This window comes from Coregonus lavaretus, assembly GCF_964263955.1.
Source record: "Coregonus lavaretus genome assembly, chromosome: 5".
Classification (NCBI taxonomy): Eukaryota; Metazoa; Chordata; class Actinopteri; order Salmoniformes; family Salmonidae; genus Coregonus; species Coregonus lavaretus.
This window is the reverse complement of record NC_139992.1, coordinates 64,608,897-64,837,502: the sequence shown is the minus strand read 5'-3', so window position 1 is coordinate 64,837,502 and position 228,606 is coordinate 64,608,897. Positions and strand designations below refer to the sequence as shown.

Sequence of the window (228,606 nt, the reverse complement as noted above, 5' to 3'; positions counted from 1 at the left end):
ATAGTACAAGCACAACATCACTATTAATCATAAAACACGTCAAGTTTATTTGAAAATTCTAAAGAAAAAGAACACACAAACACACAATGCCTCAGTGATTAACAGAACTGTTTCACAGATCACAGAACTATATCAGGGTGTCATTTCTCAGGCAGAAATGTAGATACAAATAATGAAATCCTGTTCCCCAAACAAGTGCAAGAACCAAGAATAGGTTAAATATACAAATAAAATAAAATCAATTAAAAACAATAGCACATCAACATAAAAACATATAAACATAAAGCTGGAGCCTGAGGACAGTGTGTCCAAAAGCACAACATCACTATTAATCATAAAACACCTCAAGTTATTTGAAAGTTCTGAGGACAAACAACACACAAACACACAATGCCTCAGTGATTAACAGAACTGTTTCACAGATCACAGAACTTTATCAGGGTGTCTCATGCAGCACTTTAAGTGGGGTTGCATAGTTTATTTGACTCCTGATACCTGGCATCTTTTAGCTTTCACCAGCGCATCAATATCAGGCGTCACATCCTGAGTGGCAGCCAACTTCAGGATGTGATTCAAGTGCTTGTGCGTGAGCCTTGAGCGCAGCTTTGTTTTATTTATGCTCATTACAGAGAAAACTGGCTCACAAATAGATGTGGTTCCAAACATGCACAACAGTTTTGCAGCGAGGGCTGTCAAGTTGGGGTAACCTGGCAAGAGATTCTGATAAAATGTGTCCAAGCCAGCTGCGGCAAATTTGCCCTTCAAATCCGAGTCACACTGCAAGTCTATTATTTCAAGTTGGATGCTGATGGGCAGATCAGAGGGATTCACGGTGAATGGCGAGCAAAAAACTTTGAAGTCTTTCTCCAGTTCACCAAAAATCTGAAAGCGTTGCTCAAACTCCTGTAACAGTCCCGTTATTTTATCCTTGAACCGCTTCATGTCTGCCACATGTTGGGTCGCGCACACATTTTTCAGACAGGGGAAGTGAGCTGCATCACCACCGGCGAGTTGCGTCTCCCACAACGACAGCTTCAACTTGAAAGAACGTATGCTGTCATAATACTGCGTGACAACTTTTTTGCGCCCTTGCAGCTGTTTGTTCAAGTTATTCAGGTGCTCTGTAACATCCACCATAAATACAAGGTCCTGCATCCATTCTGCGGAATGAAATTCTAACACTGGTTTGCCCTTTTCTTCCATGAACTGTTCAATTTCTTCTCGTAAATCAAAGAAACGCCTCAGCACAGCACCTCGGCTTAACCATCTTACCTCAGTGTGGTATGGCAGGCCATAGATGTGGTCTTTCTCTCTGAGAAGTCTGTCAAACTGACGGTGATTCAGGCTTCTGGATCGGATGAAATTAACAGTTTGGATGACCACCTTCATGACGTTATCCATCTTTAATGACTTGCAACACAAAGCCTCCTGGTGCAAAATACAGTGAAAAGTCAAAAAATCACGTCCTCTATTTGCAGATTGCACTTTCTCTCTGAACTTTGTCACAACGCCTGCTTTTTTCCCGATCATTGAGGGCGCACCATCTGTAGCCAGGCTGACAGCGCGGGACCAGTCCACTCCGACCCTGTACAGCGCGCCGACGAGTGCGGTAAAAATATCAGCTGCGGTCGTTGTATCTGTCATCGGCACCAACTCCACGAACTCCTCGGTGACGGTCAATGTGTCATCAACTCCGCGGATGAAAATGGCCAGTTGTGCAACATCTGTAATGTCCGTGCTTTCATCAATTGCAACCGAAAACGGAATAAATTACTTTACTTTTTGCTTCAACTGGCTGTCCAAATCCACTGAAAGATCGGAAATCCTGTCTGCAACTGTGTTTCTTGTCAGGCTGATATTTACAAAAGCCTGACGCTTTTCAGGGCACACAATCTCCGCTGCCTTCATCATGCATGTTTTTACAAATTCACCCTCACTAAATGGTTTTGAAGCCACTGCGATTTCATTAGCAATGAGGTAGCTAGCTTTCACTGCAGCGTAAACTGATGTCTCGGCTGTGAGTAAACACAGACTGCTGTTTCTTCAGACCCGCCAACAGTTCATTCACCTTCTCTCTTCTCCGCTGTCCTTGAAAGTTGTCATATTTGTCGGCATGAAGACTCACATAGTGGCGACGAAGGTTATATTCTTTCAGCACTGCAACATGCTGTGAACACACCAAACATACAGCTTTCCCATTCAATTCCGTGAATAAATAGGAGGATGACCATTTTTCTTGGAACACTCTGCACTCTGCGTCCACTTTTCTCTTTTTTGACAGACATATTGGGGCAATGAGGGTGCCAAAGCACATAATGTTAAAAGTAGAAGCCGTAATAAATATTGCGGGCAAAACAAAGTAGCTCATCCGGACTGGCTGCACGTGCTTGACCTACTTGCTCTGCCCCGGTATAAACAGTTTGCTTGCTTAACACAATTGATATTGCGCCATCCAGTGGACGCAATTGGAACAGCAGTTTATTTTATTGAAAAATTGCAGCGCATTTTTGTACTTTACAAAATCATCTCGCGGGCCGGATTAAACCCGTTTGCGGGCCTGATCCGGCCCACGGGCCGGACGTTTGACACCCCTGATGTACAGTAAGGTCGGTGTGACTGAAACATTTGCACTCCTGCACTATGTAAATATTGTAAAGCAAAAATATCTATGATGCCAAAGTCTTACATTTTTATTTTGGGATGCAAGGAGGCCTTAATGACATAATAGACTTTCAAATATTATTTTTTTTACACACAAAATCTAGTATTGGACGCGATCATATAACCACACAAAAATAATACATGTAAACAGAAACCCCCTTGGTGTACATTGATGTGGTGTGTGTGTGTGTATGTATGTGTGTGTGTGTGTGTGTGTGTGTGTGTGTGTGTGTGTGTGTGTGTGGACGTGTTTAACTATACTTGTGGGGACCAGAAGTTCCCACAAGAATAGTAAACGGGAACATGTTTGACCAACTGGGGACATTTTGGTGGTCCCCACAAGGTCAAATGCTATTTCTAAGGGGTTTAGGGTTAAGGTTAGACTTTGCGTTAGGGTTATAATTTGGTTTAGGGTTAGGGCAAGGAGCTAGGGTTAGTTTTAAGGTTAGCGTTAGGAGCTAGGGTTAAGGAAAATAGGATTTTGAATGGGACTGAATTGTGTGTCCCTACAAGGTTAGTTGTACAAGACTGTGTGTGTGACCACACACATGTTTGTGTGTGTATAAGTGTGTATTTGTGCGTGTCAGTTTATCCACATCCTCTAATATTCTCAAGGCCCCATGCCAATGGGTGGTTCTTGTAACACCCTTCTAGGCACCTCCCCTTACCATTCTCCTGCAGCATAGGGAAGTGTAGTGTTGTCTTTGTACTATCAGCATCATTTTACATTTACATTTTAGTCATTTAGCAGATGCTCTTATCCAGAGCAACTTACAGTTAGTGAGTGCATACATTCTCATACTGGCCCCTTGGGATACGAACCCACAACCCTGGCGTTGCAAGCGCCATGCTCTACCAACTGAGCTACAGGGGACTATGTCTATGTCCTTGTCTATGTCCATCACAGTAGATGACAGTAGATGACAAGCCTGCCCTGGGCTAACTGTTACCTCATCCAAAAACAAGCCTGGGTGTCCAGCCATATCTACACTGTAAAAAATCCTGTTGTTTTTACAGTACCTTACTGACAGCTAGTTACCTGGAAGTTACTGTAAAAAGAAGAAAAAAAGTACAGTGTGTTACCGAAAATGTCAAAAGTAACTTTTGGTTAAACCAAAGTTTCTTTGGAATTTACGGTAACACACTACCTTTTTTACAGTAACTTACAGGTAACTAGATGTCAGTAAGTTACCGTAAAAACAACTGCATTTTTTTACAGTGTAGCAGTAGTATCACGGCACTGTAAACAACACCTACACTGACCTAAGTAGGCCTACAAAGCTTAACCAGATTTGTAGGCTGTCTAAGGTTGGACACCCCCAAATGGCTTTGCGAATGGCAGTCTAATAAAATAAAGATTCCCTTGAGTGCAATGTTGTCATCAGTCACAAAGGATTTTCCCAAACCATACAAATGTATACCCATATATAGATTTCGGTGATAAGGTATTCAGATCTAAATCTAATCCTTTATTTCAAAAACTCCATTAATCTGCTTGATATCAAAGACACCAACACCTAGTAACACTGGCATGGAACCTTACTTACACTACTTTCACCATATTGAATTCTATGGTAATTTCTGCAAGAAATCTGATAATGTCTGCTGCGTCTCGGCACGGCCATCTGCTTGGTAATGTTGAGCGCTATGTTTGGGTCTGGTGCCACCAACCAGGCTGGAGGTGACGCTCGCAGTCCCCTCTGAAGCGGCTGGGTCATTAGTCCAACCATCTGCACAGATTAATATTTCCTGTCTGTTGAGCAGTGCACTACAACAAGGTCTCTCCCTTCATTACAGCACACAATTCAGCTGAAACACTTGTCGAAACAACACCAAACATTATTGACCGCACCGGAGCGTTGGCGCTTTACCCACGGGGCCAAAAGTGTTACATCGGTTGACACCTCAGTCTCTGTGACACAGTTACAGTATCCATAGACTTCTACTCATCAAACAAGACTGCTCAAACAATGGCAATTGACCCTTCGCTAAGCCTCGCGCCAGAATTTTGGACAACCAATTGCAGCTCATGAATAAATAGCAACTATCATCGAGTCCAACACCTCGGACAAGCTCACGTTTGAAACAAATCAAAGCCACTGAGGCATTACAAAATAAAAGGGTTTTCATCCAAAAACAAGTTGTTTAAATTGCTAAATAATTGAATACAACAGGGGTACTTAATACTGTGATTTCTGAAATGCAGAGCCTGTTGATTTAGTATTTTTTTAATCCAAAATTATACTTTTGTTACATTGTTTGCTAGCTCAGCTGGTTAGCTAGTTAGTTCTCAGTCTTATTTCCCACCCAACATTGCTAACGCTAGCTAGCCAGTTAATATAACTCGTTTTTCTAAATGTATGTTAGCTAGCTAAGTTAGCTATGTTATGAATACAACACTCATCTGCTGTCGACATCAGGATACGATTTGAGAGCACTACATAGCTCCAAAAGTGGTTAGTAACTTTGGCTGCATGCTGACAGTGCATTCAGAGCCATCCAGTGGCTAGCCACACTACAACCTTCATTTTACCAGGTTCCTGTAAAGCAACTGTAATGACAGTCCACCACAACATACCAGTCTCCTGATTAGCAAGGGGTAGTCTGTATTTAATTTAATTGTGTATTAAAAACACAGTTTGAGATCATTGTGAGGGGATTTCGCCAGTGGTTAGAAGGGGTAATTGGGCTTCCCGGGAAAATGTTGTCCAAGCTTACAAGAGTAACCAAGGGGGGCTTAGCCAAGGGTAAATTGAGGTCTAATGTTCTCTACCATTTCTGACTGGTTTATTCTGAAATCACAAATATAGAGTTATCTGAAGTACATGAGTACACTCCAGAAGCAGTCTGAACTTCTCTCGTGTACAGGGACTTCAATAACAGCTCACTTAGGTACACTTCAGGGCCAGACCTGATGTCAACAATTATGACAGAGAGCACTTTGAGCACAATCTTTCACAATTTTCAGAATATGAGAAATCAGCACAAATCATCCAGCGTTGGACCTTCAGGATACAGGAAATGATTATCAGGATGGACTAGAGACTGATACTCTTCTTAAGTCCGTCCATTGCTCCGATCCAATGGGTTGCTGTGACAACTTCAATAACAAAGGGAAGAGGTGTGTGCTGTGCTACTAAAGTACATGAGGGAACACTTTAGTGTCATATCTATTGGAAACACTTCTTTAGTGTATGCAGGGCTGCCCAACCCTCATCCTGGAGATCTACCGTCCTGTAGGTTCAGTCAAACCCTAACCCAACATACCTGATTCAGCTAGTTAGAGCTGAGATCGGCGGAAGGTGAAACAGCGCCACTGGTTGCCCCAGGTGCATTTGTAATTGTTTTTGTTTTGTTGGCTAAACGGAGGTGAGCAGCGTAGTAAAACATTATTGCAGTATATTCTGCTGTTCTATCGCACGTCTATTGCATCCTGATCTCATGAGCTTATATATACTGAACAAAAATATAAATGCAACATGTGAAGTGTTAGTCCCATGTTTCATGAGCTGAAATAAAAGATCCCAGAAATATTCCATACACTCACAAAGCTTATTTTTTCTCACATTTTGTGCACACATTTGTTTAAATCCCTGTTAAGTGAGCATTTCTCCTTTGCTAAAATAATCCATCCACCTGACAGGTGTGGCATATCAAGAAGCTGATTAAACAGCATGATCATTACACAGGTGCACCTTGCGCTGGGGTCAATAAAAGACCACTCTAAAATGTGCAGTTTTGCCACACAACACAATGCCACAGATGTCTCAAGTTTTGAGGGAGCGTGCAATTGGCATGCTGACTGCAGGAATGTCCACCAGAGCTGTTGCCAGATAATTTAATGTTCATTTCTCTACCATAAGCCACCTCCAACGTCGTTTTAGAGAATTTGGCAGTAAGTCCAACCGGCCTCACAACTGAAGACCACGTGTAACCACGCCAGCCCAGGACCTCCACATCCGGCTTCTTCACCTGCAGGATCGTCTGAGACCAGCCACCCGGACAGTTTGTTTGTAATAAAGCCCTTTTGTGGGGAAAAACTAATTCTGATTGGCTGGGTCTGGCTCCCCAGTGGATGGGCCACCCATGGCTGCGCCCCTGCTCAGTCATGTGAAATCCATAGATTAGGGCCTAATGAATTTATTTCAATTGACTGATTTCCTTATATGAACTGTAACTCAGTAAAACAGTTGAAATTGTAGAGAAATACATTTATGAAATCTCGAGAGATCAGCATGGTCGTACAAGGCTATGCTTTATTAGGGTTGGACTGAAAACCTACAGGACCGTAGATCTCCAGGAAGAGGGTTGGTCAGCCCTGGTGCAATGTAAGTATAATACCACTCTATTGATTGAGACCATTATAAAGTGAGAGACAACCCACAGGGTGTGATTTGGTGGAAAGCCAAGCACACACTCCTTTCACTCAGCAACTGACAGATAGAGGCTAAAGGGAACATATTGATTCATCTGTTGTTTTATACATCTGAACTGATCTAAAGACACCTTGTCCATAACAAATAGGCTAAGTGAGACGTATCTTCTTGACCTATTTGAGAACCAACCCATTGTAGGCTAATACTCCTCAGGGCCGGCGTTATGGGTGGGCATTAGGAGGCTTGGCCCGCCCTACCGTACCTCTTGCCTGCCCAAATAAAATATTGAAATATTGATCATTTATTTGACAGAGACACACGCCGACAGAAAGACGCATCAATCTCAGATAAAGCATCGGAGCGAGCTAAACAGCGCCCCTCTGTCTCAGTATGTGTAGACCATGTATCTGATGCTGTCTGGACAAAAATAGTATGGCATGTCATACCATTTATGGCCAGACAGCATCAGAAACATGGGCTACATAATATACTGCTCCAAAAAATAAAGGGAACACTTAAACAACACAATGTAACTCCAAGTCAATCACACTTCTGTGAAATCAAACTGTCCACTTAGGAAGCAACACTGATTGACAATACATTTCACATGCTGTTGTGCAAATGGAATAGACAACAGGTGGAAATTATAGGCAATTAGCAAGACACCCCCAATAAAGGAATGGTTCTGCAGGTGGTGACCACAGACCACTTCTCAGTTCCTATGCTTCCTGGCTGATGTTTTGGTCACTTTTGAATGCTGGCGGTGCTTTCACTCTAGTGGTAGCATGAGACGGAGTCTACAACCCATACAAGTGGCTCAGGTAGTGCAGCTCATCCAGGATGGCACATCAATGCGAGCTGTGGCAAGAAGGTGTGCTGTGTCTGTCAGCGTAGTGTCCAGAGCATGGAGGCGCTACCAGGAGACAGGCCAGTACATCAGGAGACATGGAGGAGGCCGTAGGAGGGCAACAACCCAACAGCAGGACCGCTACCTCCGTCTTTGTGCAAGGAGGAGCAGGAGGAGCACTGCCAGAGCCCTGCAAAATGACCTCCAGCAGGCCACAAATGTGCATGTGTCTGCTCAAACAGTCAGAAACAGACTCCATGAGGGTGGTATGAGGGCCCGACGTCCACAGGTGGGGGTTGTGCTTACAGCCCAACACCGTGCAGGACGTTTGGCATTTGCCAGAGAACACCAAGATTGGCAAATTCGCCACTGGCGCCCTGTGCTCTTCACAGATGAAAGCAGGTTCACACTGAGCACATGTGACAGACGTGACAGTCTGGAGACGCTGTGGAGAACGTTCTGCTGCCTGCAACATCCTCCAGCATGACCGGTTTGGCGGTGGGTCAGTCATGGTGTGGGGTGGCATTTCTTTGGGGGGCCGCACAGCCCTCCATGTGCTCGCCAGAGGTAGCCTGACTGCCATTAGGTACCGAGATGAGATCCTCAGACCCCTTGTGAGACCATATGCTGGTGCGGTTGGCCCTGGGTTCCTCCTAATGCAAGACAATGCTAGACCTCATGTGGCTGGAGTGTGTCAGCAGTTCCTGCAAGAGGAAGGCATTGATGCTATGGACCGCCCGTTCCCCAGACCTGAATCCAATTGAGCACATCTGGGACATCATGTCTCGCTCCATCCACCAACGCCACGTTGCACCACAGACTGTCCAGGAGTTGGCGGATGCTTTAGTCCAGGTCTGGGAGGAGATCCCTCAGGAGACCATCCGCCACCTCATCAGGAGCATGCCCAGGCGTTGTAGGGAGGTCATACAGGTACGTGGAGGCCACACACACTACTGAGCCTCATTTTGACTTGTTTTAATTTTGAGGGTGACTCCAAATCCAGACCTCCATGGGTTGATACATTTGATTTCCATTGATAATTTTTGTGTGATTTTGTTGTCAGCACTATGTAAAGAAAAAAGTATTTAATAAGATTATTTCATTCATTCAGATCTAGGATGTGTTATTTTAGTGTTCCCTTTATTTTTTTGAGCAGTGTATATTATAGTAAAACAGAGGGGCGCTGTTTCACTTGCTAGTTTCAGCAGAGAGGAAGAGGCAAAGCAAGAGGGCTCTCTCGCCATAATCTGTCCAGAATAAACCCAATGTGTTTCTATGGGCATAATATGCACACCAGTGGAGGCTGCTGAGGGGAGAACGGCTCATTATAACGGCCGGAACGGAGCAAATGGAATGGCATCAAACACCAGGAAACCATGTGTTTGATGTATTTGATACCATTCCACTGATTCCGCTACAGTCATTACCACGAGCCCGTTCTCCCCAATTAAGGTGCCACCAACCTCCTGTGATGCACACCTAAGCTTGTCGCCTGCATTCCCACCTTTGATACAAGGACTCTCATTATTAGGGCGGAGACATGAGCATCTCATCATTATATAGGCCTACAGATCTCTGGTTTCAGGCAAATTATATAATTACTCCTGTCTAAATAAAATTATTCAAAATACTTCACCAGAGAGCATGACTTAGCCACAGAGGATAATTAGCTTCTTTAAACAGAAAAATAGCTGTGGGGCCTCCCGAGTGGCGCAGCGGTCTAAGGCACTTCATCGCAGTGCTAGAGGCGTCACTACAGTGCCGGTTTCAATCCCGGGCTGTATCACAACCGGCCGTGATTGGGAGTCCCATAGGGCCCCGCACAATTGGCGCAGCGTCATCCGGGTTAGGGGAGGGTTTGGCCGAAGGGGCTTTACTTGGCTCATCGTGCTCTAGCGACTCCTTGTGGTGGGACGGGTGCCTGCAGGCTGACCTCGGTCGTCTGGTGAACAGTGTTTCCTCCGACGCATTGGTGCAGCTGGCTACCAGGCTAAGCGGGCGGATGTTAAGAAGCGCGGTTTGGTGGGTCATGTTTCGGAAGACGCATGACTCGACCTTCGCCTCCCGAGCCCGTTGGGGAGTTGCAGCGATGAGACAAGATCGAAATTGGGGAGAAAAAGGAGGCAAAATAATTGCTGTGGATTGTTTCAAATCACAAGTGCATAGGCCTATGCCTATTTGGGAAGCCAGCAACTTGGGCAGCGTGCGTGGCAATATGGCTAGCTGATTATTGAGTTGCTGCTGTCAGTGAAAAGCAAGAAGGGGAGGGGTGTGTGGTGTGTGGTGAAGATATGGCCTGTCTCTCTCCAGATTGCATGTACTCAACTCTCCAGAATGTGCTCAGCTGTCTCCCGCCAATTCTTGAGCATTCATTGTGTGAATTGTTTGCTCTTTGATTGTTTATTTTGATCAATTCCCCATTACATATGTCACCAGTAGGCTTTGTAAATGTACCGTTAATCCCCATCATTTGGTTACATTTATTTAGGTTAATACATGTATTAATTACAGTCATTTAACGTTACCATTCTCATTCTCGGAGTGGAAACGTTGTTTGCAGAGTTCACAACCTGCTACACTTGTGAGAAACAAGTTTTGGTTTATTGCATAACCATAATTTACCAGTTTTGATTTGGTTTCTGATTGTCTTAATTAACTCACCACGTCCATAACTAATAAGCTGAGCTTCTCAGTAATGTTTTCTTCACATCACATAGTAAGTCAATTAAGTCTCTTTATATCCAGTGGAACGTCATTAAAAAACAGCTGTCTGTCCCGAGCTCACTGGCACAGGAAACTCTGCCTGCCAAAATAGGCTAGTTGATACAATGTAGCACTTCACATAACGATAGCTCACGTCAAGATAGATAGAAAGGCAGGCAGACTGGCGGAGTAGAGAGATTAATGCGATTGAAAGAACCTGAATTTTCATCAAGATATTTTCTACTGTTTTTATTAGTCTGCTTTAGGCCTACATTGGCTTGCGAAAGTATTCACCCCCCTTCGCATTTTTCCTTTGTAACCTTACAACCTGGAATTAAAATTGATTTTTGGGGGGTTGTATCATTTGATTTACACAACATGCCTACCACTTTGAAGATGCAAAATATGTTTTATTGCGAAACAAACAAGAAATAAGAAAAAAAAACGGAAAACTTGAGCGTGCATAACTATTCACCCCCCCAAAGTCAATCCTTTGTAGAGCCACCTTTAGCAGCAATTACAGCTGCAAGTCTCTTGGGGTATGTCTCTATTAGCTTGGCACATGTAGCCACTGGGATTCAAGGCAAAACTGCTCCAGCTCCTTCAAGTTGGATGGGTTCCGCTGGTGTACAGCAATCTTTAAGTCATACCACAGATTCTCAACTGGATTGAGGTCTGGGCTTTGACTAGGCCATTCCAAGACATTTAAATGTTTCCCCTTAAACCTCTCGAGTGTTGGTTTAGCAGTATGCTTAGGGTCATTGTCCTGCTGGAAGGTGAACCTCTGTCCCAGTCTCAAATCTCTGGAAGAATGAAACAGGTTTCCCTCAAGAATTTCCCTGTATTTAGTGCCATCCATCATTCCTTCAATTCTGACCAGTTTCCCAGTCCCTGCCGATGAAAAACATCCCCACAGCATGATGCTGCCACCACCATGCTTCACTGTGGGGATGGTGTTCTCGGGGTGATGAGAGGTGTTGGGTTTGCACCAGACATAGCGTTTTCCTTGATGGCCAAAGAGCTCAATTTTAGTCTCATCTGACCAGAGTACTTTCTTCCATATGTTTGGGGAGTCTCCCACATGGCTTTTGGAGAACACCAAACATGTTTGCTTATTTTTTTCTTTAAGCAATGGCTTTTTTCTGGCCACTCTTCAGTAAAGCCCAGATCTGTGGAGTGTACGGCTTAAAGTGGTCCTATGGACAGATACTCCAATCTCCGCTGTGGAGCTTTGCAGCTCCTTCAGGGTTATCTTTGGTCTCTTTGTTGCCTCTCTGATTAATGCCCTCCTCGCCTGGTCCGTGGGTTTTGGTGGGCAGCCCTCTCTTGGCAGGTTTGTTGTGGTACCATATTCTTTCCATTTTTAAATAATGGATTTAATGGTGCTCCGTGGGATGTTCAAAGTTTCTGATATTTTTTAATAACCCAACTCTGATCTGTACTTCTCCACAACTTTGTCCCTGACCTGTTTGGAGAGCTCCTTGGTCTTCATGGTGCGCTTCCTTGGTGGTGCCCCTTGCTTGGTGGTGTTGCAGACTCTGGGGCCTTTCAGAGCAGGTGTATATATACTGAGATCATGTGACAGATAATGTGACACTTAGATTGCACACAGGTGGACTTTATGTAACTAATTATGTGACTTCTGAAGGTAATTGGTTGCACCAGATCTTATTTAGGGGCTTCATAGCAAAGGGGGTGAATACATACAGTGGGGGAAAAAAGTATTTAGTCAGCCACCAATTGTGCAAGTTCTCCCACTTAAAAAGATGAGAGAGGCCTGTGATTTTCATCATAGGCACACGTCAACTATGACAGACAAAATGAGAAGAAAAAAATCCAGAAAATCACATTGTAGGATTTTTAATGAATGTATTTGGTCAATAACAAAAGTTTCTCAATACTTTGTTATATACCCTTTGTTGGCAATGACACAGGTCAAACGTTTTCTGTAAGTCTTCACAAGGTTTTCACACACTGTTGCTGGTATTTTGGCCCATTCCTCCATGCAGATCTCCTCTAGAGCAGTGATGTTTTGGGGCTGTCGCTGGGCAACACGGACTTTCAACTCCCTCCAAAGATTTTCTATGGGGTTGAGATCTGGAGACTGGCTAGGCCACTCCAGGACCTTGAAATGCTTCTTACGAAGCCACTCCTTCGTTGCCCGGGCGGTGTGTTTGGGATCATTGTCATGCTGAAAGACCCAGCCACGTTTCATCTTCAATGCCCTTGCTGATGGAAGGAGGTTTTCACTCAAAATCTCATGATACATGGCCCCATTCATTCTTTCCTTTACACGGATCAGTCGTCCTGGTCCCTTTGCAGAAAAACAGCCCCAAAGCATGATGTTTCCACCCCCATGCTTCACAGTAGGTATGGTGTTCTTTGGATGCAACTCAGCATTCTTTGTCCTCCAAAAAGGCGAGTTGAGTTTTTACCAAAAAGTTATATTTTGGTTTCATCTGACCATATGACATTCTCCCAATCCTCTTCTGGATCATCCAAATGCACTCTAGCAAACTTCAGACGGGCCTGGACATGTACTGGCTTAAGCAGGGGGACACGTCTTTCACTGCAGGATTTGAGTCCCTGGCGGCGTAGTGTGTTACTGATGGTAGGCTTTGTTACTTTGGTCCCAGCTCTCTGCAGGTCATTCACTAGGTCCCCCCGTGTGGTTCTGGGATTTTTGCTCACCGTTCTTGTGATCATTTTGACCCCACAGGATGAGATCTTGCGTGGAGCCCCAGATCGAGGGAGATTATCAGTGGTCTTGTATGTCTTCCATTTCCTAATAATTGCTCCCACAGTTGATTTCTTCAAACCAAGCTGCTTACCTATTGCAGATTCAGTCTTCCCAGCCTGGTGCAGGTCTACAATTTTGTTTCGGGTGTCCTTTGACAGCTCTTTGGTCTTGGCCATAGTGGAGTTTGGAGGGTGACTGTTTGAGGTTGTGGACAGGTGTCTTTTATACTGATAACAAGTTCAAACAGGTGCCATTAATACAGGTAACGAGTGGAGGACAGAGGAGCCTCTTAAAGAAGAAGTTACAGGTCTGTGAGAGCCAGAAATCTTGCTTGTTTGTAGGTGACCAAATACTTATTTTCCACCATAATTTGCAAATAAATTCATTAAAAATCCTACAATGTGATTTTCTGGATTTTTTTTCCTCAATTTGTCTGTCATAGTTGACGTGTACCTATGATGAAAATTACAGGCCTCTCTCATATTTTTAAGTGGGAGAACCTGCACAATTGGTGGCTGACTAAATACTTTTTTTCCCCACTGTATGCACGCACCACTTTTCCGTTATTTATTTTTTAGAATGATTTGAAACAAGTAATTTATTTCATTTCACTTCACCAATTTGGACTATTTTGTGTATGTCCATTACATGAAATACAAATACAAATCCAATTAAATTACAGGTTGTAATGCAACAAAATAGGAAAAACGCCAAGGGGGATGAATACTTTTGCAAGGCACTGTATGTATTTTACTTAGTTGACTATGTAAGTTATAGGCCTACTGCTGCATTGGCCTAGGCTATAGGCCATCTCTATCATGCGCTCATTTCTTTAGTCGCCAATGGATCAGGGTGTATCAATGTGTCCATATGGTAGAGGCTGGTGCTCTTGTATTGGTTGAATTTTAACCTTTAGATTTTTATTATTTTTATTCAGATTTGTATGATTAACCACGTGACAATGATTTTGAGAAAGGAAAATGTTATTATTGAAATGAAACTGTTCCACAAAAATGCGCATATGAATATAATCATAACTGGCACGCACGCAGATAGGTAGAAATGGTAGGATAAATTGTAAGCTTCCCCAAACTTGAAACTCAAGAGCCGCCTTGAGTCTTTACTATAACACCTGTTTAAAAGAATTGTGCAAGAGCCACACATAAGAGTTCCCTTGAAAAATACATGCCTGCCTATAATGTCCATCCAACTGATTAGTTCTGGCGCCGGCCCTGCTACTACTTTACTGTTACCAATGCCTCACTGAAGGGTTTGGTTCAGTTTTAATACAAGGCAGTCTATTCAGGAATTAAACTGAAATTCCAATGCAATAATTGAAAAAAGGCCATCTACTTTCAATTACTGTTCAATAAGCTCAAAAAGAGAAGCTACAGTTGAAGTTGGAAGTTTATATACACCTTAGCCAAATACATTTAAACTTCCTGACATTTCATCCTAGTAAAAATTCCCTGTCTTAGGTCAGTTAGGATCACCACTTTATTTTAAGAATGTGAAATGTCAGAATAATTGTAGAGAGAATGATTTAATTCAGCTTTTATTTCTTTCATCAATTCCCAGTGGGTCAGAAGTGTATATACACTCAATTAGTATTTGGTAGCATTGCGTTTAAATTGTTTAAATTGGGTCAAATGTTTCGGGTAGCCTTCCACAAGCTTCCCACAATAAGTTGGGTGAATTTTGGCCCATTCCTCCTGACAGAGCTGGTGTAACTGAGTCAGGTTTGTAGGCCTCCTTGCTCGCACACACTTTTTCAGTTCTGCCCACACATTTTCTATAGGATTGAGGTCAGGGCTTTGTGATGGCCACTCCAATACCTTAACTTTGTTGTCCTTAAGCCATTTTGCCACAACTTTGGAAGTATGCTTGGGGTCATTGTCCATTTGGAAGACCCATTTGCGACCAAGCTTTAACTTCCTGACTGATGTCTTGAGATGTTGCTTCAATATATCCACATAATTTTCCTTCCTCATGATGCGATCTATTTTGTGAAGTGCACCAGTCCCTCCTGCAGCAAAGCACCCCCACAGCATGAGGCTGCCACCCCCGTGCTTCACGGCTTGCAAGCCCCCCTTTTTCCTCCAAACATAACGATGGTCATTATGGCCAAACAGTTCTATTTTTGTTTAATCAGACCAGAGGACATTTCTCCAAAAAGTAAGATCTTTGTCCCCATGTGCAGTTGCAAACCGTAGTCTGGCTTTTTTATGGCGGTTTTGGAGCAGTGGCTTCTTCCTTGATGAGCGGCCTTTCAGGTTATGTCGATATAGGACTCGTTTTACTGTGGAAATAGATACTTTTGTACCTGTTTCCTCCAACCTCTTCACACGGTCCTTTGCTGTTGTTCTGGGATTTATTTGCACTTTTCGCACCAAAGTACGTTCATCTCTAGGAGACAGAACGTGTCTCCTTCCTGAGCGGTATGACGGCTGCGTGGTCCCTTGGTGTTTATTCTTGCGTACTATTGTTTGTACAGGTGAACGTGGTACCTTCAGGTGTTTGGAAATTGCTCCCAAGGGTGAACCAGACTTGTGGAGGTCTACAATTTTTCTTCTGAGGTCTTGGCTGATTTATTTTGATTTTCCCATGATGTCAAGCAAAGAGGCACTGAGTTTGAAGGTAGGCCTTGAAATACATCCACAGATACACCTCCAATTGACTCAAATGATGTCAATTAGCCTATCAGAAGCTTCTAAAGCCATGACATAATTTTCTGGAATTTTCCAAGCTGTTTAAAGGCACAGTCAATTTAGTGTATGTAAACTTCTGACCCACTGGAATTGTGATACAGTGAATTATAAGTGAAATAATCTGTCTGTAAACAATTGTTGGAAAAATTACTTGTGTCATGCACAAAGTAGATGTCCTAACCAACTTGCCAAAACTATAGTTTGTTAACAAGACATTTGTGGAGTTGTTGAAAAACGAGTTTTAATGACTCCAACCTAAGTGTATGTAAACTTCAACTGTATTTGTATATTCAAAATTTTTCCAATATCGGATTTAAAATTCAAATCACTTCCTGAATTGACTAACTTCGAATTGACCCCAACCCTAAATTACAGCAATATCTCTAGAGGTAAATTATGACTACATTTTATCTATGATATCTGACCTCCACAATAATCCAGTCATTATGATGGATGAGTAGGCTATTGACTTCAAACAGCTGCAGAACGACAGGTGTAGCCTATATCCAGGCTACAACTTTGGCCTGCATTCTACAGCCAAGACTAAGATATTCTAATTGGAATGCTAGTAACAATGTTACAACAAATGTTGCAGATATGTATTAGTATTCAATCAAACAAGAAGACCCACATGTCCTGTAATATCTAATTGACAGTCTAGACTTAATATATAGATGGAACACTAGGCTATATTCCAAACGAACATTTATTCTGTAGCCACCTTACGACATTGTATGAATGCTGATGAAAACCCGTCATTCATAAAATGTAATTTTGTAGGCTACAGTAAAAATAACAAAACTTCAATACTTACAGAAAATACGTATTCTGTGAATCAGTTAATGCAACGATGAAGTCTCTACTGCCAACAACATGTTGCATTGGGTTAACAACACTAATAGCCTAATTCACAAATAATTTTTGATTGCATGAAATGGTAGGCCTATTAGGCTACTTCGATATTATTATATTTAAATCAAAGAATAAATCCAAAGGTCCCGAAAACGGGAAACCTGTATATGAATGAAGAGCATCATTTCACGTCCCTATGATGTTGCTGGTTGGCAACCGTTATTGCTTGATACCTATTACTCCTTGTCCCTCTTCAGAATGCACCGCAGTCGTCCAGACCCGACACGTACCGATACATTGTAAACGAGTTCCCTTGTATTCTATTTGATATGCACCGCAAAATGATGTCTTTGTATCCACCTATTCTCCAAAAGAATCATATATAACCGGGTAACGGCGGACGGACAAGCAATACGTTCTGGTACAGTCTAACTTGAAAGCAGTACTGGCAAATGTCATTTTTGTCATCCGTGATTGGCTGTAAGTCTTGTCGATCATAAAGTCCTGCTCAGAGCATCAAGGACGTCTGGTAAATGTATTTCTTTCCGTGTCCATCACATGGGAAATAGCCTACGCACAATACTCAAAAACTGTACTACAGACACTGAGTGTACAAAACATTAAGAACACCTTCCTAATATTGAGTTGCACCCCTTGAAAATCCTTCTTTACCCTGTCTCCTCCCCTTCATCTACACTAATTGAAGCGGATTTAACAAGTGACATCAGTAAGGGATCATAGCTTTTCAGTCTATGTCATGGAAAGAGCAGGTGTTCATACGCTCAGTGTATAGAACTATCCTACAATGCGTTTATATCTATTCTAATATTCTATCAATTACTTTTAACTTTAATATGAATGATGTGTTGGCTATATGAAAATGTAAGTACTGTAGTTTATACACAGTTAATTATTAGTACAAATGTAGGCTGTATAAATCATGAATAAATAGTTATAACTCGGTTGAAATTGTGTGATTGTAGTTTGGTGCTTCCCGAGTAATGGGTCAATATAGCCTATATGAATAATTATATGCCAGTTAAACCTAGATTATAGCACATTTTGCACATTACAAACCAATATTACCCAGAATAATTAATCATTTCTCATTCTGGCCCTGATTATGATCACAACAAAACTGAATTGATATTCAGATAACGTGTTGAGTATGCCAGCTTTGTAACCTAGACTTTCTTGGCACAGCTCTGTTCTCATACAATGGTGTCACTTTCTCCATCAAATAGCATAAAATACTGCCATCTGCTGATGATTTACCGGTAGTTGCGAACCAGGGATGGCCAGAGGTGTAGCCTACAATAGGCCTAAAACATGCATAATATTGTTCAAGTGTCTATTATCCCAATAATGGAACATCCAGTCATCTTTCAGCTTCAGAAACACATTACATTTAAAAGTATTTTAAAAGTCAGGCATTCATATCAATACAGCAAATGTACAGTAGGCTAGGTCTTAGAGCTATAGTTCTGTCCAAACATTGGGCATAATAATCATTTAAAAGATATGCATAGTTCAGACCAGAATTGATGCGTTTGGATATCATTGGAAAACGAAAATGTATGCATGTAATCCTTAAATTATACATTTATAAATAATAATAAGTAATTAATTAATGTTAGATACCCTACATGACATCCACTAGATGTCAATAAAAGTATTGATCATAAAGTGCACTTGATTTAGCTCGCCAGAAGTGTAGGGACGACAGAGTTTGGCTTTCACGTCCATTAGGACCAATGGAATGATTCCAAAATAAAAGCAACAACCCCGACTACCCTGCGCGTCGTGCAAGCTAGATCAAGCACCTTGTGCGCACCTATGAAATCAGGGCTTAAGAACGCGGGTTCGACAGTGGTAAAGACTGTAATGGTAGGCTACAATAAATATTTGCTCAACTACGTTATTCAAAATCATAGCATTTTTGGAAATGTAATCCAAAGTTGCACGTTTTCACCAAATTGCATGACTTTTTCCCATGAATGGAATGGATGGAATGACAAGGCGCATGGTTTTCAGCCATCCAATTACGCATTACGCATGGTTCATGGATCATGCTCATGGCGGCGCTATTGCTGTATGCTCTTGGAAAACAGCAGTCTCCTGTGCATCCTGAAATGGTTTCACCCAACCAGGTATAATAACCACGGGTTGCTGTAAGTAACATCATAAATGCACTGAGGCTGGGAAGAGGGAACAAGTAATGCGATGCCAAAGCAGGTTGATACACAACAGAACAACTATAGGCCTACCTGATTTAAAGGTGTTTACTCACTCATCATCTTTTTCTGCAGTTGTGGGGAATTTCTCTGGAATTTTTGTCAAGTGCTCTTTTGCCTCTTATTTGTGGTGCCAACTGAAAATTGAAAAGTGGAGATGAATTCTACCGCTTTCAATCAAACGGACAGTACAGGACTTTTCAATAAGACTGAGGAGATTTTTTGCTGTAACTTTTCATCAGTGGTGACTGATAATGGCTTCGTGGCGGCGACTCCGGATGAGAGAAGTCTCTTTCTCATGAGAGTTGTCCAGATAGCAGTTATGTGCGTGTTATCGCTCACGGTGGTTTTCGGTATATTCTTTTTGGGCTGCAACCTTCTCATCAAGTCAGAGGGAATGATCAACTTTTTGGTGACGGACAGAAGACCATCCAAAGAGGTAGAAGCAGTCATTGTTGGTGCATATTAGTAGCCTAAAGAGCGCTTTGGGAGACTTTGTCAAAATGACTTGTCCTACCACTGATGCCCAGATGATGAATCCACTTTTCACCAACAGCAGAGACAGAGACAGAGATACATGAATGGTCAAGTATCTACATAAGAACTAGTTTCTATTGTTCTGTTCTCGACAGTTGGCAAAAATGTAGGACACAACAGGCCTGTACTTAGACCCTTTAGACACACATCTCCAGGAATTAGCCGAAATTAGCTCTCACTTTTTGACAAACACTTGTGTAATTTAATATCTAGACGCTCTCTAATTGTTATAGCCTTTTTGTCAAAGTGACAATCGTTTTAAACTTCAAATACTGTCTCATATTGCTAAAGCAATGGGGAAAAATGCATATCGTATGTGTTTTTGCACACATGCAAGACAGTATAATGATTTAATCAATGTGCCTTACGCGTTTCCTATTGAACATTTGTAAATAATGAGTGGTTAAATGCATGAAAGGTGGAGATGTAATACTAAATCAACAACACTATCTTTGTTTATTGGAATAAATGAATCCCCTAATTATGTTCACGTTTTCCTTTTGATTGATTCAGCATTTTCATCAATCTGTTCTCAGTGTTAATTTGAGACAATCAGGGCTACAGTAGGCCTAGTTGGTAGAGCATGGCGCTTGTAACGCCAGGGTAGTGGGTCCGGTTCCCGGGACCATCCATTCGTAAAATGAATGCATGGCTGTAAGTCGCTTTGGATAAAAGCATCTGCTAAATGGCATATATTATTATATTCTATTGAGATCATTCTTATTACAAAGCCTTTCAAATTATAACATTTCTTCAGCACCAATACATATATATTATTATTTTTATTATTTTAATATTGCAAAATATATATTTGTTGTATATTCTAGTCAAAGTGTGCAAATGTCATTCATTTGACAGGGCACATTGAAAGAGAATGGAGATGTGTCTTGTAGCCCAATGGTGAAACACTGAAACCAATGTGATGATAAGGGTTGTTTTTTCCACAATTGATGTGTGACGGCCTGGTCCCATTGATCATTCTGAGGTTTAATGGAAACCTGCCTGACTGTGTTTGTTCCATATCAGATGCTCAGGAAATACATACACTCTAAATGCTGGGTTAAAAACAACCCAACTATTCATAGGGTGTAGGATATGCAGTATGACCAAAATTAGAATTTAGACCATCATTTGTCTGGGGACCTTAAACATGATCAGCTGACAAATGTATGGTGTTAATCCGCTAGGATTTATCTTGCTTTGATCAATTCATTCTCTCTGAAGTGAAGGACGGATGTTTTTTTATTACAGTCTTACTGTCTTAGACTTAGGCTATATGCACATTATTTACATTCATTATATAAACATACATTTTTTGTGTGGTTTAGATGGTTTAAAATACATGTCATTTTATGCACACTATTATTTATTGCACTGCAGTGACTGACATTTTCTGTCTGCATTATGAAGTTGTTCCTGTATAGACCATTGTGCGGCTTCTCTCCCCTCAGTGAAAGCATCTGTTGTTCTGCTCCTGGCTCACCTCATCTGGGCATCAGCACCACCCCCAGCTCCCCAGGGGGAACCAAACAGCACCTCCACAAAATGATTTGTCTTGTCAACCCAGACCAAGGAGGACGAAGCCACAGCACAATCTGCTGCGTTCTGATAGGCCACCTGTGTCCCAGTGCTCCATGGACGGAGTTAAAACTAAAAAGCAACTACAGTCGTTTTACTTCCTCCAAAATCATGCTTCCTGCCTGCCTGGTGGTTGAGGACAAATCAATCTGGCGACCCATCAGAGTTAACTGAATTTCATTTGACATGGCCCATTATGATGTTTTATGATTGATGGACGGCAGCTTAGCCTACGGGGTGCGTCTCCGAACAAAGTCCCCAGCCACTCTCTATCTCACGTATTAATTACAAATAGGACATTTTGTTTGTTAAATGGTCTTTCAAACTAATACTATGTCATTAAGCATTTTATGGGCAGTCATTATAGAGAAATTCATGATGTTGCCATTTTCCCTAGATAAAATCCTATAAGCACAAAAATGTTAATAGTATCTCATGCGTAAGTGTCAATTTGGTTGAATGTGAGTATACATTCAACACCATACTCTTGAGTAACTCAATGAAGTTGAGTTAACTCAATGAAGTGTTACCCATTAGTTGAAATGGTCAGCCAGTAGTCATATAGATATGGATGATTAGATTACCCTGAATAAATTAGTGGTAGCCTATGAGTTGTGAAAACTGACCTAACCTAAGCTATGTTTAGCATTATCCAGTTATTAAAGTGAATTTAAGATTGTATAATTTTTGTTACTTTCATCGAAACATCTTCTCTCTTCCTGTATTTAATTGTATTGTATTATAATCATTCATTGCATTATTAAACATTTCTTTCATTTATTTGAATGATTGCAATACTTGGTAATTTCCTTTATAAATGGGGTCGTATGCATCTGTAACCTGTAGGGCTGAGATTAAGTAAGGTATTGGCTCAACAGACAGGGTTGATTAAAGAACAGGCAGCTGGAGCACGCCACACCTATTTATAACTGCCTTTGAAAGTGTGTGTGTGTGTGTGTGTGTGTGTGTGCGTGTGTGTGTGTATGTGTGTGTGTGTGTGTGTGTGTGTGTGTAAAGCTCACATTAAATAGCTAATTGGTGAGGAGCCACATTCAAATTATAAATCAAGAGTCATGAGAAGAAAAAAACTTAATGGAAAAATGGCAATTACCGGGTGCCGGTTTTGATTGAATAGTGCCCCTGCTATACTTGATATTCCACTAAGGAAAATAAAAGCACACCTACATGTTTACTTACTTGCTTAAGGTAGTCCATCGCTTTTGATAATGAGTTCCACTTCTGCCTATTGATGAGTCTTAGTGTGGATTTATAGTCCAAATCCTTGAATGAACCGCATCTCACACACACACAGGCATGCACGCACACACTCACACCCACCCACACGGTCTTGTATAACTAATCTTGTGGGGACACACAATTCAGTCTCATTCAAAATCCTATTTTCCCTAACCCTTAACCCTAACCCTAAACCTAATTCTAACCTTAACCCTAAACCCCCTAGAAAATAGCATTTGACCTTGTGGGGACTAACAGAACGTCCCCAGTTGATCACATTTTTGTTCGTTTACTATTCTAGTTAAACATGTCCACACACGCGCGCATGCACGCACACACACACACAGACACACACACACACACAGACACACACACACAGAGACACCATTTTACAGGAGCCTCATTTCTCCAACAGAAAACATAATCATGCAGCGACTTTGTTGAGATGTCTAATTTAAGATCACAATAGTAGGCTGTATGATTTTCTGGATATAATATTGAACCTCCTCTTCAGCGCAGTGTGATTGTTTCATTAACGAGTTGCTGTGAATCGCTCGCAGGAGAATGTTGTGCAGGAGTTTAATATCCAGCAGAGAACAATTTGCTGTCTGCTGTAGCATCACTGTAATGATGTCACTGAGCTAGTGGGGGGATCTCACACTGTGATGCAGACGGTCTGTAGTACTATACTTTTGCAGACACGTTTGATGATTTCATTCACAAGGACTAATTCAGGCTAGAAATGCAACTAATAATTGTAATGTATTGGTGATAATTCATAATATAGGGTGGTGATGATCAATATGAACAGGAGGAAAGTAGCAACAGACAATCGTACTGTGTATTGGTTGTCTTCTAGATCAAGATTTGATGAAATGACATCTTGAATTGTTACTATCAGTACAGCAATACTCTGGAGCATGGCGTGAGAGCAGCCCATCTCATCCTGAATCTCTGGCAGTTTTCTGTTTCAAGATAGTCATTTATGGAGGATCTAATGGTATGGTGGTATACACAGAGCAAAATGTAGAATCCATGCACTTGAGAGTATAATACTGCATTAGGGATTCTTGCTTCATGGTCTGGCTGTCTGTCAAAAAACATTGCCATGAGGAATTGCAGCAATATGAATCAATGACCGAAGCGTTTACACCCAGAAACAGTGAATCCCCAGTCTGGTTTCAGAGAGCTATTTATAGCCCATGGTGTTGGGCATCAAATCACCAAAGTGCACCTCCCAGGCCCTAATGTGCATCTGCTGCTCTATGTGTCTGTGTCCCAAATGGCACCATATTCCCTACATAGTGGGCCCTGGTCAAAAGTAGGGCACTGTATAGGGCAGGGGTATTCAACTCTTACCCTACGAGGTCCAGAGCCTGCTGGTTTTCTGTTCTACCCGATAATGAATTGCACCCACCTGGTGTGCCAGGTCTAAATCAGTCCCAGATGAGAGGGGAACAATGAAAAAAGCAGTGGAACTAGCTTTGAGGTTCAGAGTGCAATTTGAGGGGTATAGGGAATAGGGAGCCATTTGGGACGCAGCCAATGACTAGTGTTGAGGGACAGGGCATCTCCAGGGTGTTGATTATGGCTAAAAAAAGGCCTCAGGTCTGAGCCTGCAATAGTCCTGGTGATTGGTGCAGAGCTCTGCTGATTGGTGGAGGTAGTCAATGATCTCGATCGTCACTGACAGCTCCAAATTGCGGCATGACAGACACAATCATCTCCCCTGTTCACTCCTGCACCTCATTGGCACTGGGTCCCCTTCTCACACTACTCCAAAAGGCCATATCATGCTGGCTGAGTCTGAGTCGAAGAGAGAAACACACAGAGACTCCTGTCACAGAGAGACAGAGGTAGTGAGTATAAAATAAGCACTGGGTCTCCTTGTCTCCTTGCGTAATGATTCACCAACAACATCAGTAATTGTGGGATTCAAGCGACGATGACAAATCTCTTTGGACTGGTTTTGGAGGACAATTCAATTATATCTCATCTCAGATGGGTGCCAGCACTGGGAAGATTGTTTCCCACTGAAATATCAAAGGGATTTAGTGTGTGTAACTTCTTGGTTTTAAGTGTCACAAAATTAGAAAAATGAAATTGACTACAGTAGAATATTGAAAAGAATGCATTTCACCCTTGGAAGCATTCAAAAGAAAAATACTGTAGCCTACTGAACTTTATAGATACAAAGTGATTGCACTTCATGTAGTTGTCATTTTTGCTGAGCTATACAGATACCCCTTTCAAGTCAGTTTCACAGACACAGATCAAGCCTAGTCCTCCTAGACTCAAAATAATTTCAGATGGAGTTACTTTTTAGTCTAGGACTTAATCTGTGTCCGGGAAACCGCCCTCAAGCATAGCCACAGGAAGTAAGGGTGCTGTAGCACCCCCTGTAAAAATCAGTTGCCCCCCCCCCCCATTGACAAAACATTCTCAGCACCCCCCTCCCCCCACCAATTTACAGTGAACACTATGCAGTATACCACCCATTCCTCACTATATCACACACAACAATCAGTGCGTGTTGCTTTAAAAGTCTGTTCTATTATGTCAATGTGATATTGATCTTGAAATCCAATTCTAGAGTAAGAGTGTTTGTGGGTGTATCGATCTCATGATGATCATCCGACTCTGTGCCAGTTAGTTTTCACTTTTATCATAAACTCATCACAGAGAATGAACTATTACTATATTATACTACTCTTGCTTTGAGATAAACACTTCTACATATTCATTCCTTTTCTGGACATAACTTTGAGCACAGCTGGCTGTTTAAGAGGGCCTATAGCCTCTTTACTTTCTAATCCTCAGATAAACTTTTTTTTTAACCTTTTTAATGCTACGGCGAGACCACCCAGTTGATTGAACGCATAGTGGTGTTTATTCTGTCTAAACACTAATATGTTTATAGTTTATAGTTTTTAGGGAACACCGGAGTACTGTTTACGCATAGTCTACTTCTACAGATTTTCCATGACGTTCATGATACCTCTAAAAAATCCTCCAGTCCTCCCCATTTTAAAGTGACAGACCTTAACCTACACAAAACATCCTCTCTCGTGATTACAGCAACTCGCATTCACATGTATACTGTGGTGGCCATTACATTTTTTTATAAATAAAATCATTTTACAGATCTAGAGTTACACAACAGAACAATGATTGAACAGAAAAGCTTCAGTTTGCAATCCCTTTCGGGTTTTACCAACAGTAGTGGCATCAATAATAAATGGTGTGACTGAGGGAATCCTCATCAAACAACAAGGTGTTTAATAGAAATATGCATTATTTATCCATGGCTTTTCTCAGTGCACATGACCATCGTCTTTCTGCTGTTTATCCCTTCGCTCATTTATATTTGATCACTTGTGTTGTCCAACACCTAAGTAGCGTAGTGGGTCTAAAATTATTGGCACCCTTGATAAAGATAAGTAAAAAATAATGTATTAAATAAACAATACAAATACTGAGCTATATTGTATGCAAAAAAAATGGGGACAATTATATTATTTTATGCTAATTGATTGCTCAGAGAAGGGGGGGGGGGTGCTGGAAAAAAAAAAGTGCACTACTTTTGAGAAAAAAGTTAAACTAAATGTGTTTGTATTTGAGTGTTTACCATCATTTGTAACTTGAGTCTGATAATTATCTGCACAAAAACAGTTAATCTGATAATACTTGTGGAATATAAAAAATACTTACTTGATATACGTTTTCCAGTTTCTTGAAATACTTTGCAAATGCAACTTATTTCTATGTCAAAACTGAAATGGTCTATTCATTCCTTTTAGTAGACGTTCTTATACAGAGCAATTTACAGTAGTGAGTGCATACATTTAATACTTTTTCGTACTGGTCCCCCATGGGAATCGAACCCACAACCCTTGCGTTGCAAGCGCCATGCTCTACCAACTGAGCCACATCATCACATCATCACAAACCACTTGATGTCTCAAATACTCAATCAATTACTGTATTGCGCATTGTTTTTCTTCATGGTGATGGAAAGTCTACAGGTATAAACCTAGATGACCAGCCTATGTACAATACAGTAATGTACATTTACATTAAGTGGTTTGTAAGGTTGGTACATAAATATTGCACAAAAAGTGGTTGTTTTCCATGTTATTTGATCAAGAAAAATATTTAATTTAATTTGATGTGGATGTTTTGGGTCTTTGCCCATAACTTTGCACCTTTTGATGTAAATGTTTGAGGACAGGGTTTTGTTCTTTCTGGATTCCATTAGAATGACGATCACAGAGGCAACAACTCTTACAATTCCAACTTTTGAATCCTGCAATATACTATTCTTAATTATACAAGTACCTTTTTTTGCCTGCACTACAGACGTCTATATCGGTCCGTTAATACAGGACTAGTAAAGGTCCAGTGCACTACTATTGTGAAAAAAAGTTTCTTCCCCCCCAAAATTGTTTTATTAATATTTTGGTTTTATTCCGAATTTTCAGGGGGTGCTGCAGTACCCTCGGCACCCGTGCTTCCCGCGGCTATGGAGGTAACCAGGTTTTTGGCTAAAATGTCCTGGTACTGGGTAAAGTTCATGATGCCTTTCATCTTAATAAGGGCCCCAGGAGGCATTGAAAGGTATTGAAAACAAGAGTGCCAATAATGTTGACCCCTATCTTTTTGAGAAAAACTATTACTACTTGTTAATTAAACAACATTTCTTTCTCCGAGCAATTGTATTAGGATAAAATAATATAATTGTGTTTTCTTTTTTACATACAATATAGCTCAGTATTTGTATTATTTATTTTATGCAGACTTTTTTGCTCATCTTTATCAAGGGTGGTAATAATTTGTACAAGACTGTACAATAAACCTGTTGTGTTGGTGGGGGTATACTGCAGACCCAGTATGTCACAAGGCTGATGTGGATGCGGTGTTGGAGTCAGGCACAGGACACAGAAGCTTAGTTGATCCGACTTTAATAGTCACAGAAGCAAAATACAAAATCCAACGGGCCTCAATAACAGGAGGCGAGCGAATACGCAAAACAGTGCGTAAAGTGCGAACAGCACTAACAATAAGAAAACAAATAACCTACACCAACAGACAGGAGTACAACGACACACAACTACAAACAAAACCAAAGGAAACTTATAGGTGACATAATCAAGACGTGATATGGAACAGGTGCACTAATCAGACAAAACCAAACAAACATAGATAACATCAAACGGTGGCAGCTAGTACTCCGGGGACGACGAACGCCAAAGCCTGCCCGAACAAGGAGGAGGAGCAGCCTCGGCGGAATTCGTGACAGTACCCCCCCCTTGACGCGCGGCTCCAGCCGTGCGCCGACCCCGGCCTCGGGGACGGCCAGGAGGACGTGGAGCAGGGCGCGTAGGATGACTGCGATGGAACTCAGTCAGGAGGGATGGATCTAGAATGTCCCTCCTAGGCACCCAGCACCGTTCCTCCGGACCGTACCCCTCCCACTCCACGAGATATTGTAGACCCCCCATCCGACGTCTCGAATCCACGATGGACCGAACTGAGTACGCCGGAGCCCCCTCGATGTCCAGTGGGGGCGGAGGGGTCTCTCTTATCTCACTCTCCTGGAGTGGACCAGCTACCACCGGCCTGAGGAGAGACACATGGAATGAGGGGTTAATGCGATAGTCACTAGGCAGTTGCAACCTGTAACACACCTCATTCAATCTCCTCAGGACTTCAAATGGCCCCACAAACCGCCGGCCAAGCTTCCGGCAGGGCAGGCGAAGGGGCAGGTTTCGAGTCGAGAGCCAGACTCGATCTCCAGGGGTGTAGACTGGGCCCTCACTGCGGTGGAAGTCGGCGCTCGCCTTCTGCCTGCGGATGGCCCGCTGCAGATGGACGTGGGCAGCGTTCCACGTCTCCTCCGAGCGCCGAAACCACTCATCCACCGCAGGAGCCTCGATCTGGCTCTGATGCCATGGTGCCAGAACCGGCTGATAACCTAACACACACTGAAAAGGGGTCAGGTTAGTTGAGGAGTGGCGGAGAGAGTTCTGAGCCATCTCTGCCCAGGGGATATACCCCGACCACTCCTCTGGCCGGCCCTGGCAATAGGATCTCAGAAACCTACCCACATCCTGGTTCACTCTCTCCACCTGCCCATTACTCTCAGGGTGGTAACCCGAGGTAAGGCTAACCGAGACCCCCAAGCGTTCCATGAATGCCCTCCAGACTCTAGAGGTGAATTGGGGACCCCGATCAGACACTATATCCTCGGGAACCCCGTAGTGCCGGAAGACGTGGGTGAACAAAGCCTCAGCGATCTGTAGGGCAGTAGGGAGACCCGGCATTGGAATGAGACGACAGGCCTTAGAGAACCGATCCACAACGACCAGAATAGTGGGATTCCCCTGAGAGGGGGGAAGGTCCGTGACAAAGTCCACCGAGAGGTGAGACCACGGCCGTTGTGGAACGGGCAGAGGTTGTAACTTCCCCCTGGGCAGGTGTCTAGGCGCCTTACACTGAGCGCACACCGAGCAGGAGGAGACATAAATCCTCACATCCCTAGCCAATGTTGGCCACCAGTACTTAACACTAAGGCAGTGCACTGTCCGACCAATACCTGGATGTCCAGAGGAGGGTGACGTATGAGCCCAATAGATGAGACGATCACGGACCTCGAGCGGCACGTACGTCCGACCCACTGGACACTCTGGGGGAGTAGGGTCGGTGTGTAACGCCCGCTCAATTTCCGCATCGACCTCCCACACCACCGGTGCCACCAGACAAGACTCCGGCAGTATGGGAGTGGGCTCAATGGACCTCTCCTCTGTGTCATACCGTCGGGACAGGGCGTCTGCCTTACCGTTCTGGGATCTTAAAAACGAACCGGGTCAGGAACATGTTCCACCTAGCCTGACGAGGGTTCAATCTCCTCGCTGCCCGGATGTACTCCAGGTTGCGATGGTCAGTCAGAATGAGAAAAGGGTGTTGAGCCCCCTCAAGCCAATGCCTCCACACCTTTAGGGCTTGAACCACGGCTAACAGCTCCCTGTCCCCTACGTCATAATTACGCTCCGCCGGGCTGAGCTTCTTAGAATAAAAGGCGCAAGGACGGAGCTTAGGAGGCGTGCCGGAGCGTTGCGATAGTACTGCCCCAATACCGGCCTCTGACGCGTCCACCTCTACCTGGAACGCTAAAGTGGGGTCCGGGTGCGCCAGCACCGGAGCCGAAGTGAACAGGTCCTTCAGTTTACGAAACGCCCTGTCCGCTTCAGCCGACCACTGCAAACGCACCGGGGCCCCCTTCAGCAGGGACGTAATGGGAGCTGCCACCTGTCCAAAATCCCGGATAAACCTCCGGTAGTAATTGGCAAAACCCAAAAACTGCTGCACCTCTTTAACAGTGGTTGGGGTTTGCCAGTTACGCACGGCTGACACCCGGTCAATCTCCATCTTCACCCCTGACGCGGACAACCGATGACTCAAAAAGGAGATGGACTCCTGGAAAAACAGACATTTCTCTGCCTTGACATACAAGTCATGCTCCAACAGCCTACCCAACACTCGGCGCACCAGGGCTACATGCTCGGCTCATGTAGCAGAGTACACTAGGATGTCGTCAATGTACACTACCACTCCCTGCCCATGCAGGTCCCGGAAGATCTCGTCCACAAATGATTGGAAGACTGAAGGAGCATTCATCAACCCGTATGGCATGACAAGATACTCATAATGACCTGAGGTGGTACTAAATGCCGTCTTCCATTCATCCCCCTCCCTAATGCGCACCAAGTTATAAGCGCTCCTGAGATCCAGTTTTGTGAAGAAACGCGCTCCGCGTAATGATTCAGTCATACTCGCAATCAGAGGTAGAGGGTAACTGTATTTCACAGTAATCTGATTGAGACTACGATAATCAATACACGGGCGCAAACCTCCTTCCTTCTTCTTCACAAAAAAGAAACTCGAGGACGCAGGGGAAGTGGAGGGCCGTATGTATCCTTGTCTCAGGGACTCCGCTATGTAGGTTTCCATAGCCGCCGTCTCCTCTTGAGACAGAGGATACACATGGCTCCGCGGAAGTGCCGCACCTGTCTGGAGGTTTATCGCACAATCTCCCTGTCTATGAGGTGGCAATCGCGTCGCCCTCGTCTTGCTGAACACGAGTGCCAAATCCTCATACTCAGGGGGAATGTGCATTGCGGGCACTTGGTTCGGACTCTCCACCGTGGTCGCCCCAACGGAAACACCTAAACATCGCCCAACACACTGGCCAGACCATTCCTTGAGAGCCCTCTGTTGCCACGAAATGGTGGGGTCATGGGTGATTAACCAAGGAAGCCCCAGCACCACAGGATGTGCAGGAGAGTCAATGAGGTACAACTGAATAATCTCCTCATGACCCCCCTGCGTCTTCATCTTTAGTGGCGCTGTGACCTCCCTAATCAACCCAGATCCCAACGGGCGGCTATCTAGGGCATGGACAGGAAAGGGTGCATCAACGGGCAGGAGGGGAATCCCTAACTTAGAACAACATTTCCGATCAATAAAATTCCCAGCTGCGCCTGAATCGACTAGCGCCTTATGCTGGGAATGAGATGCAACCTGAGGAAATACCACAGGTATACACAAGTGAACAACAGAGAGCTCTGGGTGAGTGGGGCGCCTACTCACCTGAAATGACTCCCCAGTGCGTGACCTGTTGCCTCGATTCCTCGGAGACCCTCCCCAGCACCTAGCCGCAGTGTGTCCTCCACGGCCACAGCTGGTGCAGGGGACGGCCCTCCTCGGGTTCTCTCTCCTATTCTCTCTGGCGCCAGCACCCCCGAGCTCCATTGGGCTCGGCTCGGAGGTGCTGGGGGATGGAATGGACGGCCCCATCTCGGGACGTCCGCGGGTGGCCAGCAGGGTATCCAGACGGATGGACATGTCCACTAGCTGGTCGAAGGACAGATTGGTGTCCCTGCAGGCCAGCTCTCGACGAACGTCCTCACGCAGGCTACACCGATAGTGATCGATGAGGGCCCTCTCATTCCACCCCGCATCCGCCGCTAGCGTCCGGAAATCCAGGGCGAACTCCTGTGCGCTCCTCTTCCCCTGTCGGAGGTGGAACAGACGCTCCCCCGCCGTTTTACCCTCAGGAGGGTGATCGAAAACTGCCCTGAAGCGGCGGGAGAACTCCGCGTAGCTGATGGTGGCGGCGTCTATTCCCCTCCATTCGGCGTTGGCCCACTCCAACGCCTTGCCGGAGAGACAGGAGATGAGGGCGGAAACGCTCTCGTATCCCGAGGGCGCCGGGTGTATGGTGGCCAGGTAGAGTTCCACCTGAAGGAGGAACCCCTGACACCCGGCTGCGGTGCCATCACACGCCCTCGGGGGCGAGAGCCGAATCCCACTGGATTCCGGAGCTGGTCTGGTGGGGCTGGCCAATGGTGGTGGTAATGTAGGAGGAGGTGTGGGCAGGCCTCCCCTCTCCCATCGGCGCAGGGTGTTCATAGCCTCCTGCATGGCGGAGCCGAGTTGCTGGATCATGGCGTCCTGGCAGCTGACCCGATCCTCCAGCGACTCGGTCGCCGCCGCTGCTCCTGCTGACTCCATGTAAAGGTGTGTCGTTCTGTCACAAGGCTGATGTGGATGCGGTGTTGGAGTCAGGCACAGGACACAGAAGCTTAGTTGATCCGACTTTAATAGTCACAGAAGCAAAATACAAAATCCAACGGGCCTCAATAACAGGAGGCGAGCGAATACGCAAAACAGTGCGTAAAGTGCGAACAGCACTAACAATAAGAAAACAAATAACCTACACCAACAGACAGGAGTACAACGACACACAACTACAAACAAAACCAAAGGAAACTTATAGGTGACATAATCAAGACGTGATATGGAACAGGTGCACTAATCAGACAAAACCAAACAAACATAGATAACATCAAACGGTGGCAGCTAGTACTCCGGGGACGACGAACGCCAAAGCCTGCCCGAACAAGGAGGAGGAGCAGCCTCGGCGGAATTCGTGACACAGTAGTAGGAGTTCAGGCATTTTATTATCTCTCAAGAGAGAGGGAATCCATGAAAAGCAATGCCTTCTCTGACCCCATCCTGTGCTAGCACGTACTCCAACACATTTCGGTGCATAAACTTTACAACTGGGAGCTGTTAAAATAAATTTTGTTCCAATACAGTAGTTATTTTTTCAAAAGATGCTCAGGCCGAGATGACTGTTATTTGGGCAGCCTGAAGTCCATCCCTCCTCTTTCTTTCTATCCTTGCCTCCCCGTCTCACTCTCTCTCTCTCTCTCTCTCTCTCTGTCTCTCAATCCACTTCAGAGCTGTCACCATGACGCAAGTGTGTTGGAACATGTATTTATTTGCAAAAGGTTCTGCTCTGAGACGGTACTGGTACTGCCTGGAGCTCACTCTGTGCCGAGCGCAGCGGTGCTCTGACAGCCCATCTCAGTCTGGGTAGAAGTGATGAGACCCTCCAGGAGACCTTCATCCCTCTACAGGTGCATCGTGGCATCAGAAATGCAGAACTCACTCTCGCACCACATGTCATCCATCCAGCCCCTGTCTAGACAGAAGGAAGATGTTTTTCTAGCAAAAGATGCTCAGATCAGTTCAGTGTGAGGTGAAACATTACTACAGATGCTGCAGGTCCGAGAATGCATTAGTCCTTTCACAGAAGCATCTCTTTCAGGTAAAATACATACTGTGCCTAGAAATTATATTACCTGTAAGGCGTTGTAGATTACCATTGTTATTCCATGCTGTCCATCTAATATTCTAAATGTTGTTTTGCTTTTTGCTCATGGATATGTCATATTTGTAACTGAAAGAACAAGGAACAAAGGATATAGCTATGAGCCAGCTGTGTGTAATAATGTATAAGGTCTTCTGCATAGCGCATAGTATAATGCAAAGTGCATTACTGTATAAATCTCTCAGCACTGTGTAACAGCCGATGGCATATAACAACCTGTACAGAATAAATGTATTGTCTATAATGCATTTATTATACACTACAAACAGGTGGTTCACAAGCGTGGCTAAACACAGAACTCAGACAGGAGTCAAACTAGGACAAAAAAAAAACAAGTCAACAAACAGAAACAAAGTTTAATAAACATTAGTAACAGCTTGATCCAAAAATACTAAATGTCATATTTCCACACTTCCCCGCCAATGAAGTCATGGATGAACAATGTTACAATAATGAATTGTGTTCTGCTCAGACCTCGCCTTGGAAATCTCTAGTGACAGATCGGACCTGGCTGAAAACCAGTGGTGTCCTGGCTGGCTTCTCAGTGCACTCCAGTGCTCCCCAGCTGTCAGCTGCACTCAGCACACTGTACAATTAATGTGCAACCTTTGGCAAAAACCTAACCTCCTAAAAGGACAACAGTTGGACTCCGAACCTTTAAAAACATGTCAGACTCACTGCTTTCAGCACTCCATATTTGGTGAACAGCTAGGTGAATTTGGCAAAAAGCTAGACTCTGTCGAAGATAATGACTGTATCGGTTTACAGTTCAGATTCAGTCAGGAGATTGTAGTCTCAACTGCTATGGTTGGTCTCATGCTGCACCCAAATAATACATATTTCCATATTATCCACCGGTGCCTGATCCAGCTTCTTAAAATAAGAAATTGTCAATGTACACCATGCCAACAGTACAAAGGCTATAGAATAGACACTTTAATCTGATTTGCCAATTGAGCAAAGTGTCTTGTGTTTAAGAGCTCCAGGGTAGAGCTCCTACCTTGGGAATGCCATGCTTAATGGGCCGCTGCCTAGTTCTGCTTCATGATAAAACATCTACAGGTAATGACTTATTGAACTTCCTCAAATTGCTTCTCACTGTGCCGGAAGCAGTCCCCATTGTGGGCTGGCCTAGGATCCATTATCGCCTGGGTCTGGAGGAGCACCACCATCACAACATCAATGTATGCTTCCATTAAAGCAGCGGCTTACATCCAGAAGAGGTTATTAAGGCAGCAAGGCTGCTGGTCCATGATGAACCCTCATCATACTAAATGAGACAAGCAAGTGCAGAGCAAAGATAGGGGTTGCAAAATTCAAATTCCCAGGTTTTCCAGAAATCCTGGTTAGAAGATTAAGCAGGATAAGAAGCAGGAAATCCAGACCCTTCAACCAGGATTTCTGAAAAACCTGTATATTTTGGGAAAATTTGTCACGAACGTTGACCAAGGTGCAGCGTGGTATGCGAACATGTTTATTAAACTCAATAAACATAAACAAAACAAGAAACAACATAACGTGAAGTCCTCAGGCTATACACATACAAGCCTAAACACAGAACAAGATCCCACAACTAAGGTAGGCAAACAGGCTACTTAAGTATGATCCCCAATCAGAGACAACGAGCGACAGCTGCCTCTGATTGGGAATCACACCCGGCCAAACCTAGAAATACACATCTAGATCCTAAACATAGAAATACTAACATAGATCCTTACGCCCTGACCAAACTAAAGACAACCGGCCTCTCAAGGCCAGGCGTGACAGTACCCCCCCCAAAGGTGCGTACTCCGGTCGCACCAACCTGACTCAGAGGAGGGTCCGGGTGGGCATTCAGCTTCGGAGGCGGATCCGGCTCCGGGCGTGACGACCTCTCCCTCTCTGCCTCCCCGTTGCGCCCCTGGTCTGGTCTGGACCTCGGCGCGATGCTTCCCCTCTCCTTCCTCCCACGATGCACCAAGCCCTGTCTGGACCCTGGTGTGGGAGGCCCCGACCCTGGAGAGGGGCTGACATCTGGGTCTGGAGTGGAGTTGCTGACCGGAGCTGAACTGGACCCCGGTGGAGCGGACTGCTCTGGCTCTGGAGTGGAGCCGCTGACCAGAGCTGAACTGGACCCCGGTGGAGCGGACTGCTCTGACTCCGGAGTGGAGCCACTGACCGTTGCTGGACCAGGCACTGGTGGATCAGGCCGGGCCGGACTGGGGACACGCACCACTGGTCTGGTGCGAGGAGCAGGAACGGGCCGGGCCGGACTGGGGACACGCACCACTGGTCTGGTGCGAGGAGCAGGAACGGGCCGGGCCGGACTGGGAACACGCACCACAGGTCTGGTGCGAGGAGCAGGAACGGGCCGGGCCGGACTGGGAACACGCACCACTGGCCTGGTGCGGGGAGCAGGTACGGGGCGTACCGGGCTGGCGACACGCACCACTGGTTTGGTGCGAGGAGCAGGTACGGGCCGTACCGGACTGGATACATGCACCACTGGTTTGGTGCGGGGAACAGGCACGGGCCGTGCCGGACTGGAGACACGCACCACTGGTTTGGTGCGGGGTCAAGGCACGGGCCTTACCGGACTGGGAACACACACCACTGGCTTGGTGCGGGGAGCAGGTACGGGGCGTACCGGGCTGGATACACGCACCACTGGTTTGGTGCGAGGAGCTGGCACGGGCCGTACCGGACTGGATACGCGCACCACTGGTTTGGTGCGGGGAGCAGGTACGGGGCGTACCGGGCTGGCGACAGGCACCACTGGTTTGGTGCGAGGAGCTGGCCCGGGCCGTACCGGACTGGATACACGCACCACAGGTTTGGTGCGGGGAGCAGTTACGGGGCTTACTGGACTAGATACGCGCACCACTGGTTTGGTGCGAGGAGCTGGTACGGGGCTTACCGGGCTGGCGACAGGCACCACTGGTTTGGTGCGAGGAGCTGGCACGGGCCGTACTGGACTGGATACACGCACCACTGGTTTGGTGCGAGGAGCTGGTACGGACCATACCGAACTGGACTGCTCTGGCTCCGGAGTAGAGCAGCTGACCGGAGCTGGATCAGGCACCGGTGGAGCGGATTGCTCTGGCTCCGGAGTAGATCCGCTGACCAGAGCTGGACTGGACCCCGGTGGAGCGGAATGCTCTGACTCCGGAATGGAGCCGCTGACCGGAGCTGGACTGGGCACCGGTGGAGCGGACTGCTCTAGCTCCGCAGTGGAGCAGCTGACCGGAGCTGGATCAGGCACCGGTGGAGCGGATTACTCTGGCTCCGGAGTGGATCCGCTGACCGGAGCTGGACTGGACCCCGGTGGAGTGGAATGCTCTGACTCCGGAATGGAGCCGCTGACCGGAGCTGGACTGGGCACCGGTGGAGCGGATTGCTCTGGCTCCGGAGTGGAGACGCTGACCGGAGCAGGACTGGACCCCGGTGGAGCGGAATGCTCTGACTCCGGAATGGAGCCGCTGACCGGAGCTGGATCAGGCACCGGTGGAGCAGATTGCTCTGGCTCCGGAGTGGAGCAAACTTCCAGACCCATATCCATCACCATCTCTGGAGCAGGACTAAAGGCCATGCCCAGCCTGGGCACCGATGCAGAGGAAAATTCCAGCCCTGTAATAGGACTGGTTGACGGCCCCAGACTGGGCACCGACACGTTTAGGAGCTCCAGCTCCAAAACGGGGCTGTACGTCGTGCCCACCCTGGGCCCCGATGTAGAGGTGGTTTCCAACCCTGTAGTTGGGCTGGTTGCCGGCCCCAGACTGGGCATCGACACGCTAAAGTGCTCCCTGCAGGGGACCGTCGCTGGAGGTCGGGTGAGTTGTGTGGCTGGAGTAGGTGTAGAAACGCCATCTCTCTCCCATCGCTCCAATGTACTCACCAACCGCACCATTGCGCTGCCGAGCTCCTGGATCCTGCTCGCCTGCCGTTGGATACGTTCCTCCCAAGATCCGGACGGACCGACTGTACCTGCTGACTCCATTTTAGGTGCGTGTTTCTGTCCTGGAACGGGCCGTGCCGGACTGGGAACGCGCACCCCTGGCTTGGTGCAAGAAGCAGGCACGGGGCGTACCGGGCTGGGAACTGGCGTTGGAGATGTACGACTGTTCCGGTCCTTCGCTCTCCGCGCCCAATCCTCCTCCAGTGAGGACTCCTCCGGGAGCCCCCACGAGTTAGGGAACAGAAACTCATCGTCGTCGTCGTCCTCCGACTCCCCAGTGTAAAACTGTTCCCATTCCTGTTCCCATGGTCGTAGGGACTCCAACTGGAACCCCACCGGGTGCAGTGGTCGGGGCTCTTCTCTCTCAATCCGCAGGTCTTGGAGGACCTCTAAAATAGCATCCTCCTCCTCTCTAGTCAGCCCCTTCCCGGCCTCCTGCTGCCTCGTCATCCACCCCGTGAGCCCCCCCTCAACATTTTCTTGGGGCTGCTTCTTGGGCTTCGTTGATGTCGCCGTTGCTCCTCTCTAACCCGGGCTTCCTCTGTCTGTTCCCAAGGACGGCGATCCATCCCAGCCTGGATCTCCTCCCATGTCCAAGATCCCTTACCATCCAGGATCTCCTCCAGGATGTCTGCTCCTGGCCACGCTGCTTGGTCCTCGTTTGGTGGGATCTTCTGTCACAAACGTTGAGAGACGGGTCAGACCAAGGTGCAGCGTGGTATGCAAACATGTTTATTAAACTCAATAAACAAAACAAGAAACAACGTAACGTGAAGTCCTCAGGCTATACACATACAAGCCTAAACACGGAACAAGATCCCACAACTAAGGTAGGCAAACAGGCTACTTAAGTATGATCCCCAATCAGAGACAACGAGCGACAGCTGCCTCTGATTGGGAATCACACCCGGCCAAACCTAGAAATACACATCTAGATCCTAAACATAGAAATACTAACATAGATCCTCACACCCTGACCAAACCAACTAAAGACAACCGGCCTCTCAAGGCCAGGGCGTGACAATGTTAGCAGAATATGCAACCCTAGAGCAGACACAGAGATGCTGGATGTGGTAAGAAAGAGGTGAAACAGGACAGAGAGAGAATATATTTAGCTCTTAAAGGATATAATGAGAAATATATGCTCCTTTGGAGAGACAAGTTTGGGATATGGAGACAAAGCACCAATACACAATAGAGTCCATTAAAAGCCAATAGAAGAGCATTACCCATTTATGAGAAGCGTGATACAGTTCCGCATGACATTGATTGTGTATCTTGAATATGATAAAGTGTGTCAACCCTATTTTGAAAGTGTCACGGTTTCGGCCGAGGCTGCCTCTCTTCCTTGCTCGGGCAGGCTTCGGCGTTCGTCGTCTCTGTCACGATCGTCTGAAGGAGCGGACCAATACGCAGCGCGTGGAGTGAACATGATGACTTTATAAATAAAGCAACCACGAAGAACACAACAAATGACGATACGTGAAGTTCAAAATACTGATACAGACTAACAGCAACACAGAAACAATAACCCACAAAACAAAGGTGAAAACACACAGAATATATATGGCTCCCAATCAGAGATAACGAGCCGACAGCTGACACTCATTACCTCCGATTGGGAGTCATTAACCAATCACCACTAAATACAAACAAAATGAAACTCACCCATCCCCAACACCACCAAATGAGATACACCCTGGCTCACATATACAAGTCCTAGAGCCAGAGTGTCACAGTACCCCCCCCTAAAGGTGCGAACTCCGGGCGCACCAACATCAGGACTAGGGGAGGGTCTGGGTGGGCGTCTGTCCATGGTGGCGGTTCTGGCCCCGGTCGTGATCCCCACCCCACCACAGTCACAACCTGCTTCGGTAGCCTCCTCCCAATGACCACCCTCCAACTAACCCCACCTGGACTAAGGGGCAACACCGGACTAAGGGGCAGCATCGGCCTAAGGGGCAGCACCGGGATAAGGGGCAGCACCGGGATAAGGGGCAGCACCGGAACAAGGGGCAGCACCGGGCTAAGGGGCAGCACCGGACTAAGGGGCCGCACCGGGCTAAGGGGCAGCACCGGACTAAGGGGCAGCACCGGGCTAAGGGGCAGCACCTGACTAGATGGCAGATCCTGGCTGGCTGGCTCTCGCGGATCCTGGCGGGACGGCTCTGGCGGATCCTGGCGGGACGGCTCTGGCGGATCCTGGCGGGACGGCTCTGGCGGATCCAGGCTGGACGGCTCTGGCGGATCCCGGCGGGACGGCTCTGGAGGATCCCGGCGGGACGGCTCTGGCGGATCCAGGCTGGACGGCTCTGGCGGATCCAGGCTGGACGGCTCTGGCGGATCCTGGCTGGACGGCTCTGGCGGATCCTGGCTGGACGGCTCTGGCGGATCCTGGCTGGACGGCTCTGGCGGATCCTGGCTGGACGGCTCTGGCGGATCCTGGCTGGACGGCTCTGGCGGATCCTGGCTGGACGGCTCTGGTGGATCCTGGCTAGACGGCTCTGGCGGATCCTGGCTGGACGACTCTGGCGGATCCTGGCTGGACGGCTCTGGCGGATCCTGGCTGGCTGACGGATCTGGCTGCTCATGGCTGGCTGACGGATCTGGCTGCTCATGGCTGGCTGACGGATCTGGCTGCTCATGGCTGGCTGACGGATCTGGCTGCTCATGGCTGGCTGACGGGTCTGGCTGCTCATGGCTGGCTGACGGGTCTGGCTGCTCATGGCTGGCTGACGGATCTGGCTGCTCATGGCTGGCTGACGGATCTGGCTGCTCATGGCTGGCTGACGGATCTGGCTGCTCATGGCTGGCTGACGGATCTGGCTGCTCATGGCTGGCTGACGGATCTGGCTGCTCATGGCTGGCTGATGGTGCTGGCTGGGCGGCTGGCGGTGGAGGCGGACCCCAGCCTCGGATTGCAGTCATCACCTCCAGCAGGGCGGCTCCCATCTGCAGGAGCTGCTCTTTCTGGTCCCGAACCTGAGCTTCCAGTCTAGTATGGGCTGCGTCGGCTCCTGCTGATTCCATAGCAAGTGTATGATTCTGTCTGGCGGAAGGCTCTAGCGGCTCCTGTCTGGCGGAAGGCTCTAGCGGCTCCGATCTGGCGGACGGCTCTGAAGGCTCATGGCAGACGGGCGGCTTTGCAGGCTCAGTACAGACGGGCGGCTTATGCAGCGCTTGGCAGACGGGCAGTTCAGACGCCATAGGGCAGACGGGCAGTTCCAGCGCCGTTGGGCAGACGGCCAGTTCAGGCGCCGTTGGGCAGACGGCCAGTTCAGGCGCCGTTGGGCAGACGGCCAGTTCAGGCGCCGTTGGGCAGACGGCAGACTCTGGCCGGCTGGCGACGCACCCCGTAGGCTTCGTGCGTGGAGCAGGAACAGGCCGGGCCGGGCTGGCGACGCACATCGTGGACCTGGTGCGTGGAGTAGGAACAGGCCGGTCCGTACCGGGAACACACACCACTGGCCTTAACTGGGGATCAGGAACGGGCCGGACCGGACTGGTAACACACTTCAGTCTCTCATGCCGTGCCACAACAACTTCCCTCCTTCTACTCGCCAATGACTCCCGTACTCCGTTAGCCTTCTCTCCTTTTCTCCCTGTGGCAGCCTCCTGCTGCTCCGTCGCCCAAGCCATGTGCCCCCCCCAAAAAATTTCTTGGGGTTGCCTCTCTTCCACGGGCTTCCAGCCTCGCCTTCGCGCTGCCTCCTCGTACCACCTCCTCTCGGCTTTGGCTGCCTCCAGCTCTTCACGAGGGCGGTGATATTCCTCCGGTTGTGCCCAAGGACCCTTTCCAGCCCGAATCTCCTCCCATGTCCAAAAATCCTTAGGAGGCGTCCATAACTCCTGTGTAGGTAGGTCCTGTTGCCGCTTGTTACGCTGCTTGGTCCTTTTATGGTGGGTTATTCTGTCACGATCGTCTGAAGGAGCGGACCAATACGCAGCGCGTGGAGTGAACATGATGACTTTATAAATAAAGCAACCACGAAGAACACAACAAATGACGATACGTGAAGTTCAAAATACTGATACAGACTAACAGCAACACAGAAACAATAACCCACAAAACAAAGGTGAAAACACACAGAATATATATGGCTCCCAATCAGAGATAACGAGCCGACAGCTGACACTCATTACCTCCGATTGGGAGTCATTAACCAATCACCACTAAATACAAACAAAATGAAACTCACCCATCCCCAACACCACCAAATGAGATACACCCTGGCTCACATATACAAGTCCTAGAGCCAGAGTGTCACAGTCTCCGGAATACTAGCTGCCACCGTTGCATGTTTCTATGTTCGTTTGCTTTTGTCTGATTGTTGTTACACCTGTTATCGTTTAGTGTCATTAGTGTCCTATAAGTTCTCGTTGTGTTTGTCAAGTGTTGTGTGTGATTGTTTTACTGTCGTGCGGTTGGCTAGTACTTTTACTGTTTGCTCGGTTGAGCTGTTCTCCATTGTGTTGGAGTGTTTTGTCGCACCTGTTTAGTGCGCCCGTTTGTTTTCGCCGGCGTGCGGAGTTCTCGCCTCAGGGCATTTATTTTGTGCATCTACTAAAGTCTTTTGGACTAACGTTCTGCGTCCTGCGCCTGATTCCACCACCACACCCACCTACAGCTACACTGACAGAATCACACACCTGCTCGAATGGAATCAGCAGGAGCCACAGCCGCACAGGAGACGTTGGAGGACAGAGTCCGGGAGCAGAATGACCAGATCCTGCGGATGGGGTCCGCCCTGCAGGAGGTGATCACCACCCTCCAACGCTGGGAGACCCGAGGGACACCCCCAACGCCATCTTCCCTGCCCTCACCATCGGCAAGTCAGCCCCTTCCCGCTCCGGAACCCAGAGGAGTTCGACTCTCGCTCCCGAGGGCCTACGATGGGACCGCTGCCGGGTGTCAGGGCTTCCTTCTCCAGGTGGAGCTTTACCTGGCCACCGTGCACCCGGCGTCCTCGGGACACGAGAGCGTGTCCGCCCTGATCTCCTGCCTTTCCGGCAAAGCGTTAGAGTGGGCCAACGCTGAGTGGAGGAGAATAGACGCTACTACCATCACGTACGCCGAGTTCTCCCGCCGCTTCAGGGCGGTATTTGACCATCCCCCGGAGGGGAAAGCGGCGGGGGAGCGTCTGTTCTGCCTCCGGCAGGGAAGGAGGAGTGCCCAGGAGTTCGCGTTGGAATTCCGGACTCTAGCGGCGGATGCAGGGTGGAATGAGCGGGCCCTCATTGATCACTACCGCTGTAGTCTACGTGAGGACGTCCGTAGGGAGCTGGCCTGTCGGGACACCAGCCTCTCGTTCGACCAGTTAGTCGACATGTCCATCAGGCTGGATACCCTGCTAGCTACCCGCGGACGTCCCGAGGGGGGTCCGTCCATTTCACCCTCCAGCGCCTCCGAGCCGTGCCCCATGGAGCTCGGGGGCGCTGGCGCTAGAGAGAGGAGGGGTCGGAGTACGAGGGGGTCCATCTCCTGCACCAACTGTGGTCGGGGAGGACACACCGCGGCTAGGTGCTGGGGATGGCCTCCTAGGGGAGAAGACGACAGGCCCCGCACTGGGGAGCCCCTCCAGGTGAGTAGGCGCCCCACTCACCCAGAGCTCTCTGTTGCACACTTCTGTATACCTGTGCGTTTTCCACAGGTCGCACCTCATTCCCAGCATAAGGCGCTGGTAGATTCAGGCGCGGCTGGGAATTTTGTTGATAAGAGATTTTGTTTAGCCTTAGGGATTCCCCTTCTCCCTGTTGACGTCCCCTTCCCCGTTCATGCCCTAGATAGCCGTCCGTTGGGTGCGGGCTTGATCAGGGAGGTCACGGCGCCACTTAGGATGTGTGCGCAGGGGGGTCATCAGGAGATGATCCAGCTATTTCTGATCGACTCGCCTGCGTATCCGGTGGTGCTGGGCATGCCCTGGTTGAGTACCCATAACCCGTCTATTTCGTGGCAGGAGAGGGCTCTGATGGAGTGGTCTGCTCAGTGTGTGGGTCGATGTTTAGGCGTTTCCGTAGGGGCTACCTCGGTGGAGAGTCCAAACCAGGTGCCCGCATTGCATGTTCCCCCTGAGTATGGGGATTTGGCTATTGTGTTCAGTAAGTCGAGGGCGACGCAGTTGCCTCCCCATAGGCAGGGAGATTGTGCGATAGACCTCCAGGCAGGAGCTGCGCTCCCACGGAGCCATGTGTATCCTCTGTCTCAGGAGGAGAAGAGAGCTATGGAGACTTACATAGACGAATCTCTGAGACAAGGATACATACGGCACTCCACTTCCCCTGCGTCCTCGAGTTTCTTTTTTGTGAAGAAAAAGGATGGTGGGTTACGCCCGTGCATTGATTACCGTGGTCTCAATCAGATCACGGTGAAGTACAGTTATCCACTCCCGCTGATTGCGACCATGATGGAGTCATTGCACGGGGCGCGTTTCTTCACTAAATTAGATCTCAGGAGCGCGTACAACTTGGTGCGCATTAGGGGGGGCGATGAATGGAAGACAGCCTTTAGTACCACCTCGGGCCATTACGAGTATCTTGTCATGCCATACGGGTTGATGAACGCTCCTTCAGTTTTCCGATCATTCGTGGATGAGATCTTCAGGGACATGCAGGGGCAGGGGGTGGTCGTGTACATATATGACATTCTCGTGTACTCGTCTACCCGAGTCGAGCATGTGGCCCTGGTGCGCCGAGTGTTGCGGAGGCTGTTGGAGCACGACCTGTATGTCAAGGCAGAGAAGTGTCTGTTTTTCCAGGAGTCGGTCTCCTTTTTGGGTTATCAGTTGTCTGCGTCAGGGGTGAAGATGGAGGTAGACCGGGTGTCAGCCGTGCGTAATTGGCAAACGCCAACCACTGTGAAGGAGGTGCAGCAGTTTTTGGGGTTTGCGAATTACTACCGGAGGTTTATCCGGGGTTTTGGACAGGTGGCAGCTCCCATAACGTCTCTTTTGAAGGGGGGTCCGGTGCGTCTGCAGTGGTCAGCCGAGGCGGACAGGGCGTTTGGGAGGCTGAAGGACCTGTTTACCTCGGCCCCGGTGCTGGCGCATCCGGATCCCTCTTTACCATTTCAGGTAGAGGTGGACGCGTCAGAGGCCGGTATAGGAGCCGTGCTTTCGCAACGGTCCGGCGCGCCACCTAAACTCCGCCCCTGTGCTTTTTATTCCAAGAAGCTCAGTCCGGCGGAGCGAAATTATGACGTAGGGGACAGGGAGCTGTTAGCCGTGGTACAGGCCCTAAAGGTGTGGAGGCACTGGCTTGAGGGGGCTCAACACCCTTTCCTCATTTTGACGGACCACCGTAACCTGGAGTACATCCGGGCAGCGAGGAGACTGAACCCTCGCCAGGCGCGGTGGAATATGTTTTTGACCCGGTTCATATTTAAGATCACGTACATCCCTGGGTCACAGAACGGTAAGGCAGACGCACTGTCTCGGCGGTATGACACGGAGGAGAGGTCCGTGGAGCCCACTCCCATACTGCCGGAGTCTTGTCTGGTGGCACCGGTAGTGTGGGAGGTCGATGCTGAACTCGAGCGGGCGTTACGGACCGACCCTAGTCCACCTCAATGCCCGGAGGGTCGGAAGTACGTTCCGCTCGAGGTTCGGGATCGATTGATCTATTGGGCTCACACGTCACCCTCCTCTGGACACCCGGGTATCGGCCGGACAGTGCACTGTCTTAGTGCTAAGTACTGGTGGCCCACGTTGGCGAGGGATGTGAGGGTTTATGTTTCCTCCTGCTCGGTGTGCGCCCAGTGTAAGGCGCCTAGACATCTGCCTAGGGGTAAGTTACTACCCCTGCCCGTTCCACAACGACCATGGTCTCACCTCTCGGTGGATTTCATCACTGACCTTCCTCCTTCACAGGGGAATACCACTATACTGGTCGTTGTTGACCGGTTCTCTAAGGCCTGTCGTTTGCTCCCTATGCCGGGCCTTCCTACTGCCCTGCAGACCGCCGAGGCGCTATTCACCCATGTGTTCCGGCACTACGGGGTACCCGAGGATATTGTGTCTGATCGAGGTCCCCAATTTACCTCCAGAGTCTGGAGAGCTTTTATGGAGCGGTTGGGGGTCTCGGTGAGCCTCACCTCGGGTTACCACCCGGAGAGTAATGGGCAGGTGGAACGTGTGAACCAGGATGTGGGTAGGTTTCTTAGAACATACTGCCAGGACCGGCCGGAGGAGTGGGCAAGGTACGTTCCCTGGGCCGAAATGGCCCAGAATTCCCTACGCCATTCCTCCACTAACCTAACCCCTTTCCAATGTGTGTTGGGTTACCAGCCGGTTCTGGCACCTTGGCAGCAGAGCCAGATCGAGGCTCCTGCGGTGGATGAGTGGGTGCGGCGCTCGGAGGAGACATGGAACGCTGCACACGTCCACCTGCAGCGGGCCCTCCGTCGTCAAAAGGCGAGCGCCGATCTCCACCGCAGTGAGGGACCGGTGTACGCACCTGGTGATCGAGTCTGGCTCTCTACCAGAAACCTGCCCCTCCACCTGCCCTGTCGGAAACTGGGTCGGCTGTTTGTAGGGCCATTTAAAGTCCTGAGAAGATTGAACGAGGTGTGTTACAGATTACAACTACCTGTTGAGTATATAAGTATTAACCCCTCGTTCCATGTGTCTCTTCTCAGGCCGGTGGTAGCTGGCCCACTCCAAGAAAGTGAGATCAGGGAGACTCCTCCGCCCCCATTGGACATCGAGGGGGCACCGGCGTACTCCGTGCGGTCCATCTTGGATTCGAGACGTCGGATGGGGGGTCTCCAATATCTAGTGGAGTGGGAGGGGTACGGCCCGGAGGAACGGTGCTGGGTGCCGAGGAGAGACATTTTGGACCCGTCTCTCCTGACGGAATTCCATCGTGGGCACCCAACGCACCCTGCTCCGCGTCCTCCTGGTCGTCCCCGAGGCCGGAGTCGGCGCACGTCTGGAGCCGCGCGTCAAGGGGGGGGTACTGTCACGGTTTCGGCCGAGGCTGCCTCTCTTCCTTGCTCGGGCAGGCTTCGGCGTTCGTCGTCTCCGGAATACTAGCTGCCACCGTTGCATGTTTCTATGTTCGTTTGCTTTTGTCTGATTGTTGTTACACCTGTTATCGTTTAGTGTCATTAGTGTCCTATAAGTTCTCGTTGTGTTTGTCAAGTGTTGTGTGTGATTGTTTTACTGTCGTGCGGTTGGCTAGTACTTATACTGTTTGCTCGGTTGAGCTGTTCTCCATTGTGTTGGAGTGTTTTGTCGCACCTGTTTAGTGCGCCCGTTTGTTTTCGCCTGCGTGCGGAGTTCTCGCCTCAGGGCATTTATTTTGTGCATCTACTAAAGTCTTTTGGACTAACGTTCTGCGTCCTGTGCCTGATTCCACCACCACACCCACCTACAGCTACACTGACAGAAAGGTGTATATGACAACAACAGAGATACAGGTACATGTGTTTTACCTTCTAAGGAAGATGCCTTCATGGGACAAACCACTGTGTAGGAGGAGAACAGAAAGTTATCCTGACGGATGACATTTATCAGCAAGCCGTTTGAGAGAGGAAGGAAGAGGGAAGGATGGATCTGCTGGCCTTTGCAAATTATATAATCTAAGGAGACAGAAAAAGGCTCAATCACTCACAGACTGTGAGTCACAGTCACAATCAACCTCTTCACATGCTGCATGCGGGCTAGTTAACATGACAAACAGAAAGCTCAGAAACCACTGGAAAAACAAGATAAACTACTGCAAGTCTTGTCTATGTCAATACAGCCAATACACTTTTTGTCCTGGATTGGTGTGTTTTTCCAAATATTGAGATATATCTTACACTAAATGGGTTGTATAAGCTTGGTGAAAATTGTGGTATGGTTTTTTCCCATATAACCACTTGTTAGTTGAATCATTCCCCTGATGTGACCACTGTGTCAAAACCTGTCATGTGTTACAGTTTGATTCAGTTCCCTTTCCAGCATGTTACCTCTGCTCTCATATACAGTCTAATGGCTTGTGTCAGCAGTGGAGCCTTGCATATGTGATCCGGGGCCGAGTCCGTTGCCGGGTCCGTTGCCGTGTCGACAGACGGGTGCCCACAGTGAGTAAGAGGCAGGGAGTGTGAAGCGACAGGCAGCCGCAGCACTGCCACACCTTCAAACGTGCACCAGCTGTCACAAAAGATCAGCGTCCGCTGCACAGAGGGAGCCGCTCTCCAAAAGAGCACTGTTGTTCTGTTGCCCTGTACGTTTATGGTTACAAATTAAAGGTCACCACGCAATAGAATGCTGCTAGACTCTCCCTCTGACAGAGTTTAAAATAGCCTCTACGCATGTATTGTTGTGACCAAATGCACATTATTCACATTATTCATATTCAATACAGAAATATTAATTAAATGTTTGTCTAACCCTTTTAAAACCGCCTAACATTGTACTATCTGTTGTCAACAGAGTAGCCATCTGAGCGGGTATACAGATCAAAGCTGTAGTCTGGGAGAGTTGCACCTGGCTGAGGTCAGTTTGAGTCTTTGATCTGTATTCCAATTGTTTCCTCCCTTTGTAACCATTATACTCCTCTCCCAGTGAAAGGGCCAAAGATTCAATTGATCAGTATTTAAAAAGGGAGGAAGAAGGGATGTCACAGCCGAGCAGACGGTAGTCGGAAACAGAGTTCTTCCAGTGTTGCTTGAGCACTGAGGTGACGAGGGGGGGAAGTGGTTGTGACAGAGCAGTTCAGTGTTTAAGGTGCTGACAGGTAAGTTGGCAGGACACTGCTGCTGTGGGAAAGGTGTAAGAGCACAGCGCTGTGCCACTGCCTCAGCCATTAATCTCAGCTCGCAGTCGGAGTCCATCTCGTCTGCAGCTGGAGCCACAGCTCGGGTCTTAGTGGTGTGACCTCTCCTATGACCTATGCCTGGCCCTGCTCAGGGAGACGGTCATCTCATCGCTATAGGCAACAGGGGAACATCTGATCAGAGCACCTCTTACTGCTGCACACTCTCCTGTCAGTGTTACCCTGGTCTTTTACATGATAGCTGACCACTGGAGATGGCCATTTGATATGTCAGAATACTGAGACTGAAACAAGTCCTGCTGAGACTGAGGCTGTCCTAATATGGACACCGTACAAAATATCAAATAACTTATGTACTGTCTACTTTTTGGATAGAGATGGATAAGAGATGCATCAAAATGTAACATTGCGCAAATGTAATTCTACATGCATACAGGACAGTGCTCTGGACACATTAAAAGCATATGCTTCCACCTCGAAGATTATGTATTAGCCAATGTCAGACCCACTCCTCAAATAAAATGGACCTCATACTGTCACAGCGACGTGTATGCGGTAGGCGAAGTCAAGAGCAGGACACCAAGCTACTGGCAGAAACTTTACTGGATGCAGTGCAAAATACAAAGTACACAGGCAACCTCAAACAACGAGGAAATAATAAGACCCGCACACATGGGCAACTGCCGCAAAGACCAAAACAATTACGCACAATACACAATGAGAAACAGAGGGTTATAAAGGGAACACAATAAAACATAATGGGCAACAGGTGTAAACAATAAAGACCAAACAAGACAAACACCGAAACATCGATCGGCAGCAGCTAGTACTCCGGGGACGACGAACGCCGAAGCCTGCCCGAGCAAGGAGGAGGAGCAGCCTCGGCTGAATCCGTGACAGTTCCCCCCCCTTGACGCGCGGCTCCAGCCGTGCGCCGACCCCGGCCTCGGGGACGGCCAGGAGGACGCGGAGCAGGGCGAGTCGGATGACTCCGGTGGAAATCCCTCAACATGGAGGGTTCTAGGATGTCCCTCCTAGGGACCCAGCACCGTTCCTCCGGACCGTACCCCTCCCACTCCACGAGATACTGCAGGCCCCCCATCCGACGCCTCGAATTCAAGATGGAACGGACTGAGTACGCCGGAGCCCCCTCGATGTCCAGCGGGGGCAGAGGAGCCTCTCGTACCTCACTCACCTGGAGTGGATCAGCTACTACCGGCCTGAGGAGAGACACATGGAACGAGGGGTTAAGGCAGTAATTAATGGACAGTTGTAACCTATAACATACCTCGTTCAATCTCCTCAGGACTTTAAATGGCCCCACAAACCGCCGACCCAGCTTCCGGCAGGGCAGGCGAAGGGGCAGGTTTCGGGTCGAGAGCCAGACCCGATCTCCCGGTGCATACACCGGAGCCTCACTGCGGTGGCGATCGGCGCTCGCCTTTTGCCGCCTGATCGCTCGCTGTAGATGGACATGCGCAGCGTTCCAGGTTTCCTCCGAGCGCCGAAACCACTCGTACACCGCAGGGGCTTCGATCTGGCTCTGATGCCAAGGTGCCAGGACCGGCTGATAACCTAGCACACACTGAAAAGGCGTAAGGTTAGTTGAGGAGTGGCGAAGTGAGTTTTGGGCTATTTCTGCCCAGGAGATATATTCCGACCACTCCCCCTGCCGGTCCTGGCAATAGGACCTCAGAAACCTACCCACATCCTGGTTCACTCTCTCCACCTGCCCATTACTCTCGGGGTGAAACCCTGAGGTAAGGCTAATCGAGACCCCCAGACGTTCCATAAACTCCCTCCAGACTCTAGAGGTGAACTGGGGACCCCAATCAGACACTATATCCTCAGGTACCCCGTAGTGCCGGAAGACGTGTGTAAACAGGGCGTCAGCAGTTTGTAGGAGACCTGGCATAGGAATGAGACGGCAGGCCTTTGAAAACCGATCCACAATGACCAAGATCGTCGTATTCCCCTGGGAGGGGGGAAGGTCCATGACGAAATCCACCGAGAGGTGAGACCACGGTCATTGTGGAACGGGTAGGGGTTGTAATTTCCCTCTGGGTAGGTGTCTAGGCGCCTTACACTGAGCGCACACCGAGCAGGAGGAAACATATAAACCCACACGTCCTTAGCCAAAGTGGACCACCAGTACTTTCCACTAAGGCAGTGCACTGTCCGTCCAATACCAGGATGGCCAGAGGAAGGTGACATGTGAGCCCAATATATTAATTGATCACGAACCTCGAGCGGCACGTACTTCCGACCCTCTGGACACTGCGGGGGAGTAGGATCGGTACGTAACGCCCGCTCGATGTCCGCATCAACCTCCCATACCACCGGTGCCACCAGACAAGACTCCGGAAGTATGGGAGTAGGCTCAATGGACCTCTCCTCTGTGTCATATAGTCGGGACAGGGTGTCTGCCTTAGCGTTCTGTGACCCTGGTCTATAGGTGAGCGTAAATACAAATCGGGTGAAAAACATAGCCCACCTAGCCTGGCGAGGGTTCAGCCTCCTCGCCGCCCGGATGTACTCCAGGTTACGATGGTCAGTCAAAATGAGAAAAGGGTGTTTAGCCCCCTCAAGCCAATGCCTCCACACCTTCAGGGCTTGCACCACAGCTAACAGCTCCCTGTCCCCCACATCATAATTGCGCTCCGCCGGACTGAGCTTCTTAGAAAAGAAAGCACAGGGGCGGAGTTTAGGTGGTGTACCCGAGCGCTGAGACAGTACAGCACTGAACCCAGCCTCGGACGCATCCACCTCAACTTGGAACGCCAAAGAGGGATCCGGATGTGCCAGCACCGGAGCCGAGGTAAACAGGTCCTTCAGATGCCTAAAAGCCCTGTCCGCCTCAGCCGACCACTGCAGACGCACTGGACCCCCCTTTAGCAGGGAGGTAATGGGAGCTGCTACCTGCCCAAAGCCCCGGATAAACCTCCGGTAGTAATTGGCAAAACCCAAGAACCGCTGCACCTCCTTCACCGTGGAGGGAGTCGGCCAATTGCGCACGGCTGAAACACGGTCAATCTCCATCTCCACCCCTGACGCAGACAACCGGTGTCCCAGGAAGGAGATGCACTGTTGGTTAAGGGCTGTAAGTAAGCATTTCACTGTAATGTCTGCACCTGTTGTATTCGGCGCATGTGACCAATAAAATTTGATTTGATTTGATTTGATTTGATTTGAGATGGACTCCTGGAAGAACAGACATTTCTCTGCCTTTGGTCATGCTCCAACAGTCTACCAAGCACCCGACGAACCAGGGACACATGCTCTGCGCGGGTAGCGGAGTATATTAGAATGTCATCAATATACACCACTACACCCTGTCCATGTAAGTCCCGGAAAATCTCATCCACAAATGATTGGAAGACTGAAGGAGCATTCATTAACCCGTATGGCATGACGAGGTACTCATAGTGACCCGAAGTGGTACTGAATGCTGTCTTCCACTCATCTCCCTCCCTAATGCGCACCAGGTTGTACGCGCTCCTGAGATCCAATTTTGTGAAGAATCGCGCCCCGTGTAATGACTCCGTCATACTAGCAATCAGAGGGAGAGGATAGCTATATTTGATGGTGATCTGATTGAGACCACGGTAGTCAATACACGGGCGTAAACCCCCATCTTTCTTCTTCACAAAAAAGAAACTCGAGGACGCAGGGGTAGTGGACGGCCGTATGTATCCCTGTCTCAGCGATTCGGCGACATATGTTTCCATAGCCGCCGTCTCCGCCTGAGACAGAGGATACACATGGCTACGTGGAAGCGCAGCGCCTACTTGGAGGTTTATCGCACAATCCCCCTGTCGATGGGGTGGTAATTGAGTCACCTTCTTTTTACAGAAGGTGAGAGCCAAATCGGCATATTCAGGTGGAATGTGCATGGTGGGAACTTGGTTCGGACTTTCCACCATCGTGTCCCCTACGGAAACACCCACACACCTCCCGACACACTGATCAGACCATCCCTTGAGAGCCCTCTGTTGCCATGAAATGTTGGGGTCATGAGACGTCAACCAGGGAAGCCCCAACACCACGGGAAACGCAGGAGAGTCAATCAAATACAACCGAATTATCTCCTCATGGCCCTCCTGCGTTTTCATCCTGAGCGGCGCCGTGACCTCCCTAATCAACCCAGACCCCAAAGGGTGACTATCTAGGGCATGGATAGGGAAGGGCACATCCACTGGAACTATAGGAATCCCTAACTTATGGGTGAAATGGCGATCGATAAAATTCCCAGCTGCGCCTGAATCGACTAGCGCCTGGGAATGAGGAGAAACCTCGGGAAACACAACTTTAATACACATATGCGCAACAGGGAGCTCTGGGTGAGTTGGGCGCCTACTCACCTGGAATGACTCATCAGTGCGTGGCCTACTACCTCGATTCAGAGGAGACCCTCCCTAGCACCGACCAGCAGTGTGTCCTCTGCGGCCACAGTTGGTGCAGGGGACGGCCTCTCTCCTGGTCTCTCTCCTAGTACCAGCACCTCCGAGCTCCATCGGGGTCGGCTCGGAAGTGCTGGGGGATGGAATGGACGGCCCCGAGTCCGGACGTCCGCGGGTAGCCAACAGGGTGTCCAGGCGAATCGACAGGTCCACCAGTTGATCGAAGTTTAGGTTGGTGTCCCTGCAGGCCAATTCCCGACGCACGTCCTCCCTCAGGCTACATCTGTAGTGTTCGATGAGGGCCCTCTCATTCCATCCCGCGTTGGCAGCCAGTGTCCGGTAGTCCAGTGCGAACTCCTGCGCGCTCCTCCTCCCCTGTCGAAGGTGGAATAGACGTTCACCCGCCGCCTTACCCTCTGGTGGATGATCGAATACTGCCCTGAAGCGGCGGGTGAACTCTGCATAGTTGACTGTAGCGGCGTCTATTCCCCCCCACTTGGCATTGGCCCACTCCAGCGCCTTGCCGGACAGACAGGAGATGAGGGCGGACACGCTCTCGTATCCCGAGGGTGCCGGGTGGATGGTTGCCAGGTAGAGTTCCACCTGGAGCAGGAAACCCTGACACCCGGCAGCTGTGCCATCATAAGCCCTCGGGAGCGAGAGCCGAATCCCACTGGACCCCGGAGATGAAGCGATGGGCATAGCTGATGGTGGTGGTATCGTCGGAGGAGGTGTAGACCAACTTCTTCTTTCCCATCGCTCCACGGTTTTCACCACCTGTTCCATGGCGGTGCCGAGAGCCTGGATCATAGCCGCTTGTTGTTCTACGCGCTCTTCTATTGATCCAGCTGGCACCGCCGCTCCTGCTGACTCCATGTCTAAAGGTGCGTAATTCTGTCACAGCGACGTGTATGCGGTAGGCAAAGTCAAGAGCAGGACACCGAGCTACTGGCAGAAACTTTACTGGATGCAGTGCAAAATACAAAGTACACAGGCAACCTCAAACAGTGAGGAAATAATAAGACCCGCACACATGGGCAACTGCCGCAAAGACCAAAACAATTACGCACAATACACAATGAGAAACATAGGGTTATAAAGGGAACACAATGAAACATAATGGGCAACAGGTGTAAACAATAAAGACCAAACAAGACAAACACCGAAACATCGATCGGCAGCAGCTAGTACTCCGGGGACGACGAACGCCGAAGCCTGCCCGAGCAAGGAGGAGGAGCAGCCTCGGCTGAATCCGTGACACATACACTCCAGTGCCATCCCAGCCTTGGTTCGCCTGCTAAACAGCTGATAGCTTTTGACTTAAAATGCCCTAGAAAGTTGTAATATTTTGTATCTAATAATGTGAATATAAGTTGGACATGTAATTCAGCTTGTTGCTGTCATTATACAATGATTTATTAAATAGTAAAACATATATATATTATCACCATTAGCCTGTCATCAGAGCATCTGCTCAGACCCAGCAATGATCAAAGCATAGTGTCATTAGTGGTCAGTCTGATTGTCTTTTCTGCATAATTTTAACTCACATTGTCAAATAGAGGCAATGTCCAATGCCTCCTGCTGCCAATATTAGTCACCAGTATTCATCCCTGTGGGTTTCAATTCCGAAATGAGGTGTTTGAGGAACAATTTCTTTCAACTCAGAAGGTAAAATGACAATGTGTACTGATGAAACAGATATCTAACTTGTCTTTGAGGGAAACTTTGTGACAGAGAGAGGGAGAGAGAGAATGTGGGGGACATTAGTCAGATGTGAACAGACTGTGTCTGACTGTCATGACCAGTTCGGCATCAACTTTGTCAGCTGACAGCCAATAGGGAGCAGCGTAGCAGCGAGCTGGGCCCTGTGAGAGTGCCCCAGGGGCGGAGGGAAACAACACCACTCCATAGCACTCCCTACCACCATCTCCTGCCTGCAACAGTCGTTACGCCACCCCGAAACGCACATCTGAACATCCCAACACTGGAAGCCCACTGGCAGCCAGGGACATTATGTTGTCTGGGCATTTGAGAGATTATCTGAGAATTAAATTGGTTTCCAAAGGTTTCCCAAAATAGCTCGCTCAATAGCATTCTATCCATGTAGGCTGGGGTTTCGGAGCTTTAATGCGCTTTCAGATTGTCATTAGCCAACCTATTCGATTAGGTTGTTATGAAACAGAATAGCAATAACCCTTTACATTGCGCAAGGTAGCCTGGCTTAAAGAACCGAGACACCATATCAATCAATATGGCTCTCCAAGGGTTTGAGAAACCCTCCCTTGTTCCCAGGCTAGGATCTTACACATTCCTGTAGGACTAATGTCCTCTGACAGCTAAGTGACAGCTGTGACTCTTATAGCCCTGAGAATCGTGTGCATTAAGGGTAGTGATGTAGGCAACACTTCTTCCCCACACAATGAAGGTGGTACAGGGATAGGGGAGGCTTTGACAGGGCTTCTGGTGGACTGGTACTGTGACAAGCTGTCTCTGCCCCTCCATCACAGGAGGTTGGTGGCACCTTAATTGGGGAGGACGGGCTCGTGGTAATGGTTATATCAAATACATCAAACACATGGTTTCCAGGTGTTTGATGCCATTCCATTCACTCTATTCCAGCCATTATTATGAGCCATCCTCCCATCAGCAGCCTCCACTGCCCTCCATATATCATAAAATGAGACAGGTTTCCTGGTAGGTTGCTGCTGGCCACTGATTGGACCTCGGCACATGCCAGGTTATGTCAGAGAGCATTTCTCAGGCTTTTAGGAGCAAGAGTGTGCACACAATTACAGGTGACATTTAGAAAATTGCTAGAAGGGGAACATTTAACGATGAAATGGCAACAATATTTTTGTTATTTTTCAGGTGCTGGAAATACCTTACTCACTGTCCAAACGCAAACCTGATTTTCGTGGCAGCGAGGTTTGAAAAGGTCTCTCCCTCATCTAAAAAGGCACAGAAAGCAGAAAACATAACCTCACAAATAATAATGCCACCAAGACGGTAGCAGACCTACTATCTTATTCTGTGTTTAAAATTGTGGCATTATATTGAAGAGTTGCAGTTCATTCCACAGGCAAGTTTGGCAAGTTTTATTAGGAAAGCCTTGTACTTGTTCCTTTGTTTCTCATTTACATATTGATATTGCTTGGGGAAGATAGCACTCTGAAAATAAGTCTGAAAACTTTGCATCACCATTGTGACTGGCAGAGCCATAGAGATTATATTACTCAAATACTGTATAGCTATAGCTATTACCCCAGCCGTTGCATTCACCTCAGTCGATCTAAAAACATGTAACACCTATTAGCTGTCAATTAGCCGCTACACATTAACTCACATTAACTCAACACCGGGATGAAAAACTATATGTACAGAGGCATCTGTTAGCGGAAAAAGTATTTTATTAACAAAAGGTCAACAAATATGCTTTCTTTACAGTTTTTTATTTTTTTGGTACAGTTTTACAGCTCATTTCCTTCAATTCTACACAATTTGCCATGACTTATGCCATGTTAATATGATATCTGAGTGAGAGTGACTAACAAAATCAATGGGGGGCCCCTGGAGGTCAGGGCCCATGGGCACATGCCGGTCGGTAATTCGGCAATGATTACTACAAGTTTATATAGCTGGCAAAAAATGTTTTACTGACATGGGATAATTGAGTGACTGTCATTGACTTACATGACAAGAGGAAAACTATTCTAACTCTCAACAGTAAGTTTTATTATTATTTAAATAATTACCGAGGTCCAGACCTCATTGTCTTCATACAGTAGGGAAAAAAAGTATTTAGTCAGCCAACAATTGTGCAAGTTCTCCCACTTAAAAAGATGAGAGAGGCCTGTGATTTTCATCATAGGTACACGTCAACTATGACAGACAAAATGAGAAAAGAAAATCCAGAAAATCACATTGTAGGATTTTTAATGAATTTATTTGCAAATTATGGTGGAAAATAAGTATTTGGTCAATAACAGAAGTTTCTCAATACTTTGTTATATACCCTTTGTTGGCAATGACACAGGTCAAACGTTTTCTGTAAGTCTTCACAAGGTTTTCACACACTGTTGCTGGTATTTTGGCCCATTCCTCCATGCAGATCTCCTCTAGAGCAGTGATGTTTTGGGGCTGTCGCTGGGCAACACGGACTTTCAACTCCCTCCAAAGATTTTCTATGGGGTTGAGATCTGGAGACTGGCTAGGCCACTCCAGGACCTTGAAATGCTTCTTACGAAGCCACTCCTTCGTTGCCCGGGCGGTGTGTTTGGGATCATTGTCATGCTGAAAGACCCAGCCACGTTTCATCTTCAATGCCCTTGCTGATGGAAGGAGGTTTTCACTCAAAATCTCACGATACATGGCCCCATTCATTCTTTCCTTTACACGGATCAGTCGTCCTGGTCCCTTTGCAGAAAAACAGCCCCAAAGCATGATGTTTCCACCCCCATGCTTCACAGTAGGTATGGTGTTCTTTGGATGCAACTCAGCATTCTTTGTCCTCCAAACACGACGAGTTGAGTTTTTACCAAAAAGTTCTATTTTGGTTTCATCTGACCATATGACATTTTCCCAATCCTCTTCTGGATTATCCAAATGCACTCTAGCAAACTTCAGACGGGCCTGGACATGTACTGGCTTAAGCAGAGGGACACGTCTGGCACTGCAGGATTTGAGTCCCTGGCGGTGTAGTGTGTTACTGATGGTAGGCTTTGTTACTTTGGTCCCAGCTCTCTGCAGGTCATTCACTAGGTCCCCCCGTGTGGTTCCGTGTGATCATTTTGACCCCACGAGGTGAGATCTTGCGTGGAGCCCCAGATCGAGGGAGATTATCAGTGGTCTTGTATGTCTTCCATTTCCTAATAATTGCTCCCACAGTTGATTTCTTCAAACCAAGCTGCTTACCTATTGCAGATTCAGTCTTCCCAGCCTGGTGCAGGTCTACAATTTTGTTTCTGGTGTCCTTTGACAGCTCTTTGGTCTTGGCCATAGTGGAGTTTGGAGTGTGACTGTTTGAGGTTGTGGACAGGTGTCTTTTATACTGATAACAAGTTCAAACAGGTGCCATTAATACAGGTAACGAGTGGAGGACAGAGGAGCCTCTTAAAGAAGAAGTTACAGGTCTGTGAGAGCCAGAAATCTTGCTTGTTTGTAGGTGACCAAATACTTGTTTTCCACCATAATTTGCAAATAAATTCATAAAAAATCCTACAATGTGATTTTCTGTACTTGCACAATTGGTGGCTGACTAAATACTTTTTTTCCCCACTGTATGTAGCTACGACCCTGGTGGTGGCAGAACAAAGCAGCTGGGAAATCATAGCATCAAATAAACATTCCCTTCCATGCCTTTGTGTGATTCCATCTGAAGTCCAGCTTCCCTGAAAAGCAGAATCTCTCTCTCGCTCTCTCTATCTGGTCTTCAATGTCCCTCTGCTTGCTTTCAGCCTGCATTTGGTAACAGTCTGCAGTCACAGTGCATCAGCTGCATCTAGACTACAGCAGGGTTCCTCTGCCCTCTCTCGGGTCTTTAAATACCAATTTCACACAGACCAGGGCCACAGTCGTCGGGTACGTCCTAAATGGCATCCTATTCCCTACAAAGTACACTACTTTTAAACAAACCCCTGGGGCCCGGTCATAAGTAATGCACTAAATATGGAATAGGGTGCAATTTAGGGTGCAGCTATCCTCACCCTTTTACTAGACCACAGCAGCCAGCAGCCAGATTCAGTTCCACTCACTGTTACCAATGGCCTTACGACTCCCTCCTGATCGGAACATAAATTGAACTCTAATAATACCCATAAATGTGATAATGTGTTTACTCAAGAATGATAGGACTGTACACTAAGACAGGGACTGGCCATTCACATAGCAACGTACACAGCAACAAGAAAACGCAAAACAGAACAGCAAAATTAATGGTGTGTTTTTTTCTGATAAGCATTCAAAAAGCACATCATCAAAGTGATCCTTTCTCTGGGTTGTCAGTCATCTCCTTAGACAATAGAGAAAGAAATTATGCTTTCAGCCATGATGGTGTTTGGAAGTCTCTGAGCCAAGAGGAGCAAGCCATTGCATCTTAGCGGTCAAACAGGGAAATGATTCCAATTGTTTTTCCACCATTCATTTTCCCTATAGGGGATTTTAGAAACAATTAAAATAAGGGCTGTGTTTTGTGTAGGTTTACCCTGGCGTGACGTTTTGATAACCCTGTAAATCTCTCTAGGACAAGGTGACTTTTATCAATATATTTGCCTGTATTTACCCCCCAAAATGAAATGATAATTAGCTGCTAAGGTGGCTATCATAAAGAACTACAAATGCATTGATGATCTGGACGAGACTGCTGAATCGAGGCAAAGGTAAGAATCTCTCCATTAACTATCTAATGTTAGCTAAATGTAATAATGAATAAATTGGCAAAATGTCTTTAAATTGACAATTCTGTGAACAGTCTTGTGCAAGTTTTAAATTGACACAATAACTGTTAGCAAAGGTGTTAGCTAGAGATGACGTGCAGGAGCTTGCAGGGATTTGTAGTTTTGCATGATGTCTACTTTGATGCTAATTAGCATTTTTGAATCTGAGAGTAAATGGAGCCGAATATATTGATAAAAGTCACCTTGTCCGAGAGAGATTTACATGGTTATCAAAACGTCACGCCGAAAGAGAAGCAGCTGAGGGACATGTGTCTGTGCAACACAGCGCCCACCTTAAAATATGTTAATGATCCCAAATACAGAGAACAATGAATCCCAACTTTATAAAAAAGCATCACGGGGGTGACTGTAGGAAAATGACCTACATTAGCCTCCCACTCTGAGCGAAAGATCAACTGTGTTGTGTAAATTGAATTCGATTGAAACTAATGACTAAACCCACAGCAATAGGCAGTCCCCAGATTGTTTTAGCAAGGCGTTAGAGGTGCAGTGGCAACCCGTCATTCAGCTGTTTTGAGCCCCACCTGTTTAGCTAAAAAAATTTATATAATTTTTTGTTGCCTGTTTTGCATGTTATTTTGGAATTAATACGTGTCACATATCAGTTTGCAAACAATGTAAAAAAAAATGTTTTATTGACTTAATAAAGACGCATACAAACATGGTCTCTTTTTTGCTTTCTTGAGAAAGGCAGCTCCAAAATGCAGGTGTTTCAGCCTAGATTAGAGCTTTCTGTGGTGGAGGGGCAGCCAATGGAAAATACAGAGCGTAGGGGTTGGTAATCTTCTCTAGTTGCGCCGTGATTGGCTCAGTGTTCTGTCACTCATAGGGACACCACGTCACTGCAAAATCTACAGGGAGCGCTAGAAAGTTCAAGCCCCCTTGGGTGCTGCCATAGATTTACATTAGAAGTGCCTATCCAAGAAGGCTCAAGGTCATTGGCCACAGATAAAATGACATCAAATTATGTTATATCTACCGTAGCTTTGATTGGACTGATCATGTCAACATCATACTTTCAAAATCTTAGCTAGCAAGCTAGACAAGCAGTCATCATCATGAATCAAGTCGACAATCTAATGGCAAATCCTTTTCAATCCTTGTCATATGAAGATAAATTATAGATAAAACATGTATGGTGCTCATCAGACATTGGAATTAAACATTACACAACAAGTTGTAAATCGCAAATTCAACAATGAGTGGTTTGGAAGGAATCAGTGGCTAACTGCAAGTGTTGCAAAGCAATCACGATTTTTGTTTCCCCTGCTATTCGGTGGAGAGGGTGTTTGGTCCAAGTCCGGGTTTAAGGGTCTCTTTTCCAAGCTTAAAAGGATAAACATTCACAAGCAACACCATAGGCCAGAAAAGGTTGAATACATTGGCCATGCTGTCAATCCAGCATGACTTCTGCCGTGTTCAAAACAACTGGAAATTCGAAACTGGGAAATCTCTGACTTCAGTGAGTTCAAGACAACTGGGAACTCTGAAATAAACGAGCTCCGACTGGGTAAATAAGTTTTGAACGGTCATCCAACTCTGAATTCAGTAAATGAGGCTGAATTAACTGTTGATAGCCAGGTGTAGCGGTTGGTAAGGATTCACTCCATGGTGCTGAAAGGAAAGCTCTGCTGTTGGGATAGCTTTATGTAGGCCCTAACAGTTAGCGGTTACCGTTTCTCACCGTTATAGTGCAATTAATGTATTGTTTAGTGGCTTTGCTGGAATACATCCCCAACATTTTTTGGGAGTTTGACCCACCAAGATTTACATGCTAAAATCGCCACTGTAGAGGTGTATAAGATATAATCCACAAAGTATGCCACCGCATAGTTTTTTTTTCTTTTTAAAGAATGCTGGAAATAGCTTTGAGTAGGGCTGTATTTGGCGAGATGAATATGGACAGGACTAGCCACAGCATGGGTGAGACGACTGTCATATGACGTTACACTCCAGTAGCTGGTTCGGATTACTGGCAGGTTGGGCAGATTTGACAGAAGGCGACTGACACTAAAATACATTTTGGAGTAGGACACTGGAATGGAATCTGAGAGGAACTGATTAAATATGAATTTGCCCTCACTCTCATCTTGTTTGTGATGTGGTTTAACCACCGCATGCAGAGACAACATATGTCTTATTCATCTATAGAAATATGAAAGAATAAAATCATCAGTTTTCACACAATTACCATTTTGCATATAAAATATGACGTTTGGAGTGTCTTGGATATTTAGGCAGCTCTAGCTCCTGTTATATTATTAGATCTATATGAGATAGACATGCACTTCATATACTGTACATTATCTAAATAGCAGGGTACGGTATATGCCAGCATATGACATGAGATGCCAAACAGCGTTATACTGTATATTTAGTAAATAAGAATATGAAGCAGCTATAACTGGAGTCTCACATTGGTAGTCAGAAGATGTAATAAGTCATTCTAATAAGGAACTGCTGCCACTCATGACTGAAGCAATAAATGAGTGCCCCACACTGCATGACTGTCTGTGTCCCAAATGGCACCATATTCCCTATATATACTCTTAGAAAAAAACGTTATCTCTAGAACCTAAAAGGGTTATTCTGCTGTCCCCATAGGAGAACCCTTTGAAGAAGCCTTTTTTGTTCCAGGTAGAACCAGTTTGGTTCCAGGTAGAATTATTTTGGGTTCCATGTAGAACTCTTTCCACAGAGGGTTCTTCTACATGGAACCCAAAAGGTTCTACCTGAAACCAAAAAGGGTTCTCCTATGGGGACAGCCGAAGAACCGTTTTGGAACCCTTTTTTTCCAAGAGTGTAGTGCACTACTTTTGACCAGAGCCCTAAAGGGTGCCATTTTGGACGTAACCCAGCTCTATCAGATCTTATGTGGGGTATAAATTACACAGTAATAAAATATTAAGACTTAGTGTAAGAAATCTATGGCAATCAATACACGGTAAAAACAAATAACTACCGTATATCACCAAACTGGAAATTACTTTATTTGATTAGATTTCAGATTCTTATCCATAATATTTCCCTCCATAACCAGGAAGCATGCTTAGTGATTCATAACAAAACCAGGTATGTATCGTGTCATTCACCACAGTGGACTTGACATGTATTTCTGACTGTCTGTTTGTTTCCTACCTACCACCTGTCTCTGTATTTTTATTTGGCTCTAATGGATTTGAGTCGATGGCATAGCACAGTTAGTATTAAATTATTATGTCTAATTCTACTTTTCTAGGAACCACTGCTGTGCTGATGAAGTGCTGAAATAGACCCAGATTCTATATGGAAATGGTTAGAAAAGGGGAACACTGCCGTTGCATCCAAGATATGTTGCAGCATAGGGTCAATATAGAAACTGCTAAATCAATCTTGCATTGCAAACAGAGTTGATACATCATATCAAGATAGCCTTTTTTGATGGATGTTCATTGGAAATTGTTAATTTCATTTTGAAGTGAAAATAATTTATGCAAACTTAATTTACGTCCCAAATGACACCCTATATTCCTTATGGGCCCTGGTCAAATATATTGCACTATATAGGGAAATGAATGCCATTTGAGACTCAGACTTACAGTATGCAGTAAGTCACATTTTGTACAGTGTTTTATTCTCCACGATCCAGAAGCCAAAGCATTGAAAGGACATGAATATAAATGGTATTGTCTGTCGGCTGTAAACATGTGCAATTGTGTTTATTTGTTGCTGCCGTTTGAACGCAAATGAATACTGACAGACTGTCACCAGCAATTAAACTACAGGTCTTTGAGAAACTGCAGGAGGACCCTACATGCCTGAAGAAAAAGAGGGAGATCTCAAACCAGTGATGAATCCAAGTTGAAGACAAAATTGTCCCTGTATAAAAATTGATAGGCCTTAAAATTTGTTTCTGACATCTGAGACGAGGTTTGTGTTTGTTTGTTTGCTCAGTACACACATTTATTCATTTATTCTAAGGGAAGAGAGTGCATCACCTGTTGAGTGAGAGTTATTTTATATAAATGGGATTGTACTAAAGCAGAGACATCATTCCATTCATTACTAACTGTCTTTCAAGATAAGACGCACATATTTTTCTTGTGTTGTTGAAAATAATGCATGTTAGACTGGTTTGAGGTAGGATGCAAATAATGAATGTAATCTCCTCTTATTAAATCACATCACTGTCTGGCTGGCACCCAGCCACTGCAGAACTGGAGAAAGAAAGCTCTAAATCAATCATCCAAATGAGCAAAGTATATCAAATCCATGTGTAGTATGATTACTGTCAACATAGCATAGTATGAAATATGAATATGTATAAGTCACTGTGCTGCATAAAGACCCACTATATTTTACCTCCAATTACTTTGTTGATCTGTATTCATGTTCACCTGACATTTATTTAAAAAAAAAATATATATAATAATAATAATATTAAACATTTGATCACAAAAATGTCACCTCAAATACCCCTTACCCAATCAAAGGGGTCATGCTGCAGCTTAAATCTCAGACAGTGGAAAACAACTCAGCGACAGCCTGCTAATTATAGTCTATTTCAAGTCTGACTAGGCAGACCTGCAGTATTGGAGCCTTGGAGAAATAGCACAAAAGGATGTCTCCATGTGTGAAGTCAGTGGGACTGTTCCAGCCTAAATGAGAGCCGGCAGCGAGCTGGCGTCCGACCAACTGTTTCCTGAAGATAAGAGAGAACGCAGCAGTTGGGATGGGACTAATTTAATACGTCCAGGAGATGGCATGTTAACTGTCACTATCTAATTAACAATCAGGGATCACAAGACTCAGGCATTTTCTAAAGTTTGCGAATGGATGAAAGAGTAAATTTCGAAGTCCCACTGTCAATAGTAATTTTTTGCAGGCATACAAAGACTTCCAATGATGGTTTACGCTACAGCTTTACTGATGAAGCTTAAATTTGTTGTATAGTCGCGGTCGTGTTTTATCCCTCTACTATGTCTATAAGAGATCAATTACTGTATAGCTTACTCTATGCATTAAAGGGGCAATCTGTGATTGCCTAAAGTATATCAATGGCTATATATCATTAATTTAAAAGTCAAGTAATGTATGTACCAATCCCAGGTGGTCCATTTAACCTAGGAGAAAGTAATGGTTGAATAAATACAAAAACAGTCGACACAGTACTGAAGATATGGCCTCTATAAGAGGCGTCAATCCCTGCTGTCACTCACAGCAAGCCTTTTCAGTACATCATCAATATAGCATAATCTTGTCAGTGCCTTGTGGGAAATGGATTCATCATAGATTGAATGATTCTGCAGGCGGGCAACTGAAGCTGGGCTTTAATGAATTATCAAAGGCGTATGCTTGTTAAAGTGGATGGGGAATTTAAATGGAGGCTCATCACCTGGTCTTCACCAAGAGGTTATTATTTTTTACTTGTAGAGGAAGCGATCCTATCAGGTTTTCATCCTTTTGGGCCATGAGAGGCAAACTCCACACGCTCATTAAAGTTTGGGAGCAGGTTTTTTCAATATGAGTGAATATCATAATGCGATGTCAGTCAGCAGCTAGGCAGCCTACCCTGAAGCACACCAGGTCTTCTTTACAGAATTTGACTCTCATAAGGATAGAAATCAGAGCACAGGAGGCTGGTGAGGGGAGGACAGCCCATAATAATGGCTGAAACGGAGCAAATGAAATGGCATCAAACACATGGAAACCATGGAGGCCTCCACCATTACCAGCCATTACCATAAGCCCGTCCTCCCCAATTAAGATGCCACCAACTTCCTGTGAATCAGAGGATAAATTCCCCTCAAATAACCTCTAAGTTCAAAGTAAAAATATAAGAACATAAAACACAAGATTAACTTCCTTATCACATTCACAAGTCAACCCTTATTAACCCTGTGCATCTAGCTCCAAATGAACATGCGTAAGGTAGTAACAATGAAAATACAATGCAAATCACTCATGAGCAGCCAATGAACTAAGCGAATAAATATTGTTTCCTGTTTTGAAACCTGTGGTTATGGCTCCTTGCCTGTGAGATGGATAATTTCAGATGGTACTATGAGAGATTTAGCTAATGGTTTTGCTTATGTAACAGATGGTCAAAGGCCACGCTCATTGCGCACTGTGGTGAGTGTTCTCTCCACTGCATTTAGGACTCAGTAAGGGGTAATGAACCTGCTGATCCAGCCCCAATTTACAGTGGGTCTGTGCCCAGCCCCAAATGGCACACTATTCCCTTTATAGTGCACTACCTTTGACGAGAGCCCTATGGGCCATAGTCCCATTCAACACCTGATCTACACCTGATCTCAACCTCTCCCAAAATAAGGCTATTTTCAAGGAATGGTTTACACATCTAAACGTGCATCTTTCAATCATTTTTATTCTCATTATTTGAAAAATAGTTGGTAACACTTTCTATAAAGCATTATACATACTGTATGTACTTAATAGAAAGGGATATAAAAGGGTTCATTCATGTCAGTGTAGTGGCTGGCAGGGTCCATTTGTCTAAATAACTGTGTTGTTATGAGCCATCTGCTCCATATACCAGCGTATACAGACTGATATTGTTTAATTGACAATCAGGCCATTGCGCAGGAACAAATGGACAATATAATACTTAATTGACTGTTCATTAATGTGCTGAACACAATGTTCTGGGAGCAGTAGGGACTGCATAAACATGGGACACATTTGGCAGGGGAAGTCGATATGGTTATTGATTTAGTCTGATTGGGCTTTCCTATGGATGAAGAAGATAGACCATATTATAAAGTTAGTGCCGACTGTTTCATCAAAGCAGTTCATATTTCAAATGGACTTATAACACTGAATTGACAACAGACACTTTTTAATCCAAAACTGATGAGTAGATAGATATCACCACATAATCAATTCCATCACAACATTCTGTCAAGATGCACTGATTATACTCACTGTAGAGAAATAACCCACTTGCTGCATATTAATATTGGTAGACAAACTGCACTCTCTCCTGGTAGACCATCATAATGTGCGCTAAGGGGCCGATTCAGACTTAGGAAATGTATGCCTTTTTTAAGCGTTTTGATTTAAGCACTTCTCAGGAGTTGGTATTCAGACTTACCTTATGCTTGTGTGTAACGGGCTTTGAAGGTGTGGCTCTCTTGGCAGTGAATACATTTAATTCAACCGCTGAAAACCCTCCCACTTGCTGGCCAACAGATTTTGTCATGGAGTTTTCATTCAATAGGGTTTTCAGCAGGGGTTGGAACCGGTTCAGGGAACAGAACCGAAAACCGGAAAAAAAAAAAATAATTCAAGGAACAGAAACGGAACGTGGAACACGTGGAACGAAAGTGATCCATACTCTTCTGGAACAGTACCGTTATTTTAAAAGCATGCGTTCTAGGCATTTTTTTCTAGTCCCAGAAAAAAACGCAACAAAGCGCCTATTCAAACCCTCACTCACCTAGAAATGTATTCCAGTGTCTGCCTGCAAGATGAACATCTTTGCCAGTGGGTGCGTTTTGGCTACCTGCTCCTTCAAAGCATAGGCTCCTGTACTGACGTTACACACCAGGCCGTTACAAGCATGATTCCGAAGATAGGGAGAGAGATTTTTAATTAGCTAAAGAAGAATGGATTCACTTTTTCAATGCTAGTTACGGATACTATAGGCCTAGTTATCATGTTTCACGTTGGATCTACAAAAATGTAAGACATGTTTTTAATTCTGGTGACGCTCTGCACACACAAGTTTGTTAGCTTGCTAGCTCAAGCTTGTTAGCTAGCTAGCTCAAAGGACATTCAAAGTTCCTTCATAGAAGCCGACCCTCCTAGGTATAATTCTGTGGGCCTAATTCAGATAGGCCTAATGCATGTCATAACAAGATGCCCAGCGCTTCAAGCATGCTCCTCAACCCTCTCTTGCTCTCTCCTCACCTGCAAAATTTCAGTCGCATCTTGAGCCATAGGCTACACTTGTCTGTCTATCACGCATGTAAACAACTAGCTTGCCTGCTCTCTCCGCACTGATTGGTGAAGTAATTTAATGAGCTAAATGTAAAAAACGGTTGATTTCACAGGTTAAAAAAGGAACAGAAAGGAACGATATAAACCAGTACTCTTTCTGGGTTTGAACCGGTTCAGAACTTTATTTTGCTGGTCAGTGGAATGGAACAAAATAAATAGTGGTTCTGTTCAGAACGAAGCAATATATTTTTTTATTTAACCTTTATTTAACCAGGTAAGCCAGTTGAGAACAAGTTCTCATTTACAACTGCGACCTGGCCAAGATAAAGCAAAGCAGTGCGATAAAAACAACAACACAGAGTTACATATGGTTACATATGGGGTAAACAAAACATAAAGACAAAAATACAACAGAAAATATATATACAGTGTGTGCGAATGTAGTAAGTTATGGAGGTAAGGCAATAAATAGGCCATAGTGCAAAATAGTTACAATTTCGTATTAACACTGGAAAGATAGATGTGCAAAAGATAATGTGCAAATAGAGATACTGGGGTGCAAAATTAGCAAAATAAATAACAATATGGGGATGAGGTAGTTGGGTGGGCTAATTTCAGATGGGCTGTGTACAGGTGCAGTGATCGGTAAGCTGCTCTGACAACTGACGCTTAAAGTTAGTGAGGGAGATAAGAGTCTCCAGCTTCAAAGATTTTTGCAGTTCGTTCCAGTCATTGGCAGCAGAGAACTGGAAGGAATGGCGGCCAAAGGAGGTGTTGGCTTTGGGGATGACCAGTGAGATATACCTGCTGGAGCGCAGACTACGGGTGGGTGTTGCTATGGTGACCAGTGAGCTAAGATAAGACAGGGATTTGCCTAGCCGTGATTTATAGATGACCTGGAGCCAGTGGGTTTGGCGACGAATATGTAGTGAGGGCCAGCCAACAAGAGCGTACAGGTCACAATGGTGGGTAGTATATGGGGCTTTGGTGACAAAACGGATGGCACTGTGATAGGCTACATCCAATTTGCTGAGTAGAGTGTTGGAGGCTATTTTGTAAATGACATCGCCGAAGTCAAGGATCGGTAGGATAGTCAGTTTTACAAGGGCATGTTTGGCAGCATGAGTGAAGGAGGCTTTGTTGCGAAATAGGAAGCCGATTCTAGATCTAACTTTTGATTGGAGATGCCTAATGTGAGTCTGGAAGGAGAGTTTACAGTCTAACCAGACACCTAGGTATTTGCAGTTGTCCACATACTCTAGGTCAGACCCGCCGAGAGTAGTGATTCTAGTCGGGTGGGCGGGTGCAAGCAGCGTTCGGTTGAAGAGCATGCATTTAGTTTTACTCGTGTTTAAGAGCAGTTGGAGGCTACGGAAGGAGTGTTGTATGGCGTTGAAGCTCGTTTGGAGGTTTGTTAACACAGTGTCCAATGAAGGGCCAGATGTATACAAAATGGTGTCGTCCGCATAGAGGTGGATCCGATCGTCACCAGCAGCAAGAGTGACATCATTGATATACACAGAGAATAGAGTCAGCCCGAGAATTTAACCCTGTGGCACCCCCATAGAGACGGCCAGAGGTCCAGACAACAGGCCCTCCGATTTGACACATTGAACTCTATCTGAGAAGTAGTTGGTGAACCAGGCGAGGCAGTCATTAGAGAAACCAAGGCTATTAAGTCTGCCGATAAGAATACGGTGGTTGACAGAGTCGAAAGCCTTGGCCAGGTCGATGAAGACGGCTGCGCAGTACTGTCTTTTATCGATCGCGGTTATAATATCGATTAGGACATTGAGCGTGGCTGAGGTGCACCCATGACCAGCTCGGAAACCGGATTGCATAGCGGAGAAGGTACGGTGGGATTCGAAATGGTCGTGATCTGTTTGTTAACTTGGCTTTCAAATACTTTCGAAAGGCAGGGCAGGATGGATACAGGTCTGTAACAGTTTGGATCTAGAGTGTCACCCCCTTTGAAGAGGGGGATGACCGCGGCAGCTTTCTAATCTCTGGGGATCTCAAACGTTACAAAAGAGAGGTTGAACAGGCTAGTAATAGGGGTTGCGACAATTTCGGCGGCTAATTTTAGAAAGAAATGGTCCAGATTTTCTAGCCCAGCTGATTTGTAGGGGTCCAGATTTTTCAGCTCTTTCAGAACATCAGCTGTCTGAATTTGTGTGAAGGAGAAGCGGGGGGGGGGGGCATGGGCAAGTTGCAGCGGAGGGTGCAGAGCTGGTGGCCGGGGTAGTGGTAGCCAGGTGGAAAGCATGGCCAGCCGTAGCAAAATGCTTGTTGAAATTCTCGATTATTGTAGATTTATCGGTGGTGACAGTGTGTAGTTGGGAGGAGCTGCTCTTATTTTCCATGGACTTTACAGTGTCCCAAAACTTTTTGGAGTTAGTGCTACAATCCATCCCTTTAAATACGGGGTACCTTTAACTTGAATTTTCTCAACAGACTCACTAAAATATAGAGAGAACAGGTTTCGAAAGCCATCTAAATACACACATATTAATTTCCTTTTCAGCACCAATTGGTAGAATTTAAAAATACTCTGATCTTGTAGATTATTTAAGGTTAAGGTTAGGAAAATATTTATGAATCATTAAAAAACAGATTTGGAGAGCCTTTACGCACAAAATATATTGGTTTGATTCATCCTGAAAGTTGCGGTATTCAATTGTTCGATACATGAAATATTGGTAGAAGAAAAAAGTGTACAATAGGGGTTGAACAATTGTCCTATAAATCTACCTTAATACTCACTAATCATGGAACTGTGATGACGTTGTCTTGAATCGTGCGCCAGGCTACAGGTTTAAATTGCCTCGTTTTGTGTGCGTTCCATAATGATTCAAATAGGCTACGTCCCAAATGATCGCACAACTTGTAATACTTTAGCCTAATACGATCCACTATTGCTAGCGACTCCCAGTAACAACTATACAAACGTGACAGAGGAATGAAACTAATGATGTAATGGAATGAAATGTAGGCTACAAATTGAAGGAAACTAAAACTAAAGTGAAAGTTACAAATGTATGTGAGTATTACTGAGGGTGGCTACCGATAGTGGCCAATATTAAACATTATATATACAGTGAGGGAAAAAGGTATTTGATCCCCTGCTGATTTTGTACGTTTGCCCACTGACAAAGAAATGATCAGTCTATAATTTTAATGGTAGGTTTATTTGAACAGTGAGAGACAGAATAACAACAAAAAAATCCAGAAAAATGCATGTCAAAAATGTTATAAATTGATTTGCATTTTAATGAGGGAAATAAGTATTTGACCCCCTCTCAATCAGAAAGATTTCTGGCTCCCAGGTGTCTTTTATACAGGTAATGAGCTGAGATTAGGAGCACACTCTTAAAGGGAGAGCTCCTAATCTCAGTTTATTACCTGTGTAAAAGACACCTGTCCACAGAAGCAATCAATCAGTCAGATTCCAAACTCTCCACCATGGCCAAGACCAAAGAGCTCTCCAAGGATGTCAGGGACAAGATTGTAGACCTACACAAGGCTGGAATGGGCTACAAGACCATCGCCAAGCAGCTTGGTGAGAAGGTGACAACAGTTGGTGTGATTATTCGCAAATGGAAGAAACACAAAATAATTGTCAATCTCCCTCGGCCTGGGGCTCCATGCAAGATCTCACATCATGGAGTTGCAATGATCATGAGAATGGTGAGGAATCAGCCCAGAACTACACGGGAGGATCTTGTCAATGATCTCAAGGCAGCTGGGACCATAGTCACCAAGAAAACAATTGGTAACACACTACGCCGTGAAGGACTGAAATCCTGCAGCGCCCGCAAAGTCCCCCTGCTCAAGAAAGCACATATACAGGCCCGTCTGAAGTTTGCCAATGAACATCTGAATGATTCAGAGGAGAACTGGGTGAAAGTGTTGTGGTCAGATGAGACCATAATCGAGCTCTTTGGCATCAACTCGCCGTGTTTGGAGGAGGAGGAATGCTGCCTATGACCCCAAGAACACCATCCCCACCGTCAAACATGGAGGTGGAAACATTATGCTTTGGGGGTGTTTTTCTGCTAAGGGGACAGGACAACTTCACCGCATCAAAGGGACGACGGACGGGGCCATGTACCGTCAAATCTTGGGTTAGAACCTCCTTCCCTCAGCCAGGGCATTGAAAATGGGTCGTGGATGGGTATTCCAGCAGGACAATGACCCAAAACACACGGCCAAGGCAACAAAGGAGTGGCTCAAGAAGAAGCACATTAAGGTCCTGGAGTGGCCTAGCCAGTCTCCAGTCCTTAATCCCATAGAAAATCTGTGGAGGGAGCTGAAGGTTCGAGTTGCCAAACGTCAGCCTCGAAACCTTAATGACTTGGAGAAGATCTGCAAAGAGGAGTAGGACAAAATCCCTCCTGAGATGTGTGCAAAGCTGGTGGCCAACTACAAGAAACATCTGATCTCTGTGATTGCCAACAAGGGTTTTGCCACAAAGTACTAAGTCATGTTTTGCAGAGGGGTCAAATACTTATTTCCCACATTAAAATGCAAATCAATTTATAACATTTTTGACATGCGTTTTTCTGGATTGTTTTGTTGTTATTCTGTCTCTCACTGTTCAAATAAACCTACCATTAAAATTATAGTCTCCCGAGTGGCGCAGTGGTCTAAGGCACTGCATCGCAGTGCTAGCTGTGCCACTAGAGATCCTGGTTCGAATCCAGGCTCTGTCGTAGCCGGCCGTGACCGGGAGACCCATGGGGCGGCGCACAATTGGCCCAGCGTCGTCCAGGGTAGGGGAGGGAATGGCCGGCAGGGATGTAGCTCAGTTGGTAGAGCATGGCGTTTGCAACGCCAGGGTTGTGGGTTCGATTCCCAAGGGGGGCCAGTATGAAAAAATAAACTGTAAGTCGCTCTGGATAAGAGTGTCTGCTAAATGACTAAAAAAAAATTAAAAAAATAATAGACTGATCATGTCTTTGTCAGCGGGCAAACGTACAAAATCAGCAGGGGATCAAATACTTTTTCCCTCACTGTATATATGTATATACAGTACCAGTCAAAAGTTTGGACACACCTACTCATTCAAGGGTTTTTCTTTATTTTTACTATTTTCTACATTGTAGAATAGTAGTGAAGACATCAAAACTATTAAATAACACATATGTAATCATGTAGTAACCAAAAAAGTGTTAAAGAAATCCAAATATATTTTATTTTTGAGATTCTTCAAATAGCCACCCTTTGCCTTGATGACAGCTTTGCACACTCTTGGCATTCTCTCAACCAGCTTCACCTGGAATGCTTTTCCAACAGTCTTGAAGGAGTTCCCACATATGCTTAGCACTTGTTGGCTGCTTTTCCTTCACTCTGCCGTCCGACTCATCCCAAACCATCTCAATTGGGTTGAGGTCGGGGGATTGTGGAGGCCAGGTCATCTGATCACTCTCCTTCTTGGTAAAATACCCTTTACACAGCCTGGAGGTGTGTTCACTACTATTCTACAATGTAAAAAATAAAGAAAAAACCTTGAATGAGTAGGTGTGTCCAAACTTTTGACTGGTAGTGTATATAGTTTTTTGTTGCTTTAACAGGGAAAAGTCTGGGCATAATAAAAACATTCTAGAGTGCACAAATCAACTTGGTAGGTTCCGCTCTACTGTCATTGTTTAAGGATTTCCATATAGGCTACAGTAGCATGTTTAGCTTGTCTCTCCAAATTCCATCCCTGCAGATTATGAAGCCATACAATTACAATTCTGAATAACGGCACAGCTATTTATAGCCTACTTCACTGTGGAAAAGAGGCTGAAATACCTGTCATGTTGATATAATTTTCAGTTTGTTTCCATATGACTGGTTTCACATTAATCTCCAGTAAGGACAAATGATCTAAAGCAATCGCAATGCTTTCTCAGTATTTGTATTTATTATCCACTTCTCCAAACTGATTAGGCCTAATCATTTACCTTTAATAGCGCTTATTAAATTATAAATTAAAGTGCATGGATAATGGTGTAATATCTATAGGAGAAAATCCTAAGAGATGTTTTCTACTTGCTACCGACATGCCCAGCGCTTTATGGTTTTCCTCGCGCGTAAAGGTGGTGGTATTATTCAAGGTTTAATTAAGTCAAGGTCATAATATGTGTATCTGTAGACACACCTCTGCCACGCCTCCGTTTCTGAGATCTCCACACAAACATATTTAAAAAATATATATATATATATAACCTTTATTTAACTAGGCAAGTCAGTTAGGAAAAAAATCGTATTTATTTATTTATTTTTATTTTACAATTATTTACAATGACGGCCTACACCGGGCCAACTGTTCGCCGCCCTATGGGACTCCCAATCACGGCCGGTTGTGATACAGCCTGGAATCGAACCAGCAGGTCTGTAGTGACGCCTCAAGCACTGAGATGCAGTGCCTTAGACCGCTGCGCCACTCGGGAGCCCAGTATAGCTGGCTGGCCTGTGAGTTTCCACATGCTTAAGTTCAAAGTCAGAATATGCGTAGAGCGAAAATGGCATAAAAAAGGGATAAGTTCTGTCGGGTCTGAATCATTTCCCTGGCTTTCTTCCCTGGCTTTCTTCCCTGGCTTTCTTCCCTGGCTTTCTTCCCTGGCTTTCTTCCCTGGCTTTTTTCCCTGGCTTTCTTTCGATGCAAAACCCTCCACTTGTGTGCATGGCCAAAGAGCTCTATTTTCATATAATCTGACCATAGCACCCATTCCAATCCAAGTGCCAATGCCGTTTAGCAAACTCCAGGCGTTTACATTTCCTGGTTGATATGAAAATAGAGCTCTTTGGCCACGCACACCAGTGGTGGGTTTTGCATCGAAAGAAATATGCATATGTTAAAAAGAACCCCATACCTACTGTAAAATATGGTGGTGGATCTTTGATGTTATGGGGGTATTTTGCTTCCACTGGTCCTGGGGCCCTTGTTAAGGTCAACAGCATCATGAACTTTACCCAGCACGAGGACATTTTAGCCAAAAACCTGGTTGCTGAAACTTCCATCAAGACAATAACCCCAAGCACACATCAAAATCCACAATAAAATGGTTAATTGACCACTAAATCAACATTTTGCAATGGGCATTTCAGTCTCTGGACTTGAACCCCATTGAAAACCTGTGGTTTGAATTGAAGAGGGCAGTCCATAAGCGCAGACGAAGGATATCCTAGGTTTTTCCTAGCCTACGTGTTTCTACATCTGCATTGCTTGCTGTTTGGGATTTTAGGCTCGGTTTCTGTTTTAGCACTTTGTGACATCTGCTGATATAGTAAGGGCTTTATAAATACATTTGATTGATTGATCAAGGATCTAGAAATATTATGTATGGAGGAATGGTTTAAGATCACTCCCAATGTGTTCTCCAATCTCCTTAAACATTTTGAAAAAGGCTCAGTGCCGTTATCCTCGCAAAGTGTGGCATTAAAAGGTATTGAAAATGGGTGGCAATAATTTTGACCCCTTTCTTTTTGTGAAATAAATATTACTTTTTAAACTAAATCTCTTTCTCTGAGCAATTGTATTAATATAAAATAATATAATTTCCCAATTTTGGGGGGGATACAATATAGCTCAGTATTTGTATTATTTATTCTATACAGTCTTTTATTGTCTCTTTATAAAGGGTGCCAATAATTTTGGACCTGATTGTATTTCTTCACCCCATTGTGTACATTCATCAACAAAGTCATAGAATTACTATAGAATCACAATTCATGTGAATAATATGATCTCTATGACCATAGTTTAGAAGCAGTGTGTCATGTTTTCCCGGTTCTCCTTTCTTGCCACCCACTCACGGTGCTGTACCCGGGATGTGTGTCGGCAGTCTCTACTTATCATGCCCCTTTGAGCATCCCCATCTAATCTGCACCAGTGCCCTCCTGTCCACTGTCTGATCCTAGCCTGTCTCTTTTCCATGTAATCTTCCCTGTACAACATGTAATCTCCCCTGTGCTTTATTACACACAAGCTGGTGAATTTTAAAACAGAATTCACTGGGTGGCCCAAAAACACAACAAAGCAAGCTTGAAATGTCAAGGTAAATAAAATAGTTCCTTGCGGTTGGCATACATCACTATTTAAATTGCATAATTAAATAAATAAATATGACAAGTTCTTCATTGATTGAAAGTCTTAACCAGTGGTATTCAAAGTCGGGGTCGCGACGGGGGAACTGCAGTGGGGTCGGCAAAATAAAAAATAAAAACATTTATTTTATACATTCTTTTTGTTTTGAAAAAAATAAATAAGAGTACAGGTTATTGTATGGGACAATATGCAAAGTTTTGAGAAAGATCATTTGAAGAAAAAAAAAAGTTGAGTAAAATGTATTTATTGGTTTCTTTTCATTTTGATAAGAAATTAAAAAGTAATGAATTGAAGGTTGTTTGTTGATGTAGAAATTGAAATGTACCGATTTTAAGGTTGTATCATTAGATTTTGGGTGGGGTGGGGTCGAAGGGGTCTCCAGAAATTCTGGCGGAGAAAATGGGGTCCCCGCTGAAAGACCCCACTGGTCTAAACCAACTTCATATCTCACACCATTGAAGAGCACACACAATCCTAGATCAATTATGTAGGCCTATGGTGTCTGACAGACATGTAGAAAGCAGCCATTTTGTAGTTATCCCTGGAGGTATGAATCTGAGTTGTTGCCCTGGTTTCAGAGAGTCCCTCAGACTTGACAGCATGTGACACATCTCAATCTGTTGACTGATAAACTGTCCAAAGAAGCTGTCAGTCACGTTGACCGTGACAGTGGCTACGACACATCCATTCCCTTACACACACTGCTCCTCTTTTGGAAGAGCACAAGGAATATGTACCAACAGGGATAATCCCGTTGGTCACATACATGAAATGAGATGGCAATCGTGCCATGATGACATTACTGTACAATCAGGTTTAACTGAATACAGCTGGGGAGGAGGGAGTGGTGTTTACGCTCAAGTGTAAGAACATCACTATAATATTCAGATGACATGGACAATGTGACAGTAATTCCTTTTGACAGAGACTGTCAGCAATGTGTACGTATCTGCCAACAGAAGATAATCCAGTATGGGTCTTATTTCAGAAGCAAAAGAAAGATTTGTTTCACTTGCAACATGCTTTTCAGGGGATGTCTTTGGTACAATCATTTTTTTTGATGGTCTTTAAGACCTACATTTACATGGAAAGGCTTGTGTAATTTTACCAATGCGAGAGTTAAGTCTAGATTAATCAGTTGTGTATGTATCAGGTCGCGTGGGGGGACCTTCATTATTGATATTCATGAAATCAGGCATACTTTCAGAAGAGACTCAAAAGTGGTTGTTACTCTTCAGTAATCAGATTATTTGTGTGAGCTCGGAATTGCAAGCCGTAAAAAATAATTCAACTAAAAATAACTTCCCTGGATATGTGTCAAAGGTTTCCCATGCACATACAATGCTCTTTGAAAGACTGTTAGCACAACTGTAGGTAAAACCCAACATATAATTTCACAGAGTAAATATCAAGCCTTTTCTCTCAGTTGAATAGTATAGTGGTTTCTACACCATGTAGAAAACTTAAAGCATGCATTCAAGCATTTAGGCAGACGTTCACGTTTTCAACATAGAGCCCATGCTTTTGGTGGGTCGATGGACCCGTATCTTGCACAGGTCAATATCTCCCCACAGGACAAATACGCTTTTAGACTGACACACCAATTTTAAAGCAACATCTCCATGGCAGCAGCGAGCTATTATTATTCCTCCCACTGTAGAGTGAACCAGAAATGTATAAGCCCTGCCCTAAAGTCATACTTTTTCAAACTGGGAGCGAGTGTTGGAACCGTTTAAGGATTTCCCATGTTATGAAGTCCTACTTAGTCCCGTGGGAAGAATCAACAGTAAAAACAGCATTCAGTGTCATTGACAATATCTATGAACAAAGTCACACCAACTGGGATATCATCATTAAAGATAAACGAGCTTGTATATTAGAATGCTGTGAGAGTTCTTGAATGGCAAATGTGACATTGGAATGAGGAAGTTAAGCTAGTTGTTAGATGAGAGAGAGAGCGAGAGAGAGAGAGGTGCCTGCAAGGCATGTCAGATAGGGCATGGGAGACTCGAAGCTGATTGAGTCAAAAAGGCCAAGGGCAGCCATTGACCAGCTGACTGTTTGTGAATCAATCCCATATTCAGCAGTGAGGTGCACATGAACTGTGCTGGAATTCACTCATGAATAAGGGAGTCTTTTATGAATACATTGTACAAAGCTTTGTACGTAATGGCACATTTGAAACCTGGCAAAGTAACCTTGTTTCATATAGAAAACAAATGTATTACCAGTTTATTACTGAAGGAGAAATATGTTCCAAAAAGTGATGTTAAACGATGACAAACTGTAACCTGGGTATGACAAGAAATGGAATGAATTACAAAACCACTCTGAAAAGCTTACATCAGGTTGATGTGCTCCAAAGTGGCATCCTGTGGCAACAATGCACTCACACTCTAAAAGTCCCTATGGGCTTGTGACAACTAAAGGTAACTGAATGCTGGAAACCAAGCAATGAAATGTGCAATTGTATACACTTGTATGGTACACGGTCTTCTTCCCAAATGTGTCCTTTATTTCTGAGTAAATTAGGACAAAGTCTCCCATATCCTGTACACTGTCTACCATGCCCATAAACATGAAGTTTAGCAATTAATTTAACATCTGACAAAAAAATATATATATGAGGGGGCATTGCCTTTGTGCCCCCTACGGGCATGACGCCACTGCACACAGTGTTTGATTTGATTTTAGCTGCCAGTGATGGACAGGAGGTATGTTTGCAAATGAATTTGATCAAGCTATGTAGCCTATTGATTCCTTCTTGATTAATAAATAAAACAAAAATATTTTGTTGTTTCTCTGTAATCCTAGCCCCCTAGCATTTTTCTGAAGTTGGCTTTCGCTAGCCAGCTAGATACGTTCCCAATCTCCCAACCTCATAACTAGCTACCAAGCCATCTCAGGCTGTCAATCAGGTTAGAGTAGGCTGTTTAACTATCTTAGCTGGCATTCCTGCTGGCAAGGTTGCTAGACTTTAGAAAAGCAATGTACTGAATAAGACTCACATTCCTTTCAATATTTTACCCAGATGCAGAGAAGCATATTTACTTTCTTTAAAAAAAGAACCACCAGTAAGGAAGATACAGACAGCTCAAGAGGTGTGGTTAGATATTCAGAAAAATATTTACATTTAATCTGGCACCTTATGATAATATCATGATATTTGTGCATTAATTATGCATTGATTATGATGCTCTAGATTGCATTTCAGGGGTTAGAAAAATGCTATATTCTCCAATCAGCCCCCCTCCATTGTCACGTACTTCGTGTCCCCTCTAAAATAATGGGTGCATGATGACCCTGGCCCACTACTCTGCTCTGAGCTTGGTAAACTAATGGATAGCAACTGCTGCAGAGTCACATGTCATTGAATGGATCAGTCTATTGTTATCTACCTCACTTGTGGGGACATCAGTTTCAGAACAATCCTGTTGCATGCTTTAGTTACACTCCATTACCATCCAAGAACATAAACACCATTTTCATTAAGTCCTAGTCACAGACATCTGTTACGTACAGCCTTATTATTGACATCATTTTGGAATGTTTGTGCAGGGTATGTTGAGGATGTTTCTTTACTTGAAAAGCCATGGATTTCCTTTCAAGACAGTTGGTACCCACCAAATGAAAAAATATTTATTTGTTCTCAGAAATCCATGCTTTTATCAGGTCATTTAACACATTTTCTGTCTGAACAACAAATTGCACATGGGTGAGCTGCTTGACCTTGTTTTGTGTGAAAAACCATCATGTGCACTGCTGACATATTTCAGGATACAGGATGAACACAGAAGTTGCATCTGAAAAATATGGTCAGTTTGTTACATACATCTGGATAAAAGTGAGCTGCTAAATTACCATATTATGTTATTTTAAAAAGTTAGTGGTGACAATCCATTACAAAGGAGGATTGATTAAATAAATTCCATTACAAAGGAGGATTGATTAAATAAATTTGCATGCACATAATGCCATTGCTCAAGATACATTTTATAATTGAATTCCTATGTCAATATGACATAGATGGTTCACTGTGCTTTCAACACTATTCCATACAGAAAAAGTGCAAGAGAGTTGGGACCAACGACATATAAAGGAATACATAGCCTTCTATTATACCGTCTTGCCAATTTCCCACTCCCTTTGAAACCATCTCTGCCCTGACACTAGGATTATAGGTGTATGATGAAAACCAATTATAGGAAAATTGCTCCGTGTTCTTCAAATCATCACCACTTGCTGCAGGTAATTCCGCTGTGTCTGAACCACTGAGGTATATAATTTATGAACTGGAGACAGCATCCAAGATGGCCGACCGTTGTTTTCAACGTAATCTACTCACGTTCGCATACGCCGTTTCATGGTCGCTGCCTTCTGCTTTACAGAGCCGATAACGCCTACGCACTAGTACGCAGTTACTCACAGTTTGTTTTAGTCCTGTTGTGGGGTCTTCCAATGTTTTCTCTCAGTGTCCGCCTGGGGCCTTGGGGCTTGAGCATACGTCTGCCATCTTCAATTCAAGCAAATAGAAGTATCTCAAACACAGCAAATAATTTCAGACAGTGTTACACAGCAACTACAGCATTCAATATGGATTAATATCAAAAGAGTCTGAAATACTTAAAGTGGCTAGCTATCGACACAGCTACCAGACACATGTTATTCAGGACACTTACAATTAACAGACTGGATAGAAGATTAGACAACGGTGACTGATGTTGGTTTCACAGGCTAGGTCTGGTGTAGTTATACATTAAAACGGCGACATGTGAATTCTTCCATAGAACTGAGAATTAAGAAAGTAGCGGCAAGTGCAGGTTAGTTGAAATATTGCTTCCGGCCCTTTCTACTAGCCAAGGTATAACGGCTAGTCCAACTGATCTCAGTTGGACGAAGACACCACCCTGGAACTGTTTGAACCAGATATTGAGCTACTATGGAATTCCACGTAAGCGTTTGCTTGTGAACATAGTCAATGTAGCTAGGTAGAGTTTCTTCTAGCTAGTAGCTTCTTGACTTCATAAATCTTAGTAAAATCACCAGTGGTGTATAGTTGAGGCCATATGCAACCAAAATCAACATTATTTATCATTATTTTAATTCACAAGATAGAATGATGGCATGCGTCAGCCATCGAGCATTGAACCTCGGCGGTTCTTGGACGTTTCCATTGGACGTGACGCAACACGAGCAGCTTTCACTAATTTCAAAATAAGCATTTCCTCAATGGATGACGGCTATAGTGTAACAGGGCCGTAACATGTACAGCAGGGGTCTCCAACCCTGTTCCTGGAGAGCTACCCTCCTGTAGGTTTTCAATCCAACCCCAGTTGTAACTAACCTGATTCAGCTAATCAACCAGCTAATTATTAGAATCAGGTGTGCTAGATTAGGGTTGGAGCAAAAACCTACAGGGCAATAGCTCTCCAGGAACAGTCTCGCGATGTTGCACCTCTGGGTTTAGAAACTCTATGCATATACAGTCTATCGTCTATGGAGAAAACGTCCCTCAAAGGCTATTGAAGAACGGTACGCACTGTTTTGGGAAATACGTGTCGTTCAGTACAAACTGTCACGCAAAGTAGCAAACATTGAAGAAAGATAGCGCCGACGGAGAAGGCCGACATCTTACGAGGTCCAACCCAACTTTGCTATTTAGTGACTTTTTTTCGTGTTTATCTTTACTTTTGTTGTACAGAAAGTTTATACTATTATCACATATGACCAACTTTTGGACATAAGATCAACAGTTAGTAACCTCGATTTCGACTTCAAAAGGACAATATAGGCGGAAGGTGGAATCCTATTACACCGGCTCTGACACTCATCGTATGTGGCAGGGCTTGCAGATGATAACGGATTACAATGGGAAACCCAGCCGTGAGATGCCCAGTGATGCAGAACTAGCAAACGAGCTATATGCCTTTTATGTTCGCTTAGAGGAAAACAACTCAGAGTCCTGCATGAAAGCCGCTGTTGTTCCGGATGACCGTGTGCTCTCGCTCTCCATGGCCGATGTGAGTAAAACATTTAAACAGTGTAGCAGAGTGGCCTAACGTTATGATAATGTCTGATTCATTGGATAATTAATTATGGAATATAGAATATGGAGGTATCTATATTCTACAGTAAACAGGGTACCACCTATCATTTAAGTTGATAGGAAACTTTTTTAGCAAGTAGGGATAAACGTTACATGTCACAATTATAATCTGAAGGTTTTGTAGAGTTCAAAATCTCAGAGACAGTGATATTATTTTATAACATGAAGAAGATTTATTATAAAAACAGTTTAATACTACAGTACAGGATAAATGAATCAGTGACAGATTATGGGAAAATTATAAACAATGATGAAGTAGTTAGAAAAAGGGAAGGGAGGGGAAAGAAGAGGATGGTTTCTTTTAACTCACAAGAATAGGACAAGCAATAATTTCACGATGATTCTAAACAAGAAAGTAGACAATTTAAGAGAGAGATAGCCTCAGCAGTATTGAGGTACACACTGTTTTACACGCTCACACCAATGGGAATTAAAGAAGTGAGAAAAGGCCGCACGTGGAATTCCATAGTAGCTCAATATCTGGTTGGATTGCCAAACGTACTTTCAGTGCGTAAAATGGAGAAGGTCCCTGTTCAAACAGTTCCAGGGTGGTGTCTTCGTCCAACTGAGATCAAAGCGAGAGCAGAGGACAATCGTTCAAATTCCAATATTGGTGTTTGGCCTCCACTCATTGAGATCGGGGTGGATCAATAAGTAAGGGTGCTTTCCAGTTACCAAGTATGCTGACTTCTGAGCAGCAGAAGGATTTCGGTCGGTCGTGGCTATTATTCGTGTCACGCTTTGATAAACTGAAACAAATTCATTAGGCCCTAATCTATGGATTTCACATAACTGGGTAAACTCTCCTTCCAGACTCACATTAAGAATCTCCAATCCAAAGTTAAATCTAGAATCGGTTTCCTATTTTGCAACAAAGCCTCCTTCACTCATGCTGCCAAACATGCCCTCGTAAAACTGACTATCCTACCGATCCTTGACTTCGGCGATGTCATTTACAAAATAGCCTCCAACACTCTACTCAGCTAATTGGATGTAGTCTATCACAGTGCCATCTGTTTTGTCTCCAAAGCCCCATATACTACCCACCACTGTGACCTGTACGCTCTTGTTGGCTGGTCCTCACTACATATTCGTCGCCAAACCCACTGACTCCAGGCCATCTATAAATCACTGCTAGGCAAATCCCCGCCTTATCTTAGCTCATTGGTCACCATAGCAACACCCACCCGTAGTCTGCGCTCCAGCAGGTATATCTCACTGGTCATCCCCAAAGCCAACACCTCCTTTGGCCGCCATTCCTTCCAGTTCTCTGCTGCCAATGACTGGAACAAATTGCAAAAATCTCTGAAGCTGGAGACACTTATCTCCCTCACTAACTTTAAGCATCAGTTGTCAGAGCACCTTACCGATCACTGCACCTGTACACAGCCCATCTGAAATTAGCCCGCCCAACTACCTCGTCCCTATATTGTTATTTATTTTGCACATTTGTACCCCAGTATCTCTATTTGCACATCATCTTTTGCACATCTATCTTTCCAGTGTTAATACTAATTGTAATTATTTTGCACTATAGCCTATTTATTGCCTTACCTCCATAACTTGCTACATTTGCACACACTGTATATATATTTATTTCTGTTGTATTTTTGACTTTGTTTTGTTTTACCCCATATGTAACTCTGTGTTGTTGTTTTTATCGCACTGCTTTGCTTTATCTTGGCCAGGTCGCAGTTGTAAATGAGAACTTGTTCTCCTGGTTTACCTGGTTAAATAAAGGTGAAATAAAAATAAATAAAATAAATAAACATACAGTGGGGAGAACAAGTATTTGATACACTGCCGATTTTGCAGGTTTTCTACTTACAAAGCATGTAGAGGTCTGTAATTTTTATCATAGGTACACTTCAACTGTGAGAGACGGAACCTAAAACAAAAATCCAGAAAATCACATTGCATGATTTTTAAGTAATTAATTTGCATTTTATTGCATGACATAAGTATTTGATACATCAGAAAAGCAGAACTTAATATTTGGTACAGAAACCTTTATTTGCAATTACAGAGATCATACGTTTCCTGTAGGTCTTGACCAGGTTTGCACACACTGCAGCAGGGATTTTGGCCCACTCCTCCATACAGACCTTCTCCAGATGCTTCAGGTTTCGGGGCTGTCGCTGGGCAATACGGACTTTCAGCTCCCTCAAAGATTTTCTATTGGGTTCAGGTCTGGAGACTGGCTAGGCCACTCCAGGACCTTGAGATGCTTCTTACGGAGCCACTCCTTAGTTGCACTGGCTGTGTGTTTCGGGTCGTTGTCATGCTGGAAGACCCAGCCACGACCCATCTTCAATGCTCTTACTGAGGGTCTAAGTGGCCGAGTGGCGCAGTGGTCTAAGGCTGTCCCACTAGAGATCCTGGTTCGAATCCAGGCTCTGCTGTAGCCGGCCGCAACCGGGAGACCAATGGGGCGGCGCACAATTGGTCCAGGGTAGGGGAGGGAATGGCCGGCAGGGAGGTAGCTCAGTTGGTAGAGCATGGTGTTTGCAACGCCAGGGTTGTGGGTTCGATTCCCATGGGGGCCAGTATGAAAATAAAAAAGAATAATGTATGCACTAACTGTAAGTCGCTCTGGATAAGAGCGTCTGCTAAATGACGTAAATGTAAAAATGTAAATGTTGGTAGGTGATCAAATACTTATGTCATGCAATAAAATGCAAATTAATTACTTAAAAATCATACAATGTGATTTTCTGGATTTTTGTTTTAGATTCCGTCTCTCACAGTTGAAGTGTACCTATGATAAAAATTACAGACCTCTACATGCTTTGTAAGTAGGAAAACCTGCAAAATCGGCAGTGTTTCAAATACTTGTTCTCCCCACTGTATATGCATCTGTTGGTCACAGATACCTTTAAAAAAAGGTAGAGGCGTGGATCAGAAAACCAGTCAGTATATGGTGTGACCACCATTTTCCTCATGCAGTGCGACACATCTCCTTCGCATAGAGTTGATCAGGCTGTTGATTGTGGCCTGTGGAATGTTGTCCCACTCCTCTTCAATGGCTTTGCGAAGTTGTTGGATATTGGTGGGAATCGGAACACGCTGTCATACACGTCGATCCATAGCATCCCAAACATGCTCAATGGGTGACATGTCTGGTGAGCATGCAGTCCATGGAAGAACTGGACATTTTCAGCTTTCAGGAATTGTGTACAGATCCTTGTGACATAGGGCCGTGCATTATCATGCTGAAACATGAGGTGATGGCGGCGTATGAATGGCACAAGAATGGGCCTCAGGATCTCGTCACGGTATCTCTGTGCATTCAAATTGCCATCGATAAAATGCAATTGTGGTCGTTGTCCATAGCTTATGGCTGCCCATACCTTAACCCCACCGCCACCATGGGGCACTCTGTTGACAATGTTGACATCAGCAAACTGCTCACCCACACGACGCCATACACAGTTGAAACCAGGATCCATCCGTGAAGGGCACACTGCTCCAGCATGCCAGTGGCAATCGAAGGTGAGCATTTGCCCACTGAAGTCGGTTACAACGCCAAACTGCAGTACAGGTAAAGACCCTAGTGAGGATGACGAGCACGCAGATTAGCTTCCCTGAGACGGTTTTGACGGTTTGTACAGAAATTCTTTGGTTGTGCAAACCCACAGTTTTATCAGCTGTCCGGGTAGCTGGTCTCAGACGATCCAGCAGGTGAAGAAGCCGTGTCACGATCGTCGAACACAGAGGACCAAGGCGCAGCGTGGAATGCGAACATACTTTTATTTTTAATGATCACACGAACAAAACAACAAAACGATACGTGACGTCCTTGGCAATAGACACTAACCAAACACGGAACAAGATCCCACAACACACTGTGGAAAACAGGCTGCCTAAGTATGGTTCCCAATCAGAGACAACAAGCAACAGCTGATACACGTTGCCTCTGATTGAGAACCACACCGGCCAACATAGAAACAAATGAACTAGATAATCACCCTAGCACACAAAACACATAGAAACCACACACCCTGGATCAACATAACAGAGTCCCAGAGCCAGGGCGTGACAGTACCCCCCCCCAAAGGCTCGGACTGCGACCGCGCCATACATAAACCGAACAGGGGAGGGCCGGGTGGGCATTCCTCCTCGGAGTCGGTTCCGGCTCCGGGCTTGACCCCCACCCTCCAACAAACCCCCCAAAGCGCCCCTGGTCCGGTCTGGCCCTGCTGGCCGGAGCTGGACTGAACACTGGTGGAGCGGATTGCTCTAGCTCCGGAGTGGAGCAGCTGACCGGTGCCGGACCAGGCACCGGTGGAACAGGCACGGGCTGTGCCGGACTGACGACGCGCACCACAGGCTTGGTGCGGGGAGCAGGGACGGGCCGGACCGGGCTGACGACGCGCACCATTGGCTTGGTGCGGGGAGCAGGGATGGGCCGAACCGGGCTGACGAGGCGCACCACTGGCTTGGTGCGGGGAGCAGGAACAGGCCGGACCGGGCTGACAACGCGCACCATTGGCTTGGTGCGGGGAGCAGGGACGGGCCGAACCGGGCTGACGAAGCGCACCACTGGCTTGGTGCGGGGAGCAGGAACAGGCCGGACCGGGCTGACGACGCGCACCACAGGCTTGGTGCGAGGGGCAGAAACATGCCGGACCGGGCTGGCGACGCGCACCACAGGCTCGTGCGAGGGACAGGAACAAGCCGGACCGTACTGGGGACACACACCACTGGCCCTACGCGGGGATCAGGAACGGGCCGGACCGGACTGGCAACACACCCCAGTACCTCTCGCCGTGCCTCTACATTCTCCTTCCCCCTGGTGACCAGTGACTCCCGTAACCTGGCGGCCTCCTTTGCCAACCCGCTGAACCACTCTATCCCGGCCTCCTGCTGCCCCGTCGTCCAGGGCGTGAGCCCCCCCCCCCCCTAAAGGCGGCTTATGGCAACAGCTCTGGTGGACATTCCTGCAGTCAGCATGCCAACTGCACACTCCCGTGAGACATCTGTGGCATTGTGTTGTGTGACAAAACTGCACATTTTGGAGTGTCCTTTTATTGTCCCCAGCACAAGGTGCACCTGTGTAATGATCATGCTGTTTAATCAGCTTCTTGATATGCCACACCTGTCAGGTGGATGGATTATCTTGGCAAAGGAGAAATGCTCACTAACAGGGATGTAAACAAAGTTGTGCACCAAATTAAGAGAAATAAGCTTTTTGTGCATATGGAAAATGTCTGGGATCTTTTATTTCAACTCATGAAACATGGCTCCTTGCCTGATTGGCTGAAACGTTCCATGGTCTCGGTTACCAGGAGGTGCACCCAGCCCCAGGGAGGAGAGTCCCTTTCCATAGGGAATTGAATATTGTTCTGTTATTGATGGATAAATCCTTTGTACAACCGGGAAAGGTGGGTCATTGTTCAGTGCATAATGTTCCCTACATAATGATACAAAACATGGAATGTTCTCCTTGAGGTTATTCACAACGGGGAGAATACACAATATAATTTAACATTTCTACAGCACACAATGATCATAGAATGCATCAGTACACTTCTTGCCTTCCAGCCTTATTTAATGATTTCTCCCAAAAAAGCAAGGATTTTGGTGTTAACAAGAATGTTCTCCTGATTCCATAAGAATGGTCTGGATTCTGTCCATTTAGAGCAGGGTGAGCCATTTGGTGGGCCCCTGCTGTTAGGGTGTCATCCTGTCCTGGATAGAACGTACAAATTGGATGTTCTGCTGTTTAATGGCACTCTGGAGTATTATCTTGTAATCCGGAGTCTGTTGGGAAAGGGGGAAAAGAGTGGCCGGGTTCTGTCACGTCTTTTAATCTCTACCGTTGTACTGCCGATGGGCGAGTAGATGTGTCTTGGGTACGGTCTACCAACTGCCAGGCATTTAGAATTGGCCTGGTCTTTCGTCAGCCGGTCAGCGCGACGTCCCTACAACAGGTTAATACCAGGGCACGTTCTCAGTGTGTGATGACCAGCTGGCAAGTGTCTTCACTGACATTTTCAATCTCTCCTTGTCCGTCGGAAATCCCAACATGTTTCAAGATGACCACCATTGTCCCTGTTCCCAAGAACTCCAAGGTAACCTGTCTAAATGACTATTGCCCTGTAGTACTCACATCTGTAATTATTAAGTGCTTTGAAAGGCTGGTCATGACACACATCAACACCATCATCCCAGACACCCTGGACCCACTCCAATTCGCATACTGCCCCAAAAGTTCCACAGATGACGCAATCTCTATTGCACTCCACACTGCCCCCTCCCACCTGGACAAGAAGGGAAATAACTATGTGAGAACTATGCTGTTCATAGACTATAGCTCAGTGTTCAACACCATAGTCCCCTCCTGGATCATCACCAAGCTCGGGACCCTGGGACTGAACACCTCCCTCTGCAACTGGATCCTGGACTTCCTGACGGTCCGGCCCCAGGTGGTGAGGGTAGGCAATAACGCCTCCGCCATGCTGACCCTCAACACGGGGCCCCTACTGTACTCCCTGTTCTCCCACGCCTGGTTGGCCACGCACGACTCCAACACCATCAAGTTTGCTGACAACACCACGGTGGTAGGCCTGATCACCAACGGCGATGAGACAGCCTACAGGGAGGTCGGAGACTTGGCAGTGTGGTGCCAGGACAAAAACCTCTCCCTCGAAGTCAGTAAGACCAAGGAGCTGATCGTGGACTACAGGAGAAAGAGGGGAGAGCACGCCCACATCGACGAGGCTGTAGTGGAGCGGGTTGAAAGATTCAAGATCATTGGCATCCACATCACTAAGGACTTAACCATGGTCCACACACACCCGCGTAGTCGTGAAGAGGGCACAACAGCACCTCTTCCCCCTCAGGAAGCTGAAAAAATGTGGCATGGGCCCTCAGATCCTCAAAACGTTCTACAGCTGCACCATCGAGAGCATCTTGACTGGCTGCATCACAGCTTGGTATGGCAAATGCACCGCCCTCGACCCAAAAGAACTACAGAGTATGGTGCAGACGGCCCGTACATCACTGGGGCCGAGCTCCCTGACATCCAGGACCTCTATATCAGGCAGTGTCAGTGGAAGGCCCGAACAATTGACAGACTTCCACCACCCAAGCCATAGACAGTTCACTTTGCTACCATCCGGCAAATGGTACCGGAGCATCGACTCTCGGATCAACAGGCTCAGAGACAGCTTCTACCCACAAGCCATAAGACTGCTAAATAGTTAATTAAATTGTTACACAGACTATCTGCATTGACCCTATCTCGCACTGACTCTATGCATACTCACAACACTATACATATATACAGTACCAGTCAAAAGTTTGGACACACCTACTCATTCAAGGGTTTTTCTTTATTTGTCCTATTTTCGACATTGTAGAATAATAGTGAAGACATCAAAACTATGAAATAACATATATGGAATCATGTAGTAACCAAGAAAGTGTTAAACAAATCAAAATATATTTTTTGATATGGTCCAGTCTTTCAAGAATCCATGAGTTAAGAAAAATCTGTTGTCTAACCGACAGAATGACATGTTACAATCTGTGCGCAGATGGTATTCAGAAACTTTGGTTCACCTTTGCCCTTTCATTCAGAGGCAAACTAACCAATCAGATCGCAGGTTATTGTGGAGTGGCCAGATCTGGACGCTCACCGTGAAGTCAACATGGTGAGTACAGTTTATTGATAATATGTCCATATTTTGAATTACTAGCTAATTTAAATCCCCTACTGTATGGAGTGTTTGCCATAAACAATCGTTGTATGAAAGGGGATAACCCACATAGCTGTATTTAATTAGCTTGGTGTGTTTCTGCAACTGTTATTAGCCGGCTAGCTAGCTAAGCCAACAGTTAACGTTAGCTAGCTTGCAGCTGCTCCGCTAACGTTAGCCTTTTTCAGTACCTAGCAAAAGTTAGACAAGCGGCAATGTGGGTAATGTGGATGAGTTAGACGTGTGTGAACAAATCACGTTATCTAACTAGCTAGTAAGATGTTGGGGTTGACACTCCGCGAGAATAGCAGCTAGCTAGTTAGTCAATGTATTAAATAGTTAAGGCTAGCTAGGTAGCTATGTTTGCTAGCATTGGCGGTAACTGTATTAGCTATCTAGCTAGCCTGCCTGTTATTAGCAAAATTGGGTTAACTAAACAGCCCGCGAGAAGCTAAGGGTGTATTCATTAGTTGGATTCCGTTGCAAAACGTTTCGCAACGAAACCGTCTAAGCGTTTACTCTAGGAACTAAACGGAAGCATACATCGCAAACAGGGAGGGACCGACCTGAATTTGTCCAATACAAACTCGTTTAAATTGCAAAACGTTTTCCGTTTGGAGTAGGCCTAGTACAGGACAGGTTTGAGCCATATTAACGTACAAGCTGTAACTATAAATGGGGTCTCTTGTTCATTCATGTCCAGTCTTCAGATGGTAATAATGGCCAGAGCCAAGCACCTCCTTTTGCTGGTGTCCCACCCTCAGGCATGCCACCGCCTTTTGTAAGTTGGTGTTGGAAAACACCCGTATCTTCTATGTGTTCCCAATGGCATCTCAAAATGGGGTCACATTGAGTGTGTTGAATCTCACAGCATGTCATTCTTTTTTTCACCTGTCTAGATGGGACCACCTGGAATGCCGCCTCATTACCCACCAATGGGAATTCCACCCATGGGACAGAGGCCTCCCAACATGGCTCCCATGCCGCCTGGCATGATGCCACCTGGCATGATGCCACCTATGGGAGGGCCACCGATGGGACAGGTGAGCCGACTATCAAGCTTTAAGATGTCATGATCACTTGTCGTCCCAAAACATGGGCCACACCCTTAAAGATCAATCATTTGGAATTTGTTGGAATTTTCCAGTTTAGCTCTCAACAACCTAGTACACCAATGCGTAGCCTCTTATAGTGATTAGATTTTAATTAAACGTAGGCCTATTGAATTTTGCTGGAGACCTAGGAAGTACAATGTTGGAGTTGGACCAGAAGCTTAGCTTTGGGTGACTCTTTAGAGTGTGTAGCGATGTTATTTAAGTACCACTACCTTTTCCCAAGAGTCGGTACAAAAATATTCCAATCACTTGGGTTGTACTATTTGCTGCCAGCATACACTAACACTCTCCTCCTTATGTATCTGGACAGTGATGCAAAATTGTAAAATTTGGCTCTATACTCCAGCATTTTGGATTTAAGGGCCCAGTTCAGTAAAAAACGTGATTTTCTTGTGTTTTATATATACTTCCAAAAGAAGGTTGGAATAATACTGTGACATTGTGATAATGGCAGAGAGGTTCGGAACTCTCTTATTGGTCTATTAACTTATTTAGGCTGAAATTTCAAGCGGCCTTTTTAAACAGCTCTTACACTAAAAGAGCATTATCATAATTTTCACAATTTCATAGTATTATTCCAACCTTATAGTGTGGAAATATATATAAAACACAGGACAATCACATTTTTGATTGCACTGGGCTTTTAAGAAAAATCATGAGTGAAAAATCATTGAAAATGATGAGTGAGAAAGTTAGAGGCTACAACAAAACATGCTAACCTCTCACCATTAACATTTTCGTCATTTAGCAGACGCTCTTATCCAGAGCGACTTACAAATTGGTGCATTCACCTTATGATAGCCAGTGGGATAACCACTTTACAATATATATATTTTTTTTGGGGTGGGGTAATGGGCGAGGTTAGCATTTTTTTGAGGGGGGTATGATCTTTGCCCCTTTAACTTCCTCACTCATCATTCATGATTATCCATAATCATGGTAGCATCCACATTGATGTAGAAGTGTTCACAAACATCTCTTTTTACTAAAAGTGAGTCAAAAATGACTACATTATTCACCATTCACTTCCTATTGGGCAAAAGTCTAGAGCCCTGGTATGCCTCAAATAAAAGGTGACATTCTGTACTGTCGCCTCATATGAAACATTTGATCTCAAATCCAAAATGCTGGAGTATAGAGCCAAATTCCAAATGTTAGCGTCACTGTCCAAATACATACGGAGGGGAGTGTGTGATCTCATTATCCAAATGAAAAAGGTGTGATCCTAGATGTGTGTGATCCAGCTGCCTGCCTGAGAAACGGGGCTCAGGTGGCGGCGAGGAGCTGCAGATTGGAGCGTCACTGCTTCACAGATCACAAGCTGTGGCTCCGTTCGCACTGTATAAGACTCAGTCAGTCGCTCTCACCCTGCCACGGCTGCTCTCACTGTGTATTAATACCCAGTGTGCCAGGCGGGCGGGAGGGAGGGGGCTTAACGGGTCCGATTAATATTTCATGATGCTCTTTTATTAGATGCCAGGCATGATGCCACCTATGATGCCCGGGATGATGATGCCCCCTCACATGCCAGCTGCGGCGATGCAGCCAACAGGACCGGTAAACTCACTCGCCTGCCTCCTCCACTGCCTCACTGTTGTGCTTTACACTTTTTTTAAAAATAGAGCCCACAAGTTGTCAGGCGTGACACCATTAGCTAACACGGCAAAGTGTAGGAACACTTACCAATACAACTTGAACATGTACATCCCATCTCCATGATAATTATACATTTCTCATTTTAAAAACTTAATTAGCAACATCTTTTCCTCATAGAAATGTACAGGTACACTTGATCTCTTACAGGGATGCAAACTTGCCACTTTTTGGCGATATTCACCATTTTGATCTCAAAATAGGTACTCCATGTGAATCGTGTAGATCCGTAAAAAAGAGTTTGAGGTGGAGGTCTGACAGTGCGCAGACGCAGTGTATCATCTATTGAGAGATGAGTGCTTCATCCAATATCATGTGTGACAGCTGTGAGCAGCCAGCCGCATCCCCTAACCAGCCATTAGCCAACTCAGCAGCTTCTCTCCGTCCGTTCTTTCGGCGCATCTCCATCAGTTTTTAAATGTTATTTAGCCGTGATGGAGAGCTGGGGTGTGCAGACAGTGATGGGGTTTCTGTTACAGCCTGCAGCGCGAGCAAAGTGTATACTTAGATATCTTTTAATTTTGCCTGTAAGAACAAGCAGGCCAGTCAGACTTCGCTGTGACACAGCCTCTGAGTGCTACTGCCATAGAGGAAAAACGGAGCAAAGTGACAGTCAGTCATGCTTGCACCTTTTACACCACAGGTTACTAACCCAAACCCCATTCTACTGTGAATTGGCACACATACTACAGTGCCTTGCAAAAGTATTCATCCCCTTTGCCGTTTTTCCTATTTTGTTGTATTACAACCTGTAATTTAAATGGACATATACAAAATAGTCCAAATTGGTCAAGTGAAATGGAAAAAAATAACTTGTTTCTAAAAATTAAATAACGGAAAAGTGGTGCGTGCATATGTATTCAACCCCTTTGCTATGAAGCCCCTAAATAAGATCTGGTGCAACCAATTACCTTCAGAAGTCACATAATTAGTTAAATAAAGTCCACCTGTGTGCAATCTAAGTTTCACATGATCGCAGTATATATACACCTGTTCTGAAAGGCCCCATAGTCTGCAACACCACTAAGCAAGGGGCATCACCAAGCAAGCGGTACCATGAAGACCAAGGAGCTCTCCAAACAGGTCAGGGATAAAGTTGTGGAGAAGTACAGATCAGGGTTGGGTTATAAAAAAATATCAGAAACTTTGAACATCCCACGGAGCACCATTAAATCCATTATTTAAAAATGGTAAGAATATGGCACCACAACAAACCTGCCAAGAGAGGGCTACCCACCAAAACTCACGGACCAGGCGAGGAGGGCATTAATCAGAGAGGCAACAAAGAGACCAAAGATAGCCCTGAAGGAGCTGCAAAGCTCCACAGCGGAGATTGGAGTATCTGTCCATAGGACCACTAAGACGTACACTCCACAGAGCTGGGCTTTACGGAAGAGTGGGCAGAAAAAAGCCATTGCTTAAAGAAAAAAATAAGCAAACAAGTTTGGTGTTCGCCATAACCATGTGGGAGACTCCCCAAACATATGGAAGAAGGTACTCTGGTCAGATGAGACTAAAATTTAGCTTTTTGGCCATCAAGGAAAACGCTATGTCTGGCGCAAACCCAACACCTCTCATCACCCCGAGAACACCATCCCAACAGTGAAGCGTGGTGGCAGCATCATGCTGTGGGGATGTTTTTCATCGGCAGGGACTGGGAAACTGGTCAGAATTGAAGCAATGATGGATGGCACTAAATACAGGGAAATCCGTGAGGGAAACCTGTTTGTCTTCCAGAGATTTGAGACTGGGATGGAGGTTCACCTTCCAGCAGGACAATGACCCTAAGCATACTGCTAAAGCAACACTCGAGTGGTTTAAGGGGAAACATTTAAATGTCTTGGAATGGCCTAGTCAAAACCCAGACCTCAATCCAATTGAGAATCTGTGGTATGACTTAAAGATTGCTGTACCAAGACCGAGTTTGGGAAACCCTGATCTAAGTGATTGGTAGATGGTATTCAGCAGTCATAAAAGTATGCCTTATTTACATTGAAGAACTACTAAAATAGTGATTTCGTCAGGCCACATAGGCAGCAGCTCTATAGAGATGAGATGATGACTTGAAATGAAATAAAACATATGTAATATACACAACTGAAATATTTTATTAAAGGAAACTAATGTGAATAAATTATGGTTAAGCAGTAATGGGCAGACACTACCATCATGGGACTTTTATTAATTGTTTTATTCTGTATTACAGCATTCAACCCACACAGTGCATTTAATGTAAAACCATTTTTTGAATAGAAACCGAAAACTGTGATTATGTAAGGGATTCTGACATTGAATTCTACCGTGCTAATATGCTCTAGAATGCCCTTCAAGCCAATCAAAAACAAGTATTCAACAATGCCAAGGTATAATTTTTCATAATCTAACCGAAATCAACCCGATCTCAAAAAGCACTAATCGCTCAGCACTAGAAAGTATTCAACCCCCTTGACTTTTTCCACATTTTGTTGTTTTACAAAGTGGGATTGAAATTGATTTAAATCTACACAAAGTACTCTGTCAAAATGGAAGAAAATGTCTAACATAATTGTTTTATTTTTATAATGTATTGATTAGATAAATATTCAACCCCCTGATTCAATGTTAGAATCACCTTTGGCAGCGATTACAGCTGTGAGTGTTTTGTGGTAAGTCTCTAAGAGCTTTGCACACCTGGATTGTACGATATTTGCCCATTTATTATTTTAAAACTCTTCAAGCTCTGTCAAGTTGGTTGTTGATCATTGTTAGACAGCCATTTTCAAGTCTTGCCATAGATTTTCAAGCCGATTTTTAAGTCCGCTGTAACTAGGGCATTCGGGAACGTTCAATGTCGTCTTGGTAAGCAACGCCAGTGTGTATTTGACCTTGTGTTTTTAGGTTATTGTCCTGCTGAAAGGTTAATTTGTCTTCTAGTGTCATGTTAACCATTGATCCAGTATCTGGGCAGAGGAGGAGACAATGAATATGACTAGTCTCCTCTAGCCCAGTTAGCTACCATTTATTTTCCCATTAGACAGCTCTGCAAGCATTATGTCAAAATGTGTTCGTTACACACCAAATATGGAGTTTCGCTGAGCAACTATCGTCATTTACTGATGTCACACCCGGTATATACTTCCAAAAAAGGTCCAATAAAATTTTACAAGCAACTGGGGGGGAAAATGGTGTCTGGAAAGAATCTATGTATTGTTTCTGACCAAGTGCGCATGCGCCAAATCCACCTCTTCGGCACCTCCAATAAATCATTAATTACTGCCACTCACATGTCGGCTGATCCAGCAGCAGTACAGTATCCCAAAAGAGCACTGATTTTATCACCTACAACAATGTATGAACGTCATATCAACCTGTTTGACACGCGCTACATGGAAGGTAATAATATTTAATGTAAGTAAACAATATAGGGTATGTTTTTCCAGCGATCTTTCTGAAGAGGTAGATTTGGTGATGCACAGTTGGTAAAAAACAATACATAGACAAGACATTTTTTCTGTTGCTTGTAAAAAATTATTTGGACCTTTTTTGAAAGTACATACTGGGCGAGACTAGGGCTGTGTCGGTCACAAAATTTCGTCAAACGGTGATTGTCAAGCAAATAACTGTCAGTCTCATGGTAATTGACAAACACATTTAGCATCTCCTGGCTTCCACACACAGCCTACAAGACACTGATGCAGACCTTTGGAACATCTACATTTTAATAAGTCTAATAAATCCATGTAATATAGCCTACACCTTCACAATAAATCCATTATTTATTTTAGACAGGTCTAAAGAAGCATGATATGAAGAAAATGTAGTCTATTTCAGAAGAACAGAATAGCATACTCTGAGTTGTCCTTATGTCAGGCCCTGGTCTGTCTATGCCATATGGATGTGGGCTACACTAGTTCATTTAGCAGACAAGATTTACTTAGAATTCCGTGACATTATTTTATATTATTTTATAGTATGAAGAATACAATTGAACATAGCGGAATAAAATAGAAAGGATATTTTCTCCAAACAATTTGAGGGAGTGCGCACATGCGGTTATTCTATGTTGAGCTGTTAACAAAGAAACAGGTACTCCTATATGCTTAATTTAGAGTTATTCATGTAACTTTAGTTGTGATACAAATGTTGGGCTATATGTTTAGATTTTATATACATTGTAAGGCTGCATGATGCGACTCTAATGATGATTTGAAAAAAGTTGCTTGAAAGGCATGAGCTCTGCTTTGTTTTTTGTGCAGGCTGTACACATTTCATCAGTCTCTCATTCACAATTCGACAAGCACTTGATAATGCCTCGAATTTCACGGCGGCATCCCCTTTGTGTGGCCATAATGAATCCTAAAAAAATCCATGCCTTTAGCAGCCAGTGGCCGTTGTGCCCTTGGCCCGGAGTGCTGCGTTGTGCCCTTCTCCCTGAGTGCCGCGTGCTCCGAACCACGTCTCACTCACATGGCTCTCCATCACGTGATCTGGTCTTTCTCACAGGCTACAAGTGAAGACCGACACATCGGGGACGCAACTGCGTGCGTCCTTATCCAATTCCGAGGTGCATATTGAAGAAATTGGAAGAACTGTCCACATTTACTTTTTGTCAGCCAACAAGATGAGTAGGCCTAACGAACAGCAAAAGCACTAGCCTATGTCAATCTACTATCCCCCATTGTACAAAAGTTGACCTATTCTGTGCGAGAAATAAATATTCCAAACATAGTCTGGGACAGTTGTGGGATGCGATAGATCCCAAATTAATATTAAGCACTAGCATCCCAAAAACTTTTTTTACACAATGTGGCTGATGCAACAGATCAGAACGTTTAGCTTAAAATGTTGATAAACTATTAGTCTATTTCTTCACATTATAAGCGCAGCAATGCGTGCACGGCGGTAGGCTATAAGCGCAAATGTTCTATTAGCGGGAAAACACCATTATCAAAAGTGACCACAAATGCGATTATGCATTTAATGCTTTTATTATAAAGGTGCATTTTTATGGTGAGAATTATCTTCCCCAAACTCACGCGCTGCTTATGTATGCCAGTTAGGCTCTACACCCCTTGTAAAGCGGATTAATGTGCTTAATTTTAAGAAGTTATTTGGCCACATTAGTTGTGATACAAACCTTATGAAAACATATAGGCCTATGGGCTAGGCTACATGAGGTGTGCAACTATGATTTGAAAAAGTCGCAAAAAGGTATTGATTCTTGCCTTACGCTGGCCATCATTCACAAGTGATAATATATCATTCACAAGTTATAGGCTAATATTGTCACCCATCAGACTATTCTTGATTTAATCTTGTCTTTACATATACTAAATAATATATGTGTGAACTTTTGTTTTGAATTAGAATGGACCATTATCATGCACCTATCTCGAAGCAGGGGCAGGGTAAAAATGTCATCTATGCACTTAAATAGCGAATGGGGCGGCAGGTAGCTTAGTGGTAAAGAGCGTTGTGCCAGTAACCGAAAGGTCGCTGGTTCTAATCCCCGAGCCGACTAAGTGAAAAATCTGTCTGTGCCCTTGAGCAAGGCACTTAACCCTAATTGCTCCTGTAAGTCGCTCTGGATAAGAGTGTCTGCTAAATGACTAAAATGTAAATGTAAATGTTTTCCCGTGGTTCATTTTCATGCCAGCCAGGTAGGCTATACTCCTGTTGTAAAGATAAGCAATGTGCTTAATATTAGGAAAGTTGAAAAATAAATATAGTAGGCTTAGCCAATAGAAAGCTGATGGGATCCTCCTCTATTTAGTAGAGGCCATCACTCTGTTTTCTCACGCAATTGCATAGCCTATATAAATGTTGCGCAACATGAGCACATGTGCTCTCATGAAGTGTTTGATTCAATTTTCGATTACATTTGTATTGATGTCAGAGTGATTAGAGGGACAATAGAGTGCTGAGTACCAGGCAGTTAGCAAGTTTGGTAGGCTACTAATGACCATCAGCAGCATCAGAGCTTGGAGAAGCCTAATTACCGTGACTAAACAGTCACATGGAATTTGACTGCCTTCATGACTCATGACCGCCGGTGTGGCGGTGATACGGTCACCGCAACAGCCCTAGGCGTGACAGCAGTAAATGACGATAGTTGCTCAGGGAAACTCCATATTTTGTGAGAAACTAACATATTTTGACATAACGCTTGCAGAGCTATCTAATCAAACCCGTTATCAAAGTTGACAAGATATCATACCCGTTCACAGGGTTGGTTAACTCTGGAGATTCCTTTGGTGTCTAGAGAGTTAAGCAAATCAGCCTTTTAATTTCCTTGCACAAAAAAATCCACTTTGACATTGAGGTAGATCAGTGACACAATCTCAATTTAATCCACTTTAAATTCAGGCTGTAACACAACAATGTGGAAAAAATCAAGGGGGTTGAATACTTTCTGAAGGCACTGTATATGTCAGTTTGCTTTGGATAAATGCTATCTATAGTAGAGTGGAGTAGCTCAAATGAATACAATTTGTGTCTCAGTAGACATTCAAAGTGCTTCGGGGATAAGATCATTTCAATCTTAAATTGGAGAAAAGTCAAAGAAAAACCTTTTTTTTTTCTTTTTTTTGTCACTTAAAACATCTTGTTAAATGGAGCATCACATCCTTACACTTCAGGTTTTTCCCTCAAGCAAATGATTGAGTGATTTATGGAAGCTACATTTCAGTCTGTGTTTTGCTTTTGACAGCAGCCAGCTGTTTAACTCTATGCACTAAGAGCTGCAAGCTGTCAAATAAACCTTCCACCTGTCAACTCGGATGTATCAAGACCACAGAGATTTTTGTCTTTGTGTTAGACGCTCGAGGGTACAAGCTTGTGTTGTGTTAATGAAGCAAATTCAGGTCATAATCATTTTGTTAACTAATAAAAATATATCTTCCACAGCCTGGAGTGGACACAACTGGTAAGGCTTTGAATCAATCTATTCTTTAAATTTAGAGAGAGCTTTTATTTTTGTCGTCCGAGTGATTTGATGAATTCTAATTATTACATTGTTTTTTTTTTATAGTCACTGCTGTGCCTGGAACAGTTGTAAGTACAGCCTAATTTCTGTGGATAAGTTAATTTAATTTCATGTAATGATCTCTAGCAGTATCTAAATGACCGACCCTGCTATGTGTAATGTTCAACAGGGTACCACAAATGGCACGCCACAGGATGACCAACCGAAGAAGGTTAGTGAACATTTTGAAGTGGAAGCCTTTACTCTTCCTAACCGCAGATGGACCATTGTTTTCTGTCCAAAGATATAGCCTTAATTGAATTTTGTTATAGCCTTCCAGCCATCGATGGAGATTTTTTTTTTTGATTAAATACTGCTTGGTTAATGGTTTGAAATATAATACTTTCCTTGCAAATGTAGAATTTGTATCACAGAGCCATTCATTTACCTGTTGCAAGGGTGTTGTCGAGTGGTGAAGGCAAAGTGTTATTGTCATCCTCAGAAGTCTCTGTGGACAGAACACAAGTCTCTGGATGGGAAGACCTACTACTACAACACAGAGACCAAACAGTCTTCTTGGGAGAAGCCTGACGACCTGAAATCTCCTGCAGAAGTAAGGCCTTACAAACTGAACCCCCGTCCCCATCCCTCCCCCCACACACGCTATGGCTGCATCCTAAATGTCACCCTGTTCCCTTCATAGTTCACCACTTCCCTTCATAGTGCACCCGTAGGGCTTGTAAAAAATAAAACATTTGTGCTATGTAAGGAATAGGGTACCATTTGGAACGTAACTACTATCCCTCCCCAACTATCTTCTCATTAACAGTAGAGGCCATTCCCAGGCTCTCTAGCCACTGCCACCATTTGTGGAGCGTGTCTAGACCATACCTGGGTTCAAATACATGTGTATTTGTTATTTAAATACTTTTTTCTGTGTATTTTAGTATTTTCAAATACACAGCCCAAAGCAAGTACTTTTATTTTAGTATTTAATGGTTATTTGTAAAAACCTAATTGTCAACCAAATTGTTTTTGAAAGTATTTTCAAATACTGAATGTCTGAATACTTGTTTTGAAATGTATTGAAAAGTAATTGAAATACCTGATAGTATTTGAACCCAGGTCTGGTAGAGAGACACAATTTTTGCTTTGTGCTTTGCAGCAAATGCTGTCTAAATGCCCATGGAAGGAGTATAAATCGGACAATGGCAAAGCGTACTACTACAACTCCCAGACTAAGGAGTCCCGGTGGACCAAACCCAAAGAGCTTGAAGATCTGGAAGGTGAGCCTGTGCATTAATGATCCTTTTATAATCTACTGTGAAGTGATCTACCAGGGGTCGCATTTACTCATCCTTTAGACCAGTGTAAATAGCAGGGGGTCGTCAGACAAAAACAGCTACTGGTAATCATAGATCAGTCTCATCCCTTTGCATGAATTCATCTTTGCACTATTCATTCTTAGACATGAAATGTGTTCCTCAAAGTTTCCTGCGAGGCATTGTTAACAGGTGTATCTCCTCTCTTTTAGCCATGATAAAAGCAGAGGAGAATGGGTAAGAGCTGCTTATTATTACCACTACTCTACAGTTTGCTTGTGCGGTAGGGTTGGGCGATATTACGATAGCATCATATATCGACGATGATTGACAGCCATCATCGACGTGGACAACATTGTGATGTCACAAACGATGGTTTAGCCTTTGAATTTGAACGGAGTCGGGCAGCGCACAACAGCGCAACATGCCAAATGGCCTATTCCCTATTTGCCATAGCCTACAAAAAAAAATATGTATTCACTAACTGTAAGTCGCTCTGGATAAGAGCGTCTGCTAAATGACTAAAATGTAAATGTAATAATGCAAGAGAACAATGTAGATTGTAGACAACGGAGAGCACCAAAGCAGCGCAAAATGTCAGATAACGTGTTTTTTTTCCCCCTCTCCTCTCCAATGTTGGATGATCATGGGCCTTTTGCAGCGGACACTCCGTTGTCTGGCTTATTGTTTAAAAATCTTGATTTCCCTTTTTCTCCCCAATCCCCATTCAATTTGAATGATCAACCATCGAATGAATCTATAGGCCTAGCGGAGTTCTACATCAGAAAGTTGTTTGCACAATAGCCTAAATAAAAACATAGTATAGTAATAATGAGAGAGAGAACAAACAATTGCAAGAAAGAGTAAATGAATAGGAAGTTTAAACAAACCTGATACGTTTCTGCTTTACTTGATCAAAGTTTAGGCCAAGTAAATTGTTCCGTTGGAAAATCCATCCTCGCAAACCAAACAACATAGGCCTACTACTCATACTGTCAAAGGTTGCAGTAAATGTTACTTTGGTATTTTATTAGGATCCCGATTAGCTGTTGCGATAGCAGCAGCCACTCTTCCTGGGGCCCACACAAAACCTAAAACATGAAATAATACAGAACATTAATCTGCGAGAACAGCTCAAGTTTCGGAACTACATAAATGTAAAATGTCACTACATATCAATACATACACACAATATCTAGGCCAAATAGGGGAGTTGTGAGGTGTCGCTTTCTGTTTTTTTAAACCAGGTTTGCTTTTCTCTTGAGCAATCTGAGATGGAAGGGAGTTCCATGCAGTCATGGGTCTATATAAAACTGTATGTTTTATTCAATTTGTCCTGGATATGGGGACTGTGGAAAGACCCCTGGTGGGGTAAGTGTGTCAGTGCTGTGTGTAAGTTCATTATCCAAACAATTTGGAATTTTCTACACATTCATATTTATTTATAAAAAGAAGTGATGCGGTCAGTTTCTCCTCTACTTTTATCCAAGAGAGACTGGCATGCATATTATTGATATTAGCCCTCTGATAACAGTGAAGAGAAAGACATGCCACTTTGTTCTGGGCCAACTGCAGTTTTTCTAGGTCCTTCTTTGCAGCACCTGACTTCTACAAGTTACACTTATGAATTAATATTTATAATATTGTCTAAGTGTTTATTAATGTCCTTGAATTTGCTCAACGGGCATTACACAAGCTCCCGCAGCAGTGCTTTCAATAAGCGGGAATACAAAATAAATGCATTTTGAATAGCTTACTAACAAATTGTGCATTAATATCAACGCCAACAACAATCAGATACAACAAATGATTGTAAAACTTTATAAAACTTGAAAAAGGAATGAACTTGGCTTAGGCCCATTATCCCTATGTCTTTTATATCAAACTGTAAAAATCCTAAATATTCAAGTTATAAAATAAGTATGAAAATAACCAAATAGTGCAAAAAACAAACAGTGCAAATAAGTATTTCAAGGCTTGACAGAATGTTTATTTCGAATAAGATGCATCTGGATTTAAAAATAGGCTATATTTAAAACTAAATAAAAAGTACAATGAGGAACCATTAGGTCTAGTTGTTTTTTACCCTGTCGTAGACCTATCTAAAGACTTGGGAGTAGAGTGACAATATTTCCTGCTGTACTGAAAACGCGTTCAGACGGAGTGCTTGTTGCACAGATGCATATGTATTTTGGGTGACGTTGGCCATGACTGGAAAGCGACCCTCATTTCCTCTCCACCATTCTAGGTGGGTCATCGTCTCCTCCGATGGCATCTTCAATGAGGTAGGCTGGGTGCTCTGCTCTGGACCGCTGTTGCGACTTTCCTTTACCAAGGAAAACTAGTGTTTTATTCTTAACAGGGATTTAATGATATTGTTTGTGGCTTTTGTAACAATTTAAATGAGAAGAATTACATATAGCCTAGTTTAAGCACTTAATCATAACCAATGTGTGACTACAGTCCAGATATTGCGTCCGTCCCGCGACTCGACCCCTCCGTCCGCCCGACCCACAGTTTATAAGTTAACTATCGAAGATGTGCCAAATAAATTATCTCCAGCTCAGGGCTCCAGCTATGCATTTGGTTTGCTAACTTGCTAGTTAAGTGGCTAGCTTGCAAGATCAAACTTCTTGGTTACAGCAGAGACAATCAATCCCCCCCTGGATCAAGATCCCTGCTGCCTACATAGTTTTTTTTGGGGGGAAGGAAATAGCGCCCCTTGTGTGCACTGCCTGTAATACCGTATACCCAATATGGTACAGGAACGGTATGAACATCTGGATACCGCCCAACCCTACTCTACAGACTGTATTACCTAAAGGAAAAAATATATTTGTAGATGACGGAACACATTAACTTCATCAAATGATCAGACATCTCCTGTAATCTTGGTCTATTATTTATAGATCTATGAGAATGGAATGTCGTAATTATTGTGATATTGAAGAGGCACTCTCCTGTTGTTATTACAAAGAGCATCATGGGGAATGCGCTATCAAGGTCCTCCGTCACTACTAACTGAACTGATTGCAGGACATCGGAGGTAGGCGCTCCTTGCACTGTTATCGCCCCCACCCTTCAGCTCGACAGCGCTGCTGTCATGGCGACCATGATGATGGAAATGCCGGTCATGATGCCGGCTACAACAGTTTCGGAGGAACAGATGTCCCAGGTGCCCATGCATGTAGCTGAGGTCAGCGCTGACACGCCTGTCAACTCCACAGAAGACGCGGCCGTCATGGAGGCCTCAGCCAGGTACTACAGCCCATTTACCACCAGAGAGTATAGAGACAGGCCCACAGCACAGGCTTACAATGAACTCACCAGGAATATTACTCTACTGTAATAAAGGCACCGACCCTAATGTACAAACCTATGGTAAACATCAGCTTTTCCTGTCAGTGGGGCAACCTACATTATCAGAACACATACCGTCATTGCCAGGGGCTGGTCTAGTGGTAATGTGCCACCCATGGACCACATATGCCCTTGAAGTAAAGTTTCCCTTTTACTTATCTCCCCATCTCATATTCTAATCCAAATATGCCAATAAAACTTCAAAATACCCAGAGCAATGTATCTCTAAAAAAAGAACACACACCATCAGACTACCAAAAACCTTGGTGCTGTTTTATCTGAGGACATTATTAATATATTTTTCTTCCTTTCTCTCTTTCCTTTAGTAATGACGCTTCAAAGGACGAGAGGCCAGAGCTGGTGAAGAAAACGTACAAGTGGAACACGAAAGAAGAGGCCAAGCAGGCCTTTAAAGAGCTCCTGAAGGAGAAGGTGAGGATTCCATATGGGATTTCATTACTCTCTGGCTGCTCAGTCGGGACTCCTGCATGAATCATCAGCAATGTGTCATCCCAATGGTCATTGGAAATTATATAATCTGAACATTACATCTCGCTCATAAAGGCAAAGCACAGTCATCAACCGTGTCAATGAAGCCCCTGCAGCTTGTGCGAGCCGGAACGACTCATAGGGCAGGAGCCTATTTCCTGTTTCTGTAGTGTGAGGCAGCTTGATGTACAAGTACACCCCCTGGACAGGACACTAGTCTATCACAGGGCCTTACCCCCAATCTATCTCCTTAATGCTGAGTGCTAAGCGGAGACGCATCAGGTCCCATTTTTACAGTCTTTGGTATGACTAGGCCAGGGATTGAACTCACAACCTTCCAATCTTAGGGCGGACACTAACCACAAGGCCACTGAGTTGGTTGCAGCTCTCCTAGCTAGCCATCAAACTGAATCTCAACCACACACTTTTGTCTGAGATCCACTTTAATCCGGTTTGATAATAAGGTGCTCGTAGCGCTGTAATGACTCGACTGTAATAAAGGTGGAGTGTCCTCCCACCTAAAGATTGTTTACCAATATGGCCCTCCTGGACTCCACACTTAATCCATCTCACTCATCGTGAGCACTCTCAGGTTTTAGCATGATTGCTAATCCTCACCGCGCCTCCTGTTGCTGTGGCGGTGGATGTGTTTATTTTGACCAAGGAGGTGGCTCAGCACAGCTATATTTAGGTATTTTTAATTTGGCACACAAAGCTCCTCTGAGATTGCGCTCACCGTTTCCCTGCGAGATCTTAATGGCTCTGTCTTTATGATTAGCGTTATTGGATGAAGGCACGGGTCCGGATTAAGACAGCGGAGAGTGGCGTGCTCCACTGGGTTAGAATAACTCTGGTTGTGTCTCAAATAGCAGCCTATTCCCTGTATAGTGCACTACTTTTGACAAGTGCACTTTATAGGGAATAGGGTGCCATTTGGGACTCATACTGTGACAAGGCAAATGCATGCCCAGAAATCATCTGTTCATAATGGATGAATGAGTCGCTCTACTGGAGAAAGGTAGGCAAAAAGGCCACTTACATAAGCTGTCTCTCTCTGGCATTTCTTTAAATTATTGGTACTCAACCCCTCTTAACCCTGCATCCTATTAGTAATTAAAGATGCACTATGCAGAAATTGCTCTGCCATTTCCTGGTTGCTAAAATTCTAATAGTAAGCCTAATTTCAGTTAATGTGACAAAACTAGCAAGTATAGTGTAGAGAATCATTGTACGGTGATCTAATTCACTGTGAAATATATTTTATGCTGGTGTACAAAAGTAAAAGACTAAAAAACTAAACTTAAGAACTGGAATCATAGAAATAACACACACAGAACAGACCTACCGCTTCTTAGACTTGCTTTCAATGAGAATGACAGATCTATAACTCAGATTTCTATGTGAATTTGGTCGGCTCGCCCAAAAAGTTACATATTGCAGTTTTAAGAAAATGTATCGCCTTGGATGGAACAAGCCAGAGAATCTTAGCACCACTCCTTGTTGCATCTTTCAGATAGGCTACACATGCATACATGTTCCCATAAACGGCAGAACTGGTTTAAATGTATTTTATTTTGTTCCTTATTTTACCAGGTAAGTTGACCGAGAACACATTCTCATTTACAGCAACGACCTGGGGAATAGTTGCAGGGGAGAGGAAGGGGGATGAATGAGCCAATTGGAAGCTGGGGATGATTAGGTGGCCATGATGGTATGAGGGCTATATTGGGAATACATGTGTATTTGAGTATCTGGTATTTAAAATACTTTTTGTGTATTTAAGTATTTTCAAATACACAGCCCAAAACAAGTACTCTTATTTGCACATTTGAATGGTTATTTGTAAAAACCAAATAGTCTGCCAAATTGTATTTCAAATACACTGACTCAAATACACACTCAAAATGGCCAGAAACAAATAACTTTCTTCTGAAACTCGTCAGTCTATTCTTGTTCTGAGAAATGAAGGCTATTCAATGCAAGAAATTGCCAAGAAACTGAAGATCTCGTACAACGCTGTGTACTACTCCCTTAACAGAACAGAACAAACTGGCTCTAACCAGAATAGAGAGAAGTGGGAGGCCCCGGTGCACAACTGAGCAAGAGGACAAATACATTAGTGTCTAGTTTGAGAAACAGACGCCTCACAGGTCCTCAAATGGCAGCTTCATTAAATAGTACCCGCAAAACACCAATCTCAACGTCAACAGTGAAGAGGCGACTCCGGGATACTGACCTTCTAGGCAGAGTTGCAAAGAAAAAGTCCAGTGTCTGTGTTATTTTGCCCATCTTAATCTTTTCTTTTTATTGGCCAGTCTGAGATATGGCTTTTTCTTTGCAACTCTGAAGGTCAGCATCCCGGAGTCGCCTCTTCACTGTTGACGTTGAGACTGGTGTTTTGCGGGTACTATTTAATGAAGCTGCCAGTTGAGGACCTGTGAGGCGTCTGTTTCTCAAACTAGACACTAATGTATTTGTCCTCTTGCTCAGTTGTGTACCGCGGCCTCCCACTCCTCTTTCTATTCTGGTTAGAGCCAGTTTGCGCTGATCTGTGAAGGGAGTAGTACACAGCGTTGTACGAGATCTTCAGTTTCTTGGCAATTTCTCAAATAGAATAACCTTAATTTCTCAGAACAAGAATAGACTGACGAGTTTCAGAAGAAAGTTATTTGTTTCTGGCCATTTTGAGCCTGTAATCGAACCCACAATTGCTGATGCTCCAGATACTAAACTAGTCTCAAGAAGGCCAGTTTTATTGTTTCTTTAATCAGCACAACAGTTTTCAGCTGTGCTAACATAATTGCAAAAGGGTTTTCTAATGATCAATTAGCCTTTTAAAATGACAAACTTGGATTGGCAAACACAACGTGCCATTGGAACAAAGGACTGATGGTTGCTGATAATGGGTCTCTGTATGCCTATGTAGATATTCCATAAAAAATCTGCCGTTTCCAGCTACAATAGCCATTTACAACATTAACAATGTCTACACTGTATTTCTGATCAATTTGATGTTATTTTAATGGACAAAAAAATTGCTTTTCTTTCGAAAACAAGGACATTTCGAAGTGACCCCAAACTTTTCAACGGTAGTGTATGTGAAAGTAATTGAGATATTTGAACCCAGGTCTGGTACACGAGTGCATAAATTCAATATGTAGGCTACTCCCAGCACAATGTATTGTTTACTGTTGATGGAAATGTAAGCTGACCTCATACACAGCTTTGCTACATATGAGCTGTAATGGAGATTTATACAGCTGGGTTGATTTGAGTGTTGACTAGAGTACTCCATATATGAATCAAATCTTAATGCTTGATATCCTCTTTTCAAATTTCAGGGCGTTTCATCCAATGCGTCTTGGGAACAAGCCATGAAAATGATCATCAATGACCCACGCTACAGGTACCCACCCACCACCTTGGTTTTCTGATTATGCTAATGTCGTACATGAATATTAAATTACTTTTCTAACCAGCTGTTTGATGTTTATTTTTTCTTCCCTTTTTTACATTGAAGTGCCCTGCCCAAATTAAGTGAAAAAAAGCAGGCCTTCAATGCTTACAAGGTGCAGACAGAGAAAGAGGAGAAGGAGGAGGCCAGGCTCAAATACAAGGAGTCCAAGGAAACATATCAGAGATTTTTGGAAAATCACGAGAAAATGACATCTACCACCAGATACAAGTAAGTGCCTTTCTTGGCGAAGTCAAGTTGTGTCCGAAATGGCACCCTATTCCTTATAATATAGTGCACTACTTTTGACCAGGGTCAGTAAGAATAGGGTGCTATTTAAGCCTCAGTCTCTATACTCCTTTGTTTCTGTCATTGATATGTGGTTCCTAGAGTTGCCAATATGTGGAACTATTGAGATTATCAATGAAACCACACAGACATGATCCGAGTGAGTTACTGGCTAATGTGTGACCGGAGCCCCGACAATATGCCCCCGCTTAATCATTGACGCTGACCTTTCTGTGGTGTAGTGTTTGTGGTAAGTCCATGGCCCATATCTAGCCATACCAGATGTATTATTTGCGGATGAGTAGACCCTAATAGTACACATCCAGAATAAATCGCAGGCAGATTGGTTTATGAACTTCCCCCAACCCTAAAATGAAACATTGCTTTATCAGATAGATTTAGCATTTTGACTAACCCTGCATGTGAATCCACCATATTCATTACCATTTTACATTTACATTTAAGTCATTTAGCAGACGCTCTTATCCAGAGCGACTTACAAATTGGTGCATTCAACTTAGGATAGCCAGTGGGACAACCACCACTGGGGGAGGGGGGGTGTAGAAGGATTACTGTTATACTATTCCAGGTATTCCTTAAAGAGGTAGGTACCATGCAGTCTCTCTCTGTCTCTCTCTCTCTCTGTGTTTCTGTCTGGGTGTGAACTGTAAAAGTCACTGACATGGCTCAAGGGAAAGTGATCGACTGGTGACCTTGACAACCAACCAGTTTGGAGGCCACTGTTGTCGTGGCGACTCCATGTTGTGTGTGTGTGCTGGGCTAGCCTAGGATGAACAGCTGGGGGGTGACATCAAGGTTGTCTGACTCTGTCACGTTACACTCATCCTAGAAATACTACTTCTCCGCTGGCCTCACTGCTAGTATGGAGTACATGAACTTGATTTGGTTTACCTACGTCATGAGGTATTTTAAACACACGTTTCTTCTCATGAACATTGTAGGTACATTTTTTCTGTCTTGTAAAAGTTCAAAGTGAAATAGTCTTTCTTGGACAATGTGCAATTTTCTCAGTCGCAGCAGCAGTGCTTTGAGACGGGCGAGATCAGGAGAAGTGATTATTATAGCTTGTGTAATGCTGCCCTCGTGTGGAGTAGTCATTGCATTTGGATTCCCGATTTTCAACTTATTCCCTCTTGATTCTGGGAATTTCCAAATGGGATTTCAGGGAATTTGGGGAAAGTTACCGGATTTTCGCAACCATGTTTGTCATGCATGTCATGTTTTTTCATGACCGTGGTTGTCTCTGTGAACCAGGAAAGCAGAGCAGATGTTTGCAGAGTTGGACGTGTGGAGCACCGTCCCAGAGAGGGACAGACTGGAGATCTATGAAGATGTCCTATTCTACCTGGCCAAGAAGGAGAAGGTCCGTGTTACTGGGTGCCTCCCAAATGGCACCATATTCCCTATATAAATTAGTTTGAGTAAAATAATTGATTGGATCCTTTGCTGTCTGAAGAACACAGTAATACTATAAGGTTATTATGCAGAGTTGCAAATTGCAGTACATTTTACAACCCTACCATTATCTGTCAGTGTGTGGACCTCCGTCTAACTAACGTCTGTTCCATCCTTGTCCTGTGTTTGTATGTATGTATGTATGTATGTGTGGGTGTGTGGTATAGGAGCAAGCCAAGCAGCTGAGGAAGAGGAACTGGGAGGCGCTGAAGAACATCCTTGACAACATGGCCAACGTGACCTACCGCACCACCTGGTCCGAGGCTCAGCAGTACCTACTGGACAACCCCAACTTCGCAGAGGACGAAGAGCTCCAGAGTACGCAGCACACTGTCATTCATACTGGTGTGCGTCCCAAATGGAACTCTATTCCCTACATAGGGCACTACTTCTGAGCTGCACTCTATAGGGCTCTGGTCAAATGTAGTGCACTATGTAGGGAATAGGGTGCCATTTGAGACACAACCTTACTCAGAGCGCTGCGTTCATATAACTAGAGCAGTAGAGCCGTTACATGTGCGTCATTAAGAAAGAAAGATTCCGTCTGTGAGTTTGAATATGTGAACGACTGAACAGGCTGATTAGCTGAAGTCGCTAACTGACTGCCCTGTACAGTCAGGTGCTGTGGTTTGCACCGGTGCAGCTGTGTGAGTAAAATAGTGATTCCATTTTATGTGAGTGCTCTGTTGACTCCCCCTCTCTCTTTCTGTCTCTCCGTCTCGCTCTTCTGGCTTTCTCTGTCTCTGATCTCTCTCATTTTCTCTCTCTGTGTCCTCTTATCTCTCCTCTCTCCTATCTCCATGTTCGGCTCAGACATGGACAAGGAGGACGCTCTGATCTGTTTCGAGGAGCACATCCGAGCGCTGGAGAAGGAGGAAGAGGACGAGAAGCAGAAGACTCTGCTGAGGGAGAGGAGGAGACAGCGCAAGAACAGAGAGTCCTTCCAGGTGAGAAAGCAGGTTGAGAGCTTCAAGTTCCTTGGTGTCCACATCACCACATCACCAACAAACTATCATGGTCCAAACACACCAAGACAGTCGTGAAGAGGGCACGACAAAGCCTATTCCCCCTCAGGAGACTGAAAAGATTTGGCATGGGTCCTCAGATCCTCAAAAAGTTATACAGCTGCACCATTGAGAGCATCCTGACTGGTTGCATCACCGCCTGGTATGGCAACTGCTCGGCCTCCGACCGCAAGGCACTACAGAGTGTAGTGTGTATGGCCCAGAGGAAGGCCCTAAAAATTGCGAAAGACTCCGGCCACCCTAGTCATAGACTGTTCTCTCTGCTACCGCACGGCAAGCGGTACAGGAGCGCCAAGTCTAGGTCCAAAAGGCTTCTTAACAGCTTCTACCCCCAAGCCATAAGACTCCTGAACAGCTAATGAAATGGCTACCTGGACTATTTGCGTTGTCTCCCCCACCCCCCCCCCCCCACCCCCACCTACCCACATGTACATATTACCTCAATTACCCTGACTAACCTGTGCCCCAGCACATTGACTCTGTACCGGTACCTCCTGTATATAGCCTCGCTACTGTTATTTTACTGCTGCTCTTTAATTATTATTATAATTTTTCTTTTTTACTTATCTATTTTTTACTTAATACCTTTTTTTCTTAAAACTGCATTGTTGGTTAAGGGCTTGTAAGTAAGCATTTCACTGTAAGGTCTACACCTGTTGTATTCGGCGGATATGACAAATACAATTTGATTTGATTTTGAAAGACTGGCATACTCTACCCCACCGTCTAGCATTTTGGAAACATTGTGTAGACCGTAGACAATCCTGATACGAAATGGCAAGTGCAAACCGAGCCCTTTGCTGTCAACCAGAGTCACACTCTCGGAGGGTGTCTCAGGGGCAGTAGGGATATGGGAAGAAAAACATTTTCCAATCACACATGCGTAAAATACACACTTGTACATTTGTGAAATAGGACAAATATAAGCACCCACCTCAATATTATATTATTATTATTTTATATATATCACACACTACAATAGATACAGCAGATTTTTAAAGGACCAGATATATATATACAGTAGTTGTCTGCTTCATGTTTTCTTTTTTAACCATGACAACCCTAAGGGCAGCACGTAGCCTAGCGGTTAGAGCATTGCTGGTTCGAATCTCCGAGCCGACATAATTGCAGATTTAGGCTGTGACCCCCCACTCTCCGAGGGTGTGGGATATGCAAAAAAACACATTTCCAAGTCACACATGCACATAAATTACACGTGTGTGTGTAATATGACAAATATAAGCACCCACCCCCAAATTCTTTTTTGCATAAAACTTACCCTAACCCAGACTAAAGAAAAAGCCAAATGGACAGTCAGGAGTTTGACTGTAACACTGTGCTGGAAAAGTACAGGAATATAGGAGAGAATGTTTGTGTGTAAATCCCTCTTGGGGACAAGTGACATTGGTCATTTCAGTTGATTTGCTGAGCTCAGCCTTGTTGTTTTCCCCAGAAATTCCTGGATGAGCTCCATGACCATGGTCAGCTCCACTCCATGTCTGCCTGGATGGAGATGTACCCCGCCGTCAGCTCAGACATCCGCTTCGCCAACATGCTGGGCCAGCCAGGTACGACCACGCTCTCTGCATGCGCACTCATGCACTTGTACACACATACTCATGACACTCACTCACACGTTCTAAGCCACCGCGTTGATATTGTCAAATCATCCTATTGTTCTGGTTCATGGGCGATGCCTTTTTAAAACTCTTTAGTGTTGTCATAACCATGTGTTGTCGGAGCACATCTTGAATAACATGTGCATGTTAGTTTATGGTGTCTATTCTGCAGGCTCCACTCCCCTCGATCTGTTCAAGTTCTATGTGGAAGACCTGAAGGCTCGCTACCATGACGAGAAGAGGATCATTAAGGATATCCTGAAGGTAAGAGATGTTACCTCCTGTGTTTACTGCCACATAGTGATCGAGACTCAAATGGCACCCTATTCCCTATTTAGTGCACTACTTTTTACCTATATTTTGCATTATTTTTCCGGTTTAGTGCACTACTTTTGAGTAGCTAGAGTAGGGTGCCATTTGGGACGCATTTAAATCTACTTTACAGTGTAGATATTGTCTAGTAACCACTTTGGATTCATGTGCATTTCATGAACTTTCTTTTTGTCACTTTGTTCCTCCCATAGGACAAAAGCTTCTTGGTGGAAGTCAACACTAGCTTTGAAGACTTTGGCTCTGTGATCAGCTCAGACAAGAGAGCCATGACGCTGGACGCAGGCAACATCAAGCTGGCCTTCAACAGTGTAAGAGCTCTGCCATTTACACCCGGCTTGTGTCCCAAATGGCTCCCTATATAGTTCACTACTTTTGACCAGAGCCCTATGAGCCCTGGTCAAAAAGTAATGCACTAAATAGGGTCGCAAATCATTTCACTGACGATCAGTGACCCCGCTGTGCCTCTAATAACCACTGTGCCCTCCCTCTCGCCTCCTTTACCCCTGTAGTTGCTGGAGAAGGCAGAGGCTCGGGAGAGGGAGCGGGAGAAGGAGGAGGCCAGGAAGATGAAGAGGAAAGAGGCTACCTTTAAGAGCATGTTGAAGCAGGCCACCCCGGCCCTGGAACCAGAGGCCACCTGGGAGGGAGTATGTGATGATATTACCGTTACCTTAAACCACAGGTGTCAAACTCATTCCACGGGTTTTCGCTCCTCCCATGCACTTGATTGATGAATTAAGGTCACTAATTAGTATAGAACGCCTCTCACCTGGTTGTCTAGGTCTTAATTGAAAGGGAAAAAACTAAAACCTGCAGACACTTGGCCCTCCATGGAATGACTTTGACACCGCTGCCTTAAACACACACACACACACACGTATTGGTGTTATCAAGGGGCTACGGTCTGGCACATTATTTGATAATCATGCAAATTGTCGAAAGCAAACCATTTATTTTCTGACTTCCTATGTACTCTTTGGTCGTCGTAGGTCCGAGAAAGGTTCCTCAAAGAATCTGCGTTCGAAGACGTGACTCTGGAGTCTGAGAGGAAAAGGATATTCAAAGACTTCATGCATGTTTTGGAGGTAAGACACCTTTAACTCTGTTAACCTCTGTGGGGAAAATGTATCCAAGAATGTCGGTGTGTGTAACCATCCTGACATACTGTACACCAACAGCACGAGTGTCAGCATCATCACGCCAAGACCAAGAAACATTCCAAGAAGTCCAAGAAGCACCACAGGAAGCGCTCCCGCTCCCGGTCTCGATCGCGATCGGTCAGTATGCCCTATCACCGCACAGGCCAAGCCCCCCCCCCCCCTCTGCTCCCTCTATGGCCCAATTCCAAATCAACACATAGACCCACCATATACACTTGTGGAGAGATTTTGATTTGTGACCAACTGTTTATTTATTTAGTCATTTCTTTCATGGGGTGGGGGGGGGGTAAAATATACATTCATATAATTACATATACAGTTTCCATTCATTTTCGATTTGTTATTTTCCACATACTGTATATTTACTTGTGGGCTGCCACTCAAAAAGAACAAAAGTAATAACAAATAAAAAAAAGTTACATAAATACACTGTAGATCTGCCCTCGGCTAGGTGGACGTTTCACCATTATACCAATAAAGTCGTCTCGGATCTCCACAAGTGCATAGGCTGTATGGGGGGGCGATTTGGGATGAGGCCAGTATCTGTATCAGCATGACACCTGACCAGACAAACCTCCCTCCTAATACTCACACACTTCTCTCTGCAGGGCTCGGAGTCTGAAGGTGAAGACGATTATCACACCAAGAAGAAGAAGCACTCACAGTCCAAGTCCCCGTCCGAGCGCTCCTCCAGCGGCGAATCTGGTCAGTGCTTTTTCACATTGACAATCCTTATACGTTTATGCATTTTCTCATCACAATTACATGGAAGAAATGTGAAGAATTGTGTGGCGGCCATTTTCTGACATCCCTGTCTGTTTGGTCAACAGAGAGAAGTTATAAGAAGTCCAAGAAGCACAAGAAGAAGGGGAAGAAGAGGCGTCACAAGTCGGTAGGTTCTCAGGACTGAACTATATTTTTGGAGGAATGTTTGGGCCACTCGGGAAAGAATGTGGTGCGCTATGGCTGACCATGTGCTGGTTATTGTGACCTTTCAGCAATCTCCTGAATCCGAAGGCGAACGAAAAGAGAAAGGAAGAGAGAGGGACAGCAAGCGTGAGAAGGACCAGGAGAAAGAGAAAGAGAATGACAAGTCCCGGGGGAAGAGTCGTTCTGACTCCAAGCAGAAGTCGCCTAAAAGGAAATCTACCAAGGAGGAGGTGAGTCGTCCCATTCCGGTCACTGAACCCAGCCTGGGCTTTTAAGGCCTAAAAAAAATACACCATTCCAGTAAACAACAGTGGTACTGCTATCGAAGCATTTTGTCTCATCCTAGGTGCAGAGGTCTTCTCTACTATCCTCCTAGTGCATCCCAAATATCACAGTATTCACTATATACACTCCCCTATGTATTTATTCGGACAGGGAAGCTAAAACGTTTAATTTGCCTCTATACTCCAGCATTTTGGATTTAAGATCAAATGTTTTATATGAGGCGATAGTACAGAATGTCACCTTTTATTTGAGGGTATTTTCCGTTTAGAAATGAAAACACTTTGTGTATCTAGTCCCCCCCCATTTGAAGGTGTCATACGTATTGACAAATGTACTATGTAATAACCCTTGGCCTACAATGGTCGCGCCCCCGCCGAATCAAATTAACATTAAAAAAAAACATAAATCTGTCTGTTTTAAGCTAGAGATATGTTTTTTTGGGGGGGATGGGCTGAGTCTCAATCCACCACATCCGCCGATATCGCCCTTCCGCATCTGTGGTTAGAGGTGGCAGAGCTAGAGCGGTGTTTGTCAGACCATGAAACATCCCAAAAATCGGTCTTCTCACGAAAATGTCTGTAGCGTCCGGACGGTTTGCCCACTCTATTGAAAGATGAGACTCTCACGAACACGATAATGTTCTCCGTTTTGCTTTAGGACACCTAGAAGCCTCACAAGACTTGTCTGAAGTTGGTTCAGCCTATTCTGTCAACTTCTGTCTTTAGGGTCCGAATGGTTTGGGCTACAAACTAATATGACCCCTGTGTGGAAAGCTGAGACTCTCACAAACACGATGGTGTTTTGCCCTAGGACTCCCACAAGCCTCACAAGACTCGTCTGAAGGTACCCGGTACCGGTAAAAAAAAATAATTGAAGTAAATATGGAGATAGTTTAGTGCCTAAAATAAGGGGATAAATACATGTATAAAAAATATATGTATATGTGTGTTTCCTGATCTTTCTTATATCTCCTCAGATATAGGACACTTCAGAACATACTTATTTTAGATACTTTTTTTTTTTACTATCTGTTGTTCCATGTAGTGAATCTGTTATTCAATGCGTTTCTGTTGGCTAATAGCAGTAATGCCAAATTCACTGTTTCATCCAGTAATGTTTTCCTATATTTTTCTGATAATTTAAGGGGTCTAAACAGGAGCTAACGGAATGAGGTCTATTGTGATCACGTGCTGCTAAAATTGCTTAATTGTTTGTTTTGGTTGGTTGGTTCAGCGTTGTAATTCGTTGGTATTACTAGCTAAAGAGCTAACTGTATCAAGCTAGCCATGTGCTAACAGCAGCTAGTTAAACTAACTAGTTAGCTAGATAGATTACATTAAATTCGTCTTGATTGTGGCTACAGTAGCTATAAAGCTCTCTCTCACTAACATTAGCTAGCTAGCCAAGCTAAACTCAAGTCTATCGTAAATCATGGAGTTGAGTTAACTTGGCTAGCTAGCTAACTTAGCTGTTTTAGATGCTGACCAGACGGGCCATTTAACTTTTCTAGCTATCCTAGGTAGCTAGCTAGCTATTTAGCAAACAAAAGGGCTAATGTTAAGCAACTGAATGATGTTTCCTAAGCTTGTTACGTTGAAGCTGTGTGTGTGTGTGTCTGTGTGTATGAGACAAGAGGGGTAGCTAGCTAGTATGACAGGGAGAGAAAGAATGCATCTGGTGAATAACTTAGCCTCACATGGAATCTGATTATCACAACACTAATGTATGCATGGCAACACGTCATGCCACATTCTCTGTGTAGCTCAGTTGGTAGAGCATGGCGCTTGCAACGCCAGGGTTGTGGGTTCGATTCCCACGGGGGGCCAGTATGAAAAAAAGAAAGAAAAAAAGAGCGTCTGCTAAATGACTAAAATGTAAAATGTCTTAAAATTCAAAATCAAATAGCTAAATGATCCCTGGTATGACCATCTTAAAACAATTCCTGATCTTAGCTTAGAACCACCTCCCTCTCCCTCAGCTAAACGGGGCTTAGACTCTAGAGGGTTAAAGTAGTCAAAAGTTGTATTATTTGGTCCCATATTCCTAGCACCCAATGACTACATCAAGCTTGTGACTCTACAAACTCATTATATGCATTTGCAGGTTGTTTTGGGTTATGTTGTGCCCAATAGAAATGAATTGTAAATAATGTATTGTGTCATTTTGGAGTCACTTTTATTGTAAATAAATAAGAATATAATGTTTCTGAACACTTCTAGATGAATGTGGATGCTAGCATGATTATGGAGAGTTATGAATGAAACGTGAATAATCAGTGAGAAAGTTGGAGGCAGAACATATCCCCCCCGAAATGCTAACCTCCCCTGTTATTGGATAATGGTGAGGTTAGCATGTTTTTGGGGTATGATCTCTGTGCCTCTAACTTTCTCACTCATCATTAAACATGATAGCATCCACATGAACTGTTTAGAAACTTATTATATTCTTATTTATAATAAAAGGGACTCTAAAATGACCCTACGACACTAATCTAGTGGGCACAACATACCAAAACACAACCAAAACAAACTGCAAATGCATCCAACAAGTTTGTAGAGTCACAAGTTGTCATTGCGTGCTAGGAATATGTGACCAAATAATACAACTTTTGACTACTTTAGGGCTAAATTGAAAGGTTTCTTACAGAAGCAATATGAAAAGCATATGCATAACCATGGTATCAGTTGAAAGGGAACAGTTTGGAGCTAATGGGAACATTATTAGACCAAAGGTACACAACAGTTCACCTGACACAAGACTGAAAATATTGAAATTTACTGTACTTATCGCCGCATAGACTATTGCTGGAAAATGTGGAGTAGGCGCAACATAAGACCAAAAAATGACAGGAGTTTCAGTGAGAGGACTAACTGGTGTCTCGCAGTGGCCACACACTTATCCAAAGTGTGCACAGTTCTTAAGCAATTTCAATGCACTTTTATGACTCTAAGAACAGTCTAGGTACCTTTTTGAGCACTCCTAGCTGTGCTGTTAGAAACTAAGGCATGCACACTTGTAGTTTTTTTGTTTGGAACACAACTCTGCATCCCCGCATTCACACAATGGAACACAACTCTGCATTCACACAATTACTGTTGTTGTTTATGCACTCCAAAACAGTTCATTATAGATCGCAATCTGGGTCAGGTGGGCATGATTTGAAAGCTTGTTCTATTGCCAACATGACTAGCTAAGTTATAAAATATGATCTTACAGTGTTTGGCTTTCACAAGGTAATTGGGAGAAACAGATCTTAATTGTGGTGCGCAAAGAATCATGAGTGTGTGCCTCAGAGCATGTGAGCGGAGTTGAACGGTTGGAAATCGAGCTGTGCTCCAGTCTGCTCCATGTCCTTTCCAACCACTCCGCTAAAAACTGCTCTGTGCTCACAGGGAAAAAACTGCCGCTCCTAATTCGCTCCATTCATTAAAATCACAATTTAACCAACATCCATCAATTTTTGTGACTACCTGGACCTACCGTTTGGTTTTGAAGTATTGAAACCAAACCATATTGATTTGAATGAAAAGTATTTGAATAAACATGGAAAAAGTTAATGTAAGAAGCCCACATCATTTCAAATAGGCTACATGTCATTTTGAACAGCATATAAACACTCTAAATAGGTCAGGAGCCAGACAGGGAAAATGAATTATTTAGGCTACAGTGGGGATTTTTTTTATTTATTTAGACAGCCACCAATTGTGCAAGTTCTCCCACTTAAAAAGATGAGAGAGGCCTGTAATTTTCATCAAAGGTACACGTCAACTATGACAGACAAAATGATTTTTAAAAAATCCAGAAAATCACATTGTAGGATTTTTAATGACTTTATTTGCAAATTATGGTGGAAAATAAGTATTTGGTCAATAACAAAAGTTTCTCAATACTTTGTTATATACCCTTTGTTGGCAATGACACAGGTCAAACGTTTTCTGTAAGTCTTCACAAGGTTTTCACACACTGTTGCTGGGATTTTGGCCCATTCCTCCATGCAGATCTCCTCTAGAGCAGTGATGTTTTGGGGCTGTCGCTGGGCAACACAGACTTTCAACTCCCTCCAAAGATTTTCTATGGGGTTGAGATCTGGAGACTGGCTAGGCCACTCCAGGACCTTGAAATGCTTCTTACGAAGCCACTCCTTCGTTGCCCGGGCGGTGTGTTTGGGATCATTGTCATGCTGAAAGACCCAGCCACGTTTCATCTTCAATGCCCTTGCTGATGGAAGGAGGTTTTCACTCAAAATCTCACGATACATGGCCCCATTCATTCTTTCCTTTACACGGATCAGTCGTCCTGGTCCCTTTGCAGAAAAACAGCACCAAAGCATGATGTTTCCACCCCCATGCTTCACAGTAGGTATGGTGTTCTTTGGATGCAACTCAGCATTCTTTGTCCTCCAAACACGACGAGTTGAGTTTTCACCAAAAAGTTCTATTTTGGTTTCATCTGACCATATGACATTCTCCCAATCCTCTTCTGGATCATCCAAATGCACACTAGCAAACTTCAGACGGACCTGGACATGTACTGGCTTAAGCAGGGGGACACGTCTGGCACTGCAGGATTTGAGTCCCTGGCGGCGTAGTGTGTTACTGATGGTAGGCTTTGTTACTTTGGTCCCAGCTCTCTACAGGTCATTCACTAGGTCCCCCCGTGTGGTTCTGGGATTTTTGCTCACCGTTCTTGTGATCATTTTGACCCCACGGGGTGAGATCTTGCGTGGAGCCCCAGATCGAGGGAGATTATCAGTGGTCTTGTATGTCTTCCATTTCCTAATAATTGCTCCCACAGTTGATTTCTTCAAACCAAGCTGCTTACCTATTGCAGATTCAGTCTTCCCAGCCTGGTGCAGGTCTACAATTTTGTTTCTGGTGTCCTTTGACAGCTCTTTGGTCTTGGCCATAGTGGAGTTTGACTGTTTGAGGTTGTGGACAGGTGTCTTTTATACTGATAACAAGTTCAAACAGGTGCCATTAATACAGGTAACGAGTGGAGGACAGAGGAGCCTCTTAAAGAAGAAGTTACAGGTCTGTGAGAGCCAGAAATCTTGCTTGTTTGTAGGTGACCAAATACTTATTTTCCACCATAATTTGCAAATAAATTCATAAAAAATCCTACAATGTGATTTTCTGGATTTTTCTTCCTCAATTTGTCTGTCATAGTTGACGTGTACCTATGATGAAAATTACAGGCCTCTCTCATCTTTAAGTGGGAGAACTTGCACAATTGGTGGCTGACTAAATACTTTTTTTCCCCACTGTAGATTATTTCAAGGCTATAGTCTACAAAGAAATACATTGTGAAGCATTTGCAAGTGCGACACAATAGGCTGGTAGGGACATAAAGCTCTCAGCATTTAAACATTTTGTTGTATTAAATCATTATAGTCTATAAATTGCGCATGTAGGCTGTGACTTACTTAAAATTAAATACAAATTAAACGAAAAATGACTTTGTGCCTTTTTGAATACATTTTTAGAATTCATTTTTTGAAACACAAGTTTGGCCAGAGTCTGTGGCGTCAGGCTCATGCGATGGTGCCTGGAGAGCAGGCCAGCAGCGGAGAATATCCTCTCCATGCTTGCAGAGCAACTGGGGATGCTGAACACCCGTTTGGCCCCTCTTGCCAGGCTGGGCAGAAATAGGTAGGCAAAATAACCCAATCAAAATGGAAAGCGCCTTGAACATGGGAATATGCCAGGTCTATTGGGCCAAAATCAATTATGACCTATTGTATAGATAATAGAACAAAAATGAACGAAACGTTTAAGAGATCAGATTTGTAGTTTATAAATACTTTTCTACAATGACACACTTCATTAGCTACCCACCTCGTTCCTTTCTTTTAGCATGTGCACGTAGTAAGTACACCATCGTGCTTTCGGGATAGGTGTCTTTTCAGATTCCACAATGATTCTTTAGTTGTGGACACTACATCACCGCACTCCCTCTCTTGCTCTTGGTCCTCATCTTTGTAAGTCACTTTAATTTAGCATCAGTGTGTTCTATCAGTTTCTTTATGAAAATATTTTGCGAACTCCATGACCGTAGCTAAAGCAAGGTGCTATCGCAGCACACAAGTAGACTACAAATGCATGCTAGGCCGGGCATGCCCTGAGCTCGTTAAGTGAGCGCTACTGGAGCAAAATTGGAGCGGGCGAGAAGGCCAACGCTCCAGCCTTTGGGAATCTCGCTCAGCGCTCCAGTCAAATTGGGCATGCTCCGCTCCACTCACATACTATGGTGTGCCGCGGCAAATTTTCTTCACAATAAACAAACAGGCTCATTCTATTCAGAACCCAGGGTATGATGCCATGCCATCTTGTACCTGTACATCAAACATAGTGATCATAAACTGTATATGACATGAGTTTTATGATTTGGAAATGTGAAGTGCACATTTGGACTCATGGGTGTTTGGCTTTCTTGTATGACCTCAAAGCTGTATTTATTATAATCCTCAACATCTCATCTTTCAAAAATAAATACTCATCTTAATTTACAGCATTTCTCTCACTCAGACAAAACATTTGCTAAAGTTACCCAATTACCGGGAGGGATGGGGGCAACTTCTTGTCATGCACAGTGCTGAAGTTCAGAACGGCTGTCAGTCAAAACCGTGAAGCCCAGAGCTCTGACATGTATAGCACGTTACTGTACAGCCACTATGTTCCAATTTAGGCGCTTATTAGCGCCCAAATCTGGCATTTTAAAGGGCTACTACACTTCAAGTGAATTTGTCCAAATACTTATGACACCTTAAGAGAGACTAGATACATAGCTTTAATTTCTAAACAGTAAAACAGATCTATGAAAATACCCTCAAAAGGTGACAGTATTGTTGGAAAATGTGGGTTTTGATGTCTTGTCTTTCTGTAGGGTGGCTGGGACACATCAGGCAGCGAGCTAAGTGAAGGAGAGCTGGAGAAGAGGAGGAGGACTCTACTAGAACAGCTGGATGCTCCTTGATGCTCCGTTTCTCCTCACGCTCTCTTTCTTCACTTCATCCAACATGCATTCCCCCTAGTGCTTCCTTTTCAGCGTAATGCCACACATGCTTGGACTTAGTGCCGCAAAATTCCGGTACATTTTCCCATAACCCCAGATTTTCAGGAAATCCCACTTGGAAGATTCCCCTAATTCCTGGCAATTTTGGGGAGTGTACCAGAATTTCGCAACCCTACTTCGACTGTACGTAAACTATTCCCCGTATGTTTTGTATAATGGGAATGAATTCGCCACACTAGCACAAGAATGCTGGGTACATATTTGCTGTTTCCTTTCATTATGGGAAGTGGTCACAGGCTGAGCTGAGTGACTACTTTATCAGAATAAGGTCTGTGTAGAAATGTAGCTTTTTGTTGCCTTTGATAATATCCTTTCTCTCTGTAATTTGTAGTTGGATGTTATTGTTTTTCTTTGATATCTAAATGGATTCAAAGCGCATCTTAACACCGTGCTCTTTACTGTGACTTGCAGTTTTCAGTACACTTTCTTCGTTTTGAGTTCCAATGCCACCCTATTCCCATTATAATGCACTACTTTTGACCAGGGCCCATGGGGTTCTGGTCAAAAGTAGTGCACTATATAGGGAATAGGGTGACATTTGGGACAAATAACTATTTGGCAAAGGTGCACATCTAGATTGAAGTCCCCATACTTTATGTTCTGTATATTTGATTTCAAAACAACTGGTAAATGTCTCTGAAGCAAGATATTTTTGAAATAATCTTAGCGGTATGTCTAGGATTGGTTTGATAAATTGTAATTGGAGGAATTGTGAAAGTCCTCATGACCTGATCTATAAATGTAATAAAATACAGTTTACATGGATTTGTCTTCATGTACGATGACTGAGTCACGAGCCACCAACATGTTTTTGTTTCCTACAAATAGCACTCATTATTTCCTTAGATCATCCTTTACCCTCTCTGTTATGAGTACCTCTTCTCAGAACTCATTCACTAGGCTTAGTATCTGTTTCCTGTGGATCAGTGAAATGCTAGGCAGATTGTATGTAATGATTACTACTGTAATAGGGAGGCCCAAGAAAACATGGCGCAGAATAAATCAAGACTGAGCTCCAACAACATAAGCAGAGCTGGCCAGAGACCGACAAGTGGAGAGCCTTGGTTGCTGTCCAATGTGCCAGTCGGCACAACAGGGATGAGTGAGTAATGATTGCTACTGTACTTACATAGACAAAGATGACAAGATAGAAAACCCTGGAGAAGTCTATCAGTAGAAAACCAGAGGGAATCTGAACAGCTGTCTGCTAAACGAATGAGGAAGATAAACATTGAAATAAAGATGCACACATTATTGTAAATAGTTTATTTGATCATATCCATTGAGAACTCAGAATCTAACAACAAAAGTATTTTGTAATAAGCGCATATTGCCTAAAAAAACATTTTATGAAAATAAAAACATGCCATTATTATCCAGTCAAATGAGTGAAGCTGATGAGTGGTTGCGTTCACATAGGAAGTATAGAGATGAGTGGTTCGTTGCACATGCTATAATGTGGACATTTACAGTCCCAAGACCACAGGAAGCTTCTCTGAACGTCAACGGGTTACGTCCCAAAAGGCACCCTATTCCCTATATAGAGCACTACTTTTGTCCAGTTCCCATTGTGCTCTGGCCAACAGTAGTGCACTATATAGGGAATTGGGTGCCGTTAGAGACTGATCTAATACCTCTTTACTGTCAGGCAAGTGTGACACCAGGGCATTCTGTTTCACACACTAGATCCTTTTATGTTAAAGAGAAGCCAGATTTGTGTTTTCGGCTTAATTAAATATTCAAAATGGACCAAAAGGTACGATACGTTAAAATAACATTCAAATTGTATAGTACAGGGTGACATGGTGTTGTAAACTTTGTTTTAAACAATATGTACAATATTAACCTTATATGGTAATGAGTGGATTAAGAAGTACAAAACAATGCAACTATTTTTCATCTAAATATCTGTACATTAAAAAAAAAGTTTTGTTTGTCTGTTCCAACATCTTTTTAACATACCTAAACACCATCAAAAACGACTGCCGCTCACGTCAGTGGGTCACATGAGCAATACTGAATGGAAACAGTTTTCAGTGGTTAAATACTATAAATTAAACTTACAATAATAGTGAGTAGACAGTTTCCTAGAGATTCATTAGCCGATAGCAGTTTTCAGAGTAAAAAAATCTTGTAATCCAGTTTTCATGACAAGCTCCTCAAGTAGCCTAAAGTGCCTTTCTTGCAGCTGCTACACTTCACTGGAAAGGTATCTGCTGAGAAGTCTTTCTTTTAGCACCTTTCCTATTCGCTCGGAGTCAATTGTGTCTCTCGCTCTGGTCTAGGGTGTTGTTCGCCAGTGCTCACACAATCGTACGACCAAACAACGCCCTGGACCAGAGCTATTGTGGCTCCAAGGCCCCACCAACCACTAAACAGCATTGCATGTGAATGGCACTTGAGGTCTACATGAGCAGACAATGTAGTTCTATCTATTCACGGCTTGGTCCACTAACCATGTTAACACTGATAAATGAGATGTTAATACCGCAATAACCGTAACATGGAGGCCTAGCTATATACAATTCACATTAGCCTGGTCTCGTCTTGAGAGAGCCACACCTCTCTGAGCTATATTGTCTTTGATATGATTTCTCTGTGGTCATATGTTGGTGTACATAAGTCTACCTCATACTTGCTTAAGTACTTTCTTTGAACATATTCGTTTTGGATCACTGCTTCATAATATACTAACCTAAGACGTGTACACTACATGACCAAAAGTATGTGGGCACCTGTCTGTCGAACATCTCATTCCAAAATTATGTGCATTAATATGGAGTTGGTCCCTCATTGCTGCTATAACAGCCACCACTCTTCTGGGAAGCTTTCCACTAGATGTTGGAGCATTGCTGCGGGGACTTGCTTTCATTCAGCCACAAGAGCATTAGTGAGGTCGGGCACTGATGTTGGGCGATTAGGCCTGGCTCGCAGTCGGTGTTCCAATTCATCCCAAAGGTGTTCGATGGGGTTGAGGTCAGGGATCTTTGCAGGCTAGTCAAGTTCTTCCACACCGATTTCGACATACCATTTCTGTATGGACCTTGCTTTGTGCACGGGGACATTGTCATGCTGAAACAGGAAAGGGCCTTCCCCAAACTGTTGCCACAAAGTAGGAAGCACAGAATCGTGTAAGATGGTCATTGTATGCTGTAGCGTTAAGATTTCCCTTCACTGGAACTAAGGGGCCTAGCCTAAATCATGAAAAAGCCCCAGACCATTATTCCTCCTCCACCAAACTTTACAGTTGGCACGCATTGGGGCAGGTAGCGTTCTCCTGGCATCCGCCAAACCCAGATTTGTCTGTCGGACTGCCAGATGGTGAAGCGTGAGTCATCACTCCAGAGAACGTGTTTCCACTGCTCCAGAGTCCAATGGCGGCGAGCTTTACACCACTCCAGCCGACACTTGGCATTGCGCATGGTGATCTTAGGCTTGTGTGCAGCTGCTCGGCCATGGAAACCCATTTCGTGAAACTCCCGACAAACAGTTATTGTGCTGACGTTGCTTCCAGTGGCAGGTTGGAACTTTGTAGTGAGTGTTACAACCGAGGACAGACAATTTTTATGTGCTTCAGCACTCTGCGGTCCCGTTCTGTGAGCTTGTGTGGCCTACCACTTCGCGGCTGAGCTGTTGCTCCTAGACGTTTCCATTTCACAATAACAGCACTTACAGTTGACCGGGCCAGCTCTAGCAGGGCAGAAATTTGACGAATTGACTTGTTGGAAAGGGGGCATCCTATGACGGTGCCACGTTAAAAGTCACTGAGCTCTTCAGTAAGGCCATTCTACTGCCAATGTTTGTCTATGGAGATTGCATGGCGGTGTGCTCGATTTTATGCAACGGGTGAGGCTGAAATAGTCGAATCCAGTCATTTGAAGGTGTGTCCACATACTTTTGTATATAAAGTGTATGTCCCCTTTAAAAAGTACATTAGCCCTTTAGTAACAATGGAAAAGCTAATGAGTTCTTAAGAGTGCCGCTCGAACACATTGTGTAATTTCCAAGAACGATGGCAGTAGCACCAGGAATGTAATAAGATACTAGCTATGAAATACCATATTCATCCTCTGTGGCGGAACCGTGACCCGTTACATTCTACACTTCTTTCAGGAAAAATCTCTTTCAGGAATCCCCGCTACAGACGACTGTGTCCAGTATACATATCAAAGGAAAATACAGTTAAAGCCAGGTCAAGTTGTATTGCTTGAAGTAAAAAAAATCTCCAGACAGACAAACAGGAGACAAAACAACAAGTTTTAGGCACTTGGCTTGTCTAAGGTTCACTATAACTGACCTTTCAGACCCATCTATCTCTCTTTCAGTCCATCTATCTCTCTTTCAGTCCATCCATCTCTCCTTCAGTCCTTCAGAGTGAGAGGCTGCTACACTCTCCACATCACTCCCCCTCTTCACCCCTCCCCTAGCACATGCACTTTTCCCTCGTCAAATTACGACTTCAGAGTTGTTGACCGGCCGCAAGTTCTGGTCATCAAAGCGTCTCCTGACGCTCCTCCTCACCGCGTCGGCTCGCCTGTAAGGCTGATTGCGAAGATCTGGGATGGAGGGAGGAAGGGAGGGGTGGGGTAAAAGATGTTGTCAATCATCTTGCCAGGGCCTTCAGATGTGCCCAGAGGCTGGTTGTGTTGGCAGCCAGTCATGCAAAGCAGCTTGAGTTCTACAGAAACATTACCCCCTCAGTTCACTTCTCTGGACGAAAGACAAAAACAGGTCCAAAGAAAATACCTTATTGAGTGACAATTTTTCACATTTACTATTCCTTCTGTCACTATCAATAAAAAAACAAGCTATGGACGGCTGCCCTCTTATACAAGCCTTGTCAATGGAGAAGTACATTCTCCTCTTTCCCATGTTTAACAAACAACAAAAAGGCAAGAAAAGTCTTCAGTTTTCCATGAAGGGCATTTTAAATTGAATATTGCATTCTTTGATTTCAGACATGCAATACTTGTCTAAACTGTAATTAGGAAATGGAGGGTGAACAGAAAGGAGGGAGTGGGACCAAAACAGGCAGACTAGTCTGAAGTAGGGAAAGCCCTCAGCGGTAGGTAACTTAAAGGGAAGGGAGGTAAAAAAGAGATGCTTGCCAGGTCTGGGACACATCCACCACCACAGGGGTGCTATTGGAGGAATTCCTTACCCTCGAGTGGACATTGGGAAATTTAGTAATATTATTCTTCTTTAGGGCTGGATGGATGAAGAGAAGACAAAATGGAGGTTAAAGAAGCAGGGTGACCAGAGGGGTCACTCCAGTATTTTCACAGTATTTTTGCAGCGGTGGGAGCGTTGAGCGAGCAAAGCAGCCAATAGAGGGGAGGGGAGGGGAGGGGAGGGGGGGAGGGGATGCAGGGGATAGGATAAGACAGGACTAGGGGTGTTAAGAGGGCCAAAGCTAAGATATCCTGTTAACTGATACAGCAGGCACAAAGGGAGAACAAACCAAAGCATTTGTTTTTCTGTGTCTCAAAACCCAGGCTGCTTTGCAGAATGACTACCAGCATGAGCAAATAGAGCTAACCATCAAACTTTGCACGAAAGCTTTGGAATAGTTACATACAAGAAAAAAGTTAATATTGAATAGAACACAGACCAAAAACCAAAGAACAGCATGCATTCAGCCAGATACACGGGGATAGGATGTGAATTCAACTGTAATTTATGGAAATGTTTAGAAATACTGAGGCTTTTCCCTTTAAATTGCTAAACCCCTGTATAGCCCCCCTGTAGCTCAGTTGGTAGAGCATGGCGCTTGCAACGCCAGGGTTGTGGGTTCGTTTCCCACGGGGGGCCAGTATGAAAATGTATGCACTCACTAACTGTAAGTCGCTCTGGATAAGAGCGTCTGCTAAATGACTAAAATGTAAATGTAAACAGCAATGAATGTATCTGACTGTATGTTAGTGGCACACAATGGATATGTGACATTTAAGACCGAGAACACGTGTCAGAAAATAATACTTCATGCAATATGTTAGAAAGGTGACCTGGCAGACCACAGAAAGTCATGTGATAAGATTGTGATCCATCGCCAAGCACAAGGTAAGGGGGGGAACTGTAGCTCTGGTCCAGAGTGTTACGTGTAGCTTCAAGGCTCAGCATCAGCAAGACAGATGTAACACCCTGGACCAGAGCTAGGGGAACTGGGAACAGGGGACATTGTGGGTATGAAGCAGGAGAAAGCCAGTGGCATGCAGAAACCCAAACAGCAGCAGTAATACATGATGAACACAATACTCCGTTTTCATGATAAGACAGATTAACACACAAGCAAAGTATAATGCCACAGCCATTTTAAAATGAGTCATACATCTTAACTTACAAAATATTATATAATTATTTTATAATTATAGGCTAAACGACTCTGCTATGTTGACAATATTACCCTACATCTACTAAAGCAAAACTACTATATACTTTATAACATAACTACTGGCATTAATACAGGTCAACATAACATATGTAATGCAATATATACGTATTGGATGCTAGTAAGTGAGAATCCGTTGGGCTACGGTCTAGGAAGCACTTCAGCTATATTAACAGCAGAGGGCACTTACCATGCGGTCCGATTGATATACACTGAGTGTACTAAACATTAAGAACACCTTCCTAATATTGAGATGCACCCCCCCTGCATTTTGCCCTCAGAACAGCCTCAATTCGTAGGGGCATGGACTCTACAAGGTGTCGAAAGCGTTCCACAGGGATGCTGGCCCATGTTGACTCCAATGCTTCCCACAATTGTGTCAAGTTAGCTGGATGTCTTTTGGGTGGTGGACAATTCTTGATACACACGGGAAACCGTTGAGTGTGAAAAACCCAGCAGCGTTGCAGTTCTTCACACAAACCGGTGCACCAGGCACCTACTACCATACCCTGTTCAAAGGCACTTAAATATTTTGTCATGTCCATTCACCCTTTGAATGGCACACATACACAACCCATGTCAATTGTCTCAATGCTTGAAAATCCTTGTTCAACCTGTCTCCTCCCCTTCATCTACACTGATTGAAGTGGATTTAACAAGTGACATCAATAAGGGATCATTGCTTTTACCTGGATTCACCTGGTCAGTCTATGTCATGGAAAGAGCAGGTGTTCATAATGTTTTGTACACTCTAATATACTCTATACTAATACAGCTAGAGTGAGACATGGTTTCTAACCCATCTACCCATCTCCCTCTTCTCAGGGCAAATATCAATGGCCTGACAGGAACATTTCTGTGACATTATGGTTTGCTATGGGTGATGATACAAACGGATGAGAAAGTATATAACGGGGATGACTTGTCATGCAGGGTAACGGAGTTGACATCAGCGACCCCTCCCACAAAACCCCTCCCTCCTCATGCTCCCCTCATAGGAGGGGCGGTGACAGAGACACCAACACCCCCCCCCCCGCCACCCCCCCCCACATACACACACAAGTGACTGACAGTGACACACCCACAGAGTGAGCGAGAACACACAACACACAGTGAAAGTACGGAGAAAGAGAGAGGCAAGAAAGAAAGAGAGCACTGTATTTACAGCAACCTTTCAGAGAGAGTTCTAAGCTTTAGTAATGGTACTCCTCATTGTGAGCCGGCTCGCAGAAGAACCGAGAACCCCGTTTGGCTGTGCGGGCGGTAAAGGGCACTGTCTTCAGCACTGCATTGAAACAACAACAACAGCTAAGACATGACAGTAAGGAGAAGCACACATCTACAGGGTTTTAGAACAGGTTAACACCCTACAGCATTAGAAGACTGAAGCAGAGACACATTAACACATTCTACTATAGGCCTACAGGGCTGCTTAGGGTTGCACAATTCCGGGAACTTTCCCAAAATTCCCCGGTTTTCCAGAAATCCCGGTTGGAGGATTACCGAATTTCCTGCTTATTGAAATCCTGGTTGGAAGATTCCCTGGAATCAGTAAGGAATAAGTAGGAAATTCGGGAATCTTCCAACCGGGATTTCTGAAAAACCTGGGAATATTACCGGAATTTTGCAACTGTAGGGTTGCTACGCTACAGCTATTCCACTGTATCTTATGGAGTGCTAACGTTAAAATGTTACAAGACAGGCTTTTAGCTTGTCAGTTAGAATAAGGTTATGTTTTATTGTTATATAGAATTATAGTGTTATTGCCACACCACACGGAATGTAAATGGCCTAGGGTTGTATACAACAATTCCTCAGAGGCACATTTTATTGCAGTTCACTGAATAAAATATGTATTCGTTTTCTCAGTGTCATATATTTTAATAAAGCAGATCAATACATGGGCTGCATTCCAAATAGCATAGGGCTCTGGTCGAAAGTAGTGCACCACATAGGGAATAAGGTGCCATTTGGGACGCAGCCATGGTCTCTGGTCTGGGGACTATACTCTAAGCCCGGCCCGTCTACAACACTAACTGTTACAAAGAAGGACAACAGATAGCAGATAATGATCATATGCACATTTGCGCCGGCTCCAAGTGTCTAGGTTGGGTTAGCTGGACTGTCAATGCATGTTTGTAACGTATGATTACGGTTAAATAAAGCCTTAGGATTGAATCATTGACAGTTCAAACAGTTCAATAGTTAAGAGGCAACGTATTTGTTAGTGGTTTAGAAACCCATGTTAATGATTGAATGAGACTGGATTAGAGCACAGGAGAGGCCCTGCATGCAGAACACCCAGTGTGTGTGTGTGTGTATGTGTGTGTGTGTGTGTGTGTGTGTGTACGCGCATACAGTATGTGTACGCACATGTGTGTGTACACGTGTGTGTGTGTGTTTGTGTGCGTTCGCATGTGTATGAGTAACGTGTGTGTGATTGTAGAACTGATGGTGATTGGCCATGGTCCTGTTTACCGGTGATGATGTCCTCGATGGCTCCATCCTTGCCCTCGTAGACATGGCGGCTGCCCGTATCCTTCACCTGCTTCTTCCTCAGCTCAGCTATCACCTCCTGCTGCTGACTCCTGCTCCTGGTGTTCTTATGGGACGGAGACTGGTGGGGAGACCACACACACACACACACAAGGACATAGAATAAAACACACACACACACACAGACAAGGACGTACGCATACAGTCAAATCACAGGCGCCTTTTTAGACTATTCAAACAGTATAAGGATGTCCCCGTGTGACACACCATAGCTGTCAGTCTAATGTGTCCATTGGACAGGTTATACTGTATATATTATATATACCGTTTATATTTACTGGTTGGTTTACCAACTGTTTATGTTTACTGGTTATATATAGTGGATTATCTTGACTTGACGTGATACACTAGGTATCTGCAGTATCTAATATAAAACTGCCCTACCAGCAGGAGGGGGGGGGGGGGGGGGGCAGAGGTGGATGAGGGAAGGAGACGAGGGGAAGGGGGGAGAGTTAGGGGAAGGAGAGAGAGGTAGAGCGGGGGGAGAAAGAGAGCTTAAATTATAGGAAGAGGATAGAGAGGGAAAGAAAGAGGGAGAAATGGTGAGTGGGAGGAGGGGGGAGAGAAGGGATAGTTTACCTTATAGGAAGCAGGTGAGGAGGGAGAGAGAGAAAGAGAGAGACGGCAAGAGAGACGGCGAGAGAGAGAGAGAGAGATGGCGAGAGAGAGAGGGAGAGAAAGAGAGAGAGATGACGAGAGAGAGAGACAGCGAGAGAGAGGAGAGAGACGGCGAGAGAGGAGAGAGACGGCGAGAGAAACGGCGAGAGAGAGAGACGGCGAGAGAGGAGAGAGAGAGACGGCGTGAGAGAGACGCGAGAGAGAGGAGAGAGACGGCGAGAGAGAGACGGTGAAAGATGACGAGAGAGAGAGACGCGAGAGAGACGGCGAGAGAGAGAGAGGGCGAGAGAGAGAGAAAGACGGCGAGAGAGAGACGGCGAGAGAGAGGGAAAGACAGCGAGAGAGAGAGAGAGACGGCGAGAGAGAGACGGCGAGTGAGAGAGAGAGACGGCGAGAGAGAGACGGCGAGAGACGGCGAGAGAGAGAGAGAGACGGCAAGAGAGAGAGAGAGACGGTGAGAGAGAGAGAAAAACAGCGAGAGAGAGAAAAACAGCGAGAGAGAGAGAGAGATGGCGAGAGAGAGAGACGGCGAGAGAGAGAGAGAGAGACGCGAGAGAGAGAGAGACGGCGAGAGAGAGAAAGACGGCGAGAGAGAGAGAGACGTCGAGAGAGAGAGAAAGACGGCGAGAGAGAGAGAGAGACGGCGAGAGAGAGAGACGGCGAGAGAGAGAGAGACGGCGAGAGAGAGAGAGACGGCGAGAGAGAGAGAGACGGCGAGAGAGAGAGAGAGAGACGGCGAGAGAGAGAGAGACGCGAGAGAGAGAGACGGCGAGAGAGAGAGAGACGGCGAGAGAGAGAGAGGGCGAGAGAGAGAGAAAGACGGCGAGAGAGAGAGAAAGACGGCGAGAGAGAGACGGCGAGAGACAGTGAGAGAGAGAGAGACGGCGAGAGAGAGAGAGAGAGAGACGCGAGAGAGACGGCGAGAGAGAGAGCGAGAGAGAGACGGCGAGAGAGAGACGGCGAGAGAGAGAGAGACGGCGAGAGAGAGAGACGGCGAGAGAGAGAGAGAGAGATGCGAGAGAGAGAGACGGCGAGAGAGAGAGACGGCGAGAGAGAGAGAAAGACGGCGAGAGAGAGAGAGAAAGACAGCGAGAGAGAGAGAGAGAGAGAGAGACGGCGAGAGAGAGAGAGAGACGGCGAGAGAGAGAGAGACGGCGAGAGAGAGAGAGACGGCGAGAGAGAGAGAGACGGCGAGAGAGAGAGACAGCGAGAGAGAGAGAGACGGCGAGAGAGAGAGAGAGACGCGAGAGAGAGAGAAAGATGGCGAGAGAGAGAGAGACGGCGAGAGAGAGACGGCGAGAGAGAGAGAGACGGCGAGAGAGAGAGAGAGAGACGGCGAGAGAGAGAGACGGCGAGAGAGAGAGACGGCGAGAGAGAGAGACGGCGAGAGAGAGAGAGAGACGCGAGAGAGAGACGGCGAGAGAGAGAGACGGCGAGAGAGAGAGACGGCGAGAGAGAGAGAAAGACGGCGAGAGAGAGAGAAAGACGGAGAGAGAGAGAGAAAGAGAGAGAGAGAGACGGCGAGAGAGAGACGGCGAGAGAGACGGCGAGAGAGAGAGAGACGGCGAGAGAGAGAGAGACGGCGAGAAAGGAGAGAGAGAGACGGCGTGAGAGAGACGCGAGAGAGAGGAGAGAGACGGCGAGAGAGAGACGGTGAGAGATGACGAGAGAGAGAGATGGCGAGAGAGAGAGAGAGAGACGGCGAGAGAGAGAGGGCGAGAGAGAGAGAAAGACGGCGAGAGAGAGACGGCGAGAGAGAGGGAAAGACAGCGAGAGAGAGAGAGAGATGGCGAGAGAGAGAGACGGCGAGAGACGGTGAGAGAGGGCAAGAGAGAGAGAGAGACGGCGAGAGAGAGAGAAAAACAGCGAGAGAGAGAAAAACAGCGAGAGAGAGAGAGAGAGATGGCGAGAGAGAGAGACGGCGAGAGAGAGAGAGAGAGAGACGGCGAGAGAGAGAGGGCGAGAGAGAGAAAGACGGCGAGAGAGAGAGAGACGGCGAGAGAGAGAGAAAGACGGCGAGAGAGAGAGAGAGATGGCGAGAGAGAGAGAGACGGCGTGAGAGAGACGGCGAGAGAGAGAGAGAGAGACGGCGAGAGAGAGGCGGCGAGAGAGAGACGGCGAGAGAGAGACGGCGAGAGAGAGAGAGAGAGACGCGAGAGAGAGAGACGCGAGAGAGAGAGACGGCGAGAGAGAGAGAGGGCGAGAGAGAGAGAAAGACGGCGAGAGAGAGAGAGACGGCGAGAGAGAGACGGCGAGAGAGAGAGAGACGGCGAGAGAGAGAGACGCGAGAGAGAGAGACGGCGAGAGAGAGAGACGGCGAGAGAGAGAGAGAGAGAGAGAGATGGCGAGAGAGAGAGAGAGAGAGACGGCGAGAGAGAGAGACGGCGAGAGAGAGAGAGAGAGAGACGGCGAGAGACGGTGAGAGACGGCGAGAGAGAGAGAGAGAGAGAGAGAGACGGCGAGAGAGAGAGAGACGTCGAGAGAGAGAGAGATGGCGAGAGACGGTGAGAGACGGCGAGAGAGAGAGAGACGGCGAGAGAGAGAGAGAGAGACGCGAGAGAGAGAGACGGCGAGAGAGAGAGACGGCGAGAGAGAGAGAGAGACGCGAGAGAGAGACGGCGAGAGAGAGAGAAAGACGGCGAGAGAGAGACGGCGAGAGAGAGACGGCGAGAGAGAGAAAGACAGCGAGAGAGAGAGAGAGACGGCGAGAGAGAGACGGAGAGAGAGAGAGACGGCGAGAGAGAGACGGCGAGAGAGAGAGAGACGGCGAGAGAGAGAGAAAGACAGCGAGAGAGAGAGAGAGAGAGAGACAGCGAGAGAGAGAGACGGCAAGAGAGAGAGAAAGACAGCGAGAGAGAGAGAAAAACAGCGAGACAGAGAGAGACGGCGAGAGAGAGAGAGAGAGACGCGAGAGAGAGAGAAAGACGGCGAGAGAGAGAGAGACGGCGAGAGAGAGACGGCGAGAGACGGTGAGAGACGGCGAGAGAGAGAGACGGCGAGAGAGAGAGAGAGACGCGCGCGAGAGAGAGAGAGACGGCGAGAGAGAGACGGCGAGAGAGAGAGAGACGGCGAGAGAGAGAGACGGCGAGAGAGAGAGAGAGACGGCGAGAGAGAGAGAGGGCGAGAGAGAGAGAAAGACGGCGAGAGAGAGAGAGACGGCGAGAGAGAGAGAAAGACAGCGAGAGAGAGAGAGAGAGAGACGGCGAGAGAGAGACGGCGAGAGAGAGAGAGAGACGGCGAGAGAGAGAGAGACGGCGAGAGAGAGAGAAAGACGGCGAGAGAGAGAGAAAGACAGCGAGAGAGAGAGAGACAGCGAGAGAGAGAGAGAGAGAGAGACGGCGAGAGAGAGAAAGACAGCGAGAGAGAGAGAGAGAGAGAGACGGCGAGAGAGAGAGAGAGACGGCGAGAGAGAGAGAGAGACGGCGAGAGAGAGACGGCGAGAGAGAGAGAGAGATGGCGAGAGAGAGAGAGAGACGGCGAGAGAGAGACGGCGAGAGAGAGACGGCGAGAGAGAGAGAGACGGCGAGAGAGAGAGAGAGACGGCGAGAGAGAGAGAGAGAGAGACGGCGAGAGAGAGAGAGAGAGACGGCGAGAGAGAGAGAGAGAGAGACGGCGAGAGAGAGAGAGAGACGGCGAGAGAGAGAGACGGCGAGAGAGAGAGACGGCGAGAGAGAGAGAGAGAGACGGCGAGAGAGAGAGACGGCGAGAGAGAGAGAGAGACGGCGAGAGAGAGAGAGACGGCGAGAGAGAGAGAGAGACGGCGAGAGAGAGAGAGAGACGGCGAGAGAGAGAGAGACGGCGAGAGAGAGAGAGAGAGAGACGGCGAGAGAGAGAGAGAGACGGCGAGAGAGAGAGGTTACTTTCTGGTGCTCCTGGTCCATCATGGCCTCCTGCTCCAGAAGCTTCTCCATCATCACCTGCTCCGCTCTCTTCCTCTGCTCGTTGTCCTCCTCCGCTTGCTGAAAGAACAGACACACAAACACACGGATACACACTTAGACTGAGGCGTTTCCACAGTCGGGGGAACAGGGATGAGGGTTGGTCAGGAGCGGAAGGTGGGGTGGGATGTTTTTTGGACATTCTGAAGGGTGTGTAAGAGAGGAACATCAGTCTCACCCTGTAGGCCTTGATAAAGCGCACAAACACCGGGAAGAACACGGACGGGGGCGTCGTTTTGGAATTCTCGCCAAAGAATTTGACCGCCTCGTCGAAGGCGTCCTGTGAGAAGAAAATAGCACATTTTGCATTCGTGATTTCCCTGCGACGTTCTTTATCATCTAAACATATGCCAATCGTAAATTAGTCCCATCAAACAATACGGTCAGACATAGATTAAACTTAGTCCTGAACTAAAAAGCGGAGAATCTCCATTGAAAGTGCTTTTTAGTCCAGGATTAGGCTTAATCTGTGTCCAGGAAAATGCCCCATTAACCTTTAATAAAGTTGCTGTATTAGAAATTTAGTGAGGTGAGGTTTACCTGTGCGATCTTGGCGTCGTCCTGCAGCTTTTTCAGCTTGCCCTCGTTGTGTGTGATGAAGTCTTTGAGCATGGTGTTGTGACCATGCATGCTGTATTCTCTCTTGGTCAGGTCCATTCCCCGCTGGAGCTCCTTCACGTCCAGCAGAACGTTCTCTAACGACACTGAGATTGCGCACACACACACACAAACAGAATTGCAAACTGTTCGAAGCAGGGTACTCCCCAAGGAGGGCCATACCTCAGTGAGTTTACAGCACAGGTCTTCAGAGTAACACCCAGCATGGAGGAGTCAATGCCCCAGCAAGAGAACAACACCACAATGCATTGTAGGACATGACTGAAGATACAGAGCAACAGAAGTGCCTGCAGACCAAAGATAGGCTACAATCCTGTCCAAATCCAATGACTGATCATTAGGTATGCGTCCCAAATGGCACCCTATTCCATATTTAGTACACTACTTTAGACCAGGGCCCATAGGGTGCCATTTATTCAGCCAATTACAATCCTGAAGCAAATTATGCACTAGCAATACATTTGAGATGGGAGAGAGAATATCTTTCAAAACTGAAACTTTGTTTAAAACCGTATACTGCTCCCCTTTTACTGCTGTTCATGTAGTTCATTAGGGATTCGTCCCAAATAGCACCCTATTCCCTATATAGTGCACTATTTTAGACCAAGGGCCTCAGGGCTCTGGTCAAAAGTAGTGCACTATGTAGGGAATAGGGTGCAGCCTAGGATCTGATTTAGCATCAGCCCTTTATCACTGTAATATCACTAGGCTTTGTTGTGAATCGTACCTGCTGCAGCCTTCTCCACATAATGCAGTTCATTGTAGAACAGATTGACTTGGTGGTATTTCTCCTTCACCACGTTGGCTATGTAGTGCAACAGTGTCATTTTCCGGTCTGTCGACTTGGTGTCTAGTAGCTGGGGTAATTAGAGGATAAAAAGACGTGTGAAGATCATGCGTCCCAAATGGCACCCTATTCCCTATGTAGTGCACTACTTTTGACTAGGGCCCATAGGGCTGTGGTTCAAAATAGTGCACTACATAGGGAATAGGGTGCAATTTGGGATGCAAACAATGACAATCCTGAAGCACGTTATGCACTAGCAATACATTTAAGATGGGAGAGAGAATCTCTTACCAAATCTAAACTTTGTAGTTTAAAACCGTATACTGCTCCCCTTTTACTGCTGTTCATGTAGTTTCCGAGAGCCAAGATAATCTGTGGGGGAAAACAACAGCATTGGAACATCAACACAGAAGGCAGCCAGGAACAATATTTTCAACAACAAAAAAATCAGCACAGAGTATTTTTGATGCAAAGAAATCTGTAATTGGTCGCTTACCTCAAGAATTTTCTTGAGTTTCTGTGAGGATTTTATTGACACAGATGCAGCGATGATCGCATGAAGTTGCTGTAAAGAATAAGAAAGAAGGAAGTAGAACAAAAGTCAGACAAGAGGAGAATAAGTCAAATTAAAGAAGGCCCTGTACACACAGGTTGTACAACTGATGTACAGTGGCTTGCGAAAGTATTCACCCCCACTCTTCCTATTCTGTTGCCTTACAACCTGGAATTAAAATTGATTTTTGGGGGGTTTGTATCATTTGATTTACACAACATGCCTCCCACTTTGAAGATGCAAAATATTTTTTGTTGTGAAACAAACAAGAAATAAGACCAAAAAAAATAAAACTTGAGCGTGCATAACTATTCACCCCCCCAAAGTCAATACTTTGTAGAGCCACCTTTTGCAGCAATTACAGCTGCCAGTCTCTTGGGATATGTCTCTCTAAGCTTGGCACATCTAGCCACTGGGATTTTTGCCCATTCTTCAAGGCAAAATTGCTCCAGCTCCTTCAAGTTGGATGGGTTCCGCTGGTGTACAGCAATGTTTAAGTCATACCACAGATTCTCAATTGGATTGAGATCTGGGCTTTGACTAGGCCATTCCAAGACATTAAAATGTTTCCCCTTAAACCATTCGAGTGTTGCTTTAGCAGTATGCTTAGGGTCATTGTCCTGCTGTAAGGTGAACCTCCGTCCCAGTCTCAAATCTCTGGGAGACTGAAACAGGTTTCCCTCAAGAATTTCCCTGTATTTAGCGCCATCCATCATTCCTTCAATTCTGACCAGTTTCCCAGTCCCTGCCGATGAAAAACATCCCCACAGCATGATGCTGCCACCACCATGCTTCACTGTGGGGATGGTGTTCTCGGGGTGATGAGAGGTGTTGGGTTTGCGCCAGACATAGCGTTTTCCTTGATGAACAAAAAGCTCAATTTTAGTCTCATCTGACCAGAGTACCTTCTTCCATATGTTTGGGGAGTCTCCCACATGCCTTTTGGCAAACACCAAATGTGTTTGCTTTTATTTTTTTCATTTCACTTCACCAATTTGGACTATTTTGTGTATGTCCATTATATGAAATCCAAATAAAAATAAATTTAAATTACAGGTTGTAATGCAACAAAATAGAAAAAACACCAAGGGGGATGAATACTTTTGCAAGTCACTGTACAACATATTATACAATGGTTGTGATACGACTGATATATTTGTGATACAATGGAGAGTTGGTCTTAGGGCTGGGCGGAATACCATATTTTACTATATACCGGTATTGATGCACGGATCGGTTTGGGTTTTTAGTTTACCTTCTATAACGGTATTTGAACTTTTGGTTTGTTAAATTTGATATGCCATGTGTAACGTCCATTTTTATAGTTTACACCGCTACTTGGGCCAGCAGCATACCACCCTGCATCCAACTGCTGGCTTGCTTCTGAAACTAAGCAGGGTTGGTCCTGGTCGGTCCCTGTATGGGAGACTAGATGCTGCTGGAAGTGGTGTTGGAGGGCCAGTAGGAGGCACTCTTTCCTCTGGTCTAAAATATATCTCAATGCCCCCAGGTCAGTGATTGGGGACATTGCACTGTGTAGGGTTCTGTCTTTCAGATGGGATGTTAAACGGGTGACCTGACTCTCTGTGGTCACTAAAGATCCCATGGCACTTATTGTAAGAGTAGGGGTGTTAACCCCAGTGTCCTGCCTAAATTCCCAATCTGGCTCTCATACCATCATGGCCACATAATCATCCCCCATAATCTTCCAATGGGCTCATTCATCCACCATCCTCTCCCCTGTAACTATTCCCCAGGTCATTGCTGTAAATGAGAATGTGTTCTCAGTCAATTTACCTGGTAAAATAAACACACTTGAGCCATCTCTCTCTTCATGCCGCTTTCCACACAGACCTAGCCCTGTCACTCAAGGAGTGCATTTGTTGTTGCTTGACCACGAGACACTTGCGTTCAGTTCGCATGGTCAATGCAGCACAATGTTGTTTCCACTTTGCTTCTTAATATAAATCCACACTATTAGTTTGTGTTTCTTACATCTGCAAACAGCTAGTCTGTCTTTTCTTAGCAAGGTAAACCGTGTTAGCCACTAATGCTAATCGCTAGTTAGCTGGCTACCTAGCTAGCAAATGTACTGAGTCAGAGCAAACATAGCTAGCTATACAGACTGATACCAGTGATGGTGTAGGCCTAAATCAGCATGTTGTTTGTGCAGCAGTATCTTTAAAATCAAAGAGGAATAGGCAAAGCATGAATATGTTGGCTAAATGAAGAAACATTTAATATAGCTAAACATTATAGGGTCCCATAGGAAATACTGACCAACACTTTGGTTCCTACCCTGTCACAATAACTCCTCCCTGGCATTTTTTAAAATTCCTTGTCATGTCAAACAACACTGTGTTCAAAGTCCCCACTATTATTTATATTCTAACTATAGAATTAGAATAAACATTCTATTTCCATGATTCCAACAGTTCACCAAACTGTTTTGATCTAAATCGCAAGTCAAATCGTAATTGCAACATTTGGTTAAAAATAAGGCCTCGATTTTTTGCCCATATCGTGCAGCCCTACGTGGTAGTGTGGAAGTTACCTCAAATGAGTGCAGGAAATGCAGGAATTTATGAAAATGCAGGAAATTAATTTTGGTTGAAGTTAAACAGTATAAAACAATCAGAATGGAGAAAGACCCAGTGAAATCACTTAGAATGTATGTGTTGCAACCCTAGGGTCCCACTACTCATAAAGCAAATATTATTATTCAAAAACATAAAATACCGTCAAATAGCATCAACATTTTGAAATATACTGTCATATGATATTTTGGCCATATCGCCCAGCCCTAGTTGGTCTGCACAAAAATGTTCACACAATGCCTGTGCAGTGTCTCCACAATGCTTGTGTAATTTTTTGTGTGCAGAAACACTCCCCGTTGTATCACAAAACCCAAAAGCATTCCATATCAGTTGCAAAACTTGAGTGTATACAGGGCCGAAGAATGAATCCTCCTCTCCCATCACCTATAACCTCAATCATATCAGGTAAGCCCTGAGAGAGCCTCACCGGTGTCAGCATCTGCACGCTCTCGCAGAAGTTGCCTATGAAGGCCATGATGGTCATCTTCTGCATGAGCCGCTCTATCTTGCTGAAGTGCATCATGAAGCGGTCCTCGTCCGTCAGCGCCTCCAATGGCTTCTTCTCCTTCTCGTACTGACGCATGATCTTCACCTCGTTTTCCGTGGGCAGGAAGCGCATCAGACACTCCACATAGTCCACCGACAGGGTGCGCAGGTCAAACCTGACGGGTGGGGGGACGCAGGGGATATCGGTTATTACCCGGACTGGAGACACAGACATGCACGTTATGCGGAGGCACAGACAAACACACACACAAACACGGACTGGAGACACAGACATGCACACAGACGCTATGCTATGCAGACACACAAACAAACCCTAATTCGCGGTGCTAAATGCACCACCAGTCAAAAGTTTGGACACACCTACTCATTCAAGGGATTTTCTTTATTTTTACTATTTTCTACATTGTAAAATAATAATGAAGACATCAAAACTATGAAATAACACATATGGAATCATGTAGTAACCAAAAAAGTGTTAAACAAATCCAAATATATTTGAGATTTGAGATTCTTCAAATAGCCACCCTTTGCCTTGATGACAGCTTTGGCATTCTCTCAACCAGCTTCATGAGGTAGTCACCTGGTGTGCCTTGTTAAAAGTTAATTTGTCTTAATGCGTTTGAGCCAATCAGTTGTGTTGTGACAAGGTAGGGTTGGTATACAGAAGATAGCCCTATTTGGTAAAAGACCAAGTCCATATTATGGCACGAACAGCTCAAATAAGCAAAGAGAAATGACAGTCCATCATTACTTTAAGACATAAAGGTCAGTCAATACGGAACATTTCAAGAACTTTGATGAAACTGGCTCTCATGAGGACCACAACAGGAATGGAAGACCCAGAGTTACCTCTGCTGCAGAGGATAAATTCATTAGAGTTACCAGCCTCAGAAATTGCAGCCAAAATAAATGCTTCACAGAGTTCAAGTAACAGACACATCTCAACATCACCTGTTCAGAGGAGACTGTGTGAATCAGGCCTTCATGGTCAAATTGCTGCAAAGAACCGACTACTAAAAGACACCAAGAAGAGACTTGCTTTGGTCAAGAAACACGAGCAATGGACATTAGACTGGTGGAAATGTGTCCTTTGGTCTGGAGTCCAAATTTGAGATTTTTAGTTCCAACCGGCGTGGCTTTGTGAGATGTGGTGTGGGTGAACGGATGATCTCCGCATGTGTATTTCCCACCGTAAAGCATGGAGGAGGAGGTGTTATGTTGTGGGAGTGCTTTGCTGGTGACACTGTCTGTGATTTATTTAGAATTCAAGGCACACTTAACCTGCATGGCTACCACAGCATTCTGCAGCGATACGCCATCCTATCTGGTTTGGGCTTAGTGGGACTATCATTTGTTTTTCAACAGGACAATGACCCAACACACCTCCAGGCTGTATAAAGGCTATTTGACCAAGAAGGAGAGTGATGGAGTGCTGCATTAGATGACCTGGCCTCCACAATCCCCCGACCTCAACCCAATTGAGATTGTTTGGGATGAGTCGGATGGCAGAGTGAAGGAAAAGCAGCCAACAAGTGCTTAGCACATGTGGGAACTCCTTCAAGACTGTTTGAAAAGCATTCCAGGTGAAGCTGGTTGAGAGAATGCCAAGAGTGTGCAAAGCTGTCATCAAGGCAAAGGGTGGCTATTTGAAGAATCTCAAAAATTGTTTAACACTTTTTTGATTACTACATGATTCCATATGTGTTATTTCATAGTTTTGATGTCTTCACTATTATTCTACAATGTAGAAAATAGTACAAATAAAGAAAAACCCTTGAATGAGTAGGTGTGTTCAAACTTTTGACTAGTACTGTAGATTAAGAAGACCACTAGGTTGTGTAGTGTAGGAGGAGTCCTTGACGTCTTACAGCTGAATGGCCTTGCAGATCTCCTCGGGGGCCTTGCCCACTTTCCTCAGGGTGATGGCCATGTTCTTGGCCCGGTTGGCATCCAGCAGCGCCACCTTGTTGGGACCCTTCTGGATGACCTTGGTCTTGCTCATGGTCAAGTCGATGGCCGGGCCCTGGGCTTTCGTCTTGAACATCTCCTCAAAGTCATCCACGTTCAGGTCCTGAGGTTGAAAACACACTTCAAGTGAGAAGGTTTGAATCCTAAGCAACCTGCCCTGTGGTGAGTAGCCTACATGTTGTTTGAAGTACAGTAGACCAACATAGCTTTTATAGAAGGTCAAAGTGTGAAATGCATATCTGTGGGGGTGAGTGGATGGTTCCCTACCTCCAGTATCCTCTCGTCGTCGATCTCATTGAACACAGTGCCGTTGATTTGGTTGGGCTTCAGTGCCACCCAGTTCAACACCGGCAAACGGAACTTGGTCTTGATAGGCTTCTTAATCTTCACGGCTACACCGGAACACAGAGGAATAAGTCAGCAAGTACACCATCTACCTATCTCTATCATCGCTCTCACAAACACACAGTGCACAAGTCGTGTGATGGGGGATAGACATAGGCTGCATGCATCCCAAATGGCACCCTATTCACTATGTAGTTCACTACTTTTAGTACTACAAAAGAAGTGCACTATATCAGTGGAGGCTGGTGAGGGGAGGAGGCTCATAATAATGGCTGGAATGGAGTCAATGGAATGGTTTCAAACATGTGGTTGATACCATTCCATTGACTCCATTCCAGCCATTACTATGAGCCGTCCTCCCCTCAGCAGCCTCCACTACACTATATAGGAAATAATGTGCACTATATAGGGAATAAGGGTGCCATGTGGGACACACACAGTCTTATCAGTGACTGGTGGTAGTGACACACATGGAGATGCCTCCCTCCGTAGATAGATAAATAGGCTGAGACTGGCCGTTTGTCTCATGTTAAGTCACACCTGAGAGAACTGGAGATGTGCTCTACAGCCGCTTCTATAGCAGGGCATGATGGGCTCTGGCTAGCTCTTTACTGCTAGCCATAGCCACTACAGTTTATTGATTTAACCTTTATTTAACCAAGACATCCAATTCAGAAGCAGGCCCAGAATAGTGCCTTGGGGGACACCAAATTGAGTTAGCTACGATATTGAATGTGCATATGGCTACGGTTGTCATCCATGCCACAGCAGCAGATTGTGTTTATATAGACAAGGATTATGGCCATACTGAGTATATAAGCCCAGATTGACTGCCTCTCCCCGGGTAACCTCTCGTGTTGCCACATGAGTAGCACACAGACAGACAGAGGTACCGCTGGCGGTGGAGCAGAGCGATAAGGATCAGGATTGGAGAGTGTGACAACCAGGGCATTCCAGGCTTGCACAACACTCTCCTATCTTACTAGCATCACCAGCCTACCTGCAGCAGCACGTCAATGTGTTTCAACATGCAACAACAGACACTTCCAGACATCACAATAAAACACACACACACAAGGTAGAGTACAGTATGGAGACCATGCAGGAGTTGGAAATATGGCATTTTCAGTGCTTTCCCATCGGTCAAGACTAAGTAAGACACATTGTACAGTATTTTGTCTCATCCCATTATATTTAACAGGCTAAGGACCCCAGCATTTCAGGATCCGATAATGATGACAAACGACTCCAACTAGGAGTCAATGTCCTGTGGTTCATGTTTTGTGGATAGACTGTGGTTTCATATTTTGGTGTGCTCGAGCCTTTTACAGTACAGCAGTGAAGAATTATGAATATTTTTGGGGAGTTTGCAAACAGTCGTAAGAGAATTCAAAGAGAATGCATGAAAAAAAGAGTTTCATGCTTGGTTAGACTGAAAGAATCATAGAGCATAAAGGGCCATCTCTATGTGGACATTCTTCCTGTGTGTGTGTGTGTGTGTGTGTGTGTGTGTGTCTTGTCTTCACGTTTGCGGTTACAACAGAAAATACAATTTCCAATTACTTGGGAGACGAGGAACAGTGAAAACACAACCACATGACAGAAAAAACCTACAGAACAGTTTGATTGGTCCCTCTGGTTAGCAGAAAAGAAGGTAGAGAGAAAAACAACCAGAGAAATCATTAATAACAAAATAATGTTGTGCATCCATTTTAAAGAGAGAGACATTAGTAAGATAATAAATCATAATAGACAATAATAATAAACGTGGACAAAACAAGCTTTACAGTTGAAAGTGTACTACTGCTAGTGCTGTCATATACTGAATTAATGCTTCAGATCAAGAGGCATATTCAAGGTGAAAGGTCAAATTTTGGAATGATCTTGTGTCACATTGCATCTTTGTCTCAACTGGTCAAAGTCTGCAGTGTATACAGACCCAGTGACACACAATGATAGGTTAAGGGGGAGGCCAGTCAGTGAGTCAGAAGAGGCCTGACTAGCTGTCACATCCGCTCTGAGTCACCCATGCTATCCACGCCCTGATATCCAGGAAGTCAAGCAGCTTGAAATAGCGGTGAGTAACCAACATCAGACACACTGATACTGTAGTTATCAGCAGGGTTCAAAAGGCCTAGAGGATCTCAGGAGGCTTGGCTCCTGTTCTGCTACTGTCAGTCTGACGCACACACGCACACACACACACACACACACACACACACACACACACACACACACACACACACACAGCTCAGTTGATGAGGCAACATAGTGTAGATTAAGATTGTGAATTTCGAAGCATTGGAAAGCACATGGTGTGCAATTTCCACAAGTATGTGGTACATTTTCACAATGCTTAGTGTAAAACTCAAAACAGATCATCGAAAAGGCAGTTGTTTTAAAACTCTAAGCACATTTTAAATTGACTAAGTACAACACACAAAAACATAGTAATTTTTTCATCAAACTTAATCAGTGTTTCATCTAGAAATACGTTTCACATTGCACATGATCCCCATCCCCATGAGTGTGCCACCCTCCTCCAGGCCATGGATGAGGCATGCAATGATTTGCCATGCCAAAAGGTTTTTCTCCAGGTGCATGAACAATGAGGACATTTGCTGCAATGTCAATGAGAACCTATGGCCAAATGCTCAAGACAGGCTTGATGCAAACTAGTGGCTGCAAAAATTAGTTTATTTCATTAATTTCATTTGTTTCATTTTAATACAGTACACCATGTTGTAATTATATCTGAACAATATATTTTTGCATCAAAAATGTCTTCAATAATCTCACCTTTGACATTGGATAGAAATTATGGGCATTTTGATGGGTACATTTTTTATCATGGTATTTCACAGTAAACATATTTTTTGGATCAATGGTTGTGTGGTGAAAGATGTCTCCAACCAAAATGTATGCACAATAAAAGGTTTTGAATAAGTGTTACCAGTTTGGAGTTTTGTATTAAGAGTTTTGAAAATTCACCACATACTTGTGAAAATAGCACCAAAGTGATTGAACAAAAGCGTATTGTGAAAACCCATCTTTCATTGTCTGGTACAGTGTGATTCATCCACGTCCACTACAAAGGGAATAGGGTGCCATTTGAGACGCATTCAGTCTCACACACGGGCGCCGTCTGGGTGGGATGACCTTACCTGCTAACCCTGAGTTGAAGATGACGGTGGGGGATCCACAGCCGGGCAGCGGGGGGGCCATGGGGGGTGGAGGCGGGGGCGGGGGGGCAGACACCTCCATAGGGCCGGGGGGAGGCGGGGGAGGCGGGGGAGGGGGAGGAGCGGCATGGCCAGCCAATGACCCATTTGGCACTGGAATAGAGGGAGAGAAATAGAGAAGAGGATGAACAAACAGGAGCAGAGAGGGAACGAGCGAGCGAGAGAAAGAGAGAGAAAGTAAGCGTGGAATTGAGATGACAGCATGCCAAGTGCTGACTCCCATTGAGACTCAATCAGCAGAGTACAAACTCCTCTCATGTGACTGCTCTGCTCTCTTTCTCTCTCTCGCTCTCTCTCTGCTGGCTTCCCCAGCTCTGCCTCTGTGTCTGTTTTTGTTACAACTCAAATGCCAGAGCTGGAACAGCTTGGCCTAACGGCATACCGGTACTTTAAATTCCACTTAAGAAAATAGGACAGTAAAAATTTAAGGGCATGTTGTGAAACTAGCAACTAGCAGTCCAGACTGCTTAGCTACCGTCTGTGATTAAACAGTAAGCTAAGCCGGGATTGGTCTGAACTCGGAATTCCACCTACCAGTCTCAGGCACAGGCGGTGGGAGAGGAGGAGGGGGCGGGGGTGGCGCAGGCATCCCCGGGATCCCATTCGACCCCATCGGGCAGACCGCACCCCCGTTATAGGCCCCTGGTACACCCTTAAATCCGGCCACCAGCGGGCCCCCGGGGGCGGGCGGCGAGGGTAGGATGGAGATGTCCCCGTCGCCCTTCTTCTGGATCTTGATGGTGCCCTGCTTCTCCAGCTCGTGGATCTTCTTCTCCAGGTTGCACTGCCTCTGGATGGCCTCGTCCTTCTCCTTCACCATCCGCCGCAGTGTGTGAACCTGCGAGTTGGCGTCCTTGTACACCTCCTGGGTGGGGGGGGGGGGGCAGGGAACAGACAGAGATGTTACTGTATTGCATGCAGATCAGAGGATTATCAACCTCTGTCCGTCAGCCATAGAATTACATAAAGAATAAGTAGAATGGACAACTGGCATCCTAGCAACATGACTAAAGATTTGTCCATCTTGGTCAGGAAAACATTTCTTCTAGAAACTGTCACTCTAGTGAATTATGCCGTCAACGTTATTAACTCCTCTCCCCTATTGATTGAGGGAGCAGAGTGAGTAGTCTGAAGTCTCACCCGGACGGAGTCGAGCTCCTTGTTGCGCGTCATCAGCTGTTTTTCCAGCTCCACGATCTTGGACATGGCCTCGTTCTCCGTGTCCTGCAGCTTCTCCGTCATCTGGGTGGGCAAAGGTCGAGGGTCAGTCAGATCACATGACACGTATACACAGAGTGAGTGTTTGTAGTGAATTCATGTATTAATTAATTAACTAATGAATTAATGGATGGATGTCAAGTCACTGAACGAGTGATTGAGGATTCAGATAGAAGGGACGGGTGCAGTGAGTTATCAAAAAGTCAACATGTAGGGTGGCAAGAGTCTTCTGTAGAGAGTCAGTCAGAGTGTATTAGATAGAGACAGTAAGTCTGTGTGTGGTGTCGTTTCTTCTCACATGTGACATGTTCTCCTCCAGCTCCTCCACGCGCTCCAGCGCGGCATTCTTGGTCTCGGCGTCCTCCAGCAGGGCGCCCACGTCAAATACGTTGTCCAGGTAAGCTTGGATCTGGACCTGCAGCTTGTCACTCTCTGTATGCTTCAGCTTCTACACACACACACACACACACACACACACACACACACACACACACACACACACACACACACACACACACACACACACACACACACACACACACACACACAGACAGACAGACAGACAGACAGACAGACAGACAGACAGACAGACAGACAGACAGACAGACAGACAGACAGACAGACAGACAGACAGACAGACAGACAGACAGACAGACAGACAGACAGACAGACACATTAGATTTACATTAGATTTACATTTAGCAGATAATTTAGCAGACACTCTTATCCAGAACGACAGATAGACAGACATGCAGGCAGTCGGATGGATAGACAGACAAACAGACAGACAGGCAGACAGACAGACAGGTCTGAGGAGGGAAAGGGACTGATTGGGCCAGTGCATTGCACACAGGGTCGCATCTCAAAGACAAGGATGGATTTTAGCCTCTCCAGTCAAGGCGAGGGTCTATAGAATAAACTCACTTTCTAAACAGAGGGAAAACTGAGTATTGACCTTGTTTCAGAGTCTGAGCTGATTATCTAAGTGCGTGTTTTTATTAGCTTCTCTACATATTTCCTGTGATATATAGCAGGTTTGGGGTCAATTCCTTCACAATTCAGTCAATTCAGTAAGTAAAAATAATTCCCAATTCCAATTCTCCTCAATGCTTCTCTGTGAGAAAAAAACATTGCAATTCTGTTTACTTCCTGAATTGACTGACTTGAAATGGAATTGACTCGAGGGCTGTTGTGGTTACGGTATTACCGCCACACCGGCAGTCATGAGTCATGACCGCAGTAAAATTCCACATAACCGTTGAGTCATGGTAATCTCCTTTTATGCACTCTGGACATGCTTTGGTAGTACCCAACTTGCTAACTACCATCAGGTCCTAATGGCCTGATACTCAGGGCTCTATTGTCCCTCTAACCACTCTGACATCAATGTAAATGCAATCGAAAATCACATCAAACACTTATCATCAAAACAGTAGGCCTATCATACTTTTAAAACTCACCTCACTCACCATGTGATGATCAATTTGAAGAAAGAACTTAAACAGCATATTAGAGCTTATGCATATGCATAAGTTTATGAGCACAAGCCCGAAAGAAAAACCTGAATTAAAATGAGGATTGTGCCGTTACACAATACATAGCCTACCCATATTACACATGGCAGAAAAACATAAAACAAAACTGATTTAAGACGTCTTTGGTACATAATTGGTCTAGCCTATACTCCAAAATTAAACAAATTTGAGTAATCGCCTTCGAGTGTGGACTGTATTATTATGCATACTGGATGGACTGGTTACCTTATGCTACGCTCCAAAATGTCTATCCATGAGTCTGGGAGAGAACGTCTATAGCCCTAGGCGATGCTGTTGGTTAATTGATTGTGCAGGGCGGCTTACAGTTAGCCTACAATTAGTGAATTTGTATTTGATTTTGAATAGCCTAGTAATGTGATTTATTTTATATTTTCATAATTAATTGGGTGGCACATTACCTTTATCTATACAGAATATCTCACCACCATGCATTTTCATCTCCTACTCTCTCTCCTTTATTCCTTTCTCGAGCATGCAGAGGGGCTGTCAACAGTTTAGTGAAATATGTTTTGTTGCGAAAACATGTTACTATCGATGTTCCCGAACATATTTCACTTGGTTTCCCAAATTAAGCACTGGGTAGATGCAGGAACAAGGTTGGAGAGCCCAAGGCATACAGAGTTTGGGCAGAATATCACCTGTTGAGCAGCGAGAGCATGCTCCTCAAACAGTGGTTGATGCGTGGAGTTAAATAAGTATTCTTATATTTATTTCTCAGCTGCTCATATTAAGCACATCTTCCGCTATAAAACCGAAGTAGCCTACAAAACGGACCAGTGGGAAAGCGCGCGCCCTCCCTTTTCGCTATTCCCTTTCCCCTGAACCCGGTTCCTGCCCATTTTATAACGGCCAATTCTAAATCGAAACTAACTTGACATATTAGTAAAGACCAGATTAAATTGAGAATAGTCTGATGGGTGAAAATATGATCACTTGATGAGAGAACAGCTGTGCAGCCTGAGGTGAGGAACAGAGTGCAAGCTATATGTTTAGATTTCTAAGACAGTCTAAGGTTTGTATCATTCACAACTAAAGTTGCCAAATAACTCTAAATCTAGCATATAGGACCTGTTTCAAATGATCACTTTTATGCTCAACATAGCCACTTCATATGCGCACTCGCTCCATAATGGGAATAATATCCTTTCTATTTTATTCAGCTAAGTTCAATTATATTCTTCTTACTATAAAACCATATAAATAAAATAATGTCACAGGACTTGTAAGCATATCTTGTCAGCTAAATGAACAAGCCTACAGCCTATGGCATGGAGCATAGCCAGATAACATACAGTAGGCCAACTCATATTCTGTTCTTCTGAAATACATTTTCTTCATATCATAATGTTTCTTTAGACCGGACTAAAATAAATAATGGATGTATTGTGAAAGTGCATATGGCTTGTATGCGTGGAGGCCTGGAGATGCTAAACATGTTCATGTTAATTAACGGTCAATTGCCATGAGACTGGCAGTCTTTTGCATGACAATAACCGGCTGACAAAATGTCATGACCGCCACTGCCCTAATTGACCCCAACTCTGGCTGGTGTCCATCTACTTACATCCAGGTAGTCGTCCAGACAGAGCTTGGTGAAGTTGTACTGCAGGTGAACCCTGAAGTTCATGTCCTCTACCGAGTGGACCACGATGTTGATGAACTGCATACATGCCACCTATAGGGACCAACAAGCACAACACCCATCCAGCGATATTTCACTGTACTGATACCGAAACATCCATGTAATATAGTGTGCATCCCAAATTACACTATTCCATGTACTATAAAGAGAGTAGGGTGCCATTTGGGAATAAGTCTTAGTGTGTAAATGAGCATGAGTATGGAAATGATGTGGCTGCATTCGTCATGCTAAATGGGCAGATAAAGGAATTCACTTCAGGTGGCATCCCAAATAGCACTCTAATCCCATTGGGCTCTGGTCAAAAGTAGTGCACTACATAGGGAATAGGGTGACATTTGGGACACACTTCAGTGTTAAATGTACCCAGTGGAGTGCCACAGAATCAGTGCATTCTTGTCACACTGCTAATACTGTCTTAATGGACTTCCTTAAGAACTTGGAGTCAACTGGGTGCGAGATGCCAGCCCTGTCTGACAAATCTGTTCGCTTTCGTGCTCGAGTCAAACGAATGGCACTCTACCAAATGGCTCAGAACGGACTTGTGACTTGTGACACACAAGGCCTACTCAAACACACACGGCATCTGGTTGGCCTCTCATGCACACACGGCAGGCAGGGTCTGGTTATAAAATGTGATTTCAGGATATGATGTAACCTAACAACCGATGGCTAGTCCAGTGGAAATGTTGTGTACCATAAAGTCAATGTTGTTATCCATGTCCTTGAAATGTTCCATCAACTTCTCGAACCTCTGTGTCTCAGCACACACCTGCAAGAAAAATCAATCATTCACTTTTAGTCATGGACTCAAAAGGTGATGAAATGAATCTTTATGTACCACTGTACTTAGAGCATCCAGATATAACGCTTTATGACTTGTTATAAGCATGTATGAGCCTTAATAACGTATTATAACAAGGCTGTTATGTCTCTCTATGCATAACATTTTTCAGTTGTCTCAAACTGGCTGCTATTGAGTCTGAATCATTAAATATGTTTAAGACATTATAAGCGGGTCAAAGCCTACATGTAAATGCTCATCACAAGTCTTACAATGCATCATAACTGCATCATAATGCATTATACATGGATGCTTCAAGTTAAGTGTTACAGGATTTGCAATGCAGCATGTATTACCTTAGCAAGAGAAATGAAATGTTTCCGTCATAATCTCTGCCTTATATAAAACCTAGCCCTGTACTGTCTCCTCACTCCCTCCCATCACTCTTGAATCCTTCCCTGATAAAATATCAAGCAGAACCTCCCCTGGCATAGGGCTGGCTTTGTAACACTCACAACCTATTTCCCCCCTCTGTGATTACCATATATGCAGCACTGAGAGAGAGAGAGAGAGAGAGAGAGGAGGGAGAGAGAGAGCGAGAGAGAGAGAGAGAGAGAGAGAGGGGGGAGAGAGAGAGAGAGAGAGAGAGAGAGAGAGGGGGGAGAGAGAGAGAGAGAGAGAGAGGGGAGAGAGAGAAGAGAGAGAAGAGAGAGAGAGGGTGGTAGGGGGAAGAGGGAGGCACCTCTGCAGTTCAGACATCGCTTTAAGGCATGGAAGGGGAGACAGACAGACAGAGGAAAGATAAAGAGCCAAGGAGAGGAGGAGGAGGAGGAGAGGGAAGAGAGGAGTGCATATGCACAGACCTCCACACAATGCTCTGTGCCCCAGCCTGCACCCTGCCCCCCACTCCAAACAACCCCCTCTAACCCATAGGGCGGGGAGTCAAGAGCCCCCTAACAACAAGCCTCCCCATAGAGGGAGAGCAATGAGCACCATCTCAACTCAAGCAAGCCAAAATAACACTTGTTTTATATCAGTTGTATTTTAGCATAAAACCCTACAGAAAAGCAGAAAAAGAAAGCGCTGTTTTTATATTACAGTTTATATGACACATACTGCCAACCAATAACGATTGTACAATGTGACCAATAAGATAATCTAATAGTTATTTTTGGAACATTGCCGTTTCAACCACATATATTGTGAAGGGTCGATCGCTATCCATTGACTTTAATAGTGCAGCGGCACACATGGCTATGTCTCTACCTTCTGTTTATGGGGGAGCGGCTCTGAGCTTTAGAGTTGGCTAGTCCACCTCTAATAACAGTGAAATACAATAGAGAGTAATGCTCTATATTTTATTCTGGGTGTAAATATTGCATTAACTGCAGTCAGCCCAATTTTTCCAGAGCCGGCCTGCGAATGGGACTGTTGTACAGAGGGCCACTCCATACTCCACCTTACTCCCACTCCTTTCTACGGAAGCCCAAATACTCTACACATACAAATGCAGACACACAGGGTCAGGGGGCATATGTATGTATCAAGTGTCTCAGAGTAGTGCTGATCTTGGATCAGTTTTCCCTTCTAGATCATACTGAAGATTGAAGATTACATGGACGGGGGGACCTGATCCTGGATCAGCACTCCTACTCTGCGAAACTAGGTTCATACGGCCCCTGATCAGGCTGTATTGCCTGCTGAATCACAAACAAACTGTTTTCTCTGTGGGCCTGAGAGGTCAGTGAACTGCCTTTCCAGCTGAGAGATGCTGAGCAACGTGTCTATAGCCTTTGATATAGGCAGTGCTGCATTCCTAGATGCAATCCTCCACAGGAATTGACCAACCTCGGGTCTGCTGTTGAGAACATTCCTCTACTACAAGACTCACTAAGTGAACTACATGAAATGACACTGTTTAGCATAGTATAATAGCATAGCGCTATCTTCTTGTCTGCGCATCCCCCGCACCATACCTCCTTGAAGTTGTCGAACGCAGAGAGGATGATTTCGTGTCCTCCCCTGACGAGACACACCGCGGCTAGTAACTCCAACACCAGAGCTTTGGTTCTGGGAAAGCAGGAAAATAAAACAATGATCGGTTAACCTGGTGTGATGCCACTGCCAATGCAAACCCATAGTGATGCCTAACGAAAAGGGGTCGCATCCTTTCTACCACTAGGGCTGTGTCCCAAATGGCACCCTATTCCCTTTCTAGTGCACTACTTTTAACCAGAGCTCCATGGACCCTGGCCAAACGTAGTGCAGTATGAAGGGAATAGGGTGCCATCCAAGGTTACATAACGTTGTCTTATCAGATCATGTTGCTGGATCGAACATGTCAATTCAATAGTATTATATGATAAGCAGGTCTGTTGGTCTAATGCAGGGGATTAAAGGAAAGGTATACAGAGCAGAATGAATCCCTCAGCCGTAATCCCTATGAGTGATGAGGTGGTACCCTGTGTCATGTAAAAATCTTCCCAGCGTGAAATAGTTCCCAATCGTTCTGATTGTGTTGTTATTGTGACGTCATGCTGTACAATTTCTCCCAGTGTGAAAATGTTCCCAGTTCAATAATTCCACGTGCATCTCTTTATCTGGATGGCTGATGTTTCTCTCACACCCTTCCTCGACATCGAAAAACTGTTCTGTGGGCACGCGCATTTGCTTCACACATCTGTCAATCAATGGTGGCCAGGAGTATTGACACTGACCAATCAGAAGCTTGTTGAGGCGCGAGGTCAGCATATAAACACCCGGACACGCGCGTCAAAGTGCTTAGGGTTGAAGTGAGGAGAGATTTTTTGCGATTGCAAAGGCGCTACAGGAGAGAAACATCAGCCATCCAGATAAAGAGATGCACGTGGAATTATTGACTGGGAACATTTTCCTGTGAGAAATGTTACAACATGACGTCACAATCACAACACAATCAGAACGATTGGGAACTATTTCACACTGGGAAGATTTTTACATGACACCCTGTACCATTAGCTCATTCATTCAAAGTAAACGTATTCTATTATTTTCTATTCTATTCTATTCACGCATGCAAACACAAAGACATACACGCTACGCAGAAACACAAGCTCAGCCATGATGCAGGCGGATGCAAACAAGCACACACACACACACACACACACACCCACACAAACACACTTCAATAAACAAAAGCCAGGCGCCTGAATAAAGGGCCCTTCCTGTTGCCTGGTGCTCTGTGCAGCTGCCAGTGGTCCCTGACCTGCCTGACCTGCCTACCTGCCTGACCTGCCTGCCTGCCTCCCTGGATGTCTAGATGGCTGGTTGGCTTGCTGAATGAGTTAGCACTGGATACTGGCTTTACGCACACTTTGGACAGGGTGTTGAAAGAGAATGTGCACTGGCTCTATTAGCAGTTGACAGAGCTGGTGCAGTCATAAGGGGAGGTAGGCCTGTAGTGCTGATCTACGATCAGTTTAGCCTTTTAGATCATAATGAATACGATAATATATGGACGGGGTAGCTGATCCTATATCACCGCTACTCCTCGGAGACGCTTGAAAAATAAGCACCCAGAGGAGCTGTTTAGCACCAGGCACCGTGGGCCCATCCAACCCAACGCTTCCATTTTACCTGGGATTCTTATTGTTGAGACTTAGTGCAATTTCATTCACAGCATGCGGGTGGGACATCACCATGTTGAAGCCGTACTGGGTCATCAAAAATAGATGGATCGAGAGAGAGAAGGAGAGAAAAAGAAAGACAGCTCGTTAATAAACAGGGAGTGACTCCATTTACATAATAAAGGGAAACTTGAGAAATGATCTGTCGCGGAAAACATGGCAGACGATATATTTATTTGGCCGAGGATAGATGAGGGTGTGTGTCTATACTTCAACCCTCCATCTATGGTTGTGTCCCAAATGGCACCCTATATACAGTGCATTCGGAAAGTATTCAGACCGCTTGACTTTTTCCACATTTTGTTACGTTACAGCCTTATTCTAAAATTGATTCAATTGTTTTTTTCCCCCCTCATCAATCTACACACAATACCCCTTGGGTATGACGCTACAAGCTTAGCACACCTGTATTTGGGGAGTTTCTCCCATTTGTCTCTGCAGATCCTCTCAAACTCTGTCAGGTTGGATGGGGAGCGTCGCTGCACAGCTATTTTCAGGTCTCTCAAGAGATGTTTGATTGGGTTCAAGTCCAGGCTCTGGCTGGACCAATCAAGGACATTCAGAGACTTGTCCCGAAGCCACTCCTGTGTTTAGGATCGTTGTCCTGTTGGAAGGTGAACCTTCGCCCCAGTCTGAGGTCCTGAGTGCTCTGGAGCAGGTTGTCATCAAGGATCTCTCTGTACTTTGCTCCGTTCATCTTTCCCTCGATCCTGACCAGTCTCCCAGTCCGTGCCGCTGAAAAACATCCCCCCCAGCATGATGCTGCCACCACTATGCTTCACTGTAGGGATGGTGCCAGGTTTCCTCCAGACATGACAGACATGATGCTTGGCATTCAGGCCAAAGAGTTCAATCTTGGTTTCATCAGACCAGAAAACCTTGTTTCTCATTGTCTTTTTTATTTATTTATTTTTATTTCACCTTTATTTAACCAGGTAAGCCAGTTGAGAACAAGTTCTCATTTACAACTGAGAGTCCTTTAGGTGCCTACCATAAAGGCCTGATTGGTGGAGTGCTGCAGAGATGGTTGTCCTTCTGGAAGGTTCTCCCATCTCCACAGAGGAACTCTGGAGCTCTGTCAGAGTGACCATTGGGTTCTTGGTCACTTCCCTGACCAAGGCCCTTCTCCCCCGATTGCTCAGTTTGGCCGGGCGGCTAGTATTGGTGGTTCCAAGCTTCTTCCATTTAAGAATGATGGAGGCCACTGTGTTCTTGGGGACCTTCAATGCTGCAGACATTTTTTGGTACCCTTCTCCAGATCTGTGCCTCGACACAATCTTGTCTCGGAGCTCTATGGACAATTCCTTTGACCTCATGGCTTGGTTTTTGCTCTGACATGCACTGTCAACTGTGGGACCTAATATAGACTGGTGTGTGCCTTTCCAAATCATGTCCAATCAATTGAATTTACCACAGGTGGACTCTAATCAAGTTGTAGAAACATCTCAAGGATGATCATTGGAAACAGGATGCACCTGAGATCAATTTCGAGTGTCATAGCAAAGGATCTGAATACTTACGTAAATAAGGTATTTCAGTTTTTTTTTAATAAATTAGCAACAAATTCTAAAAACCTGTTTTCGCTTTGTCATTATTGGGTGTGTGTAGATTGATGAGGAAAAAATGTAATTTAATCAATTTTAGAATAAGTCTAACGTAACAAAATGTGGAAAAAGTCAAGGGGTCTGAATACTTTCCGAATGCACTGTAGTGCACTACATATGACGAGAGCTCTATGGGCCCCAATGTTATAGTGCACTACCTTTTACCAGGGCACTATGGGCCCTGGTCAAAAGTAGTGCACTAAATAGGGTATAGGGTACCATTTAGGAGGTACTCTATGTATTGGGTTAGCATGGGGACTGGAGAGAGAGACTCACCTGGTAGTTCATGATGGCTCGCAGGCACATGATGCAGACGTGAACGTCGTCCTTTTTACAGACCAGTCGGGAGTTCTTTAGAGTTCTCTGGCTTGGCAACGTGTTGCAACTGAAACATACGGATACAGGAGAGTTTTCACAGTAAGCACCTTTAGTCTGAATCAATACAAACAAAGACACACAGTAAACAAGAAAACAGATGTAATCTGTGAACTGTAGAAATTAAACTCGGTACAAGGACACACAGAGTTGTGTAATCTACTGCCTTACTCAGAGGGCAAAGGGGAGCCTGTGTGATTGTTTTAATTGAACTATCCCGCACAAAGATATCACTTACAGCTAGTACAATGGCAGCAAGTCATTTGCATGCATGGCGGTGATCATGCCGGCTTTGTGAAGATAAAACGGCAAAGAGTGGATGGAGCCTTTCCCGCTGACACCTTTCTCACAATGAAAGGAGAGTGCTTGAGTAGCACACCGGCCGCTGAGAGTGGGTGTGGGTGTGTGTGTGCGTGCATGTATGTGTGTGTGTGTGTTACTGAAGCTCAGTCCAGCCAGGGACATAAAACTTGAGATATTTTCAGCGCTGTCACAAGGCTCTAACTACTAGCCATGGTTTTGGGAAAAGGTTCCTTGAGGCTACCGATGCACACAAACACTGATTTATGTTAGCACTGATGCCTTAGGGCCAGTCTTCAGTCACGGCATTGGCAAAAATGTGTTGTCTAAACAATCTAGTAAACCACAGTCGACGATTGGTCTTCATGGTCTGGCACTTCTCACTGATTACATGAATGTGAGCTATTGAGCAACCAGTTATGACGTCTGCGTGTAGTAAATGTAAAATAGCGAAACAATATGTGGGTGTATGCGTAACTTTGTTTGTCTTTGTGTGTGTGTGTGTGTGTGTGTGTGTGCGTGTGACTTTGTTCTATTTAGGTGCATGTGGCAAAAAAACAAGTGTCCTCAAATAAATGAGCTCGCTTCACGAGACGGTGACAGAATTGGAACGCTGCCTCACACGCAGCCTCACAGCAGCAGGCGATGGCGGCGTTCTTCAAGAACTAAGCTTTTGTCTTCTTTCCCCTCATTACACAAAAATATCTCCAGCCTTCAGCCTGAGACCAGGCAGCGGGAACAATTGGTAGAGTAACACATTTTGGGGAAAGAATCTATATCCCGAACATAGTGCACTACCTTTTACAGTGAGGGAAAAAAGTATTTGATCCCCTGCTGATTTTGTACATTTGCCCACGGACAAAGACATGATCAGTCTATCATTTTAATGGTAGGTTTATTTGAACAGTGAGAGACAGAATAACAACAACAAAATCCAGAAAAACGCATGTCAAAAATGTTATAAATTGATTTGCATTTTAATGAGGGAAATAAGTATTTGACCCCTCTGCAAAACATGACTTAGTACTTGGTGGCAAAACCTTTGTTGGCAATCACAGAGGTCAGACGTTTCTTGTAGTTGGCCACCAGGTTTGCACACATCTCAGGAGGGTATTTGTTCCACTCCTCTTGTGCTTTCTTGAGCAGGGGGACCTTGCGGGCGCTGCAGGATTTCAGTCCTTCACGGCGTAGTGTGTTACCAATTGTTTTCTTGGTGACTATGGTCCCAGCTGCCTCGAGATCATTGACAAGATCCCCCCGTGTAGTTCTGGACTGATTCCTCACCGTTCTCATGATCATTGCAACTCCACGAGGTGAGATCTTGCATGAAGCCCCAGGCCGAGGGAGATTGACAGTTATTTTGTGTTTCTTCCATTTGCGAATAATCGCACCAACTGTTGTCACCTTCTCACCAAGCTGCTTGGCGATGGTCTTGTAGCCCATTCCAGCCTTGTGTAGGTCTACAATCTTGTCCCTGACATCCTTGGAGAGCTCTTTGGTCTTGGCCATGGTGGAGAGTTTGGAATCTGATTGATTGATTGCTTCTGTGGACAGGTGTCTTTTATACAGGTAACAAGCTGAGATTATCTCAGCTCGTTACCTGTATAAAAGACACCTGGGAGCCAGAAATCTTTCTGATTGAGAGGGGGTCAAATACGTATTTCCCTCATTAAAATGCAAATCAATTTATAACATTTTTGACATGCGTTTTTCTGGATTTTGTTGTTGTTATTCTGTCTGTCTCTCACTGTTCAAATAAACCTACCATTAAAATTATAGACTGATCATTTCTTTGTCAGTGGGCAAACGTACAAAATCAGCAGGGGATCAAATACTTTTTTCCCTCACTGTACCAGGGCTCTGGTCAAATGTAGTGCACTACATAGGGAATAGGGTGCCATTTGGGATGCTTTCAGTGACTTGAGAGTCCATTGTCTCTTAATCATACAGATGAAATGATGTGTGATGACATGACTATGAGTAAAACGAGACAGTCATTCACCCTGTTGCAATGTAGGCATGGTAGGCTTGCTTTGACAGGCCTGGTAGTGGTGTACCAACTTACACCCAATTAAAGTTCCCCAAAGGCTTCGAGCTATGTTTTCATGGATGTTATTTCAACACTACAGCTACCTAGTCTAAGGCTGAGTCCCAAATGGCAGCCTATTCCTTGTATAGTGTACTACTTTTGACCAGGGCCAAGTAGTACACTATATAGGGCCTTCAAACTCAACTCTGGACCTCAAAGCCAGTTCCACTGCATTTTTTCATTGTTCCCCTCTAAACAGGGACTGATTTAGACCTGGGACACCAGGTGTGTGCAATTAATTTAAGGTAGAACAGATAACCAGTAGGTTCCGGACCTCGTAGGGTAAGAGTTGAATACCCCTGATATAGGGAATAGGGTGCCATTTGGGACACACATATACTCTAAATCACATCTCACTACAGTACAACAACACATTGACAAACACAACCATAAACTACAGTAGGCTAGCCTAAATATTTCTAGGGAGCTCTGGGGAAAAACAGAAGACATACCATCGTCCTTGAGAACACTTTGGGCATTTCAAAGAGCTTGGTGTCCTTCAAGTGTGCAGTAAGGTTTTAAGAAAAATACATAGAATTCTTAATATGACATCAGAAAAGTGACAACAATGATTGACTTGGAAGGGGTGAAATTGTTAAAACGAGGCTAAGTTTCTGTATGTTGGAAATATGAATAAATACTAATAACGCTAGTGTTAACTACCTTGACTTGTCAGTCTGTGTTAGGAGGTAACTAAATAATGATAGTACAGATTACAGAATTGTTTCTTATACATCCAAAGTACAGAAGGGTTTGGTTTATAGCCAGTTACTAATTGAACCACTAGCAATATACAGAGGGGGCCAGAAACAATGCCAGTACAAACAGCCATTTGCTCTAAATGGGAACCGAAATGAAATTTCTACAGTAAGCACAATAGAGGTAGTAGCAGCAGGACAAATAGGCCTAACTCCCCCCTCCCTCCCCTTCACACACTGGGCCACAGCTTGGTATGGAAGCAGGTAGGGTGTGTGTGTGTGTGTGTGTGGGTGGGTGTGTGTCAGGGTTTCTGGTAGCCGGTAAATGGCCGATATTTTTTTCAAAAGCCGATAAATAAAATATTTGTTGGCCAAATTGTCCGGGAGAAAAAAGAAATCCATTGCAAAATAATGCTTTTTATTCATTGATGGAAATACCAGTTCATGTGCTCCAACATCAAAGGCAAATATACTTCATAGGCTAATAAATCCACAAGCTGCTTGGAAATTAGTGTCGGGTGTGTTTCTATTTTAACTCACTTTAAAGACGCAATGTCCTCACAAGGGACTTCAGCTAAGTGTACCCCGACTGGGCAGCATTGGCGAAGATTGCGTTGATTATCCCCGTTTCCAGTGTGACTGCCGAGAGGGGATTCTTTCTCCAAAACAGAGTAAAGACAGCCTCATGATCACGCCTTCTTAAGGACAAAGTAATGAGGCTGATGTGCATCAAGCTGCTCCAAGGAGTTGGACAGTTTTGACTTCCCAACAGCAGCAGCTGACTTTGAGCAGGCCAAGGTCCACCGCAAACGCAAGTAAATTAGAGGCAAATGATTGTGTTGGTCAGGCCAAGTCCTGGCAGTTCTGCTGCCGCCCTAGGCAAGATCAACATATGCCGCCACTGTGTCATGTATAGTATAAAGATTTGGAATGGATTGATAGAGTAGAGTAATGATGTGTATCATGGGAGATTGGTGCATTTGAGTTGAGCTTATTCACTAGCGCTTGGAAAGGAAAATGTTTTGCCACTTTTCACATCGGACAGTTACAATGCTGCAATCACTAGGCAGCCAACTGCCTATAGTAGGAAACAGAGTTGTTATCAATAAGCCATGTATATCACACATGACACGAGTCACAACCCCACAAAAGTTCAAATTACATGACCGGCCGGCCCTGGTGTTCATGCCGAGGCCTCGATTATATTTGAAAACAGCTGTGTTTTGTTATTTATTAATTACAATTTTCATACAAACAGCCTATAGGACAGGTCGTTGGCAAATTACATTACACAAATATTGTATTTTGAAGTTGTGTAGGAGACTTGTTCTTCTAGGCTAAATGTTTTTTTTTCATTTTTTAAATGATATTCATTCATGATTTATAGCAGGGATGAAGCCACAACGGGCAATTTTGTGCTTTTCAATAAAACCTGTCATGTTGGTATAAGAACATCGTTCTATTTAATTTAATTATAACTACAATGATCTAAATGTGATTTTGAGCACCGCCATAATGCGTTACGCAGGGGAGCAAGGTGGGTGGAGGTGGGGGGCGCGAGGGGTTTGGGGGTGCTGCAGGCATCTAGAACTATCAGACAGCACCATGAGCGACACCGTAAGTAGACCTGCCTGCTGCTGCTGAAGAGTGGAGCACAGAGTAGCAGACTAGAGGACGAAGGCCAGGACAGAACACCAGTCAACATCACAGCTGTCACTGTCACCTTCATACAGCTCACATTCACATACAGTGAATTCTGAAGGTATTCAGACCCCTTGACTTTTTCAACATTTTGTTACGTTACTGCCATATTCTAAAATGGATTAAATTGTTTTTTCCCCTCATCAATCTACACACAATACCCCATAATGAAAAAGCAAAAACAGGTTTTTAGAATTTTTTGCGAATGTATAAGAACATATAACATTTACATCATATAACATTTACATAAGTATTCAGACATTTACTCAGTTCTTTATTGAAGCACGTTTGGCAGCGATTACAGCCTCGATTCTTCTTGGGATTGATGCTACAAGCTTGGCACACCTGTATTTGGGGAGTTTCTCCCATTCTTCTCTGCAGATCCTCTCAAGCTCTGTCAGGTTGGATGGGGAGCGTCGCTGCACAGATATTTTCAGGTCTCTCCAGAGATGTTCGATCAGGTTCAAGTCCGGGCTCTGGCTGGGCCACTCAAGGACATTCAGAGACTTGTCCCGAAGCCACTCCTGCGTTGTCTTGGCTGTGTACTTAGGGTCGTTGTCCTGTTGGAAGGTGAACCTTCGCCCCAGTCTGAGGTCCTGAGCGCTCTGGAACAGGTTTTCATCAAGGATCTCTCTGTACTTTGCTCCGTTCATCTTTCCCTTGATCCTGACTAGTCTCCCAGCCTTGACACTGAAAAACATCCCCACAACATGATGCTGCCACTACCAGACGTGACGCTTGGCATTCAGGCCAAGGAGTTCAATCTTGGTTTCATCAGACCAGAGAATCTTGTTTCTCATGTTCTGAGTCCTTTAGGTGCCTTTTGGCAAACTCCGAGCAGGCTGTCATGTGCCTTTTACTGAGGAGTGGCTTCCGTTTGGCCACTCTACCATCAAGTGCTGCAGAGATGGTTGTCCATCTGGAAGATTCTCCCATCTCCACAGAGGAACTCTGGAGCTCTGTCAGAGTGACCATCGGGTTCTTGGTCACCTCCCTGACCAAGGCCCTTCTCCCCCAATTGCTCATTTCGGCTAGGTGGCCAGCTCTAGGAAGAGTCTTGGTGGTCCAAACATCTTCCATTTAAGAATGATGGAGGCCACTGTGTTCTTGGGGACCTTCAATGCTGCAGAAATGTTTTGGTACCCTTCTCCAGATCTGTGCCTCGACACAATCCTGTATCTGAGCTCTATGGACAATTCCTTCGACCTCATGGCTTGGTTTTTGCTCTGACATGCACTGTCAACTGTGGGACCTTATATAGACAGGTGTGTGCCTTTCCAAATCATGTCCAATCAATTGAATTTACCACAGGTGGACTCCAATCAAGTTGTAGAAACATCAAGGATGATCAATGGAAACAGGATGCACCTGAGCTAAATTTCGAGTCTCATAGCAAAGGGTCTGAATACTTATGTTTATCTGTTTTATCTGTTTTTTAGTTTTAATACATTTGCAAAAATTTCTACAAACTTGTTTTGACTTTGTCATCATGGGATATTGTGTGTAGATTGATGAGGAAAAAATATAATTTAATCGATTTTAGAATAAGGCTGTAACGTAACAAAATGTGGAAAAAGGGAAGGGGTCTGAATTATTTCCGAATGCACTGTATGTGCATCTTAAATGGCACCCTAGTGCACTACTACAGAAGTATAGCACTATATAGACAATAGGGACGCACCCATAGCCTCAGTCTCCTATAGGATCTTCCATCTGATCTCAACTCTGCTAGACATGAGTATTAACACTGTAGCCCCACAGCCCCTTGTACATACGTGCCAGTACACCGACACACTGGATGCATCCCAAATGGCACCCTATTAACTGTGTTACGTTTGACCAGGGCTCTGGTCAAGGTTTTGCACTATATAGGGAATAGGGTGCCATTTGGGATGCAGCCACTAGCCTAACAGAAGAAGCTCATGTGTAGTGAGTTGAGATTAATTGAAAATGAATGTAGCTTAATCCACTATATGTGAGTTAGGATAATGTTGGGATCAGTGGAGGCTGGTGGGAGGAACTATAGGAGGTTGGGCTCATTGTAATGACTGGAATGGAATAAATGGAATGATGTCAAACATGTGGTTTCCATATGTTTGATGTGTTTGATACCGTTCCATTGATTCCATTCCAGCCATTACAATGAGCCCGTCTCTCCTATAGCTCATCCCACCAGCCACCTCTGGTTGGGATTGAGATGACATGTGCTACATGTTATGTTGTCAATGGTTTCCTTTGTGCAACGGTTCTTGTAAAACCTGTGAGTTACTGACAGTCAGACAAAAGGATTAGCCGTCTGTGAGAAATCAATGGGAATTACACACTGGCACATCATTGAAACGAAAGCGGGGATTAACACACAGAGTCAGAAATAGGCATAACTAGATGACCCTGGTTTAAGGTAAACAGGATGAGAATTTCAATGTTCAATGCTCAATGTTGGCCCAATTATAAAAAATATGTATCATTCGTATCATATTCATCACATAACATATCATATTTGTAAAATTCCTGTGGAAAAGATAGTGTTAGAAAAAGGGGGATTTCCGGCTTGTTCAGTAGCTACGAAAACCCCATTGTCAGCGATGTGCGGTAGAGATATCATATTCCATAACAGCCAGCCAGTGGGATAATTATGAGTCAGACGACCGTCCCAAATGGCACCCTATTCCCTATGTAGTGCACTTTTTTTGACCAGGGCCCATAGGGCTCTGGTCAAAAGCACTATATAGGGAATAGGGTGCCATTTGGGACATATCCAAAGATAACATCTTCTATCCTGCCAATCCGTGCCACACTTAAACGTGTCTTAAGCCATTTAAAGCCTTTAGGGCCTCATGACCACAACAAAAAACGGCCTTTTCAGACATCACATGAAATGTGTGCGCTTTCAGAACCATCAAATACAAACACGTGAATGAACCCATAGCATCAAATTTGGGAACTATAACAATCCAGACTAAGTGAACCACAATCATGACTTTTCAAACCATTTCTTATAGATTCAACAAACATATCATGTTTTAAATACAGATTTATGACTACGTTATCATTGTGGTGTAGCCTTATAGTAGCCTCTAGCCTGTAATGTATGGTTAGAGTCCAGTAACTTTCCCCAAATTCCCAGGTTTTCCAGAAATCATGGTTGGAGGATTCCGGATTTCATGCTTATTCCCCTGTTGATTCTAGGAAACTTCAAACTGGGATTTCTGGAAAATCTGGGAATTTGTAAAAAGATTACCCACATTTTTCAAGTCTAGGTATGGTGTTGAGGTATGTGGTTTACCGTAGCGTGGAGTGTCGCCCGGCGCGGGAGATGCTGTTCCCGTTGATGGGGGACGGGAGGTTACTCCCCCCATGCAGGTCCTCTATGGATCTGCTCCAGGGCTTGTCCACCGAGTTCTCCGGGTTGTTCTCCACGCTGTCGCCATCAAACCTGGAGAGGGGAACACACAGGAAAGGACAGGAGACTTAGATATCCTAATACATCACAGTACTCTCTGATCACAGTCCAACAATGGCTGTGTCCCTAATGGCAACTTATTCACTTTATAGTGTACTAGTTTCGACCAGGGCCAATAGGTAGTAAAAGTAGTGAACTATTTAGGGGATAGAGTGCCATTTGGGGCACAACCCTAGTCTGTTTAACACACTATCAAAGTAGGTAGAAGTGTATAAAAATTCTGCTTAAGTGAAACATATGGAATATATGTGGCTATTTTCTAATGGAAAGGCAGGGGACTAACTTGTACCAAGCGAATCAAGGTAAACACTCATTGATGGGGTAACCATTTGATACGCGTTGGACAGACTAATAACATAGGGTCTAAAAGTACATTTAAAATGTAACTGCCACGTAAAAAATGCCATTGGCTCTGAATGGAAACCTTGTGATCACGCCATCTATGAATATAATCTATATGCCAAACAGAGCAAATGTCTATGTCCCAAATGGCAACCCTATATCCTATGTAGTGCACTACTTTTACCAGGGCATGTAGGGAGTCCCACAGGGCTCTGGTCAAAAGTAGTGCACTATATAGTGAATAGGGTGCCATTTGGGATGTGTCCAGTGTCTCGGGAGCCGTTCGGTCACCACATTCGATCCGTGACTCAGTGTTTCTGAGAACGAGGCAGCAGTAGCAGCAGTGTCGAGGAGATGCATCACTGATTAGGCAGAAAAGGGCCATTGTGCTCATTGTCTGGCCTGCGTTATACGAGGGCATCTATAGAGTGAAAAGAGCCAGAGTGACTTACGTGACAGCGTACTGTGCAAAAGAAAGATATTCCACCAGTACATCCAGACCTTTGTTTTCTTCGTTTAGGAATTCTCTCACCCACCTAGAATGAGAAATAACACACAGTGTTAGTCCAATAACAATATTAGGCTCACACAGACAGTATGTAGGTCCACAGTGAGAGACAAATCACAAACATTAGACACATAGAATTGTCTGGGATTCAGCCATTTTATAATTGAGATACACGTCAAGTGATAAGGGTTTGAAACATGATCTAGCTATAATAAAACACTTGAAATAAGTCCTGGCATAGAGAGAGGGGGGTAACAGAGAGAGAGAGAGAGCGAGAGCGAGAGCGAGAGAGAGAGAGAGAGAGAGAGAGAGAGAAAGGGTAAGAGAGCCAGAGAGAGAGTTAGTAGGAGAGAGTGAGAGAGATTTTAGATTTCCCAGACATTTCTCTCACTCTCTTCCCATCAGTCACTGGGAGGAATAGTAATGAGCCGGTTGGGGACTTCAAAGCCTTGGTGGTACCCTGGAATACGGCAACACGCACGCACGCACACACACACACACACACACACACACACAGGCACACACACACACAGGCAGGCAGCTCCCCTCTCCTCCCTACCAGGGAGGGCCTTGACGCTGATCAAAATACAATTTCTAGCTTTCTCACCGACACCAGTGCAAAAGTGGGCCACCTATTCAGCATGCTGGCGCTTTCATTTGCACTTGACAGTGAGGGAAAGCAGAGCCGTCTTTTTGAGAGACAATACAGCATGTTTGACTAATGACAGTCACTCCCCTCTCTCTCTCTCCCTCTCTCTCCTTTCCATATTTATGAGCAAGGGACTCACTCACAGAGTATCTTTCTTTATTAGCGATCCACCAGCGTCGGGGCCAATTACTTTAACGGGCTGGGATTGCACCGTGATTACAGAGAATTTGCGTCGGATAAACAGAATGACACACAGCCAAGCCTTTAGAAGTACTGTGATGATCACTAACAAGGGACATGCTCGTCGGAGGGCAGGGTTGCATTCATTAGGCACTAAAGGGACGAAAATGGATTGAAACATGGAGGGCAGAATTGCGCCCTAATGAACTGGACCTCTCAGTCTGACTATGGTGTGGCTACATTCTGACTTGTGTTGCTAATAAAAATGGTTCCTTTTAAGGGCATGGGGCCCTTTATAGTAGTGTATTATAAAGGGAATATGGTGCCATTTGGGACATATCTAAGGTGTGGAGGTGTGACCTGACCTTAAACAGGCACACGGTAATCATGACCACACGACAACAACAACAGTTTGATGTAGAATATGACAATGTATCTTGTCAACAATTGAACGAGGTGAAAGCAATTGAAAGGCAGTGTTGTACTCAGTGCTACTGAGAAAAGGGTATCTCCACTATCTGTAGATGCAAGATGTGTCTTCTCCTCTGAAAAAGGACTGATTGTTATGTTGCCTACTGGTCATCACACTGTTTTCTTCTGTTTTCTGCCCTCCCCCTCTTTATAACCGCCACCCTCCCTCCCTCCCCTCTCCTCTCTCTCTCTCCCCCTCCCTCCATCTCTCTCTGGGAAAAGATAAGGCTTCATTATCTTATCTAGATTAGGCAGATTATTAATGTAATCTAGTTTAGCGACATAAGGTCACTAAAACAAGGCACAAGATAATCCACGTAAACAATGCCTCCCCTCCTGGCTTTGTTTTGGGAGACAGACCTCCTCCACCGTGACTCGGTTTTGTGGTTCAATGTGTGTGTGTGTGTGTGTGTGTGTGTGAGTGAGTGAGTGAGTGAGTGAGAGTGAGTGAAGGAGAGAGAGAGAGAGAGAGAGAGAGAGAGAGAGAGAGAGAGAGAGAGAGAGAGAGAGAGTGTGAGTGTGTTGGTGTTGTTGGGACCCTGAGATCCTGTGACTGTTGTTGTGTTATAGTGCCTGGCTAGCTGGAGTCTTTTTTTATTGATTTTTATTTTACCTTTATTTAACTAAAATGGGCTCCCGAGTGGTGCAGTGGTCTAAGGCACTGCATCTCAGTGCTTGAGGCGTCACTACAGACCCCCTGGTTCGATTCCAGGCTGTATCACAACCGGCCGTGATTGGGAGTCCCATAGGGCGGCGCACAATTGGCCCAGCGTCGTCCGGGTTTGGCCGGTGTAGGCCTTCATTGTAAATAAGAATTTGTTCTTAACTGACTTGCCTAGTTAAATAAAGGTACAAAAAATAACTAGGCAAGTCAGTTAAGAACAAATTCTTATTTACAATGACGGCCTACACCGTCTGTGTGATGTGTTGTCATGGTACAAGACTGTGGCTGTCTGGTCTCCTTTCTGTGGCAGCATCCCAAATGGCACCCTATTCTCTCTGTAGTGCACTACTTTTGACCAGGGCCCAGGTAGGGAATAGGGTGGCATTTGTGACGCAACCTATGTCTTCCTGTCCCTCACAGCTGTCTGTCAGTGGTGCCTGCCGTGTCACCAGTGACCTTGCCCCAGTCCCATCAGCCCCACTGCTTCCTGCTGTCCCTTATCCTGTTGTAGTCCCTTATCCTGCCTATAGCTCCCAGCATGCATCCTGGCTTCATTACTCCCTGGGACCACAGCTGACCTGGGATGCGTCCCAAATGGCATTCCCTTTATAGTACACTACGTTTCAACAGGCCCATAGGGAATAGGGTGCCATTTGGGAAGCAAGACTTTCACATTCACACACATATCAATTACTACCCACCCTATGTGATTTGTCCTTAATGAAATTTCCAGTTCTCTCAGGACTTGGGTGGACTCCTGCACTCTCCGTCTGAATTTCTGGGGGCAAAAAAAGGGAATTATTATTAACATTTCATCACTCTGATCTGGTGGGTTATAAATCCTAAATCATACAACAGACCCCACCGCTGCCATTCTGAAAAGGAAATGTCCTGAAGAAAATGTGTGTGCTTTCTTGTCTTGAATAGGGTTGCAAAATTCTGGGAACTTTCAATAAATTCCCTGGTTTTCCGGAAAAGGCAGTTCCTCCTTATGGTACGATATAATCTCCTGCATCCCAAATGACACCCTATTCCCTATATAGTACGCTACTTTTTTATGGGCTCTGGTCAAAAGTAGGCACTATATAGGGAATAAGGTGCCATTTGGGATGCAGCTATAATCAACTCATTAAATTGGTCCTGGCTTGTGTTTGAGCTGCCGGGCCCTTTACACACATCGACCATAGATCCATTCTAGTCCTGTGTGCTGTTACCGTGGTTTTACCGCCAGGAGAAAATGCTCGGGGGACTGAAGTGTTTGACATGACCTGCATGTGAATACACAACGTGACACAAGTGTTTTTGAGGAGGGGCCCCTCTCTCTCTCTCTTTCTCTCTCTCTTTCTCTCTCTCTCGCTCGACTCCAAACAAAAGCCCTGCAGCCTGTTGCGCAACAGCTGTGAGGAGGAGGAGGAATACAAAAAGCACGAAAGCGTGAGCGACGGGGCTCGCTAGCAGCATTCGTAATCAACGCCCAGAAGAACCAATGTTGATCACTACTAGTTCAGAGGAAGAAAACAATCTCCCTGATGACAGAGAGTGAAATCATTGCATCACCAATGACAGAGACAGAGGCTCCCAGTATCCATATCCACCCAGTTTGGCTGGGGCCTTTCCTTCCCTTTCCATGCTGTGTCCATAGTGCATAGTGTAGGGAATAGAGTGCAATTTGGGATGCACTCTGTATCTATCAGGGAGGAAACAAACAGAGCTAGACTCAGTGTTAGAAACACAGAGATAGAGAGAGAAAGGGAGAGAGAGAGAGCGAGAGAGAGAGAAGTACAGGGACGTTCCCATTGCCAGGGCTTCTCTGGGCCCGTAATACTGGGCTGGGGGCCGGTGGTGTGTGTGTTTGGCACATGTGGAGATGAGAAACAGAGTGTTTTTATTAGGGAGGAGCCCCTTTGTGTGTTTGTGTGGAAAGCAGAGCAAGTGCGAGGGGTACTGCGCAGACTCCCTGACCCCCCCCCACCCCCACACACAGTCACGTACACACATACACAAACACCCCACTCCTCACTAAGTACTACCAGCTGCAGCGCAGATCCAGAGAGAGCAGGGGAGAGAGGAAAAGAGAGGAGAGAGGACAGAGAATAGGGGGATATAGAGGAGAGGGAGAGAGAGAGCAGAGTGAAACAGAGGAGAGAAAGCAGGGAGAGATAAATAAAGCAGGGAAAGAGAGCGGGGGTAAGAAGAGAGAGCAATAGAGCAGGGAAAACAGGGGGAAAGAGAGAGATAGCAAAGAGAGAGAAAGAGGTAGAGAGTGGGGAGCTCTGATGAGTGGGGAGCAGTGCGCGCTCCGGAGGGGTCATCCTGGAAACAAATCAAAGGCTGATACATTCTTGGGGACTTTTTGGAATGGAAATCTTCCTCCTTGGCTGTCTATTGGCTGAGAGCTGTCCAGAGGAATGCACTGGGCCTGCATATGTAAAGTGGAGGCAATGACCTCCAACTCCGGCTCTCCACAGAGACACAAAGTGGCAATTGTTTGAGTCTGAAGAAAAGGGGGCTGAGCAGGAATGTAAAACCATAACTCTCTCTCTTGCCTCTCTCTTTCCCTGTCTCTCTCTCTATTTCCCCTGACTCTCTCTCTCTATTTCACCCCCCCCCCCTCTCTCTCTCTCTCACTCCCCCCCCCCCCCCCTCTCACTCACTTTCCCACTCTCACTCACTTTCCCCCTAACTCTCTCACTTTCCCCCTCTCTCTTTCCCACTCTCCCCTGGTGCAGGCTGAGAACTATTGTTGGAACATGGTATAAGCCCTACGTTAGAGGGAGCAGACTTAGGAATATTGGAGAAGTTTCTCATGGTCCTTCTCTACCACGGCATGTGCTAAACGGCCCATATAGGCCTACATTTCGATGTGAAAATAAACACGGGAGGCCAGGGAAGTCTTTCCTCCAACCCACTCATCTGAGAGCAGCTTAGACCTGTTTTAATAAAGCGCTGGTGCCTCTCGCTTAAGGCCCGATTGTGACAGACGTTTTCAATAAAGATAGAGGAAGACCATACTTGGGTCAGTGCTGTTAGACAAACAAAGAGAGCGATGGCTAACATATGCAGGCCCTGGAGTCAGTGAATGTGTCCCAAATGGCACCCTATCCCCTATATAGTGCACTACTTTTGACCAGAGCCCTATAGGTCTCTCCATGGACCATAAGTAATGCACTATAGGGAATAGGGTGCCATTTGGGATGCAACCAGTGTATAATAAATCCTTCCTTCAGCCATCGCAGTGCTAAGTGTTTACACCCTGACAGAAAGAGAGAGAGAGAACCTGGACCAGTCACTTCCATCATCTGGGAGCCATCCTCCCATACACTAAGGCTCTGTTTCAAATGGCACCCTAATCCCTATATGGTGCACTACTTTTGACTAGGCTCTGGTCAAAAGTAATGTAATACAGTGAGGGAAAAACGTATTTGATCCCCTGCTGATTTTGTACGTTTGCCCACTGACAAAGAAATTATCAGTTTATAATTTGAATGGTAGGTTTATTTGAACAGTGAGAGACAGAATAACAACAACAAAAAATCCAGAAAAACGCATGTCAAAAATGTTATAAATTTATTTGCATTTTAATGAGGGAAATAAGTATTTGACCCCCTCTCAATCAGAAAGATTTCTGGCTCCCAGGTGTCTTTTATACAGGTAACGAGCTGAGATTAGGAGCACACTCTTAAAGGGAGTGCTCCTAATCTCAGCTTGTTACCTTTATAAAAGACACCTGTCCACAGAAGCAATCAATCAATCAGATTCCAAACTCTCCACCATGGCCAAGACCAAAGAGCTCTCCAAGGATGTCAGGGACAAGATTGTAGACCTACACAAGGCTGGAATGGGCTACAAGACCATCGCCAAGCAGCTTGGTGAGAAGGTGACAACAGTTGGTGCGATTATTCGCAAATGGAAGAAACACAAAATAACTGTCAGTCTCCCTCGGCCTGGGGCTCCATGCAAGATCTCACCTCATGGAGTTGCAATGATCATGAGAACGGTGAGGAATCAGCCCAGAACTACACGGGAGGATCTTGTCAATGATCTCAAGGCAGCTGGGACCATAGTCACCAAGAAAACAATTGGTAACACACTACGCCGTGAAGGACTGAAATCCTGCAGCGCCCGCAAGGTCCCCCTGCTCAAGAAAGCACATATACATGCCCGTCTGAAGTTTGCCAATGAACATCTGAATGATTCAGAGGAGAACTGGGTGAAAGTGTTGTGGTCAGATGAGACCAAAATGGAGCTATTTGGCATCAACTCAACTTGCCGTGTTTGGAGGAGGAGGAATGCTGCCTATGACCCCAAGAACACCATCCCCACCGTTAAACATGGAGGTGTAAACATTATGCTTTGGGGGTGTTTTTCTGCTATGGGGACAGGACAACTTCACCGCATCAAAGGGACGATGGACGGGGCCATGTACCGTCAAATCTTGGGTTAGAACCTCCTTCCCTCAGCCAGGGCATTGAAAATGGGTCGTGGATGGGTATTCCAGCAGGACAATGAACCAAAACACACGGCCAAGGCAACAAAGGAGTGGCTCAAGAAGGAGCACATTAAGGTCCTGGAGTGGCCTAGCCAGTCTCCAGACCTTAATCCCATAGAAAATCTGTGGAGGGAGCTGAAGGTTTGAGTTGCCAAACATCAGCCATGAAACCTTTATGACTTGGAGAAGATCTGCAAAGAGGAGTGGGACAAAATCCCTCCTGAGATGTGTGCAAACCTGGTGGCCAACTACAAGAAACGTCTGACCTCTGTGATTGCCAACAAGGGTTTTGCCACCAAGTACTAAGTCATGTTTTGCAGAGGGGTCAAACACTTATTTCCCTCATTAAAATGCAAATCAATTTATAACATTTTTGACATGTGTTTTTCTGGGTTTTGTTGTTGTTATTCTGTCTCTCACTGTTCAAATAAACCTACTATTAAAATTATAGACTGATCATTTCTTTGTCAGTGGGCAAACGTACAAAATCCGCAGGTGATTAACTACTTTTTTCCCTCACTGTATATAGGGTGTCATTTGGGATGCAGATCAAACCTGCCCCATACCATAGTACACTCCTCCTCATAGTCTTACATCTGACTACAATATGAGCACTTCTCATCCACCATCCTCCCTCTTTATATTCTTCTCTATTCCTCGCTTCTCCTTGCCAATTTTGTTCTTCATCATTCAGTCTCCAGAGAGAAACGCTAATCTTTAATCATGTTCGGTATCATTAAAAGAGTGTACTAAGTATGCGTCCCAAATGGCACCCCCATAGGGATCTGGTTAAAAGTAGTGCACTAGAAAGGGATTAGGGTGCCATCTGGGATAGACTTAGACAATGGCGATGCTCTGACGGAGACGTACGCCAAAACATAGAAGGGACATCGATAATGCAGCTAGGGATGCAGGAGTGCCAAAATACAAGATGTGTCGCGATACATGACATATTCCCTTTGCTTTTTCTATCAGGGGACGAGACAAGGGACAAACTTCAACACTATGAAAAATGAATGTTCGAAATAATTCAACATTAGCCTAACTCAGCTAAGCAGGGAAGATGATGGCATAGACAGACATTCTACTTGCGTAGCAGACGTCACATCCATCGGCAGATACAGATCTGAACTCTCGCTCTCTTCACGCTGCCGTAGCGTATAATGTGTCTCTGAAACTTTAATTCCAGCCAGGCAGCGTAATTAAATTATCTGGAGCAATTTGCTGTTATTCTGGCAGAGTCATTCAGTTAATTTGTTTTTATCACAAAGAGCGACAACTCTGTGTCTGCGACCCAAATAGTACCCTATTCCCTTTATACCATATGGGCCCTGGACAAAAGTAGTGCACTATAAAGGGAATAGCGTGCCATTATGGACGCATCCCTTCTCACAGCGGCACGATCTCTCTCCGCGAGCCAAAACTCTGCCTATTGGCAAGGCCTGAAGGTTGGCTGACACTTTACTTTAGAAAACCCTTCTGTAGCCAAAGAGTCAGCCTTAGCCAGTCCTGGCTGCTTCACTCCCATAATGCTACCACCAGCACATTGTGGGGATAATATCATAACAGTCCTTTAAACTATGGTTAGGCTCTGCAAGGCCATGTTAAACCTATATGCCTACATCCCATGATGATGTTCCATTCATTTGGGGTGGAGACATACAGTAGCTGGACCTACACAACTGATGTTGTGGGTTGTGGTTTCATCTTGACATTACTGATTTGAAAGTGCAATGTCCCTTTAACTCCAAGGGCCCACTACTTCTCGGGGCCACTGGACCTTCTTTCCACAGCCATAGGGACGGTGGGATATCCTGGTGGTGTGGGGCTGGTTTAAAGGGGAAGAAAGAGGCTGAGGCAGTGGAACAGTTGGTTGGGAACAATCAACTCTCTCTCTCTCTCTCTCTCTCTCTCTCTCTCTCTCTCTCTCTCTCTCTCTCTCTCTCTCTCTCTCTCTCTCTCTCTCTCTCTCTCTCTCTCTCTCTCTCTCTCTCTCTCTCTCTCTCTCTCTCTCTCTCTCTCTCTCTCTCTCTCTCTCTCTCTCTCTCTCTCTCTCTCTCTCTCATTCTCTCTCATTCTCTCTCACTCACCTTCCTGGTGACGGCCGGGTCCAGATAGCCCCTCAGCTTCTGGATGTATGTGTGAGGTGGGTTCTTCACTTGGAATCGTTCCTGTGAGAGGGAGAGACAGACATATGGAGAAAGAGAGAAAGAGAGAGAGGAGAGAGAGAGAGAGAGAGAGAGAGAGAGAGAGAGAGAGGAGGACAGACACATTAGAATACTTTCGCTCTCATTATGTAGTTACTCAGCTAACTGTGAAGGGTTAAAAGGGACAACATTACACAAAATGTATATTGGTGTATGGACAATTGTGTTTAGCATCGGATATGAGCTACTTTGCTCAAGCCTGCGGGCTAAGAAACATCACAGTTGTTGTTTTATATCGGCACTCGAATCAAAGGCATAAGATCATCACTCACAGGGACCCCAATATTATTGACTCGTTTTGATTCTCTTGCCTCAATGTGAAACCAGCTGGTGGTGGAATTATATTTTTGGAATGTGGTGGAGACTGACTACAATAACAGCTGATCTTGACACGGACACCCCTCTATATATTATCGAATCTAGCAAAATCCCCATCATGAATCACCATCATCCATCCAGTCAATGTAAATCATAGGGCTTTGTTGTGTTGTGAGAGGCTGGAGAGCTGGGAAGCAGTCTGTTTGAATGAGTCTGAGTACCAAACCGGACCCTATTCCCTATATAGTGCACTACATTCCCCAGGAAGTGCACTATATAGGGAATAGGGTGTCATTTGGGACAGGCCCTATGTCTGATTGACTCTCCACTCACACTGAAGTGGACGTGACCAGTATGCCTCAGCATGCTGTTAGCTACCACCCTAACAGAGGTAGTCTGTTGGACTCTGGTCAAAAGTAATGCACTATATATGGAATAGGGTGCCATTCGGGACGAAAACAGAGAAGTGGCCAGTCCAGAAGGGTGATTAACTAGTATACACAGCTCCTGTTCCCACATAATAGCTTTGTGTCTATGCAGTATTTATGCACTGCGGTGGGGCATCTGTGCCTACTAAGAGCTCAGGAGGCAGACTGGCTACCCCGGCTGCACTGACTGACTGGCTGTGGCTGGAAGTAGGCAGTTTTTTGCATTCCCCCCACAGTGCTCCAGAGCTCACTACATGTCGCTCGGCAACGCGGGTCAGACATGCAGGGATGCAGACTGAGAGTTGTTTTTATTTTCTGGGTGAGCGGTTTGATCATCCTATTGCTGGCTATGTGATGATGGCGATGGCCTCACCGTTACATCAATGCATGTGTGAGTGCTGCTGCCTCTCAGTCCCAAATGGCACCCTATTCCCTTTATACTGCACTACTTTTGACCAGGGCCCATAGGGTCACCCATAGGGCTCGGGTCAAAAGTAGTGCACTATATAGGGAATAGGGTGCAATTTGGGTGGCACACATGGAAACCATTGTTGGTGACAGGCTGCCTATGTTGCTAATACAAGGACAGGGGAATATATGTGGCGGGCCTATAGTGTAGAGAAAGTATATGAGATTTATAGGGGCACATATAAAATAGTTCCTGCATGGTCTATGACAGCCATAAAAGTAGTCAGACAATAGAGGAGGGTAGTGGTCTGGATTCCATCTGGGCTGTAGTAGAATCACTCCTCCTCTCTTCTGCACCTGCAGAATGGGGGCTGAGTAAGACAGGGGAGGGGGAAACTGGGAAGGTAGGGGTTAAGGGAGCTGGGAGAGTAGGAAGTGAGAGAATGGGAGGTTAGTGGTTAAAGGGTGCAGTGCCAGGGGCTTATGTAATATCCTGTGTGTGAAGGGAGAGAGGGGCTTGGTATAGCCGCCAGATAAAGAGGAGGAATGAATTCCTGGTAATTAGTTAAAGCCCCAAGTTAAAGACATGCTCCGGTACTTTGGCGACTAAGAAAGTATTTTTTAAACCTTCCGCTTTGGGCTAGATGTGTCAATGAGTAGTTCATTCATGCATAATCTATGAGCAGAATTACTGTCTTACCTCAATTAGCCTCGAAATCCCAAGTGTGAAAGCAACTGTTTTCTTGAAGCTGTGCCATGTAATTTTCTCTACATTTCCGCCCACGTGGGCCAGTCCCCTAGCAATTAGAGTTCTAGCCAATGAGCTTCAGCCCCTTGCATTTGAGTGACAGCTAGAAAGAGGCCTGCCCAGCATTATCCAATGAGGTTGCAGGGCGGGCCCAATGGCTCACTGGACACAGCAGAGAGAGAGAGAGAGAGCAATGACGTGGAGCACATATCTGCACATATGTGACGTAGTACGCACTTTTTGGGGACCACTTTTGGTTTGTGAGCACTACTTTCAGACCTACTGGCTAAAAAGTATACAAAAGTACCGGAGAGCGCTTCTCCCCCATTCTCAGAAACAGCACTGCAGTGTGGATGAGAGGACAGGAAGGAGAGGAGAGAAATCTCTCCCAGTTCAAAGGGATAGAGAGGAATCACTGAACATGTACCTTACTGGGGAGTCAGGCAGCTGATCTATCAAATCGTTACAACTCCTCTATGAATGGGGAAAGCAGACTTCTCTCTTCTGTGTTGCAGGAGGAACAAGTCGAGAGACACTTTGCTTCAAGGGCTTTTCCAATCTAAAGGCTGATGATGAAGCTTCATGAATAACTGGGTCGTTCCATGAAATGAGTCCCTTTTGGGTAGTGTTTTACATCACATCATTTTTACATTCTGTCATACAAAGCACATGTTCAACTTAATAAAAAACAAGTTTTCCCATAAAAAGGTTAAATAAATAAAATATACTATACTAAGTGCCTATTAAGTTCCAAATAAAGTAACAGGGTTGACTGTAACAGGGTTGACCGTAACAGGGTTGACAATTTAAGCTCAAATCGGCCATATATCCCGTTGTGACAGGAGGAATGGAAGCTTGTTGTGTGCAACAGAGAGGGGCAATTGAATGCAAAAAAAATGTTTTACAACATTTCTAGCCTGTCTATCAATGAGTAACAGGGTTGACGTGTTCTGCTATATTAAAGGGCACTCCACTTAATGTAACATTATTTAAAAAATATATCATTGTGCAAAATGTCTACTTAAATGATCAAAAGGTACTCTTTTCGTGAAACGACCCAACTTCCAAAAACATTGCTGTATCAACATTCCATCCACAAACAGAGAAGCCATATTTTATTTTACTTCTGCTCTTTTCTTGATTTGCGCTGCGTCCCAAATAAAATCAAATCAAATTTTATTGGCCACATGCGCCGAATACAACAGGTGCAGACATTACAGTGAAATGCTTACTTACAGCCCTTAACCAACAGTGCATTTATTTTGAATAAAAAAGTAGAATAAAACAACAAAAAAGTGTTGAGAAAAAAAGAGCAGAAGTAAAATAAAATAACAGTAGGGAGGCTATATATACAGGGGGGTACCGGTGCAGAGTCAATGTGCGGGGGCACCGGCTAGTTGAGGTAGTTGAAGTAATATGTACATGTGGGTAGAGTTAAAGTGACTATGCATAAATAATTAACAGAGTAGCAGCAGCGTAAAAAGATGGGGTGGGAGGGCAGTGCAAATAGTCCGGATAGCCATGATTAGCTGTTCAGGAGTCTTATGGCTTGGGGGTAGAAGCTGTTGAGAAGTCTTTTGGACCTAGACTTGGCACTCCGGTACCGCTTGCCGTGCGGTAGCAGAGAGAACAGTCTATGACTAGGGTGGCTGGAGTCTTTGACAATTTTGAGGGCCTTCCTCTGACACTGCCTGGTATAGAGGTCCTGGATGGCAGGAAGCTTGGCCCCAGTGATGTACTGGGCCGTACGCACTACCCTCTGTAGTGCCTTGCGGTCAGAGGCCAAGCAGTTGCCATACCAGGCGGTGATGCAACCAGTCAGGATGCTCTCGATGGTGCAGCTGTAGAATTTTTTGAGGATCTGAGGACCCATGCCAAATATTTTCAGTCTCCTGAGGGGGAATAGGCTTTGTCCTGAGGGGGAACACGACTGTCTTGGTGTGTTTGGACCATGATAGTTCGTTGGTGATGTGGACACCAAGGAATTTGAAGCTCTCAACCTGTTCCACTACAGCCCCGTCGATGAGAATGGGGGCGTGCTCAGTCCTCTTTTTTTTCCTGTAGTCCACAATCATCTCCTTTGTCTTGGTCACGTTGAGGGAGAGGTTGTTATCCTGGCACCACACGGCCAGGTCTCTGACCTCCTCCCTATAGGCTGTCTCATCTTTGTCGGTGATCAGGCCTACCACTGTTGTGTCGTTGGCAAACCTAATGATGGTGTTGGAGTCGTGCCTGGCCATGCAGTCATGGGTGAACAGGGAGTACAGGAGGGGACTGAGCACGCACCCCTGAGGGGCCCTATTCTTTATTTTGTGCCACTAGGGTGCCATTTGGGACAAAGCCATGATGTAGATGAGAGAGGTCTACTGAGGGTCAGAGTAAGGCTCATTAGGCATCATTACGTGATACAGTCTCTGATGGTTGTTTTCGTTGTGAGAGCATCTTTAATATTTGATCTAACTTCATAATTCCCGCCCCAAAATGTAATATTTCAACCCCCCTGAATGTATTTTCAGGATAAATATTGTTAAAAGCTAATGTACTTATCAGCCTTGTTTCTCTGGTTACCCCTACGAACATCGCAGTTGCCATGATTATACATAAAGAAATTTGGTGTAGCTATAATGTGACATGGAAAACATATTATTCAAGGCTTTAACATGGGTTAGTTATTTTGATGGCAAACATGAAAACCTAGAAGTCTATTTTTAGAAAATATGATCCAACTTTGTTTGCACAAACAGTGAAGAAAATATTGGATCCCGGCGTCTCACATCTCACACTGAAACTTTCCGAGGACAGAATTCCATCAGGTCATCTTTACACCACTAATTGAACCCTATGGGCCGTGGTCAAAAGTAGTGCACTAAATTGGGAATAGGGTGGCATTGCAAAATGCCAGACCACCTCACACATCACTTGATGTACGACAGTGACAGAAACATTAACTCCAGTCAGATACAAAAACGTGAAGAAATTTTTTTTTTTGACCAGGCAGCAAATTGCTAATTCTTCCCACTGCCACACTCCAGCTTCATTGTGTTCAGGGTGGCTTCGTATCAATTGTATCCTTAGCCTGAGCGGGTGCTTGGTGGTCCCTCTCTCACTCTCCTCTTTTCCCTCTGCTCAGTTAAGCAGAAAACACACTGGCAGAAGGGCCGAGCACTCAGTCTGCTGAACACAACACTTGCGTCGCAAATGGCACCCTATACCGTTTATAGTGCACTACTTTTGACCAGGTTCCATTGGGCTCTGGTCTAAAGTAGTGCACTATATAGGAAATATCCTAAGTTGAATGCACCAATTTGTAAGTCGCTCTGGATAAGAGCGTCTACTAAATGACTTAAATGTTAAATGTAAATATGGGATGCAGCCACAGAGTGCCCTCTTCATTGGTTAGACTTGTGAGTCACCGGACACACCGGATATTAGATCCCAAACTCGGAGTTTGTGAACAGGTTATTGACAGTGAATAAGCAACATCCCACCTGATCACAGATGAGCTCCCACTTTTTCTCATTGTCGTACTGCCGCAGTAGTCGCGCTTTGTCTGGAGGAAGGTTCATAGAATTCTGAAAGAGAATCAGAGAAAATGTCACAATAAGACATTTTAACACAGATGCCAATAATAACATGTACACAATGACGAAACGTCGACCCAAAATGTCAGAAGACAACACAGACAAAGCGGGTATAGTGCATTACTTTTGATCAGAGCCCTGTGGTTAAAAGTAGGCCACTATTTGGGGAATAGGTTGCCATTTGCGCTGCAGCCTTAATAACTGTTCTGTCCTCGTGAGAGAGGCTGTGATGGCTTGTGACATATAGAGGTTAAGGAGTAGCAGGGCGAGGAGAGAAGTGTCAACTAATGAGTCTGACTCTGGGGGCTGTGGCTAGGGGATGATGATCTAACCCCTTTCTGTAGTCTGTATACAGGGTGTGTGTGTGTGTCAGTGTGTCATCATTAATGGGATTGCACTACTGTATAATATAACCCCTGTCTGTCGTCTGTAGAGCTAGGAGCCATATCTCTCTCTCTCTGAGACGAGCCTCCCTTCATCATAATAAGCAACATCAAGTACAATCACTCAGCACCATTTAATCCCTCAGGGATCCCCAGGCACAGCACCATGCCTGTGTAGTGTGTGTGTGTGTCTGTGTGTTTTGTGTGTGTGTGCAAGCGTGTCATCATTCTATGGGATTGCACTTCTGGATCCACACAAGCATGCAACCGGCGGCATACTGACAGAGTAAGATAGGGGAGGGTCTGTCAGGGAGAGTATTGATTATAAGGCCTAGTCTCCCCAGTGCTACTACGCATCCTCATTAAGGAAATCCAAACTCCTTTCTGCCTTGAAATAGGTCCTCTGCAATGAGATAGGTTTGTCTCACATATACAGTATGTAATCTTAGATTTATTGTAGCGAAACCACACAATAAAACAAACTGTAAACATCCAACCAAACGGTTTAGCCACAAATACAACTTTCTATTCCATTTTGTTTGGTAATTGGGAACTGGAAACAAAAAGCTGCTTTTTTAAGAGGATTTGAAAGTGACATGCAGAAGGCAGTGATGTGTTGTATTAGCGGCCTGCTATTCAACGCCCATGTGTTGGTTAAAGGGAGAATCTGTGATTGCTATAAAAAAAGCCTTTTCAATTCATTATACCCTTTGCTTTGTTATTGTTTGAATTGCAGATTGTCCCTGCTACATGTAGTCCGTAGTCCCTCTTCCCAAGAACGCCAAGGTAACCTGTCTAAATGACTATCGCCCAGTAGCACTCACATCTGTAGCCATGAAATGCTTTGAAAGGCTGGTCATGGATCACCCTGCACACACTCCAATTCGCATACCGCCTCAACAGATCCACAGATGATGCCATCTCTTTTGCACTCCACACTGCCCTTTCCCACTTGGACAAAAGGAGCACCTACGTGAAAATGCTGTTCATTGACTACAGCTGAGCGTTCAACACCTAAGGACCCTGGGACTGAACACTTCCCTCTGCAACTGGATCCTGGACTTCCTGACGGGACGCCCCCAAGGGGATGAGGACAGGCAACAACACATCCGCCACGCTGACCCTCAACACGGGGGCCCCTCGGGGGTGCGTGCTTAGTCCCCTCCTGTACGCCCTGTTCACCCACGTCTGTGTGGCCGCGCACGATTTCAACACCATCAATAACTTTGCCGATGACACGACTGTGGTAGGCCTGATCACCGACGACGATGAGCCGGCCTATAGGGAGGAGGCAGTGTGGTGCCAGGACAACAACCTCTCCCTCAACGTCAGCAAGAGAAAGGAGCTGATCGTGGACTACAGGAAACGGAAGGCAGAGCACGCCCCCATTCACATCACCAGGGCTGTAGAGGAGAGAGTCGAGAACTTCAAGTTCCTCGGTGTCCACATCACTAAGGATCTATCATGGTCCAAACACACAAACACAGTCGTGAAGAGGGCACGACAATGCCTCTTCCCCCTCAGGAGGCTGAAAAGATTTGACATCCTCAAAAAGTGCTACAGCTGCACCATTGAGAGCATCTTGACTGGGTGCATCACCGCTTGGTATGGCAACTGCTCAGCATTTGACTGCAAGGCGCTACCGAGGGTAGTGCGTACTGCCCAGTACATCACTCGGTCCGAACTCCCTGCCATCCAGGACGTCTATACCAGGCGGTATCAGAGGAAGGCCCTAAAAATTGTCAAAGACTCCAGCCACCCAAGTCATAGACTGTTGACTCTGAAACGGGGACCTAGGTTCAGTTCGCACTGTGAACCCGAATTAATACAAAAAATATAAAAAATTAATAAAAACACTAGGCCTATATTCTATGCCTACGCTGCGTTGTATGCTATTGCCTCATGAATAAATCAGAGCTGAAAATATATTGTAGGCTAATCTTAACTGGCGAATTTCAAAGTATCCTTTTGTGAGGCGCAGCCGGGAACTCTGTAGATGGCGAGTGGTGGGATCGATAAACCAGAATTGGAGGATCCTCCATCATTGTTTAAATCTCCAGTTTGGGTACATTTTGGCTTCACAGTCGATTACAACGGCGATGGACAGAGAGTTGTGGATAAAACGTTAATAGTTTATTCTCCACTACTCAACCAGAATAGCCCAGAGTGGTACATGTAGATTGTTGTAGTTGTCGGCCAGTCACAAGTAATCAAAGCGCCACTACGGTCATAGAGCCTCCGTGTGAGGCAAAGCAAGTTAGGAGATGATCTAATCAACGGAAAATGGAATTAAAATGAAGGAATTAAAAGTTAAATGACAAGTATATGGTACAACGACCAAGAGCCAACAGGTAGGCTGCTATTTAATAATCTGAATGGAGGTGTTGTTATTTGTAACTGTAGAACAGGAAGAAAGCACATGCAGACTCAATTAGCCTGGCTAGTTAGCTAATATAGCTAGCTGGCTATCTTAGCCAATTAGCTTCTCTCAGTTTGAAGCAGTGAATACAGCTACTAAATAATCCTATTGGATGATAAATAACCTAGCTATGACAAGCTAGAAGTTAGTATTCTAGCGCGAGTGGGCTTGTTATGGTTGGTTGCTGTCTCTCTGTCTCTCCCTCCCTCCTCCTTGCTCCCGTTTCACTCGCTCACAGTAACACACCGCAAGGCCCCTCCTCCGTCTGCTCTCCCTCGCGCTGTATCAGCTCTGGTTAATAAAGTAGCTTACAAATGGACTTTTCTACTGCTTCCCTCACTCGGATCTGACCATGTCTATACGGAACTGGTCGTCCTCGGGTCTCTATATTGGGTCTCTATATTGAAAAATGTATTTATGCATATTTGTCCGGCTGAGAAAGCTCCAGGTCCATTTCGGAACGGGTCCAACTTTTTCGACTTCTACTTGAGAGGCCCAACATAACAATCCCTGTCACAACAGATAATGCCAGGAACATTGTGAATGATGTCACAGAAACTGGACTTGGGCCACAAATAGGGTGCCTTTTTGTTTTGCGTACTTAGCCAAATAAACAAAAATTAACTAGAGTAACTGTTGGCATTTCATTTTCCGAAACCGAACCCCTGCACATCGACTCGATACTGATACCTTGTATATAGCCAAATTATCGGTACTCATTGTGTATCTATTATTACTTCTATTATCACGTGTTTCACTTTTCTAGAATTTTCTCTCTGCATTGCTGGTAAGTAAGCACTTGACTGTTAGTCCACACTTGCTGTTTACGAAGCCCTTTCTTTTTCGGTTCGCTTACCCTCCTTAAACAACATCTGCTTTATGTAATGTCCCCCTGAAGACTGTGGTTGTCTCGTTTTGGCCCCAACCCCGACTATACCCCACCCATAAGTGCATTAGAAAAGATTGAAACAATTAGCTGGTACTTAATCGGCACCACACACCCAAATTCATGGGCTAGCCTAGCACACACTCACTGACAGAAACACACCATATGACCATAACCTTTGTTATTACTCGGAAACAACAAAATGTGTTAGGCTAAAACGTGAGGCAATTGTTCAAATAAGAAACGCAGATTTTAAACAAGAACCTAGATATTCAGCATTTTATTTGAGTGATTGCAATTGTGCGAAAGTACGTTGTGAAATACAACCCAGGGCTGTGGCCCATTATGTTACTATGACTGTTGAACATCATGTCTCCGTTATAAACACAGACTACCAGTGGTGCAGGGAGAATGTTTTCCACTGTTTAAGGAAGGAAAAATTTGGCCATTTTACAGTGTAGTGCAGTTTTGGGTTATTTTGTACTCTGATTAAATCGTCAGGATCATCTATCAATGTGTGTTCAGCACTGGGACCAGCTAGTCTATGTTTTTCCGCCACTGAATTTTCCAGAGCCACACGGTGAGGAGAGCTAATGGAAGACAGATGGGGAATATCCTGGAACTCAAATCAAATCTTATTGGTCATATGCGCCGAATACAACAGGTGTAGACTTTACAGTGAAATGCTTACTTACGAGCCCATTCTCAATAATGCAGAGTTAAAAAATAAGACAAATATTTGCTAAAAAAAAATGAAATAGTAACACAATAAAAACAATAACGAGGCTATATACAGGGAGTACCAGTACTGAGTCAATGTGCAGGGGTACGAGGTAGTTGAGGTAATTGATGGAATACAGTATACATGTAGGTAGGGGTAAAAGTGACTAGGCAATCAGGATATATAATAAACAGAGTAGCAGCAGCGTATGTGAAGAGTGTAAAAGTGTGTCTATGTGTGTGTGTGTGTTTGTGGCGTCAATATCCATGTTTTGTGTGTGTGTGTGTATATGTGTGTGTATACAGTGAGGGAAAAAAGTATTTGATCCCCTGCTGATTTTGTACGTTTGCCCACTGACAAAGAAATGATCAGTCTATAATTTTAATGGTAGGTTTATTTGAACAGTGAGAGACAGAATAACAAACAGAAAAATCCAGAAAAATGCATGTAAAAAATGTTATAAATTTATTTGCATTTTAATGAATTTAAAATAAAAATAAAACATTATCTGCCATGCTGACCCTTAACACAGGGGCCCCTCAGGGGTGTGTGCTTAGCCCCCTCCTGTACTCACAGTTCACCCACGACTGCTTGGCCAAGCACGACTCCACCATCATGTGGTCCTCTGTAGCTCAATTGGTAGAGCATGGTGCTTGTAACGCCAGGGTAGTTGGTTCGATCCCCGGGACCACCCATACGTAGAAATGTATGCACACATGACTGTAAGTCACTTTGGATAAAAGCGTCTGCTAAATGGCATATTATTACTGTATTGGGTTTGCTGACGACACAACGGTGGTAGGCCTGATCACCGACAACGATGAGACAGCCTATAGGGAGGAGGTCAGAGAACTGGAAATGTGGTGCCAGGACAACAACCTCTCCCTCAACGTGAGCAAGACATAGGAGCTGATCGTGGACTAGAGGAAAAGGAGGGCCGAACACGCCCCCATTCACATCGACGGGCTGTAGTAGAGCGGGTCGATAGCTTCAAGTTCCTTGGTTTCCACATCACCAACAAACTATCATGGTCCAAACACACCAAGACAGTCGTGAAGTGGGCACGACAACACCTATTCCCCCTCAGAAGACTGAAAAGATTTGGCATGGGTCACCAGATCCTCAAAAAGTTCTACAGCTGCACCATCGAGAGCATCCTGACCGGTTGCATCACCGCCTGGTATGGCAACTGCTCGGCATCCGACCGTAAGGTGCTACAGAGGGTAGTGCGTACGGCCCAGTACATCACTGGGGCCAAGCTTCCTGCCATCCAGGACCTCTATACTAGGCAGTGTCAGAGAAAGGCCCAAAAAATGGTCAAAGACTCCAGTCCCCCAAGTCATAGACTGTTCTCTCTGCTACCGCACGGCAAGTGGTACCGGAGCGCTAAGTCTAGGTCCAAAAGGCTCCTTAACAGCTTCTACCCCCAAGCCATAAGACTGCTGAACAATTAATCAAATGGCCCCCAGGACTATTTGCATTGACCCACGAATACACCCATGCATACCCCACAAGACATGCCACCAGAGGTCTCTTCACAGTCCCCAAGTCCAGAACAGACTACCGGAGGCGCACAGTACTACATAGAGCCATGACTACATTCCACATCAATTAACTCATACAAGCAGTAAAATTAGATTTAAAAAACAGATATACCTTATGGAACAGCGGGGACTGTGAAGCAACACAATCATAGGCACAGACACATGCATACACACACACAATAACATAAACACTATACACACACATGGATTTTGTGTTGTAGATATGTGGTAGTAGAGTAGGGGCCTGAGGGCACACAATGTCTTGTGAAATCTGTTGTGAATGTACAGTAATGTTTTTTAAATTGTATAACTGCCTTAATTTTGCAGGACCCCAGGAAGAGTAGCTAATGGGGATTCATAATGAATACAAATACAAATACAAGCAAACAAAGTCTGTTTTTACATCCATTGAGAATGACAATAATTCCTCAATTCCTCAACTTGCGCAAATAGCCTACAGCTGTGTCTGTCCCGAGCTCACTGGCACAGGAAACTGATGGCCCAGAATATTTCATACAATATTGCAAGGAGCTTCAGGCCGGACCCTCAAAACTTCCTTAATATTAGAGATCGCACACCAGCTGTTGTTAACAAAGAGACACACACCACCCCTCTGATCTTACCGGACTCTTCCGTTCTGTCCTGATTCAGATTCAGAGTGTTTAATAGTCACATGTACAGGGTTGCAGGTGTGATTGCAGGGTACAGTGAAAATATTAGGCTCCGAGCTCCAACATGAAGTTGGTTTTTCTATGCCGATGCATAGAAAAACTACCTAGATGTATATTATCCATGTCCTTGTTCAGCCATGACTCTGAGAAGCATAGCATATTACAGTTCTTAATGTCCCGTTGATAGGATAGTCTCGAACGGCGCTCGTTCAGTTTATTCTCCAGCGATTGCACATTCGCCAATCGAACAGAGGGTATGAGCGATATATTCATTGGCCGCGGTACTCTCATCAGGGTGACCGCACGCCGGCCTCCGCACGCCGGCCTCTATAGCGCCATCATCTCCTTCTCCGAGTTTCGGGGATTGGTTGACCAACTCCCTGACAAAAATGGCTGACCTTTATCCCATCATAAGAAGGTGCATGTACATTCTAGTATTCTAATCGCTAATTCTATTGGTCAGCCATTTTGGTCAGGGAGTTGGTCAACCATGGTTTGCCAGTGCTGTGATAAGATATTGTGTAAAATAATGAATTTCAGGAATGTATCTGCATTGAATGTTAGCTAGCTGAGAAGAAACTAACGTCCGTGGGTGTGGCGTAGTGTTTGGCCAAAGCAAGGAGATTGGTTAGCCAGGCAAATTCATTCCAATTAGACTGGTTTGGATTTCTCCCTGACCAATATGGCTGCCATTTTCACCCCATTCTGCAACTTTGATAGTTTATGACATAGCCCCTCTAGTAATTGAATAGGACTCTACGACATTGTCTCATGGTGACGGATGCTGTTGGGGAAAAGGCCATGTGAGGATCCATGTCTGATTCAGCACACAGAGCCTACACAACACAAGAAGCACTTATGCTCTTAATAGCACTGGCCTGCCATGCAATCTCTCCTACCACTGTAGGAAACAGAAAATTACATTAGTATTCAGGAACGGCTCTGAAACAAGCAGCCTGATGACTGGAGGGAATTGGAGTCTCCCGAGTTCCATCGACTTGTCTGGCCAGGAACCAGACTCCTAACATCGCTAGCTAGTAGCTACCCCCTTCCTTTCCCTAAGCACATTAAAAGAGAACACTGCATCTGAGCAGCCAGTCACAATAAAGTGACATAAAACCACAAGCAGTGGGCAGCGTATTATATCAACGAGCCACTGAAACGGAACCACTATTAATCAATTGGATGACATGCTCGAATAAGGGAGGCGAAACCATTAATGAAAGTAAATTCCTCCTGCCTACTTATTATATTTGGACCCCGGCAGTAGCCCTTCGCCCCGAGACAGATGGGTCTGTGGCAGTGTCACTGACGTAGGTGCAGTTAAATGAGCAGTCCTGAGTGCAGACTGCTGGCTGGCTGCTCACTCGGCCCCTGTGGGCTAGCTTTCCTCTGTTGGTGATGCTACAACTCAAGCAGCCACTTTTAGCACCTTTAATGTTCCCCCCTCCGTAATGAGCTCTTAGAGCACCCGGTTCGGGTTTCCCTCGCCGGAAGCTATGGGAGAAAGTGTTTGTATGGATGGGGTGGTGTCGTTGACTGACGAGAGCAGAGGAGTTGCCTTAAACCTCCACCTGACCATATCCCACCTTCGGAATGGATGACCTTCCAGAGTTCAGAAACATGCCTCATTTGAGGTCAAGCCAAATCTAGAATGCAAGAAATCATGCATGAGCTGACTTGTGGAGATCAGACTGTAACAGCCCTGCTACAGTATGTTATGCAAGGTTTAAGACCTAGCTATTGAGATAGCAACAACACCAATGGTTGTTTTATGAGCTGTGGGCTACGCCTAGCTACTAGTTTAATGTAGGCCTAGACATCTACTGATAAAGCAAAGAATAAACTTTCACATTAACTTTACAGTCAAAATAAAGAATGTCCAACAGGGATGTTATTGCATTACTATTTTAATTGGCTCCCAGTGGTCTTGAAGTAGCCTATCGTTGTGTTCACAACTGTTCTAAATAAAACAACAGAGAGATGGCTAAATCAATACATTTGGCAGAACGAAACATGCGTGTCATCTCTTGGCCTGTACACCGTAAACAATGCTGATCTTCCTCTTCAGCTTCTAGAGAGGTCTAACATTTTCACTAACCCTTACATAACATCTAGGCATACAGTGCATCCAGAAAGTATTCACCTCTCTTGACTTTTTCAACATTTTGTTGTGTTAGAGCCTAAATTTAAAATGGCCTACACACAATACCCCATAATGTCAAAGTGGAATAATGTTTTCAAAATGTTTACAAATTAAAAATAAAAACCTGAAATGTCTTGAGTCAATAAGTGTTCAACCCCTTTGATATGGCAAGACTAAATAAGTTCAGGAGTAAAAAAAACACTCTTTGTGCAATAATAGTGTTTAACATTTTGAATGACTACCTCATCTCTGTACCCCACACATTCAATTATCTGTAAGGTCCCTCAGTCGAGCATTGCATTTCAAACACAGATTCAACCACAAAGACCAGCAAAGTCTTCCAATACCTCGCAAAGAAGGGCACCTATAAAAAAAGCAGACATTGAATATCCCTTTGAGCATGGTGAAGTTATTCATTACACTTTGGATGGTGTATCAATACACCCAGTCACTACAAAGATACAGGTGTCCTTCCAAACTCAGTTGCCGGAGAGGAAGGAAACCACTCAGGGATTTCACCATGAGGCCAATGGTGACTTTAAAAATTACAAGAGTTTAATGGCAGTGATATAAGAAAACTGAGAATGGATCAACAACAAGTGAAAAGAAGAAAAACATGCATCCTGTTTGCAATAAGGCACTAAAGTAAAACTGCAAAACATGTGACAACGAAATTGACTTAATGTCCTGAAGACAAAGCGTTATGTTTGGGGCAAATCCAATACAACACATTACTGAGTACCACTCTTTATATTTTCAAATGTGTTGGTGGCTGCATCATGTTATGGGTATGCTTGTCATCGGCAAGGCAGTTTTTTTTATGATGAAAAAAATTGGATAGAGCTAAGCACAGGCAAAATCCTAGAGGAAAACCTGGTTCAGTCTGCTTTCCAACAGACACTGAGAGACAAATTCACCTTTCAGCAGGACAATAAACTAAAACAGAACGCCAAATACAGTGCATTCGGAAAGTATTCAGACCCCTTGACCTTTTCCACATTTTGTTACGTTACATGCACTGTCAACTGTGGGACCTTATATAGACTGGTGTATGCCTTTCCAAATCATGTCCAATCAATTTAATTTACAACAGGTGGACTCCAATCAAGTTGTGGAAACATCTCAAGGATGATCAATGGGTCTCATAGCAAAGGGTCTGAATACTTACGTAAATAAGGTTTTTTGTTTTTTTATTTTTAATACATTTGCAAAAAATTCTAAAAACCTGTTTTCGCTTTGTCATTATGGGATATTGTGTGTAGATCGATGAGGGAAAAAAACAATTTAATACATTTTAGAATAAGGCTGTAACGTAACAAAATGTGGAAAAAGTGAAGGGGTCTGAATACTTTCCGAATGCACTGGAGTTGCTTACCAAGACGACACTGAATGTTCCTGAGTGACCTAGTTACAGTTTTGACTTAAAACAGCTTGGAAATCTATGGCAAGACTTGAAAATGGCTGTCTAGCAATGATCATCAATCAACTTGACAGAGCTTCAAGAATTTTAAATATTAAATATTGTACAATCCAGGCATGCAAAGCTCTTAAAGACTTACCCAGAAAGACTCACCGCTGTAAATCGCTGCCAAAGGTGATTCTAACGTGTATTGACTCAGGGGGTTGAATACTTATCTAATCAAGATACTGTATATTAGTGTTTTATTTTTCATATATTTTTTCTTACACGTTAGACTTTTTCTTCCACTCTGACATTACAGTATTTTGTGTAGATAGTTGACAAAAAATGACAATTAAATCAATTTTAATCCCACAACAAAATGTGGAAAAAGTAAAGGGGTGTGAATACTTTCTGAAGGCACTGTACATGGTCCACACTAGTAGCAAGCACATTTGATGTAAATGTGTCTTCTCTGAGGAAGAGATATCAACCCAACGTCACATTTAGCGTTGGGTTTTTCATGAGGGTCTGTGAAGACATTCATTCTACTGAATTGGAAATTCACCACTGAGAATAGGGGCCTATGGTTGAAGGACATTCTCATTTTGAACTCTTGGCTAAACAACAAGAAATGTGATGGATATACAATAACCCTGTCCGACGTGGCACATAAAACACACTACACAGACAACCTTTGTGAAATATTCATCCTCGTGTATTGCGGCAGACGAGAATTCAGTCCGCTCCGACCGCCGTGAATGAGGACCTCCATTGACTAACAACAAAATGACCTTTAAATAAACTCCAGCCTCCCATTACATGAGTCATACAGGCCAGGCAGACAGACAGACAGCGCTTGACTCACCCCTCCACCTCTACCCACCATCTCCCGGAGGTCCAAGGACAAATGGCTTCACATAGCTAATAAAAAACAAACATATTTTGCTTAATTTGCTGTCGTCACAGACCAGCAGAGACCCTTCCCCAAACATGGGCTACCCTTTAACCTTGAGATAGGATACATCAGTTAGCCTAGGCCTAATATCAGTTGGTGCCTATGCCAACGCAAACACATGTTTGCCAACTTCTGACATAGCCATGTGATTAGGCTATAAAATACCCAACTTGGGAACTCTGATCACCACCTTACTGAGCACACTGGTGAATCATAGGAAAATGGCTGAGGCCCATAATAGTCTTGTCAGTGTCTGTTTATTTCTGATGGCATTCATCCTTCATGCGGACAGTGACCGGTGATCTATCACCATCTGCCCACCAGTTCCATCTGCAGAAACTCCATCTGCAAACCAGCAGATGTTCTTAAGTAGCATATTTAGCCTAGTTCACTTTTGTAGATGTACTTTTTACATACACAATAAAGGATTCAGAAGATACAAAAAGTGTCTACAATGCAGCATCTCTCCCCCGCCCACATCCCCTCAGATCTTTTAGGAGCCTTGATTGATAGGACCCAGGGGACTGTCTAGCTACAATGAGGGAGTAGAGCATGCCCCTCTCTCTTCCGCCCCTGCACCCTGTCACTGATCCAGGACCTGTCAGATGATCTCCCGGACCGTTTGGCCCCCCTACAGTCCAGCCATGAGATCCAGCTCCCATCCACTGCCAGCAACAGTGTGAGGAGGATCCAGGGAGGCTGTAGTATAGCTGTAGTATAGAACAACTGGGAGAGTGTACTGGAGGCTTTGTTGATCTGCATGGTCTGGTGAGATGGCTGGGCTCTTTGCTCAGCTGTTGCACATACACACACACAGGGCTGAATCTGTGACTGAATGAGTGGGCTCCTCTTCAGCCAGCCAGCCAGCCAGGCCTTTCTGCTTGGCTTTCTCACATTATTGTATTTCCTCAGCGTTTCCTGAGCTGCGTATCCAGTCTGGCTTTCTCCAAGCTAGGACCAACATTAGATGACTTTCCCAGCAGAGGCTAAGGCAGTGGGTTGGATCAGCATTGTGCTATGTGTAAGGCAGACCAGACAGTGAGGGGGAATAAAACCACAAGAGAGGAGAATGATAATGACACAAGGACTACAAATCAAATTGCCTTCTGTGGCATAAATATTACTATTCACTTTTATTCCCCACTTGCTCCTCTCATCCTCCATCTGCCCCATCTTTGTTGTATTTTTGACTAAGCAGTCTGCAGGCCACAACATGCACTTTGACATTGTAAAACAATATCTGGTATTGACGAGTCGTTGTATAACACTAATCTAAGAGTTGCTCAATGTTCAGGAAATTACTGTGTGTGCTGTGTTCTCTCAGACAGTCAGACACACTTGGCTGCAGCACCCGGGTCATAAGTGTGCATGACAGCCAGGGCCAGCCATCAATCAGCACTTCGCTGTCCCTCCATCAAGAGTCCCTCCACAGTGGCCCTCCCGCCACTAACCCAGACTGTGTGTGTCCTGGCCAAGCCCAGCCAAGCGTCCTCCCCTCATTAGCACAGTGTGGATCCATAATCCTCCAGTCTGAATTATGTGGGGGCACAGGTGTCCCTCGTCTGTCCTCAGATTAGCCGTGTAATCCTGGGGACCCCCTGCCCGGCCCCTGCCCGGCCCACCATAGCCAGCCCACCACCATGACAGGCTATTGTTTTTATTTGGAGAGCTGTTCACAGGAATGTAGCCTATGCCGAACAAATGTGCAGACATTTGCTACAAGTCTACTTTATCATAACATCGTAATGTTTAATATGATACCTGGTTGCTTAATGTTTTTCCACATTTGAACTCATTTTAGGCCTATCGTCTCCTTTGTTTTAGTAATTGAATCCCCCTCTAGTATAGCATAAAGTGTAAAATGTCTCCTTCTACTTCCCAATGTGGAAGCCCAGTCCATGCTCTCAGGTGAATAGGTGTCTGCCAGGGTGCTATTCAAAGACCATTGCTAATGAGCCTTGCATTATCCTCATACATTACATAAACTGCTTCAATCATGGATAGAGTGACTGAGTGTCCTTGCTTGAAAAAGGAATTACATGTTGAACATATTGGAATACCAGACACTAGGGATGTGACAAATGGAAACATTTTCTTAACGTTTACACTTCCATAATTTTTTGGGGTTTTTCCATTAAAACGGTCAGCCACCATGGAAGACAGTAAGAACCGTGGACTAGGCCTATCTATCGGCAATCAAAACCTGTTTCTCACAAAGGAATGCTGTATCTTGCAATTTCTTGGCTTGCGATGTCTCGCAACTTCAGTAAAGCAGGGCCTATCATCAATGAATAGGCTAGGATATTCTACACGCAACAGACCGAAGACTGAACACACAAGTGCAGGCGAGCCAGCGCGAGGGAGATAGAGGAGGGGTAGGCAGAAAGAATGTCTTGGTAATCTGTATCTCGTAATGTCTTGTCTTGCATGTCTCGCAAATTACACAACTTTCCCCAGGCATTTATAGCTTTCCAACTAGTTAGGCTATAACAAGGAAAATTATATGTTTTGTGATAACTGCACTGGGATTTTAATTTTGTGTGGTGGGGGGGGACACACAAAAAAGCATTGTTTTTCGGTTAGGGATTTTTCATAACGTTAAGGATCCCAACTTCGTTTAAAGGTTTTAACATTTAAACAATCCCACCCCTACCAGACACATTGTTTAATGGATTAAAGTTGTCAAAATAAAACTAAATACGCTTCTACAACATAGATTAGTCTTTGCTTGAAATTGGGGAATGCACCATGATGAAGTTCAGGATTTGTAATGCTAATCCATAATCCTTTTAGACATCCCTAATTTGATTTGTTATTTTTCTACGTCATCCCAACGATGCATTACCAGACAGCATAACACTGCATAGCATAGCATAAACTCTGCTCCCACGTCACCAGCATTAGGCTGACTGTTTGACAATTTATGGCTACTCCTCCATGTGCTTCTGCTGTGTAGCGATTACATCAGCCACCTCGGACATAAAGTCTGGCTAGGCAAGCAGCATGGTTACAAAGTTACTTTTATGTCAGGAGATAAAAAGTGTTCCAATTAGCCTTCCCCTGTTGGCTCATTGACCTCTGTGCAATGGTCTTCTGCAAAGCAGTCATTTCAAAGCCTGGTAATGAACTTTAATGGCCCCACTACCTCATTGACTCTACAGGTCCTTCAAAGCCTCCTGCTCTCTCTGGTAGGAGTCATGTGGGCAGAGTAGAGCCTCCTGCTCTCTGAACTCTTGACACAGACTCACGCTCTAGGAATCACAATGAAAATTGCCTTGGCACTTCATTTGTCCTCTGATTGAACACTAGGCTAGCAATTGACTTATTTAATGACTTATAATCATAATAGATTTATTATGAATAGCGCTTTTCATACAAAATCTTAAAGTCGCTTTAATTGTTTGTTTTTTATTACAAACTTAATTCAGAGAGCTGGCAGTTCATGGGAGATGCTCTTCCACAGCTAGATGATGATGCAGTTCAGTAAAGGAGTAGCTTGAGTGGAGGTGCAGCCAGGGAGGGAGAAACATCAGTCAGACAGGCAGACCCTAGCTTTTCATCAGGGACCTTTCTGAAGTTCACAGCTACTTCTCCTCTGTACTCTAGGTAGGCTGGAACATCCACCACCGAATGTGTAGCACCCACTTGGGTGATGCTTCGGCAGCTAGAAGCGCCTGAGAAACCACCACACCTCTGCAGTAATCAGTAACAGTGTCCTACGAGGCGAGCCTCTGTCATCCCCTCACACCATAGTCCACATCCTTCCAGAATCAGGTGGAATAAAAAGCTGGTGCTGTGTTGATCAGGTGTTGATGCATCATTCAAACTAGATTTAGCCAGCTAGCTAGCTATAGCTAGCCAAGCCAAGTAAACAGACTTGCCATCGTCAGTCCTGTAATGTTCTAAAGTGCTAAACTGACATGGATTTTGGCCAATTGGGTTACATGCTCATGAACTCAATAAGATGTTGGCACAACAATGGAAGGCTTACCAAGCAGTGATGCCTGATCTTTACAAAGCTTTCTGAAAAAGCTTTGTCTATGCAATGAATAGGCTAATGCCTGCTTTTTGTAGACTACATATCATATGAGGGTGTCTGAAATGTCTAGGCTAAGTTTGCGGTCAGCTTCACAAACCCGAGAGGCATCCACCTCAGGCCCTGATCATAGTGACATGATCGCCACCCTGGAACCCCGAGGCAGACTGCTCAGGCCTAATTGGTAGTACCCAGGGGTCTGCCTCTACTTTACCACATCAGATAGGCCAGACACAGCAGTTTACTGCTGGGTAAACAGGCCCATGCTCCACAGAGCCTTGGGCTCTAACACAGGGCCAGTCTGGGAGCCATTAAGACTCTACCTTCAAGGCTGCACAAGGCACATCCCAGGGAGGGAGCATTCCTGACATGGTTCAAACCGTGGGTGGCAAGGCTTCTAACAGAGATATTGCTCACTCGTGGCCACAACCATTTGGGTTTGATTTGGAGAAAGTGAAGACACTTTCTGATTGTAGCCTGGTTTTTAACCCTTTGACACATACGAACACACGGGTGTGATCATTCTACAGTGGTCCTTGCAACGTCGTAGCGCTAACTGATGAAAGAGTGACCTAACTAGGGTTGTCACCGATCCCAAAAATTCTTGGTCGACCGAAAGTTGTCTGCGATTGGTCAACATTTTTTAAACGTGTATTTTTCCATAAATAGACACACTATATGTTTTAATAAAATAAACAATACAGTGAGGGAAAAAAGTATTTGATCCCCTGCTGATTTGTACGTTTGCCCACTGACAAAGACATGATCAGTCTATAATTTTAAATGGTAGGTTTATTTGAACAGTGAGAGACAGAATAACAACAAAAAAATCCAAAAAACGCATGTCAAAAATGTTATAAATTGATTTGCATTTTAATGAGGGAAATAAGTATTTGACCCCTCTGCAAAACATGACTTAGTACTTGGTGGCAAAACCCTTGTTGGCAATCACAGAGGTCAGACGTTTCTTGTAGTTGGCCACCAGGTTTACACACATCTCAGGAGGGATTTTGTTCCACTCCACTTTGCAGATCTTCTCCAAGTCATTAAGGTTTCGAGGCTGACGTTTGGCAACTCGAACCTTCAGCTCCCTCCACAGATTTTCTATGGGATTAAGGTCTGGAGACTGGCTAGGCCACTCCAGGACCTTAATGTGCTTCTTCTTGAGACACTCCTTTGTTGCCTTGGCCATGTGTTTTGGGTCATTGTCATGCTGGAATACCCATCCACGACCCATTTTCAATGCCCTGGCTGAGGGAAGGAGGTTCTCACCCAAGATTTGACGGTACATGGCCCCGTCCATCGTCCCTTTGATGCGGTGAAGTTGTCCTGTCCCCTTAGCAGAAAAACACCCCCAAAGCATAACGTTTCCACCTCCATGTTTGACGGTGGGGATGGTGTTCTTGGGGTCATAGGCAGCATTCCTCCTCCAAACATGGCGAGTTGAGTTGATGCCAAAGAGCTCGATTTTGGTCTAATCTGACCACAACACTTTCACCCAGTTCTCCTCTGAATCATTCAGATGTTCATTGGCAAACTTCAGACGGGCCTGTATATGTGCTTTCTTGAGCAGGGAGACCTTGCGGGCACTGCAGGATTTCAGTCCTTCACGGCGTAGTGTGTTACCAATTGTTTTCTTGGTGACTATGGTCCCAGCTGCCTTGAGATCATTGACAAGATCCTCCCGTGTAGTTCTGGGCTGATTCCTCACCGTTCTCATGATCATTGCAACTCCATGAGGTGAGATCTTGCATGGAGCCCCAGGCCGAGGGAGACTGACAGTTCTTTTGTGTTTCTTCCATTTGCGAATAATCGCACCAACTGTTGTCACCTTCTCACCAAGCTGCTTGGCGATGGTCTTGTAGCCCATTCCAGCCTTGTATAGGTCTACAATCTTGTCCCTGACATCCTTGGAGAGCTCTTTGGTCTTGGCCATGGTGGAGAGTTTAGAATCTGATTGATTGATTGCTTCTGTGGACAGGTGTCTTTTATACAGGTAACAAACTGAGATTAGGAGCACTCCCTTTAAGAGTGTGCTCCTAATCTCAGCTCGTTACCTGTATAAAAGACACCTGGAAGCCAGAAATCTTTCTGATTGAGAGGGGGTCAAATACTTATTTCCCTCATTAAAAATGCAAATCAATTTATAACATTTTTGACATGTGTTTTTCTGGATTTTTTGGTTGTTATTCTGTCTCTCACTGTTCAAATAAACATACCATTAAAATTATAGACTGATCATTTCTTTGTCAGTGGGAAAACGTACAAAATCAGCAGGGGATCAAATACTTTTTTCCATCACTGTATGCATTGAGGTTGTCGGATGCTTTAAGCTTACGGTTTGAGGAAATAAGACAAATGCCTCAAGAGGGTGCCAGCTATTCTCCGGTCCCAACTTAACCTGGCCCAACTATTCTCCTCCGGCTCATGCTGGCTTTCGCAGATTCTGCCATTACTCTCCTGAAGTTGCCGGTAATAGGCTACACGAGCTGTCAGCAACGTTTTGTCATGTGGAATGCCAATTTATCTTACCATTTCTCCCGATCTGCATGCCAATTATGGTTTTCATATGCACATTTTCGTGAAACAGTTTCATTTAATTTATAATAACGAAAATTCTATCCAAATCTAAATTAAAATTATACAAACCTAAAAAGTAACTTCTATTGCCATTGCCAACTATGTAAAAATAGCCTATATAAAGCCAACAAATAAAAACATTGCAGCCTGCAGGTAGAAAATATCCTATTAATCACATTGGCTACACATGGCCTGTCTGCAACGAACTTGAAACATTGTATCAACTATTAACTTGGGTCCAGGCTGAATACTATCAGATCCCCAAATGGGCTTATTTATATGCCTACATTTGCGCGCAGGCCAGGTAGCCTACTCATTACTCAACATTGACAGGAGCACTCGAAACAAAAGACAATGACTAAATTGACAAAATTCATAAATGGAATGAAATAAACCAAAACGTGTTTCTCACAAGTGTAGCATAGGTTGTGCACTCTGCAAACAATGTCCACTGCGACAATGATAACAGAAAGACTGCAATAATCATATTGAATGCATTAACAGAAATGACCATAACCAAGTAAATAAGTAACAAACATTGTAGATTAGGAATTAATGGTAAATGTCCTACAGGTGATATATGTAATGGGGAATTGATATACACTAACAATGAAACGCAAACAATTCACACAATGAAGTTATGAAACAATGAATGTGCACAAATTGGAGGGAGAGAGCGCATTCTGGAGAGATAAGTGCATTGTGCATCTGGGTGCATGGTCAATCCAACGTCTGCATTGGCCATGCAACATTTACAGAGCCCTCTGGTCAAGCATAAATTGGCTTTTAGTCTAATATATATATATTTGTTACTGCTCGACTAAAACAATCTCGGTCGACCAACTGCCTAACATCCAAACAATCGACCAGTCGATTAATTGGGGTCAGCCCTATTAACACAAGCGATAATATTTAGATAACTCTCGGCTGACAGAAACAATATGAATTAGCTAATAGCAATTACTATTTACAATTCATCACATCACGGGTGACCTCACCAGTGATCTAAATAATTGAGTAAAACACTTTCTAAAAATCTAAAGTAATCTGACGATGGGTAGTTTGTGCGCGTCGCCATGTTTGTTTTTTCACGTCAACCAAAGATAAGAGGTTACAATATGAGTTGGGTTTGTTTGCAGTATGCATGTTGAAGGGGGTGTGTCGTCTACCATCATTCACTTCCATCATTCACTTCTGGAAGTTTACTCGAAAGACGAGTGAACCATCCCTTCACCTCGTTTTGTTATAACATCTTTGGTCTGACAGACATTTACATGACAACCAGAATGCATTGTATGTTGTCAACAAACATGGCGCCACACATAGCTGGCAATTAGCTTAGCATTAGCTCATCATAATCAGTACAACCTTCAAAAAAGTATTTTACACACATCATATGTGTCCATTACAATCTATGCAATAATCGGAATGCATGATGTCACCAGTACTTGAAAACGTGAATAAAACAATAAATACATTATGCTCCATGCATAAATACGGTGTGCTATAGTAGAAACGACAACACAATATACAGAAACTATAATGATATCATAATAAGGCACTTCTTTTCAGATGAACGCACACATGTCCAAAGTTATTACTATTAGTGAAAGCAATGCGGGCGCCAGCCAGAAAATGTGCCAGGGAGGAAAACATTTGTGCTTGGGCTCTCGTCAAAGACAGAAGTTGGTCCGGCTCATTAATGCCAAAACGTAAATTGTCCGCAACACTGAAATGGGCTACTTCTGTGTGAATTAATGAGGAGGCGGAACACACCTAAATTCAAACTGTTGTTAGACAATAAAACTTGTTAGAAAATAATTTGAAATTGACAAGTTGGAACACAGCCTATAGATAACTAGCAGGCAGTGTGCCTTGGTTTGAGGGCAGTGTGGGTTAACTGTCCTGTTACGTAACAATCACATTTTGGAACAGTGAGTGCATTCTGACATCACACGCATAAAAACTCACAATGGGGCATTTGGAACTCATGCGGGAAAAGGTTAAAAGTCCAATATAGCCATTTTTATCTCAATATCAAATCATTTCTGGGTTACAATTAAGTACCTTACTGTGATTGTTTTCAATTAAAATTGTCAAAAATATAAAAAAATTGCTTCTCAGCAAAGAGCAATTTTCAAGCAAGAATTTTGCTAGGAATGTCTGGGAGTGATCTGAGTGGGGAGGGGAAAAATGAAAAAGAGCTAGTTTGGAACTCTCTTTCTTAATGGTCTATTAACTAATATACCGCCTGGTGATGTCACCAGGCAGGCCAAAACTCCATCCCACTACAACAGGCCAACATTTCAGGTGGTCTTTTCAAACAGCTCTTACACTAAAAGGGTAATTATGATCATTTTCACAGTATTATTCCAACCTCATAGTGTGGAAATATATATAAAACACAGGAAAATCTAGTTTTTGACTGCACTGGACCTTTAAGAATGTATCTTATAGAGGAAATGGGTAATTTCAATACATCAGTCACCTGGACACAGTTTTAGACTGAAATGTAAAATAATGAGATGGGTAAAGAACAAGCCTTTACTCAGCACGTTTAGCCTATAGTCTAGTAAAAAATATAAATTCAGATTTAGCCAGGAATTAGTTTCTTATTTAATCTGTGAAGGTGGCAAGTAAACATTATTTAGCCTATCTTCGTCCTTTTCGTCTAATTAGTTGTGACACCCTTCTAAGAGGGTCTGGTTTGAGTGTGGCCTTATGGTCTGACATGAAAACAGCTAAATAGCTCCCCTTTTGGGCATAAACCTAAAACATGCTGCGCTGATGTGGAAAACACTTAAGTCAGCGTAGTCCGTTTTTTGTGGGAATCGGATGAATACCCCCCAGCAGATAGAGTACAGTAGCAGAGGGTAGCCTCACCACCTTATTGGCCCACTTGTTTTCAAAGCTGTCAAAGCTGGTTAGGCTCTGCGTCTTACCAGCTCTGCTGACAGTTGTGACAGTGCCAGGGGCCCCAGTTTGGACAAAGGGAAATGGATTACAGATAAAAGACCCAGGACCCATTAACCCTGTAATACTGCCACAGTGATCAGGCCAACATCTGAGACATGAATCTCTTCTACAGAGAACTCTGAGGAATTCTCTGAACAAAGAGCAGTAAGAAACACAGCCCCACCTCTCTCCGTAGGGAGATAATTTACTCTCTCTGAACTATAGGTGCCCACTGGAAAAATATGCACCTGTATCATACACATCTATAGGTGGTTGTTTGATCAACTTCAATCAAACGACAACTTGGGACTTTGAAAACAGCATATCAAAGCACAGTTATCTGATAACTTGAGTATGATACAGAAAAAACTCTAAGTATTGGAGAAGGCTTAGGCCTATAGGACACACTGTGTGTACAAAACATTAAGAACACCTTCATAATATTTTTCCTCAGCATGGCCTCTATATGGTGTCGAAAGCGTTCCACAGGGATGCTGGCCCATGTTGACTCCAATGCTTCCAACAGTCGTGTCAAATTAGCTAGATGTCCTTTGGTGGTGGACCATTCTTGAAACACACGGGAAACTGTTAGCGTAAAAAACCCAGCAGCGTTGCAGTTCTTGACACAAACCGGTGCGACTCTCTGAATGGTACACATACACAATCCATGTCTCAATTCTCTCAAGGCTTAACATTACTTAACCTCCCCTTCATCTACACTGATTGAAGTGGATTTAACAAGTGACATCAATAAGGGATCATAGCTTTTACTTGGTCAGTCTACGTCATGGAAAGAGCAATAAAGAGTTCATAATGTTTTGTACACTCAGTGTATATCAACTAAAGTGTGATGTTGACAGGATGTTGACGTCAGGTCTTTGCCCAATGGGTGTGTATGATGTGCAAGGCACAGGGGCAGAAGCCAGTCTTCAGCCCAATAAACCTGTAACAACAGATTGCTGTATTGTTTGGAGCCTAAGGAGCTGTCTCTGAGGCCTATATCAAACCCTGACATGAGAGTACATTCAAATGCACAAGGTAGGACCTCCCATTTTCACTGCAGATGTTGCTTCTGGCAAGAGCTAACCCTACAAAACCCTCCTTTTACTCAGACATCTTCAAAAGGCAACAAATGTCTCAAGAGACCTCTAGCGATTGGTTGCGCATTAGTCAGAACTGGGGGGAAATCATTCTGCAGAGCTTTCTGCAAAAGCCTTAATATTTCAGCATCAGTAGATCCGGGATCTAATAACTATGATAGACACAATGGCCTTGCACTCACAATGGAGTAGACTAGGCTTACATTAGGAAAGGAGTAGACTAGATACAGTCCGGCTCTAGGGTAAAAAGGCCATAGACTTAATTTATTGTAACCTGATTATTTTTTTACTCTAACCGACTTTTACTCAAAGCAGAGGTATGGAAAATTAAGGAAATATTTGCTTAAATGGTCTGGAACTATTTGAAGGAGCCAGTCACCATTCTCTGTGCTGTCAGAAGTAAACACCTTTGATAGTGCATAAGTCCTTGAAATCAAAAGGGGCAACACAAGATAACAATGCCTCTGTTGCCAGGACACAGATTCTAATTCATGAATGACCTCAGTGTAAAATGTTTTCTCCTGTTTTGAAGGAACATGGAGCATGGTTTGCTTTAATCATGAAGTTGAACTTCAAATAAAACATCTCGAACATAAAACAATTCTAAATGACAAAACAGAAAAACACCCAGACTTCTACATAAGATAGTCTAAACAGTGTCTCATTTTGTGCTGTTTCAAACAGCTGTCACCTTGGACTGAACAGAACCCCTCCATGAGCCAGTTCACTCCAGAGGCAGAGTGCCAACAGTAACTCTTCTCTCCTATTGTTGTGGGACTGTTGCTGTGCCAGTAGGGCTGCTGCGTTGGGCCATACTGAGGACTGGTTGTAACTGGCTGTGCTCAACATAAAGGAGCGCAAAGCTGGACAATGTCTAACTTGCCTCACCCCTACACCTGCTCATTATTCTAGGGTAGACCAAAAGCTTAGAATGAACCAATACAAAAAACTGCATGGATAGTGAAGGAACATACAGTGCATTCGGAAAGTATTATATATGTACATAAGTATTCAGACCCTTTACTCAGTACTTTGTTGAAGCACCTTTGGCAGTGATTACAGTCTTGAGTCTTCTTGGGTATGACGCTACAAGCTTGGCACACCTGTATTTGGTGAGTTTCTCCCATTCTTTTCTGCAGATCCTCTCAAGCTCTGTCATGTTGGATGGGGAGCGTCGCTGCACAGCTATTTTCAGGTCTCTCCAGAGATGTTAGATCGAGTTCAAGTCCGGGCTCTAGCTGGGCCACTCAAGGACATTCAGAGACTTGTCCCCGAAGCCACTCCTGCATTGTCTTGGCTGTGTGCTTAGGATCGTTGTCCTGTTGGAAGGTGAACCTTCGCCCCAGTCTGAGGTCCTGAGCGCCCTGGAGCAGGTTTTCATCAAGGATCTCTCTGTACTTTGCTCAGTTCATCTTTCCCTCGATCCTGACTAGTCTCCCTGTCCCTGCCACTGAGAAATATCCCCACAGCATGATGCTGCCACCACCATGCTTCACCATAGGGATGGTGACAGGTTTCCTCCAGATGTGATGCTTGACATTCAGGCCAAAGAGTTCAATCTTGGTTTCATCAGACCAGAGAATCTTATTTCTCATGATCTGAGAGTCCTTTAGGTGCCTTTTGACAAACTCCAAGTGGGCTGTCATGTGCCTTTTACTGAGGAGTGGCTTCCGTCTGGACACTCTACCATAAAGGTCTGAATGGTGGAGTGCTGCAGAGATGGTTGTCCTTCTGGAAGGTTCTACCATCTCCACAGAGGAACTCTGGAGCTCTGTCAGAGTGACCATCGAGTTCTTGGTCACCTCCCTGACCAAGGCCCTTCTCCCCTGATCGCTCAGTTTGGCCGGGCGGCCAGCTCTACGATGATTCTGGTGGTTCCAAACTTCTTCCATTTAAGAATGATGGAGGCCACTATGTTCTTGGGGACCTTCAATGCTGCAGACAATTTTTGGTCCCCTTCCCCAGATCAGTGCCTCGACACAATCCTGTCTCGGAGCTCTACGGACAATTCTTTCGACATCATGGCTTGGTTTTTGCTCTGACATGCACTGTCAACTGTGGGACCTTATACAGTGGGGAAAAAAAGTATTTAGTCAGCCACCAATTGTGCAAGTTCTCCCACTTAAAAAGATGAGAGAGGCCTGTAATTTTCATCATAGGTAAACATCAACTATGACAGACAAAATGAGAAAAATAAATCCAGAAAATCACATTGTAGGATTTTTTATGAATTTATTTGCAAATTATGGTGGAAAATAAGTATTTGGTCAATAACAAAAGTTTCTCAATACTTTGTTATATACCCTTTGTTGGCAATGACACAGGTCAAACGTTTTCTGTAAGTCTTCACAAGGTTTTCACACACTGTTGCTGGTATTTTGGCCCATTCCTCCATGCAGATCTCCTCTAGAGCAGTGATGTTTTGGGGCTGTCGCTGGGCAACACGGACTTTCAACTCCCTCCAAAGATTTTCTATGGGGTTGAGATCTGGAGACTGGCTAGGCCACTCCAGGACCTTGAAATGCTTCTTACGAAGCCACTCCTTCGTTGCCCGGGCGGTGTGTTTGGGATCATTGTCATGCTGAAAGACCCAGCCACGTTTCATCTTCAATGCCCTTGCTGATAGAAGGAGGTTTTCACTCAAAATCTCACGATACATGGCCCCATTCATTCTTTCCTTTACACGGATCAGTCGTCCTGGTCCCTTTGCAGAAAAACAGCCCCAAAGCATGATGTTTCCACCCCCATGCTTCACAGTAGGTATGGTGTTCTTTGGATGCAACTCAGCATTCTTTGTCCTCCAAACACGACGAGTTGAGTTTTTACCAAAAAGTTCTATTTTGGTTTCATCTGACCATATGACAGTCTCCCAATCCTCTTCTGGATCATCCAAATGCACTCTAGCAAACTTCAGACGGGCCTGGACATGTACTGGCTTAAGCAGGAAGACACGTCTTTCACTGCAGGATTTGAGTCCCTGGCGGCGTAGTGTGTTACTGATGGTAGGCTTTGTTACTTTGGTCCCAGCTCTCTGCAGGTCATTCACTAGGTCCCCCCGTGTGGTTCTGGGATTTTTGCTCACCGTTCTTGTGATCATTTTGACCCCACGGGGTGAGATCTTGCGTGGAGCCCCAGATCGAGGGAGATTATCAGTGGTCTTGTATGTCTTCCATTTCCTAATAATTGCTCCCACAGTTGATTTCTTCAAACCAAGCTACTTACCTATTGCAGATTCAGTCTTCCCAGCCTGGTGCAGGTCTACAATTTTGTTTCTGGTGTCCTTTGACAGCTCTTTGGTCTTGGCCATAGTGGAGTTTGGAGTGTGACTGTTTGAGGTTGTGGACAGGTGTCTTTTATACTGATAAGAAGTTCAAACAGGTGCCATTAATACAGGTAACGAGTGGAGGACAGAGGAGCCTCTTAAAGAAGAAGTTACAGGTCTGTGAGAGCCAGAAATCTTGCTTGTTTGTAGGTGACCAAATACTTATTTTCCACCATAATTTGCAAATAAATTCATTAAAAATCCTACAATGTGATTTTCTGGATCTTTTTTTCTCATTTTGTCTGTCATAGTTGACGTGTACCTATGATGAAAATTACAGGCCTCTCTCATCTTTTTAAGTGGGAGAACTTGCACAATTGGTAGCTGACTAAATACTTTTTTTCCCCACTGTATGTGACCGACCGGCTCAATTCAGTCTTATGTAGCAACATTTGAAATTGTGTTTTTTACATTGGAAAAAAAGTAGACTCAGAGCTAGAAAATAGTATATCATACACTACAGTTAAGGAACAATGGGAAAGTAATTCTGCTTTGAAAGTTGATAAACTTGTAACCTCACTTTTGAGAAAATGGCCTTTGAATGTTTTGGTACCTACTGGAGAGCTCTTCTTTGTCTACAGCCATTCAGCATCGTTCACACCCTCTTAAGCTTTAGCCCCACCCATCTCTTTAAGGGTTGATCCGAGTGTTCTGTCCTAACAACAGCAGACAAGCACCCAAGCTAACTGGCTAACGTTGGCTAGCTACTTCCAGACAAAAAAGAGAGAACAGCTCACTGACCATTTTACTTGCCCTAGCAGAGCTGGTTAGGCTGTTTTTATGTTATCCAGAGCGTTGGTGACTGCAATTGTGCTGCTGGCAACAATCTACGCTTTTTTGTCAACCTTTACTGACACCGGCCATATTCAACTGGTGTTGAGCGTTCGTAAATGTGTCAGTTATTCTGCGTTCTGGCACACTCAGACGAGAGTGCTCTGAAATCGGAGTAGAAAGACAGAGCGAATCTACCAGCTAAGTCTATCAACAGTTGTAGCAGTGACATTCTATTGAAATGGTTACTTGCATAGTGGCTAGCTAGCTAGGTAAACAATTAACCATAATCCCAACTCATGACGTTACTACCCTGCATGATTCTGCAGGTAGCTAACCAAACAGGTTCAATGTTAGCTAGCTGCTCAGAGATACGAATAATATTACTACACAGATCATACACATAACGTTAGCTAGCTGACCTAACAACAGCAGTCAAGCACCCAAGCTAACTGGCTAATGTAGGCCTGCTTGCTAGCTACAGTGGGGAGAACAAGTATTTGATACACTGCCGATTTTGCAGGTTTTCCTACTTACAAAGCATGTAGAGGTCTGTAATTTTTATCATAGGTACACTTCAACTGTGAGACGGAATCTAAAACAAAAATCCAGAAAATCACATTGTTTGATTTTTAAGTAATTAATTTGCATGACATAAGTATTTGATCACCTACCAACCAGTAAGAATTCCGGCTCTCACAGACCTATTAGTTTTTCTTTAAGAAGCCCTCCTGTTCTCCACTCATTACCTGTATTAACTGCACCTGTTTGAACTCGTTACCTGTATAAAAGACACCTGTCCACACACTCAATCAAACAGACTCCAACCTCTCCACAATGGCCAAGACCAGAGAGCTGCGTAAGGACATCAGGGATAAAATTGTAGACCTGCACAAGGCTGGGATGGGCTACAGGACAATAGGCAAGCAGCTTGGTGAGAAGGCAACAACTGTTGGCACAATTATTAGAAAATGGAAGAAGTTCAAGATGACGGTCAATCACCCTCGGTCTGGGGCTCCATGCAAGATCTCACCTCATGGGGCATCAATGATCATGAGGAAGGTGAGGGATCAGCCCAGAACTACACGGCAGGACCTGGTCAATGACCTGAAGAGAGCTGGGACCACAGTCTCAAAGAAAACCATTAGTAACACACTACGCCGTCATGGATTAAAATCCTGCAGCGCACGCAAGGTCCCCCTGCTCAAGCCAGCGCATGTCCAGGCCCGTCTGAAGTTTGCCAATGACCATCTGGGTGATCCAGAGGAGGAATGGGAGAAGGTCATGTGGTCTGATGAGACAAAAATAGAGCTTTTTGGTCTAAACTCCACGCGCCGTGTTTGGAGGAAGAAGAAGGATGAGTACAACCCCAAGAACACCATCCCAACCATGAAGCATGGAGGTGGAAACATCATTCTTTGGGGATGCTTTTCTGCAAAGGGGACAGGACGACTGCACCGTATTGAGGGGAGGATGGATGGGGCCATGTATCGCGAGATCTTGGCCAACAACCTCCTTCCCTCAGTAAGAGCATTGAAGATGGGTCGTGGCTGGGTCTTCCAGCATGACAACGACCCGAAACACACAGCCAGGGCAACTAAGGAGTGGCTCCGTGAGAAGCATCTCAAGGTCCTGGAGTGGCCTAGCCAGTCTCCAGACCTGAACCCAATAGAAAATCTTTGGAGGGAGCTGAAAGTCTGTATTGCCCAGCGACAGCCCCGAAACCTGAAGGATCTGGAGAAGGTCTGTATGGAGGAGTGGGCCAAAATCCCTGCTGCAGTGTGTGCAAACCTGATCAAGACCTACAGGAAATTTATGATCTCTGTAATTGCAAACAAAGGTTTCTGTACCAAATATTAAGTTCTGCTTTTCTGATGTATCAAATACTTATGTCATGCAATAAAATGCAAATTAATTACTTAAAAATCATACAATGTGATTTTCTGGATTTTTGTTTTAGATTCTGTCTCTCACAGTTGAAGTGTACCTATGATAAAAATGACAGACCTCTACATGCTTTGTAAGTAGGAAAACCTGCAAAATCGGCAGTGTATTAAATACTTGTTCTCCCCACTGTCCTTCCAGACACAAAATGAGAGAACAGCTCACTGACCATTTTACTCGCTCTATTGAAATGGATACTTGCATAGTGGAGTCTTTTGTTAAGACATGTAGCTAGCTAGCTAAACAATTAACCATAATCTGCAGGTAGCTAATCAACCAGATTCAATGTTAGCTAGCTAACATTAGGCTAAAACTAGCAAAGCAAATAGCTCTGAGATACGAATACTATTACTACATAGATCATACACTTAACGTTAGCTAGCGAGGCAGTCAGCTAACGTTAGCCAGCTAGCTAACAGTACACTTTAACTTCAAATGAAAATGACTTTCTGTCAAAATTAGAAACGTGTAATATCTGAAAATGTAGCTAGCTACACTGTCTTACCCGTATACATAATGGATGGACGCTTCTCCCTGTCACGGATGCCATGGTTGCCCTTAGTTTGAAGATGTAATCCGGAGACAGGTATTTTCTCCATCTCCTTAGCTATCATACTCTAATTCCATTGATTTCAAAACTCAGTCCTCCAGAAAGTGGAGAGCAACACTTATGCAGTTCTACTACGCAATATATATTTTTAAAGCCGCGTTAGACAGGATTACCTACACATACTGACCAGCTCAAATAGACAGAAGTGTGCTACATGGCAGACCAATCCGAACGCATCTCTCGGCATGTCCAGCCCACTCATTATCTCAGCCAATCATGGCTAGTGGGAAGGTTGCTGTCTTTTTCTGTGGCTAAACCAACTAGGCTCATAATTTAACAATTTTATTCGTATTTACAGATGGCATAGAAGTTTGTTATTAAGGCAAATGAAAGTTCACATGCTCCAGAAGGCAATTCTGCCAAAAAACGCATTTTGATTCTCCTGTGAAGTAGTGACCCGCGACATACACTACCGGTCAAAAGTTTTAGAACACCTACTCATTCAAGGGTTTTTCTTCATTTTTACTATTTTCTATATTGTAGAATAATAGTGAAGATGTCAAAACTATGAAATAACACATATGGAATCATGTAGTAACCAAAAAAGTGTTAAACAAATCAAAATATATTTGATATTTGAGATTCTTCAAATAGCCACCCTTTGCCTTGATGACAGCTTTGCACACTCTTGGCATCAACCAGCTTCACCTGGAATGCTTTTCCAAAAGTCTTGAAGGAGTTCCCACATATGCTGAGCACTTGTTGGCTGCTTTTCCTTCACTCTGCGGTCCGACTCATCCCAAACCATCTCAATTTGGTTGAGGTCGGGGGATTGTGGAGGCCAGGTCATCTGATGCAGCACTCCATCACTCTCCTTCTTGGTCAAATAGCCCTTACACAGACTGGAGGTGTGTTGGGTCATTGTCCTTTTGAAAAACAAATGATAGTCCCACTAAGCCCAAACCAGATGGGATGGCGTATCGCTGCAGAATGCTGTGGTAGCCACGCTGGTTAAGTGTGCCTTGAATTCTAAATAAATCACAGACAGTGTAACCAGCAAAGCACCCCCACACCATAACACCTCCTCCTCCATGCTTTACGGAAATACACATGTGGAGATAATCCGTTCACCCACACTGTGACTCACAAAGACACGGAGGTTGGAACCAAAAATCTCCAATTTGGACTCCAGACCAAAGGACACATTTCCACCGGTCTAATGTCCATTGCTCGTGTTTCTTGGCCCAAGCAAGTCTCTTCTTATTGTTGGTGTCCTTTAGTAGTGGTTTCTTTGCAGCAATTCGACCATGAAGGCCTGATTCACACAGTCTCCTCTGAACAGTTGATGTTGAGATGTGTCTGTTACTTGAACTCTGTGAAGCATTTATTTGGGCTGCAATTTCTGAGGCTGGTAACTCTAATGATCTTATCCTCTGCAGCAGAGGCAACTCTGGGTCTTCCATTCCTGTGGCGATCCTCATGAGAGCCAGTTTCATCACTGCACTTGAAGAAACTTTCAAAGTTCTTGAAATGTTCCATATTGACTGACCTTCATGTCTTAAAGTAATGATGGGCTGTCGTTTCTCTTAACTTATTTGAGCTGTTCTTGCCATAATATGGACTTGGTCTTTTACCAAATAGGGCTATCTTCTGTATATCTACCTTGTCACAACACAACTGATTGGCTCAAACACATTAAGAAGGAAATAAATTCCACAAATTAACTTTTAAGAAGGCACACCTGTTAATTGAAATGCATTCCAGGTGACTACCTCATGAAGCTGGTTGAGAGAATGCCAAGAGTGTGCAAAGCTGTCATCAAGCCAAATGGTGGCTATTTGAAGAAGGTCAAATATAAAATTTATTTTGATTTGTTTAACACTTGTTTGGTTACTACATGATTTTATATGTGTTATTTCAAAGTTTTGATGTCAACACTATTATTCTACAATGTAGAAAATAGTAAAAATAAAGAAAAACCCTTGAATGAGTAGGTGTTCTAAAACTTTTGACCGGTAGTGTATGCCTAGTTTCCTGAAACGAGTCACATATAGACAGGTATAGAAACATATAGAAACATCTCAAGGATGATCAATGGAAACAGGATGCACCTGAGCTCAATTTCAAGTATCATAGCAAAGGGTCTGAATACTTATTTACATAAGGTATTTCTGTTTTTAATTTTTTATACATTTGCTAACATTTCTAAAAACCTGTTTTTGCTTTGTCATTATGGGGTATTGTGTGTAGATTGATGAGGAAAAACATTAATTTAATCAATTTTAGAATAAGGAAAAAGTGAAGGGGTCTGAATACTTTCCGAACGCACTGTATAGGGAGGAGAATACACCCAAATGTGTAGTGAAAGTTGTAGGCTGTTATGTAAGGATGAATGTGTAATGATGAATGTTCAATGACATCCTGACATTGTGCATCTATTCCATTTTTAACAGGGTTAGACTAGGCTATATATGCACTTAAACTTGTGCACTACAGACTGGAGGACGCCAAGCCTGAATCCTGTTAAAATAGCTCTGTAATCATACTAGCGCATAGCCTAGCCTTCTGTTCAGTACAGACCTCAAGTCAAAAATCTACTCGGCAGCACTGGTTAGGCCTAGAAGTTCTATGAGTGATTAGAATAATGTATGAGTGATTGAATTTACATCCATTTAAACTCCTTTCAATTACTAGGCTATATAGCCTAGGCTACATGTTTTCTAACTTGGTCCATGTCGTTCATGCCTAGTTACATAGTAACCCTCTAACATCCCTACAACCCACACAACAGCATTGTGGAAAATTAGACAATATCCAAAACCACCTCCAAACGCGCAAATATCCAAATTGAATTGAGCACAACAATAACGATTGAAGCTGTAACGTTATGACTATAACTACTGTTCCCTGAAGAGGGAAATGAGGTACAACACATCAATATGGGGAGTCGCGCTCTCGCGAGCTCGACTGAAGAACTTACAATCACGCCTGACAAGGCCAATTAAAACAATGTCTCGCTGGAAGCCCTGCCTTCCACAGGTGATAACACTGAGGCTCTGATTCATTCCTTCAATTCAGTACCGCTCTTCACCGAGCCCAGTACCGCGTTTCCCTCCTCCAGTGAACAGTAATTATAGTCATAACATTACGTTCCCTTTCAGTAGGTACTCTCGGTAACACTTCACTAAGGGGAACTACAATCCAGCCCAAAGCGCACCCCAACGGATACCAAATTAAACGGCCCATTGCAGACCACCCAGACCTCACCTCCAATCCGCAAGATGCGGCAATCTTGCCAATTTCTAAATGAAAGCTAGACAGTCAGAGAGCATTGAAAATTCTAAAACCGATGGATAGAGGACAATTTCTTGCCAGTTTTGACGACAAGGAAAAATAATACATTTTAAGTGCGGCCCTCCGGACCTCGGTCAAAACTAAATGTGTCCCATGGTGCAAAATGAGTTTGACACCCTTGCTTTAAACAATGCCCAAGATGCCGCCAGACCCCTGGTGGAATGGGTGCCCTTGCCCCTTGCTGCCATATGCCAGGGAGATAGCCTCCACAATCCAGTCGGAGAGGCGCTGCTTAAAGAGCACTCTACCACGAGCCGGATTAGCAAAACAGACAAAAAGCTGGTCATCCAACCAGAAAGCGAGTTACCCCTTCTTCCCATTATAGGCGACAAAATGTCTGGGTACAGAGGGAAGAAATCCCACATATGGGAGACACCACATCTTTGACACCCGTAAACACTGTGGAACTTGGGGGAGATTCTCTTCTGCACTGTTCAACCAATCCAGTAAATGTGGAGGAGGAGCTAAGATGGAGTGTCGCCTTGTTAAGACAGAGAGGAAGAGGCGAAGCGAGAGGTTTCACTCTAGCTAAAATCTGTCCAAAATAAGCCCAATGCATTTCTATGGGCTTATTTTGAACCTAAACTTGTCACCTGCCTTCCCGCCTTTGGGACAACGACTCTCATTGTTAGGGCAGAGACATGAGCATCTCGTCATTATATAGAGATCTCTGGTTAACATCCAAAATCGGAAGGCTCTCTTTCCATTTCCCCTGAAAACCGGAACATTCGGTTTTTGGGGACTCGGCAGAGGCTAGCTTCCAACATACGTTGTGCTCATGTGAGACTGTATAGCCTGCATGGAACCTGGACCCTTTCTGGGTACCGGGGGCTCCTGCAACAGCTTATGTACCCTATTTGGCCATAACCGAAATGTGGGCACTGTTGGTTTAATGGTGGGGGACACAGGCGACTCAGACCTGTGCCACAAGCCCCTCGCTCCGGGGGTTACCCAAGATACAGTGGGGCTGCATCTTCACCGGAGGTGCACACACATGCCCCGCTTCCTCCACTCCCTACAACTCCAGCAATTGGATATAGGGGTGGGGTTGCCATAACACTGGGGGAAAGCTAGTAGCTTCATTTGACGGTTGTTGTGTATGCTAGCCGACATTAGCCATGAGGCTTTAGTCTAAGCTAAGCAAGTAGCCAGCTAGCTGGCGTTCGCCCAGTGGACTAGTAGCCAAGCCTGAGCTTGTGGCGCCTTCCTCCGGTATTGAAAATCTCTTTCACCGTAGCACTGTGAGGTGGGACTGGTCAGTTTAGAATAACCAAGCAACTGAATGCTTCGTACACTAAACAAGAGAGCTAAACCAGCAATTCCACCGTGGGAAGGCAAGAATAGCTAGTAGCATGCTTTGCAGCACTTCGCTATAGCCTAGTCTCAAAAGTCTCGTAGGACTGGATCACTGAGGCGAGACTGGACCCTTCGTCAACCAAGTCTGAAAAGAGATGCAAGCAGTGCTTGACCAAGGCACATACAGGTGGCAGGGCGTCCCCACGAACCAGGTCGACCTCTCCCTTCGAGAGTAGCCTCCCACAACCGGTGACAATACACACAAGACTGGGTTGAGCAAGGGCAGCATCCGCATGCACCAAGCTCAGGCAAAAACAAGACATCTGATCCAACCAAAGCCACAGCTCCATCCCTGCCTCCCACAACTCAGGTATAGGCATCTGGGAGAGGAAAGTCACTATCGGAAACTCCAAGCTTCCTCAAGAGTTTGCACGCAGCCAGTGGCAATGCGCACACAGACTGGTTCGAGCAAGAGCAGCCTGAGCGTGCGCCAAGCCGAGACAAACAAGACAACAATCGTGAGTATCTATTAGTGCTGTAGTATAGCTGCATGACTGGGGGCATGGTCGCAAACCTGTGCCCGGTTGTCAGTCTTTGTCGTCTCAGTCGCATTTTTAACCATCTTACTCATTGCTATAGCCAGGCTAAGCAACCCAAAGAATACTATACTGAACAAAAATATAAATGCAACATGCAACAATTTCAATGATTTTACTGAGTTACCGTTCATATAAGGAAATCAGTCAATTGAAATAAATAAATTAGGCCCTAATCTACAGATTTCACATGACTGGGTAGGGGCGCACTGGGGAGCCAGGCACAGCCAATCAGAATGAGTTTTTCCCCACAAAAGGGCTTTATGTGGAGGTCCTGGGCTGGCGTGGTTACACGTGGTCTGCAGTTGTGAGGCCAGTTGGACGTACTACCAAATTCTCTAAAACGACATTGGTAGAGAAATTAACATTACATTCTCTGGCAACAGCTCTGGTGGACATTCCAGCAGTCAGCATGCCAATTGCACGATTTTATTGCCCCCAGCACAAGGTGCACCTGTGTTATGATCATGCTGTCTATAAGCTTCTTGATATGCCACACCTGTCAGGTGAATGGATTATCTTCGCAAAGGAGAAATGCTCACTAACAGGGATGTAAACAAATTTGTGCACAACATTTGAGAGAAATACGCTTTTTGTGCATATGGAACATTTTTGGGATCTTTTATTTCAGCTCATGAAACATGGGACCAACACTTTACATGTTGCGTTTATATTTCTGTTCAGTATAATTGGTTTGTAGGAAGGAAACTACAAAAACAAAATACAAATTTAGCACACAACATCCAAAGGGGGAGGACGCTCAACCACAATGGGACAGTTTAGTTATATAATATATAATAATAATAATATGCCATTTAGCAGACGCTTTTATCCAAAGCGACTTACCGTCATGTGTGCATACATTTTTACGTATGGGTGGTCCCGGGGATAGAACCCACTACACTGGCGTTACAAGCGCCATGCTCTACCAATTGAGCTACAGAGGACCACCTAAATATGTAGAGACCCTTTATGATCACCTCCTGAATATATAGAGCTATATGATCACATTTCAGGAAATACAGGTCCTGTTGAGGAACAAAACACCAATGAGGATGAAGCTCGGAAGTCGGGGAAAGAATCAGTCAAAAGAAGAAAAGAAAAAAAAGAGGGGGGACCACGCAGTCACAGTAATTATATTTGCTTCACCCAGGGGTTTTGTTTCCTGGGGATGGGTTTAGCTGAGCTGAGCTGAGTTGGAGCAAAGTTTGACAGTCTCATGTTCCAATGTTTGTTTTAAGATACCAGCGTGAATCGTTCTGCTCAGCTCGAGGTGAAGAGCTGAAGAATTGAAGAAATTAATCCGAGCCTCAGTGTTATCACCTGTGGAAGGCGGGGCTTCCAGCGGCGCGCTGTTTTCATTGGCTTTGTCAGGTGTGATTGTACGTTCTTCAGTCGAGCTCGCGAGAGCGTGACTCCTCACAGTGATGTGTTGTAGTGAAAGTACCGACTGAAAGGGAACCCAAATGGTTTCGACCTGACGCTCCTTGCACACAGCCAAAAGGCTGGTTCCCACACAACCAGCTGATTCTGTGCCAGCAGAGGGAGCGAGGCTGAATCCTTCAAGCTCTGCTGCCTGCCTGCAGTGTATGCTCTTAAAAAGCCCATCGCACACTACAGCAGCTTGTGATGGGTTGTACTGGCCAATGTGGTGCTGGCTGGATCACTAGGCCTACTACTTCTCTCAATTAACAGTTTTATGTTCCTCGCTGCGACGGCTAATTAGTCTGGGAGCATCCTGGAGTTCCGACACCACGTCGACTGTTGCCTCTAACAATATTTCCATGAGAGGCCAGTGGTTAGTTGAAGCAGAGGAAAGGCCACTAGACCTACTAGGCTACATTTTTGCTGAATCGAGTCACCTTCCAGTGTTCCCATGTGAAGCATACACATTACATGTGACTCACATACGCTAGGGTAGGTTGATGATTTTCCAATGGTTTATTTAGTAACAGTAGACTAGTAGGGGACTTTCTCAAGCCACTTTGTTTTTGTTGATCCAACTTCAGTCACTCTACTGATTTGCTAATTGTTTGTGTCATGTTAGATAACTTGCCCTTCAGGAGAAAATGTACACGTTGTTTCTGTTTAGGTCATTTCCATGTAAAAGGATCCATGAGCATCAACATGTGAAGTTCATAGGAGCATGTCAAATTGGGTGTTAAATGAAAGCTAAAGCTCAGACCAAATCTGAAACAATCATAGACATCTATGTTGTTTTTAAAATGTTTGGACAGCACAGTACAGCACATTACAGTACAGGCTCTGATCAGACCCTACACCCAAACGAGGGCACTACGTTCATCCACCTCTGGCCTGCTAGCTCCCCTACCTCTACAGAAGCACAGTTCCCGCTCAGCCCAGTCAAAGCTATTCGCTACTCTGGCACCCCAATGGTGGAACAAGCTCCCCCACGGCGCCAGGACAGCTGAGTCACTGACCACCTTCCGGAGACACTTGAAACCCTACCTCTTTAAGGAATACCTGGAATAGTATAAAGTAATCCTTCTTCCCCTACCCCCCATAAAAAAATAAAAAAATAAAGTGGTTGTCCCACTGGCTATCATAAGTTGAATGCACCAATTTGTAAGTCGCTCTGGATAAGAGCGTCTGCTAAATGATGTAAATGTAAATGTAGAGCACAGTACAGTAAAGAAAAGTAGAGTATTGTTCAGTAAAGTAGAGCACAGTATAGAGTACAGTACAGTAAAGAAAAGTAGAGTATAGTTCAGTACAGTACAGTCCTGCACTGTACTGTACTATACAGTAGAGTAGAATAGAGTGAAGTAGAGTTCAGTGCAGTACACAGTAGAGCCCGTGGAATTACCCTTTAGCAAACAGGAAAACACTTCTAGTCTAGTGCAACCCATCTATTTGATTATTTCCCATGTTGAAACAGCCAACACTCATGTCATGGGTGCTATGGCAACCACACAAGAGCTTACAAACATGCTCCTGAGTGAAAGAGACTACTAGCCTAAATGCCAAACTCACTTAGGCATACCGTTTTCCACCTCAGCGTTCCATGAAAAATGGAAACGTCCACATTTTCGAAGAAAACAAAGCCTTTCAATGTAATGAGCTGTCTTCATCATGCTTACCAAAACAGAGGGGCTAGCCAGTGATCAATGGAGGGACATTCAGTATGACACAGTTCACTACACAACACAAGAAACTACAGCAATGCATGCAACTACAGCAAGGGACATATCATAGTGTTGAGACCTACAGTTACATTAGGCTAACTAATTGGCTAAATTGATGTACAATAAATAAGCATGAAGTGACAGCTAGAATACATAGAGTATGATTAAAACTGTAACCGTTTGTAAAATTATTGTCATAGGCCTTATTCACACGAAGATATATATTTTTTACAGCGACAAAGTATTACCTACAAAGAACGGATTAGGCTACCTGGTAAAAACAGCCCTTCGAGCAATAACTTGTTAATGGAAATTAAATTACAGTCCTGCTACTTAATTAAATCTAGGTGGAAGATTAAAAGTCTGTAGTGTAGCCTAGGCTTATAATGGAGGTAGGGCTGGCACAATTATAGTATAACCGTCAATTATGGACAATAACCGTGAACAAATAATTTGGGTTCATAATCGTCTTAATACATTCATTTTAGAAGAAGGGGGCTTCAAATTTATATTCAATTACAGTTGAAGTCGGAAGTTTACATACACTTAGGTTGGAGTCATTAAAACTCGTTTTTCAACAACTCCACAAATGTCTTGTTAACAAACTATAGTTTTGGCAAGTCGGTTAGGACATCTACTTTGTGCATGACAAGTAATTTTTCCAACAATTGTTTACAGAGAGATTATTTCACATATAATTTACTGTATCACAATTCCAGTGGGTCAGAAGTTTACATACACTAAGTTGATGGTGCCTTTAAACAGCTTGGAAAATTCCAGAAAATGATGTCATGGCTTTAGAAGCTTCTGATAGGCTAATTGACATCATTTGAGTCAATTGGAGGTATACCTGTGGATGTATTTCAAGGCCTACCTTCAAACTCAGTGCCTCTTTGCTTGAGATCATGGGAAAATCAAAAGAAATCAGCCAAGACTTCAGAAAAAAAAAATGGTAGACCTCCACAAGTCATTTCCAAACGCCTGAAGGTACCACGTTCATCTGTACAAACAATAGTACGCAAGTTTAAACACCATGGGACCACGCAGCCGTCATACCGCTCAGGAAGGAGACGCGTTCTGTCTCCTAGATATGAACATACTTTGGTGCGAAAAGTGCAAATCAATCCCAGAACAACAGTAAAGGACCTTGTGAAGATGCTGGAGGAAACAGGTACAAAAGTATCTATATCCACAGTATAACGAGTCCTATATCGACATAACCTGAAAGGCCGCTCAGCAAGGAAGAAGCCACTGCTCCAAAACCGCCATAAAAAAGACAGACTACGGTATGCAACTGCACATGGGGACAAAGATCATACTTTTTGGAGAAATGTCCTCTGGTCTGATGAAACAAAAATAGAACTGTTTGCACATAATGACCATCGTTATGTTTGGAGGAAAAAGGTGGGACTTGCAAGCCGATGAACACCATCCCAACCGTGAAGCACGGAGGTGGCAGCATCATGCTGTGGGGGTGCTTTGCTGCAGGAGGGACTGGTGCACTTCACAAAATAGATGGCATCATGAGGAAGGAAAATTATGTGGACATATTGAAGCAACATCTCAAGACATCAGTCAGGAAGTTAAAGTTTGGTCGCAAATGAGTCTTCCAAATGGACAATGACCCCAAGCATCCTTCTAAAGTTGTGGCAAAATGGCTTAAGGACAACAAAGTCAAGGTATTGGAGTGGCCATCACAAAGCCCTGACCTCAATCCTATTGAAAATGTGTGGGCAGAACTGCAAAAGTGTGTGCAAGCAAGGAGGCCTACAAACCTGACTCAGTTACACCAGCTCTGTCAGGAGGAATGGGCCAAAATTCACCCAACATATTGTGGGAAGCTTGTGGAAGGCTACCCGAAACGTTTGACCCAAGTTAAACAATTTAAAGGCAATGCTACCAAATACTACTTGAGTGTATGTAAACTTCTGACCCACTGGGAATGTGATGAAATAAATAAAAGCTGAAATAAATAATTCTCTCTACTATTATTCTGACATTTCACATTCTTAAAATAAAGTGGTGATCCTAACTGACCTAAGACAGGGAATTTTTACTAGGATTAAATGTCAGGAATTGTGAAAAACTGAGTTTAAATGTATTTGGCTAAGGTGTATGTAAACTTCTGTCTTCAACTGTACATATACACTAAATGACTAAAAGTATGTGGACACCTGCTCGTCGAACATCTCATTCCAAAATCATGGGCATTAATATGGAGTTGGACCCCCCTTTGCTGCTATAACAGCCTCCACAATTCATGGAAGGCTTTCCACTAGATGTTGGAACATTGCTGCGGGGACTTGCTTCCATTCAGCCACAAGAGCATTAGTGAGGTTGAGCACTGATGTTGGGCGATTAGGCCTGGCTAGCAGCCGGCGTTCCAATTCATCCCAAAGGTGTTCAATGGGGTTGAGGTCAGGGCTCTGTGCAGGCCAGTCAAGTTCTTCCACACTGATCTCGACAAACCATTTCTGTATGAATCTCGCTTTGTGCACGGGGGCATTGTCATGCTGAAACAGGAAAGGGCCTTCCCCAAACTGTTGCCACAAAGTTGGAAGCACAGAATTGTCTAGAATGTCATCGTATGCTGTAGCGTTACGATTTCCCTTCACTGGAACTAAGGGGCCTTGCCCAAACCATGAAAAACAGCCCCAGAGTCTAATGGCGGCGAGCTTTACAAGACTCCAGCCGACACTTGGCATTGCGCATGGTGATCTTAGGCTTGGGTGTGGCTGCTCGGCCATGGAAACCCATTTCATGAAGCTCCCGACGAACATTTCTTGTGCTGACGTTGCTTCGAGAGGCAGTTTGGAACTCAGTAGTGAGTGTTTTTTTTTTGTTGAAACCGAGGACAGACTATTCAGCACTCGGCGGTCCCGTTCTGTGAGCTTGTGTGGCCTACCACTTTGCGGCTGAGTCGTTGTTGCGCCTAGACGTTTCCACCCCAAGAACAGCACTTACAGTTGACCAGGGCAGCTCTAGCAGGGCAGAAAGTTGACGAACTGACTTGTTGGAAAGGTGGCATCCTATGACGGTGACACATTGAAAGTAACTGAGTGCTTCAGTAAGGCCATTCTACTGCCAATATTTTACTATGGAGATTGCATGGCTGTGTGCTCGATTTTATACACCTGTCAGCAACGGGTGTGGCTGAAATAGCAGAATCACTCATTTGACGGGGTGTCCACATACTTTTGTATATATAGTGTAGTTTACCCATTAGCAGTTTTTGAAGTGGGTACTGTTAGTAATCCTTTTACGAGGAGAATGGCACAGTAAAGAGAAGCTTCATTTTGAAAAGTTATAAGCGGTTAAAACCATACGTTTTTTTAGACAGGGGTGTCACCAAAGCTGTGATGTATTCATTAGGTATGTTGCAGCTAATTTTCAAAGATGCATTATGATGCATTACAAGTTTTTAAAAAGAACAACAAAAAATAGACAATTATGACAATAACGTGGCCATTTGCATGACAATTCATCGTTACCCAAAATTCCATAATCATAACAGCCCTAAATGGAAGTTCACATTATACTAGTTTCTCTCCATGGTCAAGGTCACATGTGAAATACTTTGCCTTATCTTGGCAGAGGCCTTGCATTAAAATTATGTCTAGTTTAAATATCAACCATCGCTCTAGGGATTATTTGAGTCCCCTACAGCAACTGTATCAAAGGAAGGCAATTGGCTTTGTAAGGGGAAACAGTTAGGTTTAGTAGAATCAGCCAGGAGCAAGCCTTGACTTTTCCAGGCAAAGGCTACCTGTAGCACTAACTCTGTTCTCAATGTCTATTATGATGATTACAGTACAAGTACATATAAATTCCACTATTCCACCTGCGTAATAACAAACAAACTCCACTCCATTACTATGTAATTACAAAGCAATTAAGCTATTTATAAGCCTACATAACAATATGTTGCAATGTTGTTACTATGGTAATTACAGTGTTACTACACAGTAAATTGTGACCCCAAACAGAATAAAGCTTTAACGAGGTGCATCACATAGCCTAAAAAAAGCACAGCTGTCAGCTGATCATGGACATAGAGGTGTTGTGGCTTGAACATTACAGAGTCTGTGGAGAGGTCAACGCTTTAATTTAGTCAAATCCTTCCCAACCTTGTTTAATTCACCTGGTTTCTTAATGTAGGAGCTGGCCGGGCCTTTGCAGCTACCCAGCTACCCTTTTCTGAGTCAAGATCACCTTTGCAGTCAAAAAGCAACATGACTTAAAAACATGTAACATTAACCTATTAAAAACTGTACTGTAGGAATGAGGTTTACGCAGTTTTGCGCAGTAGGCCTAATACATTATCACAACATATTGGCTATATGTTTAGCCTGCCAATATTGTTCTTCTCAGACCATATCATATTTCAAAACTCAAGCTTTGATAACAAAATACACTGCTCAAAAAAATAAAGGGAACACTTAAACAACACATCCTAGATCTGAATGAATGAAATAATCTTATTAAATACTTTTTTCTTTACATAGTTGAATGTGCTGACAACAAAATCACACAAAAATTATAAATGGAAATCAAATTTATCAACCCATGGAGGTCTGGATTTGGAGTCACCCTCAAAATTAAAGTGGAAAACCACACTACAGGCTGATCCAACTTTGATGTAATGTCCTTAAAACAAGTCAAAATGAGGCTCAGTAGTGTGTGTGGCCTCCACGTGCCTGTATGACCTCCCTACAACGCCTGGGCATGCTCCTGATGAGGTGGCGGATGGTCTCCTGAGGGATCTCCTCCCAGACCTGGACTAAAGCATCCGCCAACTCCTGGACAGTCTGTGGTGCAACGTGGCATTGGTGGATGGAGCGAGACATGATGTCCCAGATGTGCTCAATTGGATTCAGGTCTGGGGAACAGGCGGGCCAGTCCATAGCATCAATGCCTTCCTCTTGCAGGAACTGCTGACACACTCCAGCCACATGAGGTCTAGCATTGTCTTGCATTAGGAGGAACCCAGGGCCAACCGCACCAGCATATGGTCTCACAAGGGGTCTGAGGATCTCATCTCGGTACCTAATGGCAGTCAGGCTACCTCTGGCGAGCACATGGAGGGCTGTGCGGCCCCCCAAAGAAATGCCACCCCACACCATGACTGACCCACCGCCAAACCGGTCATGCTGGAGGATGTTGCAGGCAGCAGAACGTTCTCCACGGCGTCTCCAGACTGTCACATGTGCTCAGTGTGAACCTGCTTTATCTGTGAAGAGCACAGGGCGCCAGTGGCAAATTTGCCAATCTTGGTATTCTCTGGCAAATGCCAAACGTCCTGCACGGTGTTGGGCTGTAAGCACAACCCCCACCTGTGGACGTCGGGCCCTCATACCACCCTCATGGAGTCTGTTTCTGACCGTTTGAGCAGACACATGCACATTTGTGGCCTGCTGGAGGTCATTTTGCAGGGCTCTGGCAGTGCTCCACCTGCTCCTCCTTGCACAAAGGCGGAGGTAGCGGTCCTGCTGCTGGGTTGTTGCCCTCCTACGGCCTCCTCCACGTCTCCTGATGTACTGGCCTGTCTCCTGGTAGCGCCTCCATGCTCTGGACACTACGCTGACAGACACAGCAAACCTTCTTGCCACAGCTCGCATTGATGTGCCATCCTGGGTGAGCTGCACTACCTGAGCCACTTGTGTGGGTTGTAGACTCCGTCTCATGCTACCACTAGAGTGAAAGCACCGCCAGCATTCAAAAGTGACCAAAACATCAGCCAGGAAGCATAGGAACTGAGAAGTGGTCTGTGGTCACCACCTGCAGAACCACTTCTTTATTGGGGGTGTCTTGCTAATTGCCTATAATTTCCACCTGTTGTCTATTCCATTTGCACAACAGCATGTGAAATGTATTGTCAATCAGTGTTGCTTCCTAAGTGGACAGTTTGATTTCACAGAAGTGTGATTGACTTGGAGTTACATTGTGTTGTATAAGTGTTCCCTTTATTTTTTTGAGCAGTGTAGATCAGTTCGTGTAGCACTAAATTAAAATAATTTGCTTTTTTATTTTACTGGACTGATGGTACCTGCATCTGATGGTCATGGTGCTTTCAAGACAACTGGGAACTCAGAAAAATAACGAGGTCAAATCATGATGTCCGTGATCTTCAGATCGGAGATGCCAGAGTTTCCGACTTGGAATTCCGAGTTGGATGACCGTAAAAAATATATATATATCAGTCGGAGCTCATTTTTTTCCGAGTTCCCAGTTGTTTTGAACACAGAATTAGTCTGAGTGGAGGGAGGGAGGAAGCAGCAGAGGGTCTGCCTCTCATGGTCCCTGCTCTCTACTTTTCTCCGGTGAGACTTTCCAGAGAGAGGGGACACACAGTATTCCACCCGCATATGCCTCATGCACAAATTCATATTGTTCCTATGACCAGAGAAAGTGAAATATTCCCTTGATATTAAAATAGACACGTCGAGCTGCTAATAATAAAAACGCAGGCTTGTTGATACACTTGGCTGCTCATTTTTTTCAGCTGCACGAGAGTGGTAGTAGGGAGAAGTGCATTTTATGTGTTGAATAAAAACAGTGTTGACAGTGCTGAATAAAAACTTAAACATGAACTCACTCATAAAAACAATCTCTTTGCTGTATTTATTGACAGTCTCTCTCTGGTCATGGTTTTAAATGTTATGAAATGTCAAGTAGGCTAGTATCACATTTTGTAGTGGCCAGGGTCGTGGAAGCTGTAGGCACAGTGATTTGAGCTATCCAATTGGCCAGCGCAGTAGGCACACTTCATTTAACCACAGCTCTCCCAGTCCGCCGGGTAGGCTGAGTTTTTCTTTCAGACAAATTAAATGGAACATTTTGCCTACCCGGAGCGCATAGATTCTGAATCAAGTGCACCTACCGCCAACAGCGCAACACACAAAAAAAAAAAGGAGCACAAACCTTTAACATTGGCTTTCTACCGAAATGTTTGGTGATCGACTAGGAATGCCTTGAAGATCGACCAGTCGATGATCGACCGGTTTGGTGACCACTACTCTAGATCACTAATGTTCAGATTAAGAGAGAGCTCTTATGTAAACATGTTCTAATTAAATCACCTCTATGGCTAAAAATAACAATTTGGAAAAGAAACTAAGGCAAAAGCGATTTAAAATTCACTAAATATACAGTGGGGAAAAAAAGTATTTAGTCAGCCACCAATTGTGCAAGTTCTCCCACTTAAAAAGATGAGAGAGGCCTGTAATTTTCATCATAGGTACACGTCAACTATGACAGACAAATTGAGATTTTTTTTCTCCAGAAAATCACATTGTAGGATTTTAATGAATTTATTTGCAAATTATGGTGGAAAATAAGTATTTGGTCACCTACAAACAAGCAAGATTTCTGGCTCTCACAGACCTGTAACTTCTTCTTTAAGAGGCTCCTCTGTCCTCCACTCGTTACCTGTATTAATGGCACCTGTTTGAACTTGTTATCAGTATAAAAGACACCTGTCCACAACCTCAAACAGTCACACTCCAAACTCCACTATGGCCAAGACCAAAGAGCTGTCAAAGGACACCAGAAACAAAATTGTAGACCTGCACCAGGCTGGAAAGACTGAATCTGCAATAGGTAAGCAGCTTGGTTTGAAGAAATCAACTGTGGGAGCAATTATTAGGAAATGGAAGACATACAAGACCACTGATAATCTCCCTCGATCTGGGGCTCCACGCAAGATCTCACCCCGTGGGGTCAAAATGATCACAAGAACGGTGAGCAAAAATCCCAGAACCACACGGGGGGACCTGGTGAATGACCTGCAGAGAGCTGGGACCAAAGTAACAAAGCCTACCATCAGTAACACACTACGCCGCCAGGGACTCAAATCCTGCAGTGCCAGACGTGTCCCCCTGCTTAAGCCAGTACATGTCCAGGCCCGTCTGAAGTTTGCTAGAGTGCATTTGGATGATCCAGAAGAGGATTGGGAGAATGTCATATGGTCAGATGAAACCAAAATAGAACTTTTTGGTAAAAACTCAACTCGTCGTGTTTGGAGGACAAAGAATGCTGAGTTGCATCCAAAGAACACCATACCTACTGTGAAGCATGGGGGTGGAAACATCATGCTTTGGGGCTGTTTTTCTGCAAAGGGACCAGGACGACTGATCCGTGTAAAGGAAAGAATGAATGGGGCCATGTATCGTGAGATTTTGAGTGAAAACCTCCTTCCATCAGCAAGGGCATTGAAGATTAAACGTGTCTGGGTCTTTCAGCATGACAATGAACCCAAACACACCGCCCGGGCAACGAAGGAGTGGCTTCGTAAGAAGCATTTCATGGTCCTGGAGTGGCCTAGCCAGTCTCCAGATCTCAACCCCATAGAAAATCTTTGGAGGGAGTTGAAAGTCCGTGTTGCCCAGCGACAGCCCCAAAACATCACTGCTCTAGAGGAGATCTGCATGGAGGAATGGGCCAAAATACCAGCAACAGTGTGTGAAAACCTTGTGAAGACTTACAGAAAACGTTTGACCTGTGTCATTGCCAACAAAGGGTATATAACAAAGTATTGAGAAACTTTTGTTATTGACCAAATACTTATTTTCCACCATAATTTGCAAATAAATTCATAAAAAATCCTACAATGTGATTTTCTGGATTTTTTTCCCTCATTTTGTCTGTCATAGTTGACGTGTACCTATGATGAAAATTACAGGCCCCTCTCATCTTTTTAAGTGGGAGAACTTGCACAATTGGTGGCTGACTAAATACTTTTTTCCCCCACTGTAGGCCTAATATACCAGCACAATATAGCATCACAGTTTTGAAAGGGATATTGTCGGGAAATTATTTAATTACATACAGGCCATCCTGTTTATTAAAGAAATAGACTTTTACATAGGCCCAACCTATGGTGATTGGAATGATTATTCGAGTTGGCAAATAAATAAATGAACAGTCATAGTATCCAACCCGTGATACCATCAGCCTGCTGCGCTTGTTGCAGTTTAACCCATGCTTATCAATCAGTGAGTGATGTATGGTGGTATTCATCAATGATTGAGGGGCCCAATAAATCTTTGCAATCATTAGCCTTGCAGGCTAAAGTGACACACCAGGTTACCGAAGTCACAATCTCACCCAGGCATGGGTGGAGCCGCCGGCCAACGGGCATGGCTGACATGCAGCGGGGTTTAAATAGCAGTAAATATAGCTAAGTGCTGTGATTAAGACGCAAACGCGCCTAATGCTGCACGGTTCGCGTCGTGCCAAGAGTAAAGACATCATCCTGGCAGAGGGAGGGAGAGAGTTTTGCTGACATGCCAGCCATGCTGAGGAACATTCTAGCTGGCACTCCCTCAATGTCACATCCATCCTTCTTCAGTGAGTGTCAGTCCCAGCAATGATGACTCCTGGTGCATCCAGACCCACTGTGTCCACTCTGTTGTTTTAGCCAGTGCTTAGGGATTCAGCTAGTAGCATTTACTAATATGATCCATTTCCAATGTGACTCATTAGTCCATCAATGACCTATACCTTTACGGTGGGAAAATAAATATGGTTAATGAGCACGCCGTGAAAAGCTAACAGACCATGAACTGTTACTGTGAACTCAATGATACCGTATCATCCTTAGAGTAGCGCCTTAAGGCAGTTAAATTATGTTCCTCCATCCTACTTTGTTCGGCCTGTTAGTTGAAAAGCAGGCTAGGCTTTCGAGCCAGGCAGATCATGAGAAGCAGCCAGGTGATCCTAAAAGCAGATGGGATTAGGAAGACAATTCCAATCCCCTGGTAGGAGGCAGTGTGACGTCAACCCTGCCTATGTCCCAAATGACACCCTTTTCCCTATAAAGTCCATTACTTATGGGCTCTGGTCAAATGTAGAGTACTATATAGCAAATACTGTGCCATTTGGGCCGCAGCCCATCTCTAGACAGAAGTCTGCTCCTGGCCTCCCTCTCCTCCAACACAGAATGGGATTCATCTGGCCAGGACATGCAGCAATTACGCCCCAACTAGAACACTGTGACACGCATTAGTTACTCCCACAGGGAAAAACTTGCTCCATTAGGTAATAACAGGCTAAATGGCTTGGGCCAGCACAGTCGGCAAACAGAGTAACAGACCATACCCCAAGGCAGAGAAAAGGGGAAAACTGTACTGTAAAGTGCCCCTGAAGTAGCAACACATAGCACAGAAATTCACAATTGTCATCACATTTGAAAGCAGAATCTCTGAACATGTAATGCAAAACAAATGGTTTAAGGCCATGATTTAGGATGCTGAAACATTGAGAAGGTGTATTAGTCATGTAGGCTGTGTCTTATCTTAAAATACAGGAAATTGAGATGAATGGAGCAGAATTAAATAAAGTAGCTACTAATTTTGTCTTGACAGCTGTACAGGTGCTTCTTTGAGTAAACGCAGGTGGCTACACATCAACTTTACAGAAGCATGCAGTGTCGGTAAGTAGCCTAGGCCTATACAGGCTGAACAAACATCCTCTGACTAAACACTATGAATATCACACCCAGAAAGGCATTTTCGAATTTGCAAGACTATCCTTTGGTCCATGTAGAGCCAACGGGATAAACAGCTAACTACTCAAATTTCTGAGGTTATATTGACATATTCAGATCAAAAAGGAAGCAAACTTTGATTATTTGATGCAGTCAGATCAATGTAAAAACATGTCATGAAATAAAAAATAATGAAAAATAAGAAAATGAGATCAATTGTTTTATGTCCCATCATGACTTCCATTCTTATCAGCTAGTTTAACACTAACCTTACGTAGCATGCGTAAAAAGACTAATAACACAAACTTGCATAATAGTGAAATGTCCCCTCGAAGTCGAACTCAACACAAAAGATGAACGGGCTTGAGTTGAGAGGATGCTGGTCTAGGTAGCGGTTGTGCGGTGCCAGCGCAAATGAGGCATGGCGCAAGACAAAGAATGGGAAACTTATCAGCCAGCGTTCGATAAGAAAGTATAGTGAACATACCAAAACGATTGCGAATCTCTCCTCCAATTCACCTGCCTCCGGCACAGGCAGTTTCAAAGGCATGTTATGTCCCCTGAAATCAGTTTGTTGGTCCATACTCCCTGCGTTCCCCATGTTTCAGGCGGATTTTAGCTGGATCACAACTACAACTATCGTCCACACCTTCCTGCTTGACTTCAGAAATCACAGAAAGTCTACAACTAAAATGTATCCGCGCCAATGCTTCTTGTTTGCTAATATTCCCGTTTTATCCCAGCCTCACCGCTTCAACATTAAACACAAGTGAGCAAATTTGCACATCACAATGGTTCCAATGAGTCGAGTCCTCGTGAAGCATTATGGAATAGGGGACTTGCTGGAAACTTGACTCGGAGCAACAACCGCGCAATCTTTATAACCAAAGAAAATTCCTATCCGTATCTTGCACAATTTCTGCTCCACTCCCAGTTAGATGTAATGACGATGTGCATGATTCAGGTTTATCAATCCCCGTATTAGTAGCTAGCTAACTCTCCCCCAGTAATGACCAACTAATACAGTAAAGAGTCCTGTCGACTCTACACACCGCACCACATGCACAATCACATCTCTACAGATTGGAGAAATTAGCCCTTTCAGAGACAAGCCTACTACTTGGGCGTGCCATAAACCATACGATGTTTTGTTGAGTTGCATGCTGGTATATGCAGTCTACTCATGGTGTATAACATGTGCATAACAACCTTATTTATTACAACCAATTTACTTAGTCCACAACCTTTATTACAATCTTATTCCAGTGTTTAAGTCCCATAGCCCCACGAATTAGGATAGGCCTAATTAAAAGTCCTCCTTTAGAGCCATTATAGATAGAATAACCCAACTTTTCACTTGGCTTGAGAGAAAAAAAGGCAAATAATCTATTAAGTATTTACTTTGCAGAAGATATGAGATAATGTATAGCTAACAGGGTGGAGTCCCATTGCTTGTGAGAGAAGATGACATCAGTTCCATGGGAAAGAGAGGTTCTCCAGATGCACAGTGGCTTTATTGAACAACACAGACTGATTCATCAGGGCGTTAGTCTGTCTTATCAGGGGTCAGCTGTGCTAGCTGGCTACACACATTGCATCAGGGACACAATGAAGAGAGAGGCTGACCAAAATGCTCCAAATTGTTTTGTTGACGACGTACATGTTCTGACATTCTCCTTCTCTGTCTCGTTTCTCGTCATTCAATTATCGAGCTAAGTGATTAAGCAGGATTTTGACTGGCTTGATTGTCATCCAAATTCACAGTCACTGAGTCAGTTGACAAAAGTGATATTTGGGACATGGGCAAAGCATGAAAACATGCTGGATAGATCAATGTCATTCACTCAGTTTAGTCAGTTAATGTGAAATGATAAAGGTTGTGAAAAAAGTAGGCCTACGTATATGTTTAGCATGAATAGAGTTCTATTTTCAATTCCAATATAATTTCCAATGTAAAATATTCTAAGTTTAGAGATGATATTCTTTCCCTTTGATATTCTTCCCCTTTGCAGACAT

At 44.6% G+C, this 228,606-nt stretch overlaps 3 protein-coding genes across 7 annotated transcripts; 2 read left to right on the top strand and 1 right to left on the bottom strand.

The window, feature by feature from the left end:
- Positions 1-19,278: 19,278 nt before the first annotated feature.
- rprma (reprimo, TP53 dependent G2 arrest mediator candidate a) lies at positions 19,279-19,590 on the top strand (the record flags this gene model as incomplete). Its single annotated transcript, XM_084161356.1, has 1 exon — positions 19,279-19,590. The coding sequence occupies one exon, from the start codon at positions 19,279-19,281 to the stop codon at positions 19,588-19,590; it is 312 nt and encodes a 103-aa protein (XP_084017482.1).
- A 68,842-nt stretch (positions 19,591-88,432) lies between these two features.
- Positions 88,433-121,890, top strand: LOC311129551 (pre-mRNA-processing factor 40 homolog A-like). 4 transcript variants are annotated; one of them, XM_084161861.1, is made up of 27 exons: positions 88,433-88,557; positions 89,306-89,383; positions 89,502-89,645; positions 91,191-91,274; positions 98,256-98,274; positions 98,380-98,402; positions 98,504-98,545; positions 98,816-98,926; positions 99,479-99,599; positions 99,848-99,872; positions 102,672-102,893; positions 103,322-103,427; positions 106,826-106,890; positions 107,005-107,169; positions 108,502-108,610; positions 108,870-109,020; positions 109,516-109,649; positions 111,181-111,295; positions 111,519-111,610; positions 111,871-111,987; positions 112,189-112,326; positions 112,669-112,764; positions 112,858-112,956; positions 113,448-113,544; positions 113,670-113,731; positions 113,838-113,999; positions 120,937-121,890. In XM_084161861.1, the coding sequence occupies exons 1-27, from the start codon at positions 88,555-88,557 to the stop codon at positions 121,024-121,026; spliced, it is 2,670 nt and encodes an 889-aa protein (XP_084017987.1). In that variant the 5' UTR covers positions 88,433-88,554; the 3' UTR covers positions 121,027-121,890. The 4 variants fall into 4 exon arrangements, with proteins under 4 accessions (XP_084017987.1, XP_084017986.1, XP_084017989.1 ...); XM_084161860.1 differs by having other exon boundaries at positions 111,498-111,610; XM_084161863.1 differs by lacking the exon at positions 89,306-89,383 and having other exon boundaries at positions 88,519-88,557.
- A 497-nt stretch (positions 121,891-122,387) lies between these two features.
- On the bottom strand, positions 122,388-227,369 carry LOC311129063 (formin-like protein 2). Of its 2 annotated transcripts, XM_084161331.1 has the most exons (27): positions 227,078-227,369; positions 179,235-179,318; positions 173,728-173,808; positions 167,850-167,926; positions 165,129-165,212; positions 164,158-164,307; positions 155,985-156,093; positions 154,055-154,131; positions 152,416-152,509; positions 150,353-150,427; positions 149,581-149,691; positions 146,759-146,908; positions 146,383-146,484; positions 145,777-146,107; positions 145,165-145,335; positions 143,615-143,635; positions 141,923-142,047; positions 141,556-141,758; positions 139,608-139,842; positions 136,527-136,595; positions 136,322-136,402; positions 135,971-136,100; positions 135,166-135,329; positions 134,804-134,905; positions 134,548-134,646; positions 129,992-130,130; positions 122,388-125,681 (listed from the first exon to the last, which is right to left on the bottom strand). In XM_084161331.1, the coding sequence occupies exons 1-27, from the start codon at positions 227,189-227,191 to the stop codon at positions 125,572-125,574; spliced, it is 3,288 nt and encodes a 1,095-aa protein (XP_084017457.1). In that variant the 5' UTR covers positions 227,192-227,369; the 3' UTR covers positions 122,388-125,571. The 2 variants fall into 2 exon arrangements, with proteins under 2 accessions (XP_084017457.1, XP_084017456.1); XM_084161330.1 differs by lacking the exon at positions 143,615-143,635.
- Between the last annotated feature and the right edge of the window lie 1,237 nt (positions 227,370-228,606).

Bases quoted from the DNA above. Each gene is read 5' to 3' on its own strand.
- LOC311129551 (XM_084161860.1), top strand. The intron at 106,891-107,004 runs GTACCCACCCAC...TTTACATTGAAG, and splicing joins ATCAATGACCCACGCTACAG to TGCCCTGCCCAAATTAAGTG. The intron at 111,296-111,497 runs GTACGACCACGC...TGTGCATGTTAG, and splicing joins CAACATGCTGGGCCAGCCAG to TTTATGGTGTCTATTCTGCA.
- LOC311129063 (XM_084161331.1), bottom strand. From the start codon at position 227,191: ATGGGGAACGCAGGGAGTATGGACCAACAAACTGATTTCAGGGGACAT. The intron at 164,308-165,128 runs GTAAGTCACTCT...TCCCCTCTCCAG, and splicing joins TTTGCACAGTACGCTGTCAC to GTTTGATGGCGACAGCGTGG. The intron at 146,909-149,580 runs GTAAGTAGATGG...GTGTGTGTGTAG, and splicing joins GTCTGGACGACTACCTGGAT to AAGCTGAAGCATACAGAGAG.